Source organism: Prionailurus viverrinus, chromosome A3, assembly GCF_022837055.1.
Source record: "Prionailurus viverrinus isolate Anna chromosome A3, UM_Priviv_1.0, whole genome shotgun sequence".
Lineage (NCBI taxonomy): Eukaryota > Metazoa > Chordata > Mammalia > Carnivora > Felidae > Prionailurus > Prionailurus viverrinus.
Window position 1 is genome coordinate 12,750,281 of NC_062563.1, and position 282,402 is coordinate 13,032,682.

Sequence of the window (282,402 nt, forward strand, 5' to 3'; positions counted from 1 at the left end):
CAGCCCTGAGAGGTGAGTAATGCTGTGATGATCCTCTTGTCACCGGTGAGGAAACCGGGGCTCGTCACACGCCGATGTCAGTGACATCTGAAAAACCCCTCAAGAGATGAAACGTTCGGAGCTGGGGATCTGGAATCAGACTGCCTCTCCCCGCCGCGGGATGTCTGACCTTGGGTGATTTAATTAGCTGCCCTGTACCTCAGTCTCCCCATCTGGAAGATGGGACTCTGCTGCTGCTGCCCATGTCAATGAAAATTCACTGTGACGTGACTAGAGACCATGCAAAGTGAGTCCTCAGTAGTCGTTAGTTATTTGTGTTATCATTTCCTTGTATACTTTTCTTCTCTCTCTGTCACAGTTTACACACAGGCACGCACGCACACACAAATACCTGGTGGGCTTCCTGGAGGAGAAGTTCTGCCAGTCAGCCCCGCAGCCAGCTGAGTTCCGGAGCCAGAGTCAGGCTTGGATCTCCTCTGGCAGGAAATCTCCCACTGAGAGGGGAGTGCCAGCCCCCTGCAGCCTTTCCCACCCTCCCCCACCCCTGCACTCAGGCCAGCCCCACACACAGGGCATGTGCCAGTCCCTCTGCCTGCGTGTGCCTCAGCCTGGTAGCTGGACCAGATGGTGGGACAGTCGGAGAGGGGTTCTGGCAGGGGTTGTTCAGAGCACCTGCCCAACTGCAAAGGTCAGGGTGTTGGGTTTCCACCTTGCGTGGGGCCCTGGGACACAGGCACGAGACCTCGCAGAGACCAGGCTGGGGTTCGTCTCAGCCCTGCTCACCCCCAGGCTTCTTGCTATAGTCAGTCTTCTCGTGTGTGCCCTTGACAGTTTGGGAGGTGTCTTCCCACCCCTGAAGGTCCCCAGGGCGCCAGCGTTATTTTGATCGTCTCCGTGACATGGGGCTCGTTGGCGCTGAATGTCTCTCTCTGTGTCACTGTGCCCATGGGACTGGGATCCAACTGAAGCTTACAGAGTTTAAGCCCAGGGTGCTGGCCACCACGCTGCACAGACTGTATGCGAGTGTGTGTGCATTGTGTGTGCACAAATATTGTTCGGCGTGCCAAGAAAGGAGATGGCTCGCCCTGGAACGGGCGGTTCGGCCTTTCTGACGGTCCGAGTTGATGTGTGAGCGTTCGAAGTACGTGGTGAGTCCTTTTATTTAGGTATCCCTATGATTTAAATTTTTAACTTATGTTTTGGACAGGTATTACATTCACAGAGTTCAAAATCCACATCGGTACGGTAGAGCGTTCCCCTCTCCCCCCTGGATGCATCCGCTCAGCTCCCCTCTCCAGAGGCACTCGGTTATCACGTTCCCCTGCCAGGCTGTCCTGTGCGTCTACAGGTCGATATGAACTTAAATACCCACCCCTCCCCCAACACTCCATACACTCCACTCACTGTTTGCTCCTTGCTTTTCTTGTTTAATATGTATGTCCCAGAGATCATTCCATAGCAGTACATAAAGGGCAGCTTTTGACTACATCCCTGTCGACGGACATTTAGGTTATCTCCACCACTTGTCATGACAGACTATGGTACAAAGAATCATTCTGTATATGCATCACTGGGTTTGTGTATGTGGGCACGATATAGCACCTTGCTACTCAAAATGTCCCCAAACTAGCAGCTGGGCATCAGGTGGGAGCTTCATCAGAACTGTAGCATCACGTAATCCCCCCCACTCAGACCTGCCGGATTGGGACCAGTGTTTTAAAAACATGCCTAGGCGGTTTGTATTACGCACATTAAAGTTTCAGAAGCGCTGGTCTGGAAGACAGATTCTCAGGAGTGGAATGCTGGGTCAGGAGAGAGGTGCATTAATAATTGTCACAGGGACAGCCAAGTTCACATCTGTGGAGCTCGATTCAATACATAGTCTCACCTGTGACGTGTACGCATTTGGATAGAATCTTGAAAAAGAATCCATATCCAGGGCCACAGACTATGGAGAGGAGGATTCAGTGGGGCCGGGGTGGGGCTGGAATCTGTATTTCCTACACTCCCTGCTTAATTCTGGGTCAACTAGGTTTGAGAACTGGTCTAAATACATCCCTACTCTTTGCACAGGCATCTTTAAAGGGCTCCTGGGCAGGAAGGCTATATTGGTCTTTAAGCCTCCATCCAAGGTTAGTACTTGTGACTGGAGTGGGCTAGGTTAGATTTCTAGGGCATCAAAGTAAAAAGGGAAATTAGAGGGGCGCCTGAATGGCTCAGTCGGTTAAGCATCCAACTCTAACTCAGTTTAGGGCATCTAAACTGGTATCTAACTCAGTTTAGGGCATGATCTCACGGTTCGTGGGATTGAGCCCCACCACGGGCTCTGCACTGACAGCACAGAGCCTTGGAATTCTCTCTTGCTTGGAATTCTCTCTCTTTCTGCCCCAGCCCTCGTTCTTCTCTCTCTCTCAAATAAATAAATAAACTTAAAAGAAAAATAGAAGAAAATTAGAAAAGGTGCAAACCAAGCAAAACACACGTGGGTTGAAATTGGTCCCCAATCCTTGAGTTTGTGACTTTTGGTGCCCTCATGATGCCTTTTTTTTTTTTTTTTTAATTTTTTTTTCAACGTTTATTTATTTTTGGGACAGAGAGAGACAGAGCATGAACGGGGGAGGGGCAGAGAGAGAGGGAGACACAGAATCGGAAACAGGCTCCAGGCTCTGAGCCATCAGCCCAGAGCCCGACGCGGGGCTCGAACTCACGGACCGCGAGATCGTGACCTGGCTGAAGTCGGACGCTTAACCGACTGCGCCACCCAGGTGCCCCTGCCTTTTTTTTTTTTAATGTTTATTTATTCTTGAGAGACAAAGAGAGCAGCAGAGGGGCAGAGAGAGAGGGAGACAGAGGATCTGAAGCTGGCTCCACACTGACAGCAGAGAGCCCGATGTGGGGCTCCAGCTCACCAAAGGTGAGATAATGACCCGAGCTGATGTCAGAGGCTTAACCCACCGAGCCACCGGGGTGCCCCGTGCATGATGCCTTTAAAAAACCAAAAATCTGTTTCGGTCAAATGTCATATTGCCTCGCAAGGATTCAGGTATCCTTCCTTCATGCAGTGTTGGGGATCTCAGGGATCGAGGCCCCCACCTTACAGAGGAGAAAACCGGGCCCAGGCATAGAAGGGGTGGGCCGGGTCCCTGCAGAAAAGTTCAATCAGTATTTATGGACGCTCAGATATTATGCTCCATGCTGGGGGATTTCAGCCTGCACAATAAGATTCAGGTCCTTGTGGAGGGGGAGGGGACAAACACAGAGTCGGCAAGTAACAGCCACTGAGGGTACAGCGTGCAATGGGGGTTGATCCTGGTTCCAAAGTGGGTTCCAGAACCAGGGAGGGTTTCACAGGGGAGCTAAGGCTGAGAAGGACGTTGGTGGTTTTTGGTTTTTGTACATCTCAAAGAGGGATTCAAACGTTTCCTGTCAAGGCCAGATAGCAAATATTTTAGACTTTGCAGGACGCACAGCCTCTGTCGCAACCCCACATCGCTACCGTTCCAGCGGCGAAAGCTGCCGCAGGGAACAGGTAAACAAAACAAATGGGAGGCGGGGGGACAGGGGAGGCTATGTGCCAATAAAATATGGACACTCGAATTTGAATTTTACGTAGGTTTCCCGTGTCATGAAATTGTCTTCTTTTGACTTTTCTCCCTCCAGCCGCTTAAAAATGTAAAAACCGTTCTTAGCTCACAAGCTGACGGGTGGAGTTTGCCGACCCCTGATTTAGAAGATGAGGAGGAGTTTGCCAGGCAGATGGGAGAAGGGTGTTCCAGGCACCGAGGGTGGCAGGTGCAGGGGCAAGGAGATGGCAGGGAGAAGAGGATTCCACAGACAAGTTGGGATCGAAGTGCTGGGCTTTGGGCTTCCAAGGCAATGCTGTCACCTGCCCAGGTTGGGGACTACGGTGAACGGGAGTGGGGGCGGCCCCTCCTTTCCTAGCTCCCGCCCAGTGTCGCCCAATTCTTCTGATGGTCCAAGGGAAGGTGGACATGTGCTCGTTGCTCAAATGTGCTTACCATGTGCCAGGACTGTTTCGGGCACAGGAGAGTCCGGGGTCGGGGGGTGGGGTGGTGGTGGAAACAGACCAAAGACACTGCTTACAAACGGATGTGGGACAGATGTGAACAGAACAGATAGACTATGTAGCATGTGAGGCGGTGATAAGCGCTGTGGAGAAACAGAAGTCCTGGCAGGGGGTGGACGAGTCGGGATGGGGTGTGAACTTTCAGATTAGGGTCTGGGGAAACCTCAGTGAGGTGGGGCCTTTGGGTAAAGGTCGGAAAGATTCCCAGAATGAGCTGTGGGGTACCCTTTCCCCAGGAGAAGAGCAGTCCAGGCAGAAGGGGAAACAAATGCAGAGTCCCAAGGGAGGAGACTGTCTGGAATGTTCTAGAAACAGCAAGGGGCCTGTGTGGCTGGAGCAGAGGGTGCGAGGGGGAAACTAGAAGGAACTAAGGGCGGAGAGGTAATGTGAACAGACCACACAGGACTTTGTGGGCCATTGTGAGGACTTTTGCTCTGAGTAGGTGGGAGCTATGGAGGGTTCTGAGCAGAGGAGGGAGACGGCCTGACTTAGACCCTCATGATATCCCTCTGGCTGCATGTGGAGAGTGGACAGTAGGCAAGTGAGAGCGGAGGTGGGAAGGGGTCGTGGGACTTTGGATACTTGCCTTTCGAAGGTGGAGCCATAGAATTTGCTGACGTAGGTTGTGGGGTGTGAGAGATGTAGATTTTACTGTGAAAACTTCCTAGTTGCTGCTGGTGGCAACCAAGTCGAATTTGAAAACATCTGCCTGTGGGCCATGAGAACCTTCTGTAGGCTGCCAGTTTGCAGCCTCTTTCGAGCCACGACTGTCTCCTGTGTTTTAGCTTTTTCATTATGACTTTACCTTTTTCTCGTTCCTCCGTCCTTTTTCCAAACGAGGCTGGAATCCACCCTGAATGAAGGGCGGTGACCGATCTTTTTATTTCTTGGTATCTCACAGTGAAATGAGTGAGCGTGGGGTGGGCGGGTGACGGGGCTTTTCCCTTCCCATGGTTAACCGTTCGATAGTAATTTGTGCAACATCTAACTGTGTCATGAATGTCCTAAGAGAGTCAGGCCCTGCATATCTCAGTCCTGGCTCCCACCCTTTCAGACTCTGTAGACGTGGCTCTTGAAAAAAACTTCCCCCTCAACCTGAGCTCGGCTCTGTGATCGTTAACAAACAAACCACGTTTCCCCCCCCCTTTCAGGTCCAGTCCAGTCTGGCCAGATTTCTCAGAAGAGCACTGACCAACTCCTGACCAACTCCTCCGCCCCCGGGGTTCGGGCTCTGTCCCTGTCCCTCTGCAGCTGTTTCTGCCCCTGTGTCCCTCCCAAAGGTCCCTGGCTGCATGTCTTTCCTGGCTCTTCACTGCACTCAGGTCTGGGGCTTTTGTTCCTATTCAGCGAAAGTCTCTTGCTTCTGGAAACTCAGCTCTCTCTGGGTCCCCTCCCTCTCAGACCTCCCGCTCCTCCCCCACCTCTCCTTTCTCCCAAATAAATGTCCTAGGCCAGCTGATGGAAGAGCCAAGGTCTGTGGCTCTGTGATCCAAGTGATCTGAATGCGTTCTTCTTTTTTTTTAACTTTTTTTTTTTTTTTTTTTTTTTTTGCGACAGAGAGAGACAGAGCATGAACGGGGGAGGGGCAGAGAGAGAGGGAGACACAGAACCGGAAGCAGGCTCCAGGCTCTGAGCCATCAGCCCAGAGCCCGATGCGGGGCTCGAGCTCACGGACCGCGAGATCGTGACCTGGCTGAAGTCGGACGCTTAACCGACTGCGCCACCCAGGCGCCCCTGAATGCGTTCTTTACACACAAACACACTTTGCTTGTTAAATAAGAACGGTAAATGACACTGAATATTTAACAAGTGTCCATTCTTGCTCTAAGCACCTTGCCTATGTGTTAATTCTCCTAATAACTGTCCAAAGTGGCTACCATCATTGTTCCCGTTTTCCAGATGGGAAACTGAGGCACAGAGAGGTTGGGTAACTAGCCTGCGGTCATACACCTTTTCAGCGGCAGAGCCATAATTTGAACCCAGGGGGTCTGGCCCCAGGGTATCTGAACGTAATCACAATCCACTACAACTTTGATGGCACCTCCTCCCCACCACCCTCCTTTCGCCAAATCATACAAATTCTATCCGTTTACCATTGATTCCCCCCACCCCCCCCGCCACTGTGTCTCAAGTGGACCGTGTGTTGATCTCCATGCAGTATCTCGTAGCAGAAATCCTACTTTGGCTGATTTTGTTAAAATTTACAATGTGCAGACCCTCTGATCCAGCCATTTCCTTCTCCCGTTGTAAAGAAATATTCTGATAATAATAATAATAAAAAAAATCGGAAGCAACCTAACTGTCCAACGATAGGGGAATGAGAAAGAAATTTTGTGTATTCCTGTTACAGAATACTATGCAGCAGGTTGAAGAAGCCCACAGATCTGTAAGTATTGGCGTGGAAAGATCTATGGCATATTACGGAGGGGGGAAAAGCAACTTGCAGGACAATACATGCATTATTTTTGCAGTTCACAGATATTTATGCATTAAAGATTTGTATTTCACATCGCTCTAGGCCTGACACTGTTCTAGGCACTGGGAAGCCAGCAGTGAACAAACAAACTCCCTACCCCAGCTACTGTCCTACCTAGGGGAAGGGTAAAGGCAGAGAATAAACGGTATGTCGGGGTTGCTAAGTACAATAGAGAAATATATAACGGGAGATGTTTTCGCATTTTTAAAAAAAGCATTGCCACAAAACAATACTATGTGTTTTCTCTGGGTATTTATTTATGTATATAAAAGCATGGGAAAAGGTCTGCACGGAAGCACCCCAAAACTGCTGACTGTTATTCCGGAGGAGGGGAATGGTGGATGCCGGATGGTATAGACCCCTGTATTACCTGTGTAATGGCAAGTTCAGAGTAGTGAAGCGGCTGGAACCCTCACACAGTGCTGGTGGGATTCTAGTATATGTGCTGCCGAAGCGAGCACTGGTGGGATTCTAAAATGGCACAACCACTTTGGAAACTGTTGGCAATTTCTCCTAACAACATGTGATTCAGCCAGCCCCCTTATAAGGGGTTTGCTTGAGGAAAACGAACACCTACGTCCGCACAGCTGTCCAACGATGTTTACAGTGGCTTTATCCAGGGAGACAACCTAAAACACCACCAAGGGCGACTAGGAGGACACATTGTATCTTCACACACTAGAGCACTACTCAGCCGTGAAAAGGAGCAAGGTCCTGGCACATCCATTTGCCGAGTGGAAGAAGCCAGTCACAAAAATCACGTACCATCTGATTCCAATTACGTGGCAGGCAAAATTAATCTCTGCTGATAGAAACAGAAGGATTGTTGCGGATGGGGGTTGTGCGTTGACTGGAAGGGACCCTGAGGGAATTTTTCTGGGAGGATGGAAATGTTCCAGATCTTGATTGGAGGGGTATACCCCTGGTGGAGGCATTTGTCAAAATTCATTGAATCATATACTTCAGATCTGTGCATTTCACTGTCCGTAATTTCTACCTTAATAATAATAATAATAAAGTAACCACCAGAGCTTGGAGAGGACTACATTCTGACATGTTAGGAGTGTTTATTTCTAAATGGTGGAGGAGGGGCGCCTGGGTGGCTCAGTCGGTTCACGATCTCGCGGTCTGTGAGTTCGAGCCCCGCGTCAGGCTCTGGGCTGATGGATCGGAGCCTGGAGCCTGCTTCCGATTCTGTGTCTCCCTCTCTCTTTGCCCCTCCCCCGTTCATGCTCTGTCTCTCTCTGTCTCAAGAATAAATAAAGGTAAAAAAAAAAAAATTAAAAAAAAATAAATAAATGGTGGAGGAAATATAGGTGATTTTCATGTTCTCCTATATGCTCATCTGGGTTTTTCCAAGGTTTCAGCGACACATACATTCCTTTAGTGATCAGAAAAAAAAAAGTTAAAAAAAATTACATGGCCTGTGTATTTATAAAAAAAAGAAGAAGAAGAAGAAGAAAATATGGCTCTTTGGAGCAACTTTTATTTGTTTAGCCATTTTGAGGGTTTTTTGTTTTTGTTTTTGTTTTTTTTTTAAGAAGGAAAGGAAGAGGGAAGAAGGCGAGAAAAGGAATCGTCATTTTCTTTTCTTTTTTCTTTTCTTTTCAACAAATATTAACTGGGAAGCAGTGATAGTGCTGAGTTCTATGGAAAATGACAATAATTCCAGGCAACAGATTCTGCACTCAAGAAGCTTACAATTGCACGAGCTCGTGAGGAATCCTCAGTCTTTACAAAGTTCTTGAAAAAGGCCCCCTCCTTTATGAAGCCTTCCTTGATTTCTTCGTCAACCCTCTGCCTCTGCACGCAGAACTCATCTTACCTCCACTTTGCCCTTTGAGGGCACAGTGCTTTCCTTTCCTCTGAATCCCCCAGAGCCTGGCGCTGTGCTTTGCTTGAGGTGAGTTCTCTGCCCAGGCTCGGTGTTCTTAATTTTTTAGAAAGCCCCAAAGCAGGCCCTGGGGCGTGGGTAGGTCCCTAGCTTTCCACACTTTCACCCTACACTGAACCCATCCCAGATCGATGAGGAACCGAGAGGGCGACATCTCAGCCTTTGGGGGTGGGAACAGATACTTCGGGGAGTCCCAGAGGCTTTGTTAGAAACTCCTGCCTCCCCTTGGAAAGGTCAGGCTGGCCATCTCTGGCCTGCCTTCTCACCTTTTCTGGTTTTCTTGGCCTAGAAGGAGACGTGTGCATGGGTGGGGGCTGCGACCCGGCGTAGGCCGAAGTGTTCAGCGCACTTCTGGCTCCCCTCCCGCCCCTCTGGCCTGTCCCGGAGCTTAGGCGCCCCAGCCTGGGGGCTGGGAGAGAGTGTGTTTGCCCCCGCAAGGTTTGGCCCAGGAGCAACTGGGCCACTCGCATTGTTTTCTGTCTCCAGCAACACAATAGAAGTTTTTGCTCAAGGAGGCTCAGGGAGCGTCTACAAAGTGCCCTCCTCCGAGAGCGAGGCCCTGGGCCCCCAGCGTTTTGGCGGCTTTTTATCTTTGGATCCAGGCGAAGGTGTGGAGGGGCAGGGCAAGAGCAGGGTCGGAGACGTTGTAGCCATCGGGCTTTGCTCCGGGGATGGTGGGCGTGTGAAACGAACAAGATGCCACGCTGCAGGATGAAGGGGTGGCGGGGCGGGATCCTCCATTCATAAAGTGGGCAGGGAGGCCGCCAGAAGCTTTCAGCCAGAGCCCCGTCCAAAGTCTTTCTGGAGAAGAAAATCAGAAGGCACAGAAGGGATACTATTCACACCACCAGCAAGGTCTTTCCTTTCGGCCTTGAGGTTGCATCCCAGATTCAGGCCTTTCTCTGTCTGCAGGACTCTTCTAACCCCCTTATGTCGGCCTCCGCACCCCCCACACCATATACCATAGCCTCTAGCTAGTCTCCCCGTTTCCTACAATTCTGGCTCTCATTTCCTCGCTGTGTGACCCTGGGCAAGTTACTTCACCTCTCTGTGCCTCAGTTTCCTTCATCTATAAAATGGTAATGATTATAGTGGCACCATACTCATTGTCATCAGTATTTAATGAGAAATATATCCTTGTATTTCTGATGGAAATACAGGATGTTTTTATTTATTTTTTAAAGTAAGCTCTAAGCCCAGTGTGGTGTTTGAATTTACTACCCTGAGATCAATAGGCACATGCTCGATGACTGACCCAGCCAGGTGACCTTGAAAATACAGAAAGTTGTTGTTTTTTTTTTTTAATATTTATTTATTTTTTGAGAGAGACACAGAACATGAGCGGGGGAGGGGCAGAGAGAGAGGGAGACACAGATTCTGAAGCAGGCTCCAGGCTCTGAGCTGTCAGCACAGAGCCCCACGCAGGGCTGGAACTCACAAATGGGAGATCATGACCTGAGCCAACATCTGACAGTTAACTGAGCCACCCAGGCACGCAGAAAATACAGAAAGTTTTTAGAACAGTGCCTGGCCCAGGGTGCCTGAGTGGTTCAGTCGGTTACCCATCTTACTTGGGCTCAGGTCACGATCTCACGGTTCGTGGGTTCGAGCCCTGCATCGGGCTCTGTGCTGACGGCTCAGAGCCTGGAGCCTGCTTCCGATTCTGTCTCCCTCACTGAGATCTCAGCTTACTTATTCCCTTCGTAGGGGAGCCTTCCTGGGTCACCTTATCCAGGTGTATGCCTTCCTGTATTTCTCTGTGAAAACACCTTGTATATTCCTTAGTTGTCATTGGTTATGCGTTTGTTTGTTTAATATCGCTCTCCCCCCAATAGAATATAGGCTTCATCAAAGATTGAACTTTGTCTTAGTCACTGTTTTTTCCTCCTACATCTAGTGTAATGCCTAGTACATATTAGGTGCTCAATAAATACGAGTTGGTTAAATGAAAGAATGAAGGAATGAGACAACCACTCTAGAATTAGAGTGAAAGGGGAGCCTGGGTGGCTCAGTTGGTTGGGTGTTTGACTCTGGGTTTCGGCTCAGGTCATGATCCCAGGTCGTTGGATGGATCCCCACATTGGGCTCTGCTCTAAGTGGGGAGACTTCTTAAGATTCTCTCCCTCTGCCCCTTCCCCCTGCTCATGTTCTCTAAAAAACAAAAACAAACAAACAAAAAAACTCATGAAAGAGATTGTAGATGCTAATGCCACCCATCCAGTGGAGCAGTGAGTAAGGTCTCTTGGGGAATGTGGAGATAACTGGTTCAAATTGGGACTTTTTTTTCCTTTCTTTTCTTTTTAATTGAAAGTTAATTAACATACAGTATTATATTAGTTTCATGTGTACAATATGATTCAACCATTCTGTACATTTCTCAGTGCCCACCAAGATAAGTGTACCCTCGATCCCCTTTATTTCAACCATCCCCCGATCCTGGGGCATGTTTTTGAGGTGACTGTAGGACTTCTTGGAAAGATGTCCACTCTGCACCCTACATGGGTCTGGAGCCATCTGAGGAAGAAGGCCATGGCTAGAGCTGTTTCTGAAGTTTCACCATTCATGGGGTATATTCATCAGGATAATTTTTTCTACAAGTAAATCAAGACCCAGCTCAATGTGGTTTAAACAATGGTGGTCCAGGACTGGATAATTCAGTTGTTTACTAGAAGCATCAGGGATCCAGATTCTTTCCATCTTTCCATCCGCCATGATGGCACAGTCTTTTCTTGTGGTTCCTAGATGGCTGCCATGGATCCAGACATTGAGTCTTCATCCAACATCCACAGGGAAGAGAATAGAAGAGGTCACTTTTCTTTTTTGTGTCCTATTTTCAGAGGGATGACTACTTGAAGCACCCGGGGGACTTCCATCAAATCTTATTGGCTAAAAATGTGTCACATGCCTGTTCCCCATGACTGACTATGACTCTTTAAGATTTACTCATTGTGGTGCGGGGGGAGGGAGCACCTGGCGGGTTCAGTTGGTAGAGTGTGCAACTCTTGATCTTGGGGTTGTGAGTTTGAGCCCCACATTGGGTGTAGAGATTACTTAAAAAAATAAAAATCTTTAGGGGCTCAGTGAGTTAAGTGTCCACCTCCTGATTTCAGCTCAGGTCATGATCTTACAGTTTGTGGGATTGAGCCCTGTGTCGGGCTCTGCACTGACAGCATGAAGTCTGCTTGAGGATCTCTCTCTCCCTCTCTCTCTGCCCCTCTGCCTCTTGCGGGCGTACACACAGTTGCTCTCTCAAAATAAAGAAACATTAAAAAATAAATAAAATTAACAGGAAAGATTTACCCATTGGGGATAGAAGGGGTTCATTCTCCCCAGAAGCATATGGCAGCCAAAGATGGGAGTTTTAAAAGAAAGAGGGGGGAATGGTTGTTGAGTTTGCAACCAATGGTATCTTCAGTGGGTATAGAACAAAAAGCCTGAGAAAGGCATCAGAAAGAGGCAATGCAAGAGAATGAAGAGAATGGCCGGGAGCAGGGGCAGTCACAGGGCACCCCCAGCATTTACCAGCAAAACAGATATTTTAAGAAGGAGGGAGAGGGGTGCCTGGGCGGCTCCGTTGGTTAAACACTTGACTTTGGCTCAGGTTGTGATCTCACAGTTGGTGAGTTTGAGCCCCATGTGGGGCTCTGTGCTGCAGCTCGGAGCCTGGAGCCTGCTTTGGATTCTGTGTCTCCCTCCCTCCCTCCCTCTCTCTCAAAAATAAATAAAACATTAAAAAAATTAAAAAAAAAAGAAGGAGGGAGAAATTCGTTGTGCTGAGTGCTACTGAATAATTGAATACCATGAGGATGAAGAAATGGCTGCTAGATTTGGACTGGAGGTCCAAGTTGGTGACCTTGACGAGAGCAGTTTCGGTGCAGTGATGGATGTCTCTGGAATCCATGGCTGCATCCTGACTTTTGCTTCCCAACTCCATGCTCTGTCTTTGCTTTCCTGGATGTTTTAGAACAGCTTCCCCACTGATCCCTCAGACTGGGGAAGACCGGGCCCCTGTTGCGGAGGTCTTTCCATGCCAATGAGAGCAGATTAGAATGACATCAGCGAGCAGTAGCCGAGTAGCCAACCACGGGAGGTACTCGAGAAAAGGAATGACTTACACCTGAGCCAGGCCTGACTGGTCAGAGTCAGTGATTGGACCTATGACCCAGTCCTGGCCAATCACACAGCTTTGCAAGACAGGCTTTTCTTTTTTTCCTGGGGGGTAGGGGGGTGGGGGGATGGAGCCTCTCTCTCTCTCTCTCTCTCTCTCTCTCTGAGCACCTGGATCCAGCTATGCCTAGTCAAGCTAGTGTAGACTTTTTTACTTACGTAAGTCAATACAGCCCCTTGAACTGGTTTGAGTTGGATTGTTGCCATTTGCATCTTAAGACTCCTTGAATAATAAAGTAACCAAGGGATTTGAGAGATGAGAGTTCTGGATACGGACAAAGGGAGTGTCAAGGTTGACTCTGGAGAATGGTGGGGCTTCTGAAGATTGGACACGTGTGGGAAACCATTCATTCATTTTCTCTACCCATTTGTCGAGTACCTTGCACAGTGTCAGGCTCTTTACTAGACTGTGGAGAATCAGCAGTGGGCAAAGTAGGTAAGAGCCCATACCTCTCTACGCAGTGGCTGGGGAAACATTAGCTACATTTATTCTGTTATTATGATTATCAGCATCATCCCCATTTATAGATGCAGAAACTGAGGTCGCAAGAGGTGACGTCACGCAGGCAGTGAGGGGCCGAGGCGGGGATCTGACTTCATCTCTTTATAATTTCCAAATGGGCTCTGTCCACCCCACTGGACAGGAGAGAGAGAGAGAAGACACCCACGTGGAAATGACTTCACGCTCCAGAAAGAACGCCACAAATTGGTTGATGGAAGTGGAATAGGAATTTTCTACACAGAGGCTGCAGGAATCCACTGCAGGGTAGAAATGTGATCAGAACGGGGTGAAATTTGATTTGCAAATCATAGTGGTTTCAGAGAAGAAGGTCTTTGAGATCAGATTAATCAAGCTGGCTTTCTGCAAGGAAAGGTGCTTTTGGCAAGGTCTTAAGAGAAAGGTAGGAGAATGTATAAGTCTGTGGTTGCCTAATCATGCCATGTGCCACATCCTCAATCAGACGCTGAATCAATTATTTTTTTCTTCCCCTTTTTTTTTTTTTTTTTTGTTAGAGGCTGATGAGACTGGGGGAAGGAGTCCTGGTTAGTGACGACAGCTTTTGTTGCTGCTGCTGAAATCATTAGCCCCCTGCCAACAGTGCCCAGACCCTGCAGGTCTGCAGGCCGGAGATATACACACAATGATGCATTAAAAAACAAAAAAACAAAAAAACTCCAACAGGAGCTGTGACTCACACACATCTCTGCTAGAAGAATAAAAATACTAGGAGCGAAAGACAGATTAGTCACTGGAACATGGTTTGCTTTTGAGAACTGAGTCCCCCCCCCCCCCCCCCCCCGCCGTTGCCCTTGTTCCTCATTACTTTCTGATGTTTGGAAACCAAACCCCAAAACTGATGCCTGCCAGGGATGTAGGATGAAGCCTGGATGGGTGGGTGTGGGGCTTGGTGGGCAGAGGATGGGCTCGATGATGCAGGACTGGTACAAGGGTTCAGTTGCACAGGTTGTCTGCAGCTGGCTCCTGTCCCGATTGGTCTTTGCCTGGGCTGTTCAATGGGACCGCCTCTAAATTAAAGCCATGCATTCATTCATTCACCAACTCAGTTACTCATTCAGTCAGTCTATGGCAGGTGAGGTCATGTGTGAGGCTCTGTGTTGGACCCCAAAATAGACTGAGAAAGGGGCTTATCAAAGATCTAAGACCAGAAAACATGACAATGTCTACATAGAGATTTAGAGAAAGGAGAGATCTCTCTCTCTCTCTCTCTCTTTTTTTTTTTTTTTTTTTTGGTCTAGCTCAGGAATTGGCAAACCGTGGCCCTCAGGCTATTGTTTTTACGAATAAAGTTTTATTGGCATGTAGCGACACCTATTCATTTACATATTATCCATGGTTGCTGCCGTCAGGGCTATGAGCGCAGAATTGAAGAGTTGTGACAGAGACCGTATGACCCATAAAGACCATAAAGACGAAAGTATATACCATCTGGCCCTTTACATAGGTTTGCCAAACCCTGGTCTAGCATAAATCACGGATTTGCAGTGGTAAACAACAGAATCCACATTAGTAATTTTATTAATGGCTATGGGGGGGGGGGGCTCACAGAATCTCAAGGGTGCCCAGGAAGCCAGTCCTAGAGGTCGTGTCCCCAAGAACAATGGCCCAAACCATTCTGTGGGATAGCTCCAGGGATGGCCCCAACTGAGCACAGGCACTCCAGCTGGCAATGCCAGCTCTGGGTGACTGATTACCAAAACTTCTGCTGTCACTGTCCCCCGAGGTTGGATGCCTCTGCCACTGCTCTGTTCAGGTAAGCCAAATACATACAGACCCTATAGGCTAGCAATTCCATTTGTGGTAGACAACCTAAAAAAATTTGCTCCCAGATGCAAATGGAAGTATGTATGGGGATGTCTATCATGGCGTTGCTTCAAGGGGTTCCAGTAACAGCGTCTAGCACTAGCAAATGGATAAGTAGACGATGGTTTTACTGGTTACGGCCAATGTTAGCTGTTATAATAAATAGACCCTAAAGTATGTAAAGTCTCAGTCCCAAACTCAGAAGTGTTGTTTTTTGTTCATATAATAGTCCAAAATGAATGCTACTCGTCCGTGGTCTGGCTCCCCTCCACGTAGGCACTCAGATCCAGGCAGGGGGTGGCTCTGTCACTGTCTCCCCATGGCTTCCACGGTCACTCGGGGGTCGTCATCAGCATAGAAGGGAAATAAGCAGGGAGGAGAGGACGCGAAGAGCTTCAGTGGCCAGGATGGAGGCAATGCACACTCATCTGCTGGCATCCATGGGTTAAAACTCAGCTCTGTGGCTCCACCCACCCGCAAGGGGGATTGGGAAATGTAGTCCTTCAGTGTGTCCTGGAGGAGGAGGAACTGCATTGGGGAACAGCGAAGCGCAGCGAAGCGTCTCTACCGCGACGATCCCGATACGTGGCCTACCACGGTGACACGTGGCGCGCACGGTGCAATGCTAAGCCGAAGTTGCAAGTAGTGAGTTACGTTTACAAACCGCGACCAGGAGCCATGTCAAACACATGATGTTGAGTGAAAAAGGTAAGGTAGCATCAGAAGCATAGCCCAGTACCATTTATGTAGCGTTTTTAAAATAATCATAAAATGACACCTTATCTCGATCTCTTTATGTCTTTTTCACTGTGTCTATTTGGATACACATATATCCAAACACACATACGGCAGATGGGTAGAAAGAACATACTTCAGATACACTCAAGTGGGTGTCCGTGGGGGAGAGGAAAAGAGGAGGAGTGGAGATGGGTGGTGAAGGCAAAAATAAGGGAAAATAAAACAACGTGGAGACCACACTCGTGTGCCACTGATGGTGTGCCTCGGCCTGAGGACAGTGATTAATTTTGTGCATCTGAGGTCCAAATTAAAGGAAGTGGTGGGTGGGTGGGGGAGTTTGGAAAACAACATATTAAAGAATAAAAGTAATATACATCTACCGTAGGAAATTTGGGAAACGTAGGTATAAAGAAAACACCAAAGACCCTAGTGAGAATTTTGGTCCTTTCCATCATGGGGCTAAGTATCACTGCAGGGGATATCCTTGCGCATCAAAATTTGTCTGCGTGTGTGATTGTTTCGTAGTTTAGACTCCCCAAATGAGAAGCACTTGGTCAAAGTGTATATTTATTGTTAAGGCTTTTGATACATTTAAAAAATATATTTTGAGAGAGAGAGAGGTGGGAGGTGGAGGGGCAGAGAAAGAGGGGGAGAGAGAATCGCAAGCAGGCTCCTCTCTCGGTGTGGAGCCAGAGGCAGGGCTCAAGTTCACGCACCGTGAGATCAAGACCTGAGCCGAAACCAAGAGTGGAACGCTTAACCGACTGAGGCTCCCAGGTGTCCCACCCCCTGATACATTTTAAGTTGGGAAATAGAGAACATGGAGAGGAAAGGGCATAAGACATGCACATAAATCATAATACATTATTATAAAGTGAACCTCTGTGAAATCGCCACCATGGATAAGAAATGGAACACGGCCAGCCCCCTGAAACACCTGTATGACTCATCCAAATCCCAGGATCCCTCTTCCCCCTCCCAGGAGGAAACCATTGTCTTGACTTGGAAGGTTCTCTTCTCTTTATAGCTTTACCATCCGAGCGTGAGCCTCTGAGAGCTGTAGTTTACCATTGTCTGCTTTTGAGCACCATATAAATGGAATCACACATCCTGTGCTCTCCTCTGCCTGGCTTCGTGGGCTCAATGCTATGTTTCAAAAAATGTATCCACGTCGTGTGGAGCTCTAGGTAGTTCTTGCTCCGTCCTAACTTTTGTTTTCTCTGAACTGGTGTAAGATTTTTTGTTTGTTTGTTTGCTTTGGTTTCACATTTCTGAGCCCCTCAAGGTAGGCAGTAGGAGAAGAAATTCCTTTTATTGCTGGGCTCTGCACGTTTTCAAGTATTTTGGGGTCTGTAAGATTTCGTCGTGTCCTCCCATTCCATCGGAGAGCTGGCAGAGCAGGATTCTTAATGTTCCCATTTAACAGATTGGGAAACTGAAGCTCAGGCCCATGAAGGAAACGAGTGAACAAGACTGGGGACTTTGCCCTGGGCCCCATTTCGTGAGGGGAGCGAGGTCATGCAGGACTCCATGGCTGCGTCCGGCCTTCTTAAGGAAGCCAGGGAAACTCAGGAAATTCTGTTCTGGAGCCCACTCGCTGGCTGCTCCAGCTGTAAACATCCGTGTGGCCCAGGCCTCTGTCCTTGTGTCTCCTCCACCCGAGTGCCCTCCCTGGGCAGTCTCGCCCAATCCCGTGGCTTTAAGTGTCACTAGATCCTGACAGTTTCCTACATTCTTATCTCCAGGCTGGCCTCCCCCTGAACCCTGGACTTGTGAATCTGCCCACTCGGCCATTGGCTTTATTATTTTTTTAAAGTTTATTTATTTATGTATGTATTTATTGAGAGGGAGAGGGGGAGGGAGAGAGAGAGAGAGATTGAGAGACAGAGACAGAGAACGTGAGCAGGAGAGGGGCAGAGAGAGAGAGAGGGAGAGAATCACAAGCAGGCTGTGCACTGAGTGCAGAGCCCAATGCGGGGTTCGAACTCACAATCCATGAGATCATGAGCGGAGCTGAAATCAAGAGTCAGATGCTACCCAACTGAGCCACCCAGGTGCCCCATGGCTATTGGCTTTGACATATAACACAGCTGAAGCCAACTTCTTCACCTTCTCCCCGACACCTGCCCCTCTCACAGGCCTCCCCATCCTGGTCAACTGCCCAGCCCCCACACCTTGGAGTTGTGTTTAACTCTTTCCGTCACCCCCAGCATTTCGACAAATCCTGCAGGTTCTGGCTTTAGGATGTTTCCAGAACAGAACATTTCCCCTCATTGCCCCTGGGGTCAGCCTGGTGCATCTCTCGCCTGGACTGGTGCAGTATCCTCCCTACAGGTCCATCAACATCTCTCGCCTGGACTGGTGCAGTATCCTCTTTACAGGTCTCACTGCTTCTGACCTCACCCCCTTGCGCTCTCCTCCCGCAGAGCGGTCAGAGCGATCCTCTTGGAACCTGTCAGATCTTATGTCTCCTCTGCTCAGAACCTGCCAAGGCTCCCACTTACCCAGAGAAAACGACACCATCCTTACAGCCACCTACACAGCTCACCCAACCAGCTTCCCGCTCCGGCCTCAGCGCGTCTCCCACACCTACCCTTCCCTCCCCTTGCTTTCTCCGCTGCTGCTCTTCCAGCCTCCAAGCCCCGGCACTTGCTCTTTGCTCTTCCTGGAACCCACGTGGGGTCTGCTCCCTCACCTCTTTCACTTCTGTGCTAAAATGTCACCTCTCTTCTCTCACCCTCTGGGGCTGTGCTGGCCCAGGCCTCCCTGCCGTCCTCCCTGTGTCCCCCGTAGCCGTTCTCACCACCCGGCAGACTTTGTGGCTGACTTCCTGGGGGTCCTTATTCCCCGTGTCTTCTGCCACTAGCCTGTCAGCTCCGGGAAGGAAAGGAGCCTTGCCTGTGTCGTTCACTATCCTCAGTGACTGGAGCGGTGCCAGGCATTCACAGTGAGGTTTCTCCCAACCTGGAGTCCAAAGCGAGTGCTGGAGATACTCATACATTCAATTAATATTTAGGTGTGCCCGGCACCATCCTGTGATGACGGAAATGAGATGCTCACGGTTTACCGTTCACTGGCAACACCTGGGAGGTGGCTTGGTGTGGATTTAGGGTCAGACACCCCTGGGTGGTGAGGCTCTGGCCAACTGGGGGAGAGGGGAAGTGACGCGTGAAACTTCCAATCTGGGCTCTGAAAAGAACCAGGCGTTTCCTTCCTGTCACCCTGGGTCTTTCTGCCCGTTGAGATGTGGCACTGGAGCAGCCACCTTGGACCCCTCAGGGAACACCCCACGTCAGGGATGGTGGGGCCACACGTGGGAAGGAGCCTGGGCCCCCACACCTCTGGGTGTTTTCCGCCTGGACTGTCACATGGGAGAGAAATAAACTCTGTTTAGAAAAACGTATTCCTATTTGGGTCTTGTCCCAGCGGCTGTCTTTATCTTAACTAATACAGTGACCTCGACTGGGTTCCTCTCTGAGCCTCACGGGTTTCTCATCGATGAAAAAGGGACAGCAATATAGTAATAATTGCCAGGAAGGGCAGTTGCGAGGATCTGAGGCCGAACGTTACTAATGCCTGGTGCCCGGTGAGAACCCAGAAATGGTAACCTCCCCTCCCCCCCCCCCCCCCCCCCCTTCAGCAAGGCTCCAGGAGGGGAATTTGCCTAGGAAATTTGGAAGGATGGCTGCAGCAGCATACAAGGCGTTTGGAGAGGGTGTGGCTGTTTGTGTTTCTGCTGGCTAAAGCAGAAACCGTCAGCTTTCGGTCAAAGTTGCCACTGGGATTGCCAGGTGTCTGGATTTGGACCGGGCAGTCCTATGTTTGAGCTTTCAGGCCAGGAAACAAACTGAAAAAGGAAAAAAGAAAAAAAAAAAACCCAGACATATAAATGTGTGTCCAGTATGTCTGTTGAAACCATCTGGCATCTCCGGCCGCAGAATTTCAAGATAAACCATCCAGGTCAATGTCTGGTCTCGACTAAACTGTAGAATTTATCTTTTCTGCATCAATCTTCTAATGGAATTTAAAAAAAAAAAAAAAGATTTTATTTTTAAGTAATCTCCACACCCAATATGGGGCTCGAACTCACAACCCAGAGATCATGAGTCACAAGCTGCACTGACCGAGCCAGCCAGGAGCCCCTGAACCTCTTTTTTCCCCTTAACTTTTACCTCCAATCCAGGCTTCCTCTTACAAACGAAGGTCTTTGTTTCCTTGGGAAAGAAATGTGGTGGAGAGCGGTAGCTCTTCTGCATTTTTTAAAATTAAAAAAAAAAAAATTTTAATGTTTATTTATTTTTTGAGAGAGAGAGAGAGGAAGAGCATGAGTGGAGGAGGGGCAGAGAGAGAGGGAGACACAGACTCTGAAACGGGCTCCAGGCTCCAAGCCGTCAGCACAGATCCCGACGTGGGGCTCGACCCCACAGACCGCGAGATCATGACCTGAGCCAAAGTCGGATGCTCAACCGGCTGAGCCACCCAGGTGCCCCTGGGGCATCGACCTTTTAACAGAGAATTGGAAAGAGCATGGCGATTATTTCAAAGGATAGGGTGATCATAATCATTCGAAGTGGGATGTTACTAATAATTATTTTGGGACAAGAGCCACAAACTGGGATTGTCCCGTGCAAACTGGATGTTTGCTCTTCCTTTCAGTAGAGGAATCAGTTCATCTGAGTGGGGAGAAATCTGGGGACGGGGAGGCCTATCAGTTAGGATGCCTTTGGCTGCAAATAAAGGAAGTGTGATTCAACTGGCTTAAACAATAAGGAAATTTTATTATCTTTTTTTAAAGGGTTATTTATTTTCAGAGAGCATGTGTAAGTGGGGGAGGGGCAGAGAGAGAAAGAGGGAGAGAGAATCCCAAGCAGTCTCCACACGCTCAGTGCAGAGCCCGATGTGGGACTCCCATCTCACAAACGGGAGACCATAACTTGAGCTGAAACTGAGAATGGGACGCTCCCCGACTGAGCCACCCGGGTGTCCCTATTATCTTTCAAGACAAGGAGCCCAGAGGCAGGGGGCACCTGGGTGCCTCAGTCCGTTGAGTGGTTGCATTAGGAAGTGGGAAGTTGGTGGGGCTGGGAATTGAACCCACACAGCTGATCCCTAGGGTTACGACAACGTCCAAAGGCTGGGGAAAATGAAAGCCCGTATGTCAGTGGCAGAGCTGGGATTCAAACCAAGGGTCCTAAGCATTTCCCTCTTTGTTTCCTCCAGGCTGTGTTCCCAGTGCTTCGTGGCAGGAACATGATTTGGCAAAGCTCTGGAGCCCTGACTTATTCTGATATCCATTATGTTCAAATCAGACCTTGAACCAGGGTCCTCTGCTGAGATCTGCTTCTAACCGCAAAGGGTTCCTTTGGGGAAGTTTTGACTTGGACCAATGGGGGGGGGGGTGGCTCACCCAGGACTATAATATTTTGGTCTGAAGAAGTGAACCCTGGCTTGCGTGGCCCACATTGAATTCTGTTGCCCAGCCCTTCTGGGCAATGCCAAGGGTGGAGATGTCTCTCGTCTTCTCAGAAAGCTGCTCTTGGTACTCAGAATGGGGAAAAGACTCTCCGGGCAGCCGGCCTGAGTTACTGAGAACTCATTTGCATTTGGGAAATGATTGTAATCCTGGGCAGTCCTTAACTCATTTCTCACTGGTGTGTTCAACTTGGGATGGGCAAAGCCCACCCCTTGTTTTTCCTTGCTTTATCTTCACTATTTTTTCTTTTGAGCAGAGCTGGGGAAGGCAGCCTTCGAATCCTGAGCCTGCAGAATCTGAGAGGCTCGTCAGGAAATAAGGAACTATCTGTCTGATGTTCCCAAGCAGCATTAGCTTCTTCCCTGCAACTGTGAAATGTGTGCAGCAGAAACAAAACGGTATTTCCCACGATTTGCCAAGTACATGGCAACAGAAACTCTAAAATTGTCCCCATGGAAGAGAATTTCCCTAACATTATCATTACTCCCCCATCTCAACTGAAAGTTGTTTTTTTTTTTTTTTTTCTTTCTTCTCTCTCTCTGTTCTTTTGGTGAATGTTTCCCAGCTATAGCCTGTTTTGGGCCCTGTCCTGGAGACATACGGGATCTAAGGGCTCCCCACTGGAGATCCTGGAGGGTGTGGGTGGAGGTGATGGGGAAGAAGGTAGGAGAGGTCAAGGCTACAACAAGGCTAGGAAGAGAAATCTGCCCGTTTGTGGTTGCTTAGTCATGTTTGGTTCGGTGAGTCGCTCTGTGCCAGGATTAGCTGGGAGGCAGCCAGGCCCTGGACCAAGGGAGTCCCCACTGATCACAGGAATGCTGAGCTCCCTGTCTGAGTCATAAGACCTGGGGTGGCCAGTGACCTGAGGCAGAGGCCTGGAGGTGCCACCAACTAACTCTGGAGAAGCTGAAAACATCTCATTTGTTTGTTGATTGATTAATTGATTGTTAATTTGGTTATTTTCCTTCTTCCCCTGCTCTGGACTAAAAGCACCAAGAGGGCAGGACCCTTAGCGGCTGTGTTACTGCTGTATCCCTCCAGAAACGCTCAGTGACTGAATGACAAAACTTGCTGTCTTTCTATGTCTCATTCATCGGGAGGAATGTCAGGGCCGAACATCACCGGTCTTGCGCACTTTGGTCCTAGCACCTCACCCGATGCCCAGCACGCAGTAGGTGCTTGTGGCCGACACTTGTCTCTTGACAACAGAACCCCAAGTTGTCCAGGCAGCCACGTCCCAGCAGATGGAGCAGGGCTGCTCCATGTTGATAGTGACGACTCTGCTCTTGGTCAGGGACTACGTAGGGATGGTTACATGACCCGGACTGGCCCGCGAAGTGTAAGAGAAAATCTGCCTTGGACTTGTGTCGGCAGGTAATGTTGCCATTGCAATAGCCATCTCGTCACTCTGGGGTCCCAGAGCTTGGGTGACAAGCCACCGCGGTGAGGATAGCAGGGCTGAAGGTGCCTTGGTCCTCGATGACATTGTGAGTCCCAAACCAGCCTGAAGAACCCATCTCCCCTGGACCTCTTGTTAAATAAATACTGTCCTTATGTTTGAACCCACCAGTAGCCCATTCTTCTTCTTGTGGCCAAAGGCATCTGAATGGATTCAGCACTCAGTCCAAATAAAAGCCTTCGCTTACTGAGTGCTTACTATCTGCCCCAAGTAGTTTCCGCGTATTAACTCAGAAATCATTGCAACAATCTTACCAGGTAGGTGCAGCTGTTATCCTCAGTCCAGGGAAGAGACCAAGGAGGCACAGAGAGCTTAAGGAATACATTAAATGTTGTATCTTTCATTGGGGATGGACTATCCCAGAGGAATCAGAATGTAGAAGAGATGGGGGTGGGCCAGGGGTGGGCGCCATCCACAAATGAGGAAATGTTTGGGGTCCTTTTGGGAGTGTGGGCCAATTCTTGGATATAACATGGGATCTGTGTCTGCGTGTGAGACAAATATCTGAAGTGGAAGCTAATCTTCGGTGGTCACAGCTGGGAAGGAGGCTAACACTGCTTGAGCACCTACTGTGTGCCAGCTATCTGTGTCAGGAACTTTCATCAGTGGTTCTCAGCTGGGGGAGATTCTGTCTCTCAGGGGACATCTGGCACTACCTGGAGACATTTGTGGTTGTCACAACTGCCGGTGGGGAGAGAGTGCTCCTGGCATCTGGGGGGTACAGTGTGCCGCTGAACCGGCCTACAATGCCCAGGACAGCTCTCCAGAACTAATACTTCTCTGGCTCTACGTGTCCATAGCCTGAGGTTGAGAAACCCTGCTTTACTAAAGTACATGTTTTTCGTTGTTTTTCCCTCTTACGAAGACTCCCGTTTTATAGACCAGGCAACTGAGGCTCAGAGAGGTGCTGTGACTAGTCCAAGGTCACACAGCAGAGCTACTCAGGGACATCTGCAATTTTCTGAGAACCTCAGGAGTCAGCCATCTTCTGGACATAATTGACTCCACCACTGGCACCTGCCAGACTCACCTCCCCCATCCCCCTTCCCATCTGCCCAGAAGGGATTCACTCACTCAAGGCCCAGATCAAATGCCACCTTGTCCCCGATCCCAAAGAAACATCTCCTAGAGGGCAGAAGCCACTCCACTCTCTCCCCGTGTCCTGAGGAACTTGCAGCATTTACCCAGGCCATTATGAGAACAGTCCTGGGTGTTTGGAACAGAAGATAAACAAACAGTCATGTTCTTTGCTAAAGGGTGATTACGGTCTAGAGGGGGCATATTATACGAATCAGCTAATCCACTGCAGAGACAATACAATCCCTGGTGTGTGATAGGGGAACATTAAGAATTGTGTGGACAGTTTAGAGAGTAGGGCCGGCCAAGAAGGCAGTTTACACACGCAATGATAATAATAAAGGACAAAAATAGAGAACTTTCTAGGGACTGGGCACTGTTCCAAGTATGCCCTGTGGACTAACACATAACCCTGTGCGGGCCCCTGTGAGCCAGGTGCGAGGATTATTTCCATTGTATCCCGAGGGGCACACTAAGGCTCTTGAGGCAAGGAAACCAGCCGAAGGTCGCCCACTAGCAAGTGAGGGAGATGGGATTCGAATCTGAGCAGCTTACTCCAGGCCTCAGCGCTTGGTCACCTCTCCATACCTTCCTGTGAGGCAGGTGAGGACATTTGTCAAGCGGTCCCGCTGCTTACCAAGGTCACACAGGGCAGCCTGCACCAGCGGCCGGGTTTCCCAAGGCCTTATCCCCGGTGGTGGGTGGGGAGGGGGCCGCGGGCAGAGCAGCTGCTCCTTGATTAGTAATTCGAGAGCAGATCATAATTTCTTCTGGGAAAGGTGGAAAGAGCAGGGTCGTCTCCTGGGGGCAAAGAACTTCAGAAAAAAAGGGATAAAAACGGAAGGACGGAAAGGGCAAGAGAGAGGGAGGGACCCGGAGAGGCGCGCGGCTTCCTTCCCAAGGTCGCGGCAGCGCCCGAGGGCACCCACAGGGCTACGTGTCCCAGAGGCTGGCACCGGCCGGGCAGGGGCCGCCCCCTCCTCCTCCGCGGGGCCGGCGGGGTCGCGAGGGCCCGGGCGGGCTGGCTCCCCCGAGCGGCTCCCGCCGAGAGCTTTTCCAGCCGGGGGTTCGCTCAGCTCGAGCGGCGGCAGCGGGCGGCCGCGGCGGCCGGACCTGCGTGCGTGTGCCTGCGCGCGGGGGGTGTCGCGCGTGGCGGGGGTGGGGGAGGAGCGGCGTAGCCCGCGGCGGGGGAGGGGGCCACGCGTCCGGGCGCGGAGTTGGCGCGCGGGCGGCGGCTGGCGTGCCGCCTCGGGCCCCGCGGCCTCCGCGGCGCCCCTTCCGGGGAGTTCCCGCCCGAGCGCCCCGGGCGCCCCCGCTCCGACCGCGCTGAGCTTCCGACGTAGCCGCCGAGCGCCGCGGCGCGGTTCCAGGGGGCCCGGTGCGCGCGCGGAGCGCCTCTGCGGCCCGAGCACGGCGTGGCACTTGGCAGACGCTCCCTGGGCGGTGGGGGCGGTGGCGGCGGCGGCGGCGGTGGCGGTGGCGGGGCCCGCCGTCTGGGAGCCCCGAGGGCCGGCCCCCTCCCGCCCCTTGTCCAGCCTCCGCGCGCTGCCTCCGCCCCCGGCCCGGGCTGCCCGCCCCCAGTCCCGCCCGCCCGCCGCGCCAGGCGCCGGGCCCGCCGCTGAGCCCGGCCCGCCGGCGCGCCCCGTCCGGGATGGGGCGCCTGGACGCCTGAGTCGCCGTTCGGCGCGACCTTCGCGCGGGGGAAGCAGTCGGCGCCGCGCGGCCGCGCTAGAATGGAGGGACCCGGCGGCAGCGATCCCAGCGGCGACGGGGCTGGGGACGGTGCCCACCCGGACCCCCGGGTCCCCGGCGCCGCTGCGGCCAGCTCTGGCCCGTGCGCGGCCGCCCGGGAGTCCGAGCGCCAGCTGCGCCTCCGCCTCTGCGTCCTCAACGAGATCCTGGGCACCGAGAGGGACTACGTGGGCACCTTGCGCTTCTTGCAGTCGGTGAGTGTCGCCCGGGGCGCGCGGGGACAGCCTCTGCCCGGGCCGCCAGCCCCGCTTGGAGCGCAGGGGCCTCCAGTGCCGGGCGGTCGCCACTACCTGTGGCCGCGCGGTCCCTGGGGGTCGCGAGAGTCGCCTCAGGGGCGCCTCGCGGGGCGCGCGGAGAGGTGGGGAGATGCGGGCTCCCTCGGAGCTGGGCTGTCGCTTCCCTGGCCGGCCGGCGGTCCTAGTCCCGACTCGGGATCTCCCGCACTCCGTTCCCCACCTCCCCTGCACGCTGCCCTTTTGTCTTTTTCTTTTCCCCTCCCCGCCTTTCAAATAGTTTTAAAATTAGTTGCATCCGCGAGGCAGGGGCTCTGGGACCCAGGCGCCGGGAGCTTTCGCTCCTGCTTTTTTTCCCGGGGATTTCTTCGCCGCCTAGTGCACCGCCGAGTACTCCGGGACACCTCCTAGACATCCTAGAGCCCAGCGTCCCTCCGAGAGTAGGATACAACCCGGTGCCCGGAAGAGGGACGGAGATCCCACAAACCCACAAAACCTCGGGGTAGGACCCCTTTCCCCAGTGCACGCGTTTTTGTTGGAGCTTGGGGAGAGTGGGTTTCGAACTCTCGACTTGGCAGTCCAGGTCCCACCCCTATTTCTGAGTGGCAAAAAATAAACAGCCCAGCCCTTACTATGTGGCAGGCGCCCACATGTATCAATCATCAGGAGGTTTAACCTTCCGAGTGGCCCATGAAGTGGGGACGAGTATTTACCCCATGTTTTAGATGGGAGAGTTTAGCTCCAGCGAGGTTGAGTAACTTGCTCAGAACCACACAGCTGGTTAATTGGGGATACTGGGTTGTAAACTCCTGTGTTGCATTTCCTTTTCTATTCTTTTTTTCTTTTTTTCCTTTCTTTCTATCTTTCTTTTTTCCTGTGAGCGGGAGGAAGGGGCCACTTCCCTACTCTCCTGGGAAGTGAGAAAAGTGGCCAGGGGGCGGAGGGGGTGGGCCTGGGGCCAGGCCTCGGTGGAAGTTAGGAGACTCCGAGGGCTTTAATCTCCTTGCCTCCTGCTGGGACCTCATTTACTCCCTTCTTGGCTCTAGGAAGTCTTTTAATCCTGGTTAAGGAAGGGCTGGTGGGGGCGGTGGTTGTTCCTTCAGAGACCCCAGAGCCAGGCTGTGCAGCTCCCAATTTCTAAGGGAAAGAGGGAGACTCTGGCATCCTCTGGGGTCCCCATTGGCTTGGAGGTGCAGCTAAGGCTGTGTGAGGTCCGAGTTCTAACTCGGGGAGGAGAGAGCCCTTCTCTCTGTGAAAAGAGGTGTGTTCCTGTGTGTGTGTGTGTGTGTGTGTGTGTGTGTGTGTGTGTGTGTGTGTGTTGGGAGGGGTTGGGGAGTTGTGTGGTGGCATTGAAAACCATTTGGCTAAAGGACCCTTCTAGAAAGGCCTATGAGAGTGTTGGTGTTTCTTTTTGCCATCTCTCCCTCTCTCATAGTTTAAATAAATAAATAAATAAATAAATAAATAAATAAAGGAAGGAATCTGTTCAGTTTAAAGCTGGTAGTTTCTGATATAAAGATGCAGACAGTGCTCATATCTCTGGGCAATGTCAAATTCTAGGGAACTCCTCACTTCTCCTTCTGAGCCTCTCCCTGCTCCTCAGTCAGGAAAGGAAAGAGGAAAGACAAACCAATTTTTATATTAATGGGTAAGAAAACATATCTCTCCCTCCCACGCCCTTGCCTAGATGGTGTGGTGCATTTCAGAGCAGATACAGATTGTGTTAGGGTTAACTGTGGTTTTAAATTGTCCACTTGTAGAGTCCGAGGTTGCTGGAATAATGGAAATTGATTGGAATCAATGGTTCTTATTATTAAAGAAACAAGAAAAAGAAAGGTTTCTGTATTTCCACATTATTGAGGTCATCAGTTTTTGTTTCGATTGACCTGTCGGTTCTGAGATGAGCTGGTTCTCGGACCAGTCGTGCTATACCTGCCCTGGCCTCAGTTTGCCCACCTGTAAACCAAGGGGAGGAGAATCCAGGCGTCTTTTCTGCCTTGTCCTTTTGGGTGTCCCCAAGCTGTTGCCAGAAATGGACTGATTGTGTAACCTGACCAGCCATACATACCTCGTTTGTGAGCCACAGGAGGCCTCTCTTGTTTTGCTCCATCAGAAATGCCCCCTAAACCACCCAAGGCCTTTCGGTTTGGAAAACCCAGGGCTTCGCTTCGGGGACTGCTAATTACCAAGGCTTTCCACGCATCCAGGCTGGCAGCCTGCGTGGTCTCTTCTGTCTTCCCACTCGCTCCTCTGAGCCTTTATACTTGGTAAGGGAAGAATGCTTGGTAATCCCTCCCAGCTTTTAATTCCATGGGGCAGAGCTTCCCTGGCCTCCCTGGGTCCCTAGTTTCAAGGCTCTGTTGTCAGTAGAAATGAAGGCTTTGTGGTTGACTGTGAATTGTGGGAGATGCAGAAAGGCCAGCTCTGGTGGGTTCCTGCCCTTAAGGAGGGGACAGTCTAGTCCATGGCGGCAAAGTGGATGTTTACAGAAATCCAAGTATGAGGCTGGGCTCTGGAGCTAGACTGCTTGGGATTGAGCCCTGGGGCTGTATAACCTTAGGGCAACTGGCTTAACCTTTCTGGGCCTCAGTTTTCTCGTCTGTGAAGTAGGAGATGATAATAGGTCTTATCTTACAGGGTTTTTAAGAGTGTAAGTCAGTTATATAAATATATATAAAGCACTTAGAACACTGCCTCGTAGGTAGTAAGGCATATAAATGTTAGTATCATCATTACTTATTTTGTTATATGGTAATTAAATAATATAGATGATTAGGGTTCTAGGATTTCAGCGTCAAGTGAGCAGGAGTAGTCAGGGAGGGCTCCCTGGAGGAAGTGAGGTCTGAGTCAGCACCGAAAAGAGGACAGGGAGCCTGAGCGAATTTCCTTTTGACCATCTAAACTCCGGAACCAGTGGTTTTCTTTGGTTCCGGTTCTGGGGCTCTGTGGTTCCTCCAGAATCTCCCCATCTTTCCTCACCTCCTTCAGGAACTGGATTGCACCCCTTCCCCATCTCCAAGGGGGGCCGATAGCTTTGGTGCCTTGTTTTGTGTGTGTTTATTTAAGGGTCATAGAAATGCAAGGAGAGCCCTCTTGTAGAGATGCTGGATCTTTCTTGGAGGACACCGCCAAGATGGTGGGACAAAGTGCCCTGGGTTTTGACTCAGAGCCTTGGATTTCAACATTTAGAAGCCCTGACCGTGTTGGGTGCTCTTGGTCAGTGTCAATAATGAGAATAACAATTACAGTCATTAGTGGGTAGGAGCTGACACTGATTCATAATTTACTGCTCTGGGCGCTTCACATGTATCAACTTATTTGATCTTTCCAATACCCCGTGAAGAAAGTGCTGCTGTTGCCCCATTGACACATGAGGAAATTGTGGCGAAGATAGTTTCAGTGAGCTGGGTCACGCAGACAGCCGTGCCAGAATCTGATCCCAGGCTGGCCACCCCGGAGCTCATGTCCCTAGAGCCCTCACAGACTGGCTCTGCCTCATAAAGGCCTTGGCCCGTGATTTATTAAGGTGGCGAAACGGGGATTCGAACCCGGGTCTCTGTGATATTCTGACCCTCTGCCTGCGCTTTCTCTGGTTACTCCCCTCCGTGGCTCCCATTCTGTCTTCCGCAGAATGGGCAGAACTATAGAAGACTAGAAATGGCAGGCGGCCAGATTCCTCCTCCGTGCTCCACGGCTGTTTGTGAAGAGAGGGTTGAGTGTGGAGCTCCGGAGCCAGGCTGCTGGTGTTCGCATCCTGGCTTTACCCCACAATGACTGTGCGTGGCCCTGGGCATGCCACCAGCCTGTTCAGTGCCTCAGTTTTCCCATCTGCACAATGGGAACAGTGTAGCACCTGTGTCCTAGGGGTGTTATGAAGCTTCGATGAGCCTGACGCCGAAGCCGTTTGAAGGGGGCCAGACGCGCAGTTGGTATTCAGATGCTATGGTGGCTGTTTTGCTGACGTACAGCAGTGGGGGGCGGAGAGGGTTGTCTGTTTGGGGTTCATGGGGCTCCCCTGCTTAAAGAGGAGGACAGGTGAGGCATGGGCTCACCGGTTTCTTGGTTGGATTTTGGTTTTGGGTTCCTGCCTGCAAGTGAGGAGACCCTGGGGTAAGTGCCAACGCATCCTGCGATGCATGTGCCAGCTGGGCTGTGGTGGGAAGAGAGGGGGAGCCTGGGTGGCTGCGTAGAGAGACCCCTGGGCAAGGGTTGGTCAGCAGGACCCCGTAGGGCTCCCTTGACGGAGGACAGAGACCTGTCACTCCCAGAGGGTCTCCTCCACCGGCTGGGGGATGGTCCTGGATGATCAGGGGGTGTGGGCAGAAAGCTCCCAGAATGCTTTCTGTGGTTCTGCTTTTTTGGGGGGTTGGAGACTAGAGCTTTTCCTCTCTTTGGAGCTCTGCTTGCCAAAAGAAGAAACTGTGGTTTTGTGTTGTCACTGCTTTTTTTTTTTTTTTTTTAAGATTCTTTGCTTCCAGTCTCTCACTAGAGAGAAATGCCAGGGGGTGGAGGTGAGGGACACATTTTAAATTCTGTAGTCACCAAAACAGAATGACCTACCCGGTCGGTGACTTCCGGGATGTTCACGAGGGTGTGTTGCAAAAGGTAGGATGCTGAGACGTGTATGTGACACAGTTCTGCTTTGGGAAAATAAACAGAAGTCATAATATACACATGTCCGTTGTATACATCACATTACAGGAGCTTAGGGAAAAGGACACAAGGATGTGTTTCTTGTGGAGAAAAGCAAGCAGGAAGATAGTAAAAGGAAAAATGCACTCAGAAATCTCATGTATAATACTGTTCTCATATCAAACCAGGCACATGTGTATGAGCATATATGTTACAAAATTCTGACAGAGAGAATTGCATTCCTGCATGGTTATCAGGCTAGTGTAACCTCAGTAATGATAATTTGCTAACACTTATAAGAAAGTACTAAATGTTTACCAGCCCTGTGTAGAGCATTCTCTGTGTATCAACTCAAAAGTGCTAGGTATTTATTGTGCTTCCCATTTTTACAGATGAAACCCAAGGCACAGAGAGGCCAAGTCAGTTTTGCAAGGTCACACAGCCTGACAGGGCTGGGACTCAGACCCAGGTAGTCTGACTGCAGAACCCTCATTCTTTCCCGTTCTCCTGAACTACCCAAAATGATGCTGTGTTTGTGACCAAAATTAACTGCCTTTGTGAGACCTCCAGCTGCCCACGTGGGCAAAGAATTAAGCCCGAAGGTCCAAATTATCAGAGCTTTTTAGGATTCCAGAGAACGTGGGCCAGGCCACTTTGTATTAGGCCACAACATCATTAGGGAGTCAGTGAAGGTCTTTTGATGACAAAAACCTAAATGTCAGCCGGAGTTGGGAGGGGGCACCTTTTGTGTGGGGCGAACAGAGCTCCACACAGGGAAACGCAGAAATCTGGACTGCGTTTCTCCACGTGTGCAGGTAGTTTTGGAGCACCTGCAGTATATTCTAGGCAGTGTTCTGGGCCAGGAAAATGCAGCTGTCAATAGGGCACATGTGGCCCTTGGCCTTTGGAGAAGGCTGACCCATCAGAGATGCTGCATCTCGTGCATTTGAGTGAGGGTGTTCTCCAGATGAGCAGCCTAGAGCCCATTCACCATTATTGGGTGTTGTCCCTTATAACCGTTTATCTGTCACTTAAAAAAGCAGGTGGATGGGATTGGTGTCCTTGGCCTTTGGAGGCTTCCGGGCACCCCTTTCCTAGAGGGTGTCCCCCTGAGTCCACTGAGCAGAAGGCCTCTTGAGCTCTGGCCACTCCCTCAGGTCGACAAACCCACATTCTCTTTGCTTCACAGTGCCCCCTCCCAAGCCTCCCCCCAACCCCCAGCCTGTGCAGGAGTTGTCTCTGAAGCAGGTCATGCCTGGCTGCAGAAGAACTTGACCTCTCAGATTTTTGTGATTTCTCATCCGTGTTTTTTTTTTTTTTTCCAACGGCCACCAGCTCTCCGGCTGGAGTCGTGGCAGGTGGCGGGTAGGCAGGGTGGACAGGTCCTCGAACCAGCGTGCCTTGCTCCCCCGGGGCACAGGGCGAGGCCAGAGCTGGTCCTTGCCCCAGAGTCGTGGAGACATAGAACTTGAGAGTAAGCTGGGGGGAGAGGGCAGGGGTCTGAACCTTCTCGTTTTGCCTGTGAAGCCCCAGAGGGACTCCCTGTCGAAGTCGTGGCCCCCAGAGGGAGGTGCGCTCTGGTCAAGGGTGGCGGCCCTGCGGCCGGTCAGGGTTCCATCCGGAGAGCTCTGGGAGAAGGCTGGGGTGGCCCTCGCCCTCTTCCCAGGATTTGAGTTTCAGCCTGGCTCAAAGGTCCCCCTTAAAGAGGCTCCTCAGGGGGCATTTCAGCCCTAGCAGCTGGTCTGTGGTGAATCCTCCGTATTTTAACCCTTGGCCCCACTGGAAGGTGGGGGCGGGATCATCTTCCCTTGTGGCGACTGTCCTGTGAATTGCAGGATGCTTCACAGCAGCACTGGCCTGCCCTTCCGTCAGTTGGGACCATTGAAAAAGGTCTCCAGATACTGCCCCATGGCCCCCAGGGGGACTGGCTGCCAACCTTTGACAACCAGTTCTGCTTTCTCACCTTATGCTGGGGCCTTTACGCACACATCCTGGAGCATGAGAAATCTATGCCGTCGCCGTGACTGTATGCATGTGTACGTGCTTACCTGAGTGGTGTGGTAGGGTTGCTCTTTTCACCCAGCGGTCTGTCTCGGGTTCACGGTTAGGAGCGTCGAATCTAGGGGCGCCTGGGCGGCTCAGTCGGTTAAACCTTCGACCCTTGATTCCAGCCTAGGTCATGATCTCGCGGTCTGTGAGTTCGAGCTGTGCGTGGGACTCCACACTGACGATGCTGAGCCTGCTTGGGATTCTCTCTCTCCTTCCCTCTTTGCCCCTCTTCTGCTCGCTCTCTCTCTCTCAAAAAACAAACAAACAAACAAACAAAGAAAAAGCATGGATTCTGGACACCAAACGGCCTGGGTTCAAACCTCAGCTCTGCCCCCGTGTGACCTTGGGCAAGTCCTTTTGCGTCTCTGAGTCCTGGTTTCCCCATCGTCCACGGGGAGTGCCCGCAGAGCGGAGTGCTGAGCCAAGGTCACGGCCGCCCCACTACCTGCCACAGGCTCTCCTGTTATCCGAAAGGAAGCCCTGAGAAAGAAGGGAAGTCCTCCAGCCTCCCAGCCCTATGTAGATTTTTCAGTTTATTTTTATTTTCCCGGCTCCTTGAGGACCAGAGGGGGTTTGCCTCTTTTGTCTTGTGGTCGGACGCTCAATCTGTGTTTACCCGCCTGGTTCCTTCCCCAGGGTGGGACTGACAGACGATCCCTTGTTTCTGGGCCAGGGGAGGCCAGGCTATTTCAGGCTGGCGGGACTAGGGCCACCAAAGTCTGGTGGAAGCAGGTGGGGTGGCCATGAGCCACCAGGATCCGGGGTCTCGTACTTCCACCCTTGCAGGGGGGTGGTGGGAAGCTTCTGCAAGGAGCGAGGCCAGGCCCAGAGCGGGCTGTGGGCAGTCCGTGCTTTCATTCACCGGTTCCCTTAGTCATTCAATAAACGCACATTGAATGCCTACTGTGTGCCAAACACTGGGCTAGGTGCTGGCACATGGCCAGGACAAGATGGACAAGGTTCCTGCCCTCGTGGAATCTTCAGACAATACAAAGAGGTCACTTGAGAAGGTGGCAACAGATGGAATAATAGTATCTGCTGAGGCCTTACTGTGTGCTGAGCCCTGTGCCGAGTGCTTTGTATGGATTATCTCTTTGAGCCTTTGCAACAACCCTCTCCTGTAGGGGGTTCTCTCATATATCTGTTTTGCAGATGGGGAAACTAAGGCCCGGAGAGAGTGATTTGCTTAGGTCCACTCAGCTGGCGAGTGGACGTGCCAAGAAGGGAAGAAAAATGAGGGTGTGTTGGTGATAGGGATAGCGGCATCTGCTTGTGATGGGGTGGCCAAGGAAGGCGTCTCTGAAGAGGTGGCTTTTGAGCTGAGTCCTGGGGCCGAGAAGGAGCCAGCTGTAGTTGAGAGAAGTGTGTTCTAGGTAGAGGGGGCAGCATGCGCAAAGGCCCTGAGGCAGGACTATGCTTAGCTTGTTTGAGGAACAGCAAGAGGCCAGGTTGGTGGAGCTGGGGAGAGGAAGTCGGTGTGGCATGAGACTCAGGCACTTTATTAGTGGGTGAGGAGCCCCTGGAGGGTTTTCAGCTGGGGTGTGGCTTGGTCTGATTGACGATCTGAAAGTCTTACTGCGCAAGGGTCTTCCCAAGATCGCAGCAGCCACCTCCTGTCTCTGGCCTGGACGCTCACCCAGGAGGGAGGACCACACTTTCCCCTTGCCGGGCAGATCCCCAGACCCTCTGTCTGGGAAGGCTGTTGTGTGAATCAGGGCCATTTCTGTCCCCTATCTAGGTCTCAGCCTCCGTGTGAGTACTGCATCTGAGCTGACCACACCCAAAGAGGAGTTTGGGTCCCTGTTCATGGCCAGGGTGTCAGCAGGCTGTGCTGGTGGCCGCTGGGGAGATGGCTGTTGATACACGATGGGTCTCTGCTTCCTGTGAGAGAGGAAGGCACCCCCTGTTTTCTGTTCAGGAAACTAATTTGCATGATTAAAAACTACCTCCGCTCATAATACCATCTTAACAACGCTTTCCTCTGTAGCTCTCACCTCTGCCCTGGGCGGTGTGAGTGTGTGAGTGTGTGTGTGTGTGTGTGTGTGTGTGTGTGTATTTTTCAGACCCACTTTGCAGGTGAGGAAAACTGAGGCACAGAAGGTGAAGTGGCTTGTCCAAGGACACACGGTCGAGAAACAGCCAGGACTATTATGCTTGTCTGCTCAGCTCTCACCCGGGCCTGCCCCGTTCTGTCCTCCAGACACAGAGCCAGAGGGGGCCAGTTAGAACTTAAGTCACTTCATACCACTGCCCTGCTCAGAGCCCTCCCGAGACTCCCGCTTCCCTCTGAGTAGAAGTGAAGGTCTCAGGATGGCCTGGAAGGTCCTGTGAGATCTGTCCCTGTTTCCTTTCAGGTCCCCTCTCCTGTTTCTCTTCTTTCTCCTGCAGATTTTTGTTTTTGGTTTTTAGTTTATTATTTTGAGAGAGAGAGAGAGAGAGAGAGAGAGAGAGAGAGAGAGAGTGAGTAGGGGAGGGCAGGGGGCAGAGAGAGATTCTTAGAGAGAATCCCAAGCAGGCGTCTCACTGTCAGTGCAGAGACTGATGCGGGGCTCGAACTCGTGAATTGTGAGATCATGACCTGAGCTGAAATCAAGACACTTAACTGACTGAGTCACCTGAGCACCCCCACATACGGTTCTTTTAATTGAGATGCGATTCACACACCATAAATCTCACCCTTGCAGAGCGTACGATTCGGTGGTTTTGAGTATATTCGCAAAGTTGCGCAATTATCACTGCTATCTAATTCCAGAATCTCCTTTTGCTCCTACTCCCTCCCGCCCCCAAGCCACCTGTGCCCTTTCTCCTGCCTCAGGGTGTTCTCGCCTCTTCTGTTTGGAATGTTCTTCACCGGTATCCCTAGGGCTCATTCTGGCATGTTCCTGAGGAGGTCTTCCTCCCCCTTTCAAACCTGTCCTCCACCCCCACCTGCACACTTCCTATCCTTTCCCTTCCGTGCCCCTTCCATGCGGGAGTTTTCTCCACCACTGGACACACTAGATGGCTGACTTACTTACTGTTTATTGTTTGTCTCACTCATGCGAATGTCAGCTCCAAGAGGATAGGGCGTTTCTGTCTGTTCCACTCACTTTGTCTGTTAGACACTGAGAACCATGCCTGGCCTGTGGTAGGTGCTCATTAAATATTTTTGGAATGAAAAAAATGGCTTTTGCTTTGTACCCATGTTTATGTTTTATAGAATAGGATTATCGTGACCGATGCAACTGCTAAATACTTCTGTGCAGACTTTTGGGGGCCTGGGGCTAAGATAGTTTGAGGGCCAAAGGTGGGTGTGGGCTGCCTGGACTGCTGTGTTCACTGATAAGCCCCCACCACCCAGCTCTGGTCAAGGGAGCTTTGGTCAAGGGAGTGGTTGAGTGAAAGTTGGAGGAGGCACTGTCTGCTTCCTGCTCCTTTTTTTTTTTTTTAATGTTTGTTCGTTTATTTAGAGAGCCTGTGCGTGCAAACGGGGGAGGGGCAGAGACGGAGGGAGAGAGAGAATCCCAAGCAGGCTCCGCACTGTCAGCGCAGAGCCTGACGCGGGGCTCGAACTCACCAACTGCGAGATCACAACCCGAGCTGAGATTGAGTCTGACGCCTAACCGACTGAGCCACCTAGGCACCTCTCCTGCTGCTTTCTTAATGAGTGGCCTTGGCTTGATTTGGGAGTGTGCACCCCAGTGTGGGGAGTGGCTACAGACTGGTGTCCTTGGCCTGCTGCCCTTACCACACCAGGAGGGCCGAGGGAGCTCTGTATGGTCCCAGCCACCAGCCGATGGCTGGCCAGACTGTTGTTAGGTGGTTTTTAAGATTTATTTCCCCCTGATCACAAAGGCGATAAATATGGTGGTGGTGTCTGTGTCAAAAGCACATTCCCTTACGTCTGTGTCTGTTCAGCTGTAAGCACTCTTTTATGGAGGCAAATATGGTAAAATGGTTTGTGTATATGGCTGGCTGTACCTATCATGTATTTCTACATATGTACAGGGGTCTAGACACAAAACTCTAGTATGCCATACTTATGAGTAATTTAACACATCTTTAAAGTTTCTTTTAATGTTTATTTTTGAGAGAGAGAGAGGGAGGGAGGGAGGGAGGGAGGGAGGAGGGGCAGAGGGAGAAGGAGACACAGAATCTGAAACAGGCTCCAGGCTCCGAGCTGTTGGCATAGAGCCTGACGCGGGGCTCGAACTCACGGACCGCGAGATCATGACCTGAGCCAAAGTCAGGCACTTAACCGACTGAGCCATCCAGGTGCCTCTCTATTTTTTTTTTTTTAAGCTTATTTATTTATTTTGAGAGAGAGAGACAGAGCATGAGTGGGAGGGGGGCAGAGAGGGAGGGCGACACAGAATCCAAAGCAGGCTCCAGGCTCTGAGCTGTCAGCACAGACCCCGATGCAGGCGAACCCACGAACTGTGAGATCATGACCTGAACTGAAGTCAGACACTTAACCGACTGAGCCGTCCAGGTGCCTCTCTATTTTTTTTTTTAAGCTTATTTATTTATTTTGAGAGAGAGAGCCCAACGCGGGGCTCGAACTCACTGACCTGATCATGACCTAAGCTGAAGTCGGATGCTTAACCGACTGAGCCACCCAGGCGCCCCAATTTAGTACATTTTCTTAAAGTTGGTTTTCTGGTAACTTTTTATTTTGACGTGTCAAGAATAGAGTACCCCTGTATAACCTTCATCCAGATTCACCAATTGGCAGTTGTTGAGTACATGTGCTTTTATTTTATTTTTTATTTTGAGAGACGGAGAGAGAGAGCATGTACACGTGAGCAGGGGAGGGGCAGCGAGGGAGAGAGAATACCAAGCAGGCTCAGCGCAGAGCCTGATGCAGGGCTTGATATCATGACCGTGAGATCATGACCTGAGCCAAAATCAGGAGTCAGACACTTAACTGAGCCACCGAGGCACCCCGCATTGCTTTTAACTCTCCTCTTTCTCCTCTCCCACCTGTCTCCCCCAGCCCCGTAGAGACACATGCACACACACATTCACGTTACTATTATCGCGTTGATCTACTTGAGAGTAGTTGCGGGTGTGGTGTCCCTAAATAACTCAGCATGTGTCTCCTAAGAACGTGGACATTGTTGTGTCACTGCAGTGCACTGAACAAAATCAGGAAATTTAACATCAATACGGATTTATACAATTCTACAATCCAAATTCGTATTCCACCCCTTTCCCCCAAAACGTCGTTATATCTAGCCACCAAGGCACTTGGGAGGACGGGGGGACGTTTGAGTCATGTCCTTATGAGTCCGAGGGCTCCCGCATGCCCACACAATCCCTTGGAAAGCTGGTCCCCCTCCCCTCCCATCCCTAGTCTGGGGTCCAGTCTGGATCATGTCTCCTGGGTGATTTTGTGTGTGATTTTGACCCTGTGTGCAGGCGGTAGAGACGCTTCACTGAGACGTGGCTCTGCCCGTGCTTGGCAGCTTCCCAGCTCCGTGACCTTGGGCAGCTGACTCTTGGGCCTTAGTTTACTTAGCTGTAAGATGGGGAAATCTCTGTTCCTACCCGATAGGCTCGCGGGATTCCGCCACACGTGTTATGGAGTGCCTGTGGGGTTTCTGGCCCCGTTGTCGATGCTGGGGGTACCGCAGTCCAGGGCAGGCAAGCACGTGGGCCCCCGGGGGGCTTCCTCTCCCATGGCCGCCGAGGAGGAAGGATTCGCTGGCGTATGGTGTCGGTTTCCAGGGACACCCGCCACGCACTGGCCACCTTTGCTGTCACCGCACTCATTGTAGAACGTGGAGAAAATAAGGACCCTTCCAAATAGGCAGTGTCCCTGTTACCCTCCCTCCGTGTTCTTCGCTGTTGTTTTAGCTTGGGGGCGACCGTACTGCACACGCGAGATCGTGTGGCCCCTGCTTCTCTGGCCCCTTCTTTGGGGTTCCTCCCAGGTTTCCACTAAGCCCTCTTCATCACTGAGCCTTTGAGGGCTTCATGACGAAACACGGGGGCCCCGGCTCCCCGCCATCCGGGTCGGATCCTAGGTGCTTCGTGGCTGTGTCATGCAGGCCGTCTGCTTCACCTGTGTTTGCCTTGGTGTCCTCTTTCCGGAAATAGTGCATCTCCTAGATCAGTGGGAGAGTTAGATGAGTTCACAAATCCGTGAAGCTCACAAAACACTGCCCTGCACGTGGTAGGTGCTTCCCGTGTATGAGCTACAATTCCAGTGATCCTCCTAACGTAACAACATCATGTTAATACAATTATTATTACTTAAATATCCATCTAAGATTGCATGTTTACACGGTTTTCAGTCTTCCAAAGCGACAGACCATGCACATCGTCTTTGTTCAAGCCGCCAGTTCCTGTATTGATTCAGTAACTGAGGGCTGAAGAAACCTTGGTTTAGACCTTTTGGTTTTTACTACCCCAAATAAATCCTTGGCAGCTAGAATCCTAGAATCCGGCTGGAAGGGCTGGAAGAGACCGCGACATCACGTCTCATTTTTCTCATTTGTCTCATTTTTCCAGAAGGGGAAACTGAGGCTCAGAGCTGTTCCAAGCCTGACTTGGCCCAGGCTTACCAAGTGAGATTGTGGCTGAGACGGAGTTTGAACGCAGGTTTCCTGACTCCTGTCCGGCGATTGTCCTGTGTGCCCCTAGGATTCCTGTGTTTCTGGGAAACGTTGTTCTCAGATTCTCTGACCTCAGTGGCCATAAGCGTGTGTATGTGTGTGTGTCGGGGTTGTGGGGTGGGCGGGGGGCTCTTGCTGTGAGCCCAGGTCCAGTGCTAGCTGCTGAAGACACAGAGCTGATTAAAACAGACCTTGTTACTATCATTTGTGGTCCGTGGTCCATAGAAACTGTATGCACACCAAGCTCCCATGCCTACAGGCAGTGCTTGGCTGGAGCTGAAGAGCAGCCCCTCCCTTCAGATGGGACTTTGCCACAGACCTCACTCTTCCCTGATATCCCTCAGGTTGAAACTTAACGGTGGTTGCCGTGTGTCATTAGTCTTGCCCTGCTGGTTTTTATTTCTTTTCTTTTCTTTTCTTTTCTTTTCTTTTCTTTTCTTTTCTTTTCTTATTTTTATTTGTATTTTAAATGTAGAGTTAAGAGGGGCAATGGAACATTTCTTCTCACCTTTGTTTCTATCAAATGGAAAACTGAAAGCCAAAGAGGGTTATGTGTGTGTGTTTTTTTTTTTTTTAAGACTTATTTATTTCTAAGAGAGAGAGAGAGAGACAAAGCATGAGTGGAGGAAGGGCAGAAAGAGAGAGAGAATCCCAAGCAGGCTCCCCACTGATAGTGAGATCATGGTCTGAGCCGACCTTAGACGCTTAACTGGCTGAGCTGCTCAGGCGCCCCAAGAGGATCATGTGTTTTAAGAAAAGTAGGAGACGGCACATTTCTCTTTGGAAGAAAGATGTGTTTAATAAGGAAAAATAAGCAACAACGCGCTCTTCTGTTAAGAGGATGCCACCCTCATTGGCATCCCGAAGGCCGCCTGCCTAGCTGCACTGCCTCACCTGCCGGCCCTGTGGGCAGTTGCGCCCGAGATGCGTGTTCCAGTGTGTGGGTGCTCCCTCTGGGCCCGCGAGGTGAGTAGAGGGGGAGAAGGATGTTCTCCCTTAGGGTGACTCCACGATCCCCAGCTTCCGCCTCCTGGGGCCTGTGGGGCCGAGATTCCCACATCCGTCTGTCCTACTTCCTGAATCTTGCTCTGTACTTCCGCTCCTTTGGGAGGTCCTGGGGTGCAGACCTCAGAGAGAAAGCAGTGGGCTCCTGAGAGGGACCCTCAGCTGTCGCGTGGGGCCCCTGCTACCACCCCCGGTCAGGCTCAGCGTCTTGACTGCGCGTGTGCAGCCCAGAGAGGAGCCCAGAGGAGCCCTCTCCCCTGCTTCCGTTCGCCCACATCTCAGTTTTGGGAGAATAACAACAATAACAAGAACAATGATCACAGCACTGCTGTTGCTGATGAGAACAGCCAGTGCCGATTGTCAGAAGTCCTTGGTTGCAAGTGACAGGAGGTCCAGCTCAAAATACCTTAGCAAAAATGGGAATCCCTTGGCTCATGTCCGGGAAGGGTCTGTGTGGGGCCTGGAGTGAGTTCTGATTGGCTGCCTTGGGTCATGTGGCTAGGTTGGGTGAGGGGCCCACCTGTGTCACGTGGTGGTGAGGGAGCAGTCGTTCTGGGAAGGAAGAAGGTCCTGGCACGGGAAGAAGGGAGGTACAGGGTGGGAGCATCTCTTCTCTTGTCTGCTCGTGTCTCCATCCCAGATGGGAAGCCTTTGCCTTCTCCTGAGTCTTGGGTTCCAGGTGAACCCTCTTGTCACCTGGCCTGCCTGGACCACCTCATGGCTTTTCCACTTCCTACCTTCAAAGCCTTGTTCATATCCTGCTTCCTTAGGAGGTCTTCCTTGACCGTTCTGGCTCTTTCCGTGGATCTAATATGTATGAGGTGTGGTCAGTGGACGTGTCTCAAGCAGTGTGGCCTCCCAGGAGCCTGATGGGGAAGGTTACCTATGTTGCCTGTTTTATACGTGGGGAAACAGAGGTTAAAAAGGTTCAGCGACCTGCCCACAGTCACAGAGCATCCTTTTCTCTTACTGCAGACCCCGCTGTGTACATTTTGTCTTGTCTGAGGCCACACAGCCTGGGTTTGAATCCAGGCTGTGCCCCTTCTAGGTATTGTCTCCCTAGGAAAGTGACTTACCTTCTGTATCTGGGGGAAGAACATTCCAGGCACAGGGAACAGCAAGTACAAAGGCCCTGAGGCAGGAACATATTTGAGGAAAGAGGCCGGGGTGGCTGGAGCAGAATGAGCCAGGTGGAGAGTGAAGTCAAGGATAACAGTAGGAGTGGGGGGACGGCTAGTAGCTGGATTGTGCAGGGCCTTGTGGGCCACTGTAAGGATTTTGCATTTCACTAGGTGAGGAGGGGGCCCTTGGAACTTTTGAATGGAGGAGGGACAGAATCTGATTTAGTTTTTTTTTTTTTAATTTTTAAAAAATGTTCATTTTTGAAGGAGAGACAGAGCGTGAGTGGGGGAGGGGCAGAGAGAGAGGGGAGACACAGAATCGGAAGCGGGCTCCAGGCTCCAGCTGTCACCACAGAGCCCGACGCGGGGCTCGAACTCACAGACTGCGAGATCATGACCTGAGGTGAAGTTGGATGCCCAACCGACTGAGCCACCCAGGCACTCGGAATCTGACTTAGTTTTCACAGGACCCCTCTGGCCGCGTGTGGAGAATGGACTGTGGAGGGGTAGGGTGGAGGCAGAGGAGGCTGCCGGGGTAGCCCAGATAGAACACCATGGCAGCTGGGGCCTGGGGTGTTCTGTGGGTGGTTAGAAGTTCGTTAATTGCCTCTTTGTGCTCCTGTGTTACTTATTAGTTGTGTGACCTTGGGTCTTGGCTTTATCTGATTGAGCCTCAGTTTTCTCATCTGTAAAATGGGGTTAATGATGTTGCCTCTCTTAACAGGCTGTGGGATGAATTATATGAGGTGATAATTGCTGGAGTGCCTGGGTTCGAATCCAGGCTGTGCCCCTTCTAGGTATTGTCTCCCTAGGAAAGTGACTTACCCTCTGTATCTGGGGGAAGAACATTCCAGCCATAAGCGCCCAGCAAATATTTGTGGAATAAACCAGTGAGTGAAGGATGGGGAGGTGGGCCGCACCAGTCTGCCCGAAGCATCTACCTCTAAGATCAGCCCCAGAGTGGGAAGCATCCTGTATGCGCCTCCCCCCCGCCCCCCTTACTCTCCTCCCCACACGGAGGTTTGAATGAACAGAACCCAGAATGTTCTGGCAACAGTCGCTCCCTCTTTCCTGGTAACAAAGGCATCTTTGTTATGTCTGGGTGTGAACTCCATTTCAGAAATGAGGATAGTGCAGGCTCAGGAGTCAGCTTGTGAGGATGGGGAGGGTCTTGGGAGGAAGGCATTTCAGGGCTCAGAAGATGTACAGCCTGCTTCCTGACAACCCTCTGTCCTCATTTGGGTCCAGAATGCTCTGGACTTGGTATTATTTTGTGGAATGAGAACTATGTGGCCATTCCTGCTGAGTGACCGCATCGGTCAACATTACCTTCGATAGCATTACCACTGTCTTACCTCACACACGCAAAGTGATAATACGCAGTGCTGGTGTGGCTGCTGGCAAACAGGCTGTTCCATAGGATGCTGGTGGGAGTGTTGATGACTGGCGTCTTTCGGGAAAAAGTCTAGGAGTGCCTTTAGATATTAAAAAAAACCAGGATGCCTGGGTGGTGCAGTCTGTTAAGCATCTGACTTCAGCTCAGGTCATGATCTCATGGTTCATGAGTTTGAGCCCCGCGTCGGGCTCTGTGCTGACAGCTCAGAGCCTGGAGCCTGCTTTGGATTTTATGTCTCCTTCTCTCTCTGCCCCTCCCCTGCCCATACTCTGTCTCTCAGAAATAAAATTAAAAAAATATTAAAAAACAACAAAACAAACCAATCGCAATGCCCTTTAGTTCATTTCATTTGGGAATCTCCCCTATAGAACCCAGAAAAAAAAGGTATGTAACGACTTAAGTTTACAAAGACATTTGTTTCAGTTTTGTTTATAAATGGCCAAAAGAGCAGGGGGCAGGGGAAGTCACAGTAACAGACGAAATTCTGACCAAGACTGTTGTGTGTCGATGCATTGGGCTGTCAGGCAGCTGTATAGAAGAATGAGCTTGATCTCTTCCCTTGATGTGAAGGGTTGCACACGCCGTGTACTGTTAAGCAAGAAAAGTTGTGAGTCAAACGTAGAGCGTGATCCCAATTTTGTGGGAAAAGATAACGACAGTCTCTCAGTTCATGAACGTTGAGAAGGGCTCTGTAGGATGCACACCAGAATATTTACATCGTTGGTCTCAGGCTGACAATGGGGAGGGGTGCAGAGAAGATATTTTATTTATCCTTGTATTTTTTCTTTTCTTTTTTTTTTTTTGCATTGCTTCACCAGTTCTAATGAACACCTTATTTCTCAAATTTAAAGATAAACTCAGGGTGCCTGGGTGGCTCATTCGGTTAAGCATCCAACTCTTGATTCCAGCTCATGGTCGTGAGATCAAGCCCCGTGTCAGGCTCTGCGCCTGCTTAAGATTCTCTCTCTGCCCCTCTGCTGCTTGCGCTCTGTCTCTCAAAAAAAAAAAAAAAAAAAAAAAGGGAAAGAAAAGATAATGACTGGCTTCCCACTCACTATGTGGCAGGACTGTATATAATGTTGGGTCATGTACGTCCTCTTACGGTGCTTTGAGAATCAGGATAGTGGAGCGATTTGAGCAAGATTCTGAAACCAGCCTCCTTAAGTAAGTGAATCCAGATTTGACCAACGGACAAAGATCTTTCCCTTCACGGAGCCGACATCCTGTTGGCCTAGGACTGTGCCTAGAACGTCTATAGCTTTTCTTGGCTGTCATGACTGGGGAGGCAGGATGTTGCTGGCATCTAGGGGGTAGAAGCCAGGGTTGTTGCTAAATATCCTGCAGGGCCTAGGGCAGCCCTCACGACGGTCGCCTGCCCCTGGATGCCAGCGGTGCCATGGTCGACTCTGGGTCTGGCCCCGTGTAAGAGTTCAGCACGTACTAGCCGGTCTGATGCCCTGATGACCTCAGTGTCTCTGTATTGGCCACCCATCTTACAGACAGGGCAGTCGAGGCCTGGAGAGGCATCACCAGTGAGGTGGGAGCAGGATGGCCGGTGCCTGGGCTCGGGGCTGCTCTGCCCGTCCATGAAGAGGGAAGGCCCTGACCCTGGGGAGACTCTGGAGGCCCAGAGCTTGGTGCCGGCTGCCCCTCCCGCCTCTCAGCCTGGCGCCAGCGCCGTCCTCCTCGTCTGCCATTCACTGTGACGCTCGGGCCAAGACGTGTTCTCAGCCCCCTCCCCACGTGTCAGGGCGTTGTCACATCATGCTGGCAGCCATGGAAGGTGGGGTGGGGGGAGGGGGTCGCTTTATTTCAGCTCATGAGAAAGGGCTTGGGTCGGGCGGCTCAGCCAGATCACCTCGCTTCGTCTTCGTCCCTCCCTGAGCCTCAGTGTCTCAGCTGGGCAATGGAGCCGGCTGGGGAGTGCTAATTCCTGGCCGCCTGCCCTCTCCCGGGAGCAGGGCGGGTGATGGATGCGGAACTCCTCTGTCCACAGTAGTTAGTTTAGAAGGAGCCGTTGTGGAGCACCCCCTTTGCCCCGCTCGTGGTCGGGAGGCTGGTAGGAGTCGGAGCCCAGCGGCGAGGAGCTGGGGACGATCCCTTCGTAGGGAGGCTTCGTAAAGGCTCGTTCGTAGTAATCCCTTTGCTGACATTTCTCGGGTTTCTATTTCCTGCACTGACCTCTGCCCTGACCTCCAGTCGTCTATATCCAGATGACGTTCTGCTTGGGGGTCTGGTGGGCACGACAGGCTCTGTGTTTTCCCCAGCTTAGCCTGTTCAGGCCCCCCTCCCGTCCAGTCAGTGGCCCCTCCGTCCTCCCACTTATCAGGCTCATCCGTGGAGCCGTATCGATTTTACTCTTCCTCTTACACCCCAGATCAGCAAACCCCATTGGCTCTGGCCACCCCTCACCTCTCCACAGCTGCCACCAGGGTTTCTGCCACCATTGTCTCCTGCTGGGACGGGTGCAGTCACCTACTCCCTGGTCCCTTCTACCATTGCCCCCTGGCAGGTGGTTTTCCACACACATCCTATGTGAGTCACATCACATGCCTCCTCAGCTCAAAACCCTCCCGTGGCTCCCACCTCACTCAGTATAAAAGCCACAGCCCTGAAAGTGACCTAAATAGCCCTTCAGTGTCGGTCTTTCCACTCCGCACGTTTACCTCTCTGACCTTGTCTCCAGATGTACCCAACATATTCCAGCCGCAGGGCCTTTGCACTTGTGTCTGCTGGGTAGAGAGCCCTCTGCAGGTATCCGTGTAGTTCGTTATCTCTGTAGGTCTCTGCTCAGATGTCTCACTTTATCAGTGCAGCCTTCCCTGACCGCCTCATCTAAAAATCACACCTCACCCTCGTGCTCCCTCTTTCCTTTCTCTATTGCATTTATGTTTTATCCCCTTGTTTGGTTATCGTCTAGTCTCTACTCACTAGAATTTGAGCTCCTGGAAGGCAGGGATTTTTCTCTCTCCTGTTCCCTGCTGTTCCCAGACCTAAAACAGTACCCAACACCAAGTGGGTACTCAGTAAATATTTGTAGAGGGAAGGAAGGAAGAACATTCATTCGTTGTCACTTATCTCCTGAGATTATGTTATAGATCAGGACTTTGGTATATAATATATGGACACCAAGGACACAGCTAAACCAAACAGTGGTGTGTGTCCTCAAGGGGCTCCAGTCCAGGGGAGAGAACGGACACATAAGTCCTGATGCTGCAGAGTGGTAAGTGTTTTAACATATATCAAGATATATCAGTCAGGACTCTTTGGATTATAAATGACAGAACCCCCAACTCGAAGAGTCTCAAGTGAAAACAAACAAACAAATACTTTGATGGGTTCACTTAGGAGTAATAACTTCAGGCATAGCTGGGTCCAGGTACTCCCTGGCTCACCCTTGGGCGTACACCCGTCCATGAACCAAGGATCGCCCATCCAGGAGCCCAGAACTCTGACCGGTCAGGCCTGGGTCCTGTTTGCCATCGTAGATGGAGGTGAGGCTCAGCTCCTCCGTAACCACATGTACCAAGATCGGGACTCGGGACTTGGCTTTCAGGGAGTCTCATTTTCGGGAGCTGCTGAAAAGGTAGATTGCCTGCGTATTCTCAGTGGGTTTTGGGGTGAGTGGCCCTGTCTGTTGCGGGTGGCTGGGAGATGGAGTGGGGGTGCTGCAGGTTTCCTGGTGACAGGTGGTCCCCTGTCTCTCCCCGCACACACCTCCTTTGCCCCATCGCCCCACACTTTAGAAATACTCCTGGCTCTCCGCCTCTCCACCGTCCTCCCTTGCCTGTATCACAAAGGGGCTCCAGATGGCGTGGCTCTTGGGGAGTCTGCCACGCAAATCTGTCGGGTTCCTACCCCCCCTCGCCCACCCCTCCCACATATGCTGGCTGTGGGCTTCTCAGATCCTTATTCCAGGCCTGAGGGAGGAAGGATGCTCAGGGTCCCTGCGTGGGCCTGGGGCTCTTGCTAGCCCACGGTGCTGGGAAGCCATGTTTTACACACGAGTGGCTTCACAGACCTCCTTTGGCCTTTTGGTTCCCAGAGATGCCCTGAACCAGACTGGCCTGCTGTTACCCACCCACCCTGGGGTCTACGCCAGGATATCTCAAATTTTACTGTGCACATGAACCACCTGGAGCCTTAAGTAAAGCACAGATTCTGGATCAGGACGCCTGGGGGGCTGGGGGTGCTGAGAAGCTGCATTTCTAATGAGCTCCCGGCAGATGGGAGACCCGTGCTGCTGGCCCGGGTACCACACTCTGAGTGGCAGTGGTTTATGGCGCCTTCTCAGGAAAGCCCTCCTTGGCCCGCCCCCTCCCCACGCCCCAGTCTGGGTCAGACCCCCCCTTGGCTAGCTCTCAGGCTTGCCTCTTTTATCAGAGCCCTCGTCGCAAGGGAATGGGTGATTCACACTGTGTTAGATACACTCTAAGCTCCGGGAATCTTGTTTTCTGGTCTCTTCATACTGGCAGCAAGAATCATTTAAGGTCTCACTCTTACCCCGGCCAGGCACTGGGGAAGCAGCAGTGGGGGGGAAAAAAAAAGACAAATTCCTGCTGTTGTAGACCTGACATTTGAGTGGGAGGAGATGGACAATAAACAAGTAAGAACAACCCTGCAGTGACAAGCCCTAGGACAATGGCAATACAGGGATACGAACTGGAGTGTTGGGGCCTATCTTGGATTTGATGATCAGGGCAGGCCTGTCTGAGGAGGTAGGTGACTTGAGATAAGACCTGCACGTTGAGAAGTCACCCATGAGAAGAAAGGCAGGGGGCGCCATGTTCCAGGCAGCAGGAATGGCCTGTGCAAAGGCCCTGAGGCAGGGATGGGTTGGGCCAGTTTCAGGATGAGCCAGGAGGCTAACATGGCTGGGATGGAGTGAGTGAAGGGAGAGTGAATGGGAGAGGGGATCTGAGCAGCATGGTGGGAGCCGTATCACACAGGGCCAAGGTGAGGGGCTGGCCTTCTGTGGTAAGAACAGTGGAGGGTTTCAAGCCAGGGAGTCCGTAGCGAGTGACTTATGTTTAAATTTTTTTAAGTTTATTTATTTTTGAGAGAGAGAGAGAGGAGGGGAGGGGCAGAGAGAGAACCCCAAGCAGGCTCTGAGCTGTCAGCACAGAGCCCTGATGCAGGGCTTTAACTCATGAACTGTGAGATCATGACCTGGGCTGAAATCAGGAGTCAGACAAGGGGCACCCGGGGGGCTCATTTGGTCGAGCATCTGACTTCGGCTCAGGTGATGATCTCACAGTTCATGAATTCGAGCCCCCACATCGGGCTCACTGCTGACAGCACAGAGCCTGCTTTGGATCCTCTGTCCCCCCTTCTCTCTGCCCCTCCCTTCCTTGCACGCTTTCTTAAAAATAAATAAACGTTTAAAAAAAAGTGAATTGGGGGCGCCTGGGTGGCGCAGTCGGTTGAACGTCCGACTTCAGCCAGGTCACGATCTTGCGGTCCGTGAGTTCGAGCCCCGCGTCAGGCTCTGGGCTGATGGCTCAGAGCCTGGAGCCTGTTTCCGATTCTGTGTCTGCCTCTCTCTCTGCCCCTCCCCTGTTCATGCTCTGTCTCTCTCTGTCCCAAAAATAAAATAAACGTTGAAAAAAAAATTTTTTTAATTAAAAAAAAAAAAAAAAAGTGAATTGAATGCTTAACAGACTGGGCCATCCAGGTGCCCTGCCACTTATCTTTTAGAAGAGTCCCCTCTGAGGGCCCCTGGGTGGCTCAGTTCATTGTGAGTGTCTGACTCTTGATTTCAGCTCAGGTCATGATCCCAGGGATGTGGGCTTGAGCCCCGTATGGGGGTCAATGCTGAGTATGGAGCCCGCTTGAGATTCAGTCTCTCTCTCTCTCTCTCTCTCAAATAAAAAAAAAGAAGAAAGGAGGGTCCCTCTGACTGCTGTGAGGAAAGCAGTCTCAGGTGGGGAGAAGGAGAGAAGCGTGGCAGGTTCAGGGTTTGAGCAAAAAGCCGGTTTCCATGGAGCTGAGAGCATGGCCTTGGCCATCACTTGCTTCGGGGCCACACTCCACTGGGCTCCATTAAAGGATGGCTTTAGGACCCTGCTGGGTGCTGCCTCGTGGCGGGTCTGGGTTTGCTTCTAAGGAAGTGGCTGATGCTGGGGGTGCAGGTCGGGAGGGGGGGTCCCCCTTCTCAGAGCTTGTCAGCGACTGTGGGAGAACCCCACGGGCCAGGCTGACCTTCGACATCACCTCCCTGTACAGGCAGGCGGGGCTGCTGACAGAGGGGGTGTGCCTTGCCCTGCTTCCACGGTTCCTAGGAAAGACTGCACTGCTCTTGATACTAATAAACACTCAACGCCGTGACTGCTGCAGCCGGTGCGAACAGTGGCTGATGCTTATGGAGCGTTTCCTTTGTACGAGCGAGACTGCGTCCCCAGCCCTGAAGTTAGTTGGGGGACTTCGCGAGATGCTCACCATAAAGTCGCAAGAAAGTGCCTGGTTAGCTCCTTTGCACGGTTGAGAGACCTGAGCCCAGAGAAGTGCAGCAACCTGCCCAGACACCACCCAGTTAGTAAATGGCAGACGGGAAAATACTTTTAGAAATCCCCTGCGGGGCGCCTGGGTGGCTCAGTCCATTAAGCATCTGACCCTTGTTCTCGGCTCAGGTCAGGATCTCCTGGTTTGTGAGTTCGAGCCCTGCATCGGGCTCTGTGCTGACGGTGTGGCGCCTGCTTTGGATTCTCTCTCTCTCTCTCTCTCTCTCTCTCTCTCTTTCTCTCTCTCTCTCTCCCCCCCACCCCTCCTCTGCTCGTGCTCGCTCGCTCCCTCTTTCTCAAAATAAATAAACTTAAAAAAAAGAAATCCCGTAACCAGTTGCATCCACAGCAGTTTGGTTGCAGGTCGCCCATGTTACAGGCGTGCGTCTCGTGAAGTTGAATGTTCCGCGTGCGCTGTGGTCCTCGGGGCCCTCGTTTGGTGCTGAGAGCCTTAGGACGTGGGGAGCCGGGCCCCTTCTGCCGTCTGAGGGCCTGGGCTCCCTGTGCTTGGTGCTGACCGTGGGCACGTTCTCCAGCCTCCACGGTCCTCCGTTTCCGTGTCTGTGAAGCGGGGGAGGGCCGGTGCTGTGAGCCTTCGGTGAAGAGCGTGCTTGGGCGTTTGCACGGGGGCCTGGCACGTGTCAGGGCTCGGTGGTTGTTCACTGCTGTTACTGTCACTCTTGTTGTCTTTGTCCTTACTGACGGGCGGAGTGGCAAACAGAGTGGCCAGCTGCCCTGGTTTGTTTCGGACTGTCTTGGGTTCAAAACGAAAAGTCCCACGTCCCAGGAAACCCCTCGGTCCTCGGTAACTGGGACAGTCGGCCACCCTCCTTGATAAAGTGTTTCTAAGTAAGTCTAGGACCCTGGTGTCAGCTAAGCTGAGATTTGAATTCAGCCCTGCCGCTTCCCACTGTGTGACCTTGGGCAGGTCTCTTGGCCTTCCTCTGCCTCAGTTTCCCTCTCTGCTCCTTGGGGAGTGATTGTAGTACGCACCTCAGAGGGTTTCTGTGAAGTTTAAGCGAGATCGTGACCATAAAGGGTTCGGCGCGGTAGCCGTATCGAAATTGTCCGGGGGCCAAAGTGCACTGGGAAGAAACTGAGATGTTTTGAAAGCTGGATCCAGGGCCTTGCAAGGCCTCCCCTCCCCCACAGCTGGCTTCTGAGTCCAGCTGGCTCCGTCCCCCGCCACATCAAAGCTCCTCCAGTGGGACCCCAACAGCCTGGTCGGCCTCTCTCAAGGGGGCCTCCTAGGGCCTCTAGGACCCTCCAGTGGGGGCTGTATTAACAAAATGCGTGTAAGACGGAACCAGATCCCTCGATGATGCTGCTTAGACGCACATAGGGTTGCTACAGACAGCGTGCTCAGGTGGGCAGGGCTTCACAAGGGCATTTCGAACTTCTTCCGCTTTCGGTCCTGTCTTCATGTCCTTCTGGGGGGGGGGGGTGCAGCTCGCCTGGCAGTTCTGAGAGGTCTCTGTGCAGACAGCCCCTGCCATGCCCAGCCCAGCATGCTGGGGGCGGGTATTGAGGATTAAGCGGCAGAAAATATGTGGGCACTCAAGATGTGGTAGCTGCTGATTCTTTTAAATTGAAATGAACATTGTATGTGTTTCTGTTTCCAGGTTTAAGTCAGGGTCTTGCACAGAGCTGAAAATATTTCAACTTATTCCCAGTAAGGAGGGACAGATACATAGCTCTCTATAATCGAATGTAGTCAGATGATAATCACCGTAGTAGGTAAATTTTATTGAGCACCTGCTGTGTGCCCTTTGGGTCCTTGCCGTCCTCCGGGTGTGCTCCAGGGGCCAGCAGTGTGGACAGGGCAGCCCCGGCCTGCCCCAGCTCTGCTTTTTCGGTCTGTTTGTGCTGGCGAATCACAAGCAGCCTGCAGAAATGTTGGTTTGGGTGTCATTCACCCCTTCAGTCCCTATACCACCACCCTGGGAGGTAGGGGGCTCCTTCCTAAAAAAGAGGAAACTGAGGCACAGAGAGGCTCACACAGTTGGTAGAGTTTATAAAAGAGTCTGTTAAGAGGCAGCCAGGACTCAAAGCCAGGCTAGCTGGCCCCAGAGCCCTGTTCTTGGCTGTCGCGTTATACCAGCCAGTGATTGGCCAGCTGAGAACATGGAAAGGGAGCGGGTGGTCTGACTGGGGTAGGGTCGGCCGCCGTGGCACCTGGTCGAGTTGCACCTTCAGAGAGGAGGCAGCCTTCGCCAGCAGGGGAGCGGGCCTGCCTGGTCCCAGAGTGCTGCCCGTTCTGTGTCCCTGCCCAGCACCTGGTGGGAGGCCCTTGCTCTCTGCTCCAGCCTCGGGAGTTGCGCAGGACCCATTCTTGTCCTGCTGGGGAGTCGGAGGGGGAGCAGGGAGATCTCAGCCAGTAGCCCAAAAGCTGGTCATAGCACCTGCTTAGTGAAGCAGAAGATGGGCTAGCTCTTGAACTGGATATAATTCAAGACGCATAGGAACAATTTTTCATGAATGAATCAGGTCTCTGATCTTTCCTGAGGAGGGGAGGAGGTTCTGTCTGCCATCGGGTGCTCGGGAAAGGCCTTGATCTAGAAGCCAAGCCATGGATAATGGGCAGGAGCCTGTGTGTGACAGTCTGGGGTAAGGGCTCCAAGAGGAGGAGGAGGAGGAGGAGGAAAGTGCCAGTGAAGCCTGGAGATGGGCGAGAACTTGGTGAGTTTGAAGAGGTGCTGGTGTGGAGGGAGGCCAGGCCGGGAGGCGCGGAGGGTGGTGGGCACCTGGTACAGGGCCCGGCAGGTAAAGGTAAGGAGCCGAGAGCCCCTCCTGGTTCAGCGGGCGGCCACGGAGGGCCGGAAGCAGGGCAGCAGAGTGGTCCGATTTATGTTTTAAAAGGGGTTGCTCCGGTCAGAGTGTGGAGGCTGGGCTGCCCCAGGAGCAGCGGTGCCCCACTGCTTAGGTGGCAGTGGGGGGCCAAAGATGGTGGTGGCTTGGGTCAGGAGGTGGCCCAGAGAGAAGATGACAGATTTGGAGCTGGCTCGGTCTTGAAGTAGTGGTTGGAGGAGTGTGGGTGGTGTGGCTTTTCAGTGGAGGGGGTGTTCGGCCTTGACTGGTCTGACCTGGAAGGCTTCCTGGAGGAGGTGGAGACTTTCAGGACAGGAGGGACAGGCTTGGGTGTTCTGGAGGTAGGGATGCAATGAGTGAGGGCAAAAGCGAGTTCACGTGAGGGGCAGGAGGTTGGCTTATGTAACCTCTTTCCAACCCTCGGAGGTCGCTGAATGAGCTCAGTTGTCTCTGGGGTTTTGACACTAGAGAAGAGGTTAAGGGTCAAAGGTTTGGGCCACCCGCTTGAGTGGGGGGCAAGAAGTGAGCCTAAGGAAAGTCAGGATATCCAGGCAGAGGAGTCTTAAGGCTCTCAGCGCTGGCCCTGGCCAGACCGAGGTCGTGACCCTCCTTGGGCCTCAGTTTCCTCAGGTGTCGAGTGGGGTCACAGCGAGGTACGAAGTGAGCATGCCAGTGGCCTGGCGCGCTGGAACGGAGGGTGCCATTCCAGGGCCTGAGGCCCCTGTGCCAGGGCCAAAAAGAGCAGTTTGGTTTGCAAAGTGGCGCTTTCTGGGTGAGAACAGAGCTGTTTGAGGAAGGCGACAAGGAGGGGCCTGGGGGGGCTCTTTCTCTTTTCCCTCTGGGGAGATCATTGAGGAGCGGGCACACAGAGGGGCAGTGAACAGAGACAGCGCTGTGGGCCTCATTTTGGGGGGTGGGGTGGGGAGCCGGAGCTAGGTCAGCTGTATGGGCCACTTAATACCCATGAACTTGCAATTAAATGCGGAAGTGGGAGACAAGGGGGCGATAAAAGGGGATATTGTTCCCAGCTCCGGCTGGAGCCCTGGGGACATGGCCAGCCTCCAGCATGAATGGGCTTCAGTGTCCTGGGGGGCCTGGGGGGAGCAGGGGGCCGTCATTTGGCCCTTTGTCCTACTCTGCTGGACCCAGCCACAAAGGCAAGCTTGATTCCCATTCGGCTTCTTTGGGGGGGGGGCGGTGGAGAAGGGGGGGCCTAGACCCCCGCTTGGTCCCCACCCAGGGCCTCAGGCAAAGAGTTCCCTCTGGGAATGGGGGATGATAGAATTTGGGGGCTCTCTAGAAATCCCTTCTCACCATGACTGTACTGTTTCTTTTTTCCACGAAAAATTTTAATTAAAAAATTTTAAGGCATATTTTACACGCAAAATACACCATATTAAATGTAGGGCTTGATAAATTTTTACATATGATTTACCCATATAACCAACAGCCACATTGGATAGCAAATACTGCCTGTACCCCAGACAGTGTTCATCTCAGTCAGTATCCCCTAAAGTGTCCACTCTTCTGATTTCTTCTTTTTAAAAAAATTTTTTTTAAATGTTTATTTCTGAGAGAGAGAGAGAGAGAGAGAGAGAGAGAGACAGAGCACAAGTGGGGGAGGGGCAGAGAGCGAGGGAGACACAGAATCCGGGGCAGAGAGCGAGGGAGACACAGAATCCAGAGCAGGCTCCAGGCTCCAGGCTCCCAGCCGTCAGCACAGAGCCCGACGCAGGGCTCGAACTCGTGAACCGTGAGATCATGAACTGAGCTGAAGTCAGACGCTCGACCAAGTGAGCCACCCGGGTGCCTCTGATTTCTTTTTTTATTTTTATGTTTATTTATTTGAGAGAGAGAGAGCGTGAGTGGGGGAGGGCAGAGAGAGGGAGAGAAAGAATCCCAAGCAGGCTCCGCATTGTCAGCTCACAGCCTGATGCAGGGCTCCATCCCATGAACCGTGAGATCATGACTTGAGCTGAAATCAAGAGTTGGCCGCTTAACCGACTGAGCCACCCAGGCAACCCCACTGTCCTGATTGCTATCATCAAGATTAGTTTTGCTTGTTTTTGAACTTTATGTAAAGTAGAATGATGCAGTTTATGCTGTTTTTTGTATCTTTTAATTAAAAATGTTATAACTATACATGTTTACATAACTGTATGTATGTATATAAAAGCTGCATGTGTATGTTGTATGAATACTGTGTTTTGTTTTGTTTTGTTTTTTTAGCATATAGTATATGTAACCATCCCCATGGTCCAAATTAAGAAGGCGTAAATAATGCAGAGTGAAAAGTCAGCCTCCCAAAGCTATGGAGCCAGTAAAAAGACCAGTGGTTGCCAGGGGTTGGGGGGTTTGGGGTGGGGAGGAGATGAAAAGGCGGATTTTTAGGGCAGTGAAACTACTTGGTATGATAGCACGATGAGGGGGGCACATCATTCCGCATTTGCCCAAACCCACGGAACATGCACAGCGAGCCCTGGTGCGAACTGTGGACTCTGGATGCTCGCAGTACGTCAGTGCAGGTTCACGGATCGCACCAAATGTCCCGCTCTGGTGGGGGACACCGATAACGGGGGAGGCTGTGCCTGTGTGGGGGCGGAGGGTATAGGGGAAATTTCTGTGTCTTCTGCTCTGTTTTGCTGTGAACCTAAAACTGCTCTAAAGAAATAGACTGAACAAAAATCAAAGCCGGCCGCTGGCTCTGGTCTCACCTAGGACCTTCAGATAGTGTAAGACCTGCCCCTTTTGTTCCACAAGTGGTGGCTCATTGTCCTCACGTTTCTGCATGTGGCTTTGTCCCCGTTTCCATCCTGTGTCGGGAGGTAGTTCCATAATAGGACAGGGAATCCTGCTGGATGGTTGTGCTGGTGTTTTTTTTTTTTAAATTATTATTACTATTTTTTGTTTTTTAATGCTAGTCCCCTTTTGATGGACACTGGGGTCATTCCCGCCTTTTGCCATTACAGATGATGTACGGCCGACACGGGCCCCTTCATAGCCGTAGGTTTGTAGATTTTGGGGGGGATGAAATTTCTGGGTGAAAGGGTATATGCGCTTACAGTGTCTCGTTCATCTTTAATTCCGTGACAGATGTGAACGCAACCTGTGCAGAAAACTAAACCCTTACAGGTGAGGTAACACTCACCTTCCTCTTCCTGGTTGCCCCCACCTCCAGTTTCTTTTGTGACTAGCCTGCTCTGCAGCCTTCCAGATTCTTTCCCTGTGTTCGAGTCGTTGGCATATTTTTTTTTTTAAATTTTTTTTTCAACGTTTTTTATTTATTTTTTGGGACAGAGAGAGACAGAGCATGAACGGGCGAGGGGCAGAGAGAGAGGGAGACACAGAATCGGAAACAGGCTCCAGGCTCTGAGCCATCAGCCCAGAGCCCGACGCGGGGCTCGAACTCACGCGAGATCACTCGAGATCTCGCGAGATCGTGAACTCCCGGACCGCGAGATCGTGACCTGGCTGAAGTCGGACGCTTAACCGACGGCGCCACCCAGGCGCCCCGAGTCGTTGGCATATTAAAGGCGAAACGTGAGAACGACAGGGCAGCCTTTCCGTGTGTGCATTTGATTGAATAAAAGGCGTCAGACTGAGGCTGTGTAGCAGGCGTTAAAGTTGTGGGCTCTGGAGCCAGGCTCCGAGGTCGCACTTCTAGCCCCATCCCTCGCCTGCTCCCTGAGGGTAATCTGCTGTGATTACCTAGCATCCTGCGACTGGCTTTGTTCACCGAATGCATGTGTCTGGGTGATCTTTCTCATGCTTTCTCCTTCCATAGTTCTAGCCCATTCCTTCTAACTTCTGCCTACTGGGTTACAGGGCAGCTATACCGGAGTTTGTAACTATTCCCCTCTCCCTGGGCATCCAGGTAGTTCTTTCTCTTCTGTATCAGGAATTCTCAGCTTCAGCACCATTGACATTGGGGCCTCATCATTCTTTGATGTGAGGGGCTGCCCCGTGCAGGCTGGGGCGCTTAGCGGAATCCCTGGCCTCTACCCGCTAGAGGCCGATAGCGCCTCTCTCCCCAGTGTGACAGCTGAAGATGCCCGCCAGACATTGGCAGATGTGCTGCCGAGAAGTGGTACAGGAGGCGCCCTTGTCGGGCCTCCCTGTGCACTTGGGCGAGGTCATCATTATTGTGTTCCCACTACACAGATAAGGAAATGGAGGCCCAGAGAGGTCAAGTCATTTGCTTGAGTTCACACAGCAAAGACATGGCAGAGCCAGGATTTGAGCTCATGCTTCTTCCCGTTTTGGGGGGCGCCCTCCAAGTGCCAGGCACGGTTCTGGGCCGAGCTGGGTGTCTGGTGGGTGGGAGAGCAGGCCTGAGCCCCCGCCCTCCTAGACGTAGCATGCTCGTAGAGCAACAGGCAGGAGTCCGGCCATCAGATCGGTGCTTGACGCATCAGGTGGAGGTTGGCCGGTGAGGGTGAGGAGATAACGACTTACAACAATGCCAGCTGGCATTTGGTGATATTTTGCGGAAATAACTCGCGAGTAGTGAGGGTTTCAATGCGTCACTTACAGAAATGAAAGCGTTTCACCCTGATTCGGATGCCGGATCCTCTCCCCAAACCCCCTTGAGACACCATTAGTGTTTTCCCCATAGGGCAGGTGGAGAAACCAAGGCACAGAGGGGTGAGGTCCTTTGTACTCTGAGCCCTGCCCTCCTGTCCGTGCTAGCACCTGCTTGCTGGGTGCTTGTGGTGGGGGCGGGTGGGGGGGTCACCTGGGCTGACAGGGCAACTCGGTGTGGTTTGTGCAAAGATCCAGACGGAAACTGGGAGTAAGCGTTTACACTTTTATAGCAGAGTCGTGCAGGGTGATTTTATGCCAGTTTAGCCCAAAACTGAAAAAAATTAGGCTTGTAGTCTTTTCGTTTTTCAAAGAATTCATTTTTCTTGCATCTTATGAAAACGTCTCAACTGGATTCGAGGGAAAAATGGCTCTTCCCAATGTGGGGGGGGGGGTGGGGGGGCAGTGTGCTGTGTGAGGTTGGGGCGAGTGCCCAGAAGAGACACTGGTTCGCAGTAAATGTGAGCTTTATTGTCAATCTGTTACTCTGACACTTGGTTCTCTCCATTCAAGCTCCTTGCCCCTGACAGCTCGAGGACAAGCTGAGGGATCTTCTCCCCATTTAATGGATGAAGAAGTTGAGGCCGAGGCAGGTTGAGGACTTAGGCTCAGCTGGCGGGGTCTGGATGCTGGGGGCCCTCTCTTCACTGCCCCTGCCTGGGCCATGACTTTCACTGCCCCTCTTCAGCCCAGGCAGCTGGATAGGCCCCAACCTGCAGGCCTCCCCCGGGGGCGTGGTTGGCCAGCACCTCGGAGCCCTGGCTGAGCAGGTCCTGGAGAGAGGCTGGGCTTCTCCGGGGCTGTAGGTGGCTGGGGCCCCTCTTGGGGAGCCATCCCGGGCATCTCATCAGCTCCTCTCTTTGTCTCGGTGGCCATGGCAACTTGGCTGGCCGCTAGGCACTCCCAGGCCCAGCCCCCAGCCTGACCAGCCGGCTTCCTCTGCTGAGACTTCCCTGGCATGTCCTGCCTGGCAGGGGAAGGCACCCCCACCTCCCACTGACGAAGGACCCCAAAGGAAGGCCCCTGCTGGGTCTCCTCTCTTTTTCGCGGCCTCTCTGCTTCTGGTTTGAGGCACTCCTCGTTCTCATTCACCTTTCGTTCTTCCTTTCTTTCAGGGCCTTCTTTCCCAGCTCTGCCTCCGGCCTCCTTCTGGGGCTCTTTGTCAACCTGAGTCTCCTCCTGCCCTTCCCTTCTCTCTGTGTTTTCTGCCTGTCCGATTCTTTGTGTATGCCTCTGTCTCTCCCTCTCTCTGTCTGGCTTCTAATGCATCATTTACAGGTCGGTCCCGTGTCTGAGAATGGGGCTGGTGTGGAGCTTCCCTATTGCAGGACACCCTTGAGGACCCTTCCATGCTCAGAGAAAGGGCCATGCTTTACAGGGGCTCATTTGCAGAAAGCTGCAGCCCCAGCCCCGAGCAGCCCAGTGAGGTCCTGCTTCTCCAGGGCAGGGGAGAGGAGTCCAGGAGGGATGGGGTTCTGTTGTCGCATTGGGGCTCTTCCTAGTGAGCGAGGGATTCCTCTAGCCCGATGAGGTAATCTTTCCATCTGGTGAGGAAGGGATCCTCCTGCCTAATGGGGTGGTCTTCTGGTGAGACCTTCTTAGGAGGACGTGGGCTGCTGAACCCCCTGCTCTGACATCCGAGCCAGCCACGTGAAGGGCTTGGGCTTGGAAACCCCAGAATGTTTTCTTCCCGTGCACCTGGGAGAGGGCCAGTTCCCACTGTGGGGTCGTTAGCATCATCACTTATTAATGGCCCCAGCTGTCCTCATAGATATGAATAAATAATGCTTCACTACAATGCCCTGGACTTGTAGGATCCTTGAGGGCCTTGGAGGGATCTAGATGAGGAGTCATCCCCGTCTGGCCTTTGACTGGAGCCCAGAGAGAGGAAATGATTTGCCTGGGCGAGGGCTGCAAACCGAGATGCCCACGACTCTGCCACGCAAAGCAGCCACAGGTGTAAGAAAGAGCACATCACCCTCCCCAGCTGCATCTTTACTTTCTCTACTGTGCATATCAACCTGGATCTAGAGAAGTTTCTCTCATCTCTCTCAGCCTGGGTTTCTTCATCTATAAAGTGGAGATGATACCGTCCGTCTCGTAGATGTTTCTTCCTTTAAAAAATTTAAAAATCGAGATAGAATTCACGCACCGTAAAATTCACCCTGCTAAAGTGTCCACTCCAGTGGCTTTTAGTGTATTCCCAAGGTTGAGGCCCGTCACGGCTTTCTAGTTCCAGAACGTTATCATCACCCCAGAAAGGAACTCCGAGCCCATTAGCGCTCGCTCCCGTTCTCCCCGCCCCCCACCCCGCCCCCTGGCAGCCGCTGACCTACTTTCTGTGTCTGTAGGTTTGGACATTTCATATAAATGGAATGAATGGAAAGGTCTGTGGCCCTTCGTGTCTGTCTTCTTTCACTGAACATCATGTTCCCGAGGTGCGTCCATGTTGCAGCAGGTGTTGAAATTTCTTTCCTCTTTAGGGCCGAATAATATTCTACTGCCATCGCATCACATCTGTGTTGTCCATTCATCGGTCGACAGACACTGGCTTGTTTCCCACTGTTTGGCCATTACGAACAACGCTGTTATGAACACTGGTGCACAGGTTTTTGTATGGACAGAGGTTTTCGTTTCTCTGGAGCATATGCCTAGGAGTGGTTTTCCATGCTTCTTGGGAAGATCAAATAAATCCATGAGAGGGCAACTCGTAGGTCCGTGCCAGGCAGTTGCAGGTGCTAGATACGTGCTAGCTCTTTATCGCTACAAAACAATGCTTTGAGCCCTTGGGCTTGGTATTGGGGGGTGGGGGGGGGGGAGACAGCAAGGCCATGGAATCATTATTGAGTGCTTACCGGGTACCAGGCACCAGTCTCGTGGAGTGGCTGCTCTTCTACAGAGGAGGAAACTGAGGCACAGAAGCATTAATTTGCCCGAGATCACACAACAAGGAGATCAGAGCCCAGGTACGAGCCGGCCCTCGTGGTCTGGCTCCAGAACCCGGGGCCACTGACCCCTGCCTTCTGAAGGATGGGAGAGAGCACGTGTCCGTATCCTGTGTCCCAAGTCCAGTGTCAAGGAGGCTTGGGGTTCTCAGGCCCAGGCAGCAGTCCTCATGTGGGAACACAAGCCCAGTGTTGCCAGATCTCCAGACTTTTTAAGGATGTTTCCCAACAGCCGGAAATGTAGAGTTTTGGGTATGAAATCATTCGATTTTTAAAAGTTGGCAACTCCGTCACGTTTTTAACAAACACTGTGTTGGCCAAATAAAACACGTCTGTGGGCCAGTTTGTACACTCTGCCCCTAGGGCGATGTCGGTGGGGGAGGGGACACATCTGGGCCCTGGCCTCAACTGCGTGTATCCCTGGAGCTCGGGTGCCCGCCTTCACTGGGGGTTTCTGCTTTTTGTCTGTGCCAGTCCTGTTTAAATCTGGACCCCGACTGGCACAGTGGGTTTGTTGAAGGCCCTAGGGGCACCTGGTCACTTTGGGATGCCTCCTTTTCAACCCCAAGGTCTTAAAGCCACAGCCTGCCCATACCGGATGCTCAAGGATAGCTCTTGCTTTTGCCTTTAGGAGTTAACTGCCTTCTTACCTGGTGCATCAGAGCCTGGGGTGAGCTGTGATCTTGGGGGAGGTATTTAACCTCCCTGTGCACCTGCAGAGTGGGACGGATACATTATTTCAGGATTAATACATAAATTGCGATCAGCGTGCATGTGGAGCCTCGCATCCTGCTTAGCTAGCCGACGATCGCAGCAGGTATAAAATGGCGGCAGAGGCTACCGTCTCAGAAGCCGGACTGCCCGGGTTCGAATCCCAGCTTTGCCACTCAGTGGCAGTGTGACCTGGGGGCAAGCGACTTGACCTCTGTGCCTCAGTTTCCTCATCTGCCATCTAGGGGTAACAGTGCCACCTCCGCCAGGGGGTTGATGTAACATGTGGGACAGTGCCTGGCGCGGTGAGAGCTCAGTAACGTCACCTGTCACTATTAATACACACAAACAAACGCACAGACGTGCAGACGCAGCAACCTCCGAGGCTGTGCCATCTGGCAGAAACAGCACGAAGGTGACTATTTCTGGGTGCGTATCTGTGTGTTTACCGCAGGGAGTGGTGTTAATGCATGTGCTTGCACGAATCTGCACGGTCCTGAGCCAGCTAGCTGGGGTGCTATTTTCTGCATATGTATCGCCCTGCATTAATAGAGTATCACACATAACACACGTTATGTGTGCGTGTGTGCACTCTCTCTCTCTCTCTCTCTCTCTCTGGAAAATCCCCAGAAATAAATTTGCGCTGGGTTTTCAGGCAGTGAACGCAGTCACCAGGGCAGCCAGCAGTGTCCCAGTTGAGTGGGGAGGATGGGAGCTGGCGGAGGCGGGCAGGCGGGCACAGGTGCTGGGTGCAGGGAAGGGCAGAGCTGCTGGGGGGTGTTGGGATGTGGCAGGGAGAATGTCGGGGACACCGTCATGACTGCTGGCCACGGCTGGGGGGAGACGCTCACCCTTCTGGTGTTGGGCACCGGTTGGGGCGGAAGGCCCAGTGGGCCCAAGCTTTTCTCTGTTTGTCCTCACCTTCCCTTTCTCCACCCGGCATATTGCAGGCACTAATTTAGGCAAACGCTCCTTGGAGGCTGAGAAAAGCCGAAGCGTGCAGAATTAGCCCAACGGAATTTAGCTATCTGGAGAGGCAGGCTAGGCCACTGAATTTATCTTTTTTTCTCCCCACTCATGTTCTCCACCCCCCCGCCCCGACCCCTGTTCAACTTCTCAGATTACCCTGCAGCCCACCGGCCTCCTTTCTCCTTTGAGCCTGTGGGGAGTAGCGCCTTCTCCCCTCTTTTGTCTTGTGTTCCTGGAAGACCTTCTGGAGGGGCCGGTAGAGCTTTGGGGCTGCTTACAAAAGAGAGGGCTGGATAGATTTTGGATCCCTTTCCTGTCCTGGTCCTAGGACGGCGTCCATAAACTATCCGTCGTCCTATAGCTGACATGTATCGGGCACTTAGGATACATCGAACTGTGTCCTAAGCATTCTACACACGGGGACCCACTTGATCCTTCCAACAGCCCTGATGGAGGTATTCTTATTATCTAGTTTTACAGATGGGGAAGGTGAGGCCCAGGGAGGTCACGTCACGTGCCCCGGGTCCCACAGTGAGGAAAGGCCGAAGCAGGATGTGAATCAGCAGTGTGGTTCCAGGGCCCAGCCTCTTCACCACAGCACTGTACCGCTTCCCCACGAATGGGTCAAGTCATGGAGTTTCCTGAGCACCTACTATGTGCTAGGCCCCGTTTTCTCCTTCTTTCCTCCCCCTCCCCTCATTCTTTTCTACTTCTCTCTTGTCCATCCATCCATCTAGCCAGCCAGCCAGCCAGTTAGTCTTTCCTGAAAGCTAGTCACCCAGTACTGGTCTCCTGATCTCTGTTGTATTCGTATATAAGTGGCAACGTTATTTCTCTGACACTTTTACCTCATCTGAGCCTCTGCCCCTTTTGAAAACCTTAGTCTTATCTTAAGCAATAATGTTCATGAGTCATGGAGTTGATACGACGGCCAGAGTCATTAATATCAAAATAAGAAATGTTCACGAGCGGCGAGGATGTGGAGAAAGGGGAACCCGTTTGCTCTGCTGGTGGGAATGCAAACTGGTGCAGCCACTCTGGAGAACGGTAGGGAGGTTCCTCACAAAACTAAAAATAGAGCCACCCTATGATCCAGCAACCGCACTGCTAGGTATTTTCCCAAAGGATACAAAAGGACAGATTCGAAGGGGCACAGGCACCCCGATGTTTATAGCAGCATTATCAGCAATAGCGAAACTATGGGAAGAGCCCAAACATCCGTCGACGATGAATAGATAAACAAGAGGTGGTACATACATGTCGTGGAATATTACTCAGCCATCAGAAAGAATGAGATCTCGCCTTTTGCAATGACGTGGATGGAGCCGGAGCGTATGATGCTAAGCGAAAGAAGTCAGTTGGAGAAAGACAAACACCATATGATTTCACTCGTGTGTGGAATTTAAGAAACAAAACAGATGAGCATATGGGAAGGAAAAATAAAGAGAGAGGGAAGCAAACCATAGGAGACCCTTAACCGTAGAGAACAAACTGAGGGTTGCTGGAGGGGAGGTAGGTGGAGGGATGGGCTGGATGGGTGATGGGCCTTAAGGAGGGCTCTGGCTGGGGTGAGCACTGGGTGTTGTATGTAGGTGATGAATCGAGGAATTCTACCCCTGAAAGGAATGTCACACTGTATGTTAACTAACTAGAATTTAAACAAAAATTGGAAACAAAAGAAATATTCACGAGTGCTGCCCCTATGTTACCTCCACCCAGCATTGCGGGGAAGGCCGAGGGAAGCCTGTTGTGGCCTGGGGTGGCTGGGGTGTCTTAGATCTGGGTTTCCCACCAGTAGCTTTACCGTAATGGGGAAGGTCAGACAGAGGCCTGTCAGCTGGCCTACAGCGGGGAAAGTTGCTCCTAGTGCTCTGTGGGGAGCCCTGTGTTAAAGAAGTCTGGGAGGTCACCAGAGATCACCTCTGGCCAGAGAGTCAGGGAGAGGTGACATTTGAGCAGGAACTCAGCATAGGGTTTTGTTTTTTGATTCGTCAAGGATGTTTTGAGGTCCTTGTCTGGGTGGGTGCTGGACACACGGGGCAAATGGGAGAGTTGCTCCTCACCTCGTAGGGCTCGCGTTCAAGGGTGCTTGGGTTTGGAGATAGATAGGAACTGGGGGACGTCCCATTGATCATGGATCACTCAGACGGTGGTCGGGGCTGTGAAGGCTGGAAAGCGGGGGTGGAGTGGGTAGCATTAGGGGTGGGGTTCAGTGGGCTGTGTTAGCCAGCACGGGCAGGGAAGGTCTGGCCAAGGAGGTGGCGTTGTCACTGAGCCGTGGGAAGGCAGTTAGAGTTCTTTGGGCCAAAGGAATAACAAGTGCAAAGGGTCTGGGGTATGTGGTAGGCGTGAGGAGCAGTGAGCAAGTGAGGGGGACATCTGGGGCCAGATCTTTCCTGGTGAGGTGAGGAGCTGGGATTTTTTCTTAGGTACGCGGGAAGCCAGCCATTGGTGGGTTGGGGACAGAGGAGGAACATGAGTGGGTTTTATTTTCAAAAGATCCCTCTGCTGCTGGGTAGATTGGGGCAGGAGGGGCAGGAGGCAGACCAGCGAGGAGGCACTGCGGCAGTCCAGGTGGGGGTGATGGTGGCCCTGAGCAGGGAGGAGGCAGGGAAGAGAGGTATTTAGAAGGTGGGGCCGATGGGATTTGCTGATGGTTGGCTCTGGGGTGCGGGGGGGGGGGGGGAGGGGGAGACAGGAGTTGAGGGGGCCTGGGGCAAGGAACTTGCCGGACCCTGAGGGGAGCCCTCCCGCCCTGCGGCTGAGGATGACTAGGGGCTTTGGCTTGAGCACCTGAGCGGGGAGTCTTCAAGAGGGAGAAGAGTTCTTGCAGGCAGAGTCAGTGAGAGGGGCCCCACGAAGCTCTGGGGGTCCTCACAGCGGCCCTGGGATCCCCGCCCTGCTTTGAGCTGTACAGACGGGCCTGTATGGGGGCCAGCTCCCCCACTGCTCTGCAGACTAGCGATCGATGTGGATCTTTTTTCTCTCTAGACAAGAGTTTTCTTACTGCGACAGATCCTGTGTGAAAGAGGTGGGGGACGTGACAGGTTGGGGCGGGGGGACAGACAGTGAACAAGTAAACAAGTGAATACACGGTGTACCAGTTGGTGATGAACATCAGGAAGAAAAATACAGCAGGGGTAGCAGGAGGTAGGGCAGGGGTGGGATAGGTTGCTCTTCTCCTATAGGCTGAGTAAGGATGGCTTTCCAGAGACGGTGGTTTGAACAGAGTCTGGTGAGGACCAGGGCCGCGGCTTGAGGCTCCCTTTGTCGTCCTGGCGACAGAGGTGAGTGGAGACGTTGAGGAAGCAGATGCCAGGTTGCACTGCGAGGTTGGGTGAAGCTGGATGCCTGTAATTCGCTCTCACCCATGACACCTAAAGGACGTGTTCCATTCTAAACTGGTGGTTGTTTGGAAGGGATGGGTATAGCTGGACGTCTCAGCTCCTCGCTGAAGTCAGAGTTTCGTTTATTCCTTGGGTGGTGGGCTCTTTATGTCAGTGACTCAAAACCCAAACCAAACTGACTTAATGTCATGTACTAACTCTTGAAGCTAAAACATCACCTTCAGGTACTGTTTGATCTAGGGGTTCTGTGTCCATCTCTCCGCTCCGTCACCCTTTCCATTGGCTGCATTCCCCTGCCCTGTGTGGCTGAGGTGGAAGATGGGAAACACCCCTCAAGCAGCACTGGGGTGCTTTACTACAAAAAGGGGAAACAGAAGTTGGCCGCAGAAGATAGGACGCCTGCCTTTGTAGCAGGGGCAAAGCTTATTTCAGAGAGGGGAGGCTTCTCTTTGAGGTCGGGGGTGGTGGGCCTTCGGGTCTCAGTCCTGTATCCTGCAGTTGAAATTTCTGAAGGACATTTTAGGGCTGTTTCCATGACTCATTCTTGGATGAATTCACTTCACCCAGGTTACATCATATCCCCAGACATCTGCCCTCCATCCTGCAAAAGGCTCTAGAGCTAGAACACTGCCTGCCTGTTCCTTGGGGGGTAGAGAACGGGGTTCCATGGTGGATGCTCTCTCACCAGGAAAGTGTCCGAGGCTTACAGAACACTCCCCACGGGTTTGAAACACATCGGGAGAATTACAGGTTCCTTTTGGGTTTGCGCGCGTCTCTTGCGGTCCCCCTCTGGGTACACGTTCGGTTTCTGGGTGCGTTCATCACAAAGCCTGTGGCAGTCCACGTGTTAAGTCACCACATCGGCAGTTTTCCTGGTTTTTCTTTCCCTGGGCACTTGTGACTTCCCTAATTTTTAGGTTTCTTAAAAACAAAGGAAATAAAAGAAAACCACAGTCGTATTTCCAGACCCCAGCATCTGGTGGCCACTTGTCATTTGGGATGTTTGGGGGAAAAAAAAACAATGTGTTTTGATCATTTTTCAAAATTAGACTAAAAAGAAATGTGTATCGTTGGGTGTTTCTATGTTAAAAGTTTTTTTTTTCCTTTCTTTCTTTTAAGCACGTTTTGCAATCAGCCTCTTCAGGAGTTTCCTCAGTTCTTCCCCTACCCTCCGGATCTGCTTATAAAATTCCTTGCAAAAGTAGGTTTTTCTTTTTTTGCAAGAGGTTTTTGTTTGTTTGTTTCTGTTCTTGATGTGAATCTGTAATGTCATGAGCAGCAGAAAGAGGAAATGAGCTAGAAAAGTGTGGCTCAGGCCTTTGAAACATTCTCTCCTGGACCCTGGTTGGCCAGCAGACTGTTCCTTCAGGCACTTGTGTGTGTGTCTGTGTCATGTTTTGGAATCAGTCCTTTTTTTTTTTTTTTTTTTTTTTTTTTTTTAATATATAAAGGACCTTTATGATGACTTTTAACAGAACTCATTGGAGAGTTGGGACCGACATTTACCTGATTATAAGATTGATACATTCGGAGGTGTTGTGTAGGCCTGTGGTCCGGGCAAGCAGACACAGGTGTTGGTATTTCCAGGGTTAAAAGAATTCTCTCTGCCCTTCCTCAGCGAGGGCCCAGGGCTGAGGGGATGATGGGCACCCAGCACCCATGACCATGGTGGGGAAGGAGGGCATCCCACATGGCCGGCCGCTCAGCTTTGCTGGACTTGACAGCCACCAGTGAGGCCCAGGGAGTGAGTCCCCAGAGGGTAAGAAGCATGTGGTTCTCCGTGGGGCTTCTAGAGGTTCTCGGAGTGTAGGGTGGGGGGTGGGGACTGGGCGGGTCATGGGTCACTGCAGAGATGCTCCCACCTGTTCCAGGGACCTGTTCCCGCCCCTCTTCCCTTCACTGCCTCCCCACCCCCTTCCCTCTCTTCCCTCCACCACTCTCCCCTCCCTCCTGGGCACTCTTCGGGAGAATCCCCACTCTCCACCGCTTCCCTCTCTGCTGGCTTTGCATGTAGTGTCTTGGGCCACGGGTGCTGGTGACTCTGCAGGGTCGAATCCAGAAGGGCACTGGTTTGCTTCCTCTGAGGACACGTGGATCGTAGGTTTTGGTAGTTGTTCCTCATTTGTCCGGCAAAGGGGTCCTGGGGGGGGGGGGGTGTCTTACCATTTGCCTTCCCACCTCCAGCGTGGCACGAGGTCCCCTTCCCAGGGAGCTCTGTACAAACCGACATTTCCGGGTCTGCTGCCTCCCACCTGCCCCCTTCATCTGTCTGGAGGCCCCCCTGCAGGTCCTCAGACACCCCAGGCTCCTTCCTGCCTCCTAACCTGCCCCCACCCCCCGGCGTTAGGCCTCTTTCCCCTCAACTATCCTTCCTCCCGGGAGCCTTCCGTGGCCGCCCTGTCTGAAAAAACGCCATGCCTGTCCAGCTTGATTCTTCCTGTAACAGCTTTCCCCTCTTGCTGGTCGGTTGTACTTGTCTGCTTTTGATAATCTGCCTTCCTTCACTAGACGTAAATGCCAGGTTTCTCCTGTGCCCTGCGTCTCCATTGCCTGGCCCATGGAAGGGGGCTCCTAAATGTTTGTGGAGTGGATTTTGGGGGATGCGCTCACTTCTTTTTCTCTTGCTGGGGCGTCGGAGGTTCCGAATCCAGAACCTGGAAGTGTACCTTAAAGGAAGGATAGAAGAGGGGCCACTGGCTGGGGCCTGATCATCAGGGGAGGTAAAATTTTGATGGTTGGCTCTAAAAACCAAGAGGGCGGCCGGTTGAGATGTGTCCCTGTGGCTGCTGAGGGGCTCAGGGTCACGCCCGTGGGGTGAGAGGAGGAGCCCCGTGTTTGATTCCTGAGCTTGGAACCTGCTGGGACAACAGTGCCACCCCGGAGCCAGGCGCCCCGGAAGGGGTTTGGGGAGCACTGGGCTGGTATTGTGGCTGAAGCCAAGGCTGAGCACCACTGAGGGAGGAGCCCTGGAGCCAGTTCCTTGGGGCAGACTGGACCCCAGCAGGACACTGGTGGCTCTTAGTGTCCTGTGCATTTTTTTATGGGTGAGCCCTAATGGTGCCCTCTGACCTGGTGTTGGCCGTTACCTGTGTCTAACTGGTGGGGGCTGGGCTCCTTGCTGTTGGCCATGCCCTGGCTGGCCTGTCAGAGGGGCCCCCAGGCAGGGGGTCCCCACAGGCAGAGCAGCACTTCTTACAAATATAAACTGTCTTGAGGTGCTGATCACATAATATAAAATGTACCCATTGAGCCACAAGGGTGGGTCCACTGCGTAGGCAGGGGGGCCGATAGCTGCTTCCTGCTTGGCTGGTGGGGTGGGAAGTGGCCACTGTGGGGTCAGTGGGCTCGGGGGAGGCACTGGGCACACTCCCCGCTCAAGGCTTCGTGGCCAGCAGTCCCCTTGGCTTTCTCTTCTGGTGGGTTTGTGGTTCCTGTGGGCAAATCAGCTTCTCGTCTGCCATGAAGAGGTTTTTCCCGGTGAAGGCCGGGATGCCTTTCTGGAAGGTGGGCCCGGCAACCTGTAGATCGTGGACAACCTGGCTATCACAGAATGACTGGCGTCGGAGAAAGGTGTGCAGCTGAGAATCCATTGAAAATGGGTCCTAACATAGCAATACTGTGGGTGTTGGCTGGATGGGGACTTCACCTTGGAAAAGAAAATCAGGCCTGAAAATAAGCTGAATCTCATTTTCATCAATTGGGGTATAGTATTTAGAATTCTGGAGCAACTCAGCGTGAATTCTTAGAATCAACAAAGAGGGAATCAGTGTTGATTATTTTTTTCCATTGGGGGATGCGTAAGTTTTTTGATAAAAAGGAATGATTGCATGATATGATGTCATTCATGTAAGGTTGCCCTTTGCAGGGTGATGATAAAGAGTATGAAGACAGGGGCGCCTGGGTGGCTCAGTTCGTTGGGTGTCACTCTTTGGTTCAGGTCATGATCTCCTGGTCAATGAGTTCGAGCCCCGCCTGGGGGGCTCTGTGCTGACAGCTCGGAGCCTGGAACCTGCTTCGGATTCTGTGCCTCCCTCTCTCTCTGCCCCTCGCCTGCTCATGCTCTGTCTCTGTCTCAAAAATAAATAAAACATTCAAAAAAAATTTAAAAAAAAATGTTAGGGGACTCCTGGGTGGCTCAGTCGGTGAAGCGTCCGACTTCGGCTCAGGTCATGATCTCACCGTCCGTGAGTTCGAGCCCCGCGTCGGGCTCTGCACTGACAGCTCGGAGCCTGGAGCCTGCTTCGGATTCTGTGCCTCCCTCTCTCTCTGCCCCTTCCATGCTTGTGTTCTGTCTCTCTCAAAAGTAAATAAACATTTAAAAAAATTTAAAAAGAGTATGAGGATCAAGTTGTTTTTGCGAAGACATGGGAGCCTGTTTTCGGTTCCCTTGCCTGTAGGTGTGTTTGTACATGTAAAACACAGCCTCTGCTCCAGCTGTGTCTGCTACTTGTTGGCTCCGTGATCTTGGCTCAGTTACTTTAACTTCTCCGGGCTTCAGTGTCCTCATGTATAAAAAGGGGCTCATCATAGCATTGTGGAGAGGACTGGATGCAGGAATTTCTGTAGAGCATATAGAACAGCATCCATATATTATGTATATTTATTACTATAGGTAACATATTTATTATATATTTATTAACTTATTCTATTTTTATTAATATATTAACGTATGTTATTATATAGCATGTAATAACCCCTCAGTACCTGTTAGGTTGTTATTACTGTCATCATTTTTATTACTAGACTAGCCTCATATGTGCATCTTGAACTTTTTGGTTAAAAAAATTTTTTTTTCCTTTTTTTTAATGTTTATTATTTTTGAGAGGGAGAGAGCGTGTGAATGGGGGAGGGATAGAGAGAGAAGGGGACAGAGGCTCTGAAGCAGGCTCCGTGCTGACAACAGAGAGCCCGACGCAGGGCTCAAACCCACGAATCATGAGATTGTGACCTGAGTCGAAGTCAGACGCTTAACTGACTGAGCCACCCAGGTGTCCCTTTTCCTTTTTTTTTTTTTTTTTTAAGTTTATTTATTTTGAGAGAGAGACAGGGAGAGAGAGAATCCCAAGCAGTCTCTGTGCTGTCAGTGCGGAGCCCGACACGGCACTCGATCTTGCGAACCGTGGGATCATGACTTGAGCCAGAATCAAGAGTTGGATGTTCAGCCGAGCGAACCACCCAGGCGCCCCTCGGGACACATTCTAATCTTCAGGATTTCCCTTTGAGAAGTCCGGTGTGGATGTGGTCATTCCCATTTCGCAGATGGGGAAACTGAGTGCCTTAGAAGCTCACTGGCCTGTGGCAGTTGCAGGGTTCTGGAGCAGAGCAGTGAGCAGCCCCAGCCCCAGCCCCAGCCCTGCAGGCAGACCACCCATAGGCTGCTCGGTCTTCGTGGGAGACTGAGCAGGACGTCTTTCCCCTTTTGAAGCTAACCTCAAATTAGAAGGATCCTGGGAGCTGGGGCCTCCTGGCGAGTGGTTGGGTTTCTGGCATCAGGAACGTGGGAAGTTGGGGAGAGACTTCATGGACGTGTGGCTGGGGTATGCGAGCAGACATAGCCCTGGCAAAGGATGCAGGGTCGTTCCAAAAGACCTGCTTGTGGGGAGGTGGGGGGTTCTGTCAATACAGACCATGGGTTCCCAGCCTTGTCTTCCTCTGGTGCCCTTGGAAGCCTTAGGACCAGGTCCCTCTTGCCCTTGGAGTTTTCCCAGGTGTCCAGAGCTCAGGAGATGTATTTCTCCCGGGTTGAATCTGAGCCTCTCTGCCTCTTACTCCCTGCAAGCCAAGTATCTTGACTCCTTATGCCGTTCAGGAAATTGAACTCCTCAATGTAGCCTGTGTGTCCACTGCCTGCCTTTCTCACCACCTCTCCTTCCTGGCTCCTCCCCAGCCTGTGGGCCTTCTTTAGCCCTCCAAAGAACAGTACTCACTCCCGTCTCAGGGCCTTTGCACCTGCTGTTCCCTCTGGTGGAATGTTTTCCCTGAGATTGTCCCCTGTCTGTTTTCCTTCTCATCTTTGAGGTCGGAGCCCAAGAGGTCTAAGAGCATGGCCTTGACTTGTCGCTGGGTCTTAGCTTTCCCTAAAGGCTAGAAAAGCCAGCTGAGGTTACAGAGCAAGTCTGCTCTGTGTAGAAGTGGTGGAGTCTGGGAGTCTAGTTGTAGCACCCAGGGTTGTTTTAGGGATCAAATGTGTTCATGCTTGTAAGAACGTGGTGAGTAGCCAATAAATACTAGCTAGTGTTGTTGTTGTCGTTGTTGCTAAAACAAACTCATTATCCTTTGGGGATTTGGTCTGTGTGATAAGCAGCCTTCAGGATGGCCCCCAAATCCCCATCTCCTGTTATTCACACCCTATACTTTCTCTCCCCGTGAGTGTGGGCTGGACTTAATGACTCACTTCTGATGAATGGAATAAGGGGGAGGGGACAGTGACTTAGACTCTCAGTCATAAAAAGATTGTGGTGGGCGTTCTCTTTCTGTAGGATCACTCTCTCAGGGGCCAGTTAGCTGCCATGTCGAGACACAGCTGCGTGGAGAGGCCCCCATGGTAAGGAGGTAACAGAAGCCTCCAGCCCAACACTGTGTCAGTGGATCCTCTGGGCCCCAGATAACTGGAGTCCCAGGGAAGTTGGTCTGTAAGCCCATGAGAGGCACAGAGTCAAGTTAGCCGTACCTGTTGCCCTAAAAGTTAAAGGCTTCAGGTAATAAACATTCGTATCTCATGTGGTTTGTGCGGGTCAGGTACTTGGGAGCAGCATAGCTGGGAAGTTCTCCTGGCTCAGGGTCTCTCATGAGGTTGCAGAGAAGCTGCTGGCCAGGAGTGCAGTCTGATCTGAAGGTTTGACTGGGGCCAGGGGACCTGCTTCAAGATGGCGCCCGCACCTGGCTGTTGGCTGGAAGCCTCAGCTTGTCGCCATGTGGTTCTCTCCGTAGGTAGACATGACAGATGGCTTTCCCCAGGTGTGGTCCCAAGAGCCATAGGTAAAAGCCACAGGAGCTGTTCTGACCTAGTCTTGGATGTGCCGTACCGTCTGTTTTCCTCAGCTGTAGTCTCTTGGTCACAACCCCGATGGAGCGTGGCAGGACCTGTACGTGTACCAGAGGTTGTGAGTACCAGGAGGTGGGGTTCACTGGGGCTCATCGCAGAGGCTGCTGATCACACAACTCTTTTGAGCAATGTTGCTATGAACCTTATTGAAAAGTCTCCTGGTGCATGGGTGCTGGAGGAGCGGAAGTTCTGGAGGTTCTTTTGCATAGCTGCATAGTTTTTCATGCCTTAAATGGATCCTGATTTGTTTAGAATTGTTTAAACAGTCCTGCAGAGGGGCGCCTGGCTGGCTCATTCCATTAAGTGACCAACTTTGGCACTTTGGCTCAGGTCATGATCTCGCGATTCACAAGTTCGAGAGCCCGGCGTCGGGCTCTGTGCTGACGGCTCAGAGCCTGGAGCCTGCTTCGGATTCTGTGTCTCCCTGTCTCTCTGTCTCTCTCTGCCCCTCCCCTGCTCATGCTCTGTCTCTGTCTCTGTCTTTCTCTCTCTCTGTCTCAAAAATAAATAAAAACATTTAAAAAATTAAAAAAAAAAACCAGTAAACGGTTCTGCAATGTTCTTGTAGCGGTGTTTCTGTGCCTGTGTAGGACGATGTCCTGTGTATGCAGATGTTCCTAGCAGGGGAGCCTTTATCCCTAAGCAGAGGGTCATTTTCCTCCCCTGCCTGCTTGCCTCACAGAGTCCTGGGCTCATAGTGCTATAGACAGAGCCGGGTGCAGCCGTGTTCAGCTTGAATTTCCTTTCCCGTTGGTACATTGTAGATGTAATGTCTCTGCCCTTCAGCCCCAGTGCTTTGCTGCAGTGATAAAATAGTAACACCTAACGTTAGCTCATGTAGCTTTCTAGCAACTTTGTAGCAAGGCACGCTCATCTTTGCTGGTCAGAGCTTCCTGATAATCCCGGAAGGTTGACTCTTGCCCCATTTCAGAAGAAGAGGAGGACTCCGTCACCTGTCCTCCCACAATGAATTAGTAGCAGGGCCTGGGTTTGAACCCAGCTCTATTTATAGCCCTGTGCTCTTTTTTTTTGCCGCAGACTCTAGCCTACGTGTGGCGGTAGAGCTGATCAGGAGGGTGTCGCTGAGGGTGTGGAGTCTTCTACGCCCAAGTTCAGAGAGTTTTTTTCCCTTGGGCCTCCCTGGAGGAATGGGGGTGTCAGCTGTAGAGCAGTGTATTCGTCTGCTCGGGGCGCTGTAACAAAACCGCATAGGCTGGCTGGCTTAACCGAGACATTTGTTTGCTTGCAGTCTGGAGTCTGGGAAGTCCAAGATCAAGGTGTGGGCAGACTCAGTTCTTGGTGAGGACTTTCTTCCTGGTGTGTAGACAGCTGCTTTCAGGCTGTGTCCTCACATGGCCAAGAGAGAGCACCGGTGTCTGTTCCTCTTTTTATAAGGACGCTAATCCTGTGTTGGGAACGCCACCCTCGTGACCTCATCTAAACCTAATTGCCTCTCAAACGCCCCACCTTTAGATGCTGTCATGTTGGGGGCTAGGACTTGAGCATAGGAACTTGGGGGTCAGATACAAACATTAAGTCCATAATAGCCACGAGTGTGGACCTGTGGCTCGTGGGCCACATTTGTTGTGCAGATGTGTGTTGTTTGACCAGTAGATGAGTTAGCTTGGCCAGCACAGGGTTTCTGACTTTGAGATAATTTTAGACTTACAGAAAACTTGCAAAAATAGTACAGAGTTCCGGTACATCCTTCATCCAACTTCCCGTTAAGTTAGCATTTTATAGAAATGTAGTACAACGATCAAAATGAAGAAATTCGTCTTGACACAATGCTGTTAACTATACTACAGAATTTCCTTGGATCGCATGGAGTTTTCCACTCACATCTCTCTTCTTCCCGGGATACCATCCAGGATGCCTGTAGATGTCGTATCTCCTTAGTCTGTTCCAGTGTTTGGTGATTCCTCAGTCTTTCCTTGCCTCTCACAACCTTGACACTTTTGAAGAGAACTGGTTAAGTATTTTATAGGTTGTCCCTCATTTGGGTTTGAGGTTCTGCATTATTGGGAGGGATAGGTCAGGGGTGATGTGTCCTTCTCAGCGCATTGTATCAGGGACCCTTGGTGTCGATAATGATGATGGCAAAAGCCAGGATTCTCATGGTAAGGTTACACTTTTTTCCCTTTATAATTACCAGATATTTGGGGGGCGGGGAGATTCTTGGAGGCTGGAAACATCTTGCTTTTGCTTAAATTTTCACCCACTTATTTTAAATCTTGCCTATGGCAGTTCTTACTATGGTGTTCTAATGGCGAATTTCTATTTCTTCACTCCTTCTATTTTTATTAATTGGAACTTTCCTGTAAGGGAGAATTCGCCCCTGTTTACTTATTTAGTCATTCAATCATTTATATCAGGATGGACTCGAATCAGTGCTGTCGTTATTCTTATTTAAAACAATTTTTTTTCAATGTTCATTTATTTTTGAGAGAGATAGAGACAGAATGCGAGTGGGTTGGGGCAGAGAGAGAAGGAGACACATGATCCGAAGCAGGCTCCATCCAGGCTCCGAGCTGTCAGCACAGAGCCCGACGCGGGACTCGAACCCACAGACCGTGAGATCGTGACCTGAGCCGAAGTCGGACGGTCAACCGACTGAGCCACCCAGGCGCCCCAGTGCTGTCATTATTTATTTTGTTCAAGTGGCTCCAACTTTGGCCATGGGGAGCTCTTTCCACTTGGACCCTGTGCCCTTTCGATATGCCTCCGTCCTTCTAAAAAAAATAGTTCTTTCTCTTTCTTTGGGGGACTTCTCTACTTGCTTACAGCACATAGCATTTCAGCTCATCTTGTATTTTACGTGTCCAGTTTTCCACGGAACTCTGGTTCTTTTTGGTTTGGGAGGGTGGGATTTAGAAACCTCAGTCTGTTTGTTGCTACTGTGTGTCACTGCTCCTGGGCTCTCTGGGAAACCGCTAGGGGACACGTGGCTACATATTAATTCATGCATGCGCACACATCTATATTCTGTAGCATTCTTTCTGAATATACCTTTAAAAATCCTGTGCCTGGGTAGTTGGGTTGGTTGAGCGTCCGACTCTTGATTTCGGCTCAGGTCATGATCTCAGGTTTGTGAGTCTGAGCCCCGCATCGGGCTCTGCGCGGACAGTGCGGAGTCTGCTTGGGATTCTCTGTCTCCCTCTGCCTGCTCTCCCCACTTTGCAAAAATAAATAAATAAATATTAAAACAAACAGACAAAACCCAAACAAACCCTGAGTTCGTTGGTACCCAGTGTATAATTCATGTATAATAAAACTGACTTTTTTTGGGGGGGATGTAGAGTTTTATGAATTTTAACACATGTATGGAGTCACGTTCCTACACTGTGGTCCAGATCTAGACCCCCCAGAAGGCTCTCTAGCGTGCCACTGAGGGGTCACACCATAGGCGTAACCCCTGACAGCCACTCATGTGGATTCTGCCTCTGTAGTGTTGCCTTTTCCAGAACACAAATGCACCACGTCTGTGGAATCATACGGCATGCAGCCCATTCAGCCTGAGGCCTTTGAGATCCACCTGTATCAGTGCATGATCGATGGTTTGTTCCTTCGGTGTTCCATCGCGTGGATAGTCTGGTTGTTTTCATCCACTCGCCTGTTGAAGGACAGACCAGTTGTTTCCACTTTTTGGCAATTATGAATAGAGTGGCTGTAAACAGTCGTGTACAGGTTTTCGTGTGAGCAGACACGTTCGTTCCTCTAGAGTCAATGCCCGGAAGTAGATAGGTAACTTCACCAGAAGTTGCCAGACTGTTTTCCAAAGTGGCCGTACCCGTTTGTGTTCCCAGCGGCAACATACGAGAGACCCTGTGGTTCGCATCCTTGTGGGCACTTGATATCATCGGTTTTTTTTTTTTTAAATTTTTTTTTTCAACGTTTATTTATTTTTTTGGGGACAGAGAGAGACAGAGCATGAACGGGGGAGGGGCAGAGAGAGAGGGAGACACAGAATCGGAAACAGGCTCCAGGCTCTGAGCCATCAGCCCAGAGCCTGACGCGGGGCTCGAACTCACGGACGGCGAGATCGTGACCTGGCTGAAGTCGGACGCTTAACCGACTGCGCCACCCAGGCGCCCCTCATCGGGTTTTTTTTTTAAGCCATTGCCATCGAAGCACAGTGATGTCATTGTGGTTTACGTTCCTGAATGTCTGATGATGGGGGATATCTTTCAACGTGCATATTTTCTATCCATATATCCTTTTTGGTGAAGTGTATATTCAGGCCTTGTACCCACTTTTTAATTGTTTTCTTCCTATTGAATTTATTATTTAAGAAAAAAAATTTTTTAAATGTTCTTATTTATTTTCGGGAGAGAGACAGAGTGCAAGCAGGGGAGGGGCAGAGAGAGAGGGAGACACAGAATCTGAAACAGGCTCCAGGCTGTGAGCCGTCAGTACAGAGCCTGACGCGGGGCTCGGACTCGCGGACCGCGAGGTCATGACCTGAGCCGAAGTCGGAGGCTTACCTGACTGAGCCCCCAGGCGCCCCATCTTCCTGTTGAATTTAGAGTTCTATTGTACATGCAGCTCTCCCATCAGGTAACGTCTTTCACAAATATTTCTCCCAGTCTGTAGGTTCTCTGTTCATTCTCTTAGCAGTGTCTTCTGCAGAGCGGCCGTTTAAAATTTTAATTCATCACGTATTTTCTCTCATGGAGCTTCCTTTCAATGTCCTGAGAACTTTTTTTGTTGAACATCAGGTCGCAAAGGTTTTCTCCTCTGTTTTTTTTTTTTTTTTTCCCTAAGAGTTTTCTAGTCTTACATTCAGATCTATGATCCATTTCGAGCTGACTTTTGTAGAAAGTGTGTAGTTTAGGTTGAGGGTCATTAACTTGCATCTGACGTCAGTGGTTCTGGCACCATCTGTCGAGAAGACTGTCCTTTCTCCGTTGAATTGCCTTTGTGTCTTTGTCAGAAATCAAATGGCCATATTTGTACGAGTCTGTTTCTGGGCTCCTCCCTCCATTCCTTTGATCTAGCGTCTGACGTCTTCTCCAGTAACATCGTGTCCTGATTACCGTGACTTTAGAGTAATTCTCAAAATTAGGCAGCGTGACTCCTCCGACGTTGTTCTTTCCAAAACTGTGTTGGCTCTCCTGGTTTCTTTGCCTTTCTGCGTGCATTCAAGAATGGGCTAGCACGGGGTTTTGAAAGTGGAAAAAGTGACCACACAGATCTAGATCCCCGGTTTCCCTCGGGCAGCAGAGAGGTGGCCGCGTTTCTGCCCGCTGACAGCTGACGGGAGCTGCCACAGTCCCCAGTGTCTCCCTTTTGAGCCACACCTGGCCAGCCGCACTCATTCGCCCTACCCATGTGGCTCCCGTGGGCACTGCACTGGGCGTGGCAGTCCCTGTGGAGGCTTCTTGGGGCGTCCCTGGCTCTGGGGTCTGAAATACTGATGATTCTGATGGTGACAATGAAGATGGGGCCGTCGTCCCGTCAGAGCTGTGCTGTTGGCACGATTTCTCAGCCTCGATTCTCATCCACAGTCTTCCCTTAGATCTCTGCTGCTACGGGGCACGACTTCGTTCAGCCCATTTTACAGATGGGGAAGCTGAGCCTCAGAGAGGTGACGCTGTAGGCCCAAGGCCTGTGTTACATCAGAGTGCACCGTATGTGGTTCTGGCTGCCTGCACACTGGGGGCAGAGACCCTGCCAGCATCCAGCTTCTCCACCGCCCCGCCCGGCCCTTTGCTCTCAAGGTTCGTCCTCAGACGTTTGTGATGTGTGGCATTAGGAAGCCGTTTATTTCCTCACAGGCTCCCGAGATAATTCCAGGGGGTGGGGGTGGGGGGAACGTCCAGCTGAGTGGCCAGCCCCGAGGGACACGGGTTAACAGCTGTGTCCGTGGCTGCCTGGGGTGGGATCCCAGTGAAAGCCGACACACCCCCAGGGGAATGGGGGGTGTGTGTCTCTGGGAGGGCGGGGGTGGGGGGTCCCTGGGCCACGGGCTTGAGGCTGGAGAGTCGAAGTGGGGACCCGGCGGCTTTTCCAAAGGCAGACCCGGATTGGGATGATCAGACTCCTACCAGGTGGCCCGTGTGGTGTGGCGGGCTTTGGCGACAGAAACTGCACTTTCAGACTCCCTTCCGGGCAAGCCGCTTCACCTCCGTGCGCCTCAGTTGCTCCTTTGTAAAACAGGCCGTTCACAGCGGCCGCCTCACAAGGTTGCGAGGAACTAGGCGAGCCAGTGCAGCCGAGTGCCTGCTCCGTACAACGCGCTCAGGAAACATCGGCAGCTGTCATTACCGCTGTTATTAACACTGTAGAAATATTTGCTGACCGGACCAACCCCAGGCCCTTTTTACAGCAGACACGGGGTGATGGCGTGGTCAGGAGGCCCGGCGTGGAGGTCAGCCTCTCTGACTGTGCCCCTCACTGCGTGTGAGGCTTTACTTCTCGGTGCCTCAGTTTTGTCGTCTGTGAAATGGGATTAGTACATCATCACATCTGCCCCAGGAGAATTCAATGAGATCGAGGCACATAGAACACATAGCACTGAGCGGGGCACACAGCGTTCTCCGTGAATGCTCGCTGTCCTTGTTTTTGGCTTCTCGTGTGTCCCTACACGGCAGGTGTGGCCCCCCTTCGGGAGAGGGCACGGGGTGCCCGGAGAAGCCAAGTGAACCAGTCGGAGATCCAGGGCAGGGCAGGGCGGGGAGGCCTGGGCCTCCAATCCTGCAGGCGGTGCTGGACTTTCTGAGGGGCCACGAGTCCCGCTCTTTAGAGAGGAGCCTGGGAAGCCCCTGCCCTGACTCCCCCTCTGAAGCAGTGCCCGGCCTCCCTGCCCTCCCCGGCCTCCCTGGCCTCCCCGGCCCCAGCTGCTGGTTGCCATGGAACCCGGCCGCCATCCCGCCCCACCGTTGCCAGGCAGGCTTCTGGTTGCTGGGCACCACCTCCTCAGACACCTTAGCTTCCAGAGTGCCTGTTTCAGGCTGTCTGAGGGGGGCCGGGTCCCCGGGGGCCCAGCCGACACCGGGGCCGGGGGGCTCTGTTCTCAGGGGCAGAGGGTTCAGAGCGGCACCGAGGCGGGGCTCTGGGACGCCCTGGCCTCCCCTTTCAGAGCCTCAGCATGTTCCTCGTGGGACCCCCGCAGGAGGCTGGGCAGGGCTTGCGTCTCCATTTTGCAGATGGGGACAGATGAGGCCCAGGGAGCCCACGGGAGGGTCCGATGGGGGACGTGGGAATTGGTGTCAGGCCTTAGAGTCCTCTGCACCGCCCGGGGGGAAACAGGGCTGCGATCCCCCTCCAGCCCTGAGGACTCGGATTTTTCCCTTGTTTGTCAGAGACTTGCCCGCCCGGCTTAGAACAGAGTCCTATCGGGGCGCCTGGGTGGCTCGGTCAGTTGAACTTCCGACTTCGGCTCAGGTCACAATCTCGCGGTTTGTGGGTTTGAGCCCCATGTCGGGCCCTGTGCCGACAGCTCAGAGCCTGGAGCCTGCTTCGGATTCTGTGTCTCCCTCTCTTTCTGCGCCTCCCCCGCTCATGCTCTGTCTGTCTCTCTCTCTGTCAAAAATAAATAAAACATTAAAAAAAAAATTTACAAGACAGAGTCCTATCTCCTCAGCCTGTGTGCCTTTCTGCCTCCTGGGTCACCTGGCCCCGTCCTTCCGCTCACCTGTTGCTCTGCTTCAGCCACCGGGGTCTCCCCACTTCCTAGACACCGGAAGCAGGCCCCTGCCCCAGGGCCTTTGTACTTGCTTGGGCTGTGTTCTCCCCTGGTATTCCATGGCTCACTCCTTCATTTCTTCTGGATCTCGACTGATCCTCCCTTTATCAGCGAGGCCTTCCCCTTCACACCTCCCTCACCCGCTTGATTTTCCTCGTTATGTTTATATCCAGTGAATTTTTGTTCATCGCCTGTGTCTCACCCAACAGCTGTGTAAGGTCAGGAGCTTTGTGTCTTCGGTTCACTGTCTACCCCCAGGGCCTAGAACAGCGCCTGGGCCTTTGTAGGTGCTAACCATGTACTCTGTGGAGTGAGTGAATGAATGAATTCGTATGTTCCGGGAGACGTGAACTAGAAACAGCGTGAGTGAGAGTGTGGTGACTGGTTTGTAGAGAAGCGGGCCAGCAGGTGCCCTTTCTCCCCAAAGCCGAGGAGAAACTGCCTTCTGGTTGCCTGCCAGCCAGTCCCCTGTCCTCTTTCTGGAAGCCCCTGCTGGCCCGCGCAGCTGTTGAAGACTGAATTCGGCCTCACTGAGGAAAAACACCCTCGCCCTGTGGCACACTGGGAGGCTGTGCATTTTCACAGTTCCCAGTTTGAACCAGTGGAAAATCCCAGCAGGGATGTCCAGGGCGGCGGGGGGGCAGGAGGCTCGCCCGGGGCCGGTGTTCCAGGCCTGTGGTTTTTGCCCCGCGGGCCCAGCAGCTCCCTGCCCGTCTTTTTCCAGCCTCCCAGACAAAGCAGCTTTCACTGGGGCTCAGGGGAGGCATGCCACATTGGGGGGGGGGGGGGTGGGGTGGCATCTCCCTCTGGGTTTCAAGAGGTTCACACCGCCCCAGAAGGTTGGCACAGTCACCCCCTTTTATAGATGAGGAGACTGAGGTGTAGAGGGGTTAAGTCACCAGCTGAAGGCCACACAAGAAAGAGGAGGGTCCGGGACTTGAGCCTCTCTCTGTCTGACCCCACAGTTCAACCACAGAAGCCTCACTGCCTGTATTTCCTGGGCTGTGTCCCTGCCGGATGTGAAGGGCGAGGGAAGCCCTGAGAAAAGTGGAAAATGCACGGAGGTGCCCCTTTCCCTCACCACCCTGGCTCTTCTCAAGCTCCTCTGCCTCTTGGCCTCAGCTCTGATGCGCCTCCTCCAGGCAGCCTTCCCTGAACGCCCTCGCCTGGGTCCCCTCGCCCAGTCCTGCCTCCTAGTGCTCAGTGACTCCCTACCAGTCTGTCTTCTTGCCAGACTGGCTTGCATGGAGGCAGAGACTTAAAATGTCCCCACGTGAATTCTCACGCTACCCCCAACCCCCAAACGACAGTCTCTCCTGTCTCAGCAATAAGTGACCTCCCTCCTGCCGGTGTCACAGGCCAGATACCAGGGGGTCGGCCTTCACTCCTCCCCCCCCCCCCCCCCCCCGCAAACGTCCCATCCATCAGGAGAGCCCATGGGCTCTGTCTTCACAGTGCATCTAGGATCGGACTGTGTCTCCCGCTGCCCCCCACCCCCACCCCCACCCTGGGTGAGTCTGCCATCGTCCCTGACCTGTGCTGTTGCAGGAGCCTCCCCGCAGGGCTCCCCATGTCCATTCCCTGCACCAGGTGGTCTCCTGGCCACTCCCCCCCAATGGAGGTGTCAGCCCCTAGGCCACCGCCTCCGTGAAGTCTCTCCGAATGAATGCACAAGAGATTCTGTCCCAAGAAGGCTAATTCTCCTCTCTGTGCCTGGCACATGCTGCTGCCTTACATGGTTAGTGGTGATCAGGAAAGGAGTTTGTGCGGGGCACTCGGAGGCCAGGGGGCAGGGCCTCGGCCCGGCCAGAGGAGGCTCTGGCAGGATGTGGTAGCCAGATGCCAGGGTGAAAAGCTTGAACTTCATAATCATGACGGACATTTATGGGGTGCACGCTGCATGCCGGGCCCTGTCCCAGTAACCGCTCTGTGGATCTTCCCTTATTTAAATTTACTACCATCATAGTAGCCCTCAAGGAAGGTGCTATTCTGCCCATTTTCCAGATGAGTGACACTGAGGCCAGCGGCAGTAGGGACTTGCCCACGGACACAGTCGCTGAGTTGACTTGTTTGACTTCCCCGGACGACGCCTCCGTCCACCGTGGTGCGGTGCCACGTGGCTCCCCGGGCCGCCCAGCAGCAGGGCACGGAGGTCCCCGTCGAGCCCGAGCTGCCTGTTCCTCTTTCCTCAGCTGACGTGAAATGATTTGCGTCTCTGTCACTGTTCCTCCTGCCCGGTTGCCGACTTCCTTTTCAGCTTGATGTGGTGGGAAGTTCTGCAAAGAGAAAAAGGGAACAGCCACTTCTGTTCAGAGCTGAGCAGAGGATTCTGGGTCGTCTTGTGGCTGGTGACCGAGGCGAGATTTGGGGCACCGGGGCACCGTCCTCCTGTGGCACAACTCGCCCACCGATGTGTCGGCAGACTCATGCCTTCATTCGGTCATTGATTCCCTGGCATATTCCCAGGGGTTTGGCTCCAGCCCTGGGCCATGGCCTGGGGCATCTGTCCAGCAGGCAAGGTCCAGCCGTGACACTGGGATATGTGCCTGTCACCGGTGTCACAGGGGCGAGGGCTGGCCTGAGCTCCAGGAGCGGCCCTCCCACAGGGTGTGGACCGATGGCCCCTCTTGTCCCGTCTTAGGGGTGTGGGCGCTCTGCCAGGCCATTCCTGTGCTGTCTGAAAAACTTGGCCCAGCTTTCCGGAACCCTGAGTTTTGTTCAGGGCTGTGGTTGGACAAATCTCTAGGAAGATCAGACGCAGGTAACAGTAACAACGAAACCCGCTTGCTGAGTGCTCAGTGCACAGGGCACAGGGCCCTCTGAGGATCACATGCGTCCATGATAACAGGAGCAGTCAGGTCTGAAGTCGGGACCTTCAGAATGGCGCAGGAGCAAATCCTGATGGGGACGAGTTGAAATACTCGCGGTGGGTGCTGCTGGGATGCCTGATTTCGTTTTCTCGTGATGGTCTCTGTTCTCTTGACGGAAGGTGGTTAATACATCTGAACCAGAAGATCAGACTCAGCCAGTCCTTCCTAAACCTCAGGGCTCATCACAGTGTATATAAAGCATATTTAAAAATGCAGATGCCGGGGGCCTGGGTGGTGTAGTGGGTTGAGTGTCCGACTTTGGCTCAGGTCATGACCTCACGGTTCACGAGTTCAAGCCCTACATCCAGTTCGCTGCTGTCAGTGCAAAGCCCGCTTTAGATCCTCTGCACCACCCCCCCCTTCCTGCTTGTGCTCTCTCTCTCAAAATAAATAAACATCTAAAAAATGCAGTTGCCCAAGCCCCTTGCATCCTACTGAATTGGAGACCTCTGAATAGCAGGGCCCAGGAATTGGCTTTTAGCCTGATCTTGGCTGTTTGCCAGGATCCTCTGTGTCCTCCTCCTCTGAGCAGCCCTCCCTGACTACCTGCCCTGAACCCAAGTTCCCCAGGCCTTCAGGGTAGTCCTGGAGCTTTAACCAAGGCACAGGTTCCCTGGCTTTCCCTAGGCTTCTTGAATCAGACTAGAACTTCCTAGTGAACCTCCTGGGCAAATGTGTCTTTAAAAAAAATTTTTTTTTAGTTTATCTATTTTGAGAGAGAGCGCGTGCGCATGAGCCAGGGAGGGGCAGAGAGAGACAGAGAAAGATAGAGAATTCCAAGCAGGCTCCGTGCTGTCAGCACAGAGCCTGACATGGGGCTTGAACTCATGAACCGTGAGACCATAACCCGAGCCAGAATCAAGAGTTGGACACTTAACCCAGCGAGCCACCCAGGTGCCCCCAAATGTGTCTTTTACCCACCTTTTGGACATCAGACCCAGTGACCTAGGGATGGCTTTCACCTGACTTGTAAAATCGGATTTCTGAGGTGCCTGGGTGACTCAGTTGGTTGAGCGTCTGACTGTTGATTTTGGTTCAGGTTGTGATTCCAGGGTTGTGGGGTTGAGCCCTGTGTCAGGCTCTGTGCTGAGTGTGGAGCCTGCTTGAGACTCACTCTCTCTCTCTGCCTCTATCTCTCTCTCTCTCCCCTCTCTTCCCTCCTCCCTCTGCCCCTCTCCCCTGCTCGCGTGCTCTCTCTCTCTCTCTCTCTCTCTCTCTCTAAAACAAAACAAAACATTTAAGACTGGATTCCTAATTGTGCCTTTTGATTTTTTTATTATTTTTAAAATTCTTCCTATCATTATTCATTAATTATTTTTTATTTTATTTTTATTTTAATTTTTGTTTTAGTTGTGAGAGAGAGGGTGGGGGGAGAGAGCGGGAACGCACAAACGGGGGAGAGGGGCAGAGGGAGAGAAAGAGGGAATCGCAAATAGGCCTCACGCTTAGCACGGAGCCTGATGCGGGGCTCCATCCCGTGATCCTGATGAGATCATGACCTGAGCCCAAGTCAAGAGTCGGTCACTCAACTGACTGAGCCACCCAGGTGCCGCTGTGCCTCATTTTCAGTTGTGAAGTTAAGACATTACTCGTAACAGAGAATTGGAACAATGCAAAAAATTATAAGAAAGTGAATCCTATGCTAAGTCTCTGGTTTACCTTCCACAACTAATTTACTGAGCACCTACTATGTACCAGATGCTGGGAATACAGTAAGTGCACAAGACAGACAAAAGCCCTCACCCCCCTTGGGTTTACAACAAAGATACACGATGAAGATATTAAATTAGAAAAGCTTATAGTGTTAGTGGATGCTAAGTGCTATGGGGGAAAAAAACAAGGTAACGTGATGGTGTACTGGGAAGGGTGTGGCAGTTTTCAGCAGGGTGGTCAGGGTGGGCCTCACTGAGGAGGTGATGTTTGAGTAAAGACCTGAAGGAGGGGAGGAAATGAGTTGTGTGGATACCAGGGAACAAGTATCCAGGTAGAGGTAAGAACCAGTACAAAGGTCCTGTGGCAGGAGCCTGCTGGGGGTGTCCTTGGAAGGTTAAAGGGGCTAGTGTGGGAGGCGAGGAGAGGGAGGGGGGCCAGAGGGGATAGGAGCTAGACATGGGAGGCCTTGAAAGCTGCAGTAGGGAGTGTGGTTTTGTCTTGAGGGTGGTAGCTGCTCTTGGAGGGGTTTAAGCAGGGCAGCAACAGTGGGATGTGATGGCCTGTCTCCTCGAGGCTCCCATCAGTCGTCAAGCCGGCGTTTGTGGATGTCCTTGTGCCTCTGGTGCGTGGGGGGACACCCGTCAGACACCCAGATAGCATCTCCTACAGTGTTCAAGACACGTCTCATTCAGTGGGGAGGCCCCCCTGCCTTCCCCTCCCCTGCACCACCACCCTTGACCTTTTTGCTTCAGAACCTCAGAGCAGACTTCCTGTTCTGGCATCTTCTCAGAAGCTGGGCCGGGGGGCAGTGGTGGAGGTGTGTGTGTGTGTGTGTGTGTGGAGGGCGGTTCGTCTCTTTGGCAATGGGCCCCACAGAAACCAGGGCTGTGCAGGTGGTGAGAGGCCGCGGGGTCTGCCCAAAGACGGAGGGCGCATTTGCTGTCAGGGCCTGGGAGACCCGTGTGTGGGCAAGTGGATGAACCCAGCTGGGTGGGAGCAATCCCCCTGCCATCACTTGGCTGAAAATAATTTTTGGAATAATTTTTATTGCAGTGCAATTACATATAGTAAGGTGCAGGAGTCTTTTTTTTTTTTTCCTTAGTTTTTTTTTTAATGTGTATCTTTTGGTGTGTGAGAGAGAGAGACAGAGCGTGAGCAGGGGAGGGGCAGAGAGAGAGGGAGACACAGGATCCGAAGCAGGCTCTGGGCTCTGAGCACAGAGCACAGAGCCCCAAGCGGGGCTCAAACTCACAAAGTACGAGATCATGACCTGAGCCACAGTCGGACGCTTAACCGCCTGAGCCCCCCAGGTGCCCCTGGTAAAGGTGCACAGGTCTTAAGTGTGCATTTCCCTGACTCCACCTGTGTGTCACCACCAGGCAAAGATCTAGAACGTTTACGGAGCCCGGAGGTCCCCTCGGGCCCCTTGGCAGTCTGTCGCTGGCGAGAAGTAGCAACTTTTGGTTTTGGGTTAGGAAAGGAGCGGCTTTTGTAACTTCATTATCAAAGATGCGTTTTGTCGGTTTAAGGATTTTGTCCTAGGAGAGGGCAGACTCGCCGGTTTGGCTGGAGGGGAGTGAGACGCTCACTTTCGGGGGAATGTCAGACACACGGTGTGGTCCGTATGCTGGGGGTAAGGTTTTCTTTTATCACAGCACGCTCACCGATAGATACAGTATCAGCGATGGTAACAGCAAATGGTTGGTGGCCTTTCAGGAAGACCTCGTTCTGGTATGACACTGAGGCTCAGGCTCGTTATCGGTTTTATCTTCTGAGGTGGGTGTTTGAATCTCCGTTTACAGGAGAGGAAACTGAGGTTTACACTCTTGTGCCTTCCCCAGCCGGTAGGTGGGGACGGGGACCAGAGCCTTCCCTTCCCCTCCCTCCTGGGGGCCCCTGGGTCGAGGTTGAGTCCCCCAGGGAGGGAGCTGTGGAGAGACTCAGGCGTAGCCTCTCTAGTGACCTGTCACTCTGGAGGGGGGACCGGTTGCCACTGGTCTGGCCGGATGGTGGTGGGGGGTGGGAGTGGCTGGAGGGAGCGGACCTGACCCCACGGCTCTGGAGCCAGGGGTCCTGTTGTGTGACCCCTGCCACCCCTGTTTCACAGAAGAGGGAACAGAGGACAGAGTGTGGGAGCGGCTTGCCCAGAGTCACACAGTGAGTCGGTAGCCGTGCCGCATTTGGAAACTAAGCCCGCAGGTCCTGAGCGGTGGACACCATGTTCTACCCATTGTGCAGAGGAGGCAAGTGAGGCCCAAAGAGGAGTCAGTCTCTCCAGATCATAGCTAGCGTGACTCATTTCTCGAAGAACTCGTAGTGATCCTTAAAGTCGGCGCTCCTATCCTGCTGCTTTACAGATGAGCAAACGGAGCTCCGGGGAAAGGGACGTTTCGTTTATGTATCTACTCATTCATTCAGCAAAAGGGTACTTAGCACTGTGGTGCTAAGTCCTGGGCCTAAAACCGTGAGTGAAACAGGAATAAAACCGTGTCTATGTAAGACCTCTGGGAACTCTCCGTTCGGTGAGGAAGACAGTCATTAATTGAATAATCTCAAAGTCAAGGTTAAGTGACAGCTGTGGTGGTGGCTAAGAAGGGTTTAGGGAGCTATTGGAGCCTCTGTGGGCTGTGACCTTTTTGGGGGTGGGGATGGTAGGGGTCAGGGGAGGTGTGTTGTTAACAGGTGACTGGAAGGAGTTAGTTGTTGGAGGTTGGAGGGAACAGCATGTGCAAAGGCCCAGGGGCAGGAGCAAGCTTGATATATTTTCAGAACAACCTGAAGAGCCTAAAGGTTGGGCTGGCTGCAGCATACTCTGGTCAGGATTAGAACCCAGTGATTCATCACTTACATATGCCACCTAGTGCTCATCCCAAAAAGTGCCCTCCTTAATGCCCGTCACTCATTTGCCACACCCCCATCAACCCTGTTTGTTCCCTGTATTTTAGAGTCTCTTATGGTTGCCTCCCTCTCTGTTTATATCTTATTTTTCCTTCTCTGCCCCTATGATCATCTGTTAAGTTTCTCAAATTGCACATGAGTGAAATCATGTGATATCTGTCTTTGACTTATTTTGCTTAGCAGAATGCCCTCCAGTTCCATCCACATTGTTGCAAACGGCAAGATTTCATTCTTTTTCATTGCTGAGTAGTATTCCATTGTATATATGTACCATATCTTAAAAACATTTTTTTAATGTTTATTTATTTTTGAGGGAGAGAGAGAGAGCAGGGGAGGGGGCAGAGAGAGAGGGAGACACAGAATCTGAAGCAGGGGAGGGGCAGAGAGAGAGGGAGACGCAGAAGCAGAAGCAGGCTCCAGGCTCCGAGCCGTCAGCCCAGAGCCCGACGCGGGGCTCGAACTCACGAACCATGAGATCATGACCTGAGCCGAAGGTGGACACTCAACCGACTGAGCCACCCAGGCGCCCCTTTATCCCGGATCTTGTTAATCCACTCGTCGGTTGATGGACATTTGGGCTCTGTTCATAATTTCAGCCAGGGATGTTTAAATGGTTTCCCAATTCTCGCTCATCCCACCAGGCCACACTACTCCCCCACGCAGTCAAATTCTCCCAACTTCCGAACTCAAGAGGCAAAAGAGTCCCATGAGAAAGACTTGATTCTGGAGCCTGGCAGGGCTCTGGCCTTTCCTCCCTGCGTGCCCTTGAGCAAATGACCTTACTACTCCATTAGGGCATTTCCTTGTCTGTGAAACAGGGCTACAGCAGTTACGTCCTCATAGACCCTTGATGTTGGTATACAGTAAACACTCGACACATGTGGAATCTTGTTCTTGGGTCCCTACTGCATTGGAAGCACAAGCCTCTGAGGGTTCCCTTATCTGATCTTACCAAATGGCTTCTTGCTTTCTAAACTCAGGAACTGAATACAGTTGGGTAGTTAAGGGTAGTTTGTGTTACTATAATTATAATAATAATTATTGTTATCAGACCATCTGTCCTTAATATTTGCTGATAGAGACTGAATGGTGGAGAAAGAAGACAATTCACAGCTTGCTAATTATGAGACTAGTAAATAACGTGTGAAATATATTGTATAATAATATGTCTCGTGTATTCCTAATCATTAGCAATGAGGCGTTAGGATTGGGTCAGCTGTTACTGGAGATGCGTGCAGGTTTAGTTTTCTTTCCAGCTGAGTGGTTATGTTTGTTTCCTTTTGCTGCTGTAACAAAATGTCCACAAGCATGGTGGCTCAAAACGACGTAGATTTTTGGCCTCAGATTTCTGGAGGTCCGAAGCCTGAAGTGGAATTTACAGGGCCGACATCAAGTTTTTGGCAGGGCTGTGTCCCCGTGGAAGCTCTAGGGAAAGATCCACGGACTTGCCTTTCTGGTTTCTAGAGGCTGTGTGCATCCCGTGGTTCCTGGCTCCTTTCCATCCTCAAGGCCAGCAGTTAGCAGGTGGAATCTTTCCCACGCTGTAGCACTCCTGACGCCGTCTGTCCTGCCTCCGTCTTTCCACGAGGGGCCCTGTGATTACACGTGGAGAATCTGGGATAACTTCCCCATCTCAAGATTGTTAGCTTACTCACATCTGCAAAATCCGTTTCACCGTGCAAGGTCACATGTTCACAGGTTTGGGGATTAAGTCGCGGAGGTCTTTGGGGGACCGTTATTCCGTTGACCACAGTGGTCAAGGGCGGGTGGGGCCTCTCTGTTCCATGCCATTTGCAGGCTCCCTTTGCAAGGTCTCTCCTCCTTCCCCTCCTGGGCTTGGAAGGCTAGAAACTATGCTGGACCACGCGGAGGGCGGTGTCTGCCCTTGTAGAGCAGGGTGCAGACGGACGGGGACAGCTTCAGCGAAGTGTGGCTGTGGGTGGGGAGCCTGGGAAACAGAGAGCACAAGACCAGGTCAGAGTGGATGCAGCAGGTCAGCGTCTGGACTCTGATGGCCCAGAGGCCAGATCCCAGCTCTGTCCCCCTGGCTGCGGGTGGTGGGGTTGGCACTTCATCCACTGAGAACCTCGGTCTCCTCTTCTGTCAATCAGGGTGAAGTTGTCTGGGATGAGGCAGTGCGTGGGAAGCAGTGGGAACGTAGCTGACGCTCCCTCAATTGAAAACCCCGAACCGCGTGTGAGTTGGTCTGTGCCCTTGAGATTCGCTCTGCTGTCCCTGTACCTGAGCTCCTCCCCTGGCGTCTGAGCGGGGCGCTGGGAAAAATAAACCAGAGGAAGCCTCCACGCTGAGCCCCCGTCCCCTGGCCGGTCCCCGAGTGCCGCTATTTTTACATTCTCTCACTTTTGTGCATTGTTCCCTGACTCTCCAAACACAATCCTTCACAAGCTGGGGGGTGGGGGGGGGGAGAGGGGGACTCCCTCCCCAGCCCCATGAACAATTGTCTGGGGAGAGGGAAAAAAAGGCCGCAGCTGAGGAAAAAACAAAACCTCTTGAAAGTCATTGTCTTGAGATGTCAAGTGTCAGCCCCCGTGCAGAGGAGGCCACATTCCACCCATTGTCCTGCCACAGACGGGCACAGGGACCCCAGGACATCCCCGCAGCCCCGCCCTGCATCCTGGGGCCCGGAGTGGCTTGGTTTGCTTTGTCTGGGACATTCCAGCGGGAAATACCACCCAGAGTGGAGTCTGTTCCCAGCCACCACGTCTTGGTCACTTGGGGGTCTTCCTTGCAGCTGCCGGCCCATGCGGGTCCCCGAGCAGCGTGGGCTGGTGTGGTAAGGAGGGCCGAGGCTCATGTCGTGTTCTCTCAGGCACTTCATCTCAGCCCATCAAGGTGGGTACTTCGCGTGCGTGTGTGCGTGTGCGTGTGACAGCTTATTGATACACAACTCACGTACCGTAAAACTCACCCACTTAAAGGCTACAGCACAGTGGTTCTTAGCACATTCACAGAGTTGTGCGGCCATCACCACCGTCTAATGTAAGGACATTTTCAGCATCGCGAAAGGAAACTCCATACCCATCAACAGCCAGTCACTATTTTTGTATCCCCATTTTGCAGAGAAAGAAACTGAGACCCAGAGAGGCTGCCCAGGGTCCTGTGGCTCGTAAATGACAGAGCCGGGACTGTACCCATTTTCTTTTTCTTCTTCTTTTTTTTTTTTTTTTTTAAATTTTTTTTTTCAACATTTATTTATTTTTGGGACAGAGAGAGACAGAGCATGAACGGGGGAGGGTCAGAGAGAGAGGGAGACACAGAATCGGAAACAGGCTCCAGGCTCCGAGCCATCAGCCCAGAGCCTGACGCGGGGCTCGAACTCACGGGCCGCGAGATCGTGACCTGGTTGAAGTCGGACGCTTAACCGACTGCGCCACCCAGGCGCCCCTGTACCCATTTTCTTAACCATGATGTAATGCCGTGGCTCTCACCCGGGAGACATTTTATCCCCTGGGGGATTTGGGGCACCGTTTGAGGGCATTTCTTGTCCTCACAGCTGAGGGTGGGGCTTGTCATGATACCTCGTAGGGAGAGGCCAGGGATGCCGGTAGACCTCCTACCCTACGCAGGATGCCTCCCCAACAAAGAATTCTCTGCTCGAGTATCAGTGGTACTAAGCTCGAGAAGTTCTGCTGTAATCCTACTCTGACGAGCCCACTCTTCAGGCAAAAAAGCCGAGGGGCCCAAAGAAGCCGGAGAAGGTCGGGTGAGAATGGGAAGGATCTCAGACCGTGTTAGAGGTATAGACAGGGGACAAGAACAAGGGAAGAGAGATTCCCAAGACTGGAGAAAAGACTGAGCAGGAAAGAGATCTGTGTTCCACTAGCGAAGCCTGCCCTGGGCGAGGGTGTGGGGACAGTCGGCTCTAACTTGCCAGGCCCGTGTCTAGCACGGAGATCTCACAGATGCTGCCAGGGCCAGGTGGGGGGAGGAGTGCAAGTAGCAGCTTGGGTAGCGGAGAACAGAACGGCACCTGCTCTGGGTAAAGATGGGAGCCGCCAGGCCGCTGCAGCCAGCACAGGCCCTGTGGCGACTGGAGACCTGTGGTCAGCTTTTTCAGAAGAAGCTGGGAGCTGGGATTTTAATGGGAGATCTGATATTCAGATCTAGGCCCGAATTTTCTCAAGGCCCGCTGCCGCTCACGTGGAACGGGCCTGTGGGCCACCAGTTTGAGAGTGAGTTTTAGCCTGATAGCGTGTAGGAGGCGCTAATGAGGCTCTGTTGAAAGAATGGCAGGTCGTCAGTGAGTTCAGGGAACATTGCAGGCTGGGCCCCAGCCCCTGGGGTGGGGGTCTGTGTGGGGGAAAAGTGGTGGCTTTCCCTCTGTGGCCCCCCCTTCCCCCTATTCCTTCGCAGAAGGTTGCTTCAACTTCAGCTTCCTCTGTGGTGGGGGATGCGGTGAGGCTGGGTGAGAACTGGGCGCCTTTTTTCAGGGCCTAGAAACTAGGCTGGGGGTAGGGGGAGTCTTTTCCAGATGATTGATGATTAATCAACTAGACACACGGGACCTGCCATGTGACAGGCCCAGTCCTAGGCTCTGGGGATACAGTGGTACCTAGACAGACAGACATCACTGCCCCCCTGGAACTGACCGCCTGGTGCGCTAGACGGGCGATAGGCTGATAGATGGACATGCGTGATGTCCACGGCGACAGGTGCCGTGGAGAAAACACGGCAGGAGTGGGGATAGACATTTCAGTAAGGATCGCCTTGGGAGGACTGAATGTGCCTCGGGGCCTTTGCACCGACAGGTCCCTCTGCCTAGAATGCCTTTCCTTCAGATATCTGCAAAGCTGCCACCTCACCCCAGCCCCCGAGTATCTCCTCACATGCCATCTCATCAGAAAGCCTTTCCCTGAGCATGTCTGTGGGACAGCTCCCCCTCTGTATCCCCGTGTGTTTCCTTGTGCATCCCTAGCTGCCATTCCATTTTAAAACCAAAGTGGAGTCTGCTCCCTGGGGGCAGAAAACGGTCTGCTTCATTCGGTCACGGATACGTCATTGGCTCCCAGCACAGTTCCTGCCTGGTACATAGTGGGTATACAGTAAGCGTTGAATAAATGGGTGAGTGCAGGAACGAATGACTGTCCCTGTGGCAGGGTCATACCCTGTGAGTCTCCAACGCCCAGCTCTGTGCCTGGTGCACCTAGGCCCCGGGTAGCACTTGTTGGCATGGGTAACACTTGGCGATGGCTGTCTCCCCCGAAAATATAACCATACGCGATTTCCTGTCTTCTTACGTAGCCCAGCACCCCCCGCCCCCCCCGGCCACTTCTTCCAGGAAGCCTTTGTACTTACAGAGTTTCTACCTGCATCAGCTCACCGAAACGCAGGCTGCACCCTTTTTCGGACGAGGAAGTGGAGAAGTGCCGTGACTCACTGAGGTCATGCGGTTGGCAGTCGAAGGACAGGGCGGCAAGGTGTGCTGGTGCGGACGAGGATGTGGTGGCAGGCTACGGTTGACAAAGCCTCTCCCCTCTTTCGCTCCCACTTGGAAGCAGGCGGTCCAGAACAGAACTGCTTCTAGGATGGAAAACCCCCCCACAAACAACTCTCATAAGTGAATACGATGTAGGACAGGCATAAAAGTCCCTGGAGCTCTATCGTGGGGGTTGATCCGCTTCCAGAAGTTTCCGTGGGAGGCACAGCGGGTTCCTGTCTGTCCACAGAACCAGGGCTTGGGTTCTCAGAAGATACCCTCACTGAGTGTTCACCGTGTACCAGGCCTCATTCAGAGTGCTTGTTCTTTATGTTAGCGTCTAGAATCCTAATTATAGGATTACATCCTCTGTATTCGTTTTGTCCCCATTTCATAGGGGGGGAAACTGAGGCGGAGAGAGGATAAGAAGTTTGCTCAGGGTTGCACAACTTGTAAGTGGCAGAGCTGAGATTTGAGCCAACTCACCTAAGCGCGTTGACGGCAGAATTTCATTTCAGCCCCACCGTGGCCTATGATGTCAATGGTTTTATTATTCCCGTTCGTGTTACTGACGAGGCGCAGAGAGGTGGAGTCACTTGCATAGGTCACACAGCAGTGGCTGGCAAAGGCAGGGTCTGAGTCATGAATCAGGCAGCTGGTTCCAGCCCCGGGGCCTCAGCCACTCTCATGCACTGCTTGCCTAGGAGATGTGGACCCTTCTAGCATTTGAGGAGGGAGAGCTTCGAAGAGCAGAGAAGGCTTTCAAAAGAGGTGGGGGTGTGGCCGGAGGTAACATGGGACGCTGCTGTGTCTGGCCTCCCAGAGGAGTGTGGGCAGGTGCCCGGCCACCATGCAGCCCCAGTACGAAGCCGCCTCCGGGTCTGACCGGGGCCTGTCTGTGGTTCCTCAGCCGCGTCCTCGACTCAGCCCCTTCCCTGCCCCCACTTGGAGATTTTGCCCATCACTGAACTATTTCGGTGCTTCAACAACCAGGAAGACCGTCCTGGTGCAGCCGGGGAATGTCAGTCTGTCCCAGGAGGGCCTCTGTTACCCAGGCAGCACGACTTCATTCTTCAAAGCCTTCCCTCCTGCCTTGGAACAGACACGGCCGTTCCGGGTGTTTCTCCCCCCACCCACAAGGGCCTAGACCCTCTTTCTTTTGGAGGCTGTGGTGTGGCTGCAGTCGCTCCAGCCCCTCCGGGCCACCCCAGCCAGACTTCCCGCTGCCAGCCCCTGCAGCTCTGTGCCTGGTGGCTCTGTCTGGCCACCAGAGCAGCTTTGGCCTTAGAGGGCCGACCAGAAGTGCCAGGGAATTAACACCCCGTCCCCGCTGCATTCTAGGAAGGATTGGTGTATGAATGCCCCGGCTCCCTTGCCGCCTCCCTGCCCCGGATCGCTCAGAGACAACATGTTCTACCCTGGCTCTCAAGGGGCCTCAGAGGGATCGAGCCCCCGTCTCCTACCCTGGCCGCTTGCTTGGTCTCATGCCCTGTGCTGGCTGCCCTCTCTTCCCAGGCCCACCTCTCCCCTCCCCTGCCCGAGTTTGCTGGACCACCACCCAGACTGACTACTTGCACTCAAACCCTCAAACCCGTGTCTTCTAGGGCCCAGACTCAGACTCCCGTCACGGCCGGCCTGTTGGGATATGCCCACAGTCCACACTCGCTGTGCTGTCTGTATACGTAGCCGTGCATACAGCTGGTTGGTACCTGATGTGGTGATGTAGGCTATGCTTTGTAGACCTTTGGATCAAGATTTATTCATTTGACTACACGGTTTTCTTTTTGTATTTGGAGCTAAGACTCAGATTGTTTGAAGGTCTCCAAGTGTTTCTGACGATCTGAGAATCAGTGCCTCATATGCCAAAGAGGCCAGCGGGAAGGGCCTATGCTTGTTTAACACGGAATTGGAAGTGTCTGGGCCGCTTTAAGTGGGGTGATGGGAGAAGGCCTCTAGGAAGGGACATTTGATTCCAGGTGGGAACGAAATGAGAGAGGTAGGGGCCTGTGGATACCTGGAGCGTGTCTTCTAGACAAAGCAGCAAGTGCAAAGGTCCTGAGGTGGGACGGTGCTTGGTGTGTTCATGGAACAGTATGGAGCCTCAAATGCGGCTTATTTTTAGTGCTTGCAAGAAGGTATTTCTCTGTTAAAGATACAACCCAATGCAACATTATTCGTGCTATTTTATATAGTGATGTGAATTTTAAATACATATGTGTAATTCATAAGGTGCTGTATGAGATGTGACACAGAGGGGTAAGTGTAAAGCTATAAAAAGGATGTTATTGTCTCTCAATTCTGTCCGGTAGATATGTGATTGAATATGTAACCTTCCTTGAAGATAATGTCTCAGACCTGAAACGTGGGTGTTTTGGGAAAATGGTTCTGGCCAGTGGCTTTCTGCTTCTGGCATGAGCCCCATGAAAGGGGGTGCTTGCTGAGAAGCCTGGGTGGCAGCAGGGGCTGAGGGTGGGGCAAGGTCTCGTGTTCCACCCTAGGCTCCCCAGGCCAGCTCACAGGGGGCCGGCCGAGATGGGCACCTTCCCGGGGCGCCTTGTGGTTTCCAGAGTCAACACAGAGAAGGACGGTGGGCAGCTCAGAGGCCCCACTGAAGAAGGAAAGCCTTCTCATGTCATATTTGCTTGGCTCCTGCTCTCGGCCGGCAGGCACTGCCCTGTCCGTGTGGAGGCACATGCCCTCCAAGAGGAGAATGCAGACTAGCCTCCTCGATGTTGAAGAAGTGATCACTTGGGTAGGCAAGAGGGCCTGGTTTGTTAGCAGCCTCTCCTGCCCACCCCCACCCCCCCAAATAAAGGAAAAAAGAAAAGAAAAAACATACGTTTGTGTTACAGAATGACTTGATTTGAAATTAGCATGCTCATTTTGGAAATTGGAATTCCAAATTCTCATTTGGAAATGAAGAAAGAAGAAAATTAAAATCACTTATAATTCCACTCTCAGAATTAAGTTCCACGGCCAGCGGTAAAACCCAAGTAAGAGTGCCTTAGATGAGATGGAAGTTTCTTCCTTACTGAGTTATAGGCAGCCCAGGGCACATACGTTGGCTCCTCTATCATTAGGGACATGAGCTTCTCTGTTGCTACTCCATTTTCTTTAGTACGGTTTTTGCCTCATGGTACAACGTGGCTGCTTGACCCCCAGGCATCACATTGGCTATCCGATCAGTAGGAAGGAGAAATAGAAAAGAATCCCTGCCTGTCCTTCTCATCCCCAAGGATACCGTCAAGATGTTGTACATAATACACCCACTTGTAGCCCACTAGTCCAAACTTTGTCCCTAGTGGTAAGGGAAGCTGGGAAATACAGTCTTTATTTAACTAAAATCTTGAATTGTATTTCTAAAGGAAAAGGAGAGACCAGATACTAGAGGACAGTTAGTAATCTTGGCCATATTCTCACACAGTTTAGGGCCTTCCCTTCCACGCTGCTTTTGTCTATGCTTATGTAGAGATGATTTATGTAACGGAAAATGAGATTGTATTTTATGTATTCTGTAACTTGGGCCCCTCTTCCCCCACAGTTAGGGTTACATCAATAGCCTTTGTCCCTACCATTAAACGGACTTCTGAAAACCATTTCTAGCATGGTCGTCCTTTGTTGAGATGGACAATTTATTTAACTAAAACCCCAAGTGATAGAATTCTAAATCAGCTACTGAAGTTAAATCTCAATGTCACGTGTGAGATTCATTTTTCATAAATGCCCATTTTTCATAAATGCCCAGAACTTGAATGGATGGAGCACAGGATTTGGGCATTGGAAGAAATCGGTGGGCATTTGAGGGGTGTCCCCAGACTCTGGCCTGTGTGGGGCTGCTTGGAGCAGGCCACGCAACCCCCACTCCTCCGTTGTTATTACTGTTTTATTACCATTGCTTGGGGTCAAGGCCCTGCTCTTCTGCGACACTCTGCTTCCCTGGACCCTGGCCACCCAGATCATGTGGGGGGGGGGGGTGGGTCCCCCTCTCCTCTGTCCCTGCTATGGCCCAGGGGCTGCCCCACCCCCCACCTGTCCGCACTTCTGGCAGGTCCCCTGGCCCTCTCACGTTTCACCATATGTCTGGTGAGGTCACCCTGGCCAAGGCAGGGATGTCCCTGGGGGCAGCCGGGCCCCCTCCCCTCTCTGATCAGATTGCTGGCATCAGTCTCAGAGAGCGACTTGGAGGCCTCTTTCTGTCCTTTTTATCTCCAGGGAGAGATTTATCCTCCCCGGGCTGTGGCTGCAGGTTGCAGACAGACGGCAGCTCCCCAGAGGCACCCGAGGGGCAGCTGCTACCTGTTTTGTGCTTCTGTGGTTTGTTGTCTGTAGTTACTCCCTGATGATATGTGCTGGGACTCATTGCCAGTCCACACTGCGTGGGTTTGAGGCCCGGCTCTGCTACTTGCCAGCTGTGTGGCTTTGGACAAGCTCTTTGTTGCCCTGGGCCTCAGTTTCCCTCCTCTGTAAAATGGGCACAGTAATAATAGCACTTACCTCCTACGATTGCTGGAGGATTCAAACACTTAGCGCGGGACCTGGCACGTAATAGGGCCCAAAGTTGTAAGGGATGATAAGAATAAAAAATAGCAAATATATTGTTATGATTATTACTGCTGTTTTTATTGAAATACTCCCAATTCTGTACCGGTTACTTCTGGAGCCTCTTCCGGACCCACTTCCGCAGTTTCTCTCCCTGTCTCCCGCCTTTCCTCCACACCTTCTTGAGCACATGCTATGTGCTAAGGAGACGGGGGTGAATGAAACCGCCTCCGGCCCTGAGTCCGCTCACGCTCTGCGCGAAAGATGATACCCAGACAGTGAGGTCCATACGTAACCCCATCGACAAGACCACAGCCAACAGTGATGGGTTCGGGGAAGGGTGACAGGGTTCAGGGAGTGTGGCGAGCCCCTCCTTTCTACAGGTCTAAGAGGAGACCTCTCTGAGGGCGGCGGAGGGGGGTGGGGCTCCCTTGCTAGTTGACTGGGAAGAAAGCTCCCTAGGCAGAGAGCAGCCACCACAGAGGCCTGGACGCAGACGGGCGCTGGGCAGGCATTCAAAGGACAAAAGGAGACCAGTTCGCAGCAGCTGAGTGAGGGGGTGGGAGGAACCCTCATCCTACAGCGTCTTGCCTTTCTGGGTTTTAGTGAGAGCCTCTTCTAAGGCCGGGTCTGTGGTCCTCGGCACTCCCGGTGTTCGGGGCCAGATCCATGCCTGTGCTGTGGCGCCCGTCCTGGGCGGTGTAGGATCGATCTGTGCCCAGAGCGCTCCCATCCCCACTTGTGACAACCCCAGAGACCTGCAGACGTTGTCATCTCTTCTGGAGGGCAGAATCACTTCTGAGTTGGGAGCCGCTGCTCTAAGGCCAGATGGGGCAGGGGCGAGGCCGGCCCGGCATCAGGACGCCTGGTTCTGATCTGTGTTTTATCAGCAGCTTTTTGTTGGACCTCAGACCAGCATCTCTCCTGCTGCCCGGTTTCCTCGGTTCAGCGGGAGCTTGCTGGAGAGGGCAAACACACAGCCCCGCCACCCTGGCCATTTCCACAGCTGTGGCAGACGTCACTAGTCAATCATGCTGTGTCTTCCCGCTCAGCCCCGAGAGCGCTGGGGGCCACGGAGACACTTGGGCCTGGTGAGCAGTCTCTCTGGTTCCCTCTGAGCGGCAAGTCCTGGGCTCAGGTTCGGCCCTGTTGACATCTGGCTAGATGACCTCTGTGAGCTTACTCATCCTCTGGGCCTTAGTTTTTCTCATCTGTAGAATGGGACCAAAAGGCCTGCCTCGAAAGCCGATGGTGGGGCCCGAAATGAACTTATGATGGGACTGTGTGGGTCTCAGCACGTTTGTGGCACGGAAGAATGAGAGCATGTGGACCTCGTTCTGGGTGTGGAGTCGGGGGGACTCTCATCTGCTGGTTGGAACGTATGTGGGTGCAGTTGCGTTGGAGAGACGTTGGGCATGTCTGACCTCTGGCCAGCCTTTCCACACCTGGGTAAACACCCGGAGGGTCTGGAACACCTGGGCCCCGTGCATCTGTTCATTGGAGCATTGTTTACGGGAAGGACATGGAAGGACATCTGCATCTCCGACTTCTGCCTCATGATAGCAGGTCCTGTCATTAAAAACATTTTGTCTTTTACTATTAAAGTTTGTTTATTTTGAGAGAGAGAGAGAGAGAGATGGAGTGCGAGCAGGGGGAGGGGCAGAGAGAGAGGGAGACACAGGATCGGAAGCAGGCTCCAGGCTCCGAGCTGTCAGCACAGAGCCTGATGCAGGGCTCGAACCCACAGACCGCGAGATCACGACCTGAGCCGAAGTCGGACGCCCAACCCGCTGAGCCATCCCGGCGCTGCATAGCGGCCCCTATCATTTTAAGTGCTCGGCGACAAAATGCACAACGTGAGGCCTTCGTGGGTGGGGGGGGGCTCCAGAAGCAGATCCAGCGGCGGAATCCAGGGCGAAGAGTTTACTTGGAGAAAGCACTGAGGAGCCACCACAAGCCAAGTGAGGGATTGCGGGAGGGGAGGGAAGGTGGCCAGGAAAGCTGTGCCACCAAGGAGGTTGCCCCTGGGGGCCGCCGGGGAGGCGGCCTGGACCCCGTGCCTCGGTTTCCTCATCCGTCTCTGCACGACAGCCCGGGCCTGCCCTGCGCCAGAGAGAGGGCCCTCGGGCTACGAGACGCGGGTGCTGGCAGCTAGAGGAGGTGCCGCCGTGCGCCCCGGGGGCGAGGACCCAGGGATGTGGGTGGGGTCCGGACGGCAGGTGCTGCCAGGCGCCCGTCTCCGCGTGGATGAGCGCGGAAGATGTGACGTGGAGAGAGCAAGTTGCTGCAAGCACGTCCTTTATGGAAATGTTGTAAACGCACGCAGAGCCCCGTTCTCCATGGCTCGTCCGTCCATGTGTGCGTGGTCGGTGGGCAGGGGGCACGCAAGGGAATGAGGAGTCCGGATCCAGGACGGGGGCGGGGTGGTGCCTGGCAGCGAGGGCAGGTGCACAGTGGCTCACCTCTCTCCGTGATGCTTCATCTCTTCCCGCTTTGTGTGTGATACTCACACGGCACACGGATACGGTGCACGAATGTTGAGGACACGCCGATGCGGCTTCGTGTACATGCGTCGGCCTGTGAAGCCACCTTTCAGATCAAGAAGTAGAAGCTTTCCAGCACCTCCCAGGGCTCCCTCGTGCCCCTTGCCAGTCTGCCCCTTTCCCAGACTTGATGCAGTTCTTTTAGGAAATGGCTTAAAGAGGGGTGCCTGGGCGGCTCGGTCGATTGAGCGTCCGACTTCAGCCAGGTCATGATCTCACGGTCCATAAGTTTGAGCCCCGCGTCGGGCTCTGTGCTGACAGCTCAGAGCCTGGAGCCTGGTTCGGATTCTGTGTCTCTCTCTCTCTCTGCCCTTCCCCCGTTCATGCTCTGTCTCTCTCTGTCTCAAAAATAAATAAACACTAACAAAAAATTATAAAAAAAAAAATTAAAAAAAAAAGAGTCAGATACGTAATTGACTTAGCCATCCTGGCACCCTGACAATGTAACTTGAAAAGTCAGTGATGAAACATATACAGCACCAATGGGATTTTTCAGCATCAATGGATTTTATCATAGGTAGCTCAACTTCACTCGAGATCTGATAGTTATACCTACACCTTCTAAAACTGTTATTGATAATAACAGATAATACTATTTGCCATGCAACAAATACTGTTCATAATATTAACTCATTTAATAAATTCTTTCCATTTTCATGTGGAGATGTGTTATTACTTTAAAGACTGCACTGGGGCGCCTGGGTGGCTCAGCCGGTTAAGCGTCTGACTTTGGCTCAGGTCATGATCTCGCGGTCTGTGGGTTCGAGCCCCACGTCAGGCTCTGGGCTGATGGCTCAGAGCCTGGAGCCTGCTGCGGATTCTGCGTCTCCCTCTCTCTCTGCTCCTTCCCCGCTCATGCTCTGTCTCTCTCTGTCTCAAAAATAAATAAACGTTAAAAAAAAAATTAAAAAAAAATAGGCCTAAAGGAAGTTTGGGATAATGCTAAGATGTGCCAAATCTGGGTTTGTGGCTGTTGGTTAGTATTTTTCTCCGGTCTTTTTCTACATCCTCTAGATACCACCATCGTCATCGTCATCAAAAAAGCAGAGGGGTGTTTGGTTAGACGTGGGGGCAGGGGCCGGGCAGCAGTGTGGCATGGGTGTAGCATGGACAAAGGTCGTGGGGTCAGACAGAGGCTCAGGCCGCCCTGGGAATCCTGAGAATGGCCTTGTCCCTAAGGGAGGTTCCCAAGACATGGCTGCTTTTGGCTGCATTTCCAGAACTGTCGAGGCTTGGACAAGGAGTCGCCCCCAAGGGTCCCCTGCAACCACCCAGCCTGCCACAGAGGGCATTGGCACGGCCTGGAAAAGCCGATCGTGCCTTGGGCAGCAAGGGCTGGGCCCGGAGCCCCTGCCCACCCATTCTTTCCGGGTCACCAGCTGCCCATTGTGCCCCTCACACGGGCCTGTTTGCGGCAACTCTGTGGGTGGCCCAAGCCTCTCATTGTCCCAGCACAATGGTGGTGGCTTTGCTTGTGCGAAGAAACCAGGACAGGAAGCCCGATCTAGGCCAGCGCTCCCAGCTTCCTGCTGTCCCCCGGCTGTGCTGGGCCAGCATGCCTTTGTCTCCCTCCAGTCTCAGGAGGCTGGAGGCTGGCCTTCCCAGCAGCGGCGTTGCCCTGCTGAAATATCCCCTAGGAGCTCCTGTCCCCTGTCCCTGTTGTCCTTTAAAAGGGAAGGCCAGCAGGCTTCTAGCAGGCTATCAAGTGGCTCGAGTTGAGGCTCCTGCTGTGTGTCAGACACACTCCATCCCTTCCTTTGGTTTTTGAGTGTTTGCTGTGTGCCAGGCACTCCCCTCAGCCCCTGAGATACAGCTGGGTCAAGAGAGGCAAGCTCCCGGGGCACCTGGGTGGCTCAGTGGGTTGAGCGTCCGACTTCGGCTCAGATCGTGATCTCACCGCTCAAGAGTCTGAGCCCCGTGTCGGGCTCTGTGCTGACAGCTCAGAGCCTGGAGCCTGCTTGGGATTCTGTGTCTCCCTCTTTCTCCGCCCCTCCCCTGCTCATGCTCTGTGTCTCCCTCTCTCTCAAAATAAGTAAACATTAAATTAAAAGAGAGAGAGAGAGAGAGAGAGAGAGAGGCAAGCTCCCTGAGGGCAGCTCACTTAATCCTATTATATTCTAAAAGGTAGGACAGTATTGCTATGATCCCCAGTAGCAAACTGAGACTCAGAGAGGGTAATGCATTTTCCTGAGGTTACACGGCTGGAAGGTTTTTTTTTTTTTTCAATATATGAAATTTATTGTCAAATTGGTTTCCATACAACACCCAGTGCTCATCCCAAAAGGTGCCCTCCTCAATACCCATCGCCCACCCTCCCCTCCCTCCCACCCCCCATCAACCCTCAGTTTGTTCTCACTTTTTAAGAGTCTCTTATGCTTTGGCTCTCTCCCTCTCTAACCTCTTTTTTTTTTTTTTCCTTCCCCTCCCCCATGGGTTTCTGTTAAGTTTCTCAGGATCCACCTAAGAGTGAAACCATATGGTATCTGTCTTTCTCTGTATGGCTTATTTCACTTAGCATCACAGTCTCCAGTTCCATCCACGTTGCTACAAAGGGCCATATTTCGTTCTTTCTCATTGCCATGTAGTACTCTATTGTGTATAGAAACCACAATTTCTTTATCCATTCATCGGTTGATGGACATTTAGGCTCTTTCCATAATTTGGCTATTGTTGAGAGTGCTGCTATAAACATTGGGGTACAAGTGCCCCTATGCATCAGTACTCCCGGCAGGAAGGTTTAAACCCAAACTGTCAGTTTCCAAGCCTGACCTCCATTGTTGGATTGCGGTAAAGGTTTCATCCCAGCCATAGTCCTTTCTGATCTTGGCCCTTGCCTTAGGAGCTGGTGTAGATGACCTCACTCTTTTCATCTGTCATATGGGCTTTTAATGTAAGATGGAAAGGTGGGAAGTGTATGAAGACAGGAGGGCTTCTTAGAGGAGGTGACATTTGGCCTAAGGCCTGATGGATGAGAAGGAGCTGGCCCATGGCAGAGCTGGAGAGAAGATCCTGGTAGCAGGAACTGTATGTGCAAAGGTCCTGAGGCAGGAATGTCTCCTGGCGGGGGGAACAAACAGAATGGTAGTGGGGCTGAAGATTATCTAGGTGTGGGGTGATGGAGTGCTGGAAGGTGTGGTCAGAGAGATTAACTAGGACGAGATCATGGGGGCTTTATGGGCTGCGGAAGGACCTTTGTTTTAAAATTTTTTTTTTAACGTTTATTTATTTTTGGGACAGAGAGAGACAGAGCATGAACAGGGGAGGGGCAGAGAGAGAGGGAGACACAGAATCGGAAACAGGCTCCAGGCTCTGAGCCATCAGCCCAGAGCCTGACGCGGGGCTCGAACTCACGGACCGCAAGATCGTGACCTGGCTGAAGTCGGACGCTTAACCGACTGCGCCACCCAGGCGCCCCAGGACATTTGTTTTAAAGTGTAGCGGGAATCCAGGGAGAATTTTAAGCTGCGGATTGACATCTGATTTACCTATTTAATAGGATCCCTCCGGCTGTGTGTGGAGAAAGGACTTTGGGGACAGTGAGGGGGAACAGGGAGGAGGTGATGGATGTGGGGAGAAGACGTTGGATTTTTTAGTGCCTGTTGAAGGTGAAGCTGAAGGCATTTGCCGATGGACAGAAGGTGGGGGGGGGGGTCCCAGGGAAAGAGAGGGGTCGAGGGTGACTGGGACAATTGGGGGGTTTTCACTGGAGCCCTTGGCAGGCACAGGTGCTGTTGATCAGGCTGGGAGGAGAGCTTGGGTGGTGTGGGTTTGGAGGGGGGCTCGGGAATTAGGTTCCGGACGCCCCCAGGCACCCAGGCCGAGCTGTCCAGTCTTCAGGGGAGTCCAGGCTGGAGATGTGAACGTGCTGGGAGGACTGGGTGAGGCTGCCTTGCTGTGTGTCCCCGACTTTCCTCTCCGTGACCGGCTGTGTGAGCCACCAGTGCACCACCTCCCGGGAGACCCGAGCCTGCCGGTGGCCAGGGCCCTGCGACAGCCACTGATGTCCCTCGGGTGATGGAAACGGGTCTCACAGCCGTCTGTGGAAGGCCAGCCTCCCCTGTGCCTGCCTGCCCCTGCTGTCCTCTATCCTGGGTGTCCCTTCCATCTCCCGCCGCTCGGAGCCCTCCCCGGGCAAGCATGGTCACGCGACACGCACTCTTGATTAACCCGCAGCCGGCTTCTGCGGTGGGGACACGGTGTCGTCACCCAGGCCTCACTCGCAGAGTCGCCACTCTGTAATCAGCTGTGGCAGGAAGGGCAGCTGGCAGGCCACCCCAGCTCATCGTGGCCCTGTGGCCGTGACAGCACCGTGAAGTCATTTCCTCAGGGGATGTCACATGGCTGTTGCCGGGTCAGCCTGGGTCCAAGTCCCAGAGTGGGGCCGACCAGGCAGAGTTTGCCGTGAGGGGGCTGGCCTCGGTATCCCCGGGTGTGTCGGCCACCCCCCGCCCCTCCTTCAGGTCCGTCCCCCGCCACCCCACCCACACCGGGGCCAGGCTGCTGTCATTTCTCATCGGCATGGCCGCGCCCCTCCGTTCTGGTGCCCCCACTTTCACGTTTGACTCCTAAAACCCGGTTCCCCACGAAAGCCACCGATATTTTGCCAAGATTTAAAAACGGAGAGACTTTGCCTTAAAAATCTCACTTTCTGGCTTCTGTTGAAAACAGATCCCAGAACACCTGGCGGTGCTGGGCCCGCCGCCTTCCCACCTGACCACGCTTGGAAGGGAGACACAGCCGTCCCCTCTGATGGGACGTGCTTGCCGGCTCCGCACAGTCCCCGACGCCCCCCTGCCTTCGTCGTCTGTCACATCACAGGGGAGAGAAGTGATTTCTCTATTCCGAGCCCCTGAGAAAAGTGGCAGAATGGCTGTGCTCCGTCCAAACATCAGGGTTCCGGGCAGCTGTAGAAGAGAACGAGGATGCTGTCCGTGTAGGGATATGAAGGATCTCTGGACACTACTAAGTGGAAAAGCAGGTGCAGCACGTCCTAGGGATGCTGCTGTGTTTTGGTGTGAAAAAAGGAGAAAAGTCAATACGTGTATGTGTGGGGCGCCTGGGCGGCTCAGTCGGTTAAGCGTCTGACTTCGGCTCAGGTCGTGATCTCACGGTTCATGGGTTCGAGCCCTGTGTTGGGTTCGGTGCTGACAGCTCAGAGCCTGGAGCCTGCTTCGGATTCTGTGTCTCCCTCTCTCTCTGCCCCTCCCCTGCTCATGTTCTGTCTCTCTGTCTCTCAGAAATAAATAAACATTAAAAAAAAAAAAGAATACATGTACGTGTGTGTGTATCTGTGAGTATTTGTGTTTGTTGCTTTTGCATAAAGATTCTCTGGAAGGTTATGGAAGACACTTGTAGTTGTGGTTCCTGTGCGGGGGATGGGGAGGAACTCGATGCCTTAGGGCCCAGTGTGTAGAAGAGACTTGTCGTATTTTTGACTTTTTGTATTTTCGACTCTCGAACCACGTGAATGTGTTATGATTTAGAGGTTAAATTTTTTTTAAGTTTATTTATTTTGACAGAGAGAGAGAAAGAGAGGGAGACGGTGGGAGGGGCAGAGAGAGAGAGAGAGAGGGGGAGAGAGAGAATCCCAAGCAGGCTCCACACTGTGAGTGCAGAGCCCGACATGGGGCTCGAATCCATGAACCTGTGAGATCGTGACCTGAGCCGAAATCAAGAGTCAGAGGCGTAACTGACTGAGCCACCCAGGAGCCCCTGGAAGTTAAATTTTTGAGAAAGGGGGAAAAAGAGAAAGGGAAATGAATTACAGTTTTAGAGGGAGAGCGATGGGTAAGGAAGCAGATGGGGGCGCGTCTCCCTGAGGGCAGGCTTTGCGGGTGCGTCTGCACAGGGCCTGGTGTGCGAGATGCTCAGTAAACGTTTGTGGACCGAATGGGGGTGAGGGATGTTCCCATGTGTTTTTTTTTTTTAATTTTTTTTTTTCAACGTTTATTTATTTTTGGGACAGAGAGAGACAGAGCATGAATGGGGGAGGGTCAGAGAGAGAGGGAGACACAGAATAGGAAACAGGCTCCAGGCTCCGAGCCATCAGCCCAGAGCCTGACGCGGGGCTCGAACTCACGGACCGCGAGATCATGACCTGGCTGAAGTCGGACGCTTAACCGACTGCGCCACCCAGGCGCCCCTCCCATGTGTTTTTTAACGCAGAAGCCGGGGAGGTTTTTCCTTACTCCCCACCCAAGTTCCTGGACCGTGGTACCTCCCGTGTCCTAGGTGGCGTTTGAACGTGTCACCCTCCTTTCAGGCCACCCCGGGGAGATCAGAGGCCTGGGTGCTCACCTCTCCCTGCTTCTCTTCCCCCAGGCATTCCTGCATCGCATCCGGCAGAACGTGGCGGACTCCGTGGAGAAGGGCCTCACGGAAGAGAACGTCAAGGTGTGGATCGCTGGGCCAGCCCCTCTGCCGCTGTGTGCCTTGCTCACCACGGCCATCCTGTCTTCCAGTCTTCTCTGTGCCAGGCCTCCTGGCGTGGAGCCAGCGGAAAATCCCTTCCCGAGCGCCCCTGGGAGCTGGCCCCTCCAGCTGCCCTCTCGGCGGCCCTGGCCCGTGCCCCTGCACCGGGCATTGAGTGTCGAGGCAGAGCGGTTGAGCAATTGGGTCCGGCCTTCGTCTTGGCTGTGGCTGTGGGGAGTTTCGGGAGGACGTCAATAGGCCCTCTGTGTGCATGGCAGAGGCCCCCGCACTCGCCAGGCCCGGCTTTCCAGTGTGACCTCACCCTCTGGGAGGCTGCCTTTAGTTCTTGGGGCTCCAGGGTCCTGGTCTGGGGAAGAGGGGAGATAGCGTGGGGTGGGTGTCAGAGGCGGCCGACCTGGGTAGCACGTGAGGGACTTGGTCAGACAGGGTGTTCTCCCCACATGTGTCGGCTAGTCTGGACAGCAGCCTTGCAGTTGATAATTCTGAGCTCAGTGTTTCGGGTAAAAAGCCGAGGCTTTAGATGCAAAGAGATGTTCAGGGTCACTGCATGGCCGGTCCCCGATGGTGCTGGGATTTCGGCATTTTATGCATGCGTGCGTTCATTCATTTCTTCACTCCTTCATTTAGCAAATATTTACTGAGGACCTGCTGTTTGTTTATCACATGTATTTATCACAGTCTGTTTCTTTATTGCGATTCAAAAATTATGATAATTTTAAATTGTAACTTATTTCAGTCTTTAAAAGATTACTTTTTTTGTGAGGTATATAACTCACATGCAGTAAGGGTGCATCCTCTGTGTTGGACGTGATGCAGTTTCATGTATGAACACATCTATGTAACCATGATCCAAACGAAGACAGAGCATTTCCTGCCCCAGCAGGCTCCTGTGTCCCCCTGCCAGTAAATGCCCACTCCCCAAAGGTAACCGTTGATTAGTTTTGTTTTTTTTTTTTATTAAAAAAAATTTTTTTTTTTATCATTTATTCAGTTTTGAGAGACAGAGAGAGACAGAGCATGAGCAGGGGAGGGGCAGAGAGAGAGGGAGACACAGAATCTGAACAAGCTCCAGGCTCTGAGCTTCCAGCACAGAGCCCGACGCGGGGCTCAAACTCACAGGCTGTGAGATCATGACCTGAGCCGAAGTCAGACGCTTAACTGACTGAGCCACCCGGGCGCCCCTCGATTAGTTTTTTTTTAATGTTTTATTTATTTTTGAGAGAGAGAGGAGAGCGTGAGTGGGGGAGGGGCGGAGAGAGAGAGAGAGCGAGAATCCCAAGCAGGCTCCACCCTGACAGCACTGAGCCCAACGTGGGGCTAGAACTTACGAACTGTGAGATCATGACCTGAGCCGAAGTCGGATGCTCAACGGACTGAGCCACCAGGTGCCCCAGTTATTGATTAGTTTTGCACTTTTATTTTTTTTTAATTTTTTTTTCAACGTTTTTATTTATTTTTGGGACAGAGAGAGACAGAGCATGAGCGGGGGAGGGGCAGAGAGAGAGGGAGACACAGAATCAGAAGCAGGCTCCAGGCTCTGAGCCATCAGCCCAGAGCCCGACGCGGGGCTCGAACTCACGGACCGTGAGATCGTGACCTGGCTGAAGTCGGACGGTTAACCGACTGCACCACCCAGGCGCCCCTAGTTTTGCACTTTTATACAAAAGTGAGCTTTTTCACGTCTGGTATCTTTTCTCACTGTTACGTGTGTGAGGTTTGCCCATGTCGTCATGCGTAGCTACGATCCGGTCTTTTTCATTGCTGGGTAGTAACCCATAGTGCGAGTGTCCCATAATTTACCATCCGTTCCCCTGTGGATGGATATTTGAGTTATTTCCAGTTTGGGGCTTTTATGACCACACAGGCTGTCATTTCTTTTGGGTACACACTCGGGAGACAGATGTTCATTTTGAAATTTACAGCCATCCCTTGAGGTGAGTGTAGTACATAGTGTGATCTGTATCTATCATATCTGTCTTCAACGTAAGCGGATCCAACCGTGTGCACTGGACAAGATGGGAGGGAGAAAAATAACCAAATAGTGCAGGTGATTCTTCCAGCCACCTCACATGACGAGTGTGTCCTCCAGGGCTAGGCGGAGGAGGAAGGGCAGAGACTGAGGAACGGTCTCCAGCCCAGCCTTCCCTGCCCACCCTCAGGCCATCTCCCTCTGTAGACTTTCTGGTACATTCCAAAGGTCCATGGGGTTGGTCTTCATTCCTTGAGGTCTGGACTCACCTGTCACCTTCTCAGCAGGGCTGTCCATGGCCCTCTGTCCCACCCTGGGACTCTCTTCCTGTTTTCCTTTTGTCTTTAGTGCTTCTTACCCCCTAGAAAACTCTGTTTTTTTGTTTTTGTTTTTTTAAATAGGCTTCATGCCCAGCATGGAGCCCAACGTAGAACTTGAACTCAAGACCCTGAGATCAAGACCTGAGCTGAGATCAAGAGTTGGACGCTTGGGGCGCCTGGGTGGCTCAGTTGGACGGCCACTTCAGCTCAGGTTACGATCTTGCGGTCCGTGAGTTCGAGCCCCGTGTCAGGCTCCTTGCTGACAGCTCAGAGCCTGGAGGCTGTTTCAGATTCTGTGTCTCCCTCTCTCTCTGCCCCTCCCCCACTCACACTCTGTTTCTCTCTCTCTCAAAAATAAATAAACATTAGAAAAAAAAAAAGGGGGGGCGCCTGGGTGGCGCAGTCGGTTAAGCGTCCGACTTCAGCCAGGTCACGATCTCGTGGTCCGTGAGTTCGAGCCCCGCGTCAAGCTCTGGGCTGATGGCTCAGAGCCTGGAGCCTGTTTCCGATTCTGTGTCTCCCTCTCTCTCTGCCCCTCCCCTGTTCATGCTCTGTCTCTCTCTGTCCCAAAAATAAAATAAATGTTGAAAAAAAAAAAAAAAGAAAAAAAAAAAGGAGTTGGACGCTTAACCAACTGAGCCATCCAGGTACCCCCTGGACGGTTAAGCATCCGACTTCTGCTCAGGTCATGATCTCACGTTCGTGAGTTTGAGCCCCTCGTTGGGCTTTTCTGCTGTCACCACAGAGCCCCCTTCAGATCCTTTGTCTCTGCTCTCTTTGCCCTTCCTCCGCTCATGCTGTCTCTCTGAAAAAAAAAAAAAAAAAAAAAAAATTAAAAAACAAACACTCGTTTTGGTTCTTGGTTTGTTGCCTGTCCCCTTCCATTAGAATGTCACCTCCATGAAGGCAGGCACATGTCTGTTCCCTGCCGTATACCCGAGGGCCTCTAACAGTGCCTGGCACACAGTAGGTGCTCAGTCAGTCAGTATTTGCTGAATGAATAAAAACCCCAGAGGGAACCACAAACCAGTCGTAACACTGGTTACCCCTGCTGTGGGACACAGTAGGATGGGTGGGAGGAGGGACTTCTCGCTGGATTCATTTTACTGTGCTTTAGTTTTTGAAACATCTGAGGACCTTCTTCAAAATTAAATTAAAAAAAAAATGTACCTCTTTTCAAAAAAAATTTTTTTAATGTTTATTTTTCACAGAGAGAGAGAGAGAGAGGGAGAGAGAGACAGAGCATGAGCAGGGGAGGGGCAGAGAGAGGGGAGACAGAGAATCCAAAGCTGGCTCCAGGCTCCCAGCTGTCAGCACAGAGCCTGACGTGGGGCTCGAACTCATAAACTGCAAGATCATGACCTGAGCTGAAGTCGGACGCTCAACCGACTGAGCCACCCAGGCCCCCTCACCTCTTTTTTTTTTTTTTTTTTTTTTTTTTTTAAGGGAAAGAGGATTTATGCAGTTCAAAAGGACCTTAAGTAGATAAAGTCTTCTTAATTCTTAGTTCTCCTTCCCAGAGGTCCCTGCAGTGACCAGCTTGACTCTTCACTCAGATAGGCTCTGCTTTCGTTCCCCTGGGGAGGAATGGCTTTTTTTTTTTTTTTTTTTCTTTTGAAACACAGACGGGCCCATGCTGGAGTCTTGTTTGCAACCATGATTCCTCCCTCCCCCACCCCCAACTTAACAATATATATTAAGGGTCATTCCAAGATTGCATGTCCGTATATACAGATCTGCAGATTCTTCTTACAGACTGCATAGTATTTCAGTATGTAGAATTTACTTAATTATAATCAGGCCAGTTGATCCAGCTATCTGATGAGTCCCCCCTTTGGCCATTTGCCTTTTCCCCAGATTTTTGCTATTGCCGACAAGGCTGCAGTGTGTCCTTGGCTCTCTACCAGGCTCTTCACCTTGGCATTATTAACACTTTGGGCCGGATAATTCTTTGCTGTGATGGGCTTTTCCCGTGTATTGTGTTTAATAGCATCCCTAGCCTCTACCTATGAGATGCTGGTAACATCCCTTCCCCACAATTTGCGATGACCACAAACGTCCCTAGACATTGGCAAATGTCCCCTGGGGGGCCAAATTGTCCCTGGTCGGAGACAACTGATTGCCAGTTAAATCCTAAAATGTAGAATTGCTGGGTCAGGTTGTATGTGCATTTCAAACTCTAGATTCATTCAGGGGAAAAGGCAGCCTTATGTATTGTTTGTGAAAGTTTAGACAGCATATTGAAAAAAGATTTTTTTTAATGTTTATTTTTGAGAGAGAGCGGTGGGGGGAGGGGCAGAGAGAGAGGGAGACACAGAATCGGAAGCAGGCACCAGGCTCCGAGCTGTCGGCACAGAGTCCGATGCGGGGCTCGAACTCACAGACTGTGAGATCATGACCTGAGCCGAAGCCAGACGCTTAACTGACTGAGCCACGCAGGCACTCCTATGCATATTTTGAACATCCTTCCCTATTGTATTTTCTTCGGCCACATCACGTGATGGGTGCATGGAAGGACCCTCGTCGTTTTAAAAATCAAGGCTTCTGATCCAACATGCTGGTTGTCGACCACGATGAAAATTGTGATCAATGTCTTAATATCTAGTTCCCTGCATGCTGAGCGTGAACCTCCCTTCTGCTGCTTAGTGGACTGCGTGACCTTGAGAATATTAATTTATTTTGGGTCCTTGTTCTTCATCTATAAATGGGGGATGACGGTAGTTTCTGCCTCATGGAGTTACACAGAAAATTCGATGCCGTAAGTGCATGTAAAGTTCATAGCACAGGATTAGGCATGAATAAATGCTGGCAGTATTTTGTTTTAGTTATTTTCGTGAGTGGCTAAACTGGCTGCAGTGTATCAGTGTGCCTGTTGCATCATATTCTCGTCTACACTGGGGGTTATGCATGTTCTTATGCTTGATTTTGCTCTCCCTCTGTGCCTTGGTTAACTCTATCCTCGGGCCTCGCTTTTCCTCACAGATCCTGTTCTCGAACATCGAAGACATCTTGGAAGTTCACAAGGATTTCTTGGCTGCCTTGGAGTATTGTTTACATCCCGAGCCTCAGTCTCAGCATGAACTTGGGAACGTTTTTTTAAAATTCGTGAGTACGGTGCCCCAGCCCCTGTTGGAGCCTGTAGCTTTGGGGGAGTGGGCTGCTTCCCCAGCCTCCTCTGCAGGCCTGTCTGGGACACGGAGAGGCAGGTGGCAGGCAGGCCCAGCCTCAGCCCACAGGAACGGGGGAAGCCGTTCGGTCCCTGCAGATCAGTGCTGTTTTTAGTTGTCTCTCCCTCCCCTCAATGCCATGTGGAGTGCGGCTCCCTTTTCCTCGGGGCTCCTTGTGGAACGACCATGTCCTGGGGTTCCCGTGACCTCCTGGCCTGGCAGGACCCTTCTGCCGCAGAATGACCAACAGGGTAGCCAGTGCCAAGAGGGTGGACCTGGGCCAGGCAGACCTGGGTGTGAGTCCCAGCCTGGCCACCCCCCCGACCCACGAGGGTGTCTTGGGTTCCCACTCAGCTGCTGGTCGGAGAGGCTGATGGCTTTTCACAATAGTCTGTCTCTTCCTGCAGGATTCCCGAGTTGCTTGGAGTAGTGAGAGAATGGTCGGCGGGAGGAGGGGGTGGGCACCCTAAAACCTGACCACCACCTACTGAGTTGATGGCAAACTAGCACAGATGTTCTCTTTGTGCCGGGTGCTGTTCTCAGTGCTTCACGTATTTTAATTGATTAAAACTTCACAACAACCTTCGACAGTGTGCATCGTTATTGTACTGACTTTACAAACAGGGGAACGGAGGCCCAGAGAGGGTAGATCATGATTCAAGCTCACACGGCCAGGGAATGTTGGAGCCGGGACTTGGGCCATTGTAATTTGGCCCCAGGGCTTATGTTTTTCATCACGTTACACGCTAAGTTTCCTGAAATACATCCTAAACACCTACTGTGTGCCAGGCGCTGTACTTGGCCCTGAGGAATGCCGCCCTAAATAAGACAGATTTATTGTCGCCACCGTGAGGCTCGTAGGCTGCAGAAACGGAGGATGCCAGTACAGATGGTGACCCGGGTTACGAAGGATATAAAATACAGATGTGCGAGGAGTGACTGTGCTCGAAGTTGCTTGAAATTGGGAAGTCAGGGACAGGATTGCTAGACGGAGCAAACAAAAACACCCATGACATCTGAGCAAATTGGCAAATGAAAGATAATTCTTTAGTGTGAGTATGTCTCATGCACTGTTTGGGACACACTTCCAGTAAGAAATGATTTGTTGTTCCTCTGAAATTCAGACTCATCTGGGTGTCCCGTGTTTCTCGTCTGGGTGTCCCGTGTTTTATCTGGCAACCCCGACTGCCTCAGGGCAGGCCTCTGGAGCATGGTAAAGTGGGATGATCTTGGCGGGAGGGGGGGTGAGGCTGGGGGTGGGGGGCGGGACGTTCCAGAGGGAGACCCTCTCGAGGGCAGAGGCCCTGGACCAGGTGTGCACGGAGGGGAAGGCAGGCAGGGTGGTGTGGCCCGTGCAGAGTCAGTGATGGGGGGGGCGGTGCAGGGATGCCGTGGGGGCAGACCCCATAGAGATCTCCCCCTAAGAATTGCAGGTTTGTAGCAGGGTCGTGCGGTGTGAGTGGCTCTCACCCCCTCCCTGTAGCTGTGCGGATAAGCGGATGATACGTTGGGGAAACCCTCGCAAAAGTCAGACCGGGATCTCACGCTTCGCTCTGCGACGGGGGAGGCGTCCACGTGGCCAGCCTCCGTCTGAGCCTCAGTCTTTTTGGGTGCAAAGGGAGTGGTCTGGAGCAGATGGCGGCCGCGGAGGCAGCGAGGGGCCGGGCTGTTGTGGGCGGCAGCCGTCACCTCTGACGATCCGTGAAGCCTCCCCGGGGGCTCGACCCTCTCCCCCAGCTGTCCCAGCTGGCATCTGTCCACCTCTCCTCCTTCACATCCCAACCCCGCAGCCGCAGGCTCCCCGCCCACCACATCTGTGTGTGCACAACTGCTTGTCCCTTTCTTCTTGGCACAACAATCAAAGCCCCATGTGGGGCCCCTGGGAGGAAATTGAACACTTGGGCTCTGAGCCGTCAAAAGCAGCATTTCCATATCTGCAGGGTCTGGGGCCCCGAGACACAGCTGGGATTAGGCTCCCGGCAAGGACAGGGGAGTGATGGAGCCGGGCATGGTTTTGAGGAGGGGGTGTCTCCATTTGCTAAATTTAACTTCTCCAGGCCTCAAGTCCTGGTCCCCTGCCGTTTTCACAAGCTGGAAGGAGAGGATGACCGAGCGGAAGAGGGGCTCGGGGGAGCTCACTGCAGCCACGGCAGACATCGCTGATCAATCACAGCATTCTGCCTCGGGCTCCCTGGGGTGGGGGTGGGGCTTGAGACTCCTCACCAGTTCCAGCCAGTGCCACTCTTTGATTGGGGTTAGCGTGTGAGAATAAACAGATCTGCCTCTGCTTTCTGGCCCAGTCTTTTCAGGGTACAGATGGAAGTGGACAGGGAGACCCTGTCACCTCACCAGGCTTGGGTCCAGTTTTTCATTTTCTCCCGCCTTTCAGAGAGTGCATTTATTAGGACCGTCTTCATTGCGAGTGATGAAAACACCAATTCAAGTAGGCTCAAGCCAACAAAAAAGACTTTATGGCTCATACAAACGAAATATTCCAGTGAGCGGGATTTAGGCGTAGCTGGATCCAGGGCCCCATATGGTGTTTCCCGGACTCGGTCTTTCTCTTTAGGCTCTGATTTCCTCTGTGTTGGCTTCATTCTCGAGGGGTGGGGGGGCCGAATGCCTCACAGGGTGGCAGACGTGGCCTTTAGCAGCTTCAGGCTGACAGTCTGCCAGCTCGGCAGTGACGGTTCAAAGAGAGCCTCTCTCCACAGTAATTCCAGCATGAGTCATGGAGGGCTGTCCTTGGCCCAGCTTGGGGCACATGGCCACCGTTGCCAGGACAGGGGACTCTTTGATTGATTTGGCCTGGGTCGTGCGCTCACTTGCGGTGCCTGGGAGTGGGGTGGGGTCAGTGGGCTCAGTGGAGGAGGTGGTTCCCAGGGGAAAAGTTGGGGGCCATGACCAGAACCAACAAGGGGGAATGGGTGGCGGGTGGGTAAAACCAGGCACGTCCCAGCAAAGAGCCGAGGCCGCGGCTGCAGTGGACCAGGGTCATCTAGAAGGAGCGGGAGCTGGTTTGAGGTCTGTTGGGCCCCTCTTAATTCCTCCTGCTTCCTTGCCTCCATTCATCAAGTCCTCACGACGCCTGCTCCCTGCTGGCGACTCCAGTCCGCACTGGCACTACAGCAGTGACCCCAGCCGATGCAAGCCCCGCCCCCACGGGGCTCACAGGGCAGGGGTGGATGGGGGGAGGTGGACACTGCACAGCCGAGAAGGGAGACGTACCTGAGGTCAAGGCCTACTGCGTTTCCCGGATTCTGCCTGGTGCCTTTCCCTGCCGGCCTTGTCCAAACCTGTGAACCCACTCAGCTCCCTTCCTCCCCACTTGGCGTCTCTTCTTTTCACCATCAGAGCCTACCCACCCAGTGCCCCACCCTGTTCACAGACCTGTTCACCCGCGGTCCTGACGATGGTAGTGAGAGTAGCCTCAATAACAGCAACACTAATACCAGCCAACACTTAGTGAGTCCTCGCTCTGGACCATTCGAAGCACTTACAACGTGTTCACCTGATAATCTTGCCAAACCGCCTCTTGGTGGGGAAGCCGTTATTGTCTACAATTTATGGACAAGAACGCAGAGGCTCTGAAACATGACATGCCTTGCTCAAGGCCGCAGAGCTGGCAACCTGGGAAGCCAGACCGTGAACTTGGCTGGAGAACTTGCGATTGCACGCATGAGGTTGAGGTTGATGCCGCTATGGTCTCAGGGGCTCTGGTGTCTTATCTCTGAACAGTACTAGTAGGGGCCCCCCAGTCGCTAGAGCTCCTTACATTCGGTTGGGACCTCCTGCTGTCCTTCATGTGCCTGCATTCAGAGCCCAGCCCCCCCTGTAATAGAGCCCTGCAGGCCTTCTCTGCAGGAGCAGGCCTCAGGCGGGCCACTTCCTGTCACCTTCAACCAAAAAGGCCCTTTCTCTCTTCTCTGTGGCCCACGTCCCCGTGGTCCGCAGCTGAGGCCTGGCTCCACCTGTGTCTAGAGGCCTCCCTCCCTCACATCTTTTGTCCTCGCTTGGGTGAACCCCTGTGGTGCAGACCTCCTGACCAGTCTCCACGGGCCTTGATGGCCCCATGGGCTCACTGGAGACCAGTGGAAATGGAAAGCGTCCGCTTGGGCAGCGTGTGTGCGGGGGGCCGGGGCGGGGATGCTGGGGTCCCCTTTTCCCCTTCCCTGCCCTTGCGCGTCTGCAGACACTGGGTGAGGGAGATGGTCGGGGACTCTGTTGTGTTTCCGTGTGCATGCAGACATTGGTGGTAGTGTTTGGAACATGTGGCTTGTGTCTTGTAACGTTTCAGGTCATTTGTGGCCGCTCCTTGGAAGTAGGCGTCAGGGCCGTTTCTCCCGGATGATCCTAACGTTGTCTGTTTTGGTGTTTTTCTCTAATGTTCATGTTTGCCCATTGTGTTTGTAGCTAATACTTTTCGAGGAATTTTGAAATATTATATAGAGTTCATCGTGTCCCACTTATATTAAATATTAAGTTATTTACCCCGCCAGCAGCACAAGCAGTGAGGGGCTCTTATCATGTCTGTTTGGCGGATGAGGAAACCAAGGCGTAAAGAGGTGAAGCAGCTTGTCCAGGGCCACACCCGCTACTTAGGGAGCCTGGGGCTGGGTTTCCTACCCAGGCTGTCTGGTTCTCGAGTAACTTTTTCATCATTCTCTGCAGTCCCGTCCAAGCTTTGTTTGTGGTGTTGTGGCTTGGGTTTTGTCCCCCTGTTGCCTCCCGCTCCCATCCCCATCTTCGGTCAGGCCCCGGAGCTTCATGGCAGCAAGGGGGAGTTGAGAGAGCCTGTGAGACCCCGGGCTCGGGACTTGGCCTTGGTTTTCCCACGTGTGAGTGGGGCGGATCCAGTAACCACCTGGCAGGTTCCTGCGAGGACCGAATGGGTTTACCCTCTTTCCAAGAGACTAGCGCGAGGCGTGTACTAAGTGCTCCGTGTGGGCCAGTGGCTCTGGCTGTGGGCCCTTTGCTGTTCAGGGCGTCTGCTCAGAGGGTGCACACAGAGCCCCCAGAGGCGAGCCTGGGCGGGTGGGGGCGGCTTACTGATTCTGAAACCCATCCTCTCTCCTCTCTGGTTTTCTGCTTCCTGTAGCCGCCTGCCGGCAGGATGACTGGGGGGTTTGTTTAGAAACAAGATGAGTTACTTGCTTTGTAGACCCGCCTCTTCCTTCCTCAGCTTCTTGGGGTCTCCTGCCCAACCCCCAGTGCAAGGTCAAGGCCCTTCAGCCCTTCCTGTCCAGCGTCTTTACCCAGGACATCCTTGTTTAGGGTTTGGCGGGCTGGGAAGCAGTATTGTGTGAGCCTTTTGGAACCAAGAATGTTCAGTGCAAAGCTTCCTGTTGGTCCCAGAAGCCCTGACGGATGGTTACAGACCTGGTGACCCACAGATGACCTCTAGATTGGAAAGAGTCTGACTTGGGGCTTAGGGGGCGTTTGGAGGTCAACAGAGGTATCCCCTTGCCTCAAGGCTGTCGCTGCTATGTGGCAGAGACCAGGGATCTATTTTCTCCCCCACATTCCTGAGCTTTATCTAGATTCTTTAGGTTCGTATATACAGGGCATTGCACGTGGTAGGTGTTTAAGTTCAGTTATTTAGCAGGTGTTCATCGAGGGGCCTACTGTATGCCAGGCATTGTGCCAGGGTCTGGGAATACCTCAGTGAGCAAGATGGATGTGGTCCACTGCCTTCAGGGAGCAGACTACCCTGCAGAAAAGACAGATAAACAAATAATCTGAATAATTCCAGATTATACCTGAATGGCTGCTTTAGCTAGGGTAATCCAGGTGGCATTTGAGGAGATGGAATTTGAGTTGGAGAGTAGTCAGGCCTGGGGGCATAGTGTTCTGGGTAGAGGAAATGGCAAGTGCAAAGGCCCTGAGGTAGGAATAGGCTGGCAAAGTCAAGGAGTAGATAGAAGGCCAGTGAGATGACGTAAGAGAAAGACAGGGTCACGTATCTGGCCCTTGAAATTCATAATCAAGTGTTGGGTCTCGTTTGTAGTGTAATAGAATACCACTGGGTTTTTGTTTTGTTTTGTTTTTTAATTTTTGTTTTAAATGTTTGAGACAGAGAGACAGAACATGAGCTGGGGAGGGGCAGAGAGAGAGGGAGACACAGAATCTGAAACAGGCTCCGGGCTCTGAGCTGTCAGCACAGAGCCTGACTCGGGCCTCGAACTCATCAACTGTGAGATCATGACCTGAGCCGAAGTCGGATGCTCAACTGACTGAGCCACCCAGGCGGCCCACCACTGGGGGGTTTTAAGCAGGGGTGTGACACAGTCTGACTTGTGCTTTAATACTAAGGGTGGACACTTCGTGAGCTCCTACTATATGCTGAAACCTTATGTTTTAACTCATTTAATTCTTATAACAACCCCATGAGTTAAGGCCTATTAACAACTCCACTGATGAGGAAACTGAGACACAGAGCGGTCAGGTACCTTGCCCAGGTTCACGCTTGTAAACGCAGAGCCGGGATTCAATCCCAGGCTGCTGGCTTGAGTCCGTGCACTTGACCCTGGGCTGTGCTGCTTCCTGAAAGGTTACTCAGGCTGCTGGGTGAAGAATGGGGACAGGAGTGGACGCTGCGAGGCCTGCAGCGAGTGGGAGCCACCTTACCTGAAACCCCTCCTGCTGTGTGGTCGCTCAGGCTCTGGGCCAGTCCTTCCTCCCAGGCTGGCCCAGCTGTCAGCACATCTCAGAGCACCTGCTCTCCTGCCACGGGCTGTCTCCCACAGGCTCTGTCCTTGTCTTGCAGAAGGACAAGTTCTGCGTGTACGAGGAATATTGCAGCAACCACGAGAAGGCCCTGCGGCTGCTTGTGGAGCTCAACAAGATCCCCACTGTCCGCGCCTTCCTCTTGGTAAGTTTACTTGTCTTCCACTCGGCTTCGGCCTTGCGAATCCCTGGGCACGAGACAGCTTCGCGCTGACCTGTGCTGCCCGGGTCGGCTGGGCATGACAGCTGGGGTAACGCTGGGATCGCCGAACGTTTTCTGGAAAGGGCCACATTTTTGCCTTTTTGCATCATGCGCTCTCTGTCACAGTGACTCAGTTCTGCCCTGGTAGCATGGAAGCCGCCATAAATAATATATAAAGGCGTGAGCGTGGCTGTGTTCTAGGAAAGTTTATTTACTAAATAGGCCGAGGGCTGGATGTGGCCCTCGGGCCAAGTTTGCCAATTTCTGGTCTAAAGTCGTGATCCTGAAAAGAGTGGTGTCAACGGTAGTAATAATTGTATTATTAGGATTATTTAGTTATGAGTGAAAGAAAGCCCAGTTAAAATTGGCTTAAGGCAAAAAAAAAAAAAAAAAAAAACATGGGTTTGCTTTTCTGGCAAGTTTAAGACCCCGGAGGGCTTCAGGCACTGAAGAATCTAGGTGTGTAAATATGTCATCAGGGACGTGTTTCTTGGTTCTGTGTTGCCCCTCCTTGGTTCCATTCTCAGGGAGGCTGTCTCCTTGGGGTTGCCAACGTGGCCTCCAGCAGCTTTGTGCTCATACCTCTGATAACTGAGCAGCTTTAGGATAAGAGAGCTCCCTTTGGCTCAGTAGTCACAGCAAGAATCCTGGGTCTGATGCTCATTGGCTCAGCTTGACTCAAGACCCTATCCCTGAACCAGTTGTTCTAGATGGAGGGGTTGGTTGTTGCTGATTGGCTACTTGTGGAGCTGGAGGGCAGAGTCAACTCTACCCAAACCACCGGCCCTAAGGGTGGGGTGGAGCCCGAGAGGGCGTTGGCTTGCGCTTGTGGAAGTAAGCTGGGACTAGATATGGGTCGGGCCACACCCCAGACATCCGTGATGGCCTTCGCTCTACAGGCTCTGTAGTTGCAGAGATCTTGGCTTGTGGATGAAGGTTCTCATTTGTGACTTCCTTGGGGCTTTACCAGCCACTATCTGTTGTGTATGAACTAAGATATACATTTGCCTGCTCTGCAGACATGCCAAATCACAGTGGTTTCAACAAGATAGATGTTTCTCTTTTCATGTTAACAGTGCGGATATAGACAGTCTGGGGCTGGTATAGGGGCCCTTGTGTCAGGAGCCAGTGCCCTAGTGTGCACCCTCATCAGCACGGTGTGAGTCGACTTCTCACCACTTCCACGTTCCAGGTAGTGGGATGCAGAAGGGCGGGAAGGAGGGCCTGCCCTTCTCCTCTTAAAGGCATAGTTGCACACATCTCTTCTACTCACATCCGGGACCTAGTCACACGGCTACACCCAGCTGCAGGGAAGGCTGGGGCATGTAGCTGTGTGCCCAGATGGCAATAATGTTGCCGTGGAAGAATACCTTGGGGGACACCGCATAGCCTTTGCCACAGGTGATTGTGATGAATCTCAAATCTTCAGCGACTTCCTAAGAGTACGTGAAAAGTGATTGATGTTCTCGTGGGTTCAAATCCTGATCTTTCTCTTTTTTTTTTTTTAATTTTTAAAAATGTTTGTTTATTTTTGAGAGCAAGAGAGAGAGAGTGCACGCAATCAGGGAAGGGGCAGAGAGAAAGGGAGACACAGCATCCGAAGCAGGCTCCAGGCTCTGAGCTGTCAGCCCAGAGCCCGATGCGGGGCTCGAACTCACAGAGTGTGAGATCACGACCTGAGCTAAAGTCGGACACTTAACCGACTGAGCCACCTAGGCGCCCCTCGACCCTTCGCTTCTAAATCCCCTGCTCATTCAGTCAAAGGCCAACACTCCCGCCCCCAAGTACTGTTTTATTTCCCAAGGGCACATAGAGAATAGAGCACCCAAGAGTAGAGTGGCTACGGGCCGTAGCATAAGGAGTGTTAACCACGCGCCCAGAGAGCCAACCTGCATGATAAAGTTCTTACGTGTACTTCTCCCTGATGCACAGTCTCTGACAGAGTGTTTCCAGAATTTTGATTCAAAATGTATGTTTCCTTCGCTAGTGAGCTCTTGACGCTTGTGGTCCAGTTCCAGTGAGCGTCTGAGGAAAGGCAGATGGGTCAATGGATTTCCTTTTGGGTCAAGTGCCTTAGCATTCGGGGCCGATGCCGTTTGTTGCGTTTCCAGTTTTGTACTTACATTCATTCAGGAGTCTGGGTGAAAAGCAGAGATGAAGTCGCATAGCACAAGACCACACACACGCGACCCTGTTTCGGTGGCCCACCTGCTGACCTTAGTCCCACAGTCCCCGCTGCCCAGGCTCTATCTAGGCCTGGCTGAGGGTCCCTCTTTCTGGGGGTGTCCTCTTGGGCTCAGCCGTGTCTTGAGAAGCGGGAAGATGCCAGGATGGTGTTTGCAAGGGTGTGGGAAGGGAAGGGCCTCGCTTTTTCTTTCCTTCCTTCCTCTCTCTCTCCTGCAGTCTTCCTGGTGCACCAGGCTGCCGTTTTCCTAGCGACAGCTGGGCTGGGCCCGATCGGGCAGGGGGAGGACACGTGGAGTGCCAGCCAGCTCGTCATCTTTCGCCCTCTTTGCTGGTGTCTCCCAGCTTTTGGCCACCCGCAGGAGAGCTGTCTTGAGTCTCTGATGGAGCGTGAAGACGTTGCGAATAGACGGGCTCTGGCTTTCCGCTCACGACGTGCTGTGTGCTAGCTGAGAGATAGAATGGCGACTGCATCATTCTGTGACTCAGTTTTCCTGTCGGTAAAATGGGGGTAATGTGCTCATTTGCTCATTCATGCCAAGTGCTGGGAATAGCAGTGACCGAGGCAAGAAGAGTCCTCCCTCTCGTGGAGCAGCTATTCTAGTAGGAGAACCTTGTGTGACTGTCATGTGGTATGAAATCCCCCGGAAGAAATAGTCCCCGTTAAGGATGACAGGATGTTTTGAGGGAGTTAAAAAGAGAGAGCGGCAAGGAGTATCTGGGAGGAAAGCATTCCAGGTAGAGGAATTGTAAGTCCCAAGGCCCTGAGGTAGGAGCCTGTTTGAGAAATAGCTAGAAGCCAGGGTAGCTGGAATGGAGAGTATGGGAGGAAGTGAGATCAGGAGGAGGGAAAGGGCTAGATAATGAAGGAGCGTTTGGATAATGGAAGGGATCTGAGGTTTATAAAAAGCTTTTTTATGGCGCATACATGTAGTAAATGCACTCACCCGAGTCGGTTCTGTGAAGGAGGAGAATTTAGAGAGATAATTCGCCGGAGTTCTTCCCATTGTGCCTGGAGTGTGATCTTGCTGGAATAGTGAATGGCAACTCAGTGTGTGTTTGCTTCTTTTTTTTTTCTCTTAAATGAAAATAAAGCGAAACAGGAATTTGGAGTGTTTGGGGGAGAAGTGCGGTTGGCAGCTCTGACAGTTATGTGAAAACCCCTTGATCCCGGACAAAGAGGCCGGCCCTTCTCCCGCCAGGTCCTGGGGGCTTCTGGAAAGCACTCCGCTACCCCCAGGCTCCCCTCTCTCTGCCCGGAGCTGACATCACCAGGGCAGCTTGTGCTGAGCACTGGCTCAGAGGACAAAGGCCCGAGTGTGAACAGTGTGGGGCCTGGCATCTCCCAGCTGCCACAGCTCCGATCCCCCATCTGTGCCTGGGGGAGGTGCGGGGGCCACGCAGCTCCTGTCAGAGCCGGGGCCCTGGGGGCCCTGGGGGGCCCTGGGGTCTTGCTTCTCTAAGGAGAGGGCCCCTTGAGATCCCTGGAAGGCAGCACCCCTGAGTCTTGGACCTGCTCTTCCAGTTTTCCGCGCCAGTTGTCCTGGGGGGGTAGTACCCCTGCTTTGGCGGGGGCCGCGACGATGAACTTTACATAGAGGCAGAGCACGAGGCACAGAGCCTAGCACGTGGTAAGTGCACGGTAAATGTTCCCTGGTCTCATTTTCAGGGAATTTGTCTGCTTTGCCGGGCAGGTTTCCTAGTGCTTGGAACTGCGCCCAGCACATAGCAAGCACACAGTGTAAATTCGTGGAATGAATGAATGAATGAATGAATGAATGAGAATTCTTTTTCCCGAGAGTTCCTGTTTCGTTTGCAGTCTGCCAGCATGGTGTTGAGGAGGAAGGCGGAGATTGGGGGATGTGCTGACAGTTTGTTCATCCTTTGTGTCATTCGTTCGTTCATTCATTCATTCATTCATTCGTTCATTCGTGCATGCATGCATGCATATATTGGGCACATAGTAAGCCCCAGGGACAGGACTGTGAGGGGCATGGTGGGGGACCCAGTTCACTTTCCAGATCCTGTTACCTTCCCTCTACAGAGGTAACTTCTCCCCCCATTAGAATTTGGTTTATTATTTTTTTTCCACCCATGTTTTTGTGTTTTACTACAGATGTGTTCTCCATAAGCAATGCCCGGTTTTGTGTGTTTTTATTTTCTTTTCTTTAGATGTTTATTTTTGGGAGAGAGAGAGAGAGCACACGCATGGGAGAGGCGGGGGGGGGGGGTAGATGGAGGATCCGAAGCAGGCTCTGTGCTGACAGCAGAGAGCCCGATGCGGGGCTCGAACCCATGAACCCAGAGATCGTGACCTGAGCTGAAGTCAGATGCTTAACCGACTGAGCCAGCCAGGCACCCCTGTGTTGTGTGTTTTTAAAAGCTTTCTGTAGATGGGTTCATACCATGCACATCCTTTGGTGTTTGGGGTCCATCTGTGTCCCTCTGCGACTGTCAGGTCCCCCGTTTTTACTGCCATTTAGTGTGGCAATTGTGTCAGTCTACCATAGGCATAGTTTCCCAGTCTTCAGTTGATGGTTATTTTTATTATTTTTTTTGGAAATTATTTTAAATCATTTTTACTGTTTATTTTTGAGAGAGAGCACGCGAGAGCAAGCTGGGGAGGGGCAAGGAGAGGGGGACAGAGGATCTGAGCAGGCTGTACCCTGTCAGCACAGAGCCCAGTGTGGGGCTCGAACTCACAAAACGCGAGCAGTTGATGGCTCTTTACCTCACTTTCTGTTGTTTGCTATTCCATACGAGGCAGTTTTGAACGTCCATGCTCCTGTGTCTGGTGCGAGTCTCGAAGCTCCGATAGTTCCTATAGATCAGGAGTTAGCAAACTTTTCTGTAAAAGGCCAGACAGTAAACATTTCAGGTTTTGTGACTGCATGGTCTCTGTTGCAACTACTCAGCTCTGCCGTGGTGGCTTGGAAGCAACCAGATATGGCACGAAAGCAAATAGATGTGGCTCTGTTGCAGGAAATCCTTGGTTACCAAGACAGGCAGTGGGCAGGATTTGGCCCACGGGCCGTCGATTGCCAGCCCCTGATCTGGGCTTTGTGCTGGCTTGAAGAGATGCATATTTTCATTTTCATCTCCCCTGGGTGTTGCTAAATTGCTTCCAAAGTCTGTCGCGGTGTTTTAAGAGGGCTCCGCATGGTTCTTTGAAGGTGGCCAAATCCCTTTGCCATCCCTGGTGAGTTTTAATGAAGGTCTTATGTCCTTTCGCAGAGTTGCATGCTTCTGGGAGGCCGGAAGACCACAGATATCCCTCTGGAGGGCTACCTGCTGTCTCCAATTCAGAGGATTTGCAAGTACCCCCTTCTCCTCAAGGTGAGATGTTCACCCAGCTCCTCTCTCTGCAATAGAAGTGACAGAAAACCCAGCTCTGACAGGCTTAATCAAAACACTTGTGAGTTCAAGTAGCTGAGACGTGTAGGGGTGGTGCTGGCTCTGGGCCGGGCCGGATCCCTCCACGACCTTCTGCTTTCCACTGTTCAGCTCTGTTTTCCATGTGGTACCAGGTGGTCGTGTTACCCTGGCCTCACACCTCCCAAAGTTCAAGGATAGTGGGAAAGAGGGAACCTTTCTTTTAGTAGCTCTGACATGAGTTCCCAGAGTCCCTCAGGCTTTGGCCACCCGTGGCCGGAAGAATGTGATGTTCTGAGTGGCTTTGGCCTGAGTCATGTGGTTTAATGTGAGCCAATTACATGAAATCTTTGCTTATGCCCTTTATTCTTCTCCCGGGTGCATGAGCTTGCACTTTACCCCAGTGGCTACGAGCTGGGCAGTGTTGGGCTCTGATTGGTTGAGACGTGGTCCAGTGACCGTGAGCTGGGCTGCGCTATGTTTTCATTGGCTGATATCAGGATCAGGTGCTCCACGCCTGACCCAGTCACTCTGAGCAAACGAGCTCTAATTGGTGCAGATTTATGTCATGTGCTCCCACCTCCAACCAATCACACGACCCCACAGGCCACAAGCCGGTGGGTGGGGGACGCGGGAGCTCCTCATCACTGTCCTGGCTGTTTGCAGAAGAGGATTCGGGTGATGCTGGGTGCACTGAGCTCAAACCACACACCTGCTGTCTTCTTCACTGTTTAGCCACCTTTGATTTAGCGTTGGTAGGGCGGGCCAGGGAAGATTTGCTGCTTGGGTGGTGACCCAAGAATTCTTTTTTAAATTATTATTATTTTTAAATTTTTTATTTATTGTGTGTGTGTGTGTGTGTGTGTGTGAGAGAGAGAGAGAGAGAGAGAGAGAGAGAGAGAGAGAGAGAGAGAGAGAGAGGGGGAGAGAGAGAGAGTGCAGGGGAGGGGCAGAGGGAGAGGGAGAGAGAATCTCAAGCAGGCCCCATGCCTAGTGTAGAGCCCAATAAGGGCCTCGATCCCATGACCCCGAGATCATGACCTGAGCCAAAATCGAGAGTCAGATGCTTAACCGACTGATCCACTCAGGCGCCCCAGAAATCTTAATTCTCAGCTTCAGAGTTGGCTTCTGGGTGGATCCCCAGCTGGGTGGATGGCCCTGCCACCGTCTGCTGCTCTCCACCCAGGGTTTTCGACCCTTGGAAATGGTGGCCGTTGGCCCAAGCCTGCCCTGGCTCCATCCCGAAGGCCTGGCATCTGACGGCTGTTCCTTGGGGGTCCCTGCTGGTGGATTAATTTGGCTGATGGTGCCTCATTCATGCACCTGTCATTGAGGACACATGCATCCTTGCTCCTCCATCAACTGGAAGGCAGAGCGGAGGGAGGGGAAGATTACTAGGGCCAACCTGAACTTGGCTTTCTGCTAGAGATGGTGGGGGACCCTTGAGTCTCTGAGCTGGACCAGACCCTTTCAGGGGTCTGTGAACAGAGGCCTCTAACCTGTGCACCCATGGCTGGTGGGACAGAACTCTCTGTACCTCCTCTGGCCTCCTGCTGTTTGTCTGTCCCAGGGATCTCAAAAGGACCTTCTGTGGTTGTTCTCGCCACTGCTCTTGACCCGTAAACACGTGTTTGAAATGCTGTGTGTCTCTAGCTCTTCACCTTGGTGCAGAAGGAGCTCCAGGTGGAACTTGCAAACTGGTAGCCTGTGGCTTGAACTGGACCTACAGGTGTGCTTCATTAGGTCTGTCTGGTGGTGTTTTCCAAACGTGCACTGGATGCCTGCATTTAAGAGGCAGGGCTCTGTAGCAGTTTAGGGCAAGGGGTTGCCAACCCTGTGGCCTGTGAGCCAGACCTAGCCCGTGGCCTGTTTTTGTACAACACAGGAGCTAAGAATGATGTTTACATTTTTTTAAAGGGTTGTTAAAAAAAAACAAAAAACAACAGACCCAAAAAACAAACAAAGAAGACTGTGTCACAGAGGCCGGATGTGGCCAACAAAGCCTAAAATATTTACTATCTGGCCCTTTGCAGAAAAAGTCTGCTGACCCCTGGGGTAGAGCCAGGCTTTGCAGCCATAGGCTGCTGGGATTTCAATTCTAGCTCCACCATTTACTCGCTGCCTGACTTGGTGCACGTCACTTCTCTGGGCCTCAGTTTACTCACGTGTAATATGTGGTTTGTATTAACACAGATGGCTGTTATTCATACAGATGATTGGGCATCTATTCACTTAATTCTTAGAACAACTCGATGAGCGAGGCCCTGCGGTTAGCCCCACTTGGGAGACTGAGGCACAGAGGAAGGAAGTGGCGAGTTCCAGGCCACATAGTAGGGGAGCTGTAGGGCTCATTATTTGAGCCCTTTTCTAGAGGTCCGCCCTCCAACCATGAGGCTACCCTGCCTGTTAAGCACTTTGGGGAATTAGCTGCCAGAGTGCTTGGGTTCTGGGGATGCTGACCTTCTCAGTTCCCTAAGCGGGGGTCTGGGGAGGTTGGTGGCCTTGGTTTTGTGGCTCAGTGGCTGCTCTGTTCCTTCTTTCCTGGGTTTTAAAACCTTGAACATCTGCCCCATTAGAGCAAAGGCCGACTCTAGCCCCACAGCCCAACCGAGGCTTCCTAGGTGTTAACCCTTTGGTTTCTGGACCTTGGAAAAGTCTGGGGTCTCAGCGGGTGTGGGGAGTGGCTGTTTCCATAACGTATTTTATTTTATTTATTTATTTTTTTCAACTTTTTAAATTTATTTTTGGGACAGAGAGAGACAGAGCATGAACGGGGGAGGGGCAGAGAGAGAGGGAGACACAGAATCGGAAACAGGCTCCAGGCTCTGAGCCATCAGCCCAGAGCCTGACGCGGGGCTCGAACTCACAGACCGCGAGACCGTGACCTGGCTGAAGTCGGACGCTTAACCGACTGCGCCACCCAGGCGCCCCTCCATAACGTATTTTAACAAGCAGTGGAGCTAGACCTATGTATGGGGGCGGACTGTAAGCTCGCAATGGGAGGCCCAGGCGTTTCTGAGGCCCCAGGGGCCACAGTTTGGTCTGGTGGGATCTATGGGCTCTGGATTCCCAGGAGAGCAGACGGAGAAGAACAGAACTAGAGTAACTGCCCACAGGAAATGATGATGCAGCCTGGCTGTGGGTTTGCTGTCCTGACCAAATGGCTGTTTACTTGCCCCGTTTCCTCGGTCTCCAGCTGTGTTTACCGGGAGTGCAGATAGCACCGGGGACCAGCCAGCAGGCCCTTGGATTCCTGCGGGGACGTGCCATGCTCCCCGCCTGACAGAATTGCTCTGTGCCCTGGCCTCTGGCACCCACAGCTGGAACGTTTGCATCAGAGAACAGCTGGGATTGTGGACGACTCTTCATACCCCTCCTGAGTCCCTCCTTCCTGTCACATTTTCCAGCGGATTTTAAAAGACGATGCCATGAGCCCAAACCCTCAAGCTTCCTCCTCCGGCCCCTGTAACGCTGACGCCCTCACAGATGTCCCTGTGGCCCTCTGAGCCCCCTTGTTTGAGCTGAACTCCGAAGCCAGTAGGCAGACAGGGTCAAGGAGCCCGGGTGGGAAGACAGAAGAGGCGAGATTGAAAGCCTCATTGGGAGCAGCCCTAAAAAGGCTGAAGTTGAACATTGCCTAAGAATAGCCGGAACATTCTATCTCAGCCTCCAGCCCAGGCTCAGGATAGACAGTTGGCATTTTTAGGCTTTGTTGAGTTTTCCATCAGTGTTTCCAGGGAAATGATTCAGGTTTGGGGTAATGCCCCTAGTGCTCAAATGACAGGTGCCTGAGGGGAGGCTGACTGTCACTGCCCCTTTCGGTTGTTCCCTGGTGATGCACAGATCTCACTGGGCCACTGTGCACCAGCTGCTGGCGTGGCTCAGGACCCCCAGTGGTGAACGTGTCCCTGCCCATCTCCAGTCAGACTGGACCTGGTGCATAATGGAGACGGGTCAAGGCAGGTGCAGGGCAAGCTGGACGGGCCCTTCAGCCCAAAAGGGGGCAGCTGCCACTCCAGCGCCCCCCCGTTCTCCTTTGCCTCCTATGTCCTTGGCCTTTTCCCCTCCACTTCCTTAGCTGGTGACTCGCCTTTCGGACCTCCAATCACAAGTGGGCCCAGGGCTCAGTCTTTGGGCCTTTTCTCTCTCTAGACTTGCTCCTGGAGTGGCCTCATCCACTTTGTGGCCTTTAAAGAAACAAAAAAAAATGTATTCAAAATTTGTGTAACCTTCATCATGATAATTTTAGACTATTTTCATCACCCTCCAAAGAAACTCCAGACCCATTAGCAGTCACTCCGCTTTCCCTCAGCCCCTGGCAACCACTCATCTACTTCCGGTCTCTGTGGATTTGCCTGCTCTGGACCTTTCTTTTCGATGGAATCCTAGAATATGCAGCCTCTTGTGTCTGGCTTCTCTTCCTTAGCACAGTGCTTTCCAGGCTCACCCACACTGCAGCCTGAATCATAACTTCGTTCCCTTTTTAGATGAATAACATTCCGCTGTATAGAACCACATTTTATCCATTCATTCACTAACGAACATTTGGGTCGTTTGCACTTTCTGGCCGTTACGAACAAAGCTGCCGTGAACATCCATGTACAGGTATTTTGTGGACATTCCCAGGGCTGTGAATCCCATCTCTGTGTCCAACTTGCAGCCTGGACCTGTCGGCCAAATTCCAGACCTGTTCTCCTGCCCACTCAGCTTCCCTACTTGGATGTCAGACAGGCGTCTCCTATCTGACGTGCCCAAAACGAAATGCTTGGCTCTCCCCTTCCCCCAGACTGGTCTCCCCGCCCTGCCACCCCCTTGTCCCCATTTCCATAAATGGCCTCTTTTTTCTGGTTGCTCAGGCCAAACCCAAGCTGTCTCTGGCTCACCCTACGTCCAGTCTATTAGGAGGCCCCATTGGCTCTGCCTTTGGACTCTTTCTTGAGTTCAGCCCTTCTAGTTGCTCCCTGGGCCCCTGCCACAGCCCCCACTGGGTCTTCCTGCCCCTGCCCTTGTGCCCCACTGTCTCTTCTCAACTCAGCAGGTAAGTCTGAGCCAGTTCACGTCATTTTCCCTCAAAACCCTCTAGCAGCTCCCTGTCACTCACATTTAAATCCAGATTCCTCCTCACTGACACCTGTAAGGTGTCACACAGTTAATCTGTATTTCTCTCTGACCCCCTCTGCTTCTTCTCCCATCCCTCTCACTCTGCTCCAGCCACGTCTGTCCCCTTGCCACCCTCTGAACACAACAGGTTCCTGCCCCAGGGCCTTTGCACTTGCAATTTCCTCAGGGACATCATTACCTTAGACATCCTGAGGCTCACTCTCTCATCTCGTCAGGGCTCTGTTGCTCACTTGTCCCCTCCGTGGAGAGGCCTTGTCTGACCACCCCAGCTATAGCAGAAGAAACACCTCTGCCATTCTCTGTCCCTTCACCCTGTTTTAATTTTTCTTCACAGTCCCTCTCCCTAGCTCACATTCTGTTCTGTGACTCCTGGTGTACGGATTGATTTTTTCTGACTCCTCATTAGGGCGTCGGCTTGGCCAGGGCAGGGGTTTAGGCCTGTTTTGTTTGTTGCTGTTCCCTCAGTGCCCCGATGGCCGGGGGCTGGCGTGTTTCCCGGAGTTGGGACACGTACCGCGCAGAGCTGGCACGTGAAGAACCTCTATGGGCGGCGAGCGGTGGGGGGAGGAGGCGGGCAGCCCTGGAAACCAGCGAACCCCACAGTGAGCGTGTTCTTCTCTTGGCAAATTCCCGGGAGTCTTCCCGATTCCCTCCAGGAGAGGGTTCTGGCTGGTGCTGCACCATCGGAGGGTTTTAAGGCCGTTTATTCGTTCCCCAACTGCTGTGGAGTCCCTGTTACGTGGAAGGCTTCATCCCAGGTGCTAGGTGCACAGTGGACAAAACGGCCCAGAGCCCTACCTCTGTGGGACTGCCACTCTGCTGGGGGAGACAGTCAGTGGACGAATAGGAAATGAACGTGTTTGTAGAGTTGTCGTGTTGCTGTGGAGCAGAAATATTTCAGGCCAAGATGGTTGGTAAGGACCAGGTGATGGGCTGCGAGGGTGACCTTTGAGCAGAGACCAGGAGAAGGTGAGGAAGGGGGCCGTACAGGTAGCCCGGGGAAGAGTCTGCCAGATAGAGGGCATAGTTAGTGCAAAGGCCCTGTGGCAGGACTGTGTCTGAGGAACAGTGAGGAGGCCAGAGGAGGATCTGAGGGAGAGAGCAGGGGAGTGAGGTCAGAGAGGCGATGGGGCCAGATAGGCAGGGCCTTGTGGGCCGCTGCGGGGTCTTTGTCTCCTCTGAGTGTTGTAGGTGCCTTAGGAAGGTTCTGAGCAGGGGAGGGACAGGGTCTCCCGTCGTTCTGACAGGATCCCTCTGGCTGTGTGTGGAGAATGGACGGTGAGTGGGGAGTGGGGGCCGGGTTTGACTTTGGCGGTTCAGGTGGCAGCTGGCTGCACCAGGATGGTGGTGGTGGGTTCATTTTATGACCATTGCCTCTTCATATCCTTTGCTCATTTTCTGTTGGATAATTACCTTTTGTGCTGATGCACCGTAGTTCTTTGTATACCATTCAGGATACTTTGGGATAGTCCCTTGGAGTCCTCCTCTGACTCTGATGTTAGGAAATGAGCTCCTTACCCGCCAGGGATCCTGCGAGAAGACACCGGAAGTCAGAATTCTCCCCACCATGGCTCCCGCTGCCCCCTCACGGCGCCCACCCTCCACCCTGCCTCTGGGCTGAGCTCTGCCTCCCAGGCCGGTTCAGGTTCTTTCCTGCGCAGCGAGCAGCGGCAGCCTCGGGGAGCGCCCCTCCCCCGGGGCGGGACACCTGCTTTCACCCCTTTATTTCACAGCTTCGGGTCACACACCGTCCTTCCTCTGGTCCGACTTATCTCTGTTGTGTTCACCACTCAGGGCTGTCGTCTGGTCCCCCTTCCCCCGTGGGAGCGCCTTTTGCCAGAGAGACGGTTCCATCTGCCCCTTCCTTGCTCCCCCTGGGGCGTGTCCCTGGCACATGGCAGGTGCTCAGTAAAATCCTCAGGGTCCCGATGTTGCAGAACATCTGGGCCTCAGGCCCGCGAGGACCTGTGCTCCAGACAAGGGGCCGCTCATCTTCAGGCAGGGGCAGAAACGACGTGAGTGGAGAAGGGATGTTTCGGAGGTGGGTCTTCTGCTGGGAGTGCTCCGAACGACAGGCTGGCAGGGGCCGGATTGCTGCTTGCTGTCACAGCGCGTGTTGTCAGCGACAGACTGATGGTGGCCAGCACGGACTGAATGCCTGCCAGCTACGCACTTCACCACGGAGGCCCTTTCCCTGGGGTCTCCGATGCGCCATGACCATGAACGGACCCAGACGGACAGGTCTGCGTCGTCCTTTTAGTTTTGGGAGGTCGTGGGCTGTGCTGCTGTGCCTCGACCTCCTTATCTGTTAAAGGGGACAGTAACAGCCCCTGCTCGCAAGCACAGAGCAGAGGCTGAGTGGGCCTTCACTGCTGCCACCCCTCTTATCACTGCTCTTCAGCACGGAGGGCGACTGGCCCAAGGTCACCCAGCTGGTGACCTCTCCGAGGGGCGGAGCCAGCCCTGGCACCCACGTGTGGCATGCCAAAGCGTCACACCTGTGATTTCAAGGCAGCGGAGAGATGGAGAGATACTGGAACCGTTGGGCATGTCTGGGTCGGGTGATGAAGGAAAACCTCTCTCTGCCAGGTTGAGTGACCCCGCTGGGAAACCCTCCCTGTGGACTTGAGGTCCTACAGGTCCTCCCTCCCCACTTTCTCTCTCGTCACACTCACCATGTGGCTGAAGCCCTTCCATGACAGTGAGGCTGACCTTCAGCATGTCCCAGCCTGTGCTTGTGGCTGGGGTGGGCAGTGGTGGGGGGGGGGGGCATGGGAGAGAGGCCCTTTACACGGTCTGGTCCTTGTGAAGGTGTTTTTTTTTTTTTTTAAGTTTCTTTATTTTCTTTATTTATTTTTTAATTTTTTTAATGTTTATGATTTATTTGTGAGAGAGAGAGATATAGAGAGACAGAGTGTGAGCAGGGGAGCGGCAGCGAGAGAGGAGACACAGAATCGGAAGCAGGCTCCAGGGTCCCGAGCTGTCAGCACAGAGCCCGACACGGGGCTTGAACTCATGAACCGCGAGATCATGACCTGAGCTGAAGTCGGATGCTTAACTGACGGAGCCACCCAGGCGCCCCTAAGTTTCTTTATTTTTGAGAGAGAGAGCATATGAGTTGGGGAGGGGTAGAGAGAGAGAGAGAGAGAGAGAACCCCAAGCAGGCTCCAGGCTCAGTGCAGGGCCCTACGTGGGGCTCGATCCCATAAACCGTGGGATCATGACCTGAGCCGAAAGCAAGAGTCAGACGCTTAACTGACTGAGCCACCCAGGTGCCCTGGGTGGGATGTTTTTATATTATTCAACAGCTGAGAAAACTGGGGCTTGGTGGGGTCAGTATGTGTGGCTGCCTCTCTGACCTCCTGATCTCTGTCTTGTCTGTTTTTTTCTCTCTTTTCCTTTCTTTCTCATTTACTCTCCTCCAGCCACGTGCCCTCCTCACTCTTCCTCATGACGTGTCCCGTATGCTCAGACCTCAGATCCTTTGCGTTAGCTGTACCCTCTGTGTGGCACGGTCTTCCCCAGGAGTTTGGCAGGATTCCCTCCCTTGCTTGATCCGGAGTCTCTGTTCAGATGTCACCTCCTCTGAGAGGCCTCCCTGATCTCCCCATTTGAAAGAACACTTCCCTTCCCCAGACCTTCTAGCCCGTCATTCGGATTTGCCTTCCTGGTATTTATCACCACCTGACAGTGTTTTGTACATGCCATTTCTCTTCATTTGGGCTCATCTCCTCTACTAGAATGTAATACCTGCCAGGTGAGGAATTTTCCTCTGTTTGGTGACAAATGAAGAAGGCGCTCAGGGGACATTGAATGAATGAATGAATGAGTCAGTGAATGAATGATGTTCCCCAGCCCCAGGACACCCGGTTTGTACCGAGCGTTGCTGGGATTTGGCTCAGGGCCAGGTGACGTGGACGCCGTGTTTGGTCCCCTGCGGGTTGGGTTGGTGTGCCTCATCCCTGTCCCCACCTCCCCCCCAGGAGCTCGCCAAGAGGACCCCCGGCAAGCACCCCGACCACCCCGCGGTCCAGAGCGCCCTGCAGGCCATGAAGACCGTCTGCTCTAACATCAACGAGACCAAGCGGCAGATGGAAAAGCTGGAGGCCTTGGAGCAGCTGCAGTCCCACATCGAAGGCTGGGAGGTGCGTCTGGGGCAGGTGGCCTCCTGGGCTCCAGCGGGGCCCGAGGCGGCGGCGGGGGGGGGGGGGGGGGTGTGCGCACAGCTGCGGGTATAGACGGCGGGTGGACACCACGTTCAGCCTGGAGGGCGCATGTTGTTGGGCTCACGTGGTGTTTGTTGAAAAGAAAAGCAAACAGTTTAATTGTTTTCCGGTTGAGCCCCCATAAGAGCCTCGATTTCAAGGTTCCACGACAGCAGCCTCTAGAAGCTCCAGTTTTCTTCAGTCCCCCCCTCTCCCCGTTGCTCCCCAGTCTCTCTCCTTCACGTGTTGCCGTGTCTGCCCGGTGTCCATAGGCCTCGGGGCTTTTGGTGCCAAGGTGCAGGGTAGTGTTTAAGGCTCGGCTCCAGGACAGAATTCTGGCTTTGACCCTCCCCTGCTGGGCGACTTCAGGCAAATGGCTTAAGTCCTCTGAACTTCAGTTTCCTCATCTGTTCCTGGCACGTGACAGGCCCTCCGTACAGGGTGGGTGTTGCTAATACTCCCGTCACGCCGACGAGGGCATGGGGTCTTGAAACCTTCTCATGGTGCCTCATTTATTCACTTAAGCCTCTGTGTCTCCCTTGGATTATTAGAGATTTCCTACAAATCTGTTGAAGGACATGGAAAAAGCTGGATACATAAAAAATATCAGAGTAAATACAGCTGGAACGGAAGATCAAAAGCAAAGATGAAATGCTTCTAGATTGTTCTCTGGATCGTGTGCCTCACACCCTGTGGGTTTCCTGGCACTTGCTACGTTTGGGATTTTTCCGCTTCTTTTCCCCGTGGTCGGGAATCCCGAATGTGAGAGTCTGGCTGTGGAGAGGGGGTTCGGGGAGGAGGCGGGTATCGTGGATTAGCGCTGGCCGCCCATCCCCCTTCCGCTGGGCCTTCCTTTCCCGCCGAAGCCAGAGAACGAAGGGCTGCGTTTCCCAGTCCCCCTTGTAGGTTAGGTTTGTGACGTGAATGGCCAAAATCGGATCCAGCCGCTTGAGATTGAGAAGCTGGGGTGGGACACAAGCCACCCCTGTGCTGTCTTTGCCGCAAAGCCCAGCTGTGGTGGGGCTGGGCTGTCTGCATTAGCGTCTTAGCAGAGGGGCCGGGTCGCAGCTTCCTGGGTGTCAAAGAGGCGCGGGACATCCGCTGGCTGGCGGTGGTGCACGTGCAGCAGGCAGGGGATGGCTTTGCAGCTGACAGTTGAGCAGCAGCTCCCGAGGCCTGGACGCAGCAGGGTGGTGTTCTCCTGTGGTACCAGCTCGGGCAGATGGCGTGTGACCTCCCGTCTCCCAGCTGGGGCAGAGGCCGGCTGTGCAGTGTTGTTGGTTTTCTGGGAGCCCCGGTTTGGGTTCCTGCTTCCTGTAGACCATCTGAAGATTGAGTAAGCCCCTTATCTCTTTCTGCTTAAAGTATGTAGCCTAGGCGCGCCTGGGGGGCTCAGTCGGTTGAGCGTCCGACTTCGGCTCAGGTCACGATCTCACGGTTCGTGGGTTCGAGCCCCCGCAACGGGCTCTGTGCTGACAGCTCAGAGCATGGAGCCTGTTTCGGATTCTGTGTCTCCCTCGTTCTCTGCCCCTCCCCCCCCCCCTCAAAAATGAATAAACGTTAACAAAAATATGTAGCTCGGTTTCTATTTCCTACAATGCAAATTGCCAGAAAGGTGTGCCAGTTAGGGTGTGTTGTCTTAGGCCTTGTTTCAGCCCCGTGGTGCCAGAGCTCCCGTTCTGTCTCTTGCCTTCCCCTCCTGGTTCCATGAGAGCAGTAGCTCCAGGAGCTCCCGTTTCAAAGCAGGAGGAGACAGGGGCATGGCCGGGGCAGTGAGAGGGAACTCTTCTCCTCAATGGAGGGAAGCCTTTCCCAGAAGCCCCGAAGAGACTTCTCCTTTCGTCTCCTTGACCAGTAGGTCACATGGCCGCTGTCAGCAAATATGCTAAGCTACAGAGCTGGTAGAGAGGATGTACTTAAGCCTCTTTGGGCTTTGAGCTTCCTGACGGCCAAGGTGAAGAGAGCAGGAGACATAAGTTACTCAATATTTATTTTCAAAAAAGGAAGATAGCAGTTCTTCTGGGAGGCAGAGAGTTTCCTGGAAACCAGCTGAAAAAGACATTTCTCACATGCGTCCCTGTGGAGAGGAGTATTGAGCAAGCATTTTGGCAGCCAGAGCAGAAGTGATTTCTAGATGTCGGCTTCTGGTCAGGGCCTCGGGAAATAAGAACTAAGGGTCTTTGGGGCCCTTTTAGACCCTGAAAAATCTACAATTTGAGAGTGGTCCTTATTTTGATCGCTGTTTCTTAGCACAGTAGGAAATAAAGTGAGCTGGAGTGAATAACCAGTGGCAATTACTGAGCCCCTGTTACATGTTTCCGATACTAAGGGGAGGTGGTATGATTATTGCCATTGGACAGATAAAGAAACTGAGGCATGGGGACTTGATTTGGAAGCCCAGCTCTGTAACTTTGTCCTGCCTCAGGCGACTTTGTGGTGCTCTCCCGACCTTATTTGCCCCCGATTGCCTAATTTTAGTAATAATGTCTCTGAAGGTACCACCTGGTGTCATCCTGAGGCTAGAGTGAAATGCAGAATATGAATGCTCTTTAGAAAAAGTAACATGGTTTCTGTGCGGTAGTAGGAAGTTGTTGTTATAACGTTTATTTAAGTAATCTCTATACCCAACGTGGGGCTTGAACTTGTGACCCTGAGATGAAGAGTCACATGCTCTTCTGATGGAGTCAGCCCGGTAGGATGGTTTTTTAAATGCAGTTTGATCCTTAGGCGATATAAAAATAATATGTCATAGCTAGAAAAAATCATGTGTAACAGTGAGGCTACCTGCAAAGGTTTCCTGCTCTCTGTAGTCACAGCCTCGGGGGCCGGTGAGTGGCAGTGGTTACAGATCTTTACTTCTGATAATCTTCCTGATTATTACTGATCTTTCTGTCTGACCTCTTGCCAATCTGGTTAGACGGCTGCCATTTAGCTCTTGGAATTTGGCTGGCAAGGGACTCATTTTGGGAGGAGGGAGAATCTCTCCTTGGCTACTTTCTTGCTGTGTGTTTGGGCTTGCATCATCAGTTTGATCTCCCAAAGCGGTTCCACCCCGCCCCCCCCCCCCCCCATCCTTTGTCCTTTTCAAAAGTCCAAGACTGGTTTACTTAAAACCAGATAAGTTAATCCATAAATCCGTTTTACTAAGGACGTGGAAATGGGAGTATGTTGTGATTCGGAAGTGAGTGAATGAGCCAGCTCACTGCGGGGAGGGGGTTCCTTGTCCTCAGTTTCCTCGTCTGAAGAGTCTGGATAGTGGTGGTCCCCCCCCCCTCGGGTCGCTTGAGGATTTGGGAGTGGATACGTGCACGGCGCTCAGAACAGTGCTCTTTCCTTGGCTCCGAGCTCATGCTCCGTAAGCGTCCAGAGGAGCTGTGGCAGCAAAGCTGGATTTCTTTCTTCTTCTTTCTTCTTTCTTCTTTCTTCTTCTTTCTTCTTCTTCTCCTTCTTCTTCGAAAAAGCATCCTGCAACTTTAGCTGCAGCTCATACCCGGTGTGGGCTGACCCTCCGCAGGGGGACACTCTGGATGCACGCCCCCACAGACTTTTGTGTAAAGCTCACGGTAATAAAAAGAAATGCATGTTCTTAATAAGAAAGAAACTGGGCACGCTCAGCTTCCTGGCTCTGGAAACGTGTCACCCACGAGGGGACAGAAGGAAACAGGAGTGAGGAAACATGGAATTATTATTAAAGAAAAGAAAAGAAAAAGACCATAACCAGAGGTTCTCTTGTGTTCTTCTCACCCTTCCTGCGATGCCTTGTGCTTCAGGGGCTGTGGTCTCTCCCCTTTGGAGACTCCTGTTCTAGACCAACGATTGCATAGAAAGCCCTTCAGGTTATCAGGTTACCTTCTAAGAGGCAGACACCTGCCCTGGGTAGTAGAGGCTGGTGGGTGGGAGAGTCAGGCCAGCGTGTCTGGTTCAGATCCCAGCTCGCTCGCCGACCAGCCATGTGTCCCTTTCCTCCTCTGTAACGAGAGTGTTTCTTGAGGATTAACTGGGTTTGTATAAAACACTCAGAATGGTCGTGGGCTCGTGGTGAGCTTTGCCCGTCTCTACGTGTCAGTGCTTCTGTCGGTGGGGTCTGTACTGTGTAGACCCCTAGCCCTGACTGGTGGACACCTTGGTGTGTAGGCTGCTTCCTGTGTATCTGATTTTCAGCACCACCCCTGACCCAGATTCAAGGAGAGCGTCAGGGCCAGCTGACCTGGGGAGACCGAGGGCCAGCTGGGCTTCTCGGCAAAGCTAGGGTGGAAGGGGGCATCCCCCTCTAGTGTCCCTGGCATTTCAGGTGTATTTGCTAGGTGGTCTTTGGTCAAGGCTGGGGGGGGGGGGCAGCTTCCCAGGCTGGGTTCAGTGACTCCCCGTGGTCCCTGGATGTTGACAAAGAGGTCAGGTCTAGGCCTGTGTGACGTCGGGCTTCTGGGCCCTGCAGTCGGGCCAGTTCCCAGAGTCACACACAAGCAGATAAAATCCCCCTGTGGAGTCTGGAAGGGCTGGTGGGTGGGCCTGAGTGGGGTGAGGGGAGGCAGGGAGGCGTGTGGTCTCCGGGAACTGCCGAACTGCTGTGTGCCCCCAGCAGGCCATTGATGGAGCCTCATCACCCCGGAGTCACGCTCACCCTGTTTGCGAGGATACTGGGGGTCCAGAAGGTTCTTCGTCACGGGGGCCCTGAGCCTGGTGGGGCAGGCTCACGACCTCGCTGGGTGGCTGTGTGTGGAGTCCGATTTCTGCCTGCAGTGTAGGCATCTGTGCTGTGACTTCTGTGAACGGGTGCTCGCTCCTGCCCTAGGCTGCCCAGCTCTTGACCACAGGAAGGTGGTTTTCCAGAACCCCAAGGGGGCCCCACAGGGGTCTCTGGCACTTCAGGCTGGTGAGTTTGCTGTGCCCAGCTGGGCTGCGGGCACGGAGCAGGAGAGACTGCGGCGGGCGGTGAGCAGAAAGCCTGATGTCTGAGTTTCTAGAACCAGTTCCCCTTACTGGGTCTTGGAAATAACTGAGTAAGCGCATCTCACCGGGGTACGAACTCCTTGGTTCTGGGTGTTGAGTGTTTGGGGAAGGCGACTTTGTGAACCATTCTCCCCCTTTCTTTCTCCAGTTCATCTCTGGGCGGAGACGGCATCACGTCTCAGTCTCCGGTCACTGTAATCCGCAGGTCTCGTCAGACGAACCTCCCTGGACCCCACTCTTGTGTGGTAGCCCTCAGGCCTCCGTGTCATTGCTGTTGCCAGCCTATCAATGGGGCCTGGTCCTTACCTTAACGTACTGGTTCTAGTACAGGGCTGGCTGCTGAACGGAGAGACGATGGCATGAGTGAGGGAGAAGATTCTTCCTCTGTAGCAGACGGGGCGGCTCTGCTCCGTGTGGACCCGGGTTCCTTCCAGCTTCTTTCTCTGCCATCTGCTACGGCATACTCCCACCGCCATGGCTGTCTGCCAGCCCGTGGCAAGAGCCAAGGGAAGAAGAGGAGAGCAAGCTCTCTCCTTTCAAGGGAATAGTGTAAAAGTGGGGCACACTGGCCATGATTTAGTCACATGACCGCAGCTGGAACAAGGGATGCTGGGAAATGGAGTCTGCGGCCGAAACGGAATCTGTCAGTCAGTGTCGGCTAAACTCCATTCCTGTGCTTGCTCGACGAGGAGCATGGACAGCTGGCGTCCTGTGCCCTCGCAGGTGTGTTTCCAGCTTCCTCTCGTTCAGCACTGTGGGCGCTCCGTGCCACGGTCCTTGGGCCTCCCCGAGCTCCCGACAAACCTGTGTCGTCCCCCCAGTTCCTTTTCTGACGCCACCGCCTGGAACCTCACAGAGGTTCAGTGAACCTCACGCACACTTAGCGTCTTAGCCTCCCCGTCACTTAGCATAGATGGCCGGCTAGAGGTTGGGAACGGTCTCCATCTGTCGTCATGTCTGCAGCTGATGTTCTCGCTGTGTTTATCACCTGCTCTACAGGCATTTCCTGAGCACCTGCCGTGTGCCCGAGAGTGTTACGGGTGCTTGGGAATCGGTGGCAAATGCTTGGTAATGTTGGTAATGCTTTCTGTCCTTACAGAAGTGACATTCTAGTGGGGGGGGGGGATACAATAACAAGTCAAGACCTAATGAGGAAGGGATAGGCAAAAATGAAACAACAAACAAACAACCCGCCCCCCCCCCCCCCCGCCCAAACCCCAAACAAGAACTGAACCGAAATAAAACCAGATGCCAACTGGGGCCGGGTGGGTCATTTCCCCTCCCTGAGCCCAGGACTCTCTTCTGTGAAATGGGCATCTTGATGATGCTCTTCCTGGTATTGTTCTGGCGTGTTCGACAGATAGAAGCCATCGATCGGACCAGATTTTCTGTCCGCTGACAGATTTGCCTGCAATGGTGCACTTAGAGTTCGGGGTGTGACGGACGTGGTAGGCTCTGTCCCTGGGAAGGAAGGGTGTTCTCCTGGATTGGCCAGCTCATTCCCTGTGCCCCTTGTCACCCTCCCAGGGCTCTAACCTCACGGACATCTGTACCCAGCTCCTCCTACAAGGCACCTTGTTAAAAATCTCTGCGGGCAACATCCAGGAGAGGGCCTTCTTCCTCTTTGACAACCTCCTCGTCTATTGCAAGAGGAAATCCAGGTGAGCTGCTGGGGAGGTTGGGGGCGGGGCTGCCCAGGTGGGCCTGGAGGCAGGGATTGGGTGGGACCCTGACACTTTCTCAAGGGACACCTTAGGCTTGTCACTTTCCTCTGCTGGCATCCCTTTTCTCAGCTGAGGGGCTTGTTCTCGATGAGCACTGTCTAATAGAAATATAAGGTGAGCCACATGTGTTAATTAAAATTTTCTAGTAGCCACGTTAAAAAAAGCAAAAAGGAACGGGCAAAATGAATTTAAATAATGTATTTTGTTTTTCCCAACGTATCTCTAAATATTATCATTTTCATGTATATAACCAACATGTAATCAGTTTTTGGAAATTATAGAGGTATTTTGCATCCTTTTTTTTTTTTTTTTTTTTTTTTTGGTACATTAAGGGTTCAAAATCTATTGCATATCTTAAACTTACAGCATGTCTTGATTTGTCCTAGCCTTGTTTCAAGTGCTCAGTTGCCCCATGTGGCTTGTGGCTGCCATATTGGACAGATGGCTGTCATATTGGTCTAGATGGTGGTAGAAATTTGGAGATTCTTTGTGGCACTAACACCCTGTGATTCTGAGACCCAGAGGTGGGAGACTCAAGGGCAGAAGGCTTTTGCACTGTTAAGCTTTTTGAGGGAAAGGATAGTACCTTTGCCATCCTTGTATCTTTCACTGGAGTGAATGGATGGGTGGGTGAGTGGTATAGACACATACAGATGAATGTATGATCGCAAATGTGAATGATGGCATGTGTGAGCCGATGGGAGGAGGGATAGGTGCACAGGTGGGGGGTTTGGAGGATGAGTGGATGGTGGTTGAAGGAAGGTGGGAAGGATTGTGGATGGATGTGTGAATTGATTTGTGGATGGATACGTGAGTAGATGAAGGAGCAATGAAGAAGGTGAGTGGTTGGAGGTGTAAGGGGAAGGCTGGATGGAGAGAGATGGACAGAAAGCTGGGTAGTGGGAGACGTGGATATGAAGACATGATGAGTTGACAGAGGTGTGTTCAGTGGTGAGTTGGGGCCTTCGTGTACGAGTTAAGCGGGTGGGTAGATGGAGGGATGGTCATCAAATGGGAGATGGTCAGGTAGGTGGGTGGATGGATGGTTGGTTGGATGGTTGGTTGAGTTGCTGGGGTGGTTGGATTTTGAGATGGAGGGTTGGGTAATTGGATGACCGAGTGGGTGGATGGGTGGGTGGATGGTTGGAGAGAGGAAGAGTTGGGAGATAGAGGGGTGTGGGGCGTGAGTGGCTGGCTGGCTGGCTGGCTGGGTAGATTGGTGGACTGAGAGGCTGTCTTTCAGGTTTTTTGAAGACTGTCTCAACCCAGCCCTTTTGAATCCTCCTACCTGTTACTTTGTTTTAGGGATGAAACAGTGACTTTCCAGAGGCTTCTTTCTCCTTTAGTAGAAGCTCAGGCTGAGGGGAGGTCCAGACCCTGGGCCCTACTGTCAGCCTTGCCTCTCCCTTTCTTTGTGGTTCTAGGCACGTCACTTACTGTCCCTGAGCCTCACTTTCCTTGTCTGTTTCTGCTGGCCTCCTAAGATTGTGGTGAGGAACCTTTCCATAGGATGAATGATGGCGTTCCATGCGTGTATGTGGGCTTCTCTTTCTCCTCCAGCCTGACCTCTCTGAGCCTCAGTTTTCTCTTCTGTACAATGGGGATGATAAACCCCCTTCTTACAGTAGTGTTTGGTTTAGAGCCACGCTCCTTACATTTGAATTCCTGTTCACATTTCTGTAGCTCTGTGACTCTGCCTCTGTCTGCCTCAGTTCCCTCATCTGTAAAATAGGGTGACTTATCGTATGTATCTCCAAGAGCCACTGTGAAGAGCAGGTGTGCTTAGTAAGCGTGCAAAATGGGGGTTACTGTTCACTTACCTCCATGTGTGTTGGGTTCCTGTCCAGTCACAGGTGCAGCACCAGGCAGTGAAGGTTCTTCGCCACAGGCCCCTTGCCCTCCCACCCTTCCTCCCCGTTCTGGGTTGATCCTTCTGGTTAAAGGCCTTGGTCTCCCTCTTTCACCCTCTCCCGTGTCTTTCTTATTTGATGTTTTATTCTGCCCGCTCGGTCAGGTCTGTCTGTGTCTGCCCCCCGCCCCCCATTAACGCCCCCATTTCCTTCCTCATTGCTTCCCTCCTGTCCTCACCAGGGCCATCCCGAGAGTCTTCCGCCCCCCCTGCCAGCTGCCCCAGGCTGTCCGAAGCAGGCACTTTTCCCAGAACGCTGGGGTTTAGAAAACACAGTGTCCCTTCAGGCCCGTGTGACCCGCTCCGGCTTTGGCTGAGTTTGCTCGGCCTTCGGCTGCCCGAGTGAGGCCCTTCCCCCCGTGGGCATGGCCACACCTGTCAGAGCAATAGCAGCCGATTCTGCTGGTGCTGGATCCCCAGTGGGCCTTCTAGGGCCAGCCCTGTGGCGGGCGTGAGATGAGCTCTTTTAGGGCCGTTCCCTGCCTCAGTTCTGGAGCGAGCCAGGCTGGCTGGGGGGGAAAGGGCACATCTGTCTCCTGGGAGAAGGTGGCAGGCGGCCAGCATTCCTGCCTCTGGATGGGGAGCCAGAGGGCCGGGCTCCAAGTCGTCCCCGAGGGATCGGGCAGGGGTGGATGGAACCCTCGGCCCCACTGACGTGGTCACAGGAAGCGCCTCCTGCCGCCAGGTGTCTGCCGACTGTGTTTTCTCCGCCTGGGTCACACGGGGCACCGCCCGTCCGGGACTCGGGTCAGGGAAGGTCTCCGACTCAGAGTGCTTCTGGCCTAATTCAAAAGTAGAGGCTCCCTGGGTGTGTCAGAAGCGGCAGAGTGTTCGAAGAGCCCGCTTCCCCATTCTTCAGCACGGGAAACCGAGACCCCGGGAGGAGGAGAGCTAAATCTCTAACATCTCAAAAGCTTATCTAGTGTCTCAGAGATGGCAGCAGCATGTAGTGCTTAAGGACACAGAGGCCCTGCCACTTAGTAGTCGCGTGGCCCCGGGCAAGTTATGTCAGCTCTTTGTGCCTCTGTTTTCCCATCTGTGAAATGGGGCCAAAAGTAGCCCCCATCTGATGGGATTGTTTTTGTAGATGAAGTGAGAGAAAACAGGTAACGGCTGGCTTATGTATGTAAAGGAGAAGAAATCCCAGTCTGTCTTCATCCAGGTGTCCCTCCGGGACACGGCTCACGTTGAAACTGTGTCTAAAGCAAGCTGTTCATTTTCATCACAACTCCTGCCCCAGACCCTTTCCTCCTGGCGTCTTCCTCATTCTGAGTGGATGGCACTACCAGTTGCCCAGGAGCCCAGGCCGGGATCTTAGTTGATCTTGGTGCTGGCCTGCCTCACCCCACACCCACGTCATCAGCAAGAGTCAGACGCTTAACCTACTGAGTCACCTGGGTGCCCCTAAATGACTGAAAATTTACATGGAAACACAAAAATAACTATGACAACTTTGAAAATGGACAAAGCCAGGGGACTTGTACTACTGATAGCCAGGCTTACTCCATAGCCGCAGTAATTAAGACAGTGTAGTTAAGTATTGTGGGCGCCTGGGTGGCTCGATTGGTTAAGTGTTGACTTCGGCTTAGGTCACGATCTCACGGTTCATGAGTTCGAGCCCCACGTCGGGCTCTGTGCTGACAGCTCAGAGCCTGGAGCCTGCTTTGGATTCTGTGTCTCCCTCTCTCTGTGCCCCTCCCCTGCTCACACTCTGTCTCTCTCTTTCTCTCTCAAAAATAAAAAAACAATAAAAAACCACAAAAGACAGTGTAGGATTGTGTAGAAGTAAATAGTTTGGTGGAACGGAATGGTGAGTCCAGGAGCAAAAACCCCGTGGACGTGCTCATTTGAATGTCAACAGAAAAAGCCAGTGCAGTTCAATAAGTGATGCTTGGTCAGTTTGATATCCAACGGCGGGGGGGGGGGGGGGGGGGGGAGGGTTGGGTCTTGACTCTTAGCTCACACAATATACAAAAAAATCAACTTCATACGGATCACAGATTCAGATGTGCAGGGTAAAACCATGAGGTTTCCAGAAGAAGGAATAGACACTATCTTTGTGATATGACAGTAAGCAAAGATTTCTTAAATAGGACAAAAAGTGTAATTCTAAAGGAAAAGTAGGTTCAACGGATTATGTTAAAATTAAGAATTGCTCATCAAAAAAACACCATGAGGAGAGTAAAAAGATAAGCTATAGACTAGGGATCTTTGCCATATAAACCGACAAGGGACTCACACCCCAAATATAGTGAGAAGTCCTGTAAAGCAAATCCGACTCTCTGCCTATTTTTACAAATAAAGTTTTATTGGCACACGGCCATGCCCGTTTGTTTTGGTATTCTCTGTGGATGCTTTCATGCTGCAAGGGCAGAGTCGAATAGTTGACATAGACCTTGTGGCTCACAAAACTGAAAATGTTTACTGTCTACCTACCCCTTTTCAGAAAAAGTTTGCCAAGTCCTGCTCTAAATCATTAAGAAGAAGAGAACCCAACAGAAAAATACTCAGGGGATAGTTGTGTCACAAAAGCCCCTGGCCCACAGGACCGCATGGTCAATAAACTTGAATTTGCTCAGCCTCATTACTCATTGGGCAAGTACAAGTGAAATGGTTTAATGAGCCACTACTACATGCCCACTAGGACGGCCACAATGGAAGTTAAATACGGAGGATGTGGAGTCACTGGAATGTTCCCACTCTACTGAGGCGGGGAGAATTGGTGCAGCTGTTTTGGAAAACAGCTTGGCATCCTCTCGTGAAGCCGCTCGTGTGCCTTCCTTGTGGCTCAGCAGTTCGATCCCTATGTAGATAACCCACAGGGATGTGCACACGCATTCTTCATAAGACACGTGCACCAACAGTCACAGCAGCACCAACCTGGAAGCAGCCCAGGTACCTGTCACCATCACCCTTTGTGATTCCATGTATGGCAACTTCTAAACAGGCCAAGCGAAACCACAGGGTCATAGGTCAGAATGCTGGTTACCCTTGCAGGGGGAAGTGTCCGGGAGAGGGCGCCTCGGAGGGCTCTGGGGTCGTTTAAAATGATTGTAGACGTGTGCTCACTCTGTAAAAGTGAAAGGAGCCACATAGTTCTTTGGGCATTTTTTCCTGTATGGATTTTATAATTAAACTTTTTTCAACATTTATTTATTTTTAAGAGAGAGACAGAGCACACGCGGGGGAGGGGCAGAGAGCAAGGGAGACACAGAATCGGAAGCAGGCTCCAGGCTCCGAGCTGTCAGCACAGAGCCCGACGCGAGGCTCGAACTCGTGAACCATGAGATCATGACCTGAGCCGAAGTCAGACGCTTAACCAACTGAGTTGCCCAGGCATCCCTGGACTTTATAATTTAATAAAAAGTTTACAGAGACACGTATGTATGCACGCACGTATAGGTATGTATAGATACAGAGAGGACGCCCACAAACCAATGTGCTCTCCGTGCCCTCCTGACCCCACCTGCAGTCCCTTCTCCGCAGGTTGCCAGGCGGGAGTGTCCTTTATAACTTAGATCACGTTATTCCTCTGCTCAGGCTCTCCACGGCCGGCCCCCGTCTCACACTGACGGGAGGAGCCGATCTTCATGCCTGCCCACAGGACCCCGCAGGACCTGGCCCGCGTGGCCGCTCAGACCCCTTTCCCCACACTCGCCCTCGCCCACTCAGCTGCAGCCACCAGCCAGCTCGCTGCTTCTTGCAACATGCCTGGAATCTCTTCTCCAGATACCCTCCTAGGTTCCTCCCTCACCTTCCCTAGGGCTTTGCTCCAAAGCCTCTTCAGTGAGGCCTCCCCTGACCACCTCTCCCTCCTCTGTCCCAGCTGAAATCCTGCCCCCCCACCCTCCCTAACAATCTTCTTGCTCTCTCCTCCTCCTCCTCCTCCTCCTCCTTCTTTTTACAAACCTCAAGTGTTTTATTTGAATTAAAAACATACACATTGCATTCATTAAACATTCTTTTCATATAGAGCCAAGGTCTCTTCTTTGAGCAGACATTCACTCTGAACATAAAAACAACTTACCTTTATCAGATCTTTCCAAAGCAGTCAACGTAATTTTCGGAGAGACAAGTCTCTTTCCACATGCATATGTCCTCACTTAACGCAATCCATACAGTAACAGGTGCACGTTGGGCAAATAGATTTGGGAGCATCACTCACCTGGTGGAGCAGAGGGGCCTGTGTGTACCACAGACTGGCCCTCCAGCCCTGAGAGTTCATTCTCCACTTTATTGGTTAAAATAAACGTTTGGCACTCCTGACATAACACGTGTTCGACTTCTCTGCTTGGCATCTGTCTCTGTGCCCCCGGCCTCCTTGTATGGGAGGATGAGACTTTGTTTTATCCACTCCTGCAGCCCCAGCACCTGGAGGAGTGCCTGGCACCCAGCAGGTGTTCTCTGAGTGCTTGTTGAATGCATGGGTGAGTGTCTCCCCTTGGCCCCAACTTGGCATTGTCCCCATAGGAAGCACTACTCAGATGTTTGTTGACTGACTGAGTGAGTGGCACATTTAGCTGAGTGAGGGAATGAATGGTGGGTAGGTGGATGTGGGTGATTGGGTTGACTGCCTACTCCAGGCACCCTTCCTCTCTCGTCTGACTTCAGGAAGTTTCCCTTTGCTAGACTCTCTGAGAGCCCCTGCCCACTTTCTGGCCAAGAGGAATGGGTTTCTGCCACTTCTGGTTAGTTTCTCATCAATGTCTCCTGTTAGTGGAAAAGCAGCGAGCTCTGTGAGGCTGACAGGGCTAGCCTGTTTTCCAGCTGGGGAAACTGTGGCTGGGGGTGGAGAAGTCAGTGACTTGTTCAAGTCACCCAGCCACCAGCTGAAAACCCGTGCTCCTGGGCTCAGTGCAGTGCCTCCCATCTCTGGACGCCCTTCTGTATCTCTGCTCTGAGACATGGGCGTTATTGACTTCCTGTTGTCTTTCAGGGTCACCGGGGGCAAGAAATCCACCAAGAGGACCAAGTCCATCAATGGCTCCCTCTACATCTTCCGGGGTCGAATCAACACTGAAGTCATGGAGGTGGAGAATGTGGAAGACGGGACAGGTAGAGACCCCAACCCCAAGGCCCGCCTGAGCCCCAGCCCCACCTGCTCTGTGGCACAATCTCTGTTTCAGTTTTTTCCTTTTATTTGAAAGGTAACCTACCTAAGAACAGTGCCTAAAACACAAGCACATCAAGTGAACACTTGGGTAGTCACTGTTCAAGCTAAAAAGTAAAACACTGCCTAATGAAAACTTGTTTCAAAACTTGACTTGAATGGTTATGTCATTATATGCACATTGAATGGCTTCAAAGATATACATGTAGTTATATAGATACAGTTTTATATATCTGTTTAAAGTGTCGTAAAATTATATATTCTTTTGCTCTTGCTTTGTGTTTCTGCATGTAGCTGTCTGTACGTTGTTGGTTTCCACTGCTGTGTAACATTCTCTTGCATGGATAGTCCGTAGCTCATTCATTCCTTTGGTGATAGCTATTTGGGCCATTTCTGCCGTTTGCTATTACAAACATTGATGCTGTGAGCAGTCTTGTGTAAACCTCTTTTTGTGTGTGTGTCTTTGAACTTGGCTAGGGCAGGAGTTCTTAATTGGTTTTGAGACACTGACTCCTTTGTGGTGTCACAAAACCTGTGGACCCCTCCTCAGATTTAGGGCGTGGCCGGCTTCAACCCCCCCCGGAAAACGGGGACCTGCCTGTTTTCAAAGACGTTGGCCACTTCCCATCCCAGCCAGTCAAGGGCACCGTCGGGCTTGCACTAGGTTTTAAGTAGCCCAAGTGCCCCAGTGAGATGGGCAGGGAGGCTGGGACACATTGCCAGGCTTTGGGGCTCTTGCCTTTGTACACAGACTGTAATTGAGGGGCGGGAGGAGTCGTCGTTGGCAGACGAGAGGCAGTGAGCATTTGAAGTGTTGTGAGTTCACCTCTTAGATCCTGATCCTGTCGATGCCGCTGCCACCCAGTCTTTCCGGAGCGGAGATGCGCTGGTCCCGTGACCTTACTTGCAGGCGTGTGGTGGGGAGTGTTCCGAGTTGTATGACTGAGTGTGCGCTGACCCACCTTTGCCTTCTGCCCCTGCCAGCGGATTACCACAGCAATGGCTACACTGTCACCAACGGCTGGAAGATCCACAACACGGCCAAGAACAAGTGGTTTGTCTGCATGGCCAAGACGGCGGAGGAGAAACAGAAGTGGCTGGATGCCATTATCCGCGAGAGGGAGCAGCGTGAGAGTGAGTGGGCCCTCTCATGTTCCCCCAAAGAGTGGTAGTTTCGGGGGCCTTTCCTGGGATCCTGGGGTGTGTGTATGGCTTCCCCTAGGCTGGTCACTTCTGTGGGGTGAGGACTGTGTTCTGGAAGCAGGTCACTGAGGGGCCAGGGAGCTCTAGGACTGTGTTATAACTCAGTGGTATCTTGGATCACCTGAGGTCATTTGTTAGAGCCCATTCAACAGATGGTGAAACTGAGGCCCAGTGGAAGGGACCAACATCTTGTCGATACGGTTGGTTGTTCTGGGATTGTTGGCACCCTTTACCCTTGAGGGCTGGTAGCCCCAAGATGCTCCCTACATGCCTCTGCCCCTGGCCTGCCCCATGGTTCTGTTATCTTCAACTGGGGTTCTTTGTGCTGGAGACTCAGAGTCCACATCTGGGATGGGGGTCCTTGGGGGCTGCTCATTAATTGTGGTCACAGATTTCTCTGGGCCCAGGCTCCCTGGAGGAAGCTTGCGTAAACTTAATACAAGGCTGGGTGTGGTAATTGGGTGGGGTTGGGACCAGGCACTGGATGGTTGTGCAGAGGTCACTGGGCTGGGAAAGGGGAGCTGTGCTGTGTCTAGAGGCACGTTACTCAGTGATCTCTTCTGATAAGAGGGATAAAAGCGGGTTGTAATGCCACTAATGAGGTTTGGATTTGACCATACTTCCTATCCCCCTCCCACCTTTGCAAAGGAGGAAACTGAGGCATAGTTTTCTCCATATCTGTCACCTTCCACTTGGATGTGTCATAGACATCTCACACTTGCCAAGTCCTAATTTCCACCCCGCCTTCTGCCCCAAACCTGTAGGTTCCCCATCTCAGTACATGGTTCCTCCATTCACCTGGGGGCTCAGATTCAAACTCTTGGTGCCATCCCTGATTTCCGCCCACTCCCCCAAATTCAATAGATGAAGTTTCTTTCCCACGTCGCCTTAGATTTGCCAAATCCGCCTGGGTCTCTCTGTTCTGTGCTTCCACCCTCTTATAAGTCACCATCCTCTCTCAGGAATTAGGCCCAGCATGGCTAGATCTGTTGTTTTGTTTTGTTTTTTCCTAGAGAAGCTAGATTTTAAGTTTTCAGATGACATTTCTTGATTTTAAATAATTGCGTCAAAATTTATTCAAACAGCATTAAGCCAGATAAACTGTTGAACCTGGCTTCTGGTTGAGAAAGCTTGTGAGTTCCGAAACTGATCAGAGATGGGTGTGTGCTCAGGACTGGGGGTGGGGTTGAGGGGTGTGGCCTGGCCTGTGTGGCCCATCAGTGTCTGTGGTTAGAATGGAGAGCTGTGGTCAGTGCTGGGTATTTGCGATTATGTGTAGGGTGTGGCCTCGGTGGGCCTCAGTCATTAGAATCAGGGCGTTGTCCCAACCTTGACCTCAGGGGTGGGGTATTCTGTGATCCTGAGCACAGATCTGGAGACGAACTTCCTGGGTCTAAATCCCGGTTGCACCACTATCTAGTTGGGTAACCTGGGACAGACAGGGTAATTTCTCTGGGCCTCAGTTTCTTCATTTGTAATATGAGGATAATTTTGCCCTCTAGGTTTCTTGAGGAGTAGGTGCTTATAGCGTTTTCTCTTAATATTTGTCAGGAGTGGACAGGGTCCAAGTAGAAAATGTGGGGCAGGGATCTGGTCAGGGTTCTGTATGTATTGTCTAGAGAAACGGGCAGATTTTTATTCCTGGCTGGAAGGAAGATCTCAGTAAACTTTCTGATAACCTCTGAATTTGGAAACGCATGCTCAGGTTGAAGGGTTGAATCAGCCTGACTGCTTATTACCCTGGGACTTAACCTCTCTGGGCCTCAGCTTTGCCATCTGTAAAATGGGGGAGATTCACCACCCTCCCCTACAAGGTTGTGCGGGGAGCCAGTGGCAGATGCCTAGAACAGGGACTGACATGCAGTGAGTGCTCTATAGACGTCCTGGGCAGGGGCAGTAGTGGGGACAGCTGGGGGAGGCAGGCTTCCAGGAGCCACAGGCCTGCCCCCTCTGCTCCCCAGTGCTGGTGCTCCCCCGAGTGCTGACCATGCCCCCTCTGTAGGCCTGAAGCTGGGCATGGAGCGGGACGCCTACGTCATGATTGCGGAGAAGGGGGAGAAGCTTTACCACATGATGATGAACAAGAAGGTGAACCTGATCAAGGACCGCCGGAGAAAGCTGAGCACCGTCCCCAAGTGCTTCCTCGGCAAGTGAGTGGCCCCACCCAGGCCTCCGTGGGGTCCCTGGGCTGATTCCATGCAGCCCTTCCCCAGAAGCCCTGCTGGGCAGAGCCACTAAAGCCCCCCCGAATCCTTGAGTAACAGACCTCGGAGGTCCAGGGGGATAGTGGAGTCCCTATATCAGGTCTTTCGAATTATTCCTACCACAACTCACTGCAAAACATGAATTTTATGTCGTGACCTGGAGCATACATCCATGTGATATATGACTGAAGCCTGTTTCACAAAACTTACCGTGACCGATGCACTCTGAAATACCGGTTCTGTTTCCTTTTCTGTTCTGTTTCTTTTCTATTCCATTCTGTCCTGTCCTTTGTATGCTGTTCATTTTTTCATTTGTTCTCATGCTAAGGAAGACCCCTGCAATCGATTTCACAAACTACCAATGGTTTGCCCGCCATGGATTGAAAAACACTGCCCTCACACTCGGGAGGAGAATCGACCATAGATCTTTCAAGGGAAGAGGCATTTAACACCAGGAGTTGATTTCAAAGTTGCCGGAGGAGCGCACGTGGGCCCTTGCATCAGTCTGCACAGGCTGGCGTCTCCGTGGACCGCAGACCAACAGGCTGAAACAGAAGCTTACTTGTCACAGTCCTGGGGGCTGGCAGTCTGAGATCAGGGTGTGGGCAGGGCCTGTGTCTCATGAGGACTCCCTTCCTGAGTTACACATGAGGGGGAAGGGGAGGCTCCTGGAAGCTTCCAGTATTTGAGAGCCTCCAGTCTCTTCCTCCATTCTTTCCCAGTAATGAAACGTTTTACAACGCCTGCCCCCAATTTATACCCCAGGATCAAAGGGGTCAGGGCACAGGTGTATCTTAAACCCAGAGTTACATCTCATTCACCTGGTGGGGGCGGCTGGGGATGGAGAGGGGCAGTAGAAATACACAGTCCCTGTAAAACCGCCGTGTGCCAGCCCTGCTGTGCCCTCCACGTGGGACACCGGAGAGGGTACAGAACACTGAGGGTGCCGAACTCACAAAGCTTGTGGTCCATCAGCGGAGGGAAGTTAGCCTTTGAGGCAGGGACTTTATTTAGAATTTATTGACTTACAGCTCACCCAAAGGCTTTTGAGGAGGCCTTGGATAAAAGCGACTGTATTATTATATTTCCGTGGATCAGGGGAAAGGTGATTTGGACTAAGGGAGTCACACAGTAAAGACGGGGGAAGTGGTTGCATTCTGGGTCACTTGAGGGTGACAGCGTTTGCTGGTCGGATGAGAAAGAAGAGAGTTGAGGATTGTGAGGCCTTGGAAGGCTGGAGTTGCCGCTTGCTGAAAAGAGGAAGGAGGTGGACAGAGGAGTAGGTTTGGGGGGGGGGTGGATGGGAGTGGAGCTCAGAGGGTCCTTTTGGACAGGTTACCTTGAGATTCCTAGACACCCGGGTGGAGATGTTGACTTGTTAGTTGGATATAGATCTTGACTTGGGGAGAGAAGACTGGGTTGGAGAAGTAAATACAGCCGGTGTGGGCGTTTCGATGGTTTTTCAAGCCGTGGGGCTGAAATCTGCGAGGGGTCATGCAGGGAGAGACGGCTGGGGCCGTGGGGCCGCCAGCTGGCAGGGGACCGGAAAAGGGAGTGGGCAGAGAGGTGGGAGGCCCTCGGGGCAAGGGTGCCTCCCTAGAAGCCGGTGGAAAAGATGCAGAGACAGGGCGCAGTGGCAGCCAGGTTTGGACGCGTTAAGGTTGAAAGGCCCAGTAGACATTCAAGTACCGATGCTGGTCAGGCCTTTGGAGACCAGTGTGGAGCTGGGGCGGAGCACATCTGTCATGGCCTGAGGCTTGTGTTTGAAGGGGTGGCAGGCAGGAGATTTGGGGGGTGGTTGGGCTCCGGAAGGGTAGCTGGGGGAAGTCCTGGACTGGAGCTGCCCTGTTGCAGCAACCCCGGGGTTGGGAGGGTGTGTGGAGAGGAGCGTGTGGGCCCCAGCCGTGCGAGAAGCAGGGAAGGGGCGTCCCGGCGCCCTTTTGTCAGCTAGTGTTTAATCCCTGGGCAGAAAGGAGGTTTTTCTCTCTGGTGGGGGGGGGGGCCTGCTTCTGGCCCCCCCTGGGTCAGAGGACCTCTCCGCCTCCTGCCAAACCCCTTGGGGAGCTTAGTCCAGCCGGATGGGATAACCTGCCTGCGATTAGAGCTTCAGCGGACTGTTCTGTCTCCTCAGGAAGGATTAGGGGAGATTTCTTTTACCGCCCATTTGAAACAGGGCCAGGATTGAGGCTTGTTCTATAATCACCGGGGCCTTAAGGACCAGACTTCCTGCAGAAGACTTTTCTAATGAAACTCTTCTCCCCGCAGAGCTTTGCTCTGTGCCCAGCCAGGGCTCGGGACCTTCCCCCTTTCCCACCAGGGCTCAGCTCCCAAGTCTTCTCCTGCAGGAGCGTCCTGGGTCCCCTCGGGTGGAAGGAACCTATAGCCACAGAGACATAATTATCAAACGTTTCTCTGCTCCAGGCACTGGCACGTGGCCGTGCCTTTTAACCCGCATACAACACTATGAGGCAGGACACTACCATTAGCCCCATTTTAAGGGTAAGAGAATTGAGGCACAGAGAGGGAAGAGGTCCCGCACAAGTTGGGGGCTGGGATTTGAACCCAGGACTCTCTCCCACCACGTTCTGCTGCACGTATCCATTTTTACCTCTGGTCAGCACATTTCATTTTTCCTTGTAGCTACTTTCTCCATATCCATCTGAACTACGTAGATGGGGAATCCATGAATACAAAAAGGGTCCGATTTATCTTTATAACCTCTGAGGGTTGGGCTTTGAGTCAGACTTGGACTTAAGCTCTGGTTCCCCCACCTTGTAGCTTTGTGACTTTGGGCAAGTCTCTTAACCTCTCTGAGCTTCAGTCGATGATTCGTTGATGAGAAATAATAAAATATGCCTCATAGCATCGTCAGAGGCTGCAGTGAGAAAATGCATGTGGCATCTCATAATTGTGCTGCTGAGGGTATTGGAGTGGCCTGTTTCTGCCCTGGAAGAGACAAAACTCATGATGAAAATCAAGGAAGAAACTCTGTATATTTGTGTGGAGGCATCATGGGAGGAACATGATTTGCCCTCTAGGAGCCTCAGGTCAGTTGGGCCGACTGAATCGGTTCATTCATTCATTCCTGCCATTCGTTCAGTGTTTACTGAGCCCTTACTATGTGCCAACAGTGAACAGGACAGACAGACTCCTGCCTTCGTGGAAATGACTGTCCAGTGGGGAGATCAGAAAATAGACAAGTAGACGAACACCAGTAAAGAAGAGATCTCAGCGAATTGATGGATTTTTTTTAATTTAAAAGTTTATTTGGAGAGAGTGATTAAGAGCGAGCACATGTGTGAGTCGGGGAGGGGTAGAGAGAGAGAATCCCAAGCAGGCTGCACGCTGTCAGTGCAGAGCCCAGCTTGGGGCTCGATCCCACAAACCCTGAGATCATGACCTGAGCTGAAATCAAGAATTGGACGCTCAACCGACTGAGGCACACAGGTGCCCCTAGTTGATGGGTACTGTAAGAAATGAGTAGGCTGATGTAAGGAGGTGAGGAAATGGGGTACTGTTTCAGCCAGGGTGGTCAGGAAAAGCCTCTCAGGGGAGTAGACATTTTAACCAAGCTCTAGATGTCAAGCAAGAGCCAGTCATGAGGCGATCTCAGGGAACAGCATTCTTGGCAGAGGGAACAGCAGGTGCAGAAGCCCCAAGGCTGGAGCGAGCCTTGGGTAGTTGAGGATCCGCCAGGCCAGTGTGGCTAGAGGCAGTGGGTGGCCGAGGAGCGGGAGATGAGGCCGCAGGGGTTGGCAGGGGCCATATTAGGCAGGTAAGGGGGGATGGGGGCTCAGGGTTTGTCCTAGGTGCTCTGGGAAGCCATTTTCAAAGAGCCTAAGCAGAAGAGTGGGACGAAGAATGAGCTCATCACACAGGCTCTGGATGAGGGCACTGTCAGAGCTCTAAGAGCTCCGGGGACAAGAATAATGGTGTGTTTGGTAGAGGCAGTCAGGGAAGGCTTCCTGCAAGAAGAAGAATGCCTTTGGTTTCCCTCTTGTCAGAGGTTAGGTATCATTCATTCATTGATGCCTGCTGGGATAGAAGCTCTGAGGTGGAAGAGGCCTCATTGTCTCGCCTAACCTGGATGCACAGGTGCAGGGTAGCTGTGGGTAACAGCCATGGCTGTAGGAAGCTCCTTCAGGCAGTGGAGTCACAGGGCTGAATATAAGCCCCTCCCCCACCCCGCCAGTCCCTGCCCTCATGGAGGAGACCGGAGAGAACAAGGGGATTGCTGTACTGGGCGGTGAGTGGTGCTTGGAGCCTCAGCCAGGGGACTGTCCCAGGGAGACGGCAGAGACACAACTGTGGATCCCTGTGCCTCGCGTTGGGCTTGACGCGTGGTGGTGATTCTGGGGGCCAGGAAGGAGCGGTGAAGCTGGGTACACGCTAACGCAGCTAGTGCCCATTGCCTGGATCCCGGACTCCCCGCCAGCCTAGGCTGACCTGCTTTCTGTGTCCCCAACTCAGTGCCCCGAGTAACATCTTCCTGAAAGGCTGGAACTTGCCACTCTGGCAGATCGCTGGTTTCCTGACCTTACTTCTCACTCGGGGCTTTTCTCTATGCTGATCCCCTCCCTGCCTAGAACACCTTTCCTTGCACCTCACTGGAGGCAGGTGGCTCCCCACTGACCCAGCGCAGTCCGTGCGTGTGTTTTACATGGGCCACATGGTGCTTTCAGGAAATTTTGGATTATAAATCAACATTTAACAGTTGGGAGATTTCACAGGAAATGCCGCATCTCCAGCTTCTTTTGGAAAAGTAAGATACTCTAGTCTTCCCATGTGGCCACGGTCAGCTGCACTGAGGGGCGGCTGGTTTAGCATTGCCGCACCCTGGCCCCTTCTGTTCATTTCCAAGAGCTTGAGGTTCCTGTGCTAGAGAGGAGTTTTATGTGGTTGTGCACACTGGGTCCCAGCTTGACGTTTCATATGATGTGACAGTTGACCTGTTGAATCCAGAAGGGCCCCGAGTGACCCACTTGCCCTAGAGGCCCTGATAGACCTTGCTGAGGTCCACAGAGGAACAGTGGCTCGCCCAAATTGGCCCAGCAAGCTGTGAACCTTCCCTGATGCTCTAAAAGGGGTATGACTCCGTGTGGGGCGGAAACGTGGGTCACAGTTGTTCTTCTCTGGGCCACCTTCCTCCGCCCTAGCAGAAGACGCTGGGCCACTTCCTGTCCCCCGTCTGGCCGCAGGGCTGCCGGTCGGTGCCAGAGGCGGCCCCCAATGGGACAGCTGGTAGGCAGCCGGGTGCTGAGTCCCCAGCTTCCGAGAGTGGGCACTCAACATCTGCTCGCCTCCCTCAGCTACTGGCAGCTTTCTCCCTGTCGCTGATTTTTGGGGCCTTGAGAGCGGAACTGGGGGTGGAGAGCCCAGAACAGTCTCTTCCCCACCTGGGGCTCCCGCCCCACAGAATAGTTCCATTTCTTCTGTGCTCCCCCACCTTGGCCTGCACCCCGGGCTCTCTGAATGCCTCAGCAGTCACCACTGCCTACACACAGGCAGGCTTCGCTCAGCCAAACACTGGGAGGCTAAAAATAGTCCTGCCCCCTCTGGCCCTGTAATTGGAGGCGGGACAGCTGGTTTCGATAAGCAGGAGATCGCTGCTCTCTGGCCAGCTGCCACCTGCTCTCATTGAACACAGATTGCCTCAGTGGAAACGGCCCCGTGGCCGGCTCTCCCTTTTCCTGCTGACTCTGGTGGGTTGAGCTCTGCACTGAGCCTGAGCACGCCCCCGAGAGCCAGGCCCTGGGGTCCGGCTGAGCCTCTGCCCCACCGGGCAGTCACATTGGATCTGCTTGATTTCCTCTGGCTTGTGAGCACTTTCTTTCCCCGAGACCTTCCTGCCGATCCCAGGACGTTCCTTCTTGTTTGATGGTTCATTCCTTTGTTTGTTCAGGAAATGATTATTGGGCTCTACTGTGCTATAGACCCTCCTCTAGGTCTGGGGGTAGGGCTGTGACTAAGACCGACAAAAATCCCTGACAATGTGGGGATTACCTTCTGGTGGGGGAGACGGCCGGTAACACGTGTATGTAAATCTGTAACAGTACGACTCCAGACAAGGATAAGTGCTAAAGACGAAGCAAAACTGAGAGCCGTGAGGATTGTGTGAGGAACTGCTTGTGGTGAGAAGGAAGGACTTAACACGAAGAGCTGGGGGAGGGCATTTCCAGACAGAGGGAACAGTAAGTGCAAAGGCCCCGAGGTAGGCAGGAGTCTGATCTAAGAAGCAGAAGATGGTGGGTGTGGCTGAAACATAAGTGAAAGGTATAGGAGAGGAGACCAGGAGGACGAGTGGTTCACGTGGGGCCCTGTCATCGTGCAGGCAGAGTTTGGATCTTTTTCTGAGAGCAATGGGGAAGCCCACTGGAGGGTTTGACCAGGAGAATGACATGATCTGATCGCCATGAGCTCTCTTAGCTTTCCACAGTCGTCTTTCTAGGCTCTTATTTCTTCCTCTTTGTTTCTTCATTCCTTCTGCTTATCTGTCCGTGTTGACATCCATCATCCATTCCCTCACCCATCTGCCTGGTTCTGTCTCCACTTAGCATCTGTCCATTCCCTCATGCTCCCCACTACCTACCTACCCACTGGTCTTTCCAGCTACCTGCTGATTGGTCTGTCAGATCATCCATTCATCTGCTCACTTTCCATCATTTACCTCCCCACTTTTGTGTCCATCCGTCCATCTACCCACCCATTCTCCCTCCCTCTTTCCCATCCATCTATCCATCCATCCACCCATTCTCCCTCCTTCCTTCCCAACCATCCATCCATCTATCCACCTACTCATTCTCTCTCCCTCCTTCCCATCCATCTGTCCACCCACCCATTCTCCCTCCCTCCTTCCCATCCATCCATCCATCCATCCACCCATTCTCCCTCCCTTTTTCCCACCCATCTGTCCATCCATCCATCCATCCATCCACCCACCCATTCTCCCTCCCTCCTTCCCAACCATCCATCCATCTATCCACTCACCCACCTACCCATTCTTCCTCCCTCCTTCCCATCCATCCATCCATCCACCCACCCATTCTCCCTCCCTCTTTCCCATCCATCCATCCATCCATCCACTCACCCACCTACCCATTCTCCCTCCCTCCTTCTCATCCATCTATCCATCCACCCACCCATTCTCCCTCCCTCCTTCCCAACCATCCATCCATCCATCCACTCACCCACCTACCCATTCTCCCTCCCTCCTTCCCATCCATCTATCCATCCACCCACCCATTCTCCCTCCCTCCTTCCCAACCATCCATCCACTCACCCACCTACCCATTCTCCCTCCCTCCTTCCCATCCATCTATCCATCCATCCACCCATTCTCCCTCCCTCCTTCCCAACCATCCATCCATCCATCCACTCACCCACCTACCCATTCTCCCTCCCTCCTTCCCATCCATCCATCCATCCACCCACCCATTCTCCCTCCCTCTTTCCCATCCATCCATCCATCCATCCACCCACCCATTCTCCCTCCCTCTTTCCCATCCATCCATCCATCTACCCACTCATTCTCTCTCCCTCCTTCCCATCCATCTGTCCATCCATCCATCCATCCATCCACTTGCCCACCTACCCATCCTCCCTCCCTCCTTCCCATCCATCCATCCACCCACCCATTCTCCCTCCCTCCTTCCCAACCATCCATCCATCCATCCACTCACCCACCTACCCATTCTTCCTCCCTCCTTCCCATCCATCCATCCATCCATCCACCCACCTATTCTCCCTCCCTCCTTTCCATCCATCCATGCATCCACCCACCCATTCTCCCTCCCTCCTTCCCATCCATCCGCCATCCATCCATCCATCCACTCACCCACCTACCCATTCTCCCTCCCTCCTTCTCATCCATCCATTCATCCATCCATCCACCCACCCACCCACCCATTCTCCCTCCCTCCTTCCCATCCATCCATCTTTCCTCCCTTCCTCCCTCCCTTCCTCCTTCCCTCCCTCCTTGCCTCCTTCCCACCCATCCATCCACCCATCTATCTTCCTTCCTCCCTCCCATCCGTCCATCCATCCATCCATCCATCCACCTTCTTCCTTCCCTTTTGTCCATCTGTCCATCCATCTATCCATCCACCCACCCACCCATCCCACTTTCCTCCCTCCCTCCTGCCCATCCATTCATCCATCCTTCCCCCCACTCACCCAGTGCACCCGAGTCAGGGCCTGGGGTCTGGTCACACCCACCACTCTGCCATTGGTCCTTGGGAGAAGCTCAAGGCCTCAGCACAACCCCCGGAGCTGTAGGCTCCCGGGCTTTGCTTTCCTGTGGGACGTTCTGGGTATCATTCCTGGGAGTGGGTGGGGCCAGGCCCGTTCAGCGCTGGTTCCCGTGTTCCCAAGACTAGGGAAGTTCTCTCAACTGCTTCTTATATTCCCGGCAGTGAGTTTGTGGCCTGGCTTCTGGAAATTGGTGAAATCAGCAAGACGGAAGAAGGAGTCAACTTGGGCCAGGCCCTGTTGGAGAATGGTATAATCCACCATGGTGAGTGGGGGCTGGGGCCTGGCGGGCCCAGGGGTGGGCATAGGTCAGTGCTGTGCTTCCCCTAACTCAGCGGCTACTGCTACACTTCTGTGCAATCGCCCTGTTTCCTGGGCGCATTGTAGCCTCAGAACATAGATGTCCTTACAGATCTGCCCACGGGGCAGGAAGCCTTGCACTTACCTAGGACACCAGCAAAGCAGAGACACTTTGAAAAATTAAGGGCGGGGGAGAATTATCTGTTTGTCCCTTCAAAACAGGCCAAGAGCCGTTTATGCTTTAGTCATTCAGCAAGTATTTATTGAGTGCCTGTCATGTGCCGGGCACTGTCCACATAGCAGCGAACAGGACAGATGAAAACTCTCGTCTTCATGGGCTGGCATTCTAGTCAGAGGGGGAAGTGTGCGTGTATAGACGGCGATCAGTGCCGGGTTGGGGGAGAGAGGTAAGGGGGTGGTGTTCCGTTCTCAATAGGGGTTTGGAAGGTCTCTCTGCGAAGGTGCCCTGCGAAGGTGCCCCGGGTGGCGTCGGGGTTCTAGGCCGGGGGAGCAGCCAGTGCTGAGTCCCGGGCAGAAGAGCAAGCAGTGTGTGCAGGGAGCTGCAAGGTGGCCAGGACTGCCACGGAGTGGCGTGGACAGCGTTAGGAGATGTGGTTGGCGGGCACGACCGGGGGTGGTGTTTAGGGGGTGGGGCCCAGGACCCCATGAGGCTTTGGCTTTTCCTCGGAGCGAGGCGGGGAGCTGCCGAGTTCTGAGCGGAGCAGGACCCTCCTGTCCGCTGTGTGCCTGGAACGGCGGCAGGGCGCCCAGCGAGGGGCCGTGATGCTCAGACGGGAGATGACAGTGGCTTGGACCAGGGTGGAGTGAGGAGTCAGACTGTTCATGCTTTGAAGGAAGAGCCCCCAAGAGTGGGGAGTGGCAGAAGCATCAAGGGTGACCTGAGGCCATTGCATAGGCCTGACTGTGGTGTCGCACCCTGGCACCCTCTGTCCCAATGCCTGCTTTGGTGACCTACACCCAGGAGGTGCTGGGCCAGATGGTCCCATCAAAGGCTGGATCTAGGGCATTTCGGGACCTCTCAGGAGACCCGTGGCTGCCCTGGCCCCGGGCGGCAGGGTCGGCCAGCAGGGCCCCAAACGGAGCAAGGGAACCTGGTTTTCACGGAAGAGTGAGGGCAGGGGCTCAGTGAAATTGATGTGGCACAGAGCCTTGCCGAGTGAGGGAGGTGGTGGCGTCGGGTGATGAGGGTGGGCCCTGGGTCCGACCTCACTGGCCCTTTGGGTCCCTCCAGTCTCTGACAAGCACCAGTTCAAGAACGAGCAGGTGATGTACCGCTTCCGCTATGATGACGGCACCTACAAGGCCCGGAGTGAACTGGAGGACATCATGTCCAAGGTAGGGACTCTGCCCCACCCCATGACCCCGACCCCACGGTCACTGCCGAGCAGGCGTGGGCCCCAGTGGCTTGTGCTTTCCCCCCTCCCCCACCTGCCTGCTCTGTCCTGGGAGCCATCTCTCCGAGTAGCCTGGGTTTGGAGGCCCCTGCGGGATGTGGCCTGATCCCAGACCCCCCCCCCCCTTTTCTCTTTCAGGGTGTGAGGCTTTACTGCCGCCTTCACAGCCTCTACGCCCCCGTGATCAAGTAAGTTACTCTCTCCAAACCCCAGTGGCACGTCTGCCTCTTCTCGGCTCCGTGCCCTTGGGCTGGTAACTTAACCTCTCTGAGCGTCAGTCTCCTTCTCCATCAAATGGGGCTAATAATTGCATCTACCCTATACATTCGTCCTTAGGGTTAAGTGAGTCAATCTGTGGGAGACGCTGCAGGGTGGTGGCGAAGGGTGTCAGTTCTGGAGTGAGTTTTCAGTTGTGTGACTTTGGGCGGAGGTCCTTAACCTTTCGGTGCCTCAACTTTCTCCTCTGTGGAATGGGGATAATAATAGATTCACCTCAGCCTTTGCACTTGCTGTTCCCTCTGCCTGGAATGCTCTTCCCTTACCTATTTGCATATTGAGTCCCTCACTTCCTTCAAAGGTGTCCAAATCGGAGGGGCCTTCCCTGCCCACCTTTCTAAAGCATCTCTGGCATGCACTGTCCTCCTGACTTCACGTTGGTTTTCTTCTTGAAACTCGTTAGTAGTTGACGTATTATGTTATTTATTTTATCAGTTTGCTTTCTTCCCCACTGGATTGTAAATTCACCAAGGGCAGGGAGTTTGCTCACCGCTGTGTCCCCAGACCCTTGACCAGCGCCTAGAGCGGTGCTGTCCTGTAGCCCTTTCCACAAAGATAGCTGCGCTCTAGGTCTGCGCTGTCCAGTACTGTGGCCGTGAGTCCTATGTGGCTTTCAAACCCTTTAGGTGGAGGAATATAATTTTAAGTTTGATTTAATATGCATCGGTTGACAAGTGGCTGCATATTGGAAAATGCAGGTCAGGGGCAAAGTAACACTCTGTAAATGTGCGTCAAGTGAATATTGAAAGGTAATTAACCTCTTTGGCCTCTGATTTTGCCCTCTGTGAAATGGGCATAAGAGCGGCTCACACCCCTTGAGTTGCTACAAGGATTAAACTTGAATGGCGGCTGCACATAGTGAGGGCCGTATAAGTGACAGCGATTGGTTATTTTCTTTATTGTGAGGCTTATGGTTATGGATGAAGGGACAGAGAGGGTGACCTAGCTCTTCCCCAGCTGCAGATTCCTCTGCCCCCTGTCCTGACGGCTCTTGTCTACTCTTAGAGGAGCAGAGAAGATCCAGCATTTGCTGGCCTCTTTGGGGGTCAGGCCCTGGGAACCGCTTGCCTCTGTAGACCTGCCCCTGCCTCCTTGGCCCAGCCTCGGCCAGCACAAGCCCCCCCCTCCGTCCATCAGCCCCCAGAGGAGGAAGTGGCGGGGCCAGCCCTTACTGTGCGGGTGGCCTGCTGGGCTCCCCAGTTCCTAAAAGTCCGAGAGAAACTCCCCAGCCAGACTCTTACCGGCCTCAGCATGGCTGGCCACATGAGCTCTGGTCTGCCGGCTTTGAAGTCAGAAGTCACCGGTCTGACTGCAAGGTTAGTGCAGCCCTTGGTTCCAGGACTCGGCAGGAATTTAGATGCCACGCAGGTCAGAGCATTTGCTTTGGGAGAGAACCGGGCAGCCTGATGCCCACCTCTGTGCCTGCCGCCCTGCCCCCATCTGCTCACATGCCCTTCCTCCCCCCGCAGAGACCGCGATTACCACCTGAAGACGTACAAGTCGGTGCTGCCGGGGAGCAAGCTGGTCGACTGGCTGCTGGCTCAGGTGAGAGGCCCCCCGGCCTGTGCGAGCAGCCTTCTCGCTCTGCCCGGGACTGGGGGCCTGACCGGGATATGGGCCTCTCAGGCTTTGGGGCTTTTTTTTTTTTTTTAAACAAATTTCCAATATTTTTCACTCTTGGTAAAAATCCACGTAACGCTTACGATCTTAACCGTGTTTCGGTGCACGACGCGTGACGTGAAGTCCACTGACCTCGCTGCACCGTCACCCCTTCCCCCTCCTGAGCTCTTTTCATCCTGAAGAACTGAAACTCTGTCCCCCGGTAAACAGCAGTGCCCCACTCCCCGCAGCCCCCGGCAGGCACACTTCTGCTTTCTCTGGGAGGTGGCACCTCGTGCCCCGTGTGGTTGGCATCACACAGCCTTCGACCTCCCCCCGCTGACGTATCGCACTGTGCGTAACGCCCTCGGGCTCGCCGCCTCGGCATCCCCTTCCTTCGCAAGGGCCGAACAATATTCCATTCTGCTGTCCGGAACCATCCCGGGTGAGCTGGGGCAGGCTGGTCTCCTGCTGAAGCACCAAATCGGAGCCTCCATGTGGAACCTGCCGAGTTGCTCCTTTGACACAAGTTCCCAGGGGGGCGGGGGCTGGGCAGAGGCTTGGAGAATCCACACAGCAGCATCACTCAACTTCCCAGAGGTGTTGGCCCCACCGAGCTGCCACAGACACTTCCTTCTGCCCGCCTCCTGTCCCTTCTGGCTCCTGCAGGGACAGGGGCGCTCCCTCTGGGCCAGGCCCTGGCCGGGCTGTGTGCACTTTCCCCTTGGGTCTTCCAGCCCATGTACAGACGGGGGAACCAGGCCCTGGGGAGGCCAAGCACTTGGTTCAAGGTCACGGCAGAGCTGGGACTGGGATGCGCCTGCCTGACCCGCTTGCCGGACCTCGGTCCTGCGAACTTTTCGGGGAGCTCGCGGGAATGTTCACTTGGGATCTGTGGAGACAGAACGCGTTGGTTCCAAAGACGAGGAGACAAGTGTGAAATCAAAACGGATAAATGTTTAAACGCGTACAGAGCGCAGCTCTCTGTCAGCCTCCCTAATTGTTAAATTTAGCATTCGGAAAAACCTCATTGCATTTGGAAATAATGTGCTGGCAGGATTTTCTCATGTCACACAATCCCTGATGATTGCCTGGAGATCGTAGCCAGTCTGTAAAGTAAATGTTTCTTGGCCCCAAATAACCTCAAAAGCGAGTTTAGGAAAAACCCTTGAAAAAATGTTTTCAGGCCAGAACGGCATATTTAATGTAGGAGGTGGGTGCATTTTAATATGTTCGCCGTGCTGTGGGACTCTAAGACCCGGGAGGTCGTGAAACAGCCCTGGATCTGAATTCGGTTTTGCACATCTGGAGAGGGCAGAGCACCTCACCCTTGTGTCACACTCCCCTCCCTCGGGACCCCGCGAAACCAGCACGTGCTTCGGTTAGAGCCAGACGGACCTGGGGAAGATGCCAGCTCGGCGTCTGCCTCGCCGGGTGATCTTGGACGAGGCTCTTCGCCTCTCTGTGCCTCACTCTCCACACCTGTAAAGTGAGGCAAAAAACAGTACCTTCCGCGTCAGATAATTTTGAGGATTCAGTGAGTTAATCATGTCAAGCGCTTAGAATGGCCCCTGGCCCAGAGTTAACTGCTCAGTAAATGTGACTCTTACTATCACTGCTCGTCTCCTGCACAGGGGATTCAAGGAGGCTCCAAATTACATGCGGTGTGGAAGGCTGAGGAAATTGCGGAGGGATTTGGGGGCGCAGGAACGATAAGATCAGGAAACAGCCAGCGAGGAGGGGAGGGGGATGGGCAGGTCCGTGGGGCCCCCACCAGGGCGGTTTCTTCTGTGGTTTAGGCCCTTTGCTTGCAGACCCGCCTGGGTTCGGGTTCTCTGAAACAGCCGCTTCTCACCGCCTTGGCCGCTGCTGGGCCCTCCTGTTTCCCGAGCTCCACGGGGGGCCCACGGCTGAGTGTTAGTTTCCAAGCATGATGTGGACATTGCTTTGAGCGGCGGAGCCCAGGCCCGGGTTGGGAGGGAGGTGGGTCACCGAGATGGTGACAGGTCAGCGGGCCTGAGAAATGTTTGGAGACGGGGCGCGCAGGACGCACTGATGAGGGGTAGGATGAGGAGCAGGGATGCGTCCCGGGGCTCCGGCGCGTCGGTGGCCGGAAGCACCATGTGCAGTGATGAGAATCAGGCAGAGGAACCCCTGCGTGCCTGGGGAGACGGAGCGTTCTCTGGAGCGGGAAGGCGCCGCCTTTGGGGTGCCCACAGGACTTCCCAGCAGGGGCAGGTGGATGAAGGGGCCGAACTGGCATGCCAGGCGCTCAGCTGGCCTCTGCACTGCAGTTACTCTGTTCCTTGTCCGCTTTGGCAGGATTTAAAATGAGAAGTCAGGAGAGGGCGTAGAGAAATTCAACGAGAGTGCTCATTAGTTCATCTCTTTTCTCTTTTGAGCACCTGCGTACCAGGCACCGGTTTGGGTTCTGGGGACACAGCAGCGATAGACAAAAGTCGCTGGCCTCATGGGTCTCAAATTCTGGTGAGGGCTAGGGCAGACACTTGATCAATAAAACGAGAATGAAATACGTCTGTGTTAGCTGGGGGCTGGGGGGTAGAGTGTGTAGGGGCCGTGGTGGGGGGCATTTACCCTTCACAGGGGTGGGGGCAGTACAGTTTTCATGGTGGACCTAGAAGGCTGTGTTGAGTAGGGACACTTGAACAGAGACCTGAGGGGGGTGGGGAACAAGCCAGGGGGACGCCTGGGGGTGGAGCCTTCTGGGGGGACAGCAGCTCGGAGGCTCCAAGCGGGGTGAGCTTGGTGTGTCTGAGGGCGGTGGGGGGCGTGAACGGAAGGCACGGGGGGTGCCGGGGAGGGCTCTGGGAGGGTTCCCACCACTTCGGGCTCTGAGCACAGAAGGGACAGCACTGACTTTGGCGGGGGTAAGATCCCTCTGTGGAGCATGGGCCCTGTGAGGGGGCCGAGGCCGGCAGAAGGGAGCCTGGGGAGAAGGCGGCTTCAGGACTCTAGGCGGGGGACAGGGTGGCTGAGAGCTGGGTGGCCGCGGGGAAGGTAGGAGACATCAGATTCTAGAGTATTTGGAAGTAGACCTAAGAGAGTTTGCTGATGGGTGGATGGGGTGTGGGAGGCGAGAGACAGGAGTCTCCCAGACCCCCAGGTCCTAGGCCGAGCGGGGGAGGCTCAGGACGGCATCCCAGAGCACTCTGGCCTGGAGAAGGACCAGCTTGGCATCAGGCACGGGGAGGTTGTGCTCACGGCCGGTGCTGTCAGAGAGGTCCTGGCCCAAGGTGCCCTGGAGTAGCCTGAGTCATTGCTAGTTGGTCCTGGGGACCTTCCCGCCCCCTCCCCCCGCCCCCAACCAGCGTCTTGTTGGACGTGGAGGCAGGAGAAGGATGGAGGAATGAGGGTCTCAGTTGACCGTAAACGTGTCTGTCCACTTCAGCAGACCTCCCGTGGCTCGGCCTGGTCTGGGGACACAGAGCTGACGCAGGAGGCCGACTGAAAGGCAGCGGGCATGTGGCCCCGGGAAAGGGGCAGGAGGGCATGTGTGTGGGTGGCCATGGGGGAGAGGTTGGTGATAAGGATGTGACCTTGAGGACTAGTTACCGCGAGCCTTGATTCCAAGAGTTATTCCTACCTTGTACCTTTGCAGGAAATTCAAGGAGGAAACCCGTAATTGTGTAGCTCAGGAGGGTAATTTTGCTTTGAACACATCTTCATTTCGAACTTTTAGATCATTCTGCTCCTTGAAACGAAATGTTCATGGCAACCCATTGGATCAGCCAGAAATGCTTTTGGCTGCATATAATAGGAACTCTGATGTAGACAGTAAACACCTTTTCCTCTCACAGAATGAGGCGTCCCGGGTTCACGGTCCTAGAGCTCGAAATGCCATTTGCACTCAGGCTCCTCCTGTCTTTCTGTTTTCCTGTCTTCTTGCCAGTTGCCCCCTAATCCTACGATGGCTGCCACAGCTCCAGGCATCACATCCGTGTAGACCTGCAGCCAAAGGCAGGCGGCAGGAGCAGTTGGGGAGAGGGTTCTCACTCTGTTTGAGGACACTTCCCCCAGTCCCCAGCTCTCCCCAGTCGTCTTCCTCTTAGGTCTGTTTGGCCAGATGGGACCTATGTGTACCCCTAAACCATTCCCTGGGGAGGAGGACAGGGATTGGTGACAATGGCTTAGAATTCCTCAGAATTCATTCTTTGGGGCTGGGACAGGGGCCCCCTACCCACTGCTGGGACAAGTCGGTTCTTTGAAGTCTGAAGGTAAGGGGGTTATTAGCCCTTCAGTAGACAAGCTGGGATCCTGTGTCCGTTCCGATCATCTCTGGGCATTATCTCATTTAATCCTCAGAACAGCCTGAGAAAACAGTTACTATTCCCATTTTACTGATGAGGAAACTGAGGCTTAAGCTATGTAACTTGCCTCAGGACACACAGAAGTGTATCACTCTTAGAGAATTGTGTGTGTGTGTGGGGGGGGGCTGTTATGATGCCTTGATAATAGATAATAGGTAATAATGAAAATAATGGTAGGAATAGGCTTCTGTATTGATTATAGTGTATACTGGGCAGTCCTTGCAGGGAGCACCGCCCAGGGGTGGCAGAGGCCTTGGAAAACCGAGGGCAAATCTGAGAATTAAAAAATGCCAGTGACGAAGTGAAGCTTCCCATGGTCACGGCCAGGGCCACGTAGGGAGGTAAACCTGGGAAAGCAGGTCCAGATCTCGTATTCTGCACCTCTCTGCTGCATGGTTTTCGGTCCCTGCTGCCTGGGCTCGAGGATGCCCCGGGCTGCGGCCGTCAGGTGGAGGGAAGGGGGTCAGTGGGCTGGGGCAGAAGGGCCAGGAGCCAGGTGCAGGAGGGCAGCACCTGAGGGTGGCTTGGCAGAAATGTTCCACGGAGCGCCCGCCACACTCACCCCCACAATCAGGCAGATGGTGAGTGCTGATGGTGTAGGGTTTTCAGCAGGGAGGGGAAAGGGGCCAGGCCGGTGGCTCGAGGTACCGGCAGAGGGGCAAAAAAGCATAGACGGGGACGTGACAGGAGCCCCTGGCCACAACCCTGGGCAACTACTAACTTGTCCTCTTAGAGCCTCAGTTTTCTTATCCGTAACGTGACGGCGGGGGGAGGGTCCAGCTCTGAGAAGATTTCTTTCTCATGGTGCAACCTAGGGCAAGTACAAGCCCGGCCGTGCCTCAGTCTCTTCATCTGTTAAATGGGATTCGTGACAAGAGTGATTGCCTCTGGGCTGACAGTCAAGATGGAGTGAGACCGTGCGGCGCCTGGCACGCTGTGGGTCAGTGAGAAGCATCCTCGGGCATGGTCATGGGGTTTCACGGTTCACGGGCAAGGAGCCTCCCGAAGCCCTGTGTAAGTTGCGCCCAGCGTCCCTTCTCCCGGCCCTGCTCTGCCCCCTTCATCCCAGGTGGCTCTCCGACGGGAGATCACTGAGCAAGAATAGCTAACGTTTATCAACTGCCCCCTGCATGCCAGGTGTTGGGCCCTGAGTGTCACACGAAGCATCTCATTTAATTCTCATAAGAACTCTGTGGGGTGCGGACACTATTGTTTCCCCCCATTTTAGAGATACAGAAACTGAGGCAGGTGGAGGGGAGTTCAGGATCAGTCTCCATGTCTTTCCTTTCCTTTTCCTTTCCTTTCCTCCCCTCCCCTCCCCTCCCCTCCCCCCCCTCCCCTCCCCTTTGATAGAGATTGCTTGTGGCCCACTAAGTGCCAGGTGCTGTGGGGGAGATGGGCAACCCTGACGAGCACTGTTGCTGTCACGTGTAGCTGACGTTCTAGTGAGAGACAGACCTTAAACCACGTTCACTTATTTGGAGAAGCCCAAGGACAGGGGACAGTGGGTGCTGACTCTCCCCCGAGAGCAGTGCCCTGAAGGGATGTTTGTTTCACACGGTGACAGGTGCAGCACAGGTGTGCTACAAGGTCATGAGCGTGTAACAGGATGAATATTTGTTGAGAGGATGGGTGGTGGAGGGTGGGGAACTACTTTAGGGGGTCCTCTGAGGAACAGGAGGACCACTCTGAGGAGATGACTCGGGCGCTGAGACCTAAAAAGCCGGGGCAGGGCATGCCGGGGGGCGGATGGAGCCAGTGCAAAGGCCCTGGGGTGGGGGCACGTGTAGTTTGTGAAGGACTGGCAGGGAGGCCAGTGTCGCTGGAGCCCCAGCACGGGGGCTAGTGGGCAGGTGGGGGAGACGAGGGCGGCATGGCGGTGCAGCAGCCCAGGCCTGTGTGTGCCCGTGCCTTCCTCTGGGAGGGGAGAAAGCGGCGACTTGAGGTTTTCCCACAGCTTGGCGGCATGTGGGGTAAGGGGCTTTCTTTTCAGGTGTCCGGGGGGGGGGGGTGGCATCAGAATCCTGCTGTTGTTCTAGCTTTAGGAACCTCCCTGTGCGTCACCCCAGGGCCCCATGGGAAGGGGGCAGGGATGGGCTGGGAGCCCAGATTGTGAGCGCTTCAGAAAGCCAGGTGGGCTCCAGACGCCTGCCGGGGCCGCCCAGGCTGCAGATCTGGGCCTGCTTGCCACCTGGGTCCCGGCTGGGCCTCCCCTGCTGGTCCCTCACAGCCAGGGGGGCAGCTGCTCCGGATACAGCCTCCCTCGGGGATGCCCACCTCCCTTGGCCGGGCTCTGTGCACACAGCCCTCCCAGCCACAGGCCTGCGGTCCCCACAGGAGAGATTTCTCTTCCTCCAGCCGGTCCAGGGCAGCCCGTGCACTGAAACACGGAGGCCAGTGCCTCCCCCGGGCCCTGGGCTCTGAGTCTGAGCCACAGCCTCTGGCACTCATTTCTCCTTGGGCTGGGAGACTCCCTCGCCGGCCCCTCAGCTGCTGGCGGAGGGCGTAGGGGACTGTGGAGGCGAGCGTCTCTCGAAACAGCTTCTTACTTTAGAAGTCGTTGAAGTGAGAGGTGGTCGGGTCCTGTGGCCATCTGAACGTAGTTGAAGCTCACTGACCTGGCTACAGGCCTCTGCGTGATTTGGCTCCTGCTGACAGCACCTCTCTTCAATCACTGAACATTTATCGAGCGCCTCCTGTATGCCAGGCCTTACTTCCCTGAGCACTTAGGATTCGGCAGCGAACGCAACATCTCTTTGCCCTGATGCAGCTGACCTCACGCACCCCCTCCCTGTTGGCCAGGCTGCCTTTTGTGCTACAAGCTTCATCCCGCCTCTGGACCTTCGTCCGTGCTGTTTTCTCTGCCCGTCACCCAACCGCTTGCCCCTTCCCTTGTCCCCACGGGCCACACAACTCACGATTCGCCTGACGGACCGGGATTGTTTGCTTTGCGAGAACCAGAAACAGATTCTGGCGAACTCAAGGACGGGGCCGGGGCGGGGGGAGAGGGGCCCCTTAGAAGGTTAAGGAGCATCCACAAAGTCCGGGGGAGACCTGGGAGCCGGCCTTAGAAAGAACTGACACCCGGAAGTGCCCGGCTTCTAGGGAGCAGGAGCGGCGGGCACCGTCTTCGGGGCACAGCTCTTGGGAAGACTCCACGCCAGCTGTTCCCTCTCCTTGGGCTCCTCCGCCTACGGGTCACGTTCCTGGGGCCGGTGGGAGCATCATTCTAGCTTTGCACGGACGCTGTGTCCTCGACCTGGCCTGGGTCGGCGGGGGTGGTGGTGGTGGGGGGGGGTACAAGACCTCGTGGGGCTGTCCCAGCAAGACGATGTTCCACATGGGAGAGTCGGCCCCAGAGGTGGTGCCCAGGAGGCCACGGTCTGTTCCTGCTTATTTGGGCTTGGACGTCCCCTCCTTGGGAAAGCCCTGAGATGAGCCAGACTTGGGCTGTGCCAGTCAGGAGCGTTTTCATTTGCAAGAACAGACAACCCAGCCGGACGGTGGCCCGAGCAGATAACCGCGGCACGGGAGGGATGGTGCTGCTTTCCCTTTTTTCAGGGAGGGAGGTATTTTCCAGAATCCCCTGGTGTCTCCCTGGCTGCAGCTGGTTCAGTTAGGAATGGGGCTTTGGGGCTAGTGTGGAAGATCCCGGCTACAGAGGCCGATACAAACTAGCGGTTTATTTTCCTTTGCTGTGAGAAGAGCCCAGAGCTGGGTGGTCTGGAGCTACCAGGGTGGCCTCACGAGACCTTTGGGGACCACACTCTGTGTTTCTTCCTGCCCTGCCGTGCCTGGCGTGTTTTGGTCCTCCGAGTCCTATTGTGGCCTAGGAGGACTGCAGGAGCTCCAGCCGTCCCCTCTTTGTTCCAAGCAGGAAGAAGAAAATGGAAGGCCAGGGACCGAGGGTTTTTGCCAGAGCTTTCTACCAACAGCCTCTGCTTCTGTCTCACTGGCCACGTCTAGCTGCGGGGGAGCAAGGGCGTTCACGGCCGCGTGGCCGGCTTCGGTCGTGAGGGTTTCGGTACTAGTGTGGGGTTGGGGAGAGGGTTGCTGCTAGGCAACCGACAGGGTCTGCCACGAGAGATCTCCGTCTCTCCCTTGTGGTGTTTGTGGCACAAGACACAATGTATTTATCCCAGCTACTCTGAATTTTCTTGTTTCACTATTAACAATAGTCACGAACTTGTTTGGGTGACGCTCCCTTACAGAAAACAGACACGAGTCCCTGCCCTTGTACAGCCTGCGTTCTGAGGGTGGTGGTGGGCTTCTCAGCAGCCTCGCTCAGCCCCTCAAGTGAAGGTTCACCTAACGCCCTCCCTTCTCGTTCTGCTCCAGGGTGATTGCCAGACGCGCGAGGAGGCGGTGACGCTCGGTGTGGGCCTGTGTAACAACGGCTTCATGCACCACGGTAATCTGTCCCTTCCCTTCAGCCCGGCCTCCTGGGGGCGGGGGTCCGCCCTGCTAAATGGTTTTTTTTTTCTCTTTAATTTCAGAGGGAGAGAGAGGGCGGGGGGAGAGGGGCAGAGGGAGAGAGAGAGAGAATCTCAAGCAGGCTCCATGCTGTCGGTGCAGAGCCTGATGTGGGGCTGGATCCCACAACCCTGAGATCGTGACCTGAGCTGAAACCAAGAGTTGGATGCTCAGCCGACTGAGCCACCTGGGTGTCCCCTGGGGTGTGTGTCCTGGGATAGAAAAGCTAGTAGGGACTCTGGTCCCTGGTGTGTTTTATGGAAGGGTGGGGAGCTGAGGTCCAGAGACAGCACATGGTGGGCTGGAGACTGTCCAGCCTGCCCACGGTGAGCCCAGGCTGGATGCTGGGTGTGGGCCTGGAGGCTGCCGGGGGTTTGGGGTGTCTCAGGAAGCCCCCTCCTTCCCCCTCCCACTTCTGCACTGATTGAGAGATCACCTCAGGGCTTCCGTAGGGACCAAGGTGGCTGGCTGGTAATGCTTGACTGGAAAATGGATTGGATCTGAGGTCAAAACTGTGGGCTTCCCATGCTCTCCTAGAAGGGACGTGGCCTCCGGGTGGGCAGTGAGGCGGGATTGTGCAGGCCTGGCCCACGGGCTTCCACGGGGAGGAGAGGACGGGGGTCTGTGGGGACAGAGAACAGGCAGGTTGTAAGTGTGAGGGGAAGGGAGCTGGGCCGGGACATTTGCACCCCTTTCCCTGGCCTGACCCCTTAGGTAAGTCACTGTTCTTTCCACAGGAGAAGCACGTAAAGTGGGGGGGGGGGGGGGTGGGCAGTCCTGAGATGATCCTGAGGTGGGAAGGTGGGGAGAAGGAGGGAGGGATTGGTTCTGTTCACTCCATTTCAAATTTAAACAGAAGTTAATACTTTGTGTGCCTGGCCTCCTTCTGAGCACTCCCCATGTATTAATTAGTCTAATCCTGTAATGATCCTTTGATGTTGGTATTAGTATCATCCCTATTTATAAGTGAGGAAGTGGAAGCCCAGACAGTTAAGAAACTTGCTCAAGGTCACACAGCAAGTCGGAGCCGGGATTGGAACCGAGGCGGACTGGGTTTACAGGCCACACGCTCAGCCACTGGGGTCTGTGACCTTCCCTCCTGCTGGCCCCGGGGGAGCCCTGAGGCTCCTACGCTCTCAGGAGGACAGGTAGACTTTTAACTCCCACCAAAGAACCCCCACTTCTAGAACTCTCCCTGTGGCTTTGGCTCTTACAGTTTCCCTTGCCTGGGGTGCCCGACCTGCCTCACCCCCCGGCCCCCAACTTTCTCAGTGTTTCTGCTGGGTTCATACTCCCCAGGCTTCCCCAGACATCCCGCCTGGATGGCTCCTCTCCTTCCTCACTGGGTGCTTAGCTCATTCACTCTTCTTCATGGGGCTGTTCTCTCCCTGTTAGACTAATATTCCCCTCTTCCCTGGGTTTTGTTCATGCTGCTGTTTTCCAGCTCTTGCTTTCCTGGTGCAGGCACCTTGCTAGGCTCACAGCCTAGTGTGCATGTGCGGGTGCAGGTGCGTGAATCAAACAATGACAGGAGTCCGTGTTCTGGAACAGCACGGGCATGTGAGGAGGACTTTGACTCTGACTCCAGTGCAGTGGGAGTCCTGGCAGGGTTCTGAGCAGGGGAGGCACGTGCTTGATCCCTCTGCAGGGGGAGAGCGCCCGCGGGGTTGAGGGCGGAAGGAGAGAGGCCAGTGCCCAAGCGACTCTGATACTCCAGGGGAGGGATGATGTGGCTTGCGGCCCGCTGCAGTTGGAGGGGTGAGCCTCGGGTGGGTCTTCTGTCCATTCCTCCTGCCAGCTTCTGCTTTATGCTCTAACTCAGAGGTCAGAGAACTCTCTGTGCAAAGGACCAGACAGTAAATATTTCAGGCTTTGCAGGCCGTGGAGCCTCTGTTAACAGCTAGTGTAGCATTAAAGCAGCTACAGGTAATACTTAACTAAGTGGGCGTGGCTGTGTGCCAGTAAACTTTATTTAGGAAAACAGACAGTGGGCCACAGTTTTCCACTCCTGGTCTAGCTGCTGGCTTTGCTGTCCCTTCGGCAGGATGAGAAATGTGCCGGTGGGACGGCAGGTCGTCAGGTGCCTCCCCTGTCTTGTAGCCAGCAGGCCTGGTTCCAGCCCTGACTCAGCTGACTCCCAATAAACCTCTGGCCTTCTCTGTGCCTCAGTTTCCCCAACTTTCCCCTGGAGGCCTTGTCGTCCCCTCCTCCTCTGAGCTCAACATGCCCATGGCTCTGTGCAGTTAGGGGTTAGGGCACACTCCCAGCTGCCTGTTTCCCCGGCTGAGCTGGGCAGGTCGGGCCCAGCCAGGGTCATTCCTGTCCATCGGCTCCTCTCACCAAAGTCCCTCATTCCCAGAAGCCGCTCTGTTCCCCGCGGTGCCCTCTGACAGCTCCGTCCTTCCCACCAATCAGCTGGGCAGAACCTCTCATTTGTGGGTGAGAGTAATTAGGGGTCCACCCCAGCTGCTATTCTGGGAAGGCCGCTGGCCGAGGACATTCTGCGGGGGGTGACTCCCAGGCAATGCCAACACCCTCAGGGAGAGAAATTGCAGGGCGTGGCCCCTGCTCCCCTGTTCCCTGCCACGAACTCAGAAATGAGCTAAAATAGGAAAGGGCCAGATCCTAGGGCTGTGGCTGCTGCAAAATGCAGGTTAGGGTGCAGAGCGGAGGGTGTAGGTACGGCCCATGTGGCGCCTCCCGAGGCGTCTGCCCTGAACTCCCGGGCCCTGAGGTGTCCTCAGGGAGGGCCCTGAGAGGCTGATGGTCCAGCCTTTCACTTAGGCACATACAGGGAAACTGAGGCTCACCATCTAATTCCCCACTCCCTGGAAGCTGGTAGTGTTATGATGCCCATAGATGAGGAAGCAGAGGTTCACAGAGACTAAGGGGACATGAAGTTGGGTAGGGGCCGAGCAGGGGTTCGAACCCAGCCAGAGGCCTTGACCGAAACCTGGATCTGCGAGTGGGGGACCTCACCTGGCTGAGCTCCTGGACTCTGAGATTCCAGCCGTTTCCCCAAACATTTCTCCCAAGACACAACACGCTTCTTCCTCCTACCTCCCAGAGTCTTTCCGCTTTGTGTTTACAGTGGAGGTGAAGCCAGCCGGCCCCCCGGGGCCTGGCTACCCCCGGCTCTGGGCAAAGCAGCAATTTGTGTGTCTGCTTTCTCCAAAGAGGTAATAGGGGTGGCCGGAGAAAGACACAAACAGCTAGATGTCCTGGGAAAGAGGGAGAAGGAAAGGATTGCCTTCTGCTGCTTTTCACGTAGCCACCATATCGGGACACAGCCTCTGCCTTCAGGGATGGCGGGGACATCGCGAAGTTCAGGCAGCTGGTTTTCCTCCTTCCTGGGGCCTGCTGACTTCGGACAATTGCTTTCACCAAACCGAGCCTGGATCTCCCCCTTTGTGAAAGGGCAGGCTGGGCAGTGTGGTGAAAAGGGGGAGCCTACCTGCTGTGTGACCTTGGGCAGTTTAGTTACCTTCTCTGGGCCTTAGTGCCCCGACCTGTAAGAGGAGTGCAGCAGATCCTTCCTTGTCCCGGGAGTAAATGAATCTAAGTGTGCCTGGCCCTGGTAACTTAGTTCAACTGTAACCCACAGGGATCAGATCCCATGCTGGTTGTTACCAGTTGTTTTTATTCATGCTCTGTCTTTTAGAGCAGAGATCAGGAAACTTCTTCTGCATAGGCCGGATAGTATAAATTTTAGGCTTTGTAGGCCATACAGCCTTTTGCAGTTATTCAGCTTCTGTCACTGTGACATAAAAGCAGCCCTATAACATACATAAATGAATGGATGTGGTTGTGTCCCAATAAAACTTTATTTATAAAAAGAGATAGTGGGCCACATTTGGCCTTTAGGGTTTGCTAATCTGCAGTCTAAAATGTCTCATCATGGTCTGTTTCTGATTGTTAGTGAGGCTGGACTCCTTTTCATCTACTTGCTGCCCGCTTGGGTTTCCCCATCTGGTAGTTGCCTGTTCATATTCTTTTCCCATTTTTATCTATGTTTTACAGCTTTCTCTGGTTGATTTGGTGGTTTCTTTTATATTGTAGATATTTATTCCTTTTTGGTTTTAGACATTATGTTACTTTTGAATCTGCCATTTGCCTATGGTCTTGTTATTGAACCGAAGTTCTTAATTTTATTATATTGCTTTTTTGGGAGGTCTTGTGTGTGAACTCTTTCTACCCTAGGACAAAGATATTTTACATTTTGTTTGGTGAGCTTTAGTTTTCCTGTTCTTATTTTTAGGTCTTTAATCCATCAGGAGTTTTTTGTTGTATATGGTGTGAGGTAGGGATCTGCTTTTATTTTTCCCTGTGAGTCAGTTTTTCCCCTATATCATCTGTGGAATACTCCACGTGATCATCATTATCATATACTAAGTTTCCATGAACACATGATCCTATTATGTGATTTCTGGTTCTTTATCTGGTTCAGATATAATTCCACGCTATTTTTGTTACTACGGCTTTGTAATATTGTCTTCACAGCAGATGGGACAAGTTCAGATTTTTCAAGAGAAGTCAGAACGCGAGACTATTATGTGAAATATCCTAATACGTTAGTGTTGGCACATGCTTCTATTGAATGAAACACTGTGCTAGCCAAAGAAAACTTGCCCAAGGGTTGGTTCCAGCCCGTGGTGGCCAGTTGGCAAGTGTTGCTGAAACCTTCCCTTGTGAGCCTGACCATGTGCTGTGTGTCTGTGGGTTTGCAGTGCTGGAGAAGAGTGAGTTCAAGGACGAGTCCCAGTATTTCCGCTTCCACGCAGACGAGGAGATGGAGGGAACCAGCAGCAAGAACAAACAGCTGCGCAATGACTTCAAGCTGGTGGAGAACATTCTGGCCAAGCGCCTGCTGGTAGGAGCAGAGCCCAAGTGTGCATCAGCCTTCCCAGACCCGGCTGCAGACTGGGAGCCGGGTGACCTTCCGATTATGGCTAGAGAAGTTGGGCTCAACTCTGAGCACCCAATGTGGGGATTCTTGGTGGTGGCTGGTGACACTTCTCTGGCCAAGACGACCTTCTTTAGAAAGAGTTTGGGCTTGCTGGCTCCCTTTCTTTTCCTTTCCTTCTTCCCTTGCCCACCCCACGTCCCAGCTTAGCATTGTGCAGAGAGGTTGGCCTCCTGAAATGGCTCATCCAAGGCCTTAGGTCTTCTGGGCTGGTGCCCTGTCCATGTGCATTTGCTGTAAATATCCTGACGTTGAGGGAGGACGTTTATCAGCCTATTCAGATCTTTTACCAGCCTCGCCCACCAAATCCTGTTTCTTTGCCTGTTGATAACTAGTGGCCTCTGTCTTCATGCTTGGTCCACAGGAGGCAATCAAGAGAGGTGCTCAGCAGATTAGGTCTCCTGCCACAGCCAGAGATGGGGCTGAAGTCTGCCTAATACAAGAGAGAAGTCTTAACTTCTCTCCTTTGGTACTTACAGGGGCCCCATAAATATGGGGATTCCCGTTTCTCCCACCATAAAGCCTGCCAGTGCTCCCCATCACACTTGGGATAAAATCCAGTCTCTCATCACAGTTCATAAGACTCTCTCTGCCTTTCCAGCTTCATCTCCTGTGTTCTCCCCTCCCTCTGATCTCCTTTCTTATGCTCTAGTCCTGTGGGCCTGATTCAGGGCCTTTGCACATGCTGTGCCCTCTGCCTGGAACACTGTTTCCACTCTTCATAAAGTTCTGTCCCTCATTCAGGTCTCAGCTCAGATAGCCTCTCCTCCGCGCCCCCCCCCCCCGCCATGCCACGTTTATCACTTTAAGTGCTTTATTTTCATTCAGACTGCACACACTGTCTGCATCGCATTCTGTATTTCTTTGCTTATTTGTTTGTAGTCTTTCTTCCCCACTAGACAGTCGGCTGCAGCAGGGCAGGAACTGTCTTGTTCAACACTGTTTCCAGTGCCCAGTAACGTACCTTGGTCATGTCATAGGCAGCAGCTCAGCAAGTATTTGTTGAACACACAAATGCGTTTCTCTGCATCCGCACCACCACCGAATCCTCGAACCTCCCGAACCTCCTGCCGTCCTGCAATGGGACCGCTCCTCCCTAAACTCCTGGCCTGTCCCCAGGTCCTCAGTGGCTGGACACCTTTGGACCTGTTTTATTCGTTAAGCCAGCAGATTTTTACCAAGCACGTCAGTCTGCCAGCAGATGGGGAGACGGCGGTGTATAACCGAGGGGACTCGGTCTGCAGGTTGGGAGGAGACAGGGGCGCCGGGCAGTGAAAAGTAAAAAAAATATGTGATCAGCAGCAGCCTGACGTGGGAGCCAGATGGTGTCTTCGCTTGACAGATACGTGTTGGGCACCTGCCGTGTACTGGGTGCTGTTCATAGCTTTATCCTGCCGTGCACCCCTACTCCGTGTAGATCTGGGGCACAAGGAGCCCTCCTCCCCCCACTGCCTCACTGGGTCTCTCCCGCCTCGGGCCCTCAGATCCTGCCCCAGGAGGAAGATTACGGCTTTGACATCGAGGAGAAGAACAAGGCCGTGGTGGTGAAGTCGGTCCAGAGGGGCTCGCTGGCTGAGGTGAGGCTTCTCAGAGGGACCACCTGCTGTGTCGGTGCTTCCTCCTTGCTCATTGCCGTGTGGGGAAACAGAGTCCGGGGCGGGCTTACCTGCGGTCTCCGGGGGAGCTGCGATAGAGCCCCCTGCTCCATCCATCCATCCACCTACCCATTCTCCCTCCCTCCTTCCCACCCATACATCTACCCATCTATCTTCCTTCCTCCCTCCCATCCATCCACCCACCCACCCACCCGTTCTCACTCCTTCCCATCCATCCATCTGTCCATCCATCCATCTACCTACCCATTCTCCCTCCCTCCTTCCCATCCATCCGTCCATCCATCCACCCACCCATTCTCCCTCCCTTTTTCCCACCCATCTGTCCGTCCGTCCATCCATCCATCCATCCACCCACCCACCCACCCATTCTCCCTCCCTCCTTCCCATCTGTCCATCCATCCATCCATCCATCCTTCCACCCATTCTCCCTCCCTCCTTCCCATCTGTCCATCCATCCATCCTTCCACCCATTCTCCCTCCCTCCTTCCCATCCATCCATCCACTCACCCACCTACCCATTCTCCCTCCCTCCTTCCCATCCATCCATCCATCCACCCACCCACCCATTCTTCCTCCCTCTTTCCCATCCATCCATCCTTCCACCCATTCTCCCTCCCTCCTTCCCATCCATCCATCCACTCACCCACCTACCCATTCTCCCTCCCTCCTTCCCATCCATCCATCCATCCACCCACCCACCCATTCTTCCTCCCTCTTTCCCATCCATCCATCCATCTACTCACCCACCTACCCATTCTCCCTCCCTCCTTCCCATCCATCCATCCATCCATCCATCCATCCATCCATCCACTCACCCACCTACCCATTCTCCCTCCCTCCTTCCCATCCATCCGTCCATCCATCCATCCATCCATCTATCCATCCATCCACCCATTCTCCCTCCCTCCTTCCCATCCATCCGTCCATCCATCCATCCATCCACTCACCCACCTACCCATTCTCCCTCCCTCCTTCCCATCCATCCATCCATCCATCCACCCACCCATTCTCCCTCCCTCTTTCCCATCCATCCATCCATCTACTCACCCACCTACTCATTCTCCCTCCCTCCTTCCCATCCATCCATCCATCCATCCATCCATCCATCCATCCACTCACCCACCTACCCATTCTCCCTCCCTCCTTCCCATCCCTAGCATGCACGCCCCGGCTCCCATCATGGCCTTGTGCAGAGGTGCATGAGAAGAGCAGGTTTCTGAATCAGGTAGTTTTCCGCGTCAGCTGTGATGATGGACAAACTAATGATCAGTGGCTTGCCCAGGGCACGCCGGTGGCTCTGCCATGTCCGTGACATGTAGAGGAGGGAGGGGAGAGAGTCTGGCAGGCCAGGGATTCGGCCCCCATCCCCTGAGCCGTTCCGGGGCGTGTGGAGGTGGGCGGGGAGAGGCACGTGTCATCTAGGTGCTGCGCTTGTGTCCTTGAACCACTGGGGAGCGCTTCTGGTTGCAGGGAGCCGTGTACTCGCCTCCCGGGAGCCCTGACGTAACGGTTAGAAGGAGGTGACTGGGGGTCTTGGTTCGGGGTCAACATCTCTGAGTTTCCCGGCCGAGCCATCAAGGGCACAGGGCGAGTGGCTGCCCCAGTTCGATGCCCTGTGTCCCCACACGGCAGGTGGGAAGCAGGGGACCGGCCACCGCGGTTCCTCCTCAAGGAAAGATGTGTTTCCTGCAGTGCCTGCGGCAGCCTTCCCTTCAGAGCTCGTTGGCCGGGACCTTGTCTCACCAGCCGCCGACCTGCTTGCCACAGCAGGGAGTGGGGCTGCCCCGGTGGGCTCAGTCGGGTCCCGCTGGGTCCCCGGGCCTGGCTCTGTGCTGCCCGCACGCAGTCGGGGTTCCTTGGCCGGGGAGGAGGCGGGTGACCTGGTGTGGGTGTCTCCCCCCCGCCTAGATGGCCGGCCTGCAGGTGGGGCGGAAGATCTACTCCATCAACGAGGACCTGGTGTTCCTGAGGCCCTTTGCCGAGGTGGAGTCCATCCTCAACCAGTCTTTCTGCTCCCGCCGCCCGCTGCGCCTCCTGGTGGCCACCAAGGCCAAAGAGTGAGTGTCCTCGCGGCGGGGTGTGCGGGGCCAGTCTCCCTCTGAGGTTGGGGCACTGACTGCCTGCCAGGGGTGGTGGTGGAGGGGGGTGAGCTGTCCTGGTTCCCCGAGGATGGGGCTCATTCCACGGGCGTGTCTCACGATGTTGCTGCTTTAATCCGTCCAACAGATGTTCTCGAGCGCCCACTGTGTACCGAGTGGCGTTTCAGGCTCTGGGGCTCCAGCCATGTCTAGATGGACACGTTAATGCCCTTCATAGGTCTCAGTCTAGTTGGAGGGTGGAGCAGGAGTCAGACGACCAAACAAAAGAAAAGCGAGAGACCTCCTGAACCAGGTGGTAGTAAGTTTGGGCCAGTCTATACAGCTGGGAAAGGCGACGGCTGTGTGGAGGGTGGTGGTCAGAGAGATGCCACCGTGAGCTGAGGGCAGACCCGAGGAGGTAAGGGAAGGAGTCAAGAGAACTTCTGGAGGAGGAGGGTTCCGGGCAGAGGAGATAGCCAGTGCCAAGGTCCTGGGGTGGAACCGTGGCTTGTGTCTTTGAGGAACAGCGAAGAAGCTGATGGGGTGGAGCAGAGTGAGTGAGAGGGAGGGGTGGGTGATGAGGTCCGCCAGACCGTGGAAGCCAGGCCTTGTAGGATGTTGTGCCCATGGTAAGGACCAAGGAGCCACTGGAAGGCTCTGAGCAGAGGCAAGGCATGACGGGACATAGGTTCTGGAGGTGGAGACTAGATGGCCAGCGGTAAAGGCGGAAGCAGGGCAGAGGCAAGGGGGCTGATGGCCCAGCCCGGCCCAGCGTGGCCGTGGTAGGATGGAGAAGCATTTTCTATTTTAAAAATTGTGCTCTTGGTTTTCATTTCTCTCTTCTATTTAAGGCAAATGCTCCCAGTTTCCTATTGATGGGAGTGATGGAAAGTTTTAAATAAGATTATTTCGGTGACAAGGCAAGCCAATTTAGGGAAAATGATTGATAGTTTGGTATGTGAAAGTGGCAGAAATCACCCAGGGGAACGTGCCTGCTTAAAGTTCTGGAAATGCCTGGGGTTTGAGAACCGGCTCCCTAGATGGTTTTTTTCTCCGGCAGGTGGCGTGGGGTGGGGGATGGGAGGAGGATCCTGAGGCCCATTGTTGGAGACATGCCCTTGACGGAGAAGCAGACAGCTGCCTCGAAGCCGCTGGATTAATGTCATCCCTTGTGCAGCCCTGGGCAGGTGCCACTCGCTCTTCTCTGATGTTCCACCTGCGGAATGGCCAAGACCTGGCCTTTCAAACTGTTCCCTAGGGGACACGTGTGGGCATTTTTCTAGAGTCGGCACCAAGATCTTCTGGGTCCCTTCTCACCCTCCCATCTGTTGAACAAAATATTCGCTGCCTGTGGTGCTGGTCTGACCACCGAGAAGCCTCCTCTCACTGAGAGAGTGACAGAGAAGGTGTAGGAGGGCGCTCTGGAATTTCTGTGCGTGGATTGAATCTCTAAGTGCGGGCCAGGTGGTTCTGAGGAACCGGAGACCCTGGAGACACGGGCTGTGGTTCAATGAGGTTTTTCTTTATCTTCGGTTGCTGACAGCCTGGCATTGCTACTACTTTGGGCTGGATTTCTCAAAAGTCTGGGAGGCAGAGGTCTCTCAGCGTGGTCCCCTGGGCTGTTGGGAGTAATACTGCATTTTCTTATGGCTGCTGCTGCCTGGTGCAGGATCATCAAAGTTCCCGACCATCCAGAGGCTCTGTGCTTCCAGATCCGTGGAGCCGCCCCGCCGTATGTCTACGCCGTGGGCAGAGGTGAGCCTCACAGACAGAGAAGGGGGCTTTGGGGGCCTGGTCTGTGTGTGTGAAAGGAGTTGAGGCCCCCAAACCATTACCACGAGGCCTGTGTCTCACCAGCACTTACTTTCTTTGTCTGGAGCAGCGGCATGGGGTTCAGGGGGGCACAGGTGGATAACTAACTGAGAGGAAGGCATAGGCAATAGGTGGTGGGGGGGACTGTGGCAAGGTGAAGACATGCTCACTATACTTATTTTTGAGACAGAGAGAAACAGAGCATGAACAGAGGAGGGTCAGGGAGAGAGGGAGACACAGAATCCGAAACAGGGTCCTGAGCTGTCAGCACAGAGCCCGACACGGGGCTCAAATTCACGAGCTGTGAGATCATGACCTGAGCCGAAGTCTGATGCTCAACCAGCTGAGCCACCCGGGCGCCCCCCTCTAAGGACTCCACTTTTAAAGTTGAAACACTAATTGTCCACTTCTGTGGTCATAGTTGTACTTTTAATAGGTTTTGATTAAGAAAATACACATCATGGCAGAAAGCTACGAAGAATATGTTAATATTTTTTAAAAAATTTCTTTACACTTATTTTCGAGAGAGAGACAGCACAAGTTGGGGAGGGGCAGAGAGAGATGGAGACACAGAATCCGAAGCAGGTTCCAGGCTCCGAGCTGTCAGCACAGAGCCCGATGCGGGGCTTGAACTCACGAACTGTGAGATCATGACCCAAGCCAAAGTTGGACGCTCAACTGAGTGAGCCACCCAAGTGCCTCCCAGAATTTGTTAATATTTTAAAGTGGGTTTTTATTTTCTCCTTAAAGCGGTGGTTCTCGACCGGGGCACTTCCATTCTCTAGAAGACACCTGCCAGTGTCTGCAGACATCTTTACTTGTGACCCTAGGGGTGGGGATGCTCCTGGCATCTCATGGGTAGAGGCCAGGGATGCTGCCGACCTTCCTGCAGCTCACGGACAGCCCCACAACAACAGAGAGTTTTCCAGTCCCAAATGTCAGCAGTGCTGAGGTGACAAGCCGTGCCTCCCAGCATCTGCAGGGAAGCCTAGGTGTTTATAGGTGAACCAAGCAAAAATAGTAAAGCAGCCAATATTTCTTGAGCACTTACTAAGAGCAAGGCACGGGGCTGAATGCTTTACATGTTTTATCCCCTGGATATCTCAGGAGCCCTGCGAATAGATGTTGTTAGTGTCCTCCTTTTATAGACGAGGAAACCAAGGCACAGAGAGGTTGAGGAACGTGCCCAAGGTCATACCGTTGGTCAGTGGCAGAGCCAGGCTTTGAACTCAAGCCCCTGGGTCCAGGCCTGTGCTCGTCACTATGACACCAAACAGGCCTAATATTCTCTCGTGCACGGATGAAGCTTGGCGTTCATTTGCATTTCCAGACTCTTCTTATTAACCACCCAAAACCCTGGGGGCCGAGAGCTGTAGTTTGGGAGTCATGGTATAGCCGAGAAAACATGCCCTTGAAGTCTGGTAAACCTGGGTTCGAATCCTGACTTCTCCCAGCCAAGGGACCTTGAGAAAGTGACTCTGCCTCTCTGAGCCTTTTGTTTCCTGTCTGCGCAACGGGGCTGATCCCGTCATAGTATCACAGGTCATAGAGGGATTTTGAGGGAGATGAAGCTCTGAGGGAAACGTACCTGGGTTCCAATCCAGCCTTCCTTGCTGTGTGAGCTTGGGCTAGCTGCTACTTCTCTGAGCCTCAGTTTCTTCTGCGAAACGGGAGTGCTGGTCCCTGTCCTGCCTCCTGGACTGGGTTGGACAGTGGCTCTAGGGTGCAGGGATGGGGCTGGAACGTCTGGGGATGTGTTTGGGGGGCTGGGGCAGTGGGCGGGGTGGGGGACGGTGTTCCTCGGGTCACTTGCCCTTGCCTGCCGCCGCCCCGGGCTCTCTCCGCCTCCCCTTAGGCTCCGAGGCTGCGGCCGCAGGGCTCTGTGCCGGCCAGTGCATCCTGAAGGTCAACGGCAACAACGTGCTGAACGACAGTGCGCTGGAGGTCCTGGAGCATTTCCAGGCGTTCCGGAGCCGCGGGGAAGAGGCTCTGGTGAGGCATCCAGCAGCCAAGGGGATCAGGGAAGCCCTGCTCAGCGGGGTCGGGGGCTGAGGGCCTCCTGCCTTCTGTGGGGAGAGGCCTGAAGGCACTGTGGGGGAGGGGGCTGCCTACCTCGCAGGGCTGACCTGGGTGTGGGCTCTGTGCCCGCTCTGTCTCCCTGAACCCGGGGGGCTGGGCCCCGACAACTCAGGGTCTCGGTTTCCACCCATGGGTGTGATCAGACCCTCTCTTCTCACTGGATAGGCATGTTGGGCCAAGAGTTGATGGGAAAAGTTGATGCTATAGTTGGGTTGGGGGCCGGGGTCCCGGGGAGGGTGTTCATTCACTGGTTCATCCAGTCAGTGCTATGTGCCTGGCATGTTTGTAGGCCCTGGGGCTGCAGGAGAGACAAGGTTTCTGCTCCCATGGGTCTGACCTACATTTTCAAAGGCTCCCTCCTCCCCTGGCTTCTGTAGGGAGCATAGACTCTAGAGGGTGAGGGTGGAGCATGAGTGGAGCTCCCCTCAGGAAGGTTACAGAGCAAAGTCTTAGAGGACTTTCCACAGGTGATGTCACCGGCAGTCTAGAAGCCTGGGCTTTGGAGTCGGGGAATGGTTTGCCCCTTCGCCCCGTCCCTTCCTCCTTGGGCTCCTGGTGTCGTGGCCCCCCTCTTACTCTGCTCTCCCGGCAGGGTCTGTACCAGTGGGTCTATCACACCCACGAGGATGCCCAGGAGGCCCGAGACAGCCAGGAGGCCCCCGGCGAGGACCCCCAGCCCGACTCAGGTAACGGGACAGGCGGGCAGTGTGGTAGAGACCCCGGAGGGGACCGACCGGTCCTCTTCTGGTGCCGTTGGCTCTGTATCACATTCTGATTGCAGCTTTCACAAAGTACCACGAACCCGTGGCTTAGAACATGCGTTTGTCCTTTCAGTTACTAGAGGCCCGAGGTCCAAAGTGAGTCTCGCTGGGCCATCTGTCAGGTGTCAGCAGAGCTGTGTTCCTTTCTGGGGCTCTGGGCGGGGGAATTCATTTACTCGCCTCTTTCAGTTTCTAGAAGCTGCCTGCAAGCCTTGGCACGTGGTCCTTTCCTCTATCTTCAGAGCCGGCGATGTTGGTCTGAGTCCCCCTCGCTCTGCCCTCTCTGTAATTCTGACTTTTCTGCCTCCATATTCACTCAGGGGCCTTGTGGTCACAGCGGGATCATCTGGATTTTGCCTTATGGTAAAGTCAGTTGTTTAGCAAACTTAATTCCATCTGCAGCCGTGGCCCCCCCCCCCTTGCCATGTAACAGCATACCTCCGGGCTCCGGGGGTTAGGACACGGGCATCTTTCAGGGGCCAGTATTCTGTCTGCGCCAGGTTCCCATCTTTACCTCTCTAGCCCAGCCTCAGCCCTGGACTCCAGACCTGTCTTTCTGCCAGCTGTCCCTGGGATGCCCATCAGGCACCGTGCCCTTAGCCTGGGCCACCTTGAATCCCCACCCTTCCCTGAAGCCTGGTTCTCCCCTAAGCGTCCTACCCCATCCTTCCAGATTCTAAGGCCCCAAACTTTGGAGTACGCCCTGACTCTTTTCTTTCTCCTCCCTCCCTCCGCCTTGATTTGTTGCCCTACCTTCTTCATGCATCGAGAATCTGACTGCTTCCGACTGCCTCCATCGCTGCCTGGCATAAGCCACCATGGTTGCTCACCAGGACTCCCGCAGTAGCCTGCTTGCCGTTCTCCCTGTCCTCCCTTACTTCTCCTCCTGCGGGCTCTTCTCAAAAAACAGAACAGAACCTTCCAGTGGCTCCTTCCAGGCAAAGATCAAGTTCTTCCTCCAGCTCCAGCCTGGCCTTCCAGCTGGGCCTCTCGGCACTTTGCCTCTTGCCCTCTCCACTCCATCCACGCCAGCTTCTTGCTCTTAAATACCAAATGTACTCCTGCCCCAGGGCCTTTGCACTTGCGGTTCTCGCTGGCTATAGAATGCTCTCCTCCAGAGTACTTCTTACCTCATGCTCTTCACCTCTCTCAACTGGGCTCACATGTCACCTCCTCAGGGGGTGTCTGGTGTTTTTGCTACTAGAGAGCAGAAGATCCACGAGGGCAGGGGTTTTGTTTATTTTCTGCCTTGCCGTATCCTCCGAGCCTAGAACTGTGCCTGGCACATAGTGGGCACCCTACGAATATTTAGTTTGAATAATAACGCATTCTCTCCAGTTGCTTCTTTGGACTCTGCCCTGTACTTCTGCTGGGCTGGGGGCAGAGGCTGTGGGAAGAGTAGGGGGTTTGGATGCCTCTGTGTCTGACGGCTGTGGGCTCCCTGCTGGTGCGTTCAGGGACGGCAAAGAACCAGGGTTTATGGGGTCGTTCGGGGAGCCATCCCCCTACTGCTGAAGCACCCACAGCTTGGCGGAGGGATCCTAGAGGGGACAGGCTGACGGGGAGGGAGGAGAGGCCAGCCGGCAGCTCCCAGCCTGGTGTATGCCCTCTGAGAGGAAAGGGCTGTGGGCTTTCTTCCCCAGCGTGTGGGGGGATCCCTGATAATGACGGAAAAGCGTGCCGAGGGGAGCTGACCATTTCTCCTCTTCTTTTCAACAAGTAGAAGCACCTGCTACATGCCATGCCCGGTTCTAGGAGCTGGGGACACACGAGTGAGCAAGGTGGGCCGGGTTTCTGTCCTCGTGGTGCTGACACGAGGGGAAACAGACAGGGGACAGAAAAACTGACAGGCAGTGCCATAATATGAGTGTGAGGGGGTAAGACACACGTGTTGAGAGGTACTCTTTGGAGCGGGTGGAAAGGAAAGCAGTCCTGTCCATTTGTGCCTGCTTCCTTGTCTAGATATGTCACTACCTAACTGTGTGGCCTCTGAAGAATCACTTAGGCTCTCTGGGCCCACGTCAATCAGGACTGAAACTGGTCTACCTAAAAACATTGGCTCAGCAAACTGAGAAGGGAGTAGGGTCAAGGAAGCTTCAGGTCCGGCTCGATCCAGTTTTACGTACAGTCTCATGAAGAGTCTCTCTGTGTTTGTCCCGTTCTCAGCTGCGCTCCCTCTGTGTTGGTTTCTCTTTTACATGCTGTTTTCTGCGTGCGATGGTTCTGGCAGCTTGGAATCCAGTTGAAAAAGAGGATGTTCCCTTCTCTTTGTAGATCGGACCAAAGTCCCAGACTTGACTTTCATTGGCCTAGCTTGGGTCACATGCTCATTCCTGAACCAACCCTTATGAATAGGGGACGTTGAATCGCTGATCGCCCAGGCCTGTGCGTGGGAGGAAGGGTGTGGTTAGGGCTTCCCTCTCCTGAGCCACGTGGACTGGGAATGGGGCACAAAGGTGGGTTCCTAGGACAAGGGGTGAACGGTAGCAGGCTGGCGAGAGTGAGCAGAGCAGCAGCACGGGCTTCATGGTCCCGTGTGTCCGACGATGACAAACGTGTGTGGTGCGGGGTCGGGGGAGGGCTGGCTGGGGGGTGGTTCCCCCTCCTCAGGTTTGCCGGTCCCTCTGGCTTCCAGCCTTCCCCCTGCTGTCCCTGGGTCCCCAGCTGAGCCTGCATGAGGACAGCCCTGTGGTCAGCCTGACGGTGGACAACGGACAACTGGAGCATGGCGTGGTGTATGAGTACATGAGCACTGCAGGCATCAAGTGCCACGTGCTGGAGAAGATCGTGGAGCCCCGCGGCTGCTTCGGGCTCACCGCCAAGGTCTCGCCGGGCGCTGCCCCGCCCCGGGGGGCGGGGCGGGGTGGAGCGCCTGATTCCCCCGTCCTCCAACTTAGCCTGGGGCCCCCGCATTGTCCTCTCTGCTCCCCTGCCTGGTAGCTGTGGGACTTAGGAGAGTGGTTCTTCCCTCTTTAGTTAGCTTACTCATCTGCAAAATGGGCGAGTAATAGACTCCGTCTCCCAGGGCTCTGACAAGGCAACTGCTTAAGAGCCTCCGTGGTGCACGCTGAGTGCTCAGTGGTTCGTGTTTGTGCAGATCCTCAAGGCCTTTGCTGCAGATGACAGTGTCTTTGTGCAGAACTGTGGGCGGCTCATGGCCCTGAGCAACATTAAGACCATGTCCCACTACGAGTTCCGCAACATCTGTGACACCAAGCTGGAGAGCATCGGCCAGAGGATCGCCTGCTACCAGGAGGTACCTGCGCCCCGCAGGGTCTCAGCCGGGGCTGTAAATGTCAAAATGCAACCCAGCTCAGACTAAGCGAACAGGAGCATCTATTGGTTTCTGTTACTCACTGAAACGTCCGGAGGTGAATTTCAGGCAAGGTTGTTTCCAGGCGCTCAGACAGATACCGCACCGTCCCAAGAGCGTGGCCTCTCTCCTCGTGCCTTTACTTTCCCGTGTTGGCTTCACCCTGGGGGCAGGCCCTTCTCGCGTGGTGGCAAAATGGTCCCCAGGAGCTCTCACCTCAGCCACCCCAGTAGAAAAGGAATTCGATGGGAACTCTTACTGGCTTGGCTTGGGTCCCTTGTGTACCCCTGTAGCAACCACTTCAGGGACGGGAAGCCTTATCTGCCCCTCACAGACTGTGGACTGGGGGGAGGTGGTTCCTCAAGGGTAGCTCAGGGCAGCTAAAATGAAGGAATGAATGTGGGTAGGTATGCGAAGGCCTCAGATTTCTCTACAGCTTCCTTGACATCTGGATGCAGTGAAAGGCAGCGTAAGGGAATCTGCTTTTCCACCTGAAGCTATTGGCATTTTGTCCAGCTTCTGAATGTCTGGGCCGGGCTAGGATCGAGTGGGTGCTGGGGGTGGGCCGGAATTCCCAGGCCCCTGAATCGTGACCCTGTGCCCCCCACCTTTCTCAGTTTGCAGCCCAGCTGAAGAACAGGGTCAGCCCACCCTTCAAGCAGGCTCCCCTGGAACCCCATCCACTGTGTGGCCTGGACTTCTGCCCCACCAATTGCCACGTCAACCTCATGGAAGTGTCCTACCCCAAGACCACTCCCTCAGTTGGCAGGTCCTTCAGTATCCGTTTTGGTCGTAAACCCTCCCTCATCGGCCTTGACCCAGAGCAAGGTAACCGCACGTCTCTGTTAGGGGTTGTGTTCAGATCGATAGACACATAAACAGAAACCCGTCTGGAGGCCAGCAGTCTGGGACTGCGATGGTGGCTCCACAGTCATCAGGGACCCAAGTTCCTTCTACCCCACCATCTGTACATGTGGTTTCCATCCTGAAGGATGCCTTATGTTATAAAGTAGCTGCTGGAGTACCAGCCATCACATCTGTAATTCCAGTGAGGAAAAGTATTCTGGTACTTAAAAGCATATTAGCACCAAACTGAAACTTTCTTCTCCAAGTGATCTGATGGATTAAAGGAATATTTAGCAGGAAATTTTTCTCCCTCATTGGGATTCTTGAAATAGGTTTGTGTATCTCTGTCAGAGGGGTTTACGGGTGCCTGGAGGCTCTTTCCAAGTGAGCCCTCCCTCCCTCCACTGTAGGCCACCTGAACCCCATGTCCTACACCCAACACTGTATCACCACCATGGCTGCCCCATCCTGGAAGTGCCTGCCTGCCGTGGATGGGGACCCCCAACACCAGGGTCTCAACGACAGCGGCTTCGGGCCAGCCGACGGAACCCCGGGCCAGGAGGACCGGGGCCTGAGCTTCTTACTGAAGCAGGAGGACCGGGAGACCCAGGATGCGTACCTACAGCTCTTTACCAAACTGGACGTAGCCCTGAAGGAAATGAAGCAGTATGTCACCCAGATCAACAGGTGAGCCCGGCCCCGAGGGAGGAGGGCAGGGAGCCTGGAGTCAGGGTTCGCCGGCTCAGCAGCATCGACGTTGTGGGCGAGAGAACCGTAGCGGGGGGCGGTGGGGGACATCACAGGCTATTCGGCAACGCCCCTGGTCTCTGTTCACGAAGATGCCCACAGCGCGCCTGTTTCACGGCTGTGACAACCAAACATGTTCTCAGACGTTGCCAAATGCCCCTTGGGGGGCAAACCTCCCTACCCACCCTGTGTGGCCTGGACTTCTGCCCCACCAGTTGCCGTGTTGGTACCCCCCCTGCCCCTGCCCCACCATTGAGAGCCGCTGCTCTAATAAAATAATGGATGTGGGCAGCAGTCGTTAGTAGAGGCTGGCACATTTGGAGAAAGGCTTTGAGGGAACTTCATACTTTTGGCATGGCCGAAAGAGAGACAGCTGGACGCGCCTCTTCTGGCATTAATGCCCCAGGACACCCCACGGAAATGCACTGTCGTCCCATCGACATCTCAATCTCACTACTCAGTGACAGGACGTGGGGGATAGAGGATGGTGGGTGGTCTTTTGGAGATGCGGGTGGCCACATCCATAGGGTGGGTGATTCTAGACAAGTGACCCAGTGTCTTTAACACATAAATGGTGGGGGGAGGGGGAGCGGGTACAGGGAGGAAGAGGAGGAGAGACTTGAGACACACGTCAGCCAGACAGCGTCTGGACCCGGTCGGGATTCTGTTTTTAGCACACCGCCTTGTGAAGAGACGCTATCGGGGACATTTGAATGTGGATGGTACTAGATGGTGTTAAGGAATTACAAATTCTGTTAGGTTCGGTGATAGTCTGGTTGTGTTTAAAAAAGGGTTTCTCAGCCTTGACACCGTTCACGTCTCGGGCCAGATTATTCTTTTCGTGGGGCTGTTCCGTGTGCTGTAAAATATTTAGGGGCATCCCTGCTCTGTACTCATTGGAGGCCAATAGCGCCCCCACCCTTGTCCCCCACTTCACTTGTGACAAATAGAAATGTTTCTGGACATTGCTGAATGTTTGCCCTTCAGGAAGTATGCCAAATTGTTACATGTTTCCGAGGGGTGGGGGGTAGTTGAGAACGTTGCTTTAAAAGAAAGTCCTTCTGTGTTAGAGACGCATATGGAAGTATTTATGGGGGAAATTATATGACACCTTAGATTTACTTTAAATACTCCAGCGAAAGCAAAAGCCGTGGGAAAGACTGAGGAAACAAAGGTGGCCCCTGAGTTGCCATTGTCATAGCTAGCCGCTGGGCACCTGGGTTTATTGTACTGTTCCTCTGGCTTTTGTGTATGTTGGAAATCGTCCACGATAAAGGAGAAAGAACGTAGGGTCTGGAGATAGGAGGCATGGGTTTGAATCCTGGCCCCGTCACTTAATAGCCGTGTGACTTAGTCACTTAACCTCTCTGAACCTCGGTTTCCTCATCTGTGACATGGGGCTATTCATAATACTGGCCTTAATTGACTTGGAGTAGGGTTGTATCAGCCAGGGTTTAATGATCGCTTGCAAGGTGGCAGATGCTTTTCTAAGCATGTTACATATTTTAAGTCCCTTGATCTTTACAGCAGCCTAGCACATAGATACTGACATTACTCCATTTTACAGATGAGGAAATTGAGTCTCAGACAGGTAAAATAATTGCCTTAGGTCTCTGAGCTAGGAAATGGTCCTGGAGCCTGTCTGATTTAAAACCAGATGCTCTTAACCATTATATTCTGTGCCAGAGACTGACAGGCTATGGCCTGTGGGCCAAATCTAGCCCAGCCCACTCCTTGTTATTTATTTGTTTGTTTGTTTCTTTATTTATTCATTTAAATGTTGATTTAGGTTTGAGAGACAGAGGGAATCTTGAGGCAGGCTCCAGGCTCCGAGCTGTCAGCACAGAGCCCAGTGTGGTGCTCGGACTCACGAGCCACGAGATCACGACCTGAGCCAATGTTAGACGCTTCACCGACTGAGCCACCAGGCGCCCCAGTGCTCGTTTTTTTGAATAAAGTTTTATTGGAACGCAGCCGTACCCATTTGTTTGCGTCTCGTCTGTGGCGCTTTCCCGCCAAAGCAGCAGAGTTGAGTCGAAGAGGTTGGCTCTCTGGACCTTTCATGCTCAGTTTCCCAGGCCTGTTCTGGGCTCTTGAGCCTTCTCTGGCTTCCCCATGAAAAATAAAGACCGCCCCCCCCCCCCGACCCCCCGCCCGCTGTATCTCACGCCCCCTGCAGGCAGGGCAGTGGATGTGTATCTGCAGAGTTACTGGCGGGATTTTCAGTGAAGGGGTGGGAAGCAGTTGATGGCTCTCTGTGCTTAGGGTCAAAGGTGAGACCAGAGGTCAGGGCCTTACCTGGGGCCTCCGTGGGCCTGCGCCCTTAAGCTTACATCCTTTGCCCCAACAGGTTGCTGTCCACCATCACAGAGCCCCCCTCCAGGGGCTCTTGTGATCCCCCTGTAGCTGAGGAGGCCTCATCCCCCCCGCTGGTCAGCGAGGAGAGCGAGATGGACAGGGCCGACCACGGGGGCATCAAGAAGGTTTGCTTCAAGGTGTCTGAGGAAGATCAGGAGGACTCAGGCCATGACACCATGAGCTACCGCGACTCCTACAGGTGGGGACAGCCGTGGGCGTCGTGGGGGGACCGCGTGGGGTGGGATGTGCACTGATTCGTGGGAAGTCGGAATCGGCGGGACATTCGCCAGGAAGCGGTGGGAGAGGGCACAGTTCTCACCCGTTTGGTTCTGGGTGGGGGGGGCCATCTGTGCCCCTCCAAGCACATCCCTGAATCCCTGACACCCCTTTTGGCTCTCCTCCCCGAGGCTGGCGTTTCAGGGCCTGGGCCCCCGGGGTCTCCGTCCACCTGTTCTGCCTCCGTTCTGCTCTGTGCTTGTTGATAGAATGTGGGCAAAGAAAACGTCAACGTCTGCGGTGTGTTTTAAAACTCAACGTGAGACATATGGTTTCTGCAATAAACACCGTTTATTTTTACTTGATCCAAGGAGGAAGATACTAGTTGTTTTTTTTTTCCCCCTCCTAACTCTGAGAGAATCCGAATGGTTTTTCTACTGGCGAAGTTAATAGCGAAGGACTTAGCGAAGTCCTAATCAGAGGGTTAAGTAAGACTACAAACTTACTTTCCTATCATAAGCCGAACAGCGGGTAAATGGAATTTCTTACCTCGTGTGAACAAGCACTGTGGTCTCCAGTGAAAGGTTGTGTAACGATTGGCCGTTGCGAGGAAAGTGGAATCTTAGAGGTGCTTCAGAAGACACAGAACTGGTGGGATTTCCCCAGAAAACCCTTGGCCTCCGTCCTCGTTCATATTCTTTCCGTCTCCAGGGATCCACTGGTTGGTGTTTCTGGCTAACTGGGCACTATGTGTCCCTGGAGCCTCATGTCCATCGTCCAGGATTTTCATTCTTACGTTTTTGGGTCCTCTGATTTTTTCCTTTAGTTGTCAAACAGGTGAAGGAAAGAATTCAGGACTGTGGTTTTTCATTTCCCGGTATCTTCTGAGCTCCTGGGATTCTCTCCGCCCTCGCGAGGTTATAGCCAGGCTGGGGAGGGGACGTGGAGCTGCGTGGCCAGGTGTGGCACCTGCAGGCGTGTCCAGGGACAAGGCTGTCCCACGGGAGGAGTGACAGACGTTGCATACAGATGGACACGATTCCCCGCCCTCCTACTGTTGCTGTGTTTTTGTGCTGGGGCCTAGACATGTTTCCCCACCGTCAGACACGGAGAACCCACCAGAACGGTCTTCCCCGGCTCTGGCACCGGTGGTCGAGGGGCCCAGGGTTTTGTTTACACTCTGGCAAGTGGGTTCGGGGAGCTGGGACCAGAAGGTGTGATCTGGAGGGTGGCTCCGCCCTTCCTCTCTGCTCCTCTGCAGTGAATGTAACAGCAACCGGGACTCCGTCCTGTCCTACACCAGCGTGAGAAGTAACAGCTCCTACCTGGGCAGTGACGAGATGGGGTCTGGTGAGTGCAGTGCTCCAGGGGAGCGATCTCTCCGCCGGGATTTTGTTTTGTTTTATTTTATTAGATTTCGTATTACTTTGCGTAGCGTGGTAGTGTATTTCCTTCCATTCCCTTAGCCAGCGTCTGTTTATTGAGCACCTATTGGGTTCTGGGACATCCACGGTGAATGGAAAGACAAAGACCCTAGCGCCCCTGGAGCAGACGTTCTCCATGAATGTCACGGACACAGAACGCATGAAACATTCATGATGCAGTGACAGATTATGATGGCCGCTCTGAGGTCACTCAAGTAGGGTGACCTGATGGTCTCCATAGAAATGACACACGCTCAAACCAACCTTTCAAATGACCCACAAAAGTCCATCAAAAAAGTGCATGGAAGTAAGTTAGAGGCACCCCCCCCCCCCTCCAGAAGTGACCATCAATGGTATTTGGAGATCATCACTGAGCACGTATTTCTTCACACATGGACAGGGGGATGGATGGCCGGATGGACGCACAGACATAAATAATAGTTTATAGGTTAGATGAGACTGTATTCAGAGCTTTTGCCGAAAGACTGAAAGTCATTTTTATTTTAGTTCATCTTAGCCCTCACGATTTTTATTTTGTGAACAGGTCACACACCCATCTGGTTCCTATTTCAGAAGGCACCAGAGGGTGGGTGATGACAAGCCTCTCTCCCGCCCTTGTCACCCGGCCCCTGGTTCCCAGTCTCCCACTGTCCCTGCTGTCTTCTGTGCTCTTCCAGAGCTGGTCTATGCACAAAAGTTTAATTTTAATTATACTTCAGCTTAACAGAAGAAGAAAAAAAAGAAGCTCAAGTAAATTTGACGATATTGCTGAACTTGAGATAAATGTTTCATCACATAAGATGTTTAGCTGCAGAAAGTGTCCCTGGGGAGGTTTTAGGCGGGAGCTTACATGTGGCAGCTGGTTTAACTGAAGCAGCCGGGGGATGAATCCGGGGACTTGGGATCCACTTCCTTTTGTCTGGTCCCCTGTCTCCTTCTCTGCAGAACAGAATAATAGCAGTGGCTTGTTGCTGTTGTGTAATACTAATACTTGAGTTGCTATTGTCTGTTTTGCAGATGAAGAAACTGAGGCTCAGAGAGGTCAAGTGAGTTGCCCAGTGCCACACAGCCAGGATCTGAGTCTACCAGATTCCGAACCCGCCTTGGGTTTTGGAGCTCTGCTGCTATACCGCCTTCTTGGGAAAGCGGTTGGAAAGGTGTGGATGGGGCGGGAATGGTTGACGGCCATGGCTTCTTCCTTCTTCCAGGCGACGAGCTGCCCTGTGACATGCGGATCCCGTCAGACAAGCAGGACAAGCTTCACGGTTGCCTGGAGCATCTCTTTAACCAGGTAGGACCTTTGTCCCACCCCTGGCCTGACCTTGGGTTCCTCCCATCACCCCTAGTGAGGACAGATAAGCCAGGAGCTGGGGCAGGGGCCAGACTGACCCGGAACTTCCTGCCTCCCAGGTGGACTCCATCCACACACTCCTCAAGGGGCCAGTCATGAGCAGAGCTTTTGAAGAGACCAAGCATTTCCCCATGGACCACAGCCTGCAAGGTGAGCAGAGAGGAGCCCCTGGGCTGGGGGAGACCACGTGCTGCAGGGTCGGGACACCTGGGCCAGAGTCCCCGCTTCGTCCCTCTCCTGCCCCCTGGCTGTGAACCTTCAGCAGGTTCAGCCCCTGGGCCACATCCACCACAGCCTGCTTTGTTTTTGTGAGCTGCGAATGACTTTGTGTTTTGTTTTTAATGAAGAGTTGTAAAAATAAAGACAGAGACTGTGTGTAACAGAGACCATATGCCTCGCAAGGCCTGAAACGGTTCCTTTCTGGCTCTTTGCAGAAAAAGTTTGCGGACCCCTGGGCTGGTCCCTGAGCCTCTCTGGGCCTCCACCTGCCCATTTGTTTTTTAAATTTTTTTTTTTTTAACGTTTTATTTATTTTTGAGACAGAGAGAGACAAAGCATGAACAGGGGAGGGGCAGAGAGAGAGGGAGACACAGAATCGGAAACAGGCTCCAGGCTCCGAGCCATCAGCCCAGAGCCTGACGCGGGGCTCGAACTCACGGACTGCGAGATCGTGACCTGGCTGAAGTCGGACGCTTAACCGACTGCGCCACCCAGGCGCCCCTCCACCTGCCCATTTGAAACATAAGGGGAAGGACTGGTGCAGTTTGCCATGCTTCACACACCCAGTCCCCACCTGCATCATCTTAGACCGTGCTCACAGATCCTACCTACATGTTCACATTTTTAAACACCATACTGTCTTTATTATTATTGACATGCATTTTTTGGAAAAGTATTTCCCTTTTATTTATTTTTAAAAAATGTTTGTTTATTTTTGGGACCGAGAGTGTGCAGGGGAGGGACAGGCGGGGAGAGAGAATCGCAAGCAGGATCCGTGCTGTCGTCACAGAGCCCGGTGTGGGGTTCGAACTCATGAACCCTGAGACCATGACCTGAGCCGGAATCATGAGTCAGATGCTTAACCTATTGAGCCACCCAGCCACCCCAAGTATTTCCCTTTTAAAAATTTAAATTTTGGGGGCACCTGGGTGGGTCAGTCGGTTAAGCGTCCGACTTCAGCTCAGGTCATGATCTCGCGGTCCGTGGGTTCGAGCCCCGCGTCGGGCTCTGTGCTGACAGCTCAGTGCCTGGAGCCTGCTTCGGGTTCTGTGTCTCCCTCTCTCTCTGCCCCTCCCCTGCTCATGCTCTGTCTCTCTCTCTCTCAAAAATAAATAAAAACATTAAAAAAAATTTTTTTTTAATTTAATTTTTAAGGAACTTACCTAAACTCTATGTGTGGAAAACCAGTATAACATGCCATAAAGTAGTGATTACCATAATGCTAAACCCAATGGAAGCATCGACCAAAAATGTGATTAAACTGTCATTAGTCACTGAGGCCTGCCCACAGCTCTTTGTTCTTCCATGAGAGGGGTCGGTGAGTTGAAGGAGTGGTGAGGATTTAGCAGCACCAAATTGGCAGTTTATTCTTGAAACGATTGAGAGAAAAGGACTCGACATTTATGTGCTCACATCAGCCTCTCCTCCTGTTTACTCACCTACCCATCCATCTCTGTACCTACTAACCCACTCGTCCATATACCCACCCACCCACCGTCCATCCGTTTGTCTAGCCAGCCAGCCACTCATCTACATGTCCGCTTCCCTACTCACCATCCGTCCATCCATCCATGCATCCACTAGCTAATTCCCAAGAACCAGCTTGTGCCAGGCCTTGCGTTGGGTGCTCGAGACCCTGAGATGAATGTGACAGTGCCCCTGACCTGAGGGAGCTCCTGGTTGAGTGCAGGACATAGGAAAAGAAGCAGACGGTCACTGCTAAGTAAGAGTAGGAAGCGGTGAGGCGGGGCCCTAGCTCCCCTGCCCCTCCTTCTGCCTCATGATCACCTCTCCCAGGGGATGAGCCTCAAAAAGCAGAAATGTCACATTGAGAGAAACCACTAAGATCTCAAGAAATCTGAGACTTCATAGCAGGGAAGAGGCCAATGGACAGAGGCCTGGCCTTTGAATAGCCCTGCTGGGGCCGGGTTCAAATCCCATCTCTGTTGTTACCCAGCTGTGGGACTCCAGGCAAGTCGGTCTGTGAGGGCTCCCCTCTCTCTATATGGAAAAGGGTAGACCGGGTTGTAACTCGTGTGCCCGCTCGACTGGCTGTGGCTGCAAGGAGGCTGTACCTGAGAATTGTTCTGTGTCTATGTCCAGGCTTGGGAGAAAAGGATGCAGTGGTTGATTTGTAATGTCTGCATTGGATCGGTGACAGCTGTGAGGAGCTGCAGGCTCAGATGAGCAGGAAGCAGTGCTGAGATGGATTAGTGATGTCTGCCATGAGTACAGCACTATGAATCGTAGCACACTCACCATGTATCTGCCTTCCATGGACCAGTTAATTCCCAAGGGTCCTGCCAGCATCCTTGACTTAGGATTCTGAGCTTTGGAATGTGGTGATGGGACATAGGCCTTTGTGCCATCATTCTTCAATGCTACCTCTGTCCCTTTCGTGCCCCAGAGTTCAAACAGAAAGAAGAGTGTACAATTCGCGGCCGGAGCTTGATCCAGATCAGCATCCAGGAGGACCCCTGGAACCTCCCCAACTCCATCAAGACCCTGGTGGACAACATTCAGAGATATGTGGAAGGTTGGTTGGGCGGGGAAAGTTGTTTTGTGGCCTTCAGTTCTGAACGTGGTGAACGCAGAAAGGTCAGGAGTGAGTCAGTCTCCGTGTCCCATGTCTGTCCATGCCCAGGGGAACGAGAAGAGTGGGTGCCCCTTTCTCGGCTGAGTGTCCTGGCACTGGGCCTTGTGCGCACTTGACCCGGGAGCTGCGGGTCCTGGGTGCCCCAGGCTTCCTTGCACAGTTAGGAGGCCGAGAAGGCTGAACTGGTTTTCTTCTCGGCCTCCAAAAGCGTGGCTTCCTTTTATTTGTTATTACGGTCACAAGCTAGGGGCCCACAGGTAGGTTTAGATGCTATAGCATTAAGAAATGTGAATTCACTGCCAGCATTCATAATCTGAGATCTCACATAAAAGTCTAGAATTCTGGCCCCTCTTGCACCATCAGAAGATCTGGCAGTTAAGGCCTGCAGTCCCACAGTCACGCGCGGCTAGAGATGAGGGGCGGAGGGGGTCATTCACCACACTCCCTGCGGCCTGGTGTCTGCTTCACGCGTCTGACCTCACCTCTCTGGCCCTCGGCAGACTTTCAGCCTGGGCCTCCTGGATTGGAGGGACCCCAGGACAGCAGGAAGTGCTAGGCCTCAGGGCCACCCCCCCAGGAACAGCAGCCTCTGAGTTGGAAGTTGGCGTTGGCCCCGAGCTGGCCTGTTTTCCAAACTGTAATCGGTTAACAGCGTGGACACTGGAGCGGGATGGCTGAATCCCAGCTCTCCACTCGGGGCTCTGTGATCTGGGCACATTCTTAGACTTCTCTGTGCCTCAGTGCCTTCATATGTAAAATGGGCTCATGGTGCCTCCTCCCTCTCGTGTTGTCTTGAGAATTAAGTGTCACTACAGATAAGGTGCTTCGTTCAGCACGTGGTGCACGGTGAGTCCCCAGTGGGATGAATGTCTGTGGCTGCTGCTGTCCTCACCACACCAGCCAGGTGCCCTGGGCCTCTCCAGGACAGAAAGTATCTTTCTTCTTCTTTTTTTTTTTTAACGTTTTTATTTATTTATTTTGAGAGAGACAGAGACCTCATGGGTGGGGGAGGGGCAGAGCGAGAGGGAGAGAGAGAGAATCCCAAGCAGGCTCTGAGCTGCTAGTGCAGACGTGGGACTTGAACTCACAAAACTGTGAGATCATGGCCTGAGCCGAAACCGAGTCGGACGCTTCGCTGACTGAGCCACCCAGGTGCCCCAGGACAGAAGGTATCTTAAGAGGCCAACTCTGAAGGCCTTTCTGGTTTTTCTTGTAAGCCCCCTCTGGGCCTGAGAGCCTCTTTGTGAAGGAAAGAGAGGATGACGTTAGTTCCGTCTCTGGAAGGCCTGAGCCTTGTCCGGGCACGTGCAGGGCCCTAAATGTGCCTAAGTGGCCAAGGAGGCACCTGTGTGTAGGCACACATGTGAGTTGTGTGCCCACGTGCGTGTCCCAGGCTCCTGGGCTGGGCCCACAAGTTGGAGGGGCTGGTTTCGGCCTCTTTCTGGTGGGCACGTGTAAACAGGTGCAGCTGCCAGTTGGGGTTCCGTCCCCTGGGTGTCTGGGGTTTCTGGAATCCATTCGACACAAGCTTCTTTAGCACCCAGGGCTTTACCGCAGAGGGTCCGAGCACCGGGGCTGTGGGGAAGGCCCTTCTGCCGACTCCTCTCAGCCCGTCCTTGCTCTGCCCTCTCCTTCCAGATGGGAAAAACCAGCTGCTCCTGGCCTTGCTGAAATGCACAGGTGAGGGCTTTGGAGGGGCGACGTCTGCGTGTCCAGGAGAGGCCGTCCTGGCAGGGGTGATCCTGACCTCGGCGCAGGGAGGCCTCTTCTGCCGGCCCGTGTTGGCTTTCCCATGGTCGTCAGGGCCTGCATGGGGGAAAAGTAACTTCGTGACCCCTAGCGCCTCTCAGAACCACGGAGACCTCATGTCGTTTTCTCGCGCCCAGGCGACAAGCCTCAGGGCCCTGGAGCCGGGAGCCCTGTCTCTGGCCATATCCCGGGCCTGGTTGGATCTAGATGAGGACACGGGATGGAGGGTGATGAGCAGGGAGGCTCCTTGTCCGTAGCACCCTCAGCCCCAGCCTGGGAGTCCCTACCCGGCAGACAGTGGGGGGGAGGAGGGGGCTGGTGGGGGGGGCTGGTTGGAGGTGTTCTCTGTCCCTCCCTTCTTTCCAGAAAGTCTCAGCCAAAGGGCAGCTACAATGGAGTCTAGGTCAAAATTGGTCACTGAAACCCAGTTGGCAGAAGCCAGTGATCAAAAAGGGTCTTTTCCAGAAGGTTGGGATCCCACACAACTGGTTGATCGAAACTGGCCAGTTCTGCCAACCATGTCCAGAGCAGGGGCAGGGTGGGGGGCAGCGGGAAGGAAGAAGGCGTTCTGCTCAGAAACAGAGAAAATGCTCAACTGCCTTTCTTGAAGCATGGCTCTTGGTGGCAATGCTTGGTGTCACTGTCGTTCTCAGGGCAGAGAAATCCCCGACACGTGGGGTAAGGGTTTTGGGAAAGCCTTAAAAAAAAGTTTGGTTTTTTTTTGTTTTTTTTTTTTTTGAAGAGACAGGTGGATGGATCACTGAGCTAATTGAGTTTTTTGGCCAGTTGGCCTGCTCTTTAGAGAATTGGGTTCTGTGACGTTTGGCGTTTGTTTGCCGGGATCAATTAACTTCTGGCAGGCTGGGGCCCCGAGGGGGGCGCTGGCGGGGGGGGGGTCGGTTCTGGGCCCCCGGGCCTTGGGACGGGAGCCTGCTGATGGCCCGGGAGCGCCCAGCCCAGCGGGGCCCCCGCCCTGCCCTCTCCCCAGACACCGATTTGCAGCTGCGCAGGGACGCCGTCTTCTGCCAGGCCCTGGTGGCCGCCGTGTGCACCTTCTCTGAGCAGCTGCTGGCGGCCCTGAGCTACCGCTACAACAACAACGGCGAGTACGAGGAGAGCAGCCGGGACGCCAGCCGCAAGTGGCTGGAGCAGGTGGCGGCCACCGGAGTGCTGCTGCACTGCCAGTCCCTGCTGTCGCCGGCTGCCGCGGTGAGTGAGGGGGCGAGGCGGCGCCTTCCGGAACTCGGTACAGGAGAGCTCTCTCTTGCTGCCCCGGGCTCTCGCGCACCTCGCCGTGCGTTCGGCGCTTATTGGGCCCCTACCGTGTGCCACCGTTACAGGCGCTGGGCATCCGGCGGCGAACAAAACCGTGCCCTTGTGGTCGAGAATCTTAAATCCCGGTGGGGGAGGGGCAGACGTAACTAAGTGAGATGAACGATACGGACCAGTGGTCCTCAATTAGCCAGGGCAAGTGTACCTCCTGGGAGACACTTGGTGATGTCTGGAGGTATTTTAGGCTGTCAGAACGGAGGGAAGACGTGGATACTTCTGGCGTCCGGGCTTGGGGATGCTGCTAAACCTACAGTGCTTAGGATGCCCCTCCCCAACAGTTAACCTGGCCCCAAATGTCAGCAGCGCCACCTCTGCGTGTGAGGATAAAGGCTAAGGAGAAAAACACGGAAGGGGGCAGGAAGGTGGCCAGTGAAGCCCTCACTGAGAAAGTGACATCTGACTAAGAATCGAAGGAGGCGGGGGAGTGGGCCATGAGGATACGGGGAGGAAGCTTCCAGGCAGCAAAGAACAGGAGGTGCAAAGGCCCTGAGGCAAGAGCCTGCGTGCAGTGTCTGAGGAACAGGGTGCCCAGAATGGCTGGAGCAGAGGGAACCGGGGGAGGGTGGGGGAGGGGGGTCCTGAGAATTAACCGCGACACACTGTGCAGGGTCTTCCAGGCTGTGGTAGGGGCTTTGGCTGTTCCTGGGTGGCTGTGAGCCCCGGGAGGGTTTTGAGCAGAGGACGGACCCGGGTCTGATTTCTACGCTTAATGAATCGCCCGCCCATGCTGCTGGGTGGGGATGAGACTATGGAAGGGCAGCCTGCTTTTGGAACAGTCAGGTGAGATTCCCTGGTGCAGACAGCATCTCCTTTAATCCTCGCGGTAGCCCTGAGGTGGGTCCTTTACCATCCGCATCTCAAGGATGAGAACGCCGAGGTCCAGGGAGTCAGGTTTGAACTCTGGGAGTCTGACTCTGAGCCTGGTTAACCCCTAGGGCACCCTGCTTTCTTTGCATCTTCTCTTTTATCCCTGACTCCCCTGTCTGTTCACTGTCAGGGCTCGGAATCAGCCCCAAGGAGGCAGAGCCAAGTTCTCAGCCTTTGAGGGTGCCGGTGTCCGGAGCTGACACCCCCCAGCAATGCGGCCCGTAGTGGCACTTGCTCTGTGCTATTTGCTCCTCCACACCGTGTGCCCTCGGCTGAGCTCCCCCCCCCACCCCCCACCGGCCTCTGCAGCTCTGAGCCTCCTGGAAAGTGTGGCCGAGGCACGCCCTCTGCTGGCCAGTGTTGCATGCAAATGTCTGCCTGGCCTGAGATCTACTCACATTTGGTTCCCGAAAGCACCCCTGGCGGGACCGAAAGGCAGCTGGGACAGCCAGCCCTCACTTTCCTCTTCTCAGATGAGGACATGGGGCCCAGTGCATTAATTCATCAGTCACCATGATGTGCCAGGCTCTGGGCTGGGTGCTGCGGGTCTGAAGCTAACTGAAGGGAGATGGAAAGGAGGAGAGTTCTATAGAAGTTGCAGAAGCGACTGGGTTTCTTTGGGTTCAGGGGTCAGAGCCAGCTTCTTTAGTGAGGGGATGTTTGAGCCGAGACCTGGGTACCGAGACAGCTGGTGGGCTGGGTGGTCTGAGGAAGTGTTCTGGGCAGAGGGAACAGCATGTGCCAAGGCTCTGAGCAGGCTGGGTATGGTTTGGGAGATCAGGCTGGCCACATCTGTAGGGCTTGGGACTATTCGGGGAGTAGAGAGAGGGTTCAGAGGCTCTCCCCGCCTCTCCAGGTTATCCATGTCTGCCCTGTGCTGGGGGGCGAGGGTGGCAGAAGGAAACCTGCAAAGAGGTTGGTGTTGTCCTTGTACTGGGGGCATTGGGGGGGGTGGGGGGTGGGGGTGGGGGGTGGGCCAGCAGAGTGTTCCGGTGGCTGAGCTGGTGGGGGCTTGGTGATCTGTATAGGGTGAGGGGAGAGAGATGTTGAGAAATCCTTAAAGGTTGGGGGCTCGGTCCCCTGGGCCAATGCTAGTGTGCTTCGCCAAAGTGGGCCCGTTGGAGGAAGGTGGGCAGGAAAATGGGGACTTTTGTTGGGCGTGTTAGGCTTGAAATGGCTAAGATGGATCGGTGCACATTAGAACATAGATGGGTTCTGACCACGGGAGGTACAGGATAAGCCTAGAGCAAACGCAATTTCACGTCCAGCCCTGGACAGCCCAGCGCAGGACCCTGTGCCTGGTAGGCACGCAGCCTGGTGTGTTGACCAGAGTTGAATCACAGAATCTCGAAGTGAAATCTCAGGATAGGGGTGGCATCTGAGACCCCTCCACCCTGTCTCCCTTCTACAGAAGGAGGAACGGACCATGCTGGAGGACATCTGGGTGACCCTGTCAGAGCTGGACAATGTCACCTTTTCCTTTAAACAGATGGATGAGAACTACGTGGCCAGTGAGTGATTCATAACATCCCTACTGTGAGAGTTGGGGTTCTGGGATGGAGGTGACTGCTCTGGGGCCACCCTGCCACCAGGGCAGCTGCCCAAGGTTAAACCGGATCTGGACTTTCAAACCTCTTGCTCCCAACATGAGTCCCAAAGCCGAACCTTGGGGCATGTATGGAAAGAGGGGTTTCGTTTTGTGTAAACCCAGTCATCTCCAACAGTTCTTGGAATAACAGCCAATACCCAATTCTTATTAAAATTCTGCCCTAGAGATACTTCTTTGCAGTGAAGACTTCTTAAGATTTCCTAAGGGTTTATACCATAATTTTTTCCCTGACTTTCTCCCTCCCTCCTTCCCACCTACTCTTTCACCTGCACATCCATTCATCCATCCATCCATCCATCTATCCAATCCATCCATCCAATCCATTCACCCATTTATCTGTTTACCCACCCATCAATTCAATTTATCCATCTGTCCATCCACCCATCCATTCATCCATCTATCCATCCATCCATCCATCCATCCATCCATCCCATTCACCCATTTACCTGTCCACCCACCCACCCATCCAGACAGCCCATGCATCCATCCATCCATCCATCCATCCATCCATCCCATTCACCACCCATCCATGGATCCCTCCATTCACCCATCGATGAATCCATGCATCCATCCACCCAATCCATCCATTCACCCATATTCATCCATCCATATCCATCCATCCATCCATCCATCCATCCATCCATCCATCCATCCAGTCCATTCACCCTTTATCTGTTTACCCACCCATCAATTCAATTTATCCATCGATCCATCCATCCATCCATCCATCCATCCATCCCATTCACCCATTTACCTGTCCACCCACCTACCCATCCAGACAGCCCATGCATGCATCCATCCACCCATCCATCCATATCCATCCATCCATCCATTCATCCATCCATCCATCCATCCCATCCTCCCATCTGTCTGTCCACTCACACACCCAACCAGCCAGACAGCCCATCCATTTACCCATTCATCCAATCCATCCATCCATCTACCCAATCCATCCATCTATCCATCCACACATCCATCCATCCACACATCCATCCATGCCATCTATCTATCCATCTTCCCATCTATCCACCCACCCATCCATCTATTTGTCCATCCATCCATCCATCCATCCATCCATCCATGAATCAATTTCCACCTCCTTGGGGCTGATGTCATCCTGTTCAAAATGCACAGACTGGAGTGTAGATGGACAGCAAGTGTCTTCTGAGGTACCAACTGGAATTGACTGGCAGTGGCTGCCTGTCCACAGGCAGAGTTGGGCTCAGGGACAACTGTTGACTGGTTAGTGATTTTGCAGGATGCGGTGTGAATGCCGTAATTTTGCCACTCCTGCCATAAACTCTTCCTTATGGGTGCAAATAAGATGCAGGTCCTGTTCGAGGGTAGGTCTTGCCAGGTAGAGGCCCTGGGCTCCCAGGTCAGGGGTACAAGGAGTGCGGTGAAGCTCCGGGGACCCTGGCCGCTCCCCAGGGGGGCAGAACCCGTGCCAGGTCTAAGAACAAAGCGGTGGAAACCAGGACCTGCGGAAGGAGGCGGAAAGAAGTCAGAGGCTCCTCTCCTGTGTGCGGGAAGGCGGGGCTGTCCGAGGCCAGCGCTGGAGGGAGGGCAGGGAGGGCTGACCAGTGCTCTAGGGCGGGCAGGCAGGGAGGTCCCATGATGCCTCCCCGAAGGTGGGAGCCAAGAGATTCCGAGGCTACTCCGCAGAGGTGGTGAGAGCGGGGACGTGCGGGGACGCCACTCTGCCCGGCGAAGGTAGAGCGGGACTCCCCCCAGGCCCAGGGAGTGAGCCGCCCTGTCCCACTGTGCCCTCCCACAGACACCAACGTCTTCCACCACATTGAGGGCAGCCGGCAGGCGCTGAAGGTCGTCTTCTTCCTCGACAGCTACCATTTCTCCAAGCTGCCCTCCCGCTTGGAAGGCGGAGGCAGCCTGAGGCTGCACACCGTGCTGTTCACGAAGGGTGAGTTGTGGGGTGCCGGGTGGGGCCCGGCGGGGGGAGCCGAGGCCTCTGAGCACACCGGGACCCGGCCACCTGCTCTTCTGCTTTTTCCTTCATAGCTCTGGAGAATGTGGAGGGGCCACCCCCTCCAGGCAGCCAGGCTGTGGAAGATTTGCAGCAGGAGATCAACGCCCAGTCCCTGGAGAAGGTGCAGCAGTATTACCGCAAGCTCAGGTAGGTATCTGCCTGGGCTGCGTGCTGGGGACAGGAGTCTGGGCACTGCCGTGGCAGGGCAGGCATTAGCACGTAAGGCACCGGGCAGGTCCCCAGTGTGGGAGTGCACAAAACACCCTTTCTTAAGCACCTGCTGTCTGCTAGGCCCTCTGTGTACACGGGCTGTGCAGATTCTCCCAGAAGTCACAGGAGGCCATTCTAGCCACTTCACAGATGAGGAGACTGAGGCCCCGAGAGCATACCCAGCTTGCTCAAGGTTGCACTGGTAGACAGTGGCTGAGCTGAGCTTTGAACTGGGTCTGTTTCCCTTCAAAGCAGATTCTTCCAATTGAGAGGAGCTGTGTATTCCGTTCTGTGTGGGGTGGGAGTTGGAACAGGGGTCCTGGCCTTCTTGAGCCTGGGAGGAAAGAGGGTGAGCCCCAGGGCCTTGGCCCTGCTCAAAAGAAACCCCCAGAGAGAAGCGGAGAGCAGGGGCCACATCTGCCAGAAAGAAGCTTCCGGCCCAGGGAGGCAGCTCTCAGCACCACCCCGCCAGCCCGGCTCCTTCCTAATTCTGCCTCACCTTCTTCCCCTGTGGAGAAGGTAGATTGAAAATCAGGAGATCGGGATTTACTGTCTCGGGGCCCAGCTTCACCATCTGGAGATGGGAGAGTGACGCTTTCGTTTGCTTGTTCAGGGAAAACATCCAGCTGTATTATTACAACTGGTGTCTCTTTGGATTGGTCAAAGCCATCAGTCTGTCTTGTGCCATTTGTTGAATATATATATATTTTTTAATGTTTATTTTTGAATGAGAGAGAAAGAGTGCGCGTGCAAGCATAGGAGGGACAGAGAGAGAGGGAGACACAGAATCGGAAGCAGGCTCTAGGCTCCGAGCTGTCAGCACAGAGCCTGACTCGGGGCTCAAACCCACTTAACTGTGAGATCATGACCTGAGCCGAAGTTGGACACGCAAACGACTGAGCCACCCAGGCGCCCCCATTTGTTGAATATTTGAAACATTGCCTCCAAGAGCACTCCCATATCCATCCCTTCCTTTATTCAGCACGCGTTAATCGAGAGCTTTTGTGGGCCAGGCTCTGTTCTGGATGCTTGCTCAGGAGACCGCAGTGGCCAAACAAAGCCTGTTCTTCACGGAGCACAGATTCTAGAGCAGCAGTTGCCCTGCGTTGTCAATAAAGTTTTATTAGCACACAGCCACGTTCCGTTGCGTTCTGTACTGTCCGTGGCTGCTTCTGGGCTACAGCAGCAGATCTGAGCAGCATCTTGATGGAGACAGTCTGGTCCACACAGCCTGAAACACTTACTGTTCTGACCCTTCACAGAAAAAACTTGGCTGAGCCCTGTTTCTAGAGGGGGAGAGGGGCAATAAACCAGTAAACGAAGAGCACTGTAACGTGCCAAGTGATGAGAAGTGCTCAGAGGAGAGACTCAGTAGGACAAGGGGATAGACGGTGGGGAGGCAGGGTGCTGATTGTGACAGCAGGCAGGGAGAGGTGGCATTTGAGGAGTGCCTGTTGGGGGGGGGGAGTACGCAGGAGGCCCCTGTTGTCCCCACCCCCCACTGCTGGAGGAGCAGGTGGCTGGATGGGGAGAGCCGTGCAAGGCGCTCCCAGTGTGAGTCTTTGGGGGAACAGAGGGGCAGCGGGCCCGCAGTAGGGTAGGGGCCCCGCCCTCACCGCCACCCCCATCTTTCTCTCTCAGGGCATTTTACCTAGAACGGTCTAACCTGCCTACGGATGCCAGCACGACAGCGGTGAAGATAGACCAGGTGTGCCCCCCCTTCCCTCACCCTGCTGCGGAGCTTGGGCCGGGCTGCAGGCTGCTGTCAGGGTCAAGGTGCAGCAGATGGGGCCCAGGGTCCCGGCCCAACACCCCGGCCCAGCACGAATCCTGGCGGAGAAGCCCCTGAGGCCTCTGTAGTCCCCCCTCCAGGGATATCCCTCCCGGGAGAACTCCTTCCCCGTTCTAGGAGTTCCAGCTTCCTCCCCACCCACCTTTGAATTCCTTAGATGTTTCTCCCCCTGCTGGCATGGGTGCACCTGTGCCTGTCTTCTCTCCCTTGTTTACCCAAGCATGTCTCTGCAGCAGCCGCCCGCACCAGATGTGGCCGTGTGGTGGTCTTTTTGTTTGATTGAAATTTGTTGCCAGCATTAAAATTTTTTTTTAAATGTTTATTTATTTTTGAGACAGAGAGAGAGAGAGAGAGCATGAGCAGGGGAGGGGCAGAGAGACAGGGAGACACAGAATCTGAGGCAGGCTCCAGGCTCCGAGCTGTCAGCACAGAGCCTGACACGGGGCTTGAACCCACAAACCGTGAGATCATGACCTGAGCTGAAGTCGGACGCTTAACCGATTGAGCCACCCAGGCGCCCCTATTGCCAGCACTTCAAAATCAAAAGCTTTCCAGTGAAATGGAGGCTTCTAGCTTTTCTTGAGAAATGGAGAGATCTGGCTGTGTGCGGCCCACATTCCCACGTGTCACAGTTGCCCTTCCGAGGGTGTGTGCTCCGGGCCTTTTGCCCACGTCCCAGGCGCAGGCAGACCTCGAATTTGACGGCACTTTTGGGGGTACTGGCCTCGGGACTGGAGGCTGGGGGCTCCCGGAGAAGTTGGTGGGCACGGCCCCTCTGGGAGTCCGTGGTCTGGCTGGCAGAATATTAAGGTGACACAGAGAGAACGGGCAAGCCACCATTTTGTGCCTGCGCAGGTGATGGAGGGAAGGTCCTTGCCAGGAAGGCTCTGTTGGGAGAGGACAGGAGAGGGCACTTCTTTCCGGCTTAGTTAGGGGCACACTGGGGCAGGTGGAAAGAATTAGGTAGGAAGGCTAGGCTGGAAATGTAGTGTAAACACAGAATACCAGCTTGCGGGGCAGTGGGGAGCCACAGATGGTCCTTGAGCAGGAGTCGTGGAAGGTTAACCGGGCTGTAACCCCCGGAGAGGTGAGCCGGGAGGACAGCTACAATAACAGAGCCGGGCGAGAGGGAGATTGATGGGGAGCAAGGCTGGTGGGGGCCTCCTCTCAATGCCCTGGGGTCTGTGTGTGTGTGTGTGTGTGTGTGTGTGTGTGTGTGTGTGTGTGTGCCTCACAGCTGATACGCCCCATCAATGCCCTGGATGAGCTCTGCCGCCTCATGAAGTCCTTCGTCCACCCTAAACCTGGTGCCAGTGGGAGCCTGGGCGCCGGCCTCATCCCCATCTCCTCGGAGCTCTGCTACCGCCTGGGTGCTTGCCAGATCGCCATGTGCGGCACGGGCATGCAGAGGTGAGCTGCTGTGACCCTGGAGTTGGGGGGGCGGGGTGCTGGACGGGCTTCCGGGAGCGGGGAGGCAGGCGGCCGGGGGCTGAATCCTGGTTCTGGCCCTGCCTGTTGAGCCCAGCCACAGCCTTGGCCCTCCCTCTCGGCCTCAGTCTGGGCAGCGGGACTGCAGGGCTGCGTGGGTCCTAGGTGCCCTGCTCTGGTTCTCTGTGCTCGGTGTGAATGAGCACCTGTGCAGGGTGGTTCTGCCTGACCATCCGTTCGCCATTAACGCGCTGGTCTTCGCTGGGGCGGAGCTGGCCTCCATGCCTCGTGGACACCCCCCCACTTTCTGCCCGTTGTCCCTGCTCCTCGTCCCCCAGGGGTGGGAGTCACCTTCTCTGAGACACTCCCTGACCTCCCAGTTTAAAACCGCACCCTCTTGCCCCCCACCCCCCTTCCCCTCCCCCTCCTCCTCCTCCTCAGCAGCCCCACCACCATCCCACACGCTGGGAGCTTGGCTTGTGTGTCAGTTTACGCCCAGTCACCCCCCCCCCCCCCCCAGTGTCGGCCGGCTCTGTGAGGGCAGGAACTTGTTTCGCTTCTCTGCCCTAGCCTGGCACTGAGCAGCACCTGGCACACAGCAGGTGCCCAATAAATGCTCGTCGCGAGTGCTTGCTGTGTACTGGGCAGCACCGTTGTCAATGGATTAACTCATTTCCTCTTTGTAGCAAGCTGGTGTGATATGGCCTCTTCCAGGGGTTCACCGTGTCCCGATGCGAGGAGGGCACTGCTGGCGTCTAGTGGTCAGAGGCAGGACAGCCCCCCACGTCCCCCGGTCCGAAGGTCAATAGTACCTCGATACTGGTCTGCCCCTGTCTCGCGGTTGAGGAAGCCGGTTGGAGAAGGCAGCTTACCTGCTGAAGGCCACAGAGTGATTATATGTGGCTGAGCTCTGAGTCCAGGGGGTCTGGCTGCAGTGCCCACGTTGTAGACTTGTTCAGAACAGACGTGAGGGATGAACGGATATGTCCTGTCGACAAGTTGGGAGGCCAAGCGATTAAGGGAATCACTTCAGTTGTTTCCTCCAACAAGTGTTTATTTACCAAGGTCCTCTTCTGAGTTGGCCTTTGGGAGTTTCAGAGAACAAAACAGGCGAAAGGGAGCAACGGCCGCCTGGTGCTGACGCCTTAGTAAAGCAGGAAAACGCCCACTGTGTGCGGGAGTGCTGGCTGTGGGGAGGAAAGACGGGCAGGTGTTGGGGTGGATGGGGGAGGGGACAGGGGGGTTGGGGGGCCTCTCAGGGAGAAGATGCCTGAGGAGGAAGGAGCAAGTCCAGCAGTTTTCTGGGGGCACGTGGGGCAGTTCTCAGGGCAAGAGAGCAGGGCATGAGGCCTGCCCGGCAGCGACGGCCCCTCCCGCCCCTCCCCTGCAGGAGCACCCTGAGCGTCTCCCTGGAGCAGGCGGCCATCTTGGCACGGAGCCACGGGCTGTTGCCCAAGTGCATCATGCAGGCCACGGACATCATGCGGAAGCAGGTGAGGTGGCCCCACCCTCCAGGGACTCTCGGGGTCTCGTGGGCTGAGGGCATGGTGGCATGAAGGGCCCCAGACCTGGACCTCCTCCCCATCCGGCGGGGCCCCGGATCTCAGCTTCTGGGGCCTCCCGTTACTCCCCTTACCCCACCCCACCTGCACCCACACACTTCCTCCCTGAACTCTGTGTAGAGGCAGGTCCCAAGCCTCCTTCTTTCTTCCCAGGGACCCAGGGTGGAGATTCTGGCCAAAAACCTCCGAGTCAAGGATCAGATGCCCCAGGGTGCACCGCGGTGAGTGGCTGCTCCCCCCAAGCCCTCTGGGAGGCCAGGACCGGGCTTGGCCGGAACTCCTGGCCTCACCCCGGGAAGCCCCCATGGTGTTCACGCGGGGCCCCACCGCTCGTTTATGGGGACGCACTTTGGGGGGGCCGACAAACACCACTGCAGGCAGCGTTCTTAGTTCTTCGCCAAACAACAACCTTGTGAGCATTGTCTCCAGCCGGCAGCTGGGGGGACTGAGGCACAGAGAGGTTAAGTATCTTGTCCGAGGTCATACAGCTAGAAAATGGCGGAGCTGGGACCCTGCGCCCTGGCAGTGGAGGCCTAGGGGCCGCGCTCCTGACCACCGTGCTGCCTTGCCCCTCTGTCCTGCCTGTGTCACCACAGCGGCCTCCGGTCCGGTCCCCCTGCCATCATTCTCCCCACAGCAGATCTGACCCACGAGTGGCTCCCTCTTACTTGAGGGTGAAGCCCAGGCCCTTGCCGGTGCAGCCGCGAGGGAACCCGGGGGCCGCCCGCGTGGTGCCGCAGAGGGTCCCCCCGTCTGTGAAAAAACTCCCAAGGGCGGAGCGCTGTGGCTAGTTTGCCACCACCGGCGTGGGAAAGCGCACAGCTCCCGCCGTGTGCACGGACGCGCACACACGTATCCGCACCCCCAAACACGCACGTGCAGACGCGTCTGTGTCTGCAAACTCGTTGCCGGTCCGGAGGGGGCCAGACGGCCGGGGGGGAGCACGAGCAGCGTGGGGGGTTTTCACCCCGCATCTTTTTATACCCGTCGAGCTGGGCGCGTTGGGCGCGGATTATGTGCTCAAAAAGAATGGGCGGCCGGGCCGTTGCTCATGGGGCTCCTCACCCGTCTCCGCCAGGCTTTACCGCCTCTGCCAGCCTCCGGTGGACGGAGACCTCTGAACGTGCAGACAGGTGCCAGGTGCTCGGCTGCGTCCCCCCCGCCCCCCGCCCCGGAGCTGGGCTTTGGGAAGCCACAGGGGGCCGCTCCTTCCTGCTCCAGGATCCGTCAGCCTGCGTCTTCACCTCCTGTGTGGACAAGCGGAGCCCCCGCTCGCCGAGGAGCGGGCCGGTCGGCCCTGGGCCGGCACGTTCTCCACGCTTGTGCCAGAAGGCCCGAGGGGGTGCCGGGGACCCACGGAGCTCACTGACGGGTGCAGCCAGGACCTGGGCTCCTGCCCACAGGTCCCCGGGACACGGAGGGGGGATGTCACGGGTGCTGCAGCTGGAGGTCTGCGCACCCAGCTCCCTCAGGATGGTTCAACCTGCACTTTTGAAACCCCTGGTTTCCTTCTAAGTCCACATTCCAGGCGACACGCGGTGTCTCCTCCTCCTCCTCACCTTAGCTGCCAGTTCACCCCTAACCCTGTACTAACCTGCTCGGTGGACTGGGAGAAGCCGGGCCTCTGCCAGGAAAGACAGAGGGATGGGGCACACCACCTGTCACCAAGAGGATACTCCAGAGCCACACCAGCTTCTGACATCACCGCCATTGGAACTCGAGCCACCAGTCCCGGGCGCGAGATTTGCTCCGACTTTATTTATATGGCGTGAACTCTCTATGGTTTGTTTTGGGGTTTTTATGTTGTTGGTGTCGTCGAGATTTTTTTCTTTTTTCTGGGTTGTGTAATTATATATTTGACATTTTAAATCTCAAAGAAAGGTATATTGTCTAACAGGGGACCAACATAAGGTAGTGTTGATGACTTTTCCCACTTCTACTAAAAGAGAAAACTAAATTATTGAAAATCCAACAAATGTCAGTATTTCATCTTTTTTAATATTAGGGTCTTAAGGTATCACTCACAGGTGTTGGCTAGGATCCCTTCCCCCCGCCCCCCGCCCCCCGCCTCAGTTCTCCAGCAGCCGGTCAATATTAGCTTGAATTACTCTGCTCCCTTTCAGCCTGGCTGTGAGGGTTTGACAGGCAGGTGGACCAGGGCTGGGGGTGGGAGGGGGTTGAAGCGCCCACTTGAGATGCTGTCCCGCAAAGGTGTCTGTCCTGCAGGTAGGAGGGCCCCTGGGAAACGCTGGGTGGTGGCTTCTGTAACTTATTATTATTATTATTATTTTTTGATGTTAGCTCAGAGCAGGGCACTTGGGATTTCTCAGCCAGCCAGAGAGACAGGAAGTCACCCTGCCCGCCTCCTGGGCACAGGGACCCACACTGGGACCTCCTCAGCAGTTTGTCCCCTCTAGCTTGTGTGTGCCAGCAGGGAGAAACCCCAGCCGAGGTAGAAGGGAGGGGATATCTATAATCCACCCTTGTGTGGTGGGTGAGATCAGGTCTGGGTTGCCCCCTGCCCCTGAGACTTGAAGCCCCACCAGCATCTTGGCCCCCTGGGCCTCCAGGGACCACCCTCCATCACTTGCCACTGTGGCCGAGATGGCAAGACGTGGGCTTGTGGCTGGACCCAGGTGGCAGGGACACAAATGAAGACCGGCTTTAGCCCCCTGGTGGGAAATGGAGAGGGGCCCCTGAGGGCAAGGGCGTTGTGCACTGGTTTACTTTAAAATGTACAGATCTTCTCATTAAAGTCATGATAGATTTTTTTATTATTATTAAAAGTCAGTTTATAATACAAAGATCTTGATCTGTGGAGGGTTCCTTTGGGGCTGACTCTGGTGGTGAGGGGCAGGGCGGGGTGGCCAGCGTCACGGGCGGAATGAGCTCGTGCTTTGAAGACCATACTGGGGACGGTTCCCATCGATCCTGTCGGAGTCCTTGAGCCAGAGACCCCCTCCCCCCCCCCCCCCCCCCCCCGCCACGCGACAGTGACGTTACCCCCCTGAACCCGTTTCCTCCTCTAACACGGGGACAATACATGTTTTCTCTTGCAGGGGAAGAGTGGCGAGGGCTACCCAAGAAAGCACAGTAGGTCTGTGCCTCAGTCGTGCCGGGGCAATAGGGGTTTTTATATTGCGTTCACCTTTATTTCCATTCCGAGCTCCATTTCGCTGCGATGGTGGAAATGTGGCAATTTTCCCAGGCATTCCTTGCCTTCTCTTGGGTGTCATGTCAGGGTTCCCGCTCTTCATGTGCCCAGGGGTCCGGATAGGTCCGAGGGATGCTACCGAGCTGCCCTCTGCTGCAGCCTGCCAGGCCCATTGCAGTCTCGGATCTGGGATCTGGGATCTGGGGTGCGGTCGGAGGTCCACGCAACACAGAGGCTGGTTCTCGGCCAATCAGGATCCAGGCTGCCGCAAACGGGCCAATCAGAATAGATGCCAGCACAGACTCTGCGCATGCACACGTGGAACTGCCTGGGTCTCGGGCTGTGAACTGGTTCAGGGCACCTGCTCGTGCCCTGCCCATCCTTATGAAGCTTCCTGGCTCCCGTCTGCCCATCCAGAGAAATCTCAACCCCTGGGCCGGATTTGAGCTGCAGACCTGTTTCCCTAGGCTTGTCCTATGCCTGCCTCCCTCTCCCCCCTCCCTCCTTTCTTCCTTCCCTTCCCCTCTGCTCCTTCTTATGGTTCCCTCTTCCCTCCTGTCTTTTCCTCCTTTCCCACACTTTGGAAAACACTGACGTCTATGAAAGGCTCCCTTAGGGTACCCTCCCTGAAGCCAGCTGCCCTTGCGAACCCCCTGAACCACGATGCCCACACCCAGTTCTGTCATTTCAGACCAGCGTGCCTTCTCTTTTAGCGTCTGCTCCTATCAAGTTAACCCATTTCAGAGCTTATGCTCTCAAGGCCCAGACTGGGTCTTTCCAGAGAGAGATCCCTGTGTCTTTCAATGACAGGTTTCAAAAGACTCCATACTGTAATAGTTGGGAATGAATCCCGATAGGATTTTAGGCACAGCGACGGACTGATTGTTTGGAATTATTTGAGGCCAGTGTTTAGATCCCGCGAAAAACCCTTTGAGGGGAGAGCTGTTGCCTCCGTCTATATTTGGGGTCAACGAGGAGGATTTAATGGCTTCCTTCAGGCAGGCGCTTTGTATAGGAAGCAGCCAATTTCTGCCTATTCTGCACCCTGGGTACCAGGAATGAGAAAAGGGAATTGTCAGGTAGTGATAGGCAGAGGCAGCTTTGGTTTGAGCTGAGAGGTAGGGGCTCTGTGGCCTTAACCAAGTCCCATCTAGCTTTGTCTGCAAACTGGGGGGGGGGGGGGGGGGGGGGGAGGGGGGGGGTGTAAAAGCCCAGGACCTGCTTTGGTCTCAGGAAGGCCTTTTTTTTTCACAGCACAAAAGGGAAGGAATAGGTGCAAGGGGGCGTTTTACAGGAGGTCTCAGACTTGGGGCCTGAGGGCTGAAACTTGGAAACAGGTGTGGGTTTTGGTTTTGTTTTCCCAGACATGATGTTTTCATAATTTTGAACAAGACCCTCCAGAAGTGGCAGATTTCACTTCCAAATTCTGGGGGTTTTTTTGTTCCTTTGGAAAATTGAGAAGTTCTGGTCCCACTGGCCCATATTTCTGCCATGCCACGTGTCAGCTGTGGCTGAGGAGGGCCACCTCCTTCGGGCAAGACGCCAGCTCTCTCGTCCCTCGCAGCCCCACCCGACCTGGCACATTCCTTTACCTGACCTCCTTGGCTCCGGGCAGGCCTTGCTGCCTCTTAACTGTCCGGATCCTCAGCTCTGGAGTCACCACGGCGGTGTCGGCTGAAGGAGGGCCTGGTGACTGGGGTTGCTGGGCTGGTCGATGGCACATCAAGGGGCGGGCAAAACCCTGCAGCTGATGAATCTCTTGAACCTCCCAGCTGGACTTCCAGAATCTCTCTGAGCCTCTGTTTCTTCCAACTGTCCAGTGGAGCCCAGATATGGCTCCTGGATGTGGATGGTGTCAGGGGCCAGCCACTCAGGAAGCCAAAGGTGGGATGGGGTGTGTTGGCCACTTTATGGTCTTATCTAAATGTAAGTGCTTATGTGTTTGCCATCCTCCTTTCCCGCCAGTAGGAGCACCTTGAGAGCAGGAGCCATATCCCCTCCTGTCTGCTGTGTGCCACTGGGCACTGTGTGCCACTGTCCAGTCCAGTGCTGGGCATTGGTGAACCGTGGCGAAAAGAAGGACCATGACTATCCGAGCCGGGAACCACGTGCCTATGACCGCATGCTCTGCGCCTGGCTTTGTTCTGGGGCTGGGCTGGATTGTGGAGGGCCATGAGGATCTGGGCTGAGACCTTTGAAGTCAGATACCCTCACCTGCCCCCCGGACCTGGAAGGGTTCTGTACTTGCTGAGTGCCATCTCCTGAGAGGTCACCGCCTCTCTTGGAACCTCAGTTTCCTTCTCTGAGAAATGGAGGGGTTTACCCACCTGGCTGTGTTGGTGACCAGGAGAACCAACAGGGTCCAGGGTTGCCAAATTTAACTTCCAGGGGATGAATGTGGTGCTCCGTCCTTCCAGCAGGTGGCGCCAGAGACTGTGTAGTGACAGGAGGTTCCGGTTCACCTGGGCTCTTGTCCTGGCAGGTCCTGCCTACCAGCTTCCAGCCCAAATGCTGGCTGTTGGGTGCCCACATTTGGGAGAGAGGCAGCCTTGAGGCCCGGGCTGGGACTGTCTGGTTGATGGGCACTGTCCCCTGCCATCTGGCCTGGGTTTGGCTTGACTTGGTGTGGATATTTTATCTTTTTCTTTTTCCATTTTTCTTTATTTCTCCTTCTTGATTATTTTTGTCTCTTTCGCCTCCATTTTCTTTCTTACCTAGATTTTCTGTTTTTTCTTTGTCCCACGACATACGTCTGTGAGCTAGACTCTATATTCTTTTCTTTTTATTTTTCTTTTGTGCGTTTCCTTCCCTCCCTTCTTTCGTCCCTTGCAACTGGATGTATGAGGATGTGAAAGACCCTTGCAAACTGTGAAATGAGGTGCTCATGAGGGCTGTGACCAGGAACCCGCCAATTACTAACCGGCGCCCCACCCCGGCCTGGAAGCGCTGACCACCAGGTGGCGCTGTGGGCCAGATTGTCCTGGCTGAGCCTCCCAGAGCCCCTGGAGGCTCCCGTTGAAGGGCTCTGGGGTTTGGGGGCTTTGTGGGGAGGTGAGTCAGAAGGTCTATCCCAAATGGACTTCTCTGGGCACTTAGTAACTTCTCCTGGAGGGTCAGGAGAGGGCTGTAGGGCAACAGAGCCCAAGCCATCCTTCTCTGTGCCTCAGTTCCCCCACCTACGATGTGAGGGTGTACAACTCATTTCTTCAAAAAAGGATTTGTCCTCTGACCAGCCTGGCCTTCCCAGACTTCTGTGGATTAACGGCAGCGTCCAGGACTGAGCGCTTAGTGTCTTTTGGACTCTCGGCCGGTCGGCTTTTATAAAGGCATCATCGGGTGTAACCCTCTTACCCGCCCTTCAAGGTAGGTACTGCTAAGCTCCTCTTGACAGAGGAGGACATGGGCTCAGTTAGTTAGTTTTAAGTGACTCACCCATGGTCACACAGCTCGGAAATACTGATCCCTGATCAGTTCCAGGGCCATGGTCGCAGCATTACATTTAGCAAGTGGAAACACAGTGGCCACTGGATTTCATGGACTCGCTGGCCAGGTGCACCATGGGAGAATCTGACTCTGATCCCAGAACCTGGCAGACATGGGGCTGGGGGAGGGGAAGGGTTGAAGAGGTCCCCTTACTAAGGAAAGGCCTGCGGGGTGTCCTGGGAAAGCAGAAGGGAGCTCTGGGGCCTTCTTGCCTTGGGTGCTCCCTCCGGTGCTCCCTCAGGGTCTTTGCACATGTCCCCATGGCCTGGAGCACTCTTCCCCCAGATGGCCTCATGCTTTGCTCCCTCATTTTCCTCGCGTCTGCTCAAACGTCACATCATCCCGCATTCTTTCCTGTCACCCTGTTTCCCCTCACCCTGTGTTATTTTCCTCCCGAGCACTTACCACCACCTGGCGGAGAGGATCGTTCACTCTCCATCTCTTGCACTGCAAGGGCCCGGATTCTTGTTCACCTCATGTGTTAGCGACTCCCGTTCACCGGGATGTGGTGGGAAAGGCCTTTTCATGACAGAGCGGCCTCCTGGGTCCCGAAGGACGTGCCTGTCGCCAGGGCGGAGGGAGAGGAAGCCCGCCGGAGGTCTGGCAGGAAGGTGCCCGCTGTGGGGTTGGGACCACCACAAACACCACCAGCAACCGCTTCTTGAGCGCCTACTCTGTGCCCGGTGCCGTCCTGGGCGTGTTAGTAGAGCGCTCGGTCGGTATGTGCTGTCGGTGCTCGGTAGCTGCGGAATTTAGCGATCGGAGTCCTGTCGCGGTAGATTCTTAACATTTCCTGCAGATGTCCAGTCACTACCCATTGGCTTTAGTGGACAGAATCAGGGAATGAGGGGTGCAGCAGGGGGGACAGCACACCCCTGCTGCTGAGGATTCTGACCACTAATCCTCACCGACTCTCATGGTGCCTGGGAGAAGACAGAGTTATTAGTCCCATTTGACAGACAAGAAAACAGTCTGAAAGCGTTCAGTGACCTGTCTGAGCCCACAAAGACTTGGAGTCAGAACCGAGCGCGTCGGACCCCAACTCCCCACTTGCGTGAACACCTCTGTGGCCTCCTGGGCGGGCAGAACGGCCAGGACTGAGGGCGCCCGGCCCTTCCAGTCTCTCCCGGACCCTGCCTCTCTGGCTCGCTGCCCTTCAGCCACCAAGGCCTCCTTTCTGCTCCTCCGGCTCTAATCTCGGTCCTCGTTCCCGCCTCCGGAACTTTGCACCCGCTGCGGTTTCCCGACTGGAAGTATCTTGCCGTCTGCCACTCCCGCGGGTGGCCCCTCCCCGTTACTCAGGCCTCAGTTGGGATGCCACGGCCTCCAAGAGGCCCTCCGGATTGACTGAAGATACCATCCCTTATTGACTCTAGCAGAGCATGCTCTTTCCTTCTGCCAAAGATCCAGTCTTTGTCCAGTTTACGTCTGCGTTTCTTAGCTCACATATTGTTGGCCTACTCTGAGCAGACTGCAGGTTCTGTGGGGGCCGAGCCTGCCTTGCTCACGACTGTATCCCCACTTCCTAGCACAGGAGGAAGAAGTGTAGCACCCTAGGTGCTCGATGAGGACTCTCTGACTCTGGTTGGATGGACCAGTGAATGAATGGCCACGGGAGGAGGATTTGGATCAAGAGACAGCCGCCCCCTCATGAGGTATTTACGCTAATTTAATCTTCAGGGTTTGGAAAGTCCACGATTATGTCTCTGTTCCTTCCTTGGGTGTGATAGGTCTGCTCCGGACCCACTTTCCTGGAGTCCCTCGGTTTCACCCAGGCCTCAGGTCCCCTGCAGGGTGGGGCTTCCCCACGAGAATGTTCTTCCATCGGGCTGGATCTGCGTCACTGGGTGCTGGGTCCAACTTGGCAGGAGGACGCAGCTGATGATGCAAAGCCACCCTATCCAGAATGTGTCCTCACCTGGCATTCTGGCACACAAGGCGTCTGCAGAAACCCATGGGATTCAGGGTCTGCTCAGTAACCCATTCCCTCACCGGCATCCTTTATCAAATATTTATGAAGGCCCTACTAGGTGCCAGGCTCTGTTCTAGGCCCAGAGTCACATCAGCAAAGTGCTTGTGGAGTTTATTTTCTGCTGGAAGAGACGGGGACAAAAAGCCAATAGACACACAGGTGTGTCACACGTCATATGGTGTGAATGGCAATAGGATAAATCCAGCAGGTAGGAGGTCAGGGACAGATGTGCGAGCTAGTTTAATAAATGGTCAGGGAAAGCCTCTCTGGGGCAGACCCTTGAGTGGAGACCCAAGGAGGAGAGACCTTGGCATAACTGATTCCGGGCAGCAGAAACAGCAGGTGCAAAGGCCCAGAGGTAGAAAGTGCTAGGGAGGGTGTGACATCAGAGTGGGCAGGGCCCAGGGCACATAGGTGACTGGAAGGCTTTGCACTTCATGTCTAGAATCAGGAAGCCACTGGCGGGTTTTGAGCGAAGGAGAGTCTTCTCATCTGCAAAACGGCAATTATAGCTCGAGGCCCCCACCCGGCCTGCCCATTTGAGGACTTTCGAGAAGAATCTGAGAGGGCTGTCCAGAGTGAAAGTGGTATTGTAACATTTTATTTCTAGAATATGTGGCATTGTTCCTATTGAGTTTCATGAAACATGTAGTATTATATTTCTGTCTAGTCTGTGGACACAGCCGCCTCTCTGATGGTGCCCACACAGGGTCTCTCCCCACCACCTGCACCCTCCCTCCTGCAGCCTGTCCGGGTGGCCCCATGCTCAGCCAAGGGGGTGAATCGCGAGGACAGGGCTGCCTTCATGGGGACGCGTGGGACCCATTGTAGTCACACAGTGCTCAGAAGGGTCCCATGATTGGCTAAAGGCTCTGCTGTTACAGTTTTGAAATTCTTAATGATTTTTGACCAAGGGGCCCTATATTTTTACTTTGCGCTGGGCCCCACAAATTATGAAGGTGGTTTTCTTGAGGCTGTGAGCCTGTCACGGGATCCTGCCCCTTGGGGCAATCCTGTGATTGGTAGATGTTGACCCACTTCTGAGAAATGAGGTGCAAGGGCCCTGCTCAGGGGGGATTCTGGGGAAATCTTTGCTCCCTGAAATGAGAGGGCTCAGGAGGAACGTTCCTTTTCTCCCCATGCCTCGTTCCTTCCTGCTTTGGATATTGGCCACTTGGATACTTCTCTCTACATCTAGTGCTGCCAGCTGGATCCAAACCATCATCTTCTGCCTAGAATATTCTGGTGTTCTCGCTGGTCTCCCTGCTCTCACCCTCCTCCCCTGCAATCGGGATTCAGTTCTTCTGACTTTCCGAAGTTCTGGGGGCTTCAGCAGAAGGTCCAGTCCCCTAGCTCAGCCCCCGCCTGGGCAGGCCTTTGCCAGCCTCGGCCCAGCATGTGGGGCGGGCGCTGCCGTGTTGTCCTTCTATTTTCCCTGCTCTTTCCCTTCCGGCACTTTCCAGGCCCAGGTTCCCGGTGCAGGGCTGCCCCAGCATCCCCCCCCCCCCCCCCCATGCAGCCCCTCCCTGCTGCCCTGGGCCCAGCCTCCAGATCTTTCCAGATCCTTCCTGCCCATTCACCCTCTCTCCAATCAAAACCTAACCATCCCCTGGCCCTGCTCCCTGCTGAGGGACGCGTGCCTCACAGTGCCACAGGAGCCAATGGGTAATGGGGAGACACTCCCCTAGTTACCTATCTGTGCTTCACCAGAGCCCCCTAGAGCTGTGGAGGTGACAAGTGGGGCTTTTCAGACACCATGACCGTGGAGCGGGGAGTGAGCTGTTCCAGGGACAGGAACACTGCAGGTTACCAGGCTGGAGAAGGGCAGCCTCACAGGGGCTGCACGGACTTGCTGCTCTCTTTTCTGGCCTTTAGTTCACACAGCTCTTCGGAAAAGACCACGGGAATGGCCCTGGCAGGTGGGACCGGTCTGCATGGCATGTGGCTAACATTCGAGGACAGTGGAGCTACAGGCTGCCGGGGAGCAGCCCGTCAGGAGGGGGGAGGGGCGGGGGTGAGGGTGGCCGAGCTCCCTCAACCCGTCACGGCACCTGCCGTCAGGGAGCTGGCTGGGGGGTCCTGGGCACTCTTGCCTGGGGGAGGGCCCAGGAGGGTCTGCCAGGTCTGTGTCAGCAGCCGAGCCAGACTTGGGTCCTGTTTGCAGAGACTCGGCTACAGAAAGGGGCCAGGAACATCTGGCACCATCACCCACACAAGCCTCCTCTGTTGCGACTGGGTCCAACTTGATGGTGGAGGGCCAGCCTGTGTGACCCTGCCTCATGGGCATGAAAGGAAACCTAGCCTCCCTCGTCCCAACTGACAGATGACAGGGATCCCAGTGCCCATCTGGGACTGAAGAGTCCATACGATGTATACTGTTAACTGAACACCTACTATGTGCCGGGCCCAGTGTTCACATGAACAGGTCACTTCACTGACTCCTACAACAGCCCTACGAGGGGCACCGTATTCACCACCCTCCCATTGGAGGTCCCCCAGGGTCACGTGACGTAGGGGCATCGGAGCCGGGATTTGAGTACATGACGCCTGGCCCCAGGTCCTCACTCCCAGCCTTCAGTCCTGCCAGCTGCCTGTGGAATGGGAGATGCTTGTGCCGAGGGCCGGGTCAGCCAGAGACGGGAGCCCCCGGAGGCTTCCCCCTCGGGCGGTGGGGTGGGGGATACCCAAAACTGGAGAAAACAGGGTCACCAAGACCACGCGCTGGCTGAACTGCTGACGTGGACTGATACTTGACCAGCGCGCTGTTCAGAACCCAAGAGTCGCGTGGATTTAAAAGCAACGTGCCAATTCCAGGTGCACTCACATCTGAGGACGGGACGGAGGGGTGGTGGAGACAACGCACGGGGCCTCGCGACCAAGCGCACGAGACCCGTGGCCGGACTTCCCGGCCTCCAATGGACGGCCCGTGCCTCAGTGTCCCCGTCGGTAGCAGGGGCTCCCGGCAGCGCCTTCCTCACAGGGCGGGGCTGGGGCCGGACGCCCGAGCGCAGGTGAACCCTCCGCCGGGCGCTGGGCCGCAGGGCTGCTCGGGACGCTGCCGTGGCCGCTCGGGCGCGCAGACCGGGGTTTCTCTTCCGCTCTGGAGGGGCCCCGTTTGGAGAGAGCTCCAGAAGGCTAAGATTCAGGCCTTTTGTGAGAGTGAGGCCCGGGGCCTGCGATAGCCCGGGCTCCGGGGACCGATCGCGTCCGTTCATTTAACAAAGCGGCGTGTTTATCTGCATTTTCCACCTGAATGCTCCAGGGAAACGTTCATTTGTGAGGATGCTGCTCCCAAAATAACTGGCGATTCCATTTGAGGAGCTAATTAGGCAGAATCAATGCGGTTTACTCCAAAGAGGGTCCATATCAGACAGAGAGGCGTGGAGAGGAAGGCCTGAGCACCGCAGGGCTGCAGGCGAAGCGGGCCACGGGTTTCGCCAACTACCCAGAGCCTCTGCCTGGGGCATCTCAGCCCCGCCACCTGCTCCAGCCCTCGGGGTCACCACCAGCGCCCCAGGGGGACGGCAGCATGAACCCCAAATCAGGAGTCAGCTGGGCCTTGGTTCAAAGGCCAGCTCTGCCATTTACCGGCTGTGTGGGCCCAGGGACGTGCGTGGCCGCTCTGAGCCTCGGCGTCCTCATCTGTCAAGTGGGAATAAACAGCAACGCTTCCTGCCCAGGGTAACGGTGAGGCTCAAAGACATTACCTTAGGTGCTTAGCAAATGCCCGCCGCATTTGAAGTGCGCAGGGAAGGCCAGCTGTAACTACCGTTTGCTCCCGTTGATGGAGGACACCCGTGACCATGCGCACGTTCATCACAGAGGGCACGTTCTTGACACGGAGGAGCGCAGCGCCTGGCACCTGGGCGGCCTCAGGGAACGGGGCGGTCCTCTCCGGGGGCGCATCGGTCTGAACACCCCGACGCGCAGTGGGGACAGGCTGGGTCGTGCTGCCCCGCGAGCAGCCTCCCGGGATGGCGGGCTTCTGGCTCGAAGGGCAGGTGTCCGGAGGGGCGGCCGGGAGCTGGGCTGGGGTGGGGGGGGGGGTCCTCCCTTGCGACCCAGGTGATGGAGCAGCCAAGCCCCTGTGTCACCAGGGCCTGGGCCCGAAGAAGGGAGCTCGGCCAGGGGGCCTGGCAGGGGCGGTCGGGGGTCCGGCCCCGGGGGACGGGCAGTCACTGTGCGCACAGCCCATTGGCAGGAACGGGTCACGTGGCCCCAGCCCCCAGGGACCCGGGCTTGCCGCCGCAGGGTGGGTCCTCCCTCGACTTCCGCGTGGACGGTGGAGCCCGCGCTCTTCGGAAGGAGCACGTGGCGGGAGGCCGGGTCACTCTTGTCCCCGCCCCCCGGGAGCCGGCAAACCCCGGGAGACTGTTGGGCCTGCAGCTGACTCTCCCTGGGATCTCCTTCCGGGGGGCGGTCCCTTCCCTGTGACCAACTCCTGGGGACGCCCAAGGGGGATCTGTTTGCCTCTGGGGAACCGGGCCTCTGTCTACATCTCAGGTCCCAAAGAGTCGAGGGCCTGTGATGACAGCACTTCTTACGTGATAGTCTCGCTCGTGGATTGTGTGTGCTGTGTGTATACGTGTGTATATGTGTGTACGAGTGTGTATGTGGATGCGAGTACGTGCGTGTGTATATGTGTGTATATGGACGTATATATGTGTGTATGTAATGTGTATGTGTGTTTATGGACGTATTTGTGTATGTGCGTAAGTGCATACAAAGGTGTGTGAGCCTGTGTGTGTGATGTGTGGATGCACGCATGTGTACGTGGGTGAGACACTCTCCTGCCTCCCAAGCTCACACGATCTCCCCATCACTGCCCCTGCTCTCAGGGTGGTGGTTAAACAAACACAGGCTCCCCTGACCGCGGTGGTATTGAAGGAGCCCACGCCGACCATGTGGAATTCCTGCTCACTCCGGACAGTGAACTCTGGAGGGAATGCCGGCTCGGGCCCAGAAAATTCCAGGGCACAGATGGTTCGGGCGGCTCTGGGCTACCCCGTGCTCCGGCCAGCTCTGACGGTGCACCCTCAACTCAAGTGCCCTCAGAAGTGTAGATGGGGGGTTCGGCTCTGGCCTCGTGTCTCATCCTTATCATCCGGCTCCCCCCCTACCTGTGGCCACCTGGTCCTCACGCCAGGCTCCCCGGGGCCCCAGGGGCCCTTCTCGGAGGCCCTCGTTGCCGTGGGAGGGGGGCCTGTGCCTTCAGCTGGTCTTCGTTCCTCCGCCCGGAGGCCTCCCTGATCGCCTGTCTCCTGTGAAGTCACTTCCTGTTCCGTGACGCCCTACTGTTTCCTTCGTGGGGTTCATCAGACCTCCGATCCTCTCGCTCGTGTGATGATTGTCTCCTCTCGAGGAAGCCAGCTCCATGAAGGCAGGGACTGTGGCGAGCCCAGGGCCGTGAGTCCAGGCCCCCGCACTGCGTGTGGCACATGGATGCACACGTGCCAGTGTTCACCGCGTGCACGAGTGTAGACGAACGGGTGGAGCTCATCCTGGTACCATGAGCAGACTCAGTTCAAGCCCCACCTGTCCTATGTCCCGTATCTTTCAAAGGCTGCCACATCTGAGAACTAATGAAGAACTTATTTGTGTTAATGAATATGTATTAGTTCTTTCAAGATGAGATATACATATTTAATAAGGAATGTCGAGAAGCTCAGGTTTTTAATCCGAGGAAGTGACCCCGATAATGAGAATGTAAAATGATGGCATGAGGGGGTGTGGCTATTTGGGGCCTGGAGGCCCGGGAGAGCCACGGGGTCAGAGAATGGAGAAGGCCTCCGGGATGCGGTGATGGGTGGGGGGGGGGGGGGCAGGGGGAGCTCTGCAGGGGGACTCAGCCCAGGACCAGGGCCTCTCCCAGCTCAGCTGTGTGTCTGACGCAAGGCACTCCCCCTCCTCCTCGGCCTCAGTGTTCCTATCTGTAAATGGGGATCATAACCCACACCTCACAGGAGCGCCAGGTTTGGATGACGCGAATGTAGTTCTGATGCTTCGGAAATTTCTAAGTTTTTGCTCGCCAAGCAGAAGGGATTCTGGTAATGAACAAAAATGTCCCGACCTGTCACAGATGGTATATTTTTGGCTTCAAAAAACAGAAAACTCCCCAAACATGGACCTAAATAATAAGGACATCTTATTACTTCATAAGCCAAGGAATCCGGAGGGTACCCCGGGCCACTCTGGGTTTGGCCGGCTCAGCGGGGCTGCGGCTTATCAAGGACATGGTTCCTTCCAGCTTCCTGCTGCGCTGTCTTCCCCTCATTGGCTTTCTCCCTGATTGTTGCAGGAAGGTTCCACAGCTCAGGTAACACATCCTCAGGCAACAATGCCCCGAGGCAGAAAGAGAAAAAAATATGTTTCTTTCTATTGCCTCTTTATAAAACCCTGGAAGCCTTTCCCAGAAGCTCCCTGCATGTTTTTTTTCGTGTTAACTTCAGCCAAAATTGCATCCCAGACTTATTCCTAGACCAGTTGCTGGCAGAGGAAACGTACTGATCATGATTGGCCGCCAGAGAGGTCTGCTCCCTGGGGCCATGTTGGAAATGGGGGGGGGGGGGGGGGTTGGTTTGTTTCAATGATCCGTAACATTTCAGGCCTTTACAGGGTGGGGCCAGGAATACTGAGTGTCCTACAATGTGCAGGGCAGTCTAAATAAGACAAATGTCATCCACATGTGTGAAAAGCCATTTGAATCAATAATGTGAAGAACATAGCTTAATCATAGAACCTATGCCACACTTTATATCAAAACAAAATAGTTTTACAAGGTTTTAATGTATACTGGATACACTGTTGACATTCAAGTGTCTCTTTCATTGTTTTGCCCTCCCGACCTTACTTGTCTTTACACCCAAACTCCTGATGTTGACAAGGATCTAACTATTCATCATGTCTCCTCACGTGTCTGTGCCTGCTCATTTACCTAGTGAAATGTGATTTATATTATTACAAATTATTTTCCTTTTATTTCTTTTTTATAATCCACTTCAGAGCATTATAATGGCTTTTTGAGTACGTGTGATATTATAGGTTAATTATTCATGACTTCCATTTCAGGGCGGTAGAGAGGTTATTAAGTACATTTCTTCCTTGGAGAGGTCATTGGGTCTGCCAGAATTGAGAACCACTGCCCCCTAATCCATCATGATGCACATCCTGGGGAGGGAAGAGAGCCTGAGTTCTGAAACTTGTGGCTTCCTGGGACCTGAGCCACATCAGAATTGAACTGAGTGGAGGCCAGAAGTGGCCGTTGGCTTGGCACGCACGATGTCTGCTTGCCCATGCGATTGCCCTTTCGCTGCCACTGAGTCACGGTGGGTATCCAGGAAAGAGCTCCACAGAGAGGAATGAAGGTGCCAAGAGGGCCACTGAGGCAGGGCTGAGTTTGCATTTAGCCCTGAGACCCAGAAACCCACTACACATGGCCTGCCAGGTGCTGGTCATAGAACTGCATCAATTTCCATCCAGGAGAGAATTTGCTGGTGGGAATGGAAGATTGGTGTATCTCTTTGAGCACAATCTGAAGAATACAGAGGGTGGGTGAGGTGTGATCCATGCCCAACTGAGACAGATGGTTCTGGAAGAGGCCTCTGAAGGCAGTCCCTTACCTTCATTCATTCAGCCATCCAGCTAATGTTCACAGAAGCATCTATTAGACACCAAGAATCATGCTCCCAGATATGAGGGTTTGGGAAGCATCAGATCTGAGCCTGCCCTTTAGGGGAGGCCTGGATTAACCAGGGAGGACTTCGGAGGAGCTGGACAGTTGGGGTTTCTGATCAGGTGAGGTTTAACTAGAGGAAAAAGCTAAATTTTGATTGTCACTTTATTACAAATTAAAAAACGAAACAGAAGGTCAAATGCCTGGCCCTTACCCTTGAAATGTTTTTATGAATCCATCCAAAAATATTTGTTGTGTACCTACTAAGTGCCTGCCCTCATAGTGGGCACCAGGAATCACACAGACATAGAAAAAAAGGAACAGGAACTAAGTAGAACCAAGTAGAAACAGCATCCCTCCCAGGCCTCCCTACAAGGTTATTACAAGGTTTCCTTGCAAGGAGCTACCTATTCGCCTCAAGCCCCACCTTAATCACTCCTGTTGCTATTAAACTAGGGTCAGGTGTCAGCATGTTCCAGAAGGACAAACGCAAAGTCCGACCGGGAGGAAATAGCATGTACTCCAAAGTGATTCGGGGATGTTGCTGATTTCCGTTGGCAGAAACCTGGGGACTGTGTGTAGGGATAGATTTTGTAAGAGTTTTAGACCAAAGAGAATAGCATAGAACGTTGAATCAAAGTACATTTATAAATATGGGGGCACTTCTTGGAGATTCTGAATTTTGTGGTCAGCTCAAGAAGCTGGAGGTCGCTCAGCATCCTTGATCTCAGTGGTGGCCCTTATTTGACTGGGTTGGGATAACAGAATGCTCCCTGTACAGTACAAGGGAAGAAATCCAAAGGATTAGGGAGATGGGGTGTTGGAGTGACTTTGTCATGAATGATATGGACAACCATGCCTCCTAACCCCTACATGCCCTCAAGGTCTGGCAGACACTCCGTTCACGAAGGCATGGAGGCATATGTTAGTGAGGAAGCACCTGCATCCTTGAAAATCTCCGTGTGGCTGTTCTCAGTAGGCCACGTATAATGGTGGAGATGCCAGAGGGAGACACCAGATGGCAGCCATCAGTGAGGGTGAGGATAAGTGACAGCGTTTAATCCCCCTCAGGCAAGGTGGGCGTACTTACCACATTTGCCAGAAGAAAAGAAGTGGTAATCGGAATGTCCCAGGTAATCTTTTGCATGGTTTATTCATCGTGGTGTCCTTAGAGATGAAATAGATGGGCAGCATACCAAAATGTTATTTGATTTATGTAATGGGGGGATAAAAAAGACCTGATGGCCAGAAACCACCAAAATGAAGAGCAATGGCCTCTTATCTAATTTTTTAAAAACATAGATCAGGTAATAAGTGGAGTTGTGACTCAAGTTCAAATCACAGGGGACCCAGTAGGTCTGCAGATCCCAAGCTCCTTGGCAACTGGATGGACTCATGGTGTAAAATCCATGAGAGAGGTAAGACGCAAGTAAAAGCCTGGAGTAAACTTTTTCCCTAAGGATAGAATTTTTGGTGAATTGCAGGGATTAGTGCCCCCCGTGAAGACTTGAAAGATGTGGGGGCGGGGAAGCCCATCACATCTCCATTTAACTTGCCGGTCTGGCCTCTATGGGGGCAGATGGTGCTTGGACAATGACCATGGATTACTATAAACCTCATCAGGTGGTGACTTCAATTGTAGCTGCTGTTCCAGACAAATTCTCTTTGATTAAGCATGTCAACAACCCCCTGACACCTCATAACACAGCTACTGACCTGGCAGATGCTTTATTTTCTCTAGACCAATCTACAAGGGCTGTTAAGAAGCAGCTTGCTTTTACGGCTCAGGGCCGACACCACCCATTCCATAGTCTTGCCTCAAGTCTATGCCAACGCTCCTGCTTTTTGCCACCATATAGTCTTCAGAGATTCTTGAATGTCTTGTCATTGTACCAAGCATCACAATGGTCCATTATGGGGTTGACATTTTGCTGTTTGGACTCCATGGACAAAACGTAGCAAGTACATGAAATGCTTCCTTTAGTAAGTCAGATGTGAATCCTAATCTTGGTTCCAATTTCTGTATGAGTAAGAGTCTGGTCAGGAGCCAGAAATCATGCCATTTATTTTAACAATGAAAATAGTGTGTGTGTGTGTGTGTGTGTGTGTGTGTGTGGTGTATATATATATATATATATACACCACACACACACACACACATATGTACTTGTTAACTAGGTATTGAGGAATTGAAATGCAAAGAGAGAACACTAAGGCAGGGAGGAACCAATTGCTGCTCACGGGTAGGCTATCTGCCTTTGTAAATAAAGTTTTATTGGCACAACAGCCGGGCCCATTTGTCCACATGTTGACTGTGGCTGCTTTCACACTACAAGGGCTGAGCTGAGTAGCTGAAACAGAGAGCATACAGCCTGCAACCCTAAAGTATCTTCTACGTGGCCCTTGAAGAAACCATTTGAGACTCCTGCACTAAGGTTCCCAGAGGTGGCAGCAGCAGGAATCAGCTACCCCCTGGGACTGGGGAATCAGGTTATAATTATTAAAACAGAAGCTTGGGAGAGGGACCTTGCAGGACTGAAAAACTGTGGGGCTGAAAATCATCCTGCACTGGCCGGTTGATGCTGCTCTGTCTGAAGGCACTAAGGTGACACTGATAGGAACCGTAAAACAAACAGGAAGAAGAAACAAAACAGGGGCTGAAGGGAATAGCAAGCCCTTTCTTCTCCTCCAGTCTTGATGTCTCCCTCTAGCGCCCCCTATTGGCAAAGCCCAACAGGGGGCACTAGCAAAGCTGAACCGTGGTTTGCAAAGATTGCCCCAGGTTCGCAAGGCAGAAGAGAGGCAGGTGTTTTCAGCCGAGAGACAATAGTTTAAGGACTGGTAAAGGGAGCGAGGCATTTCTTTCCTCTTCAACTGCGGGCAAATGAGTTTAGACGGAAGACAGGGTGTGTATCAAATAGACGATTGTAGATTCTGTGGTAAGGCTCTGTTTCCTCACCTGCAAAAGGCAATGATCAAAAATAGCAATAATAGTAATACACCTGCTAATGAATGTATGCGGCTGCATCCAGTCCTCACGCCCAGCGACAGAGCACAGCATGCCCATGGCTGGCGGCTGCTGGTGCTCAGACCTCCATGGATTGATGATTCTGGCTCTACCCACTCGTGCCAGCTGTGAGAGAGCTGTTTTCAGCCACACTCACTGTCACAGGTCTGCTGTGTTATCTGGCATATGTGACTCTCCCACTCTCTCCCTAGTCCCTGTCACAGACCCTGTTTTACTCGCTTCACAAGTCTTATCCTTGTCTGAGCTTACCCAGGTTCCTGCACCTGTCTGTTGTCTCTAAACGCCCGAGGTCTGGGGCCTTTCCTTCCAGGTCTCCACTATTTCCCCAGAGCACAGGCCAGGGCCTGGCACACGGAACGGGCCCAACAAAGACTCCATCCAGAACCGTACTTAGTCCTCGGCCATCTGGTTTGTTGGGTTTTATTACTCTCAGTGACAGGGCAGAAGACTAAAGCCCAGAGGGGTTAAGTAGCCTGACTGCTGTCACACAGCAATGACTGTGAACAGCTGGGCTTCAAAGATCTCTCATACTGTGCTCTCACTACAATGCTGAGCACCTTGTTTTCCTGCCTCACCTTCCAGGGGCCAGACAGCCTGATGGCATAGGAGTTTGCTTGAGACAGAAGTCCACTGCTGTCTTCATTTTGATAATGGAATGAAGGACATAAACCCAGCAATACGTGTGTGGCCAGTTGCCCCATTTCTTTTTTTTTCCCCCTTTTTTTCCAAGAAGGAAATTTATGGGGCATCTACACTCAGGGGTGATTATCCCCCAAAAGTTTATAGTATCCTTTATCCCCCCCACCCCTTAAATCTAACTTATATGGACTGCTAGGTCAAGCAATGTATTTCTGGTTATCAGAAGGTGGTGAATCACTCACAGTGCTTTAGAAACTTGTGGAGATTAAGGTTTTGCATAATGCAAATCGGGGAGAGATGTTTGCTCTGCCTGTGGATGCAATTAGGGCAATGATCACCGGGAGAAATTCATTTTCCCGGGACGGAGAGAAGTCTGCTTGGTATGCAAAAGAGCAGCATTATTTGCAACACAGGAGCCTGGAACCTGTGGTTAGCAGAGCACCCAGTGACTGTTTGATTTGCAGCTTTAAAGAATTTAAGGATGAATAAAACATTGAATAAATTTTCAAAGAACCGTTGTCAGACAGCATAAGATCTGAGCATTTGCGGGGGGAACAAAAAGTAAGACGGTACCTGTGATGTTCCAGCTCCAGACCCTGGGAAGCTGCATTTGGTTTTGAATCTTTTATGCTACCTGGAATTTTCTCCCACCAACGTTATGCCTCTCCTAATCCCATAAGTCCCAAGTCAAGCCCCCTCTTCCGGGAAGTCCTTTCTGCTTACCCCAGCCTCCTGACCCTAGCTCCTTTGACCTCCAGTTCACTCACTCATCCAGCAAGTATTTCTGACCATACTATGTGCCAGGAACTCACTGTCCTAAGAGCACAGGGTAGATCAGCCAATAAAACAGACAAAAATCCCTGCCCTCTTGAAGCGGATGATCTGGTGGGAAGTGAGAGACAATAACTGAAATGGAGGAGTTATTACTCTAAGAGACAATGCTAAGTGCCATGGAGAAAAGAAAGCCAAAGTGGGGGTGGGGGTGGGGGTGGGGTAAGAAATGCCAGGAGGTGGGGGTGGTTTGCAGTTTTAGACAAGGGGGTCAGAGAGGGCCCGAGATAGTGACGTTTACACACACACCTGCAGGAGGTGAGGGGTGAGATGGGTCATACATCTGGGGAAGTCTGCCAGAAGCAGGATGACCAAGGGTCACTGGGCAGTCGCGAGGGAGGGGGAGGATGGTGGGCGATGGGTCCAGACCAGGAGCAGGGCCAAGGTCATACAAGGCCTGTTCATCCATCCATTCCTTCATCTACCTGATCTATTCGTTCATTCAACACATAATCTGGTAGCCTGACCGTGGGCCAGGACTCGCTGCTCTCTAGATTCTGGAAATCCAGCATTAGACCCAACGGGCAAGGTCCCTGCTCTCCTGGGGCTGGCATTCTGGTGGGAAAATAGAGACTGAGCAAATCAACAAATTAATGTTAGAGAGTGATCGGGAGACGAAAGAGGGTGACAAGATACAGGAGGTGGGCAGGGAGATCCGATGACCAAAGGCTTCTAGGAGAGACCACATTTGAGAGGACACATTAGTGGCCCTCCCCCTGAGCCAGGCCATGCCAGGAGCTCCCAGGATTAATTTGAATTAATTCTCTAAATACCTGGGGGTGGAGACTTTTGTCGTCTCTGCATGCTGAGCGGGAGCCCCCTAGCATTTGTCGAATGAACAAATGCACAGCGGGGTGACTGCCCCCTTCTCTGCTGCCCCAGGGTCTCGTGAGGGCACAGAGGCGGAGGCCTGTGCCCTGCGCGGGGAAGGGGGGGAGTCGCTTCCTTCGGGCTGTTTCTTCTTGTTCCAGAGGCAACACCCGCCTCTGCTCTCCACCACGGGCTGGGGGGCCGGGTGTCACTTTAGAACGGAGGCCCTGCTCCCGCTCGCCGGGCCGTTGGTCCGGCCGGCTCCGTGAGCCCGTCCTTGTGGGGGAGGGAGAGAGCAGATGTGGCTTTTATGGACAGAGGATGGACGGGGCTCCGGGGGGACCGAGGCACCGGGGAGGCACCGACCGGAGGCTGTTTGTCCAGGGGCTGTCTGTCCGACTTGGACGTGGCCCGGAGTCCACGCTGCTCGGACAGGCCAGCCTGGTGGACATCTGTCTGGCTGTCTCTCCCCCATTTTCATGCGAAAGGCAGGCGGGACATGACGTGGGGCCCGGGAGCTGCCATCTGCTCCTGGAGGCGCGCCGTGTTGAGAGCCGGGCGTCCCAAGACGAGGGTGGAGAGGCCGGCCGGGGCGGAGGGTCAAGGAGAAGAAGGCCTCGCAGAAGGCGCTCGCGCGGAGGGCGGGCTCTGAAGGGCAGGGCTGTCACGGGCTCCGTCACCATCTGTGCCCATCCCCTCCGACTCGGTTCTGGGCTCAGTCGGGCTCACATGTCCCCCTCCCCGCCCAGGGCCAGGCCGTTCGGTGCAGCCCGTGCCCAGCCCTTCTCGCTGCCGGCTGCGGAGCCGGGGTCTGAACCGGCTCCATCTGGCTCCCAGGTCTGCCTGCCAGGCCAGCCTGCCTCAGTCACGGGGAGGCCAGAGTGTCGGGTCGGTCCCCAGGCCACGCCTGTTCGGCAGCCAGGGGGTCGCCCCCCTGGGAGGCTCCCTCCGGCTCTGACTCTCCTGGGCCGGACACCTGGACACTCGAACCAGAGGTGGCTCAGGATGAGCCAGGCAGGGAGGCTCTTCCAGGCAGGGAACAGAAGGACCCAGGCCCAGAGTCCTCTGGCGGTGTCCCCGCAGCCCCACGCCTCCAAGAGGAGAAAAGCCTGTGGTCGTCTGTGTACAGACGTGGGCTCTGTGGGGGGACTCCGGCCCTCTCACTGCAGATGCCTCTCTGCAGCCCAACTCCCGGTGCTGACCTCAGAGTGATTCCTTTTTCTCGTTTTAGTGGAAACTTGGTGTGCCCCCTTTTGGAGCAGTTTCAGGGGTTGGGGAGGAGGCGGGCTGTTGGGGAGACAATGTGCTGCCCCCGAGGGGCAAAACCGGCCGGGGCGCCCGCGGGGGTTTGCTTGGTGACGGGCAGGAGAGTCACCTGGCCCCAGAGGAAAGAAAGGAAAGGAGGGAAGGTTCTCCCTGGCCCCAGCGGGGCAGCCCATCTGGATTCTGGGGTGTGGGGAATGGGGAACGGAAGGGCAGCGCCCGCCTGGCCATTTCTGCCGAGCCGTCTTCATTTCTCGCCCTTGTACACCCGCCCGCGCTCACTCAGAGGGAATGCACGGATGTTCTGTTTGTAATTAAGAAGTAATTTAATTATCCACTGAAAATGGGGTTCCAGAATTAATACTGAAATGAATTCTAGCCATGCTATACGACATCATTCCTCCTGCTTGTTAGAAAATCACGAGGTTGGAGGGAGAGACGGCCCCACGAGGAAGCATGAGAGCTCCTTCCTTGGTAGATGCCACGGCAGCTCAGAGCTGGGTGGACAAGGGAAGGCTCAGCCCAGGACAACCCCAGACCCAGAGCACCTGCAGGGGTCTGGGCGAGACAGGGAGGAGCAGTTTACGTCTGACCGCGGAGCTCGGAGCTGGCTCTACCGTTCAGCAGCTGTGTGGCCCCAGGCAAGTTACTGAACCCCTCTGAGCGTCACTGTCCACACATGGAAAATAGGGATGACCATGGTCTCTGTCTTTCACTGAGTTGTTGGGAGGAGGCCACAAGCTCCTGGAGGTCTGGACTCCTGTGTCGCTTGTGAGTGAGGCCGTCCCTGGCCACCTGGCCTGAGGTCTCCACCCAGCCAGGACCCATCCCTTCCTGGCACGTAGCACCATTGCACAGGTCGTGTGTTTCTGCTTCTCCCTCTTGCTCTTTGTCTGGCTTCCCCCGTGAAACTTTAGAGTCCTTGAAAAAAGGGATTTTTGATGTTTTGCTCATTGCTGTACTCCTAGAACCAGTGACAGTTGCTGGCACCCAGTAGGTGCTCAGTAAAGACTTGTCTGGGTGAGATAGTAAATGAATGAATGGACGTAGAGCCTCGGGGCGGAGACTGCACATAACAGGCTCCTTGGAGTGTTAGCCAGGCGGCCGTCATCCTGCTCCCCTCTCTGTTGTCTTCCATTCACTTATTGGACAATTATCTACTGACCGCTTGCTAAGTGTCAGAAGCCCTTTCTGGGCGCTGTGTGCGTACAGCCGTTGGGGGGAGACAGGCCTTAAAATCCTATCCTCTTGGAGTTTATATTTCAGGGGCAGGAGACAGACTCTGATCCAGTAAATGGTCACACACACAACACAGTGTTGGACTGGGATACATCTTAGGGAGAATGAGTATGTCCTGGGAAGCTGTGCTATGTCAGCAGGGAGGCTGGAGGGGACCCCTGGGGAGGGTGGCCTGTGAGCAGAGGCCTGGGGTGTGGGGGTGGGGCCAGGGGCCCTGGCAGAGGGCAGAGCCAGGACAAAGGCCCGGCGAACACCCCCTGGAGAGTCGGGGGGGCTGCAGGGGTGGGCAGAGAGGAGTCTGGGGGGCGAGGTCATTCCTGCGGCGCCCCCGGGCCCAAGTGAGGGGTTCGCTTCTACCCTGAGCGAGATGGGAGCCTGGGAGGGGGTTAGGGTGGGGGAGTCCCAGGACACAAGGGACCCGAGTGGGAGGGGCGGGGTGGGGGTGGGGTCGTTACCCCCAGGCCACGCCCCTTACACCCATTGGTCAGGTGTGGTCACTGCCCACCAATGGCAGACAAGGGGTGGATCCCGTCACTGGCTGAGGCCCTTGGGGTCCCCTGGGCTGGACACGCGGCACCGCCAGGCAGAGGTGGGTGTCCGCTGGGCAGCGGGAGGGAAGCGTGGGCAGAGGGAGGCGACCCCGCGGTGGGCCGCAGCCTCAGCAGCATGAGATCCAGGACGAGGCGCAACTGTGCCCCCGCCTCCGGCGTTTGTGCATCACAGGGCGTAAGCCGCAGCCCCTATTAATTTCGTAAAATAAAGATTGAAAAGTAAGAATGCCGGGGCGCCTGGGTGGCTCGGCCGGCTGAGCTTCTGGCTTGATTTCGGCTCAGGTCATGATCCCGGTGTCATGGGATTGAGGCATCCGTTGGGCTCTGCGACGGGGGTCGAGCCTGGTTAGGATTCTCTCTCTCTCCCTCTGCCCCTCGCCCCAGCTCTCTCCCTCCCTCCCTCTCAAAAGAAGTAAAGCAACTTTAGAAAAAGAAGGAAAGGAAAGTGGTAGGAACGCCAACTTTTGAGACCAAGATGCCGGCAGAGCAGAATCCGGGTCTCGACTTCCCCAGGCCCCCCCCCCCTCCCCCATGGGCCCCGTTGCCGGCCCACCTGCTCCCCGTGGAAGCTCCCGGGATGCTCTACTGGACCTCGGGACGAGAGGCTCATCGAGCTGAGGTTCACCAAGGGCTTGCAGGAAGTCCGGGCAGGTCAAGGCCCCCATCGACCCGCAGGCTGATCAATACTCTGTCAGCTGGAGCTTCCTGGCAGGGGACCGGTTCCCGGCACCGGGCTCTCAAGACAGGGCTGTGACAGGCAGGGACATGGGGGACCTGGCTTCCTGGACGTCCTGTCCTGGCTGCGGGGGGGACATGGGGGGGGGGGGTGGGAAGCGGGTCTCCGCTAGCGGCTCTGGCAGGGGCTCGGGCGGTCCCAGCGGGAGGGTCCCAGGATCTGCGGGGCGAGTGAGGGCAAGACCACAGGGCAGGGGCCAGAGCAGGCGCGGAAGCGGAGGGCGTTCCCGGGGCGGGGCCACTTCCTCCCGAGTGCCGTCCCTCCTGTCGTGGGAAGCGTTGAACCCCCTCCGCCCCACTGGCACACCTGAGGGCCGGATGTGACGCCCGGATGCTCAGCCGGGGCCCTGGCAGCGGGCAGGCAGTAAGGGTCTGTAGGATTCGGTAGAGGCCGAGCCCGGGGAGGCCTGTCGCGGTGCATCGTGGGCCCTGGCAGTGGCCAAGGGAGGGCCCTTTCTAGGCCTCCGAGCATCTTCTGTGTGCTCGTCTTCTCTTTCTCACTCTGCCCTCCCTCTCCCTCCCTCTGTGGCCAGGCACCGGTGACACTTGAGCCCCCAAAGGTCAGGGGGCAGTGGGGTCTGGGCGGACACATGACTGCGGCTGAGGAATTAGCCGGCAGCTGTGGCTCCCCAGGCTGCTGGGGGTGGGGCGGGGGGGGGGTGCAGCCCTCCCCCGCAAGTGCCACCCAGGCTGGCCTATGTTCACCCCAGGCTGGGGCTGTGCTGGGTGCTGGGGCCCCAGGGAGGAAACAGACCCTGTCCCCACCCTCAGCGACGCCCAGTTCTGCAAGCGTGAGCATCAGCCAGTCTGGGCGCTGAACCTTTGTCACCCCAGTTGGGTGGGCAGGAAATCCGTCCCGCTCTGGTCTCTGCCTCAACGTCGCTTCTTATTCCAAGACACCATTCGGCTGCAAGTGAGGGAGTTTTTAGTTTCCTGTTGTACGTTTGGATCCATTCTGAGTTAATTTTCATGCAAGCTGCGAGGTGTAGCTTAGAGTGCACTTTGCTTTTTCGTGGCCGTGACCAGCTGTCCCGGCATCCCTTGTTGGGTGTAGTCTTTGTTCTCCGACTTGTTTTGTTCTTTGTGCAAAATGGGTTGGCTCTGCGTGCACGTGCTCTGGACTCTGTTCTTTTTCACTCATGTAAGTGTCCATTCCTGATCAATGCCACACTGCCGTGATTGCTGTGGCTTCATAGTTATTCTTAGTGATTGGGGCACCTGCCTGGGTGGCTCAGTCAGTTAAGCACCCAACTCCTGATTTGCACTCAGGTCATGGTCTCCAGATCGTGAGTTCGAGCCCCACATGGGGCTCTGTGCTGCCAGTGTGGACCTGCTTGGGATTCTCTCTCTCCCTCTCTCTCTGCCCCTCCCCTGCTTGTGCACTCTCTCTCTTTCTCACAATTAATAAACATTAAAAAGATGAGGTAGCTATTCTTCAAACTTCTTCTTTTTCAAAATTGTTTTAGCTATTCGAGTTCCTTTGCTTTTGTGTTTACACTTTACAGTGAGCTAATCTATTTCTTAAAAATTTTTTTTCTGGTATTTTGACTGATATTATGTTAAGTCTCTAAATAAATTTGAGGAGAGTGGGCATCTTTACTATGTTAAGTCTTGCAGTCCATGAGCCTGGCATGTCTTTTTAAAAAAAATTTTAATATTTATTTTTGACATAGAGAGAGAGGCAGCATGAGAGACACACACAGAATCGGAAGTGGGCTCCAGGCCCCGGGCTGTCAGCACAGAGCCCGATGCGGGGCTCGAACCCTCAAATTGTGAGATCATGACCCGAGCCGAAGTCAGATGCTCAACCGACTGAGCCACCCAGGTGCCACAAGGCTGGTGTGTCCTTTGATTTATTTAAGTTTTCTCTGATTTCTTTCATCAGCGTTTGGTAATTTCAAATTTTATTAGATTTATACCAAAGTATTCCATTTTCTGGAGAGTTTTTTCAAAGGCATTTAAAATAGTTTTTCCTACTGTACATTCCTATCATATAAAATATGACTAATTTTCCTGTGCTGACCTTGCCACCCTCACTAGTAACTTCTAGAAGGTTTATTTGGTGTGCATTCCTCAGGATTATCTACAGGAGCAATCAGATGAGTGCGAATAAGCGAAGTTTTTTTTTTTTCTCCCAATCCGTATGCCTTTTATTCTTGCCTTTATGTGCTGCATTTTAAAATTGTATTTATGCCCATATTAAAAAAAATTACAATTTATTTCACATCCCAAACCCTGGCGGCATCATTCAAAATCAGAAACGCAAGCTGCACGGGGGCCTGGCCTCCCTTACACGACAGCTGGCAGGGCTGGGGAGCACCCACCGCTATACACGGGGCAAATGCCCTCCTAGGCGCCCTCATCGCCCATCCACTCGCCTGCCCCCTCAGGCATCTGCACCTGCAACCTCTGCCCTGCGCAGTCAAGTCTCGGAGGACGGCAGGGAGCACCGTCCATCCTAGTGCTGGAGATGCGGGGCGATTTCTCTGTGCTCCAGGCGCCAAGGCGAGAGCTTAATAATAGACCAGGAGGGACAGGCGCAAGGAGCATCTCCATGGCAACCACTCGCGCCAACACTCAGGATCTAAGCTGAAGGGTGGATGTCTCAGAGAGTTGGTCCCCTGTCACCTGGACTATCGGCAAATCCTCCGGAAAGGGGAAGGCTCAGCCCCAAATTGGCTGAGGTCAAGTTTCCACCAGCTGATGAAGTGTTTCCCACATGTGGACCTTTGAGCGTGACTGCCATGGAATGAAGCTGTCATGTTCGGCCATCAGTGCGGGAGGACAGTGACCATGATGGTGACAAATGCAGGCTGACACTCGTCCTCCGTGGGGGACCTGACACCATGAGAACCTACATGATGGATGGTGTTCCCTCAGCATCAATGACAGATGCTTTCCAGGAAATCCAGCCAGTCTTCAAATCACAGGCAGAAGATAAAGCGAGAAGCAGTTGAGGTCATACTATCGTACCTGTGCCCCTTCCTTTCCAGGGCACAGGCCCGGCACCTGTCAGCCTCAGGCTTTCTCTGTCCCCGGAGCTGGTGCGCATGTGGAACTCAGGCACTGGGGGGCAGCTCCAATCCATAAAGGAGTGGGCGGGGAGCCAATACTCCAGGAACTGCAGGGCTCAAGGGGACACTCCCGGCACATGGGGACACTGAGGGCATGTAGGGATGCCATGGGCACATGGGGACACGACTGGCGCTGGTCCCGTTTTCCCAGGGCCCAGCGGTCTGAACTCCAGGCACCCCCGGAGGTAACATGCTCAATGACATATCCAGTGTCCCCTGCCCTCCCTCCCCCCCCCCCCCCCCCACTCTAGTGTTCCTGGGGCCCTGCCCCAAACAAGTCACTGGCCCTCGAATCCTTGACTCAGGGTCTGCTTCTGAGAGGACCAAACTGAGATCCCCGCTGAGTGAGAGTCTGGCTCCATGAATGCCTGGAGGGTGTGGGAGGCCCGGCTGGCCTGGATAAGGCTTTGGTTGTGCAGGACCCTTTTACATGCTGGGGGCGTGATATCTGGCATCCCGGCCTCCTCCACTGCTTGTCAGTGGGGTCCCCAGTTACTTCGAGGATCAAAAATGTCTCCACAGTTCTCAAGCACTTCTGGGGGCAAAACCACCCATGCTGAGAATTCCTGTGCCCGATCCCTCCAAACAGGGAATGTGGAATCCACAATCTGGATGGGTCATCTGTGAGTTCTGGTCCCCGCCCCCTCCCAGATTTCCATCAGTGTCACCCTCCTGTCCCCTCCCATTTCAGGCAGGAGGGAGACTCATTTCTCTCTGCCTGCCCTTGCCCACACTGCTATGCTGGGGCGCCTTTCTTGAGGGTGTAGGGCACAGTTCAGAGGTCATTAACCGCTGGGCCACGGACTGTCTCTCCCAGATATGTTTGACTTGGTTCAAGAGATGAGCCACCCAGTGTTTTGAAAAACTAAAGTTGCGATCAAAATTTTGAAATTAGGAGACTCAAAAAAATGTATCCAACTCGTCTCGAGTAAGCGGAAGCTCTGGGAACATATATTCACACTGGCAAAGATCACGGGAAGTGAGTAGGGGCTGCCCCTCCTCAGGTAGCTTGTGGTCCCCACTTTGCCACACTCCCTACTCCTCCCTGTCGCCCTACATTTGGCCTATTTCATTCACTTACACCCCCCCCCACCCCCCGCCTCACCCATGAGTCTCTGAGTTTTGACTCAGCCACACTGTGGACTGTATAGTGAAACGGAGGCCACTCCCTTCTCTGAGCCTCAGTTTTCCCATCCTTAAAAAGGAATGTCTGTAGTCCCAACCTCGAACCTTGTAGCGCAATTGCTAAAGGACAAAATGGGAAGATACGTGTAAAGTGCCTGGGACGTGAATCCTCAGTACATGTGAGCCGATCTTATGACTGTGATTGTCATCTTATAAAGTTGTGGAGGGGCGCCTGCGTGGCTCAGTTGCTTAAGTGGCCGACTCTTGATTTCAGCTCAGATCATGATCTCACGGTTTGTGAGTTCAAGCCTCACGTCAGGCTCTGCGTTGACAGTGCAGAGCCTGCTTGGGATTTTCTCTCTCCCCCCCCTCCCCTGCTCACTCTCTCTCTCTCTCTGAAAAAAATAAACAAACATTAAAAAAATAAAGTTATGGGGGTGCCTGGGTGGCACAGTCGGTTAAGCGTCCGACTTCAGCCAGGTCACGATCTCACGGTCCGTGAGTTCGAGCCCCGCGTCGGGCTCTGGGCTGATGGCTCGGAGCCTGGAGCCTGTTTCCGATTCTGTGTCTCCCTCTCTCTCTGCCCCTCCCCCGTTCATGCTCTGTCTCTCTCTGTCCCAAAAATAAATAAACGTTGAAAAAAAAATAAATAAATAAACAAATAAATAAAGTTATGGAGACAGCATGAGGTAGTGGTCTAGAGGATGCATTCTAGAACCCAGCCGCCTGGGTTTCAAGCCCTGCTTTGCCACTTCATTGTTGTGTGACCTTGAGTGAATTACTAACGTCTCTGGTACTCAGCTCATCAGTAAACTGCGGGGTAACAATCAGCTGATGCACCTCAAGCGCCTGGGACCGACCTGCCCCCCGTGAGCACATCACTGAGCAGCAGCTGTGTAGATGTGATCTCCATCATTCCTTATCTAACCCAGTCCCCCGTGAACTTCAGGTGTCACTTAGTTCTGCCTCTTCCAGGAAGCCCACCCTGACCTCCACGGGGTCTTGGGCTCCTTCACATAACGTGTGTCTGGTCAGTGCCCCAGGCCTCCCCAGTTCAGCTTGTCAGTTGTGCCTTTCTGCAACCGATGATGGCGAAGATGGTGATGATGGAGATGGTGATGGTGATGATGATGGTGGTGATGGTGATAATGGCAATAGTGACCTATTACTGACCTATTAGTGACCTATTATGTGGACCAGGAGGTGCATTTTGTGGTTATGCGTGAAAGGAGGGAGGGATCAGGACATACCGCTGTTTTTAAGTCCCTGCCACGTCCTCAGCTTTTTAAACACACATTGACTCTCTTAACTCTGCGGGACTGATGTATCCATCATCCCATTTCACAGAGCAGCACACTGTGCCCTGGGTGGCACAGCCAGTGAGTGGCAGAGGGTGATCACGCACTCAGGTGTGTTCGGTACTAAAACCCAGATCTGCCCCTATCTCCCCCCGGCATTTCCTCAGGACAAGAGTGGGAAGAAGATTCCAGAAGGCTGGGTTGCCCCCAGGTGGGCTGTTGAACCCACTTCTTTCTCTGCTCAAACCAGTGGCAGCAGACTCTCTGGCTTGCCAGGAAGAGCTCTGGCACTGACGATAAAGCCTCCTTTTACAGATGGGGAGACTGAGTCCCGGAGAGGGGAGGTGACTCCCCAGGGTCCCCAACTGGCAAGCATGGAGCTGGGGTCTGAGCCCGGGATTCGAGTGGAGGGGGGCCTGCTGCCCTCCCCGTGCAGCGGGTCTCCTTCCTGTGGGGCAGGGCCGGGCCCTGAGCTGGTGCCCCTGCCTCGGTGGCCCTGCGGGGAGGACCCGGGCCCGCCGGCCCGCCATGGGTTGAGTCTCGCTGTGCCACGGCCAGTTTTAACAGACGCTCAGGGCAGGGGCGGGACGCAGAGGTGAGCTGTGACTGGACGGTGCTTTCCCAGCAGGACGTGTTTTCCCCACTGATCCTTAAAAGACCATACTGTTTATTTTCTTCATCACGCTAGTGTTCTTATAACATTATTTTATCGGTTATTTGTATACTTGGGTTTGTCCACGTCTTCCATTGGACTGTAATTTCACGAAGGCAGCAACCTGGACTTCGGTGTTGACTTGCTGATTCACCAAGTGTGGAGCACAGTCCCAGGCATAGTAGGTGCTCAATAAATAGTAGCTGAATAAATAATAGTAAATACACATGTGTATGTGAGCATACTCACTCAAGCTTATATCTCTATCTGTTCACATACATATGCACATCTCTGTAGACATACATGGCTGTACTCACTCATTCATTCATTCATTCATTCAACAGTATTTATGGCATGGGCGCTTCATAACTGATGGTGAGCACTGGGGCAAACCCAGGGAAGGCCATATTCACACACATCCACACCATACACCCTGGGGCCTCCTCACCTGCAAACACTCACACAGAGTATGGAAGAGATTGTTGAACTGTTCCTTCGGTATTGCTTTCTCCTTCCTTCTTAAGGAAGAGAGAAGTTAGCGGTCACATAGCTGCCCCAAACAATGACTACAGTTCTCAGCATCCCTTACATTTAGATTTGGCCATGTAATGAAGTCATTGTCAATGGAATGAGTGTGATTTCTAGAAAGTGTCTTAAAGGAAGAGGAAAACATGTTTCTGTACCTCCCTCCTCACTACTGACAGAAATGTGGGTGTGATGGCTGGAGCTCAAGCAGCCATCTTGAATCCCGAGTTGAAAGCCTCATGAAATGTGTTGTGATTGACAAAATGATTTAAGTTAGAGTGAGTCTGAATCCTTGATCAGAGTGAAGTGTTCCCATCAGCCCTGGCTGCTTCCTGCTGGGCTTTCTTTACCAGAGAGAGAAATAATCTTGTATTTTGCCTAAGGCACTTTTAAAACGGATTTACTGTCACTTGTAGCTGAAGCGATTGCTAATTCACACACACACACACACACACACACACACTCTAGTTCCTCACTGGAAACCGTTAAGAGGATCCATTCTGTCTGACGACATCACAGAGGAGCCACATACTGATTTCTGTCTGTAGTCAGGGCCTGCCTGCAGGCCCCACTGATGATCACCGAACCAGAAGAAATTTATTTAGACTCTCCCTCCTCTGGGCAGAGGACCATCAACCCTCTGTGGATTTATGCTCCGTCCTTCTCATCTCTCCACAGTGTCTGGGGAAGACTTCTGGAAGAAATGACCGAACAAAATCTGACTTTCTGAGAGCTTGGGGACACCAACCACAGCATTTTTGGTGGGAAGGGGGATTTCCACAATGGCAGTTGTCACATGGATAACGTCCCCTGCCAGTCCGGCCTCCTCCCCGCTGCTCCTCTGTGGCACCTGGTTCACGGGACAGGTCTTCTTCTCTGAGCCCCAATCAGCGCCCACCGCCTGCTCCCTGGGGGTTTACTTCCACTTGTTGTCCTGTCTCCTCCCATGTGGTCAGAACACTGCTCACAGCCCCCCCCAAAAGGCCCAAGGTTCTTGGGGTTGTTCCTCACCCAGGGCTTTGCTTAACAAGTCACAGACAGGACCGTGTTATGTCAAAATACTCCGTAAAAGCAAAGCTACAACTTTGAACCTCTGTAAATATTTAAAAGTGATGAAATTATACTCCAAGTCTTACAAAGGTGGCCATAAATCCACAGTCCACGTTGATTATATGTGGGTCCTCCGATGTAATAAAAACATACACATCATACGTTATAAATGTACCTCTTCAGGACCATAAGTTGGACGTAAAACTAACATATGAGCTATAACAAGCATTAAACATTTCATTAACACTAGCTTTGCTTGTCTTCTTAGAATTTAGGGTGTCTATTTTGGAATAACTTGGGTGGTTCAAGACAGTGATAAAAAGCTGACATAGAAAGGTGTGAGTTTAGCAAGCAGGGGGATGTAAAACTCCTTGGAATGTTGATTTGAAAAAACTGCCCGTGGGTTCTCCTTTTCTTCTTCTTTCTGGCGAGCTCTTGTGTGAGTGCACCTGGGCGATCGGAGGTGAGTAACACAGATGAGGGACCTACTGTGTGCTGTGTCCTCACATTTGGCTACAATCTCGGTCTGTGACTCCTTTTGTCCATGAAGGAAAATGGAGATTGGCATTCACTGTAGTGTTGTAGTCTTTCTTTGTACCAAATGGAAGCTTTTTGATTACAAAGGATGTAATCCCGATTCAAAGTGACTTAAGCCCAAATGGGAAGTTATTGGCACAGCAAAGGGTAAGCCCAGGGGTTTCAGGAGGGGCTGGATCCAGGACATATCTGTAAAGCATTTGTCTCCATCTGTCATCCCTGATTCTTTGATGTTGGCTTCATTCCCTGGAGGGCTCTTCCCTCACTAGATGGAACTCTAGCCTACTAGCCCTCTAGCTCAGCAAACCCAGTGGAAACATACTTTTTCCTTTGTGAGCGTTCCAGCCATACCCCAGACTGACTCTCATTGGATTCAAGTGTGACCACTCGTGCTGGCTGAAGGACCGGCTTAGGTCACAAGCCCACTGTGGAGCGGGGCGTGGGAGTCGTCCTCATTCAAACACGTGGACCGAGTGTGTGAGCTATCCGTTTGGTTTCCAGCAGGAGAGACTGAATCTGGCTAAGTGAGACAACTGGGAATTTATTGGGTGCAGAAAAAGGATGCCCAGATGATCAGAGAAGTGAGAAACAGACTCAGAACAGGTGGGAGCCAGCAGTGTTCCAGAACGATTCTGCAGCAGAAACTGCCTGAGTGACCTTGAGATCAACACACAGCCAATGAGCCCAGGGAATTGGTTGAATGAATGAATAATTAACATAAAGGACAAAACCGCGGATGTCCATTACATCCTTTTTTCCAAAATACTCTCCCTACCACTTATTCTGGATTGTTTTGCAGGATCCAACCCTGGTCATGACCTCTAATTTCCTGATGCCTGTTACTCCCTTGGCTTCCAAGGCCCCAGCGTCAGGACTTTCTTCCTTCTTCTGTCCACCACCTCTGCTGACTGTTCCCTTCTCCCGGCCCCTAATGTCAGCACGTCCCAGGATGATGTCTCCTGCTCGTCTCTTCTGGGGCAGCCCCTCTTGGCTCTCACTTTCAAGTGTCATCTCAGTTCTGGTCCCAACGTGTCTCTCAAATTCTATTCTGAGGTTTCCCCCAAACTAAGACTTTGATCCCATTTATCCGGCACCTTCTGTAGGCTGACTCCTTTGCGAAGCACCTACTATGTCTCATTTAATCCCCATGAGAACTCACAGAAGATGGCAATTCTTGTGCCCATTTTATGGATGGGGAACATGAGGCTTGGAGGAGTAAAGAGCCTTGCCCAAGGTTGATCCAGGACTTAGCCCCAGAACCGGTAACCTTAGCCGTGTATAGACCTCATTCTTCCTCACTTCACTTCCTTAATATGACCAAAATCATTCCTTTAGATGCCAGGATCCAAATTCGGGAACGTTCCCAATTGCCCACCTTTGTCTACCTTGTCCAAGCAAGCACCTAGTCGTACTGTGCCAATCTTCCTGGGCCCCTTCTTTATAAACAAACAAAGATTGTGTTTATGACTGTGTTGGTACAAAGATGATTATCCCAGGATGGATTATATTCGTTTTTTACTTCATGATTTTCAAAAGAATTAAAAATTTTTTTAGCTCCTAGAAGCATCATGAGCCCTAGGCACTGCTCCCGCTGTACCTAATTGAGAAGTTGGCCCTGACTTGTTCATCTCTCCACTCACCTGGGACGACTGCTGACCTCCCACCTGCAGCCCACCCCGAACTCCGGGCAGAGCAGTCCCCTGCAGGGGTCACCTGGTGTAGGTGCCCGTCACGAATCCAACCCTCCTCTGTCTTCTGGTGATAGTGACCCAGGTTTCCTTTGGAGGCTCTCTCCTCCCCACTCTCAGGCTGACCCTACTCTGGCTCCAGGGGAGGCCAGTGAGAGCAGCGCATTCCCCCAGCCTCAGTGACTGGTTAAGGAGCTCCTGGAACCTGCTGGAAAGAAGCACTTCCCTTCCTTGAGATTGCTGGACTGGTATGAGGGAGGCCGGGAGCTTCCTGTGGTGCTACTCAAAGCGGGCCTGCGGGGAACAGTCAATAGGAAAATAGAGCCAGGGGTGGGGAGGAGGAGGGCAAGGAGGAGGAAGAGGAGGGGAGAAAGAGAGAGGAGGAAGAAGAAGGAGCAGGAGGAAGAAGTGAGGAGGAGAGGAGAAGGGATCTGATGGTGTCATCAGACTCCTCCTGGATCCAGCCTGGCCTGAAGCAGTACTATCCTTGGACTCTTCATTTCCATGAGTCAAAACTTTACCCCTCTTGCTTTGGGCTTCTGTGATTTATAACTGAATATACTTTCTAACATACAGCTCCCCATGCTCCAACTTCCCCTTCATATAGACCCTGATCTCCTGGCATGGTGTGGGCACGATCGAGTCCTGATTTCCCATCTTGGCACTTGGCGCCCTCTCAGTCGGCTTAAAGAAATTCTCCGTTACCTCTGCTGGAGCTTAGAAATTCAAGGAAAAAGAACCCAGATGCCCTTCACGAGTGAATAGACTCAAGTACATCCACACCATGGATCACGACTCAGCAATAAAATGGAGTGAATTATCGATATGTGCGAGCAACCCCAGTGGGCATTATGCTGAACGAAAAGGAATCCGTGTGATTCTCTTATATCACCTTCTTGAAATGACCAAAACTATAAAGATGGAGAATAGATCGGTGGTTGCCAGGCGGTGGGGACGGGTGTGGGTCTGGGAACGGAGTGGGTGTAAGTATCCAAGGGCAGCACAAGGCAGTTCCTTTGTGGTGCTGGGACAGTCCTCTGTCTTGAAGCCTGGGGGGGGGGGGGTGGGTGGGTTATATGAACCTACACATAGGATAAAATTACATAGGACTAGATGCATGTACATGCATGTGACACACACACTCCTCACACACACGCACACACACACGCGAGTGCGTGTAAATAATGCTGAATCTGAATAAGGTCTGGGGTCTAGTTAACAGTATTGTCTCAAGGTCAATTTCCTGGCCCTGATATGGAATTAAGGCTGTATGAAATGTCACCATGGGGAAAGATGGGTGAAGGGTACATAGGGCTCTAATATTATTTGCAGCTTCCTATGAGTCTATAGTTATTTTAGAATTTAAAAATTCTAAATTTTAATGAAATATGGCTAGTTCCCACTCCTCCAGCGTTTTGCCTTCTCTTTCTGAGATTCTTGAGTAGACACCTCCAGGAATCTTGAGTAGATTCATGAGTAGACACCTCCAGGAAAACCCTCACCTCTACGCTTTCCTAAAAGAGGACATATAACTGTGGCGGGCCAAAGCACGGGCTCTGGATAGGATGACCAACAGCCCTGGTTTGTCTGAGGCTCCAGGGGTCTCCAGAACGGGACCTGCAGATTTCAAACTGGGGCAGTCCTGGGCAAACCGGAACGAGGTGATTGCCCTAGCTTTGGATAAGTCGGGGTGGGACCTGGGTTTAAGCCCCAGTTAAGAGCTGGGTGACCTCGGGGAAAATGCCGGACTCCTCTGCCCTTCAGTTCCATCATCTGGAAAGTGGAAATAATAATACGATTCCCCTGAAACGGGCTTCTGATGAGTCAATGAAATCACAGACGTGATGGTCTGACACAGGGCCTCGTGCGTCGTATGCGCTCATCCAGCCAAAAGCCTTCATTGTTACTTGGCTACACGGGGGAGCACCCCCATCACCCCAGGCTCTGCTGAATCCCCAGGCAGGGACCCCCTGTTCCACCCACCAACAGGTAAACAATGAACCTATGCACTGGGACTTAATAAAACATCTCTCTCTCTCTCTCTTTAAATGTTTATTTATTTTTGAGAGACAGAGAGAGAGAATGAATGAGTGGGGGAGGGGCAGAGAGAGAGGGAGACACAGAATCTGAAACAGGCTCTGAGCTTTCAGCACAGATCCCGACACGGGGCTCGAACTCACAGATTATGAATTCATGACCTGAGCCGAAGCTGGATGCTTAACGGACCAGGCCACCCAGAGCCCCAATAAAACATGGATGACACAACAGACCCCAATGTACTAACACATGTACATATAGCACTTTAAAATACAAGGTTCTCTGGGCCATGGACGACATACAACTTGCACAAGACCTAGAACAGACATCAAACATTTATCTAAGGTCATTCGTTTGCCCTCTTAGAATTTAAAACAAGGTCGGGTGACACCTGTCACCTTCTGCTGGGTGACCCAGTTCCCCGTAGACCCACCTGCTGCCCCATCTTCGATCTGCGTTTCTGGAATGTGGCATTTACCCCAGTCTCCTCTTCAGTCAGCTCTGACCCTGACAAGGTGTTTCCGTCTGCTCAGGACTCAGGAGATTCACCCATTTGATAACTATTTACGGATCAGTCACTCTGTGCTAAGCAAAGTCCTGGGCCCTGGGGATAGGACGGTGAACATAACAGACAAACGTCACGGGCTTCAGAGAGCTTCCAGTCTAATGAGAAGAAAGGAGAGAAGGAAGGAAGGGAGGTGGAGAGGAGGCTCGGACTTGCGGAGGCAGAGGGCTTGCTCTATGCGGGGCCCCGTGTCCGGCAGCCCACATGTCCTGGCTGTTTCGTACTGTTGGACCCCACTGTGGAGGTGAGAAAACCGAGGCCCAGAGAGGTTCAGGTCCTTGCCTCTCCCAGCAAGGAAATGGTGGAGCCAGAGATGGAATCTTTTGGATTCAGAACCTCCTCTGGGTCTGGAATGAATGAATGGATGAAACCCAGAGTGAATGAACGAGTGAATACCAACCCTCCTCGGTGACCCCGCTCCGTGGACAGTCGTGGTTCCTGATCCAGCGCTCGCCTGGGCCATGTTGGTAGATTCGTAACCGCTCTCACCGAGGGATGTCATTTAAATCTGTCTCTGCTCCCACCTCACTCAGAGCCAAAGCCGGAGTCCTGGCCACAGCCTCTGTGGTTCTATGTGATCTACCCCCTCCCCCCCTCATTTCCCCTACTGTTCCCTTATTCACTCTGCCCCAGGCACACTGGCCTCCTCGCTGCTCCTCAAAAGTGCTCCTCAAATGCGCCACCCACATTCCTGCCCCAGGGCTTTTGCACTCGCTGTTCCTTCTGTCTGGATGACTTTCTTCCAGACACTCACATGGCTTCCTCCCTCACCTCCCTTAGGTCTTTGCTCAAATGTGGCTTTCTCCATGAAGCCCCCTCCGACCACCAGTTTCCAGTTAGAGCCTCACTCCCTTTCCATCCCTGTTTTTCTCATAGCACTTATCATCACTTGAGATCTTTTCTCTGTCTTTACCTTGTTGGCTGTTTTTCTACCCACCCCCTCCACTGTCCCTAACTAGAATATAGCTGCCATTAGGCAGGAGACTTATCTGTCTTGTTTATTGCTGTATCCCCAGGGCTTGTGTTTAGCAGAGGTTTGTAGAATGAATGGACATGAAGAGAGTAAACAGCAGTGACAGCCTGGCTGGGGTGGGGGGAGAATCACCTTGGAGCTGAGACATGGAAGTTAAAAGAGAACCAACAGGAAAAGACGTGGAAAACGGCAAGTGCAAAGGGCCTGGGGCAGGAATGATTTTGGCAAGCTGGAAGAGCAGGGAGGAGGTCCGTGTGGCTGTAGCGGAGTGAGCTAGGGGAAGAGTGAGGGGGAGACGGGTCTGAGAGGTAACCAGACCACGCGGGACTCAGAGCCCATGACAGGGAGTTCAGATTTCATGCTAAGAGCAATGGGGAGCCATCGAAGTTTCTGGAGCAGGGTCGGACACGATCTGATTTACCTTTCTAAAGCTCACTTTGACTGCAGTGTGTGTTGAGTGAATGTGGGTCTGGATCGCAGGGGGCCACGTGGAAACTGGGAGTCCAGCGGGAGGCTGTCGCAAGGATCTAGGGGGACCATGGTGTGTGATGGGGCCCGAGGAGGCAGTGGTGGTAGAGTGAGTGGAAGTGAGTCTACAGGAGGTAGACTTGGTCTTCCAGGTTGGCTGAGCTAAAATGTGGGAACAGTGAGGCTTTGCCCGGCTTTGCCCGGCTTTGCCCAAGGTTCCCTTGGGACCTCGTGGGAAAGAGAAGGTCTGAGATGCAATTGTAGCGGTGCTCACGCATCCCTACTTCCTCCAAGAGGTTCCGGGGGCGGGGGGTGGTGGTCTTAATCCCCGGGCCGCCCTGCTGGGCTTCGTGCCTCTAATAAGGGTGCTCTCCATTGGGAGCTTGCGCAAAGCTCGTGTTTATTTTTGCCAATTGATCTAAACGCCTCGCCGTTGCTGCCACTCACCAGCACTGCGTGCTTTCACATCAATTGGGTTGGAGGAGGAAGATTAAGTGCCTCCATTTGCTGTCTTTCCGGATGACAGAATGGGAAAGAAGAAAATTACTTGGCTGGAAGAGAGGGGCGGTGAGGAGCTGCCACCTCGTGGGCAGAGGGGGCAGAGGCTGCCCTGGGGAGGACTCCTGGGGGGAGTGAGGGAGAGGAAGGATGGTGAGGGGCCCGCCAGACCTCCTCCAACCCTTTGTTGCCATACCGTGTTTACGAACGACAGAGTGCTTTTCGGGGACAGGGTCTCATCTAGCTGTATACAGCTGCCTTGCAGGGGGTTACCACGCGACCTCCCAGGTCCGATGGGGGTCCCGCAGCTGTCAGTGACAGAAAACCCAACTCCAACAGACTTCAGCGGAGGGCGGATGTACGGATGGGCTCCTAGAACTGCAAACTCCCAAGGGCAAGGAAGGCCTCAGGTAGGGCGGGATCCAGGGGCTTCAGCCAGTTTTTTTTCCCCTCAATATTTCATCACTGCTCTGTTCCTCTACCCTCTTGGGTTGGGGGGACGGGGGGGCTAGATGTCACCTGCCTGCACAGCAACCCTGGAGGGATGGTGGTACCTGTGCATGTTTCAGGACCACTTGGCTCACCGGCCAAGCTGGGACCGAGGTCACGGGGTTTGCTCACAGCCAGGGCTGCTCCCTGGGGTGCCCTGATGTTGGTTACAACAGGTGCCCGTTCCTCTTGGAGAGGCAGCCCCATGCCAGGACGAGGGCTCGGTGGGCACAATTTCAGCCCCCTGTGCAGGTACGGCCTGCCCAGGACCTCCTCAGTGGTCCCGCATACATACGATCCCGGTCTGGATCATGTGCCACATGGAGTTGGGTGTGGGGTTCACTCCCCTCAGCAAATGAACAGAGGTTCACGTGGAGGACAGAGGTTTCCCAAAGGACAATCGGGGCCCTGTGCCCAGAAGGGAGGATTCAGCCACTCCTTTAACATATTTTTATGAAGTGCCCGCTCTGCCGCGTGCTGTGCGGTGGAGACGGCGGACTGAGATCCCTTCCCATCGTGGAACTTACGGCCTTGTCTGGGGGAAGGGACAAAACAAACATCAACGCCGTGGTGAGGCGCCAATCAAGACAATGGGGCTGTGGAGGAAACAAAGCAGGACGGGAGGACGAGGTGCGTCATGTCAGATCGGGTGGCCGGGGACGGCCTCACTGCCAGGACGATGTTGGAATAAAAATTGAAAGAGGGGGATCGGGTGGCGGCCTTCGAAAAGAGCATTTCCAGGGGAAGGAAAAGGAGGTGCAAAGGCCCTGAGGTAAGAGGTCGCCTGGGGCAGCTGGGTGGGACCAGGGCCTTGGGGGCCATCTGGAGGACTTCAGCTTTTGCTCTGAGTTAGGTGGGGCCTCTGTAACCTTTGAGCAGAGGAGGGGCCTAATCTGACTTAGATCCTGAGAGACAATGCCCCCTGCTGGTGGCGAAGTGGCCATACAGCCCCCCTCCCTCAGGGAGCTCGTGATCCAGGCCAGGGTGGTGTGGGGACTGACACTGGATAAATGCACATACTCGATTTTTCAAGGGTGGTACATGTCCTATGTATCTCTCTTCTCTCATCCTGCTCAGATTCTATGCCCTTCAGGAAGCTGCTCACTCTCCTTGTCCAGGGCCACCTGCCCGGGACTGGCTGAGCCAACTGGGCAGGACCCATGCGAGCCACAGAAAGAGGAAACGTGAGCCGGGGGCCGAGCCCCGAGGCCATCCTGGGGGCGGAAGAGGGGACGCAGGGCCGCCCTGCCCCACCTGGAAACCCCCTCAGCATGCCTGGTCCCCGGATAGCGAGGACACAGCCTTCCTGGAGCAGCCCCCCTTCCGTGGTCTGCCTGGTTCCACCACTCAGAGGTCCCGGGGGCAAATCGTGGGCTCCATGAATTGGGATTCTTCCGGTTGCAAGCGACAGAAACTCAATTCGAGCAGACTTAAGTGAAAAGGGAAATGTAGTAGCTCATGTAACTGAAAGTCAGGTGCTTTGGGCGGCCGACCCAGCTGGATCCAGAGACTCCAACAACTTAGTCATGACGTAGAGCCTCTCCCTCCCCGGGCTCTGCTTTCCCGTGGGTTCGGTTCACTCTCTAGCAGGTTGTCTCCATGGTGGTGATCGAGATGACAGCCAGCAGCTCCAGGCTTCCCCCCCACCAGCCCCGCAGCCACGACCCTCGACCCCCACCCCCCACCCCTGCACAGAATCTTTCCCCACCAGATCCACCCAAAGCCCCAGGACAGGCTCTCATTGGCCCATGTGGGGTCACATGTCCATCCCATAGCCAATCAGAGCATCCAGGAGGATGGAAGGTGGGCTTGGCCACACCTGGGTCTTGAGGTCCCCGCTGATGTTGGGGGTTGGTGTCAGTGCTGCTCAGTCCCCACCATGGCTCAGGGTGAAGGAGGCTATGTCCACGGTGGCAGATCTAAGGTGGACAGGGGTGGACGCGCAGAGACAGAACTCACGGATGCTCCTGTGGTTCCTCGTCCCAGAGCAGGACAGCAAGTCTGGGAGGTGAGACGTGCCTCGGCCAAGGCCACGGAGCTGAAATGGCCAGAGAAGGGTTTTGAGCACGGCTTCACCCGCAGCTCCCAAGGGAGTGGTGTCTCCAGTGTTTTCCATCCATGGCAGCGGTGAAGTCTGCAGGAGGCCCTGGCTCCTGGGTGGAGGCCTCTCTCCAGAACGGCAGCCCTTGTCCCGACAGGGCAGCCTCATATGTGCACCCCGAAAAGCAACCTATGAAGTAGGAGCCACCCCAGGAAGCCCTTCTGTCTACCCTCGCATGTCCCCGGGGCTGCTGACACCCCCCACCCCCCCAGCTCCGCGTCCCCCAGCTTGGAAACCACGAGTGAGCAGCACTGAATGCACACCCATCCGTCAGGCTGCTTCCTCCCCCTGACTCAGGACCTGTGGCCACACAGCAGGGGGAGGAGAGCCGAGGGGGGGGGGGGAGGAGGGGGGAGTGTTCGAGGAAGAGGAGGGAGGCTGCCGGGAGGATGTCCGCTTCCCTTAGAGCTCTACAGGGGACGCTGCAACCCCCCTCCATCACGGTCCCAGTGCAGAGTCATACGTCGTCCCCAAAGGTGCGTGCGAGCACAATCACAGCCCTCCTCTCCCCCAGCAGAGCCCCCTCCTTCAGGGACTCAACACGGTGCCCTGCAGGTCTGCGTTTTCCCAAGAGCCTGGGCAGAGAGGGCTTGTCATCTCTGAAGCTGTCGGGTGTATGTGTCTCATGATCCAGTTACAGTTTGTCCTGGGGACAATTTTACCCGTGCGGGCAAGGAGATGTGTCTGAGAATGCTCCTTGAGGCAGTGCTCCTAATAGTAAAACACTGGAATTGACCTGAATGTCCTTCAGCAGAAGATGGCAGAACCTGTATCATCTCTCTCTATCTCTACCTGTATCTATACCTGTATCTATCTATCTACCATATTTTCTCCTAACTAGAAAACACTGTCCAGTGATTTAACAAAATATGTGGGTCTTTATTACTGTCTTAGAAAAATCTTCAAGAGATGGTGTTGGGTGAAAGTAAGTTGAAGAATGAAAGCAAGTTGCATAATGACAACCCGATTTGATAACATTTTCATGAAATAGGATCCAATATTATGCCTTTTTAATGGGCTCGTATGCACGTGGGGAGAATATATTAAAAAAAGGATCTAGAAAGATGCACTTAACAATGGTTACTTCTGGGGCACCTGGGTGGCTCAGTCGCTTAAGCGTCTGACTTCGGCTCAGGTCACGATCTCGCGGTCCATGAGTTCGAGCCCCTCATCGGGCTCTGTGCTGACAGCTCAGCCTGGAACCTGCTTCGGATTCTGTGTCTCCCTCTCTGTCTGCCCCTCCCTTGCTCATGCTCTGTCTCTCTCTGTCTCAAAAATAAATTAAAAAAAAAAAATGAAAAAAATTTTTAAAAAACAATGGTTACTTCTGGGGAGGGGACCACGATTGGATAAAAGAGACATTTGTCCTAAAGAATCAACAAAATAACCGACAGAAAGTAATAAGAGAGTTAGAAAAATTGCAGGCTCGAAATCAATAGAAAACATCAATTTAAATTCTGTATACTAGCACTGAACAATTGGGAAATGAAATTTTAAAATGCCATTTACAATAGCATAAAAAAACTTCAAAATACTTAGGGATTTATTTAACAAAACATTCTCAGGATTTGTATTCTAAAAGCTACAAAACATTGCTGATAGACATTAAACTCTGAAATAAATGGAAAGATACACCAGGTCCCTAGAATAAAAGACTCAACCTTTGGGGCACCTGGTTGGCTCAGTTGGGACGGCATGCGACCCTTGATCTTGGTCTTGGGGTCGTGAATTTGAGCCCCACATTGGGTGTAGAGATTACCTACATGAATAGAAAAAAACCTTAAAAAGCCCCCTCACTATTATCATCAGGACGGTAGTTCTCTCTAAACTGATCTAGAGATTGAATGCAATCCCAACCAGAATTCCAGCAGGCATTTTTAGAAATTGAGCTGATCGTAAGATTTACATGAGGGGCATCTGAGCGGCTCAGTTGGTTAAGCGTCTGACACTTGATTTGGGCTCAGGTCATGATCTCACGGTTGTGAAATAGGGCCCCGTGTTGGACTTTGTGTTGGGAATGGAGCCTGTTTAAAATTTTCTCTCTCTCCTTCTGTTCCCTCCTCCACTCATGCGCTCTCTGTCTCTCTCAAAATAAATAAAGGAACACTAAAAACAAACAAACAAACAAACAAAAAAACTACATGAAAATACAAAGCATCTGGAATAGTCAACAAATTTTAAACAGCATAGTTGGAGGATTCACGCTAACTGATGTCAAGACTTACTACAAGCTATAGAAGTCCAGCTGGGGTGGTAGTGCCTTAAGGAAAATACCTAATTCAGTGGAACAGAAGAGAGACTCCAAAAACACATCACTCATCTATATTCAACCGATGTTCAACAGAGGTGCCCAAGTAATTCAGTGAAGAAAAGAAAGCCTTTTTGACAAATGGCTTAGAAGTCAATGAATATTTATATGGGGGAAAATGAACTTCAACCCCTGACTGATGCCACATAAACATTAACTTCAAATGAATCATGCACTTGAACGTAAAGTCTAAAACTCTAAAACATCTAGAAGAAAACAGGGGTGAAAGATCTTGGGAAAAGCAAATATTCCTCAGGCTGACCCGACGCACTGCCGACAGTAAAGGAAAGATAAATCGGACTTCGTCAAAATTAAAAAATTCTGTCCCCCCAACCCCCATTTGGCAAAGCGCAGAGGTTGGCAACGGCCGAGTTTCTCTTCCGAAGCCATTGTTCTTGTCAGGTGACTCTCTAGCTGGCCGTGGGGCCGTACTTAAGTCTGCAGGCCTGGGGACAGCTTCCCTCTGATGTCAGTCTCGGGGCCCTTACCGTCCCTTAACCTGTGGGCTCCTTATTGACGCTCCCCCCTCCATCTCTCCTGAGAGCTGCCACTTGCTGGGAGGGACAGAGGCTGTGCCGTTGCTGGTATGAGGTCTGTCTGGAGACACAACCACAGGTCAGCCAGCAGTAGAAAGTTCAAATTCATACACGGTGGAGCACAGCCAGGATCAAAGGAAAGGGTTGCCCCTGGGAGCACTGGCCATCCAGCCTGGGGTTAGTCACTCTGGAAATGGTACAGAGAAACCTCAGAGAACTGGAAGGGACAGAAATGGGAAGTCACTATTAACGGGCTTCTTTAGGTCACCTCTTTGTGCTCTGCGTTATGCCGTCCGAACAGGAAATGTCTAAATTTATTTTCTGCCTTCTGTTTCAAGGGAAGTTCCTCTAGTCCTTGGATTATCACAGGTGGACATCTCCCCGTCAAGAGCTGATTCCATGTCCAGGACTTGCCTTGTAGGACATTTCTTCTCTTTGTCTAACCTGCAGCTTTCATGCTGTAGCCTGGATGACTTCCCACTTATTCAGCCTTTGAGGGAATCCAAATGAGCTTTTTTCCAACGTTGAGTCAAATTTTCGGTCCTCGTGACAGTTGTTGACATGTCAAAGCAGGATTTTACTCGTTGGGTGTCTTTTTCTTTCTCTCTTTCTGCTCATGTTTTAACACCTTTGATGCATTCGGAATCAAACTTATACACCTGGAAATGCTGGGTCGAACACACATATGTCTTGGCTGGTGGGATTTCCAAAACCTTTGCCATGCTAACGTTCCAAAGAAAACGCTAGCCGGTGCAACTTTTCCGGAACCTATTGATTATGGAAACTTTCTGTAGCAGAGCTTTATTAATACCACAAGGAACATCCTTGGGATCCTTAGTCATTGCTTGGATGGGTACACGGAGGCTTGGAACAATGTGATTTGCAGTCTCACTGTGAGTAGTGGCACATTAGGGCCTGCAACCCAGCTTAATCACCTTAAAAAAAAAGCAACGGGACAGTTAACTGTAAGTGGTAAGTGATAACTATTAGCTCCTTCCCTTTTCTTGGCTTTGGCCCGGAGCCTCGGTTTTATCATCTGTCAAATGGGAGCACTAACCCTTGCCCTACAGTATCTGTCGTGACACTTTTGGTTACAAGTGATGGCGAAACCAACTTAAACTGGCTTCGGCACAAAGGGACTGTCTTGTCTCACATAAAATTTAGGTTAATCCTGAATGCAGTCTCGACTCTTTTTACCTCTATAGTGGCTTTGCTCTAAGGCAGACCTTCCCCTGGGGACAGCAGGACCCCTAGCAGCTCCGGACTAATATCCTCCTAGCTCAGCCACTCGGCAGGTGGAGGACAACTCTTCCACCATCACTGGGAAGTCTCAGGTCCCACTGCCTCTGCAGCAACTTGGGTCACATCTTGAGCCAATCAGCACAGTCAGGGGAATGGGGCGCTCTGATTGGTCGGGTCTCCATCACGTGATAACCAGGGCCTCCACTGAGCCGGCCCCGCTCAGGATTGACAACGCGCAGGTTGCTTAGCATCCAGCTCCTGTCTCCTTTCTGTCATCCAGGACTGGCAAAGCCGGGCCAGGGTCCCGAGTATCGAATTTTAGGGCTCAGTATCTGGTTTTTAGCCACTGCAGCTCCTTGGAGGAGAGGCAAGATGGCAGAGTGATTAAAACAGAGGCTATGAAGTTCAATGGACTGTGGTTTAAATTTCAACTGTGCCATTTACTCACTGGATTAAATGAACTCAACCTCTATGTGACTGATTCCGTTTCCTTGCCTATAAAATGGGACTAGTAATGCTCTGCACCTCTTGGGTTGTGAGGGTTAAGGGGGTGGCTTAGAACCACGCCTCCCCCATGGGGCGGGGCTCAGTAAAAGTGACCTGAGTGGTACTTCTCCTTGGAAGAGGCGTCACTCACAACCCCCAGCCCCACCTCGCCGTGTCCACTCTCCCCTCTCCCTTCCTGGGACCACGCTGCAGCCCGGGGGGTGTGGGTATTCGGTCCACGTTCTCTCACCACTAAAAGCCCCTTAGTGACTCCATCAAGCCCAGTGTCCCACGCCCTAGGTCGGTGCTCAAGAACTGTTTGTTGAACCCAGGAATCCAGGCCACTCCGGGCAGGACCAAGCCTTCACCCGCTCTTCACAAGCCATGGTGAGGCACTAGCAACGAGAAGGCGTCCTCTCCGGGTCTCCAGAGACCGCCTTCGAAGCAAAAAGGCGCAAAAGCTGGCTGCCCCCAGGCCTGCCAGACCCTTCTCTCTGAATGCAGGGGAAGCTTCCACCTGGTGAATAATTCACTTGCTGCAGTCAGCGGCTCCAAGTGCTGTGTTGGCAAAAAAGCAGGCAGCCTGCAGAACCGTTTCTTATTTTTGCCGGGCGAAAAGACCGGGGTCTTGAGTGCTTATGTTTCCAACCTGCTAAGTTCAGAGGCAATTAGCCGTTGGGTGCTTTTGCCCGTGAGCTCCTGTGCCCGTTGCCTTGTTAGATGCACTCATTGTGGCCCAAACAAGGCAGCCAAAGATTTATGTCAACTCGCTATTAAAGTACCATTTGAACAATCCTTTAAAATGGCTGCGGCATCTACGCATAAACAGCACTCCATGTTAAGCCTCCCCTTGGGGACAGTAACCTGCTTCATTAAAACCACCATAATGAAGAGGCTCTATAAATCAGCGTCTTTTATACAAAAACATATGATCTAAACTCCTTCTGCAGCCCAGCCCTGATGCAGGCAGACAGCTCGGGTGGGAGGCAAGAGCCTGACAGACAAGCCACGAAGAGGCCAAAGAGGCCAGTTTTCAACAGGTTAGATGAAGCCGGGTCTGCCAACCAAAATTTGTTTTCTCCAACATTAGCCTGTAACGTAGGGAAAAAAAAACCAGACCCAATTTCTTTCCGTGACCGAATGTTCCCTCCGTGCGGGGCCGGGGGTGAGGTCACCCCGACACCTTTCTCTGTGACTCTGATGGGCTGGGGAGGGTCCACCCCCTCCCCCACCCCCAGATAGGACTTGAACCCCCGGGCCCAAATCGCCCACCTGCCAGATTCTCAGCGTGTCCCAAGCGTCACCCATTCACACAACCCCTCACGACTGTCGCTGGGGCCACCTCCGTGCCCCGCCTGTGCTCCTAATCAATCGTCTTCTGTAAACAGACTCACTTTTTCAAATTAAGCTTCGTTCGTGCAGTTATGGCTGTGAAATCACGGAGCTCGTCTCCAGGCTTTCTAGGTTTTCCTAGTATACATTATGATAAATACCTGCCTTAAAAATATGTCACGTTTACAGACATGGCATGTGAAATTATCTAGTGTCACTACAGGTCACCTACTTTTTGAAACGCTGAACTAACTCAGTATTCGAAAGGACTGGGTCCAAACAACTGCCTCCTAATGGGACTTGGCATTTGCTAGATATTTTGATGGTTAAGGCTTGATGATTAAGTCCAGAGACTTGCTTCCCCTGGGTAGCAGATATGCACAGCGCCCCCTCCAGACCAGCTCCTGTGAACCCCGATTTAGGTGACACGGGAGCACGTGCCTGATAGAAAAGTTGTGTGGTGATGTCTTTCAAGAACACAAAGAAATAGATTATGGGATGGCAGGAACTTTCTGGAAAGGTAGAGTGGGGTACGTTGGGACAGTGAGAAGAATAAAGTTGGAGTCCGTAAACCCAGGCCCCCGACTTCCAGCTCTGTGTAAATGCTGCCATTTCTCGCCTGGACTGTCGTGTGAACCCCCTAACTCGTCTTCCTGTCCACCTTGGCCCCTACCCTGTGCTCTCCATTCAGCAGGAAGAGTGGTCTTTCCAACACATTAAATCAGATCGTCATATTTCATTATTCAAAACTTCCCCAGTAACTTCCACTGCTCGGAATCGAAGCCAAAGTGTTCACCATGGCCCACAAGGCCTTACGTGGTCTGACCCCCATCGTCCCTTCAACCAGCCCCTACCATTCCCCTGCCTCACCCACTTTGCTCTAGCCACACGGCTCTCTGTGCTGTTCTGCAAACACAGTGAAAAAGCTCCTGCAGGGCACCTGGCTGGCTCAGTCGGTGGAGTGTGTGACTCTTGATCTTGTCATGAGTTCAAGCCCCATGTTGGGCATAGAGCTCACTAAAAAAAAAAAAAAAAAAAAAAAAAGAAAAGACAAGACAAGAAAGGAAAAGAAAAGAAAAGCTCCTGCCTCAGGGCCTTTGCACTTGCTGGGACTGCCCTTCCCTCTGCCAGAACTGCCCTTCCCTCAGGTGTTTATCTGGCTCATTTTCTTATTTCATTTCTGTAGTGGTTACCTCCTCCAAGAGGCCCTCCTGGTCACGCCATCTGAGAGAGGACCCTGTTGCTCTCTGCCTCCCTCTTCTTTATTTTTCTTCTCTCCTCCCCCCACCCCCCACCCCATGTGTGTGTGTGTGTGTGTGTGTGTGTGTGTGTGTGTTCTTAGAGCATTACACACATCACATTGAATATTATACTGGCCCATGGTGACACGTTTGAGAAGTGGGTGGGGAGTGAGGGTTACTTTTGCTTTGCCTTTGAATTTTTCAAATTACAATTATAGGGGCACCTGATGGCTTAGTTGGTTAAGCGCCCCACTCTTGATTTTGGCTCAGGTCATGATCTCATGGTTCGTGTGTTCGAGCTCCACATCAGGCTCCGCAATGTTAGAGTCCCTGCTTGGGATTCTCTCTCTCTCTCCCTCTGCCCCTCTCCTGCTCTCTCTCTCTCTCTCTCTCAAAATAAATAACTAAGGTTAAAAAAAACTAAAAAAATTACATATATTATTCACATAATTAAGATCACTAGGGGAGGGAAAGAAAGAAAAAATGCCTGAAAACAAGCAGGTCTGGATAATAACCAAGATGTCCGGGCCTTCTGAAAAGGACTCTATAGATGGCATAGTTTGGAATGTTTTGGTTGAGACACCTGGGAAAGGACTCACTCCTCCCTGTAGGTGAATACTGAACATGACAGCTCGCAGGCCAGATTTCCGCTCTTATGTTCCCGATTCGCTTGAAGACAATGCCAGGCCCAGTGGGGGTTTTCGTGCCATAATGAGAATGTGTAACCATCATTCTTGTGGGATGGCGTGCCGTACAGGTGCCACCACACAGGCAGTTGGTCTGAGTGTGAAGCCATGAAGAGGAACACTGAGATCAGACAGACAGAGATTCAGGAGATGCAGCCTGAGCTCCTGGATCCAACCACACCTGAAGCCAGCCACAGCTGAACTTCCAATTTTAATGAGACAAACTTCCCTTTTTCTTTGCACAGTCTTACTTGCTTTGGATTTCTGTTCCTTGTAACAGAAAATTCTAACCGATGGGGAGCCAAAGGGAGAAGGATTCAAGCGGTGATATGTCAGTTTCTCCAGAAGAGGCCATCAGAGCACAGCAGCCAGGCCAGAAAGCCTCTTCCCTCCAAGCTGCGGAAGCTCCTCAAGTCCGAGTGAGGCATCCCCCCAAACGCCTCGTGACCTGCTCCAAGACACCTGAAACTTCGAGATGCTGGGTGTCGCGATCTCTTGAGAAAGTCCTGGGGCATGCACATGCTAGGAAGCTATGTTTTCTCTCTCTGTCCTTCCTCCTGCTCCCAGAGCAAACAGTGGCTCCCTGTCATTGTTCACCTCGGCTGAGTGGAGGCAGTCCTGAGAAAAGCAGACCCCAATCCAGGAATGCCCCCGGATCCCTCGCTCTGGAAGTGACCTGACCGATGCAGGCAGAGCAGCCCTTTGGTCACTGTGGGCTCGGACTCTGCAGTGTGTTCTCGGAGACCAGGATTCACCTGCCTGCACAGGCGGACCTCCCTGTCTGTGCTAGGGAGATGGGTGCATTCTCGGGATACATCTGCACCGCCTTTCTGACCTGGACGGGCTTTCCATAATGTGACCGACTTCACAGGCTATTATCTCTCGGATGCTGGGCCCCCCGCTATGGTGGCGGGGCAGACCGGCTTTTGTGATTCCTTGGTCCACACTCCTGACTGCACAGATGCTGAAGCTGAGGCCCAAGATGGAGAATGTCTTGTCCCAGGTCACACAATTGCCCGAGGCAGAGTAAGATGTGACCCGAGCCAGGAGTCCCCGAGCAGTCTGTGTCCTGCTCTCCTGAGGGACTCTTGCTTCTCCTGGTCACAGACACACCCCTGCCTGTACAGACACCCCCTGGGCTCCAGGAGTGGGGGCGTTGTGTTGCACCATACATTGGCAATCACTCTTTGGCCTCAGATGTCGCAAAGTCCTGAGGCTATAGGTGGATAGCTGATGTTCGGGGACCCTGGGCTGGACAGTTCACTCCTAAAGGTGAAGGCCATACTCACCTGAGTGTCCCCAAGGCCTGGCAGAGTCCTGCACCCAAAAAGACTCACCAAAGGCTTGTCTGCATTGGATTAAGCCAGTAACACCCGGCCAGGGTCCGTGGCTGCGACGTCTCCCTGACCAAAGGACACCACGCGAACAAGGTCTCAGCTCCCACGTTTTCTCCTGCTTCTTAGTCTCCTGATGACAGAAGCCTAAAGGTCTCTGAGCATCACCCATACATAGGAATTTTCCTAATTTATTTGCCAATTTTCTGACAATTGAGGCTACTTATTGACCCATAAGTTCATAGGACCGGTTCCTCTGGGCTTTTGATATTTCCAAGTGACAATTTAAGGAGGCACGCCCATTTCATGGAGGGAAAGGCAAAGACGTTCATGGTATAAAATCCCCAGACCTCAACCTTGCAAATAGGGAGCAGGATGAGACCCTCCTCCGGTTGTGTCTGGCACTGATTCTAATCAGGATGGATGGGCACTCTCTCCCTGGGGCTGGAAGGAAGCCTGGGATTAGCCAAGAAATCTTCAGCCCAGAGACATGTCAGAAGAGCCACAGAGATGAGCAGAAAAGAGGCGGTACGCTTTTCAGGAGCCCCGTCCGCCTGCCAGCCGCAGCGCCTATGGGATCACATGTTGGGTTCCGGGGATGAGCATCACTGACCTGGCTGGATTTAGAGGTTCCGAAGACTCGGCCTCCCTTCCCATCCTCCACTCCCGCAAGGTGCCCAGCCACCTCCCAATGCCAGTTCAGCCACTGGGGAGGGTCGCCCGCTCCTTCACAGAAGGAAAGACTTTGAGGCACTGATCTACGAGTGCAGGGCTGTTGGGTGGGGCTGGCAGGTGTCACAGATCGCGAGGGACCCCAAACCCGCTGCATCTACCCCCTGAATTCATCTTCAGAAATGCTCCCTTGAGGGCGCAAAGACAGGTGTCTATAGCAGGGAAAAATAACATTTCAGGAACAACTCAGGATCCTCTGCCAGGACACCGGTTAAATAGTTCGGTGGCTAAGAGCACGGAGTCTGGGTTCAAATGCTGACTTTCCTACTTACTGGCTGTAGCACGGAGAGCAAGTTTCTTAACCTCTTTGTGCCTCAGTCTTTGCATCTTTATAATGGAGGGAAGCACGTACGTATATTTTAAGGCTTCCCTCTGTCCTCCCTGATGTTCCCACCCCGCTTGCTTGCTTGCTTGCTTGCTTGCTTTCTTTTTTTTTAAGGTTTATTCAGTTTTCAGAGACAGAGAGACAGAGCGTGAGTAGGGGAGGGGCAGAGAGAGAGGGAGACACAGAATCAGGCTCCAGGCTCCGAGCTGTCAGCACAGAGCCCGACGCGGGGCTGGAACCCACGGATGGCGAGATCACGACCTGAGCTGAAGCCGGACGCTCAACTGACTGAGCCACCCAGGCGCCCCTCACCCCACTTTCTTATATCGGGATATTCTGTTGGTTTTCATCAGGAGTCAGTGAAGCAAAGATACAATCAGAGCCTCGTATTCAGCCTATTTGAGCCGTGGGTCCTACGCTGAGTGCTCGTTGCTCCCGAGAGAGGAGCTGGTGCTCAGTCCACCAACCTGGTGGTTCAAGGTTAAAGGACAGGTGCAGCCCTTGCTCTCTTCTTGGCTAATCCCCCGAGTACAGAAGGCGGAGTCTGACTGCTTGTTGCCACCTGCCCTGCACAGCCTGGCCCAGACTTCATCAGCTCCTGCCTGGAAATGATGCTGCTTCTTACGTGGGGCCTCTGCTTCTGCCCTCCCGCCTATGACGTGTTCCTCACAGGCAGCCGGAGATCCTGCGGGAGCCTAGGTCGGGTCATGTCGCTCACCTTTTTAAGCCTCTGGACCATTTTTGTTCGTTTAGAATAAGGTCTGAACTCCTCACTGCGGCCTGGTTCCATCTCCCCAGATTTCCCCCCCCTGCACCGCCCCTCCACCCCCGCCCATCACCGTCTGACGTAACCCCCTCTCTTCATTTCCTACTTAGCACTTTTGTGTCTTCGAAATGATGGCACGCATTCATTTTTCTAACACGACTCTCTGTCTCCTCCACCCTCGGAGAGGAGGGATCGTGTCTGCCGTATTCGCGGCTGCAGATCCAGGCCCTGGAATACCGCCTGGCAAAAGAAGCCTTCAGAGGATATTCGTCGGGAAGAAATGATTCGGTCTTAACATCTCTTCGGAAGGCTTTGGGGGGATCTGAGAACAATTTTACGTGAGAAAAAGGAGGGAGAGTCTCACCCTTGCGAATCCGACCACAGTTCCCGCGTCTGGGCCTACGTCCGCTTACCAGCCCACGCCTATGTGAATCCGAGCCTTCTTCTGGCGTGGGGAGCGCTGTTCGTCGGGGTAGACGCAGCCGGAGGTGTGCGCGGAAGTGCTCAGCTTCCCTGGGAGCCTTCTGCCTCTGTATCCTCATGTGCCAAAAACAGATACAAAAATGGGCCTGGGACCTTCAAAGGCCCCTCCAGCTCTGGGGTCTCCGATGCCCAGGTTAGGGAGGGCTGGGTGCCCCGGGCCAGGCTGGATGGAGCCAGGGAGACTGTGACCCCCGTCCCTGGTGCCCTGGCCCCCGAGCTGGTCCTCTGAGAACGTTCGCGGACATTAGCGATCTGCCAGCTGGGTTCCTCCGGGTTTCCTAGTGGGTGAGCGGTGGCTGGAGAGAAACAGGAGAGAGACGTTCTGTCAAACGGAGCCCTGAGCCCTCTAGGAGTCGGCTTCCGAGGGAATCTTCCAGCTCTGCCTTCTGGCCGAGGGCCAGTATTCTCTCCAGGTGCTGAGGGAATTGTGGAATGGCCGTGGGACATCTAGATAAAGTAGGAAGCAATTACAGCAAAGCGTTAGTGGTGGAATTTAGGTGGTGGGGTGTAGAGCGCTCCTTGTAAAATGCGTTTAAAAGTTTTTCAAAATAAAATGTGGGGGAAAGATGACAGGAGGGTTTCCGCTCCCTTTCACCTAGTTTCGGGTTTTTCTTTCTAGCAAAAGATTAAAAAAAATTTTTTTTTAATGTTTATTCATTTTTGAGAGAGAGAGAGAGAGAGAGTTTGGGGGAGGGGCAGAGAGAGAGAAGGAGAGGCAGAATCAGGAAGCAGGCTCCAGGCTCCGAGCTGTCCGCCCAGAGCCCGACGTGGGGCTCGAACTCATGAACCGTGAGATCATGACCTGAGCCGAAGTTGGACGCTTAGTCGACTGAGCCACCCAGATGCCCCTCTAGGAAAAGATTTAAAGTGGCCGAGCCAAGACTGTCTCCAGGATATAGGCAACCTGATATTGTGTTTATGGTGCAGACACCCCCTCGGCCCCACCCCCCATCTCATGGGGTCTTCTCTTCCCCATGCTTCTTCTCGTGGGTCTTGGCAACAGCCTCCAGCCCAGAAAGCTGTCTCTGTAACTACCTAGTGAGTCTGGAGTGTTCAGACACATCACTCTTGCCTCTGGCTTCTTCTGTGGGTCTGCAGAGAGAAATGGCCTCTCGGTGACCAATGAGGCCGGGCCCTGCATACCACCCTGCGGAGGAACCCCCGAGACCTCATTCAGGCCCAGCTGGAAAAGCTCAGGGGGCCGTGAGGATTCCCAAACCTGACACGAGGGGCAAAGAGGGATTTGGCAGCGGGGAAAAAGTGGTCAAAGACAGAGCAAGTGGGCTGGTCTGACATGGAAGCTTCTATGAAGGTGTAAGAAAGGAAGTTGCTACAGTGGGAGGGGAGTGTGGAGATGCCCCACGTGCTGGGGCCAGAGACCCTGCAACAGAGGCAAGGACCCTTCCAGGGAGGTGAGCGAGCCCTGCCACCATGTCTCCCTTCATCTTACAAGTATTTGTTGATGGCCAAATATGTACCGGGCAGGGAAGTAGGCACTGGCAATAGCAGGTTCCTGCCTGGACGACCACTGTCACCTTCCTCCCTTGAAGTCCTTTTCTTGACCCAGCAGCAGGAGGAGCCAGTTAGAATCCTGGCTGGCCACAGGGCCTTTGCACTTGCTGTCCCCTGGGTCTGCACTGCTCTTCCCCCAGTTGTCTGCCCGGCTCCCTCCTTCATCGTCTTCAGTTCCCTCCTCAGCAAGGCCCTCTGTGGCCACTCGATTCAAAATTGTAGCCTTCCTCCCACCCTTGCCCACCCCCATCCTCCTTGTCAGCACTTACCGCTATCTGACACGACACATGTTTTATATGTTTATTTATCTTACCGCATTAGGATTTCTCGAAAGCATCGTGTGGGCTTTGTGCATGGCTGAATGTGCAACCCTAACATCGTGGCTTTGATAAATATATTTGAACTCCAGTACGTGTTCAACTATGTTTATTAAATGAGAAAAAAATTCTTTCCCTCTGTTTTCAAGGGTAGTGTATAAAGAGATAATGTGAGGTATAGCAAGACCGACAGGACAGAAGCCACAGGGGGGCTGCACGTAGCCGGGGGAGTGGGAGGGGGGAGTGCTCCGAGGGACAGAGGCAGAGGCAGACGGGGATCTGTGGCGAGAATCTTTATTGTGACCTCGAAAGGAGGGAAAAGAGCGGGTCAAGCAGGCTGGGGACTGGCTAGTTTGAGTGATCTCCCCGGGCTCTGGGGTGGAGAGGCTGTCCCTGGTTGTCTGGTACACCTTGCCTCCGGGTGGTTAGGGCAGGTGGATGGGGGCCAGGAGGGTGAGAGCCTGAGAAAGGAGGTGGTGGGCTGTGCGCTCTGGATTGGCTGTATGTGTTTGAAACACATCTCTGGGAACTGGCTAGCCCGGGAGGGGCAGTCCCTCCAGCGTCAGCAAGGTCCCAGATAGCAGATCATCAGAATAAAAAAAAAAAAAAGCCATGGCTAGTACACCCTTCTTTGGGTGATGGCGCTTTGGGGGCACTGCTTCTCCCTCACTCTCCTTAGAAAAGTTGTCGGTAAAGTGGAACATGTGACCCAGGCTAAACCAATCAGCGCTTTCCATTCCTCTAGCCCAGCATTTGGCTCAGAGACAGTCATGTGACCCAGATCTAACCAATTAGAGAGAGGGACTCAGGCTGAGAAAAGGATACAGGGATGGGTCAGTGTGGGGGCTGAAGGCTAAACTAGGTGTGACAGCCCCGTTTCCCTTTGTCTGTGATTGGTTTGTGTGTGGGTGTATCAGTGGGGCCAGTTAAATTTGAATTTGAAATAAACAGCGAATAATTTTTTTTAGCGTATGTCCTAGTTTTAAATTCCAGACAGCCTATATGTTTATTTGCTAAATCTGGCAACCCTATGTATAACCCACAATGGGCCGAAAAGACATAAGGCAACATCTAAAGGGGATGTGGATGGGGCTGGCAGCTAGGTTCTAGGAAGTACTCTGATACTTCCTTAAGACAGAGACAGTATAGAGTCCTGACATTTCTTTCTACCCCAGATGAGGATGTAATGGCTGGAACCATGCAGCTGCCTTGAGACCATTAGGCATTATGGTCTAATGGGGATGTTTGAGCAGAAGGATGGAAAGATTCTGGCTCCTTAATTACAACATTGTAATTCCAGTCCCAGGAATGTCCCTTGCTGTATTTATTACTATGTGAGGTAATGAACTGTCTCTCTTCTTGAGCCTGTGGTTCTCAATCTTGGCTGAACATGAGAAGCACTTGGGGAGATTGAAAATATGCCAATGCCATACTCCACAGCAATTAAGTCAGAAATGGCTGAGGATAGTACTCAGGCACGGGTGGGTTTTTAAAGCGTCCCAAGTGATTGCTTGTTACTCAAAGTGTGGTCCCTGGACCCAAAGCGTGGGCTTCACCTGGGAGGTTGTTATAGCTATCGTCCTAGACCTAATGATTTCATAGCTGCTGTTTAACAAGGAACCCAGGGGATTTGTATGCACATTAAAGTTTGGGAGGCACTGGCTTTAGCCGTTATTAATTATTTACTCTTTGCAGCTGTATAAATCTCTACTCACATTCAAACAGTCAGGACTCCAAGGTACTGAGAATCCCAGTCCGTCAGAGCTCCCTGTTCTCTGAAATAGATACACTGCATTCAGAGGTTGGGTATCTTCTGTGCAGTGGCCACCTCTATCTGGAGCAGGCCACAAACAGCTTTGTGGGCTATCCAATTTTCACCAGAGTGGGAGCCACTCCTGAACTTCTGTATACTAGTAGATTTTGCAAACTTTTAGCCAAAAAAATCCCCTCCTGCGGACGCTAAGGTGGGTCAAGTGACCCTGCGGACCCTGACTGTGAGCCGCTGAGGAAGGCCGTTGACAACATTCCCCCCCTAACACATCTGGCTTCCACGTGGCCACACACATCTTGGGTACTGCTCTTGGTCCCCAGGGGATGGCTCCACCCATCACCTCACACACAGGAGGCCTGCTTGTAAAATGCCTCTGGGGCTGGGACAGAGTTTAGCTGAATCTCCAGTAGGGTCGAGGTACACAAAGCCATGGGTCAAGTTTTTCAGAAGATCAAGGTATGAGTCAGAATCCAGGGCCATTGGGCAATGTGGACTCATGTTTCAAGGTCATGCTAAGTGAGCATGAAGTGCTTAGGGTGGGGTGGTTTCTGGGTGGACAGAATGCCCTCCTTTTGAAAGACGATGTCTAAGAAGAGGTGACGTTCGTCCGTGGATCGGATGGGTTAGGGAGATGCCCCGTCTGGCTGGAATCAACATGATGGGGGAGCATGAGGCAGGCTGAAGAGCAAAAGTGCAAGCTAGCCGCAGCACCCCCCGCCCCCAGGGTGGGATCTGTGTGATATTCCTCGGACACTCCCGGCTACCTAAGCACAAAGGAAAGAAAGGGGTTTAAGTGCTTGCCATGGTGATGTGGGAAACTAAGGCAAATGAAAAATTAAATTCCCTGACTGTCTACAGCCCATTGACAAGTCCTTGAGACGGGCAGAGTGACTTCCCTCTAGGAGCTCAGCTGCCTCGAGGATGACACTTTGCTGGGGGCGAAAGAGAACCTTAGCTTAACATTGTCCCGACCTCGGGGACCCTGTAAATCTTCTTCCTTTATCTCAGCCGCTCCAGGATATATGCTGGCAATGATGTTCCAAGCTTCTGCTCACCCCCCACCATGCATCTGAAGGGTCTCATGACTGAGGTTTTACTAAATGGTGATAAATGGTGTTTCCCTAGCAACAGCTAGCCCCTCAAGGTCCCGGAAACCTTGCTTCCAAAATACTTTACAGATTTACTCAATCCCTGACCCCCCGCTAATCTGAGGGTATGTGATGAATCACCCATCACGACCCCAGTGCAGCTCCTTCTGCCCGTGGGTCCTGTCCCCAAGCTTTAATAAAACCATCTTGTAACACCAAAGACGTCTTCAAGAATTCTTTCTTGGCCATCGGCTCTGGACCCCATCAACTCCCCCCATCACCCCAAAACTTCATCCAACAGACTGGAAACAATCCCCGTGTTGCTATGTGAACACTTACACTCACCAGTTCCAGACTGATGGAGAGAAAAGTCATCCCCAAATCAGGGTGAATGATTTTTAAATATCAGCGGATGCCCTCTGTATAGATTTGCCTTTGCAAATATATGAACTGGATCTTCAAGATCATTGAATGGGAGCCACATTCTGGGCGGATAGACACACAAAGTCTCATGTGGCCACACACACATACACGCACACACACACATAGGCACACTGTCATCCTCTAAGCCAGGCTTTTCCTAGTTAACTCATCACTCAGCCAGTAAGCTTGGGAACTTAACATGTTATTAATGTCCCAAAAGAACTCAAATTCAAAAAAGGAAAGCAAACAAGGCAGCAAATATACCCAAAGACTAAACCTTACACCCACCCCTCATCTGTGGAAGGTACATAAATGTGGCCCAAGGAAGACACATCCTTCGTGTACAAATGTCCAGCGAGCCTCCTATCGGCCAAGCCTGCCACCGTTGCCCTTTGAGCCGCTTATTGGAAGACTAATCTGCACCCCCGGACGGGCTGTTTTGAGGAGTGTGCTGTCCTCCATGAGGTGGGACAGGCAAAGCCCGAGGTACCTCTCTTGCCAGGTGAGTGGTCTCCAGTCTGTCCTCCCCACCCCCTTTATAAACGCATGAATGGCTTTAATTGAATTATAACCGTCCAGCGGGTTCTGTGATGGGTAGCCGGGATGCAGGAAGAAATCCCCCTCACTATTAACTGCCAGATGAGAGTAACTGGCCGCTCTGGGGAGAGACGCCCGTGTCCTCCCGGGAAAGCCCATCCTACCTGCTTCTCTGTCGCCAGAGACCCCGCGGGAGAGCAGGCTCCCGGCTCTGCCCCGAAGGAAGGGAGGGCGGCCCTGTGGGACAGAGGCAGGGGCAGGTGGAGGGGGCCAGGGCCGGCCTCCCCGCAGGCACAGAGGTGCAAACACCCAGATTCAAACGTAAGCTGAATCTTAGGAGCAAACTGACGCTCAGAGAGGTAAAGGGTCTTGTCCGAGGTCATAGGCTGGCAGGTGGAGTTTGGACCCAGAGAAAGCTGTACCTGGGTTTGGGACACAAACCCTTTCCACTGCACCAGTGTCCTGGAGGTGCCCCAACCCTCATGGGTTCAGGGGTCAGATCTGACTTTTAACACCTTTTATGTTGGGTCCTAGATGAGATTTCATTAGGAGAAAAGTGCCTGAGTGTGCATGTGGAAAGGGGCCGGAGGGGGGTTAGGGTTGTCAGAGAAAATGCAGGGATCCCAGTTACATTTGAATTTCGGATGAACAACAAATAATTTTTTGGTGTAACCAGGTCTCATGTAATATTTGGTAATACACTAAAAAATTATTCTTTGTTTATCTGAAATACAATGTTCTTTTTTGCTCTTAGATCTGGGAAATCTGTGTATACACGTGTGTATAGGGGCAAACAGTTTTAAACTTTTTTTTTTTTTCAACGTTTATTTTTGGGACAGAGAGAGACAGAGCATGAACGGGGAGGGGCAGAGAGAGAGGGAGACACAGAATCGGAAACAGGCTCCAGGCTCTGAGCCATCAGCCCAGAGCCCGACGCGGGGCTCGAACTCACGGACCGCGAGATCGTGACCTGGCTGAAGTCGGACGCTTAACCGACTGCGCCACCCAGGCGCCCCAGGGGCAAACAGTTTTGAAAACCATCCTGTTACCACACACTGACTTCCTTCGGGCCTCAAGTTCATGACTCTCCCTTCCCCAGACTGAGCCCTGCCCACAATTTTCTGTTCCGTCCCTTCCTCCTCATCAAGGAAACACAATAACTGAGGCAGGGCAGGCAGAGTCAATAGAAGGGGTCTGTGGGCTGGGCTGAGTCCCAGTGTCCCTTGATTACCTGGTTATTCCCCCCTGCCCCCCACTGTTGACTGTTCAACAACCAAAATGGGGATGTCTGTGTGTTTTACCCCTTATCCTTCCTTAGGGAGAGGGGACAGATCTGGTTTGTGAGTGCCTCTGGGGTACCTGCGTGTATGTGCATGTGTGTGTGTGTGTGTGCGTGCACGCAGGTGAGTGCTTTGTGTGTGCGTGAGTGTGCAAGCACATGAGTGTGCAGGCACTCACTGTAGGCACAGGCTGTGGATCAGGTTTCAGGTGAGGGCTTAACTCTCCAGTTCAGGGGCTCGCAGAGCCAAAGGTTCTGCAAAGCGCCCTCTGGCCACATCTCATTCCCATGATTCACAGCGAACTCCGTGGTCCTCGGGGTCAGAGGCCTCAGCCTAAGTTTTCCAGCTTCCTTCCAGGCAGGACCCCTCTTGGCCCCATTTGGGAGCTCAGTGTCTGCCCAGAAGATTTGAGGGGGTCTCAAGCGCTCAGATGTCCCCCAGCCTGGAAAGTCACTCAGTCGCTGAGCCGGAGCCTGGGTGGGGCCTCAGTGTGATTCTTGGGACCTTCTGGCCTCCCGAAAGCCCAGCTCCTGCCCGTCTCCAACCACACTGCCTGGGACAGCCTTTCTGCTCTCGGGTCCCTCATCATCCTGATGGATCTCTCACCGTGAACATCTTGGCTGGATAATCGGCTTTTAAAGCCATTGCTGACTCCCCGCCCCTTTGCCGGTTTAACCTCAAGGGAACTTTCTCTGGATGAATATAAGTCTCGTTTTTTCCCCCTCTGTGTTTTTCTTGGAGGCATTTTGCAGAGAATACCTGACTTATGCCCCGTGACAAAACTAATTGCTGGTGCTGTGTGTATCTTTCCATTAAGAGGCTGAAATACAATCTGGACCATTTTCGTCCGAGCACTTTCTGCTAAGTATGGGTTGGAGCTTGGACCAGATGGGATTTTATGAGCGTGGTAAAAGTCAAGCTTGCAATGTGTCTCAATCAAATCGATGTGTAAAGGAGAAATGTTAAAGGTAGGGAAAATGTGGCTGGGGATGCATTTGGATGCTCCAAGCACAGGGGCACAGAATAGGGACACAGGTGGCTTTAGTGGCTCTTGAAATTGAGCCAAACCTTGTTTCCAGAAGCGCTGTGGAGACTGGCTCTCTTGGGGCCTTGTGATCAAACTTAGCTCCCGAGCAGGGACAGTCGTATACGGCTTTTATCACAAAATCCCAGTGTCATTCAGCATTGTACATGCCGTGGTTAGTTCTGCCCAAGATTTCGGTTAAACCCAAGCTGTCCTGTTGGTAGAAAGGTTATTACATTAGAGCAACACTGTTTATAGTCTTGAGATGTTATGATTATGAAAAGTAACAACATGAACTCCCATTAAGTCAGAAGAAAGTTAATCGTGTTTCGTGCCGTCTCCCTGGGCCAGTGCGCTGGCGTCGACGTGATTTATTCCAGCAAAACGACTCATCTTCCGCTGTACACACACATTTTCTCCCTTAATTACGAATAATTGTATCGTGTGATTTATACTAACGCCCAATGCCTAAAAGTGTATGTTCAGGAATAAAGAGCTAGTTTGGGAGGGGGGAGGGATTATACAAACAGGTGTAATTGCAGTCTCCTGGGGGCTGGAGACCCGTGAGATGCAATCGGGCTTCTCCTCAGTGGGAGTCAGTCCGGCAGCCTCCAGTTACTGGCAATTGTCTTGCGTCTTGTCGAGTCGCTTAACCATCCGCCAAGAGTTGTCTCTTGGGTAAGTGGACGAGGAGGACTAAGCACATGGATTTCACTACGTGATGAAACAGACACACGGGCAGCATGAGCCCGTGAGTAGTTGAGCGTTCGAGTGAGTAACGCAGCCTCGCGGCACAAGGGCACGTCTACGTGGAGAAGGCGAGCCTGTGGGTCTCTGCTGGATGATACTTTCCAAAGGGGACAAGCAGGGTCCACGTGACCGTGAGCGCAAATCCATTTAGTCTCTCCCGACAGCACCCCTCGTTTACCATCACCTGCCTGAAAATCCCCTTGTGAGCTGATCCTTGTGGGTGGTGATTTCCTAAGAGCAGAGCAGAGCAAGCCTCTGATTTACACGGGTTTTGCCCCCACTGGGGCTGGTGACTCCTTAGCTGCCCTCTCCAGGCCTCGGTTTCCTCATTTCAAGAATGGGGATACTGGGGCGCCTGGGTGGCGCAGTCGGTTAAGCGTCCGACTTCAGCCAGGTCACGATCTCGCGGTCCGTGAGTTCCAGCCCCGCGTCAGGCTCTGGGCTGATGGCTCAGAGCCTGGAGCCTGTTTCCGATTCTGTGTCTCCCTGTCTCTCTGCCCCTCCCCCGTTCATGCTCTGTCTCTCTCTGTCTCAAAAAATAAAAAACGTTGAAAAAAAAATTAAAAAAAAAAAAAGAATGGGGATACTATTGAGGACACCGCAGGTGGTCGTGCAGATTAAGTTAGAGCAACAAGGATAAAATGCCCACACGGTGCCTGGGTCATGGAAGGGGCGCAGTGTGCGTTCATTGAATCAGAATCGGAAACACACTGTCCTGGGCGCCGGGAGAGACTCCTCCATAGTCTGCAAAACTGAACTGTGAAAATCCAGGGCAATTGGTCCTCATGAATCTAATTCCCCACCATCAACCAAAAAGGTTCCCCTGTCGATAAAGGGGAACGCCTGCTGGCAGCTGCATTCGCTCGGGTTCATAAGGAATCACAAGCTGGGCTACGGGAGCTTTCGGTGTCGTCTGCTGAGACAACACGGGGATTGAGGGCTTGTTTCTTTGCCTCGAATTGGGGACCACACCCCATGGGCCATTAACAGACTATTGGGGACCGATGGCCGCAGTCTGTCTGCATCTGCCTGGGTGCACGCAGCAGCAAAGACCCCCAAACGAGGGTTGTTCCTGAGTTACCCCCCGGCAGCGTGTGGGTCCCGCAGGGCATTTCAGAGCAGGAAGCCAGGCGTCCCCTGGGGGGGAGAGACGTGGAGAGAGAAACCACACCGGCTGCTTTGGGAGAGCTGTATCCCCGAGCCTGGTGTGACCTCCGTGGCCCTGTGTCTTGGGCACGCACCCAAGGAAGGTGTTTTGATAAGGAGTATCAGAGCACGTAGCAGCCCCGCACAGCTTTGGGGAGATGCTCATTTATTCATTCATGCAACAAACATTTAGTAAGTTGTTCGGCACTAGACCACAGCAAGCATCAGTATATAGAGTATGATCTTCTTTTAGGGTTGCCAGATAAAATACAGGACGCCTAGTTAAACTTCAATTTTAGATATACAATTTTTTAGCATGCATATAAGTATGTCCTATGCTAAACCTGGTGACCCTATTCACCAGATCAGACCAGATCCGAGTTTCTCATCCTCAGCCCTATTAACATTTGGGGCTGGATAATTTTTTGTTTGGGGCTGTTCTATGCATTGTAGAATGTCTGTCAACATCCCTGGCTTCTACCTGCTACATGTTGGTAGTAACTCCCCGGCCCCCGCTGCCCCCCAGCTGTGATAACCAAATATGATGCTAGATACCTGCCTGGGGGATACAATTGTCTCTGGCTGAGAACCACTGGGTTCAAGTCTAGTAAGTAAAACAGACATGACAAGGGAGCCTGACAAAGAGTTGGTAGCGGCAATAGTCCCTCTCTTTCTTGCTCATACAAATCTGCTTTTGCGGGGTTGCTGTTGAACTTTCGAAAGCTCTGAGACTGCGATGGGATGCCTACCGCAAATCCCCAAGGGAGTGCCTTTCCGAATATGGAGAACAAGAGGACTCAGAGGGAACCAAAATTGGTAGAGTGCCAGCTGCAAGCTCTGTGGGCACTGGTCAGGCAGGTGTTGTGATTTCGCAGAAAGGACATTTCTTGTGCTTTGGTCAGTCTCTGTTCTCATATGTCCTGTTCCCAGAATCATTGACTCAACGAAAGAATTTACGAAGAATGGGTTTATCTTCGGGTCTGGAAACGTGGAAGCGAGCTCAGAGTAGAAACTTTTAATGTCTTCTCCCCCCAGGGCAGCAGGAGCTCCATTGGCAGACAGACGGTTGGTGACTCACCCAGGGTCCTGGAGGCAGCGAGTGGAAGGGCCGGTGGGTTGACCAGCCATCGTGTTCCCGAGTCGGGCTCCTCCCCGTGATGCCTGGTTTCATCATGCTGATAAAAGGCTATGGGTCAATTACGCATATTACCCAATGTACAGATGGAAAAATGGAGGCACGCAAGGTTAGCAATTTCTCAGCTCGGAAGCGGCCCAGCCAGGACCCAGCCCAGCCTGCAGGCTCAGGCCCACACGGTAACCACCTGGCCATCGGCCCATGGTAATGAGCCCTTTGAAAGACGGTGAGTCACTTACCTTGGCTGTGCCTCAGTTTCCTCATTTGCCAAGCTGGGCCCTGGTAATCCTGCCCTACTGACTCACGAGGAGTGGGGAGAGAAGGGAGCAGGGCCAAGGCTCCCAGAAGCTTCCATCAGGGAGGCGCCCTGGCCTGGGAGGAAGCTGGTCTTGGCCGGCTCTGCCCCAGCGCCCCGGGTGCCCGTGGCCGTCCTCGTCTCCCCGTCGCCTGCGTTTCCCCACCTGGAGCGGGGGTGGCCCGGGCTGCGAGCTCGGCCTCGTCAAGCTCCGCCTGCCCAACCGTCCGGCTTGTCCCGATGGGCTGCCCGTGGTGACCATCCAGGAACTGGGTCACTGGGGACGGCACACCCGGCGATCCCAGGCTCGTTCCGGGGACGTGCACTCAGGCCAAGCCTGGCTCTGGCTCTGGGTGGTCCCTGTGGTCAGATCACCGCGCAGAGGTCCTTTGTGCGGAGCGACACAGACCCTGGTGGAACTCGGGCTCTTGGAGGCTCGTCCTGAGGGTCACTGCACGAGGCGTCCAGCCCCTGGGTTCGGGCGCTCCGGGTCAGGCCAGCTTCCGTTCGTCTCCCTGAGTTCTCCTTTGAGGCGGTGCTCAGGACAGGGCGTTGTTCACTCGTTCAATTCGTTCATTCACCGGCTCCTCACGGAGCAACTCCCGGGGGCCAGGCGCCGCTTCAGGCACGGAGGCTACCGCTGCGAGTGGAACAGACCGAGGCCCGGTTCTCATGGAGTCGACCTTCCAGTGGAGGGGGAGGGGGCAGTGAACGTTAAGGCCCACCCCCCACGTGCAGTCACAGAGACATGCACATGTGTGTGTGTGCACACAGATACGTAAATGGAAACGCATGTATGCACACACACATGCACACATACGTATATGTACACAGCTGTTATATGGTATGAAAGATGTTCAAAAATCAAGCAATCAAGTGGTATATTAGGATAGAGAGTTCTGGGGAGGCTACTTTAGATTGGGGCACCCAAAAGTCCTCCGTGAAATGTGCCAGTTGAGCAGGGGCCTGAATGAATTAAGGGAGGCTTACATGTGCATATCTGAAAAAGGGAAAATGGCATGTGCAAAGGCCCTGTGGTTGGAGTGTGCTTGGCATATTCTTAACAAATATAGATATAAGAAGAATACTGCTGTGCCCATGCCAGTGGGATGAGTAGGGGCAAAGGTAGTCAGAGTTCAGTAGGAGCTTCCAGTCATGACACTAGGGTGGCGAGCCCTCTTGGTTTGCCTGGGTTAGGGGTCTTCTGGGACACAGGAATTTCTATGCCGAACCTGGGAAAGCCCCCAGCAAACCGGAACAAGTTGTTCACCCCATGTAACAGACATTTGGATCTTATTCTGAATAGGACGAGACTGAAGGGTTTGGGATGGAGGGTTTGATAATGGACCTTCTGGCCATGCGTGGAGGATAAACTCTACAGAGACCAGGCATGGAAGCTGGGGCTAGTGAAGAGGTACCTGGAGTAGTTCAACGAGAGATGATGGATGTTTGCACCGTGGTGTTTGTGGCAGACGTGGCTGAACCACCAGATAGATGGAGTTGCTGTTCACCGGGATGAGGAAGACGATGGGGGGAGACCGAGATTTCAGGACCCTGCAGTGGTGTTTCCTGGTCCTGTTGCTGAGGGCTGTTCCCACCCTTGGTTCCCATGGCCTCTTAGTATCCTGGCACGTCCACTCTGGTTTTCCGTGACCATCCCACCCCTTCCTGAAATCCCACGTCCAAGGGAACCCAGGGGAGTCTGTCTGTTCTCTTCTCTCGGAAAGCCTGGATCCTGCAGGTTGAAGTTTATTGCTGACATAAGGATGCTCATCCTTCAGTTAACAAGGGGATAAATTATTGAAAATCTCATTGGTGGCTCTGAGTCCCCTGGGCCCTTTGTAGATATTTATCTGGGCAGCCACCTGTCCAGATGGGTTTGTTGGAATGTGCTACATCTGTAAAAGGCATATTTGCTGGAAGGAGATTCCCCAGTCTTCAGATCTTATCACCTGGAAAGAAGAGGAAGGAGCTTTTATGGACACGAAGGTTATTACAATAAAGCATCTTAATATCCACTGCTATTGATGTCAAAATGTTGCCGTACAGGCTGAAAGAGCAGTTTATGGGGCAATGATGTGTTTCTTTAAAAACAAAACGAAAAAATCTCATTTGCCCTAGCTTCTAAAGTGAAAACAAAAACGGAGATGCTTATCTTCTAATTATTCATTCATTTGTGCAATGGGATCTACAAAGCACCTACTAAGGGCAGGGCCCTGAGCCAAGGAGAGGAGAAATGGATCAGGTCTCATTCTCAGGCACATGACTGGCAGTGGGGACAGGAACACGGACATAAATAGCACACAGGGTGCAGCGGGCTGGTGCAGTGAGAAAGGTCCCGAGGTTCAGAGAAGGGTGGGGTTGCTGGGTTCTGAGGGGGGCCAGAGAAGGCTTTGGGAAGGCATGACATGTCAGTTGGCTTGCTTTTGCGCGCATGTAACCCGAACCCCTAAGGAATCTGACTCACATGGTGAGGGAATTTGTTGTCTCCTGTGACAAAGACCAGCCATCAAGTGGACCTCAGGGTGAGTTGATTCAGCAGCTGGACAGCGTCCCCAGGGATCCAGGGTGGGTCCGCCCCCTTCCAGTTTGCAGGGGACCAGATGTTGGAGGAGGTAATCACGAGGACGTGGCCGCCAGTTGGCTCAAGAACTCTCTATCGGAGGCTCCTCACCCCTCCCTGCCTTTGGAGAGGTAGGGCTGAGACCGTCTGGATGGTATATGCGACTGGGCCCAGTCAAGGCCACCATATAAACTTTTAAAAGCATAACGGGACCAGTTCCAGATTTCCCCCAGGAAGCTCCCAAGGAAGTTGAGAACTGACACCAGGACAAGCACCGGGGAAGCTGCTCTCACCTCAGGCTTCCCAGCAGCGCTGGAACCCCAGCTGTGTGTCCCTTCTTGGTAGCACCGGGCTCCTCTCACAGCCGCCCCACTTTCCCTGGGCTGAAGAGCATCCCCTCTTGTGAATTCCCTCCCAGGTTCTGCTTCCAAACGTCCCTCTCCTCTCAGGTGGGGTTGGCGGTCGTCGGCTCGCGGATCCTTCCGGCACTCTCTTTAGAATGACCCGGTTCCGATGCCCCCCGCTTCGGGAGTTCAGCCACATTCCAAGTCCCTCAGAAAAGTCTTGCTCAATCCCACTGCCCCGGCTTCACTGCCTTGGAGGAGTGGGACTTTTTTCAGGGAAGAGCGATGTCGGTGGCTGGGGCTGTCACCGCCGCCCCTCCTCTACCAGCGAGGGCACAGTCAGTGGGCGGCCAGCGGCCAGTGGTGCGGCCTGGACACCGGCTGTGCGGCCCTCGGTCACGGGCCCCAGGGAGTGTGGACCCCTGTCCCACCCGACCCTGCTCCTCTGGGACATGTGGCTCCTGATTGGGCCGTGAGACCGCGTCCAGGAGAGGGGTAAGCGAGGTGACGCACAGGAGCTCTCAGGGCCCCAGACACTGTCGTCAGCGGGTTGCCAATCGGGGTCACAGACGAATCGGGTCGAGAGGCCGCCCCGGAATCAGGGCTTCAGGTGTAGGAGGAGAGATTTCTGCAGGAACGCTTTGAGATTTAGCCTGCAATGGCAGCTTTCCTTCCAATCCCTCCCAAGGGACAGGCCACGAAAGGTTGATTGTCCTTAAACAGGGCGCAGAAGGGGCCGCGGGGAGGGATGGTGGCCTCGCCCCTGAGATGCACCCACTCCGCCAGCTGCCAGGCACAGATGGACGTTCCAAAGCTCTGGGCTCGGGCCCGGCTGCCTTTTCTCCTTCTGCTTCTTAATTAAAAACAAAATATATCCCGAAGCCTCCGTTACTACGGATTCCCCGACGCTCTGCTGTGGGCTGATCCTGAGGAAAAGGCATTGATGTTTTCAAGGTTTTTCTTTTCTGAGTACCCCTTCTCTTATCTTGAGACCTGGAAGAAACATATGCTCTCAGTGCTAGAAAACACATCCCTCACTCACTTTTAAATCTTCCTTCTTCCCTTCCTTTTCTGGCTAAATGTCTAGATTTGTGTTTCATTTTCTCTTTCAGGGTTGCAGATGCTTCAGTACCTGCAGACTGTAAAACAGATTGTGAACACAAGGTGATATTGCTATGATGATCGTCCGTTATAATGAGGTCACGCTGCCCCCCTCCCCAACCTGGGCCACCGTGGTCCCCCATTTGTCCCTGTGTACATTACTGAGCACCTGCTCAGGGGTGACCTGCATTGCCTGTGTCCCTGTCCCCCTGGAACTTACATTGGAGACGTAGTGATAGAGAGTCAATGTCTACATGAAAAAATGCAGGGCGATGTCAGACCATGAAGAACCCAGGAAGGAGAGGAACAGTGATGTAACACATGCGAGGGGGTGGCTGGTGACTTTGGACTGGGGGGCTGGGAGGCTTTTCGAGGAGGGGCCACTTGATCTGCCTTGTCTGATGAGGAGGAGGCAGCCGGGGCCAGGCCTATTCAGGGACGGTCACTCCTGGCAGAGGCGCCTGGGGCGGGACACGTCTGAGGGATGGGGGACACGGCAGTGTTGGGCAGGGCGGTGGGTGTGAGGGGCAGCGTGGGCGGAGCCGGGGCCTGAGAAGAGCAGGGTCTGACCCACCCGTCCCCCCGAGAGGGGCGCTAGAGGGCTTGACCAGAGAGGTGCCGGGCCAGGAAGGGTTGCTCGAGGAGGCATGTGCTCCGCAAAGCGCAGAGCACGGCCCGTCTGAGGGACGCGGGCTAGCGCCTGCCTGGCTCGGGGACATGGCCGGCCGTTGGTGGCGATGAGGCGGTGGCCACAGAGCATCCTTCTCAGGCTGCGGTTCTGCAGGGAGGGGTCTGGCCCAGGAGACGAGACTGATCCCAACAGGAACACACGTGGAGCCGACGAGGCCCGAGACAAAGGTCATCGGTGTGTCGTCAAACGCACTCCTGACGACGACGACGATTCAAACCCTCGCGTCCTGTGGGCGGACGCTGCTGAGCGCCTTCCTGATACTCTCGGCTTTACTCTGTCCGACGGTCCTATGCACCAGGCACTGTCATTATCCTCGTTTACAGATGAGGAAACGGAGGCAGGGAGAGGGTAGACAACTTGCCGAGGTCACACAGCGGGTGAGCTGCGGGCTGCGACCTGAGCACAGACGATCTGCCTCCGGGACTGTGCTCTCAGGAGCTCCCTTGGGATGTCCCGTCCACCTGCACGGGGAGCCACACATGAGCGGGTTCACTCTGTGACCTTCTTAGGTGAAATGTCTTGGCGTTCCGACATCCGGCCTCCAAAGTGCAACAGGAAGACCGTTTGTCCCCTTTCCAGACGCCATCCTTCCCCCTGTGACCTCCCGCCCTCTGCTCAGACTCGGACCCACCGCCCCGGCTAAGACGAGCAAACACCCGAGTTCCCAAGAGCCTGGGAAAAGGGCTGGCGTATCGGCAGCTGTGGGGCCCGGGCGTCCGTCTCCAGGCGAGAACGGACAGATCTGTGGCCTTGCGACCCGAGAAGGACCGCGCTCAGCTTCACGTGACACGTGGGGATCCACCCGCAGCGGGAAGGTGAGGGGCTTTGAGCCGTGATTCCTGGGTGGAGACATTTCTCCTCGCTCACACGAGCCCACAAGACCAGAGACTGTAGCAGAGGTGGCCCTTCCCGGGAGGCCGGGTTGCAGCTGAACGTGAGCCAGACGTTCTGCTCTGTTCTGTGCAGCCAGACCCGCCCGCGGCCGGGCCGGAGCAGCCATCCGAGGCTTGTCCCCGACCTGCTCACCAGAAACGCACGCCAGGGACCCGAGGAGCTCGGCAGCGATTCGATCCGTGCGTGAGACGCAACTTCCGGGGATCAGGCAATCAGACGCAGGCTCACAGCGCGCGAGGCCTACGGTTGGGTGCCCTTTGCCGAACGGAATCCTGTCGTTTGGGCGTTGCGGGCTGCACGGCGCGTCTGGACGGCACGGCGAACCCTGCTGCCCTGGGTTGCCCTGCATGCCCGTCACCTGGACACAGAGCTCGCGGGAGAGCTGGGTCCTCCCTAGTCCCGGGGAACTTACAGCGGTGGGCGCCTCCTGCCCCCCATCTGTGAGGTCACCCAGCCCGGGTCAGCCCCTCGGAAGCTCACGTCCTGGGCCGAGATCTTCCTGGCCCTGGGGCCGATTCGCATGTGATGGTCTGAGGGGTCCTTGCACACAGGGGCAGGGTGGGCCAGGGGCAGGGGCGATCCTGGGTCCGGTCCTGCTTCTTGAGAGGTGAGTCGTCAGCCGCCTCCCCCTGGCACCGGTGCCGAAAACGGCAATATTTCCCCAAACTCAGCTGCACCTGTGGAGGCGAGAACACAAGGCAGCCTATTTTTAGCAGGTGACAGACTGCTGGGCCCGGAGACCACGCATTCACTCGGGAGCTGTAATTAGCCTCTTGCTGAAAGGGTGGAGTTTCGAACCCGATGCAGGTGACAGCCCGGGGGGGGGTGGGGGGGAGGGCGCCCTCACCTCGGCACCTGTCTCCGGCGTCTGGCCTGGGGAGGGGCCGGCTGCACCCGGGAAGGCCCCGGGGTTCCCGGGAGTCCCAGGAAGGCGGCAAAGGCCCCTGTGGGTAACGTTCCCCGTCAGCGCTCCCTGCCTCGCTCCTCCTGGCCGGTCCGTTTGCAGAAGGCTCGATCCAACGCCCGATGTAAGCGCTGTCGTCCCACCGGGACGACCTGGCCAGGGGGATAAAGAGGGCCTGTCACGCCGGTGTCGGCTTTGCGGGACATCTGTCCCCCACTCACGGCTGCCCCGTCGGGGGACGGGACGGGCTTGGCGAGCTGTGGCACAGACCGAGGGGCCCTCCCCACGGTCCCCCTCCGTGTCCCTCACGGTAGCAGGGAAGCCGGCTGCCTGGAAGAAAGACCACGTTTGCCTTGTGACCTTAAGGTGGCCACTGGGGTGTGAGCACCGCCTCTCTCTCTCTTTCCATTGGCTGGGAGAGAACGAGAATGCAGGGTTAGGTGGTGGGAGGACCTCCGTTTCCTTAGTTGTACAGTTGATAGGTAACTGTGCCCGCCTGCCTCCTCCGGTTTCTACGAATTAGAAATGTTTTCAATTGCCAAATTACAAAGAAAACCCACAGGTCAAGGCAAAAAGGGGCTTAGTGGCTCAGGCAAGTGGAAGTTTCCAGAAAGAGCTGCCTCAGGCCCTGACTGAGGAAGAAGTGAGAACCGAAGGGAGGACTTCTTTAACGAGATAAACCTTGACTCCATCCAGAGTTCCCAATAATCGATTAGCTTCTGCGGTATGTGGGGGGGGGGGGAAGGGGGGGACAGTGTCCCACCAGTGATGGTGACAGGGACAGTCAAGCTCGAGGAACATAGCGGACAGGTGGGGGATGGGCAGCGCTGTCTCTGCCCCCTGGCTGTGGAAACTCACGGAAGGAGGGAAACACTCTCCCATTTGTCCTGGGCCCGGGGCCGCACTTCGAGGGGCGCCTGCTGTTTTCCCAGGACGTTTGCCTGGAGCGCACGGGCTGGCGGGGCCCAGAGCATCTCCAAGGAGGCCGGGCTGGGGGCTGGCGGCCGACTCGGGCCCCACATCCATGGGAAATAAGTCCGAGGCCGTCCCCGGGGGTCTCCGCGATTCGGGGCTGACATCTGCGCGGCCCCTCTGTCCCCACCCCCGCCTCTGCCAGCGGAGTCCTCTCCACACCTGTCACGTGCTTCTGGTTCCTGCGGGAGTCCCGCAGGTGCGCGGGGCTCGGACTCCTCCTTGTCCCTCCTCCCCCAGATTCCACGGCGCAGGCCGCTGGGATGGGCACGTTTTCCTGGTGACCCCGCGGGGGCACACACGCAGGCGACTGGGTGATTTTGTGGATGCCCCGGTCCCCTGGCCACGTCTGCCAACTCCAG

At 53.5% G+C, this 282,402-nt stretch overlaps 1 protein-coding gene and 1 long non-coding RNA gene across 8 annotated transcripts in view; both read left to right on the forward strand.

The window, feature by feature from the left end:
* The first annotated feature begins 25,289 nt into the window (after positions 1–25,289).
* PREX1 (phosphatidylinositol-3,4,5-trisphosphate dependent Rac exchange factor 1) lies at positions 25,290–212,169 on the forward strand. 2 transcript variants are annotated; one of them, XM_047851928.1, is made up of 40 exons: positions 25,290–25,640; positions 105,336–105,407; positions 110,718–110,840; positions 117,669–117,773; positions 123,249–123,350; positions 132,491–132,652; positions 139,190–139,323; positions 146,232–146,350; positions 147,390–147,539; positions 149,611–149,758; positions 158,224–158,324; positions 159,612–159,715; positions 159,913–159,962; positions 161,520–161,595; positions 170,316–170,388; positions 175,178–175,320; positions 176,898–176,990; positions 178,938–179,086; positions 180,777–180,862; positions 182,775–182,911; positions 183,591–183,684; positions 186,395–186,582; positions 186,857–187,015; positions 187,690–187,900; positions 188,329–188,605; positions 191,016–191,222; positions 192,501–192,589; positions 193,872–193,954; positions 194,074–194,164; positions 196,641–196,769; positions 198,468–198,509; positions 199,567–199,787; positions 202,189–202,288; positions 204,164–204,307; positions 204,406–204,520; positions 206,225–206,291; positions 207,613–207,785; positions 209,194–209,296; positions 209,519–209,586; positions 210,444–212,169. In XM_047851928.1, the coding sequence occupies exons 1-40, from the start codon at positions 25,428–25,430 to the stop codon at positions 210,484–210,486; spliced, it is 4,944 nt and encodes a 1,647-aa protein (XP_047707884.1). In that variant the 5' UTR covers positions 25,290–25,427; the 3' UTR covers positions 210,487–212,169. The 2 variants fall into 2 exon arrangements, with proteins under 2 accessions (XP_047707884.1, XP_047707885.1); XM_047851929.1 differs by lacking the exons at positions 25,290–25,640; positions 105,336–105,407; positions 110,718–110,840; ... (2 more) ...; positions 132,491–132,652; positions 139,190–139,323 and adding an exon at positions 145,649–145,722.
* A 68,266-nt stretch (positions 212,170–280,435) lies between these two features.
* LOC125161498 (uncharacterized) overlaps positions 280,436–282,402 on the forward strand; it is an 8,720-nt gene continuing 6,753 nt past the window's right edge. For 2 of the 6 annotated variants that reach the window (XR_007150642.1, XR_007150644.1), the window contains exons 1-3: positions 280,436–280,771; positions 280,878–280,971; positions 282,281–282,402. The exon at positions 282,281–282,402 is cut by the window's right edge and continues 9 nt beyond it. This is a non-coding gene — a long non-coding RNA (uncharacterized LOC125161498). The remainder of the gene's footprint in view (positions 280,772–280,877; positions 280,972–282,280) is intronic. The other 4 variants (XR_007150641.1, XR_007150643.1, XR_007150646.1 and 1 more) reach the window with 4 other exon arrangements.

What these genes read in the sequence shown, in the direction of transcription:
- PREX1 (XM_047851928.1), top strand. Translation starts at nt 25,428, where the DNA reads ATGGAGGGACCCGGCGGCAGCGATCCCAGCGGCGACGGGGCTGGGGAC. An exon ending in TGGAGGACATCATGTCCAAG is followed by an intron (nt 159,716 to 159,912) that starts GTAGGGACTCTG and finishes TTTCTCTTTCAG; the next exon opens with GGTGTGAGGCTTTACTGCCG. An exon ending in GCTTCGGGCTCACCGCCAAG is followed by an intron (nt 186,583 to 186,856) that starts GTCTCGCCGGGC and finishes GTGTTTGTGCAG; the next exon opens with ATCCTCAAGGCCTTTGCTGC.